Source organism: Haliotis cracherodii, unplaced genomic scaffold (assembly GCF_022045235.1).
Source record: "Haliotis cracherodii isolate W230 unplaced genomic scaffold, xgHalCrac1.p SCAF_5, whole genome shotgun sequence".
Taxonomy (NCBI): domain Eukaryota; kingdom Metazoa; phylum Mollusca; class Gastropoda; order Lepetellida; family Haliotidae; genus Haliotis; species Haliotis cracherodii.
This window is the reverse complement of record NW_027266308.1, coordinates 45141881-45430238: the sequence shown is the minus strand read 5'-3', so window position 1 is coordinate 45430238 and position 288358 is coordinate 45141881. Positions and strand designations below refer to the sequence as shown.

General features: G+C 38.7%; 1 protein-coding gene across 7 annotated transcripts; it reads right to left on the bottom strand.

Annotated features, from left to right (window-relative positions):
* Positions 1–91321: 91321 nt before the first annotated feature.
* LOC139444216 (delta-like protein D) lies at positions 91322–246075 on the bottom strand. Of its 7 annotated transcripts, XM_071225132.1 has the most exons (15): positions 245489–246075; positions 224499–224543; positions 217911–217954; positions 175923–176062; positions 144943–145003; positions 107614–107797; positions 107158–107457; positions 106615–106675; positions 99602–99859; positions 97272–97332; positions 96273–96403; positions 95406–95575; positions 95030–95243; positions 93875–94886; positions 91322–93596 (listed from the first exon to the last, which is right to left on the bottom strand). In XM_071225132.1, the coding sequence occupies exons 6-15, from the start codon at positions 107680–107682 to the stop codon at positions 93461–93463; spliced, it is 2412 nt and encodes an 803-aa protein (XP_071081233.1). In that variant the 5' UTR covers positions 107683–107797; positions 144943–145003; positions 175923–176062; positions 217911–217954; positions 224499–224543; positions 245489–246075; the 3' UTR covers positions 91322–93460. The 7 variants fall into 7 exon arrangements, with proteins under 7 accessions (XP_071081233.1, XP_071081234.1, XP_071081232.1 ...); XM_071225133.1 differs by lacking the exons at positions 217911–217954; positions 224499–224543; positions 245489–246075 and adding an exon at positions 210126–210290; XM_071225131.1 differs by lacking the exons at positions 217911–217954; positions 224499–224543; positions 245489–246075 and adding an exon at positions 200993–201153.
* Positions 246076–288358: the final 42283 nt, after the last annotated feature.

Sequence of the window (288358 nt, the reverse complement as noted above, 5' to 3'; positions counted from 1 at the left end):
GTTGCTGGCCAACTACTAAACAGTATGTGTGAGTACAGACACAACGACTGGTACTTCAGGCCACAGACTTTAATAAGGTTTTTATAAAATAATGTGGTTCTGATGACCACTTAATTTTTAAATAATATAGGTAGACAAGTTTTTACCCCTTTTTTTAAACAACTACTTTGAAGAACAACTGTAAAGTTGGCTGAGTTTAGATATAATTTCAAATGTGTTAGGGCTGGCACATTATATAAGGGTCAGTGGGGTAATCAAAAGATCCACTCATTTTGTCCTAAGCACAGGTGGGGGGCACGGACGGCCCAGTCGTCTAAGGCGCCGCGATTCGCTGTGCAGAGTTGCGTCCCTTGGGCATGCCAGAAACCTATGATTGTGGGGTCGAATCCCGGTTCACCCTGATTTTGTTTCTAGATTTGTCAGCACCATACCCATGCTCGTGGGTTTCACCGAAGTGGTAAATGTATGAGACCTGCATCACTTCGGGCTTTCCTCCCACATTAAGCTGACATGCCTCGATATAACTGGAATACTGTTAAAAGTGGCGTTAAACCAAACTCACTCACTAAGCACAGGTCCTCAGCTTTTTCTGTGGCCATGAGTCAAAGTTTGTTTTGTTTATTTGTTGTTTAATGTGACACTCAGCAATATTCCAGCTATGTGAGTCTAGACCAGACAGTCCAGTGACTGACATCATGAGAATCGATCTACGCAATTGGGATACGAAGACATACATCAACCAAGTCAGCGAGCCTTACCACCCGATCCCATTAGTTGCCTCTTGCGACAAGCATTGGTTGCTGAAGAATTACTCAAACTGGGGTCTTCATGGGTGTATGGGTCAAAGTACAGTAGGTTGGTAGACCCCTGCTTTCTTTAAAAAAGAGTGTTTATAAAATGCAGAAGATTTTTGTTTGATATTTTTCTGGTAACAGTTCTCCTCTCCTTCCACATTTACCATGTTACATCGTGGATCAGTTCAGCTGTTTTCTTGAAACAGGAATATGAAGCTTCAGGTGATTATCATATCTCACCCCACTTGAAGGCTGACAGAAAACAAGAACCACAAGCAAGTAATAATTTACCATGGTAAAAGATGATCCCCTACGTGTGAAAGTAGGCCGCTGTTATATATCTCCAGCATGGTAGAACGCTGGTCCTTCCATTGGTTGGAAAGGCTAATTTGATCTGTGTTTGTGGCTGTTCACACTATCAGAAATCAAAAGGGAAGTATCATCAATAATAGAATAGCCATCAGTTATCTATTTCTTTTTACAGTAGGTTATTAGTATTGGACTTGAAAATCATGGAGGAAAAAAGGGTAAAAATAAATATAATCAGTACTAGGGCCTGAATAAAACAGTGTATCTTGGAATACCCAGGAGACCTGGGGGATAAACCTTGGAAGTGCTACACAATCACAGACTGTAGACTGAGGTATGTATAATTCACCACATGGCAATCAATGCCAGCCCTCATTAAAACAAACCTAATGTGATTGCCTTAATAATGAAAATCAATCAGAAACTATCAATAATCAGTAACATGATCTGCTGTTCATAAAAAAAGGAACAATGAATATTTCATGTAAAAGGATATGTTATCGAGCTGAGATTATGGTTATCGAACTGAACTTAAGGTAGCCATGATAGGATGGATTAGTAAAAACCAAGGTCAATTTATTTTTATTATGATGATCCAGAAATTGAATGTAGATTTTTAAAAACCAATGGTTTGAGGTTTATGGTTGGTTGGATGGTTTGTTGTTTAACGCCACACTCAGCAATATTCCAGCTATATGGCAGCGGTTGAGTTTTATAGGATGATATTGACGCATCTCATTGTGTTCAACATCTGATGAATTAAACTCTGTGTTGATGTCTTATCACATCCCAAAGTTTTCAGGTTGAATGGACTTGCATTTATTCAAATTAAACAACCACTGCCTTTTATTGTTCATTATCCTGTGATAGAGTAAGCTGTTATGTGCATGCAGTGTGATTGCAATAATAATAGTTAATCTACGACTGTACGACTAGACAGTGATTAGCATGCAGTGTTTGTACTTGAAATCAGGAAAACTGGTAGCTAAGCATTGATGAGCATGCAGTGTGGTTGCAATGATAATAGTTATTGAGAAGAATCGGTTAGACCAAGCAGTAATGAGCATGCAGTGTGATTGCAATGGCTATTGTAACAGAAGAATCGGTAAGACCAAGCAGTAATGAGCATGCAGTGTGATTGCAATGGTTATTGTAACAGAAGAATCGGTTAGACCAAGCAGTAATGAGCATGCAGTGTGATTGCAATGGTTATTGTAACATAGAAGAATCGGTTAGACCAAGCAGTAATGCGCATGCAGTGTGGTGGCTATGGTAATTGTAATCTAGAAGAATCGGTAAGACCAAGCAGTAATGAGCATGCAGTGTGATTGCAATGGTTATTGTAACAGAAGAATCGGTTAGACCAAGCAGTAATGAGCATGCAGTGTGGTTGCAATGGTGATTGTAATCTAGAAGAATCGGTAAGACCAAGCAATAATGAGCATACAGTGGGATTGCAATGATAATAGTAATCTAGAAGAATTGTTATGACTAAGCAGTGATGAGCATGCAATGTCACTATAATCATCATGCTAAATCCTGGAGACTCATAAGGTAAAGCCGTGATGAGAAGGTTTGGTGAATTATCAGTAGATGGTTTAGTCCTTCTTTAGAACAACTTGATGAATTGAGCTAAAGAGGCTCAAATTTATTCTTATCAACCAGAACTAGTATCTGTTTTTTTGTTTTTGTTTTCTAAAAATGTCATTATAGGTTTAAACTGTTCAAAGACCTTCTTCTTGGTTATTCAGACACAGAAACTGCATGAATGAGGATGACCAATTCTCTTTCAGGTTCATTCAAGGAAACATGATTAGCAATTTCAACTGTTATGGGTGATGTTGGAAAAACAAGATGTTTTTGAAAAACAAGAGCTGTTGGTCTGATTGATCTAAACAGTTTGTTGGAGGGTTCAAGGTTGTTGAATGCGTGAAATTTGAATACAGTGAAACCTTGGTAATTCTGATTGGTCCGCCAGAGTTATTGAATCTACGTTAGACCATGATCTGGCTGATGACCACATTACCATAAAAGAAAATATTTATACAGAAGCACTTCTTGCCTGTTTGACAAATTCAAACACTAGATAGTTGTTTATGTGGCCTTTTTCAGAGAAAAAGTCTTAAGAGTTGCTGCTTTCTAGGATGGGTTACATCAAAATGTGCAACTTCAGAAGGGAAAAATCTGAAAATGTGCAGAACCAGAACTGAATAATATTTATTTTTTTAAACTTTAGGGTTGGACTTATTTTAAATGTCAGTAGGTGATAGATGAGAAACAAGAATATTTTTTTTTATGTGGGGTAATGTTCCCTTGTCTATATAAACACTTTCCTATCAAGATCATCCTGAAGGTGGGGTTTTCGAATTAACGGGGTCCAGACAGCTCAGTTTCACTAGATTTACCTTCACAAATTCAACAATAATATACAAAGCTCGAACAGTTACATCTATCAATCTGCAAGGGCATACAAGTTTGGCCATTGCAGATTTCAAGACATTTTTGTTTTGACTCTCTTGATGGTCTCTGATGTTGTAGATGCAAAAGGTATATTTGAACATTACAGTCTCCACCATCATAAGTTTTATCATGATCAGGGTGCCGTTGTACAAAGCAATCTTAGTACTAAGGTGATCGATCGTAACTCCCATACATTAACATAGACTTACGACAGTCGTAGTGCTAAGGTTGCTTTGTACAACGGTACACAGACCATTACATAATCTTCTGAACAAGACTTGGCAGTGTTTGTCTGTCTGTTTGTACATATGTATCAAGCAATGTATAGAGTTTTGAGATGTGATGTGACACACAGTGACGACTCTTTACATCAACTTCCACCACTGCATCATGCTTGGTGGCATCTAGGGGACTTGATGTGGTTGACTAGTGAAGCACTTCAAGTTGTCGAGACCACATGCGAGTGTCATGTATCATGTATTCCTAGTCCCAAAGGGGATCCTGGGACACAATAGACCCCCTGTACCACCATATTGATATAAGAACTGACAAATGAAAACTGGTTGGCAACAGTACTGTGGGGGGGCTGATGGTATTGATCTTTGCTCTTGAAATCAACCACTCGTTTACTTTCCAGACTTGTTTTATAAAAAAATATTTATTCTCCCTTATCTGTGACTTTTAGTGTATAAAATATCAGTATATGAGAATTGTTTTAACACCAACTTCAAATGAAGTTCAAGTTAATGTTAGAATAACTATATATAGCTATGGTCTATGGTCATTTTGTTTTCAGTACATACAGCAAAATCAATAAGGTATTTCTTTACACATGACTTTTAAAAACCTTAAAATTGTACTAATCAACATTTGTCATTTTCATTTAATTACTTACTCAACTGATGGTGGCATTTATTTCTTTAGCAGAGACAAAAGCTTACTCTTTGTTTCTTCATGATACTGTGAAATTGTGTATCATCCTGTTCAAGTAACTATAGGGGCGGTCGGGTAGCCTAGTGGTTAAAGCGTTTGCCTGTCACACAGAAGACCCGGGTTCAATTTACGACATGGGTACAATGTGTGAATCCCATTTCTGGTGTCCCCCGCCGTGATATTGCTGGAATATTGCTTATAGCGGTGTAAAACCATACTCACTCACTCACTCACTCACTCACTCACTCAAGTATACATTGGTTGTGAATGGGTGAGTGAGTATATTTTTATGCCACCTTTAGCAATTTTCCAGCAATATCACCGTGGAGGACACCAGAAATAGACTTCACACATTGTGCCCATGTTGGGCATCAAACCCAGACCTTTGTTGTTACCAGTGAACTAGGCTACCCCACCAGCCCCATTGGTTATGAATTATGTGATGGGAAACAGTAGTCCTGTGAATGCACTTCTGAAAGTGTTTTATTGTGGCCTTCTAACCAATAGTTGATTCTGATGGTTATATCTATTGGTTTCAAAATGAAACCAACCATGAATATATTTCTTAAAAGAAGTTAAAGAAAACATGATTCTTTCATATTGCCATAGTTACCCTGTCATGCCATGCCAGATTAAGTATAATAATGTGAAAAAATGAAGTTTCTGTAATTCTTTTTGAGTAGTATATAATCCCATTGTTTCAACCTCTTAAGGTAGCAATCAGTTAGAATGACAGTAATAAAGGCTTCAGTGAAGAGACTGTTTGTAATGGGTGCAACATGTCCTTGCAATCTTCAAATGATTATGATGTTTTCCCTTGCACTGATAGAAGCACTGTTCAACATTATGGGGAATGTCAAACACATTACAACAGATGCATTTCATCACAAGTATTAGAACATATTGTGTGAACTACATCACTGTCAAGGTTTGCACTGGCAGGAAGGGATGCTTCCCAGTAGCTTTGGCTAAATAAAATATTGCACTTCAACTTAATCTCTTTCGGGTCAAGAAGTTGACAAAATCTTCTTTTGTCTTGTTTTTCAAAAATAAGATGAGTTTTCATAATCAAAGATGCTCTAATGCATCAGTCCTAAGCAACCAAATGTGTTTCATTAAATATTCATTAAGATAACCTGGACAAGTGTACTTTTCTGAAAGTTTTGGTGGTTTAAATTAAACAATGAGGGAATATAATTGATAAGGTTTGTTGATTAAAAGTGAAGTTTACAGGACTAGGAGTTGTGTCATGGTTTAAGTACTTCAATGGATGTCAGGAGTAACCGGTCTACATGCATCCATCTGGAGGGAGTAGGTTTGATAAGATAATTAATTAAGTGAATCGTTACTTGACTAATGTGAAGACCATCAGTGTCAAGCCACAAGCACATCTGCAGAGCTTAGACTAGTAGTTCCCTCATGTCCATTTAATGACTGTCATTCTTTCTAAGATTTGACATCCAATCTAAGTAAAAGTAGCCACACGTCCATTGTCATCTGCAGAAAATCATAATTGAAAATTGTTCATTAAGTTAATTTATCATGAAAATTTAATCATCCACAGATGCAGTTGTGTAGTATTTCTATTGTTAATTAGCAGCTTTGTTTAGTGGAAAAACGCTGTTTTAATGATTGTCTTTGAGAACAAGTGGAAGAGATCATTTGAAAAGTGGCATTTAAAAAGACAACAAAGTCCCGTGGGGATTAAGCTTTGTTTTTATGTTAGGTTAATGCTGGTAATGTGTTAGGGAACCCATATTATGATTGTAAAAAGACACTAATGGCTGAATAAATCATGTTGAATTTTCAATTTTAAGCAAAGTGCAATAATGTCATGAAATTACAGGCTAATTACCCAACAAGGGAATTAACTGGGAGCTGCCCATGCTGTGCAAATGTGTTGGTAGCATGTGAAGATGTTGTTTGAGGAAAATAAAAATTCATATGATGCGCAGTTGTGTCATCAGTTAACTGTATCATTGACATCCTCCAATGGTGGTCACATGCATATTTCCACTGGAGCAGTATGTGATGGAGTTGTTGCGTATACATAATGGGATTGGTGAAAAACACTTGTGAAAATAGCATCCAAATTTACAGATGATTTACTGATATTTTTTGTCTTTATGACCGAAAAGTTAGTTTTAACCTTTGAAGTAGTTTCAGTGATCAAAATCGTAAGGTCATAATAAATTAATCATAAGATTCCCATCCTGTTTTTTTCAAAAGTATGAGGTAGGAGGAAGGCCTTTGTTTTTAACAATTTATTTGCATACTTTGACTGTAGACAGATGTGTTCTATTTGTTTGTTGTCTAATGCCACACTCAGCAATCTAGCTAGTGATTGACATCATGAGCATTGATCTACGCAATTGGGATACGATACACTGCATCAATCAAGTCAGCGAGCCTGACCACCCAATCCCGTTCAACACCTCTTGCGACAAGCCTAGGATGTTGAAGACCAATTCTAACCAAGATCTAATTTATTCACAAGGGGTGGGGTGGGGAGTGTGTGTTATTAACTTTCTTTCTTTTTTGTTTAATGAGGCACTCAGCAATATTCCAGCTATATGACGGCGGTCCAGAAATAATCAAGTCTGGACAGGACAATCCAGTGATTGACATCATGCACATCGATCCACGCAGTTGGGATAAGATTACATGAGCCAAACCAATTTGTTGCCTCTTACGACAAGCATGGGTTGCTGAAGACCAATTCTAACCCGGAATCTTCATGGGATGTATTAACATGAAGCACGAATGTTAGAATGGACCAAGTATATGGCGTATTTCATCATGTAGAGAAAGAAGGGAGCTCACAAAGCAGTATTCTTTGTCTGTAGGTACGTAGGGACAATAAGATATGTGAGGTGAGCAGGGATGCTAATAATCTATTCATCCTGGCCTAATCAAAACAGCTCATTTGTCTTAATGAATTAGGTTCATGACTGATAATGTATGTATTTTATTGATATGACAACAGTCTCACATAATTAATAGTTATACATGAACTCAGTGAATCTAAAAATAAAAGCGACAAAACCCTTTACTTAATCATGTCCATTGTACGATTCAGACAAAATCAGCATGTGTTAATGAATTGCTATCACATAGTGATGTTACCAGGTGTTCACAAAAAGGTGAACATGTCCTGGCCAATCAGTGGCACACATCACAAACACATGCAAAGGCAAATGAATTTCCACCTGTAAAAACAGGAACGTGTGGTACAAGTCAAAATAGGGAATTTTCATCAGACATCATTTCTGTCACTGATGCAACAATTTTGGAAATGTCCTCCCAAAGTCAAAGTTTCTTCCTGGATAGATATTGAATCAGGAAATAAATTGTTTTAGGAAATCCTTCTTGATTAAGTAGGTACTATGCAATCATCCAAGAATCTCCATTTTCAGCTTTAGAAAGATTGAGATGCTGTTATAAACCTTGCTCTTTACCTCAGTATCCTTAAATGATGAATGTGGGAAAAGGTTATGCACCTGGCAATGAGAAAGACTGGACTGGAAAATGCAAAGAGACTTAAGTTCTTCCCAAATATTTCTGACCATGGTAGACAGGTGTGACTGAAACCCTTTGATGTAAGTGTTACAGGTAATAAAGGTGATCTCCTCCAATTAAACAGTCAGTTTATGGCTACTGGCACGGGATGCAATTGTCTAATCCTCCTCCTTACCTGTAGAAAGTTGTCAGGGAGATAGGGCTGGGAGGTGTGAGCTGCAGGCTCGTGTTGTTAATTACAGGTAATTACAGGTATTCTTAGTTCGAATGGACACAGCAGCTTATCTTGATTTATACCAAAGCTGATACTGTTGCCTGGTCTGTGTGCTCACTTAATTAGAACCCTGGACAACTGTGTGACTATAGAACGGGGGCCGTCTTCATACTATATATATGGGGCGGTCAGGTAGCTTAGTGGTTAAAGCGTTCGCTTGTCACACCGAAGACCCGGGTTCGATTCCCGACATGGGTACAATGTGTGAAGCCCATTTCTGGTGGCCCCCGCCGTGATATTGCTGGAATATTGCTAAAAGCGGCGTAAAACCATACTCACTCAATTTACCTGTGTTCAAGGAATAGAATTGAAGTAACTTTACTCATATTTGATCAGTAAGTGTTTGAGATCCAAGCTTGTAATCAGTAACTGGTCATTTCCAAGCATGATGGATGAGCTTTGTGATTCTTTTCTGAACTTTCTTTTTTCATCACTGATAAAAAGGAGTTCTTCTCAGAACCTTTAATTACAGCAGTTTATTATAGATTTTTAACAATCTTCACTCTCTCTCTCACCCATGTCACTAACCTACTATTGCAGTTTGATAGGTTTTAGACCCGATTTTTATCTTGTTTGTCCTGCACTTGGCATGCTTTTTATTCTCTTTAGGAAAGAAATCTGACAAATCTGTATTATGCTTTTGAGCATGTTCAGTGCTGCTACATCAGCACTCCAGGTAAGCTGCATATTTGTGTAAAGTACACACACACACAAAACAAAACACAAATATACCATTCTGATTTGCATGCGTACCAAAATGTATGATCCAATGCATAAATACCAAATGTAGTATTTTCAACATGCATAATGATAATTTTTTCTACTTCAGTGTCTACTTCACTGAAGCGCTACCTTGCTTGCTAGTCATCAGATCTAGATCGGTGTTAGTAGTTCTGGTCTAATCACGTGATTTAGGGAAGCACATATGTTGAAAAAATGGCTGCATGCTCAATTTCAAGTTGCTGGTGGCGATGGTTACTACGTTACTGCTTTAATAATGACATATTTGCAGTACAATATAGTTCTTAGGAATGAATTCTTAGCATTGAAAGGCGCGGTTGGGTAGCCTAGTGGTTAAAGCATTCGCTCGTCATGCCGAAGACCAGGGTTCGATTCCCGACATGGGTATAATGTGTGAAGCCCATTTCTGGTTTCCCCCCTCAGTGATATTGCTGGAATATTGCTTAAAGCAGCGTAAAACCATAATCACTCACTCACTCTTAGCATCGAAACAAGAGGTTGATTAACAAATGCCCCATTGATCAAATTCAAGGGAGTAAAAATATGGCTTTCTCAATGAAAAATGCAGATACCTAATTAGATTGAAAAGAAAGGAGTAATATATCCAATGGCTAAAAAGGTTTTCTGGAACACTGGCTCCATAGATGCATATTTACTGAAAAATAATGTTAGACACAAGTTATGCTTATCACTTGCAACAACCTACCCAAAAAGTCAAGAAAAGGGAGCGTGTGTGAAAAAACTTGAGCGAGAGGAAAACTTAATGATGTGAATAACATTCAAGTGCTTCTTACAATATGAAAGGCATGCCAAAGTCGGTGGACCAGATATGTAACATGAATTTTGAATTACGAAGCTTATGCCACTCTGTCAGTTTTAATATGTTATTGTAAAGATAATGGTCTTGTTGGTTTTCCGTAAATTGACTTGCCACACTTTCTTTGTAAAACCACTCAAGTGTAACATGAGTATGAAAAGAAAGTTACTCAAGCATACATCTTCATGAATTCTTCATGTAGGTTCTGCAGTTGTTTTACATGGTCCCTGATTTGGTGGTCGAGCTAATCAGTACAGACTTCATGATTGTCATTCATATGCATACAGAGACGCAGCACCTGTATGCCATTAGAAGATGTCCAATCAAGGAACGTCTAACTGTGAACTGTTATCAAATGGAATAACACTGAGCATTGACCTCCTCCACTGTCCAGTTGATAGACTATTCTGCGTGTAAAGAAGGTCGGTGGTTCAATCTCTTAGCCGACTAATGCTAAAATATTTAAAAGATGGTACTTCTTGTTACCCTACATAGGGCTCTGCATTAAATGGATCAGACGAGGACAGTTTGGTTCAGAGTTAGTATTGTCTGAGTGCAGTATCAATGTTAAACATAGGCTAGCACCGGCATAACTCCGAACTAGTGCAAGCAGTCACACACATGTGCATGCCCTTCACTGTACAAGTGCAAAAATCTTGAACATAACATTAAACCCCATGGTATCTCACTAAGAATTGGTTTGTCTTTATTCAAAAGGAACTATGAATGTTTCCTGAATGCATATTTACTTTTGCCCCAAGTCACGCTTTTAATTTTGTTGGTGAGTTTTCTTCATTCTTGTCACTCTCCACATATATTGAATAGTGGCTTTAGAGTTTTTAGATCTCTAATACACCACGATCTGAAGAGAAGAGTAAATTGCTTCTTCACTAGTCATTCAGTTTTTCATGAATGGAAAACTTATTTGACATCCAACAAAAGTCAGATCTCTGAATAGTAAGCAATTGTTAGGTTGTGCGATGGTCCATTGTGCTAAAACACCATCCTGACAGCATTCTGTACATGGAAACACTCAGTATAAGGGAGTACTCTGATATCACAAGCAGGTGATGGGACAGCATCTGGTATCTTTTGTCAGCATCAGTGGGGAAACGTTACTTATAGACTGTCAAGGTATTATGCCGCTTTTATACAGGTAGACGCACACCCTTATACATTTACATGGCCATTCAAGTCGTTAATAGCCAGGTGAGAATTCAGGTGTGAAGGTACTTCAGTCCCAGTTGGGGCCAGTGTATCTAGTTATTATGCTGGTTGTTGATTGGCAGGATTTAAGGATGGGGTCTCTGGTGGTTGCATCCATGTTAGCCGGGGAAATCTATTTTGAAACAGATTGAGATCAAAGGATGGTCAGGCTTTGTCATGAGGGGTCCTTTTTCTGCAATCTTGAATGCCTAATTGGACATGTAGAATCCCTAAAGCTGATAAAACGTTTATTGAATGGTCAAGAATTACTGTCTTTATGAGAATGAGGGTTGTTTTTATGGTGTGTGAACCTCAAGTGAAGGACAAGTAATAGGAGAAAATTGTAAGAATATTATAATCTGTTTAGCTGATGAAGATTTGTGTAGATGTATAGGTCGGTGTAAAATGTCGGAACATGTGCAGCTAATGGGGATTAGGATGGAGCAGTGATTTTGTGATAGTATCAAAATGATGTCCATGGTGGCTGACCAACTCAGTGTAGATTGCTGGACCACCAACAAACAAACCTACAAAAACACTGGTGTAAAGTGTGTAGGAAAGACAACATCTATTTGTGAAGAACATTAATGACCGTGAGATGAAATGTATACATTTAAACTTTGTGAGTGTTTGTAATTGAAGCCGAAACAGGAATCACTCTTACAATGTCTGTGTTCATTTGTTTCTTAAAACTATGAGCTATGAGCCATAGATGTTCTGTAGATGTATTGTGTGCATAATTCCTATAGGTTAAAGCCGAAACAGGAATCACTCTTACAATGACTGTGTTCATTTGTTTCTTAAAACTATGAGCTATGAGCCATAGATGTTCTGTAGATGTATTGTGTGCATAATTCCTATAGGTTTTGTGTACATATTAAGGTGGTTAGCCTCAGTTTGGAATCAAGAGTTTGATATTGTGTGTGGTTGGGGTTGTATGGAGATTAGATATTTCTTCAGCTACAGCTGCAAAACACCTATTTTCTTAATTAACACTATGAGCCTAAATATATATATTATGTATAAAATAAACATCATACAACAATATCAAGAATTTTATATACATATAATGTTGATATTTATGAAATGTTCACAATTTAGGTTTACAATTATTATTGTGTTCTTCATTTGGGAATGATTGTGGAGGAACCAGATATGTATTTACCAACTGACAACCTTCTGAAACAATGATTACCATATCTGTGCAAGCTTGAAATGAATGTGTTGCTGTGAATGGTTGATAACACACACCCTGGCCAGTATTGGCAGTGTATTTAGGTGTCTCGGTGACCAGTTGTATAAAACACCACATTAACACTGCACACTGATTCCATACACAAAATGTGGGTGCACATTGTAGGCTTGTCTTGAATGTGTTTGAGGGAATGATTTTCCTTAACCAAATTGTCTGCTGGCCAGTGTTGCATGCAATAAGTGTGAGTCAACCGTTAAACCCAAGCGAAATGTGCCAAAGATGTAATAAAAGAACAATTCTTCTCCAGAGCAGTTGTCTTTATACAAAGGAACAAAGTATCGCTTTGAGACATAGATTTATTGGTTCTCTTACTCAAGATCAAAGGCAGAATCAAGCAATAATGACATGGTAATACATTTAGTGGGGTTTTGTGGCTTCTTTTAAGACTGCTTTAGGTGACTGACTTTTTCCGAGTGACTTTATGGCAGAACAAGTTTGGCCAAGATTATGGATAAAATATTTTTTTATTGAATCCCACTGTGTTCATTTTCATTGGTGATAGAATTTCATCCAAACTTCAAATGGTTGATGAAAGAATATTGAACGTCATTATGTGGTAATACAATCAGTTTTCAGCCATTAAGTTTCATATTATCAAGAATAACTGGAACTCAACCCGTTGTTTAGTCTAATAGACTAGTGGTGTATATAATATATATAGCCTGAGGACGAGGCTTGGTGCACTGGTTATCAGATCAAGAGCTGCACACTATAGATGCTTGGTGCATGCGGTGCTCATGTGCCATAAAGAATATGACATCATGTTATAAATATATATTTAACTAGCCAAATTTTGTTGGGGGTATGCTTCTCATCGAAACTGAATCATGAAATCACCTGCTTGTTAATCATGCTCACAAATAATGTGTTAACATTTTAATTTAATGTCATACAGGAATTTACCTGTGAAAATCAATTACCTGAAAATAGAGATACTTTAGGTTGCTGAAATCTTAAACGGTATTGTTTCAGGCTTCAAACCTATTTGATGAGTTACTGGTATATTCTTCCAATCTCTTATCAGATCTGGTCACGCAATGTACAAATATAAATTACACATTTAATAATATAGTACCTTCTAAAAGTAATCAACATTATCTTTATGTAGAAACTTAGGAGTTATTGACCTTCACAGTATGTAATTTACAAACCTACGCAGTGTTGTCATAAAGGTTTGACATTTTTCAACCTATGAAACTATAATATTTAATGTGCTATATTCAAGCCGAGAAAACATTTTAATTAGATCTATTTCTGTCATGTAATTCATAATATATGATTCCTCTTCTCTGTTGTTCCTGAGGGCATTCTATGATAGATCTACCTGATGCTCCTGTACCAAAGCGGTATTAGTTGTTCACATTGGATGCTAAATATGTATGTTACAAAGCTGAATCAACTACAAAAGAAATGTTTATCAGAAAATGTGCTATCATGTCACTGGATTGTCTGGCCAAGACTCAGTTGTTTTCAGGCAACCCGCGTATGGTAGAAATACTGCCTGATTTTGTTCTGGCTTTGAAGTTTTATGCTTGGATGGAAGCATGTGGTTACACATCTACCATGAATGAGTCAAAATTTCTTATATTGGTTATGCATGTATGGTGTCATTACTGTCATGAGTGCTGGCAAATACAAGTTAATTGTCCCTGACTGCAAATCCTGGTAACATATGTCAAGACCAGCAGTCAGCACTGATGTATTCATCAGCAATCCTAGATAGCATGTTACAGCCATACACCATCACAGATAGAATCTACAATATTATCAACTCATCCCATCAGTCAACTACCTATTGACCATGCATTGTTTCAGCTTCCTATTTATTCCGTGCATCTAAGTGTCAGTCACACTGTGTAATTAGTTTCAAATAACAAGCAGTTGTTTCCACTCAGACGATGTCAGTTTTCAACAGCTTGAGAAACTGGTGGCATCTTGGACACATTGTGTGCAGGTGTGGTGTGACGTTTCTGTTTTGTACTCCAATAGTTTTGTTCCTCATCTATAATTAATGGTTTTCATACATGCTGTATCAGCTCAGCCTTAGAAACCATTCCTTGTTATTGGATTTCTTAATTACATAATTACACAAGCACATCCACTTTTCCTGTCCTCTAATTTTTGAACTACTAATCCCTACCACACATAATTGAAACTGCTTGATTGGACCTGAAATGATGGCATCCTTACCTTAATGAGTTGTCAGGCAACCACAACTATTTCTGTTTACCAGGGAGTAAAATGAATCAATTAAATATTTTTCTCGTTTGAGTAAGCATTTTTAGAAAGATAGCAACAGAATTAACTGATGCCAGTTAGGCTTGAGTGCTTAGAGTAAACATGTGTTTGATTAAACATAATTCATATATTGAGTATCAGAACATTGATTGATGAAATAGTTAATCAAACAAATTTGTACAAGAAGTTTTTTTCCGTTGAGAAAGATTAAACTGCCTGGATAAAGTGGACAGGTAACACTAGTTTAATATGCATGTGACCTGTAACTCTCCAATTGTTTGCTAAATAATGGAAGTATGAGATCCCAGGTCAATATGTCATTTACTTGTATTTCCTTTTCACAGTTCATTTACTGAAAAGAATTGTTTGAAAAACATCTGCTAAATGCTATCAATATTAAATATATCTTCTTAATTACTTTAAACTTTGCAGGTCTTATATATTGACTTAACAGAGAGAAAAACAGAGGATGTTACAGAAATAATGTATTATTCACTATGTGTTTTATAATATCCCATATGCAATTTGAAAATAACAATGGAAATTCAAACGTTTGTTAAAGTAATGGCCATAAAATTACACTGGAACATTCAAGTTTTGCACCGACATAGCCTGTAGTTGAGAGGGTCACTCAAGACAATGCTATAAAAGATTTTTAGCTCTTAAGTATCTCAATAAACAAACAGAGGAGGCTAAATTATGCATAATTCTTTTCACTGGAGCCCTACACCTGTCACTGATACTTACCATGCTTGAGTAAACACCAAAGGATTACAAAATAGTTTACAAAATATCACTAATAATGCAGAGGGGTTACTGGTGACTGACTGCCTCTTGGTGAACATTTCACACTGACAAATTAACAGTAACATACTCTGGTTTAGAGGTGGGGAAGGGATGACTGGTTAAAGCTAATTAAGCATGATCAATATGTATTTGTGAGTTAAGATGGTTATGCCGAAATATGAATGGATCACTATTGATTGCCATCATCTTTATTTCTTTGAACTAGATTAAAGCTTTGAATTATTAATTTAGCTTTGGTTAGAATAAAAATTGTTGGAACTATTAGTACTAAAATATATATTTGGTACATTACAGGGTGTTAATATACAGTGAAGCACTTGACTGAAATCTAATTGTGAAAAAGGTACTGTGTGTTATAGAGCATCAGCCCCGAGAGCAGCAGGCTGGTCGTTCATTCCCCTGAATGCATCATACCAAAAGATATTAAAGATGGTACTTGTTGTTGCTCTTCTTGTCACTCAGCATTATGTGGATAAAACAAGGACTAGATGGCTCGGAGTCAGTGGGGTAATCTCATGGTATCACAGTGCGCTAGCACTATAAAACGGCACAAGTCCAAACCAGTACAAGCAGCCACACAGACTTGTGCATGCGCGTCACTATATGAATGGAATAATCTTTACCGTGGTGTTAAACCCCATGTCACCTCACCACCTTTACTTTGAGACACCCTCAATTAATTTTGAATTATTTTCAGTTATTATTGTTATTGTGAAAATTGTAACAAGACTTTTGAAATTATTGGCCACGTCATGTTTTGTCGGGTATAACTTATAATTGAGGCTAATTTAGACTAAACTGATGAGAACATTTTTTGAAATAATTAGTTGTGCTACAAGCATATGTATTCATATGTCATTATTATTTAAACTCATGGTATACTGTTTATTCATATCAGAATTGACAAATGATGATGATTTATTTGCAAATGATCTGTCTTGTTGAACTAATGCTTAGAAATATCAATTTCCTAACCACAATCTACAGCTCCAGATCAATGTTAAGACAAAAACTGGTATTAACTGTAACAAAAAGTTAAGTGGTTTTGATGAGCGTGAGTTGCCATGAATAAAGAACAAGGCATTTGATTGACATGTACATGACAGATGTTCAACATGGATGAGACTCTGTCCTGAGCTGCTGCAAAACACAAAACCATTAATTGACTTTTTGCTAAAGATGACACTTGGTGGTGTTGTTCTCTGGCAAAGACCTGATTTAGTGGGCAGCCACTCAGTAATGATTATCCTCATTTCAACAATGAATGTGTAACACAGAAACAGTGGCGTGCTGGCCTTGTACAATAATCTCAAGATTGGGCAAACAAAATCGCAATGTTTTGAATTCTTGTTTCCTGAAAATGCTATACCTGATTTACATCATTGTTAGTGGGAGAAGCTCCATTGTTGAGACAACAATTGTCCAATCAAAGTTAGGGGAAGTGCAATCATGAATCATCATGGTCGACTACTCCATGCTGAGCCTCATTGCCTCAGGTAGATAGGCATGCATGATGGCCCAGTGTGGATGGCAACTGGACGTTACCTAACCATGGCAGATTGGATTAAGGGATTGGGTGTGTTTTCATTGTGTTTTGGTGATGTCAGGACATGTGTCTTGTCTCACCTTGAAGAAAGAGTGTCAAGGCCAAACAACTGTCAACTTAAGTGTCAGATGAAGGTTTGGAACAGACTTTGGCATCTGATTGAGTTGATTTAAAGGCACAGACCTTCATTTATATGTGTAAAAGTTATGTAATTAGTTTTTCTGGAAAGAATAGTGTCATAAGTACTTTGGTAGGAAACTTTGGTTGAAATGTTTCACAAGTGCATCAAAATTAATACAAACTTAGTTGTGCTATGTTTCAACTTGTTATTAATTCTTCAATGTTTCATTATCATCTACTTAACATTTACTTTTCTCAAATTAGTGAGTCAAACATTGTTTCAAATGTAAAAAAATGATTCCGTTTTTCCTTCATACAAGTATTGTATTCATATATTTTCTCATGGGTTTCAGCAAAGTGGTAAACTTCTTGGATCAACATCATTTCTACCCTCACCACTATAATAAAGTGACACACAGTAACATAACTGAAATACTGTTAAAAGCGATCCCATGCTTGTCGTAAAAATCAACTATGCTTGTCCTAAGAGCCGACTAACGGGATCCGGTGGTTAGGCTCGCTGACTTGGTTGATGCCTGTCATCGTATCCCAATTTCGTGGATCGATGCTCGTGATGTCAATCACTGGATTGTCTGATCCAGATTCAATTATCTACAGACCGGCAACATATAGCTGGAATATTGCTGAGTACGGTGTTAAACAACAAACCATCAACAACCATTCAAAGCGATTTTAAACAAAACTCCCTCACTCATTATATTAAGATTTCCAGAATTTATTTGTCCCCATTAGTTCATCTAGTGGTTTGTTTTGTTCAGAAAAAAAGGTATAATCCCATTCAGTCAACATAAAAGTAATAATTACCAATCAGGTCATGACATTAATAGAACCCAAATTATGTAAATAAAAGCTCTATATTTCATCAGATGCCTATTGTTCGAACATGAATTGTTATTATCAGAACTTTGCTTCTTATCTTGGTGTCAATATTAATACAAGCGATATCTCATCAGAAGCTAATGCAGATTGACCATAATTGCTCTATCAAAATATTTGAAATTTTCTCCACCTATGGTCAGATACCATCTAGTGCTTTGACCCTTCACCTCTTATGTGATCCCCTGTGGTCCCCTCTCCACCCCTCCATCATGTATGGACAGTGTCTGGGTATCTCGACACCATGATAAGCTTGTCGTAACCGGCAATATCAGCTGGATGAAGCGCAGAGTCTGATACAGAGGGACAGGTCGCAGGTAGCCTTATCATAATATTCACACACTACTTACAACCTGTCCACACTAATTAAGATAACGACGGTGTTACTCAGCGGTCACTGTTGTAGTGGTAGTCGCTGGGCTTCAGGTTGTTACTGATAAACTGATGCTATTGCCCTGCCACTGGAGTCAAGTACACAAGGTTGTTGCCATGTTTTCATATGAAACTGGTGAAAAATATAGGATTCCTCTGACTTGTTACGATTTGTTTACTAATCAAGGAGGATGAATATTTAAATGCTGATGTATATTTCAAGCACATCTACCTTTTCCCATAGTATTTTTCATTTCCTTTTATTTTTTATTATTTAGAAAGGTTAATTCATTTTGTGATCTCTTCCTAAATATATACTTAAAAGCCACATATATCTTTAAAGTAAGAGCAGTTTCCTACTTTTTCAAATAGAAGTTGCAGACAAGATACAAAGATCTCGACTTTTGGTTCACAAGCACCTGGTATCACTGTTTGAAAGTGATTCATAAACACATACTCATGATATAGTCAGAAAAATCGGATTTGAGTAAGGAAGAGCAAATGCTAATATTAGATTCTATTCAACACTTTATATTAAAAACTGGCAGATTTTCACTTCAATGATTGTTTAAAATAAACTGCAAATAGATGTATTATATGTACACATCTAGCTTGGCAAGTACAATTTATTTGTTACATCTAACCTTCATTTATGTATTCATTGTAATATGTCCTATGTGTAATGGAGTGGTATTAACATAAGAGCTTCGCTTGTTTACCAATCCATTTTCACACTCTTGTGAAAATAAATATGTTCAAACCATATAGTCAGAATGCTCTAAGCAGAGATTTCATATGAATATGTAAAGGATTTTGCTGCTTTCATATGCATTGTTACATTTTCCAACATTCTTGTGAATGTGTCTTGAAGTTACTGTAGTCACACAAAGAACACAACTACGCAGTGAACATGTAGTACATTATAAGCATATGCTTGCTTCCTTGGAACCTAGGTTTATGTTTTGGCTATCAGATCTGTCCTCTGTTCCCGCAGAACATGGTTGAAACAATTACTGCAAGTGACTCATTTGATGGAACACTTTGTGCAAATATTGGTACATGTCATTCATCAGATATAATACTTGTTATTGCTGAGGGTCAATAAATTCATATTCATTCCCAAAACAAGATATAAATCACAATTTGTTATGGCTATGAGAGTAAATAGCCTCATATACATAATCATAGGCAGCCATTACAACAATAGCGGCTTGTGTTTGTGTTGTTGTAGCAGCCCATAACATGAAGGAAGAGAATTACTGCTGTCCAGTCAAATGAGGGTGTCATTGACCATGTTGATTGAATTATCCCAGGTCTTGAATCATTAATGAATTGGCCTCATAAGGGCTGGCCAGTGGTTGATGGCCACCATTTTGTCCCTGTAATTACTAAAGTAGGAGATATGAGGGTACAGATATTAATAGGCAACACGATGTTGAAGGTTGCAGGGGTTAGGGTGAGAAAGTCTGGGTCTTGTGGTCAAGTATAATGGACATTGGGCAGCCATAAACAGAACTCACTGATTGGATCAGGACCATTTTGACAGAGCAGGTCACTGGTGACATGAAATATGGTTGGACACGTTAAAAGGAATGAGAAAATTTAATCTGTAGACATGGAAATAAACAAGGATACATGTTTGAAAGTAATGGCATATATAAGATTTATGGAAGCAAGCTTTAAAGTTGCCAACATGTCTACAAGTACACATGCTGTTTTTCTCGTAACAGGAAACTGTTAATGAGTTTTTAGGTTGCGACAAAATTGAGAGTGACCCTTGAAGGTGCCCTATTGAAGTACAGTGGTCAGCAGACAGGGTCTTGATTCTAAAGAGATGAACTCTCAAGAAACCTGAAAAAAGGACTACAGCATGGTGCAGGTCCAATGTCAGTGGACTCAACAGATGGCTGGCCTGGCCACAATACATGCTACTTGTTGGCACAGCATTTAATACCCTATCATTGTGGGCTTTTGTTGAGGGTTCCTCTTCAGAACAATTAGTCAACAATCGCTCTTCCGCTATGTGGGAGAACTTTGACAGAGGTCCCAGATTTGGGCTAGGTTTTGATGAGGTGGATGCCCTTTGACAGCTGAGCTAAGAAAATACAACAGAGTTGACAGTGGTGACATTAATTTTGTTATTTTTGCGAATTTTCCATTATTTGTATTTGACCAGTGTCATTTTACTGCTCTGTTGGCCATGTTTTGGAAAATGAAAATAAACTCTTCACCTTTGTTGCAAATGAGCCCCCCTACCGTGCTTGTCAACATATTGTTGTTATTCCATGGATAAATTACCATTTTGAAGAAAACTATGAGAAAAAACAAGCATATGGACATCAACCTTGGTTTCTTTTCATCAGTGCCCTGGTGTATATTCAAGTCAAGAGAACATATCAATGAAGCAGAGAGTATATGTGCATTATCTTGTTACATATTGTATCATCAGCTGACAAGGGCCTTGAGTGGCATGTCGGGCTGTAAATTGCTGTGCATAGTTGTGTCCCTTTACTGCACAAGTATCTGCTGATTGATTGTGCATGGGGTCAAATCTATTCCGTCCCAATTTTGACACTTATTGTATTCAATTAATGTAGGTTTGAAATCATGTATAAAACTCAGGGGTCCTGGTCATAGACTTAATGTAAAAAATGATCGATTAAAGTAGTCTTTAGATTCAAATGGAAAAGTCAAATACACCAAGGACCCCATTCATTTCTTCTTACACTGTCTGGTCTGTTAGCACCATTCCCATGCTAATGGGATATAACAAAATGGTAAACGTCTTTGACCTGCATCTCTTAGGGCTCTCCTCCCACATCAAGCTGACAAAATGTGATATGGCTTGAATTCTGTTCACTCATTCACTCATCAGCTGACATAAACACTGAAAAGATAGTTCTTGCACAGAATATGTAAGTAAATCCCTCCTTAATGGACAAAGATACGCAGGCTCACTTTACAAAGCACTGCAAATCAAGATTGGAAGAGGGAAACACTCAAGTTTGATTATGATAGGTTGTGAATCATTACATACTGTTCCTAACATAGGAATCAATCAGTTCTGCATTAATGCCTTCATAAGAACCGCTGAGATATATGGGAAATGATAACAGTGGTAAGGGAGTTAGCATGTGGTTGTTTATACAATAGATGACTATCGGACAGGATGTACTGAAGGTTACGAAGGATTGGCTGGAGAGCAGTCAGTAGGCACTGTAATTACACGAGGAATTAGAACAGGATCATTCCTAATATTTGTTCAGTGGAGTATATTGGTTATCATGTCTAGGCACTGATTAAATAAATAGCGTGTCTTTACTTTGACAAGGTATGTATGTATGTATGTGTATGATATTAACGTTGCAAGTATCGTTTTCCAAATTATTGCTCCTGTGGGGCAACCAAGGCTATATTTTTGGCTCATCACAGAGGTTATGCACATGGGGTTAATTGTAAGCCTATTTTTAGTGGGTTTTTTAAAAAAGTGACAAAAACAGTACAATACAATACATAATTATTGATTCCAAGCCTGAAATGATTCTTTGCAATTATATATTGTGTTTGCATTTGTTAGAATATTCACCTTCTTCATGTTCCTCCACAGCTATCTGATTAGTAGCAGGTTTTCCCAAAGCCAGGAAGCTGCCTAACAATCAAAATAATTCTATGAATATTTTCTATAAGTTTATGGATATGTAGTAATTTCACGTTCATTGGTGTTTATATAATAACATAATATTTACATCTATCTCACACTGTCAGTTTACTCTAATTGTAAGATGTGTTTAACCATACATTTTAAAGTTATACAGTTCAAGAGTTTTAAATTACATTTTCAATGCATTTCTTATTCTGATCTGACTTAAACCAAAGCCGATTCCCAAATATGTCATTAGGTGTTGGGCATTATTCAAAATGGTATATATTCTGGCATTAGGTAGTTCAAGGGAATAGATAAAAACAGAATATATGGGGTCAATGTTTTTTTCCATTTTTTCATTTTCCAATTTTCATTTTTCCACTCATTTGGTTGCATAAATGAAATAAACAAATATATATAAAACTTCAACATCATTGAACACCTGGGCTCAACCATTCAATGAAACAGATTACACTTGGCGTAAAGAGGTGAAATAGTGAGGAAAATTATATGACTGGATCTTCAGTTTGACACTAGTTTTAGTTTTATTAAGTAATTGAAGAAACATTATTACTGAGGAACTGTTGTCTTCATTAAACTGTATTTTCCTTGTTAGAGCAAGACATCAGTAGATGTTGTGGCATATGCTGAATGATCAACAGATGGTCTACTATGGACATTTATGGTCTGTTCATCTCTGTCCCAAGTTCCTAGCAACCAAGCACTCATCTCCCCTTTGTCAAGAGGTTGTCACAGGAAGACATGTCTGACCAAGACCTGACTAATGTTTGGATAACCCTCAGGAATGGATGACCTTATGTCCTGCAATTTACTTCAGACTTGTGAGTTCTTAAAAGACCTATCCATTGTAGTGCATTGACAACATAGCTGCACAACCTGCCTGATGTAAATGGATGACAATTAACCTTTCCAGTTGTCCATATTAGAATTGATTCTCTATGTTAGTTAGTTATATGAATTATGTAGACCATACAGTTGACTATGACAGATAAGAACTGACTGAAATTACTTTTAGTATTTCAAGTGTGACTTAAATATTCTACCGGTAGAACAGGACATGATAAATGTTTCGCAAACCCCTGGTGTCATTAATTTTCAGTGATCCATTCATTTTATTTCATCTCTATTTTGCCTTTTATGTCCAATCTGTTTTCAGCAGATAATCAAGACAGTTTATTCTTCTGGCGTTGACATTTTGAATTTACAAAGTACGTCATTACCACGTACATGCATATTTAATGCTACATATGGATAGAATGGAAATTAAGTTGTAATTATCAGATATTATGTACCATTGCTGTGTGTGGCTGTGCTGTGCTGTGTATCATGCTATATAATGTAGTATAACAACATGCCTGCAATATTGCTATGAATAACTCTCAGGTGCAGCACACTCATGGTATTTGGGAGCGTTTCTATGCTAGACCCATCACAGGGTGGGTTGATACTGGTAAACTTAACATATCTAACACCTATATAAACTTGAATACAGCAGCTCTTGTTGCTATGTACCAGTGCATGCATATGAACAGTGTTTAAAAACAAACAAAAAAATCAAGATAATCAATGTTGGTGGTTTTTTTAGAGGTTAAAGCTCGCATTTGATATCAATTCTATGTCAAGATTATGCAGACTTTAATTTTAATTCCTTGCCTGAACTATGCTGCCATGACTACTCACACACATTTGCATTAGTTTTTATCTTTCAGAGATAAATAAAGGAAATAAAAAAATGCCTTGCAACCTAGTAATTTTCTAAATGCTGTATTTGACGTAATAAGTGCCCCGCTCTAATAAGCGGCAACATTTTTTAATATATTGGCAAGTGAACAATCCCAATTAGCACCGCTTCCGACTGATCAATGTGTACGAAACTTATTTATTTGTGTATAATACGCACTCATGTGTTATATGCACCCTTAATTATGGGCAATTAAATTCTGGAAACTATATCTATCATGTATAATGTGTACAGACTTTTCTTTTGTATCATTTCAGGCTGTCAGGATAAACCACAAAATTTATGATCTTTCAACTCTGTTTTTTTCTCACTAAAATTATATTCTAATAAGAGCCCCCTATTTCTAATTTTGGATGCTTATTACGTCGAATACGGTACAGGTAAGCTCTTTTTGAGGAACAGTATTTAACCTTTTATAGACTAACCTTGGGAAGCAATAACAAGAGGCATACATCTACAGTCAGTGTCATTCCTACAACACGAGTGATAAACACAAGTGGCATGTATATTTCTGGTAGTTGAAATGTGAAATGACTATCCAGTGTTGTATATTTGATGGGCAACTCCAAAATAAACTCTGCAACATGAATATAGACATAAATGGCTCTGAGTGAAATCCTGCCTTGTTAATAGCAATTAGGGTGATCTGATATTGAAACCATCACTGTTATAGGCTAGTAGGCACAGTGTCTAGACACAGAATTAAGAGGTACAGATAAAGAAATCAGCTTTTATTATTGACAATAATTTGATTCCTGTGAAGCTGAATGAAGTGACTAACAAGACTGTTGTTGAACGGAATGGTAGAAATAATGCAAAGGGCTTCCTGGCTGGATAAAAATAACATCTGAACAGTTTCTAGAGAAATGTATGGAGGCAAGGGAAAGCGTATTCTAAACAGTATTGGAAATGGCTGTACAACTTATTAGTAATGAACGAGATCTGGATCTTGGAGTTATTAATTGCTGAAGTAACTCAGCATGGTTAATAGTATAATTAACAAATCAATAAGATACAATATCTAAATACAAATCTGTTTCTCTTGGTGTGTGGTAAGTAACACATGTTCTTGACTAACATTTGATCCCCTCAATCTTAAACAGATTTCATACTTTGTCCCTCGGTGCCAATTAAGTATTGTTTTTTGCAGAATAACTAAAGCCTTTCACTATTACTGTATTTGTGGTGTAAGGTCAAGAAGCTATCATTGTGTTTGAAAACTGTCCACCATAGTTGAGCTCAGCATCAAATTGTTGAATTCCTCCCCTTGAAGCAAAGTCTCTGCTGTGCTGTCTCTTTGATGTTCCAGCAGATACAATGATTGCAGCACTAGAGGTGCTTGCCTGCATCTCAATGAATGTCTCTATTCATATGAAAGACCTCTAACGAAGGATCACCGTGATGGCAATGGCATTAGCTCCCAGAGAGACAGGCCAATTTGTGCTGGAATTGCGGCAACTTCTAAGAATGTGAGTGGTTTGTTACAGCTCCTGTTCACTGCTTGTGTTTAATGCAATGTCGGACAAGAGGGGAAATGAAGTGGCAGAGGTTGACTAAGGGTGTGAGAAAGCCTCATAGTCACTGTGGATGTCACCATGTCTTGCTCACAAACATGATGTCCAGGTTGGTTTTCCTAAACTTATCAATGGTTCATTGAAAGTAACCCCATTGAAAGTAAATGAGACCCAGTGTTGTGATTTCTTTAATAGAAGGCTGAGAAAGTCGGGGACAAAAACTGTCTGGATGTCTTCCAAGTCATTTGGAAAATGTGGGAATCTGTCCCAGTAGTTGTACCAGGAGATAGGTATCTGATCATATGTTTTTTAAGGTTTCTGTTTATATAGTTTTCCTAGGTTACTGATCATGTGGATTTCCTAGGTTTCTGATCATACGGTTTTCTTAGGTTTCTGATCATTTAGTTTTCATAGGTTTCTGATCATGTAGATTTCCTAGGTTTTAGATTATACAATTTTCCGAGGTTTCAGATCATACAGTTTTCCTAGGCCCAGATCATATAGTTTTCCTAGGTTCCTGATGATGAAGTTTTCCTGGGTTGCTGATGACGTAGTTTTCCTAGGTGCAGATCATTTAGTTTTCCTGATTTCTGATCCTCTGTTTTTTCTGAACACAAATTCATCTATGGTTTTCAGCTGTGAACTGTTTCAGTGAAGGCTTGTAAAGCTTCTTATTCTCTGTGTATACAATTCCAGTTTATAATTTGTCCTTACTACAGTCGTGCCCCGCTTATACGGACTTCAGATATCCGGAAACCTCAGTTCCCGGACGATTTTCATTCAAAACGAAATAATTACTATATAAATTTACCCGTATATCCGGAAATTCAGTTTCCGGAACCGGACGGTCATTTTCATACACAAAACACTGAAATGCACTCAAAATTGTCTCACTTATCCGGACAGTACACTTCCGCTGGTGGTAATATCTTTGATTCGTGAGAAGTCAATTAACCAGTGACACTGAGTTACGTTTGAGACGAGCTTGTTTATTGTACATTAATCCCCTTCGATAAATATGGCGTCTGTGGAGGTCAGAGGTCAAAGTTGAACTTCATTACGTATTACGAGAACATTACGAGGCATTGTTTTATATCTAGGGATTAAGATTACCTTGTGTATTTTCTCGTTAACTAAGCCAGAAACAGCAATCAGCTGTACACACGTTTTTTGGGAATCGACCGGTGATTCGGTAAAGACACACCCATTGATATAACTTTATAGGATTTTTAATGCAAGGATCGACAACAATTGTATCTGAAACTATTTTTTTTTATCAGGAATAATATATTCCATTATTTTCTTAATTATATGCAGCCTTTACTAAACATATTTAAAATAATAATAACCCTAAGCGAAGCAGCTGATCGCTATTCTCGGGTATTATTTTTTACATGGAACCAGTCTGACCAGTCACCGTCAAGGCTCACGCGCACGTGATCGCGAGAATTTCATGTTGACATAGAATCGCCAAACAAAAACAAATATGACTTTTAACGAGTCAAAGTATGTCATTTATGATATATGTATCCATTCTCTGTCAACTAAAGTTCGTTTCAAGGCGTCAATAGCGGTATTCTGACCGTGGTTTGCTGTTAATAACGGTGAGTTGTGCGATCTTCCGATCGCTTCACACACGATTTCGCCGAAAGTTAATAAAAACAATATGTATAAGGAATTTTGTCATGAGTTGCATAATTGAAGGGAAGTAACTCTTCCAGTAAGAAGCTGGTTTCAGTTATACGGAAATTCGTTTATACGGACGAATTGTGCAATGACGCAAGTGTCCGTATAAACGAGGCACGACTGTACCTGTACACATGCTCACAAACTCACAGGTGTATCACTTGTTTGATGAAGATGTTAGGATGTTGGTAATAAAGAAACTGATCCTCAATACTGTCTTTGTCATTAGTTAAAGCGTTGTAAACTACACATTATTGATAAAAAGAGATATATAATGACGGTTTATGATTTGTACATTTGGACAAGAACATAAGAGGTGACTATCCTTGTCGTGACCGGCAACTAAAATGGGATCGGGTGGTCAGGCTTGCTGACTTGGTTGATGCATGTCATCATATCCCAATTGCCTAGATCCATGCTCCTGATGTCTATCACCCGATTATTTACTCGACTCACATAGCTGAAATTACGGTGGCCCATAAGGGACATGGAGTCTGTTTTTCCATATTTTGATATTTCACTTACTTTTGTCGTTACCCTTTGCAAATTAACACGATTTGTCTTACAAATATGTGATAAATCATGTGTAAAGAAGATATTGAATCGCAGAAAAGTGAAACGAAAATGTCAAAAACCAAAAAGAAAATGTCAAAAACTAAAGCGAAAATGTCAAAAACTAAAATGAAAATACAGAAAACTATTTCCATCGCGGTGGAAATAGTTTTCACCGCGGTGGGAATATTTTCACTGCGGTGGAAATAGTTTTCTGTGGTTTCATTTTAGTTTTTGACATTTTCGTTTTGGTTTTTGACATTTCCATTTTAGTTTTTGACATTTTCGCTTCACATTTCAGCAACTCAATAGCTACTTGAAAGTATATTTTCCATGTTTTCGGTTGTTTTTATACATGATTTCTACATATTTGTGTGACAAATTGTGTTAATATGCTAAAGGTTACGATAAAAGTAAGTGAAACATCAAAATATGGAAAAACAGACTCCATGTCCCTTATGGGCCACCGTATGAAATATTGCTGAGTGCAGAGTCAACAACAAACAAAGAAACAATACATTTGGACAAAAAGACATCCCATATTTAATTGTGAATTGATCCTTTAAAATAGCTACATTCTCAACTAAATTTAATGATAAGAGATTTACACTGCAGTTAGCAATTGTCTTGCAATATCACAGAGGGGAAAAACAGAAATGGCCTTCACACATTGTACCCATGTGGGAAATCAAACCGCATCCTCGTCAAAAACTTCTTCGCTGCTAAAACTGTATCTGGCTTATGTACCATTTGTGTATAAGTTTGTATATAGGCATGCCTGAAGAATTTTTTAGGGAAAGATTTCAATATTAGTAGGAGAGTGCAAGAAATGTATAAAAATATACTACTCAAAACAAGATGAAGAACACCCACAATTAGAAGGCTGTGTGTTTTAATACTGATCGGCCATGACAGATAAAAAGTCATATGAAAAAATCAGATGTTCTTTAAATTTTTTAAAGTGGTCTATTTGTACAAAATGTATTTTCAATGTAATACAGTGCTCTGAAGTATTCGAAAATGATCAGATTCATTCATGTTCGACGTGATGCTTTGGCATGTTACATTACACTTCACTTGTCAGGGAAGCAGTGCTCAACCTCGAGCATGAACCGTAGAATAATTGTATATGTTTACTCTCTTAACCTGGCAGTGAAAAGAATACATATTCTTATTAAAAAAGAGTTGACTTTTTGAAGTGAAATGAGTTCTGAATTGAATCTCTACAAGAGTTGCTGGCCTTGAGAGTGCTCTCATCAAGAGAAGATTGAAAATTCAGACTGTTTATACATGGTATCTGATGAGACGTCATGTTTTTCTTTCATCAGAGAACTAACATGAGAATTCATTCCACGTCCATTATGTGTTGTATCGCCCTACTCCAGCCTCTCTCTGAATCCCAATGGGAGCCAAGAAAAAGCAGCGCTCCCTCACCAGGAGAGCCGGACACTTTGCTCAGGAACAATCATATTTTGATTATGTAATACAAACAATATTGTAGAGTTGTCCCATAGGATATTGAATGGGTTCTGTGAGTGGCTCGCTCATCATATGAATCGGAATATCTGACTTGAATTCAAGTTGAGATCAATGTGGGATTTCTGGGTTTGAAAGGAGGACATTTGTGAGCTAAAGGTAATTAAGCTCAATTCACTGTTAAGGATTCCCATGTGTAAAGTGTAGTAGCTATTTTCATGCCAGTTGCAAATTTGGAATTTATGAGAAATGATTTGAAAAACCATAAAACTAAATTAAATATTATTTTTATCCCAAAATCAAGGATGAGTCACCAACCTGATGAGGTTAGATACAGGAATAAAACATTGTTTTTAATTTTTTTCAATCTGTGTTGAATGTTGCAAGGTTTAAGAGAAATTTTCCTATTTAATTCTGTTAATGACCCATCAGTTTTTACTTTAATGAATACATTGTGGTTTAACGTATGAACAGTACATTGACCTTTAAGATAAAAGTTGATTATATATGGCTCTTGATGTAGGCTTCAAACAATGGTCCTCTATGCCTGTAGTGCTAGAAATGAAAACATATTTTCTGAGTGAAAGAGCTTCTTGTCTGTTTGTATGATGTTCCTTCTTGTTACCTGATAACATTTCTTTGAAAAGACTTTGACAGGAAAGAACATTACTTCATAATTTGTGAGAAAATTTAAGCTGTACTTGAAATTGGAATTTTTAAACCTGATTTGATTGATGATGTTATAGAAGATATAAAGGCTGGAGATTGCTTTGAAGTTGCATTGTTTGTCAGAACCTCAGAGGAGCACAAAGGATATAATTTTCACCACTTGTTAATGACTTTAGGAGGAAATAATTACCTCTGCATGTTTCACTTCCATTTGATATGAGCTCAGTGCTGTGACAACTGCTGAGAGATTGACAGCCATCAAATGAATAGAAAGCAGTTGGTTTCTACACACAGATTAGTACTGTACAGACATTTCAGGGTTGGCTTCTTTGCTGGTATGGCTGTGTCCATGCATACAGACACACGGTGCACAGACAAGACTATATACATCAGTAGGAACACTTGCATCCAGAAGGAGAAGCAATGTAATACAAGTCAATGTTAGCATGTGAGTGAGTGAGGTGGAGTGACTGAGTCTGGTCCAGACTCGATTCTTTACAGAGCACAGTCATAGCTGGAATACTGCTGAGTGTGGCGCTAAACAACAAACAAACATTATTGTGTCAGTGCCATGTACCATCACCAGTGGTGTCAGTATTGTGTCAGATCCATGCTCCATCACCAGTGGTGTCAGTATTTTGTCAGATCCATGCTCTATCATCAGTGGTGTCAGTATTGTGTCAGTGCTATGTTTTATCACCAGTGGTGTCAGTATTGTATCAGGTCTTCCTCGTCTCCCTACCATATCAGTATCTGTATAGTTTGTTGTTGTATTCTGGCAATGCCTCTCACCAAACATCTAGTGTTATCATCCATAGTCTTGTCAGTAGGAATCCTTGATAACATCAGCGATTTATCAGCTTGTAGGATGAGGGAGCCTTTGAAGTGTCCCCTAAGGGTCCCCCTGGGGTGAACTCCCCACTCCCTGCAGAAGGACCCTGGGGCTAGTTGTAAGGGCAAGCTTGTGCTGTATCAGGGATATCTAACACTTGGTGGGAGACTGGAGGCTGTGTTTATACACATCCATAACAAGTGAAAGTGTGAAGCATTCTGATATACATCTTTCTCATTATAGCATCCATAAATCTTGTAGTAGTGATGATAAACATTAAGAATAAAGAAGTTGACAAAGCCCCCTCTTTAAACAAACAATGACCCCTCAAAAGGAACGCTCAAGTTTTGTTGTCAGAATTATTTTTTCCCATGTTTAGCTGAGACCTAAGTAATACTGTATTTTCTTGAGTATAGTGCGAACCCAAGCACAATGCACATCCCCTTCTTGGAGATTCATTTTTTTTGGAAAATTTTTTTTATCGAGTAGCCAGTTTGGGGTAATTTTGATCTGGTATTTATATCTGTGGGACAGTTATAATCGGACAACACTAGGGGTGTCACTATACAGATATCACATGATACAATACATATCTTGTACAGAAGCCACGATACGTTACGCATCTCGAAACTGCACATACAAAATTTTGTCTTAAGGCTGAGAATAGACTCCATTGGCTCGATCATTAAGGTAAAGAAGGACAACTGACAACTAATTAATACCCATCGACATGACACTGAGTGAAGTCAACTACATATATACTCTCTATGAGAAAATGGTAAGAAATAAACAAGTTTACAAACTGATATCTTATACATTAACTGAACACACTGATGCAGTGTCTGCACAGAAAAGTGTCATGTGTATCTCATCATGATAAATCTAAAGTATCCCAAAATGCACTGTATCGTAATAATGCATATCATCTCGGCTATTGGGGCACATGAGCCTCAGTAGTCTACACTGCCCCATTTCACTGTGCAGAGTTGCATTCCTTGGGCATGCCAGAAACTTATGATTGTTGGTTCGAATCCCGGTTCGCCTCAATTATGTTTTTAGGTGTGTCAGCACCATACCCGTGCTTGTGGGTTTCACCGAAATGGTAAACGTCAAAGACCTCATCATCTCGGGCTTACCTTCCACTTTAAGCTGACATATGCCGTGATATAACTGGAATACTGTTAAAAGCAGTGTTAAACACACCTCACTCACTCACTCACTCATCTCAGCTATAGTAGATAGTATAGCCCAGTTGCCATCTTAGACGTCACGCAAAGCCCAAAGTTTGTGTTGCCTACAAGACCTTTTAACATAAGTGTATAACTGTGATAATATTGATGGTTTATGGTTACACTGTATATGAAATGATTGCTGCATGGAGGAGTCTCTGGTTGAAGGGATAGTTATTAGTCCAAGAAACATACATACAGTGTGTCATGATTTCTGGTGCAGCCTGTTCAAGAGACAAAAAATGATAATTGTTGGAATGCACATATTTACTTTTTAATCTTCATGATGACTAATTTCCGTAAACTCATTTGGTAGTTGATGAGTTTTAACATAGCTAGAAAGTAAAATACTCACAGGCTACTAGCAACTGTTAAATATTGTCAGTTAAAAAAATGGCGTAATGATCTCTCCTATCTGGCTGATTACCGATATCATCCTTTTTTAGTGCTCCTCCCAGATAACTAATATTGAGGGACAGGTTTACCGAGTATAAATGCTATCAGCTTTTTGATACAGGGAACATATTTCCCATTTCAGAATCCAAGCAATCAGACAAAAAATATGATAACAGACCTTTTTCTTAAAGTTCCGTGAGAATTTTATTTGAAACCCTCGTGGAATGTCAGAGCATGTTCCACAAGATTTTGGAAAGTTTTACAAGATAAACTGATGCAGTTGCACCAAGGACTGGCTACTCACCAAGCAAAGCATCATTTTAACATGTGAGATGTACTAGCTCCAAGTCAGGTTGGCAAGTTTGTCATGACACACGTACATCAACACTTGCTGGGTTGTTCCAGATCAAGGTGCTTAGATAGAACCTGAGTCATAAAGATACGTCATTTTAGACCAGAACACAAGTAAGAATAAATTGACAGAAATGGATGGGATCTCATTAATATAAGAAGAGGGTTTAATAAACTAATTCCAGGAACATTTAGGGTCACAAAGATGGAACTGGGTGTAGTCCTTAATGTTTTTGTGGGGTGGATTCCTCAGATGTTCAGTTTCTATCTAGAGTAAATATTTAAGAGATTTTTGGTGTCTATATTAATTTCTTCCAGTAGCAAGACACACATAATTCCTCAAGGCAATTCATGATATTATAGTGGCAATGTAAATAATGAGGAAAGGATTGTCTGTGTACCTGTTTCTTCTAGGTGATTAAATTATCAGAGTTCCATATATTAAAGCTGGAGCTGTGTCCCTTAGATGCCATGGTTCAATTCATGACAGTGGGTTCCATTAATGAATTCTACCCACTTGTCTTCCTTTGTCTCTCAGCACTATTGCTACACATTGTGTTTGTGTTAGTTTGTTGTTTAAGGCCACACTCTGCAATATTCCAGCTGTATGATGGCAGTCTGTAAATAATTGTGTCAGGAGAAGACAATCCATTGATTGACATCATGAGCATCAATCTATGCATTTGGGATATGATGACTTGCATCAACCACGTACATCAGCAAGCCTGACCACATGATCCAGCTCATCACTTCTTACAACCAGCATGTGTGGCTGAAGACAAATAAAATCCTGATTAATATTATTGTAGTTATTGCCAATGATATAACAACTAGTGTTATGGCACTTGCCCATACCAAACACTGTATTATTTTTACTATTATGCTTTGTTTATCCTGTTTACTCTAATATGTACCGGTACATAATCAGGCTTCATACTTCAACCTTTTCGGTTGTATGAACATCTATGCATTATCATTCAACCTTGATGAATTATCCACATGTATATAACCTCCCTCCTTCACATTTCTGTACATCACTGGCTTGATAACAGTGTTAGTATCCACACCGAAACGTCACATTCATTGTACTAAAGAAGCTGTATGTCCATAGAACTTTCTCCCTTGTTTAGTGTTAAGGCATTGTAGAAGGTGACATGTATTTTCCTGATAAGAGCACCAATAAAGAGGATCAGAGAGGTTTTAATGCTTACTTTTACACTTGCATTGAATGTAATGTTAAGATACCATCTCATTTAAGAAAATAGGAACTTTTACACAAACTCAATTTTGAATAAAATAACAATTTTTTCCCCCAATTTTCCTGCTAAGTGCACTTAGTTTGGATTCCGAGATAAATCTCTGGTGTACAAAGATGTGGTTCGACTATATCTTATCTCTATTCCTCTATCTTTTTTGAGGGGCCTGTTGGAGTTTGTTGATAGCATGAATGATGAAGGATCGGGGACCTAATGGCTGTTCTCATAACAATGCTTAAGAACTGAACAATATTGTCAGTATGGACCTGTTAGGGTATGCAGTTACAAGTGTAGCCTCAGTAATGTCTGGCGGTTCCTCTTGCCAGTGTTACGACAACAACAGCCTTCCCAGCAACTGTGTTATGACATCCACAACACCCTTGGGTCTGATTTGTAGTTACACTCAGGAAGGTACATACCTGGCAATTAGCTCTGGTCATAACACACGCTTGGGATGTATTGTGTCTGCATGCCCAGACTCATTACACCACACAGACACCCGAATGGCCACAGTTTGCATACCATCTGGTTTATAACCCACTACTTGCTTTTATGTCTTGGACCATATACACTAGAACATACCATTGTCATGGCCTCTTGGCACTAGTAAAAGAGTTGCAGAACAGGCATGATTCTGACCATTTCTACAGTGCCGGAAATACCAGGGAAGTTCCAGTTTGATTGGTTCTGATGTTGTTGGTTTGAAACAGCAGTTGTGATGACGCATGTGGAGCAGTAAAGAGATCCATGTTATAATGGGACTTTCTCAGGCTTATGTTAGTGTTGACCATTTAATGACAGGTAACAGTTAAGGTAAAATGTGGTGATATGTTTTTGTATTGACAATTTGATCATGTTGATAAGATCTGTGACATTTGAGTAAAAACATCAGTGGTACCAGTTAGATGATTTTTCAAATCATTGTTTTATTCATTTTTAAAACCTTTTGGCAAACACCTTGTGCTTCACTATTTGATAATGATTCGTAAGCACATGCTTATGGTATAGTTGGACTCATACAATGGACTCTGCTTTTTCAAGAGATTTCTTATGATAATGGAAAGGGTTTTGTCACTTTTATTTACATTGTCTGAATTCTTTAAAAAACATTTTTTACTATCTTTTTACTATTTCATGTACCCTTCTGGGGCACAGGTGGCCCTGTGGTCAGAAACCTACGATTGTGGGTTCGAATCCTGGTTCACGCCGATTGTGACTCTAGGTTTGTCAGCTCCATACCTGTGCTTGTGGGTTTCACAAAAGTGGTAAACGTCCAAGACCTGCATCTGTTCGGGCTTTCCTCCCACATCAAACTGACACGCTGTGATATAACTGGAATACTGTTCAAAGCGGCGTTAAACCCAACTCACTCACTTCCTCATATACCCTTCTCTATTGGAAGGGATTCAGAGGTTGGAATTTCTGTTGTTTAATTTTTCTGTTCAGTTGGGCAGCATGGAGAAATTCCGAGGTTGACTGCAACAATGCTGTTGATTGTTTGAACTGGTGTAGGTGTGAAGTGTTTATACTGATGGCCAGTTGGTCTTTCAGACCGCTTGGTATGGTGAACCCTCGTTAAGGGGATGCTAAGAATATGTTTATTATTCTGAGCTGAAGGCAGGTCCAGGATATGTATGTATAATGAGTGTTACCAAATACCTTACCTTGCCATAGCTGCTTTGTTTACTGATGGATGGGCTTGTTTGTATGGACACTGAGATTTCAACATCAGTGTTTGTAGCATAGGTACTTCAGTATGAATATAGCATAACAAAACAGTTTGAAAACAGAACGTTTTCTTGTACCCAGTAGTACATGAGTGTAGTTTGCAGGAATCCTTTTCATTTCATATATCTATTTGGGTTTCGCAAAAAGTTATCTGATGTGTAAAATGTGCACTTGTGGCATTTTTATGTGTTCACACATCACAGCTTCAGATAAATATTGCTGGAAGAAACAATGCTGATTGCTATCACTTCTGTTAAGCAGCTCATAAAAGTTTCAGGTAGGAAGTAATTATTCATGGCGTATACAATATAGTCCAGCTCCTGGGGATACTCCCCCCTCTTGACCACAGCTGCTGCTGCAACTGGCCATTCACCCATGGAACTCTGCCAGGCTTAGGTCAGGTGAATGTTTCATAACCATTAAAAAACACAACAAAAAACAGAAGCGCCAGTGCCTCAGAGATCTTCAAACTGTTCTCTGTCACACAGTAAACAAACTGTCAGGGACAGTTTGAAGAAAACCGCTTATGTAATATGAATCACAAAATTGTATTTTGGCATCTGCCATTGTTTCCACAGATCTTGTCAAACATAAAAACTGTCTAACTGCAGAATGATAATACGTACAAGTGCACCATTTATTCTGTAGTAATAGGAACTTCATCTCAAGACTGTCTCCTTGCAGGGACGAATACATACCATGTTTAGATTTTCATCATTTCTTGTTGAAAACAAATCTATGGTCCCATCCTTGGAATTTTTTAAGCGCCAGCATGAATAGAGATTTGGTAGTAGACTGCATGACCTGGCTGATTGTGTATCACCTAACCCCAATGGTATATGTTCATTGCTCTTGCTATCATACTGCACTTCTTTACAACCTGCTGGGGCGTATATATTGCCGACTGTGGGATAAAACAACTTCACTCCATGTAAATTCAAGGCATATGAATTGACCACTTATCTCAATACTCCCACAGCTTGCATCTGTGAAGCAATTATTTATTTATTATCATGTCCCCTGTAGGTCCAGCTTCTGAACTGACCACAGCTGGCTGACACATACTGACCACTCAGCAGGGAATATCTAATTCAATTCCAACTGGTCAATACAACCCTGCTGGAGAGATTAAGGTTTTATTTCATATCAGAAAGTTCATATATTATTTCTAATAATACCACAAACAATATTATAGTTTAAGAAATTGAAATTTTCTCATTAGTGTGAATATCCATTAGGCTGACATTTAGTCTCAGAAATAAAGTTATCTTATTTAAAAATATATATCTACAAAATAAACAAAAGTATAATCCTAATGGAGCTCAGAACAATGCTTAATTCCTAGAGCTGAGGTAATGTAGACTTGAGTTGGAATCCTTTTTTAATTTATTCTCTTGGGTCTGGGAAACAGACAAAATAGCCCTTTGCCAGAAATGTTTCATTTGCTTGATAGTAATTCATTGTGTTATACAGCCAGTTGTATTGATTCACGTTTTGAGTTTAGAAGATGCCCCCAAACCTAAAATTATTAATAATAACAGTAACTCAGAAGCATGAGATGATGTACGTAATGTTTATGTTTGCATCTACGCACACATCGCTGTTGTCACAAATAAATAACTGTACAGCTATATTCAGACCCATGACGATCCGGGGTAGAATAGGTCTTCAGCAACCCATACTCGCCGTAAAAGGTGACTATGCTTGTCATAAGAGGCGACTAACGTGATTGGGTGGTTAGACTCGCTGACTTGGTTGATGCATATCGTCATATCCCAATTGCATAGATCGATGCTCATGTTGTCAATCATTGGATTGTCTGGTCCAGACTCAATTATTTACAGACTGCTGTCATACGGCTGGAATATTGCTGAGTGTGGCGTTAAACAACAAACAAACAAACAAACAAACAAAGTTACATTCATGTGAATAAACATACTGTATAATGTGATGGTATATTCACAATAAATTTTCGTTTGACTTTAAATATAATCAGTCTTCTCAGAAGAGTGTTCAGATATATTACCTTTTGAATAATCAGTCCTTGGATCCAAACTGAAACTGTTCCAAGTTAGTATCTTCTCCACAGGTGAAACAATCAGGCCTGAATCAGATATCACATTTCCTGGTAGATAGCCTATTCATTAGTCATGACCAGGTAATCCCAGCTAAGCTGGTGAATACCTATCAGATCATACACAGCTTACATGTGTGAAGTAATTATTTATTGACTTTGCTACCTATCCCATGTGGGACTGAGGACTTGACCACAGCTGTCCGATTCCCACTGGTCAGTCAGTCCTTCTCCCTAGGAGATAGCCACTTGGGCTAAGCTGGGTCAGTCATGGCTGCTGTCAATTAATTACTAGGCTATCAAAACAGCATCAGCTCCATGCTGCACATCCCCATAGTGGACTGTGTGCTGGATACACAAATGTCAATTATGAAGTAATCTAATTATCAGTGGGGTGTAGGGGAGATAGTAAGCTGTGAATGTTTCTGGGATACAACAGCAGGAGATGGGTTTGGGGGCGGGTTTGGGGGTGGGGGGTCCCAACAAGGGAGAGGTGTCTAGATAACAGGGTGTGGACTGGGGATGCAATCAGGGCTCATTAGGGGTGATTTGTGTACTCTGGGTATAGCAGTGATAACTATAGGGCTTGACACTTGTGATACACTGAAAAATACTGCAGATTGGTTTTGATTTGAATCTTAATTGTTAATGCTTTTGATTTTGATAGGAAAATAGTCTATTATTCAGGTAGAATTTACATATAGAAATGTTGCTTTAACCAAAATGCTTGATAGTGAAGATAGTACTGGTAACCGCAGGAGTCACATGGTAATTACAAAATGTTATGAGTTTGTTGTAAGGATTTTTGTAAAAGATTTGTCGATTCTGCCAATACATATCTTTACAGTCAGTAAAAATCATTACTCAGTTATTTCACTTTTTAGAAAATTGGTAAAATTAACAATTATATACAGAAAAAAATAACCAGAAACAAATGACAGGACAAGGGAAAAAGAGATAAGTTATTGGCACCACCGTCACCCAAACATCTCCGTGTTAAACAGCTGGTGTGAGGAGAGAGGGTGACATGTTATCTACTTTATGACCCCATGGACCAAATATCTCACACATTTTTGTCTCGTAAATAAGTTAGATGGCATTATAATCGTTGCATCATCAACTGTTTTTGTCATACACGATAATGTGTTGGTAATATTGTTTGTTGAGTTTTTGATGCATCTGTTTGTGATATATTCACAACATGATGCTCCCTGGTTCCTGTGTATTGACAGCCATATTCCCAGACCCTGATGTTGGTGGTTGAAACCTTGCCATGTGGCCCTCACTGGTCTCAGTGAGTGGGGGCGGTCAGGTAGCCTAGTGGTTTAAGCGTTCGCTCGTCACGCCGAAGACCTGGGTTCGATTCCCAACATGGGTACAATGTGTGAAGCCCATTTCTGGTGTCCACCCACCGTGATATAGCTGGAATACTGCTAAAAGCGGCGTAAAACCATACTCACTCACTCACTCTCAGTGAGTGAAAATCCGAAATTGATGCATCAGTGACAAAAATGATGTCAATTCCCTATTTTGACTTGTACCATATGTTCCTGTATTTTTTCATATGAACAATTGACATGCCTTTGCATGTGTTTGTGATGGGTGCCACAAGTGAGGCAGGATACGTTCACCTTTCCATGAACATCTGGTATCATCACTATTTGATAATGATTCTTAAACACATGCTTATGATATAGTCAGAATCATACAATGGATTTCTTATGCTATGACCTTGTTCGCGAACCGGGGTAGAATAGATCTTCAGGAACCTGTGCTTTCCGTAAAAGGCGACTGTGCTTGTTGCAAGACTAACAAGATCTGGTGGTCAGGCTCGCTGACTTGGTTGATACTTGTTATTCGATCTCAGTTGCGTGGACCGATGCACATGATGTCAATCACTGGATAGTCTGGTCCAGACTCGGTTATTAACAGACTGCCATCATATAGCTGGAATATTGGTGTTAAACAACAAACAAAGAAATCTTATGTAAAAAGGGGGAGCGTGGGATACTAAGAGTAGAATTTACTCAGGGTATATGTGACTCTCAGGTCTTTTAAATAAATCCAACAGAAGAATCCCTTAATTTGAACCACTGAGGTCTCAATAAATTTTGTAAAATATGTTTAACAAAAAAGACCTACAAGCTGAATTAAATTGTATGTATTCATAAAATGCTTTGAAAAAACTAAATTGATATTTGTGAATATAATGGAGGCAATTAATGACAATGATGCAGGGAGCAAAATGATTCGTTGACATTACATTTGGTTGATAACAGAACTATAAATGTTTTGCACAGAAATTTGATGCTGTTATGACATATATTTAATTCATAGTGATAGTGAGAATAAATGTTTTGGTGGATATAAACATTAATTGTGAATGTCAAAAATCGTGTTAATTTTGTGGCATATGAATGTTTTGCCCGCAAATATCCAACTGATTTGGAAAATAGTTCCATACACAAACAGAACATTTGTTTTGAATAATTATGAAATCATTTGTTTAACTTTGACACCTTCATTCAAAAACTCATCATGTGATAATGAAATCATAATGAACAGTCTACATACGTGAGTCTCCTCGGGTACACCGTCTATACGTTTACACACAGCATAATGAACAGTCCACATACGTGAGTCTCCTTGGGTACACAGTCTATATGTTTACACACAGCATAATGAACATTCCACATACGTGAGTCTCCTCGGGTACACCGTCTATATGTTTACACACAGCATAATGAACATTCCACATACGCGAGTCTCCTTGGGTACACCCTCTATATGTTTACACACAGCATAATGAACAGTCCACATACGCGAGTCTCCTCAGGTACACCGTCTATACGTTTACACACAGCATAATGAACAGTCCACATACACGAGTCTCCTTGGGTACACCGTCTATATGTTTACACACAGCATAATGAACAGTCCACATATGCGAGTCTCCTCGGGTACACCGTCTATATGTTAACACACAGCATAATGAACAGTCCACATATGCGAGTCTCCTCGGGTACACCGTCTATATGTTTACACACAGCATAATGAACAGTCCACATGCACGAGTCTCCTTGGGTACACCGTCTATACGTTTACACACAGCATAATGAACAGTCCACATACACGAGTCTGCTTGGGTACACCGTCTATATGTTAACACACAGCATAATGAACAGTCCACATACGCGAGTCTCCTCGGGTACACCGTCTATATGTTAACACACAGCATAATGAACAGTCCACATATGCGAGTCTCCTCGGGTACACCGTCTATATGTTAACACACAGCATAATGAACAGTCCACATATGCGAGTCTCCTGGGTACACCGTCTATACGTTTACACACAGGATTATACACAGTCCACATACTTGAATCTCCTCGGGTACACTGTCCTACGTTTACACCCAGCAAGTGCATTGTTTCTGATATACTTAATTACTAGTGCCATCAAATGATGCATGGAACTTCTCAGAAGAGTTAAATATTCAGGAAAAAGCAGCAGAGTCTGCAAGTTGAAAGAGTGTGCTCTATAAGCGTGATTTAAACAGTGCGTGAAGGCAAAGTTCCCAAGTGCGTACACAGCACTCTGTCTAATTCAATTGTTGGATATAGATATAGAAAGAAACCATTCCTCAAAGACTCCCAACATAAACACCCTCACACAAGCTATTTATACATACATGTTCAAAGGTAAATAGCCTTGACAAGGAACATATCATCCTGTATAGGTATAGTTTATGTGTTTCTTTACAAAACAAGAAACGTAACAAACTGTTTGTACATGTTTTTGTGATCAAGGAATTTTTCCAACTGTTAAATTGGCAATTGTCTTATATGTCGGCACTGTCATTGGAATTTCATCTGCTGTTTGGCTGTGGTGAGACTTATTTTTGTATTATTTGAAGACAATTGTTTGATGAGGATGGTACCGGAAGATATAAAGGCTCTCGTGGTGAAATCCTTTGCACAGAGCTAAACAAGGAGGACCTAGCTATAAGCAGTCTGGCTTCCTCATCAAGCTTCCCAGTCTCATTAGTGGTGAGGGTTATTAAGATTGTTTGTCAATATGTTGCATTTGTAAAGTTTAACAAATGTGTACTTGTTCACAGAATGCTTCTAATTCTTTATGTGAAATGGATTTCTGATGTTAAATTAAAACAGAATTCAACCATTGTCACAGTTCAATAATATTATATAGTTTAATATCTTTTAATATTACATGTATTTAATTAGTTCATTTTTGAGTTGTTCATTAACACAAAACCTTTTTGGTCATCAGTTTGTAATGAAACCTGGTATGGATTTACTGGTATAAAGGCAGTGGGCCTCATTCCACAAAGCAATTTTAGTACTACAGCTGTCATAAGCCTATGTTAATGTATGGGAGTTATGATCACCTTATCTCTGTGAAAGCTTTTTTAATCATCCTTTATGTGTGAATACTTAATTGTATTCTTCTTTCAAAGAAGAGTGAACGACCTAGGCTTGCTTCGACAAAGCGATCTTAGTGCTAAGGTGATTGTAACTCCCATATATTAACATTCGACTTATGATGTTTTTAGCGCTAAGATCGCTTTGTAGAATGAGGCTCTGGACTTTGAATTCCACCAGTAAGTGATGAAGTTTCTATTTCCGTCTTTCTTATTTCTGATCCAGAGATGATGGAAGCCCCTTGTTCAGACCAGTTCCTCGTAACCTTAAAACACTGTTTGCTTTGTAGAATCACCTCACTGGTGTATATATCTGTGCCCGGGGTAGTCCCAGCTTATCACAATATTGCAAATTGTGCAGATAAAAGTATACCTATTTTCCCCACTGTGGATGTTATCAGACAGTGTCTTCCCCAGGTACAAGTACACACACTGATTCTTAGTTTCTGTTTAGATTCACAGGCCATGTTGCAAGCTAGATGATTATGATGTAGATATTTATCCTGAAGGTTAAATGTGGTCAATGACATACTTTTTATTACCTAGAATTTTCTAATGTTCCTTCATAGATCTCATTTGCGTGCATTCTGCTGACATGCTGCCAACTTTGGATATATACGCAAACTTAAGAAATTCAGTGTTCTGAAGTATGACACTTGAACAAAGATTCTAGTATATATTTGGCAAGGATCCGTGCTCAGAATCTTGATTTCTGAGTTCTGCCCAGCCTCACTTAATAATTCACAGGACACAGTGATAAAGCTAGAATGTTGCAGAATTTGGTTTAAAACAGAATTCACTCAGAACCTCTTCACTATTATTTCCTCCTATAGATCCATGACAAGTTTTACAAGGAATGTTCCCTGAATTGCAGGGTCAGTTCTGCATTCAGGCCCACCTCTTTGCTGAAGACTTGAAGGCAAGGTTAAAGGATGCCAACATCACTGAAGTGATAATGTCAACATTCTCAGTTGCAGTATCACGCAATGCCACAATGTTATTCTATGCTTCATCAATTTATATTGGTAGCCTCAACATATGTGAGCCATTCCGGAGTAGTTGGTGGTTACATAACCAACTTGATCCTCAGGACGCCCAGTAGCTGGAGCTGCCAGTGCCCATTCCAAACCAATGCCTTACATTCTGGTCCAAGCCAGGTGTCACCTCAGTGGGCTCCTTGTGCCTTGTAAACATAACTATCTTTTCATACAAACCTATGTTCCTCTATCCAAACAATACAGTCTCAGTTATGAGGCACTAGTTCCACAATGTAAACATAACAGCCCTTGTTAGGACAATATGAACATGCTGAGATGCAGACATGTAGGGATGTACCTAGGTCAGAGGTCATCAGGCGCGTGCAGTAGGGTTTGGAGAGGTCATGGAGCATGTGCAGTGGCATCCATGTGGACTATGTATGGCAGTTGGAGTCCCTAGGGAGCAGGGAGGAAATTGTGAACCATATCCTGGAAGATGTTTGACACCCATTGCCAGTGAGGTGTAGTTGTATTTATTATGAATGTCAGGGCGACAAATAGGAACATTTGTCAATTTTGAACAGATTTCAAAACAATACACATGCTCTTGAAAATGTGTTTACCAAATTAAAAGACATATATTTGACAATTTGATCATACAGATATATAAAGGATCTTTGGAAGCATCACCCTTGAAATTTGCAATAATGAGCCTTGTTGGAGCCTTGTTACCTAGTTAAGACATTTAGTATAGTGGAGGGGGGCCTGTGACATTGAGGGTGAGGGGGGGGGGGGGGTAGGCAAAATATAATACAGTCATTCCTAAGACCATTCCCACTGCTCCAACACTTTTTAACAATTCTGCTGTGTAACAATTAATCTATGAACATACTTACATAGACGTTTTGAGTGTGTATAGTTGCTGTGCTAAAGAACAATCGATAAAAGATATTTGATATGGATATCTTCTGAATGATACCTTTACAAATAGTGAATTGAGAATCTACACTTTCTGTTTGAGTACTTAATATTATATTTGTGTGAAGTACTGTGTATTTGCCTTTCTGTGAAGCGTGATGTGCGTGTTGCAGAAGTACTGTTGGTAAGTAGGCTTTGTCTTGTGTGTCATGGCTTGTGAACCATGGTAGTTGGCCTCTAATGGACTTCCTATGTTAAACTGTACTGCTGAATACACTTTGATGAACAAAGGCTGGTATATGGTCAATAAGGAAACTGGAAACTGGATATACATATTAATTGCTGGTGCATGTTTTATGACTTGGAGGTGTCAGTTAGTGCGAGATATTCAAATCTGGTAGGTGAGGTCTTTTGACCATTCCCATACTGATAACTAAAGTTAAGGATCATGAATAATTATACAGATCCTCAATGAACAATTTCCTGACTGGGAATGTAGTTTCAGAGGACATGTTATGTGGAGAAGAACAGTTTCTGGATCCGTGAGTTGGTAAAGGACAGATTACTTTTGGGGTACAACATTCTCATTGTTAAACCATTATGATGAGGTCATGCTGTTGTTGTTGCAGTGGAGTCTTGAGCCAGGAAGTTACTGGCCATTCCGAACGTGCATGTGGTGCAAGTAAAACTGATGCAACAATTGGTCATTATGCAAAACTATTGAGAAATAGAGAATCTCACCCGAGTGTCTTTTGCCGAGGAGTTTTTCTACTTTTATCAACGAGTGTTGATATATTTGATATCAAAACACACAAGGGTGAGATTTTATTTATCATCCAACAACTTATTCAGTTTGTAGACAGTAATAAGCAGTGTCTTAAGTGTAAAAAGTACTGCCAACAGCATCAGTAGCAGAGCCATTAATGATGTCAAATGATTGTGACATCATGGTAACCAAAGACATCACAATGGTCTACAAAGCATTGTGATGCAATTTGATCTCACCCAAGGGATATATATCTCCTGTGGGAGCCAGTTTGGGATGATAAGTTATATATCAACCATTACATGGTCTAAGGCTGAGACTGCTGAGGTATTGTGCAGGAAGCTGAGGCACTGTAGGTCCCCATCATCCTCACCCGGGTCGCCTAGCTTTGTCGGTTACATGTGGCATATTGCCCGTGTTTTAAACAGTTGTAAATTATACATTGTATTGTTATGCCAAAATATGTTTGACAAATTTCTTCAATTGTATTCATGACTCGCTTATTATAAACATGTTTTTGTCACTTTATGGCTAAAATAATGCAGATGCAAGGTTAAATTTTAGCTCACTCACTCTAAATCTGAGAAATCACTGGAATCCGTTGATTCTACTGCTGGAACCAACAGATTCCAGTGATTTATTTCTCCATTACATATCATAGGTTGTTAATATCTTACAGTTTTTGATAAAACTTACTCACATCTTTCCTTTTCCTCTTGAAATATTTTGGAAGTTTTGATGTGTATTATTAGCAACATCTGCCATGAGATATGGGTCTCTGGACCACCTTGCCTTACATTTTAATCTGTTTAAAGTATGCATGCTATCTGACCCCTGAAGTAACCTATTATAGTAACACATCCCTTGGAACTGCAGTAACAGGAGCAGATTTAGTGTAGAAATGATGTGCTAATTGTTAAAGCACATTTCATTAAGACAGTTCATCCATCTTCTTCACTGTCTGGTCTCTGAATGCCTGGTTAATCATTTGAAGAATTATTGTGGTTCCTGAACTGTTCCGACATGTCAAAGAGTCATGAGCTTACCAGCCCGAGGTCACACAACCAGCCAGCCAGGCAGCCCACCTTGTAGATGTAGGCCATAGACAAACGGGTAGTCTCTGAAAATATATAATTTTTACAGACACAAGCTGCTTCTTTAAAATTGAAAAGGTGCCCCAGTAAGATGGGACTTTTTGGACTAGTGGAAAACCTAAACTTGATTTATTCAATAGCATTACTGCAAGGGCTCGGAGGAAGGTAAAATAATATGGTTCAGGGACCGTGAGACAGACTAATGTAGGCCAGTAATCTCATCATGTTGAGGAGAGCTACAGTAGAACATGAGCTCTCACTACAAAGTACCTACATATGGAAATAAGCTTCACTTTGTATTTTAAAGATTGGTACATGTCAGAAATAATGGTGCATGGTCTCTTTTTAAGTCTGTTATAGAAGCTGCCTTGGATCATTATGACACTTATAAATGATCCAGGAAAACCATTATGAAGTCATTACAAAAAATGTGCAACCAATAAAAAGATACTTTTGTGTACATATTTTTGGCTGAATTTTTACGTAAAGTTATGATTTATGATTGAGCTGTGAGGACTTAGGATGAGGATGTTACTTCACTTCTGGAATAAAGCAATCATGCTCCAAGGGTGTCCTTGTATACATGATCGGTTCTCACTGCACCGTTCTGTTCTAGGAGATGACTGCAAGGTGGAGCAGTTTGACTGAGAGCTGATAGTGCCTGCACCAGGAACGTCCTGGTTGACATGGGCGTGACCTGTTGTGCGATGGTATCAAGATTCAGCTGGGTATATCTGTTGTGAGTCCTGGACACCCTGGTGAATAGTATTTTAGGTTTCAGCCATAAAAAAGGGAATCTCTGATTTACCACTATGGCATTCTTGGGCTTGCAGGTTGGCGATAAGTGGGGTACTTGACTCCCAAGGATTTTGATGATGTCATAACATTATGCATGCTCTGAAACTCAGCGCTTGTTGTAGATGGTGATTTCCTTGTTCATAATGTTTGAAAACAGTACAATTAATTTATAAATAATGCTGCAAATGAAATATTTTCATGTGACTGTTGTGTTGCAGTGCCATGAAATGAACAATGTCATGCTTGCCATGCAGTAATAGTGCCTCTATGTTATGAATAGTGTCATGCTGGCCATGCAGTAGTGCCTATATGGTGTGAATAGTGTCATGCTGACCATGCAGTAATGCCTATATGGTGTGAATAGTGTCATGCTGACCATGCAGTAGTGCCTATATGGTGTGGATAGTGTCATGCTTACCATGCAGTAATGCCTATATGGTGTGGATAGTGTCAGGCTGACCATGCAGTAATGCCTATATGGTGTGGATAATGTCAGGCTGACCATGCAGTAGTGCCTATATGATGTGGATAGTGTCAGGCTGACCATGCAGTAATGCCTATATGGTGTGGATAGTGTCAGGCTGACCATGCAGTAATGCCTATATGGTGTGGATAGTGTCAGGCTTACCATGCAGTAATGCATATATGGTGTGGATAGTGTCAGGCTGACCATGCAGTAATGCCTATATGGTGTGGATAGTGTCAGGCTGGCACATTAAGTTTAACTGTGATTGCTTAGGGCTTTTATCCCACAATAAGCATTCATACATGTGGCAATTGAGAAGGGGCGGGGGTGATTTTGGTCAGGTACCAACACTCCACCATACCACTTTGAACCAATCTCGAATGGTCAGTGTTTACAATTAGGATTCTTGAAAGCTGGAATCCATACGTGTCTGTCTAAGCAATTGTTAAGGAAATCAGGTGATAAGATTTCATTACAGTCCAACAGAAGGCTCTCCGACAGAAAATGAATTAACTAAACCTGCGACTTCCCTTTATGTGTTTATTTATGTGAGTACATTTAAACAGCATGTTGATAATTGAATTAGTAGTATATACACAGAAGATGCCCAGAATGGCACACAACAGCTCCAGCTGTGATGAGTGTGATATTCTCTGCACAAGATATTCTGATATTCATACATTTCTCTAGACCCGTGAAGATCCGGGTTAGAAGAGGTCTTCGGCCACCCATGCTTGCCATAAAAGGTGACTATGTTTGTCGCAAGAGGTAACTAACAGAATCGGTTTGTCAGGCTTGCTGACTTTGTTAACACATGTTATCATATCCCAATTGTGTGGATTGATGCTCATGTTGTCATTCACTGGATTGTCCGGTCCAGACTCAAATATTTAAAGACCACTGTCATATAGCAGTTCTATCTACATCAATCTTGTACCCTACATGATCACATATTCTGTTTGTAATCAGTCTTGGAGGCATGGCTGGCCCAGTGATCTAAGGTATCGCAATTGACTGTGCAGAGACCAATAGTATCTGCTGATCTCTCATTTTAATCCCAGATTTTGTCCGATTATGACTTTCGGTCTCATCATGAGCATCGATCCACATGACTGGGATAGGATGACATGCCATCAGCCAAGTCACCAATCCTGACCAACCCGATCCATTTCGTCACCTCTTAAGGTAAGCATTATATAGATGGGAACCTTCTGACCTGGATTCCCACACGTTTGAGCTGATCAATCCCTGTTTAAACACAAAAAATACCAATACTTAAGTATAAAGTATTCCTGCCTGCAGTTTTTGAGCCATGTTATCTGAAGTTTAACAGAAACTCGTAATTTATTCACTACTTTTCACCTGATATTATGATTCATGAAAATGTTAATGGTGTGAGAGGCAGTAAGTTAAATACATGCAGTTTGTTATGTTCACTGCAGCAAGAATATGAGCTAATGAGTCTGTTATCTGGGTACATTAGACTTCATCAGCTGTCAGATAACACCCTTATGGGCAGTAAAATATTAACATTGCTCATATAATTGTAAACCTGGCTTGATATGAATGTAAAAATCCACAAACTCATCATTATTTCATACATTGAAATTCAATTACCTGGTGTGATGTGAGCTGTTGCTCGCCGATTCTTCATGGCACAAAAATTTCATCAGATAATGTTGGAGCAATGAAAGTTTGATGCTGACATTTCCCCAGAACAAATAGAGTAGTTGGTGGCAAGGTGTTTACATGGTTAGTACCCCCATGTTGAGGATATGCTCTACAATGGGGAGTGCACCTGCAGTATGGGAATGCAACTCCTTGCATTTATCAACCAAGGCCTATCTAGGATTGTAACCTAATCAAAGGTAGTCATCGAGTCCTACTAAAAGACTGAAGACCTACAGTAACACATGACCTAAATACTTCACAATTGTCTTTTTGCACATAATCTTGATTAAACATGTCTTGCAGATCAAACGGGTGCCAGTGTTTTGGTTACCCAAGGCCATGTTGATCATGTGCTCTACAACAGGGAGTGCACCTGCAGTATGTGAATGCAACTCCTTGCATTCATCAACTGCCTCCGTGGTCTCGTGGATGCAGTGTCTTCCCACGGAGCAGAAGGTCAGGGGTTCGATTCCTATCATACTTAAAGATGTTATAACATGGTGCTTGTTATTACCCTGCCTGGCGCTTAGGATTATGGGGATAAAACAATGACAATGGTTCAGTGTCAGTATATATGCTGTGTCCAAGTGCTGTATCCATTTTATACTGCAGCATGGTATCTCAGTGGGAATAAGTCTGGACTAGTACAAGTAGCCACACACATGTGTATGCTTATCGCAATATAAGTGCAATAATCTTGAACACGACATTAAACCTAATTTCACCCCTCCTTGCATTTTCCAGAGCACAGCTAACAGCTGTTGTCCAGTGTCACCATTGGAAACCCCAGATGATACATATTGATAGATACACCTTACACAGTTCACTGTGCACACTGCTGTATTGCACAGTGCCAAGGTTTATCTGGGATTGTATCCTAATTAAAGGTAGTCATCGAGTCATACTAAAAGACTGAAGACCAACATTAACACATGACCTAAATACTTCACAATTGTCTTTTTGCACATATCAGCAGCACAGAATCTTGATGAAACATGTCTTGCAGATCAAACAATTAATTTAGTAAAGTACCGGTGTTTTGGTTACACAAGGCCTATACTCAAGCTGTTTTGTAATGGCTGCTCATCACAGGGTCCATGGCAGGCAACTTGGGGAAGAAAGCATTACTTTTTCCATATTTTCTTCAGAGATACATATCATACCCTGCAATAATGTAAAACTAAACACTGAAGCCTGTTTGTTCTTTATTGGTCCTGTTATCAGTGAGATATAAGTCACTTTTACAACAAGAGAAGGTAAGAAATCAATAAATCCAATTTGGGAATTTTTATTGTCACTTGCTGTAGACCTGCCAAATATCTGTCTCTGAACACCTTCATGCCTGTGTGATGGAAGCAATTTGAGAACTGGTCGGTTGTATTACATCATCAGGACCAGAACATCAGATACTGCTACATCAAAATGCTGACCTCGATTGGCCTCCCACTGGCTGCAATACTTACATAACCAAATACAGTAAACTACGGATATAACGATCACGCTTATAACTAACTGATGGATATAACAAACTAACTTTTTAGTCCCGACTAAATGCTGTAGTTATGCTGTATATATGCTTATAATGAACTACGGTTATAAGGAACTAAAAATAGTAATCCCTTTGAGTTCGTTATAACCATACTTTACTGTAATGGATCTCTATTAGTGATATAATAACCTTTCTCCCCCCCCCCCCCCCTTGTCAAATATTTATCCTTAAAGTCACCCTGTGTTGTCAGATTTTATTGACCATGCTACATGCTATGTATTTTGAAATACATTACCCTCTGTAATTATTTCACAGCCAGTATTGTAGTATCATATATAATCAAAAATTTGGTTTTACGTCTATGTTCAAGGCTATATTCAGATATGTTTTGAACTGTCTGAGGAGGAACCAGGTATCTCACTGTGTGACAGTTGTGACACCTGGATGGCAGAATTAGTTTAAGAAAGTACATAATTAATGTTGATTTGATAAACATGCAATTATCATAACAAATGATTGTAATTACTACCATCACAAGACATTCTGACACATACATTGAGGACTGGCAAAATGGTCAAACTTATCAGAATTAAATTTAATCTTGACCATTTGCAATTCTAACAGTGAATTGGAGGTCAACACTGAGCTTTTCTTAATCAATCTGATGGTTCAGGTGCCTCAGATGACAAGTTTTGACACCTGTTTCCTGGGTCTTCATACCTAGACATTTTCTCAGGGCAGGTGTCACGACATTGTCTTACTGTTTGGACCCTAGCTGACCAATATCTTGCACCTTAACTGTAGAAGGCTGTCGATCAGAACCAGAGAGAAATTTCACGAATCCTATGAAAACCTTTATTAATTCAGAATTTCATTTAGTATTAAAAAGAAATAATGAATGTAATATCCTAATTTTGTCCTATCAATGATAAATCTAATAAGGAGATAGTCAGGTGAGCTGCCAGTTTGACACTTGTTTGATGCTATCTGAAATTGAGGTGACAGAAAGAGGCTTGACGAGTTTACACCTGTAGAGGGCTGGACAGGTAGCTACTGTTGACACCACCAATTATCAGTCGTGTCAGACTTGGGAACAGGGAATTCTGATAAACATAGGCCTCTCCATGCTATTGTCACAAATATCCACTTGCCAGCATATAGCTATGGAAGCTCATGTGTGATAATCAGGATAATCAAGGGTAATCAGACAAATCCTTTGTCCGAGGTGTTTCTGCTTGGACAATCTGGATAGACTGCAGGATTTGATACTCACCTCTTGGTCACTGATGCTTAAAATACATTTAATTCATGATCTGGCATCAATGGCAGGCAATGCAGCCCTGATTGTGGGTAATGTAATAATTGTTGGTTAGTAGCTACTGATGGTCATTTGTAATGTGAAGGATCTCTGTGACACCATATCATTACTCACACTGAAGTGAAAGATGATTATAAGTGAGAAGCAGGACAGCCCCTGTCTATCAGTGACATACACTTGCACTGCAAGTGATACACAAGAATCACACCTATGTCAAATCCAAGTGTTAGCCCAGAGGATTAGAGCACAAAGGTAGTGAGATGCTCAAGGGGAGTATGCTCACTGGAGGAGGGCGAGGAGGAGGATTAGGTATTCCATGACAGCTGACCACAGATATGTTGTTTGTTGTTTTACAGTCATGTTAGACACTTCTCCCTAACAACCTTCATCAGCTGTTTGAACTAAGGTGTAATCCTGTATCACTGTGTTGGTCATTAGAGTCAGCTCTGGGGAATGGGGTATCAACATGTGATACAGAGGGTGTTTGTTCAGGTCATCCTGGGTAAACTGTATACACGTGTTCTCTGTCCTGTGTTGCTTCAGGGAGTGGAATACTACATAAACGTCAAATGAAAAGAAACACATTTGTTAAAACAACCTTCAGTATTTTGTTTTTAGTGAATGTTTGAGATGGCATAGGTGTGTACTAACAATAAATATTGATATGATGGCTACACAACTAGATGAAAATGGTTATTGAGTATATGAAGGTGACAGAGTCGGGAGATTTGCTAAGACAAAAACAATATTTTGTTAAACACATGTATTTATATATTGAGAGAGAAAGAAATATAGAATTATTTTGTTTTACCCATAAGAATATAGTTTTCATAAAATTATTATTTTATTTTTTGTCTTGTTATTACTTTAATATTTATGTATATCATTTCGTGAGTATATGGATTCTTTTTGGTGGAAATATGATTATATTAATGAAAATTATTATGCCTTGCTTAACATTACCTGAGGCAATGATGGACAATTTTACAAATATTTATTGATGTATGCATCTTCTTCATTATGTCATACTTTGTTTATTGTTTTTCCCATTTTGCATTAATACATAGTGCATTCTTAAATCATATTCAGATAATTGTTAAGTGTATTATGAGTAGTTTCACAGTTCAAATTAAACATGTTTCAATACAAACCATTGCCTTCTCATACTAAATATGAAATGCCAGCGAATAACCAGTCTTGATTTTCTGCCATAACAGATTCCATTGGGTGTAAAAGGCAGGAAAATTCTATGAATGAATCGCCAAATATCAATGATGGCACCAGGTGTTTGCAAAAAGAGTAAGCATGTCCTGCCCTACTGGCAGCACCCGCCACTCACACAATTTGCATAAAAAAGTGTTTGTTGCCCGATGCTGCACAGCAGCACTCCTGCGATGCGATGTGAGGAGTCCAGATAAAACACCCTGAAACCCAAAAGGGAAAGTATCCTCCTATCTGTGTGCTGGCAGTTAGTGAGTGTGAGCTACATGACTTTAGGGAACAGATGTGGGTAACAGCTGGAGGGAGATGCAGAAAAACTATTTGCCAGCGTACTCATCATTAACTCAGTGTAAATACATGTACATCAAAGACATGTTATCGTGAATTCAAGAATGACATTTTGATATTGTAGGGAGAAAAAACATACATGTATAATAAGTTGTCAAACAGACAGTGTGTGGTGCATGCCATATCAGCAAGTTGTTATCAGAGTGTACTGATAGGTGAAAGACTTGCAGTGCATTGTAAGGATGTATTATTATTCGTAGATGATGATAATTCAAGATGTATATCCTGTATTTCAAAGCAGTTTACAGTTCTTTGTTGACAATGTGAGTGAGTGAGTTTTAGTTTTATGCCGCTTTTAGCAATATTCCAGCAATATCACGGCAGGGAACACCAGAAATGGGCTTCACACGTTGTACCCATATTTGAAATCAAACCCAGGACCTTGGCATGACGAGCGAATTGTTTAACCACTAGTCTACCCGACCACCCCTGTTGACAATGTGCAGAAATGAGACATGAGTGAGTGTTTACAATTAGGCCGATTTTTAGCAATATTTCAGCCATGGCACACACAGGGACACAGGATTGGGTTTCACACATCGTACCAATGTTGAGAATCAAAACAGAGTCTTCAGCATGACAAGCCAACACCATGTTCACAGCTAGGCCACCTCGCCACTCCAGGATTTACTCTAAGGACAATCTCATAGGACAATATTTGTTCTTATATTACCTTCTAGAAATAACAAAATGCAATTTAATTTAGTCATTTCAGGCTGTTTTGTTAGGACAAATGTGTTAGTATGTCTATTTGCAGAATTCATACAGTAAGTGAGTTTGGTTTTACGCCACTTTTAGAAATATTCCAGCAATATCATGGCGGGGGACACCAGAAATGGGCTTCACACATTGTACCCACGTCGGTATTCGAACCCGGGTCTTCGGTGTGATGAGCCAACACTTTAACCACTTGACTACCCGACCGCCCCATCAGTAAAATTATTCCACATGTGAGTTTGAGGTCTATACTGCTTTTTTGAAAAGGGGGGGTGCACAATTAAGATCTATTTATTGTCTTTGGTGGTAATTTATACAAAAATAAAGATTTTTTTCGAAAAAAGGGGGCATGCGCACCCCCGCAACCCCCCTCTGTATCCGCCCATGCATTCAAGTTCCCCCATTGCTCCTGTGAGGTATTTTACATACAATTTTGGCAGGGAGTTTACTGATACAGGCTGTCAACCTGACATGATGACATTGAGTTTACAGATCTACCATGGATAAGGTCATCACCATGATTTGGATTCAGCAATCTAACTTTCATGCTGAATGGATGTTTTCAATAACATTTGTGGGTTTGGACAGGTATGCTTGGAACAACCTTTCCCCCAAAGTCATCTGAGTGTCAGCTTATCTGGATTTTCTAGAAATTTCAGACTTTTTGAATAAACAAATAAGACTCAAACATTTTTTGGAATGAAATGATTTTGGCAACATTTTGGAGGATAAAGAATTTGTGTCCAATTTGGGAAGAAAAAAGAAATATTCTTAAGTGCATATCTTCAAAATGAAAACACATCATATGCTGTGTGGTGAAATAAAAGCTTTTATAATCATAAGAAACAGTCCACTGTACAGTTCTAACTATATAATGAGCATGTGCATATCTGAGCATCATCAGCAAGCCTAATTGGTAACCTGTAGGTTCCTTACAACAGAAAAGGAGATCAACAAAATGTGTTGTAATCTTTGCACACTCTCTCCTTAGCATGTTTGAGTCTTATTTATTCCTTCAGAAATTCTTCTGTGTTGGGGGTTCCCTTGTGGACATAGAACAACAGAAGTAAAAGTAAGTCATCTTGACACACTGCATAGGGCTAACATAGTTCTGAACAGAGACAAGCCCTGACACCTATAAGTAATTTCTTTCACCTCCAAGACACGGCATAGGCTTTGCAGCCACTTCTATACTTCCTGATTGATGGCCGCTGAATGACGTCTGCCAGAGCTTGTGAGAAGGTTGCTGTGTCAGTTTTCCAGGGGGAAACAAGTTTATCATTGGCATATCATCTGGAAACAAGATTGTTGCTATTAAACATAAAACCAAGCGTGCATCGCCCAATTTTGAAAGATCTAGAGTATTTGCAAGCGAAAGACCTACACCTACAAAGTTCTCCATCACATCTCTGGAACAAAGTTCTGATTCCATAGTTTCACCTATTTTATCCAGTTTTGTGATAAATGCACATGATCAGAGTTAACATAATTCCTTCAGAGTTAAGGTAAGGCAGAAATCAGATTCATACTCAGAACATTGTGAAAGCTCCAGGAAGGCTGGCTTGTTGCTAACTCAGCACTTACAAGATCTACAATAACTCTTTTGTAAAAGAAACTGATCGTCTGGAAATATGTTTTCTCCCACAAATAGTGATTTTTCTTAGTCTAGCTGAAAACTACTGAAACTGACAGGTTTATTTGACAGAGACAAGTTGGTCTTCAGTATCATTGTTACACATCACACTTTTGTTCATTGGCCTCTTTCAGGATTTATTAGCAGAAATTCCATAGTCAATTCTTGTGTTAAGATTCCAGCCTGTCTTTGAACATAGGTCCTAAATTGGCCATTATCAGTTTGCCTCAGTTTAAGGTTTGGGCATCTGACCCCCAGTAACCTCTCATTAAAAGGCACATGTGTACCTGAGCACCTGCAATGAGAAATGGTAGGCCTAGAAATCAGAAGCCCAGGGTAAGACCTCACACTTGTAATTCCCCTCATTACCTGGACCCTCATGCTTTGTGTTCCTCTGTGAGAGCTTATTGAGGGATCAGATGCAAAACAATTGCCCTAAGATTCCTATGTCCTGCTGGCACAGCATTATTGTGGATTTTTCTTTGGCTTCATTAAACAGGAGAGATTGTTGAACTGTTTATGAACAACCCCAAAACAACAAATATTGCTGCCTCTGATAAGATTGTGCTTACTCATATGATAGTGCTGGGTTTTTACAAATGATTTAACATTGGGAAACATGTTTTTAGTAACAGAACATTGCCATCAATGCTTAATGATAAATAAATGAGATATTTTTTATCATTAGAGAAGTTGCCAGTAATATCACAGACTTGTATATAGGTCGGCCATCATAATGTCAATCCCAATGTACAGATATTTTTAGTTATGACTACTAATAGGAGGTTGGATACAAATCAGGATTGATGTTACATGTCAAATACTGTTTTTATTATATTTTTAAAAAAGGCAAATAAATTTATAAATTATCTTTGTGGAAATGATATTTTAATCGCTTCATTTAAACCCTCTTATATGATCCATTAGACATAGTGATATGACAAGACAGACAGGGTTCTCAGGTGACAAAACTGGTTCTAATAAATGAAGTCTCATAATAAATGAGAGGTTAGATACAATATCTTCTTGGAATAGGTCATATACATAAAAAATTTAATAGCTAAAGTTTCAGGTTTTGCGACATTTAGCTACCCAATCACAGCTAGCAAAAGTCAACAGAAAGATGATCTCTTGCTGTTTGTACTTCTTATGTCATAACAATTACTAGTAACAGGTAATGAGGTCAAGAAAGAGAGACTTGCAATTTGCAAGGATGTGGTAGCCAGAAGCAGCCAGTTGGAATCATGACTGAATGACTTGGGAAGTCCATTATTTGATATCTCTCAAAATGTTTTCAAAATGGGGATACATGAAATGGTCTGCATGTGTGTAACTTGTAACATGTATTAGACCTTTAACCATTCACAATCAGAGATATATTGAGGATTTAACATCTTAACATCTTAAAATCAGATATAGGATATATCTTGAAGGGTCATAATGATATAGCTGTTATATCACTGACTGTGGGATAAATATAAAACGTCAATGCAAGAGAGTAACCAGTCTTGATTACCTATAGAAACATTCCTTTTGGCATGAAGGGCAAAATAGCTGTGAAAATTGTATGAATGGACCACTGAAAATCAAATGATGACACCAGGTGTTTGGAAAAGGGTAAAACCCTACTGGTAGCATCCACCATTCATACAATTTGCATAAGTATTTAATGCCTGACCACATAAACTCACTGTCTGGGTGAGCACTTGAGAAGACATGCTATAAGCTGTGAGCAGACTGATTCCATGTGACTGTGTGGAGCCCCAACTGTCAACATCTGGTTTGCCTGCTCCCAGCCTGGATTGGGTGGTCTCTACAGGTTGCCATGCTGTTCCTGCCTGTGACACTGCTGATGGGTGTACTACCCCAACCACTCAGTCTGTTGTTGCACATGAGGAGGATTTTTCATGAGTTTGGTGTTTAGAGGCCCTTGAGAGTAATGATGTATTTTGTGCAGTCATCGAGGTATCCTGACATCCTTTGGCAAAGACACTTCTAGATTTATGCTTGCTTCCCATGATGCTGGAACAAACCCTGCCGTCTGTAACTAAGGAGTTGGCTGATAAAGGCTGTCAAGAAACCTTCACAACTGAAGTGCTTTTGCAAGTTGCTGCATTTTCAAAATGTTAATTTTTGTAATGTGTTGTAACATGGCTGCACAGAGCTGCAGAAAGCCTGCCTGAGGAATAGATATAGCAAACTTCAAAGGACCAAGTCCCATCTTATGACTTTGTTATGATGAGCATACAGTCTTGCTACATGCATCAAGGTAATTGCCTCAAATAGGATTTCATTTTTGTGCGTTGTTACTTGCATTGGGTTATGATATCACTGTTCTTCGTGTTGCCTTTCATAATATGCTCCTAACATGCCTGACATTCACACCTCATGTGGTTTATTCTCCAACAGAGATGGTTTGCAACCTTTGGAAAGTACTTACTGTGCATATAAAAGCTACAAAACCCTTTCCAAAATCATAAAACACAGCATATCAAACACTCCATTGGTTTACCATATATTGAATCACATTCTTTCCTTGATGATGTCCTTCTTAGTTCTTATTTATTTTAAAGGTATTCGGGAGAATGATGTGTATAAGCATGAAAGCGGTGATTGTCATTTGAGGTAATAAAATGGAGATTGATGTGGTTAGAGACCAAGCGGTTATTACCTAGAATATTGAAAGTAAATGTCTGGCTTGATGAGTGTTGCATCATACCCTAATGGTGTTTCTCATTTAATACTTCATCAGCTGCTCGAGACGCATTGCTGCAATATTGCTGACTGCAGCATAAACCGTCAGAGGTAACATTCTACAAGTCACTGCTTCTTCTCACAGTTCATCTGATTTTCTAAATTTTGTATCAATTCATATTATTTAGCACTGCTCTTAGATAGGACTGAATACCTTGAGATAAAATGTCCTTTTTTGTGTCAGGTAAAATTTCACTCCACTACCTTGTGATTGTTTTAATTCTATTGTGTTCTATATCACCATGGAGTTGGGGCAAGGCAATATGTCCCAACTACAACACATTTCTTTGCAGTAATTGTGATGGGTTCTTTTTATGCATTTGAATAAAACAAGAACATTCTTATGCCCTTCAGAAGCAACGAGGTCAGAATTGACTTACGGATATTGACTTCTTAAATTTTTTCTTTTAAAAAGACAAGTTGAAATCCATTAATCTCTGATGTTCTCATTGTTACTATAGCTTCTAACACATAAGTAAACACATAAGAATGTTCATGCTTTATAAAACACCAATGTTAATGTAGCAGGACGTGGAGTCATCCCACAGATGACATCCTTACCTTGTCAGCTTGCTGACGGGGTTAACCTCTTTGGTCATGTGGACAAGGCATCCGACCTCGGATCAGAAGGTCCGTGGTTTGAATCCCATCACGGGACTCTGAAATTTTATGGCCGCTACATTGGTGCCCAACGTGGGGCTGAGCACGTTCATATTAAATTTGAGCAAAATAAGCCTCAGTACCCTACTATGCGGCCCGGGACGTGCCTTCTGTTGACGGGGGAGTATGTAGCAGGGCGTTGAGTCATCCCACAGATGACATCCTTACCTTGTCAGCTTGCTGACTGGGTTAACCTCTTTGGTCATGTGGACAAGGCATCCGACCTCGGATCAGAAGGTCCATGGTTCGGATCCCATCACGGGACTCGAAAGTTTTATGGCCGCTGCATTAAAGAATAATCAGTCATGATGATCTGCCAAAACAGATTTTATTTGGACAAAATAGTGATCAAATTATATGAATGGTTCACTGAAATTGAGAGCAGACAAAATATATTGTATGATTCAAATGAAATTATCACCGTCTTTCATAGATTATCATAAATAATGATAAACTACAGCTCTATATTAGTTTAGGGAAATTATTCAGTGAATATTCATGGGAGTGAAAAGTGATAGGTAGCAGTTAAGATGTTGGTTGTTCAACACAAATTGAGTGAAGAAATGTTGTCTGGGTACTGTCAATAAATTATTTTTAAAATAACATGAAAATATCATTGGTAAATTTGAGGCTTTGTAGGCCCCAAGTACTCCATGTGTGTTGCAAACTGTGACAAATAAGGAGATTATGTGGCCCAGAGTTGAAGCAAAAGGTCAGCTGTTGTGTCTTGAAACAAAATTTCAAAAACCAGCTTATTTTTGTAATTAACCTAAGGCCTTGCCCAGTTAATCCTAACTGCCATGTATAATGTGAACACTCTTCATTATTTCTAACTACTGCCACCAGTTGATAAAATTGTCCTTTTGGTAAATCCAGGAATCGAAGTATCATATCCTCTCATAAACAAAACTTATCAACATCTTGTAATTTCTTCATGTTTTAAAAAAGGCCGACCACCCAGTGTTTTGACAAAGGTGAGAGTGTTTATTTGGTGCTGCCTGTGAAGAGCAGGCTCCAGTAGAGGGATTCATGCAAGCTGTGTTGATACTTGGCTCAATATAACCATTCAACAGTTACTGGACTTTAAAAAATACAGGAAATTAATTGCACAGAAGTGGCATTAGAGATAGGGCATGTTTTGTCTGTGTTAGATAAGGACTTAGTGTTGGTGGATCAGGACAGAAACTGGACTAAGAGATGAGTAAGTGAATATGGTTTAAGTGGTCTTTAAAGTGAAAGTTGACGTGCAAACCAGTGATTAATTGTATGTCCTGCATCCATTCTGGGTACAGCAGTTCACTTGGTAAAGTCTCCTGATCCAAGGTGTCACCCACCCAAGAACTATTTCCCATTGGCAATGGTGGCCTGTTGCTTGTCGTTTTAGTATTTTAAAATTGCTGGTGATAAGTTACAGAATTGTATATGTAATACGATGTGGCATGCCAGTCTGTGTATTATGTTGGATATATAATTAGTTGTATGAATATATTAATAATATGGATATATATTTAGTTGTATGTATATATTATTAATATGGATATATATGTTTAGTTGTATGAACACAGTATGATATAAATATGAATATATATTTAGTTGTATGAACACATTATTGATATGGATATAAATTTAGTTACACGAATACAGTATAAATTTGGCTATGTAATTGGTTGTATGAACATATCATTAGGGTGGATATTAAGTTATGTGGATGAACAAAGTCTTATTTCATTGAACAATTTTACAGAGTGAGATTTGTACCAAGAACTCCAGTCCAAATGGTGATCGTAATGTGAGAATCTTGCTTGTATAGATGAATCACATTTCTGCAGAATAACAAATCTGGCATCACTCCTTTCAAAGTTTGTAAATTATTTACTGAAGCTAGACAAAAAGTGAAAGCTTATGTTTTATGGCAGAGGGTACGTGCACATTGTCATTATCACAGAACAGAGACCAACAGGGAGGGGGGTTGGTAATCAGCAATATCTTGCCCACAGTCAAATACCAACTGGAACCTCTGCAGCTGCCAGACACAGACGTACATGCACAAGGGCAGAATGGGATAGCCCAGGCTGGTTAGTCAAGTGTGTCATCAACACTGATTGGAAGAAAAAACATGAAACATGAAAACTCACTTGGGGTATTTGGTTGTTTCTGACAAGAATGTCATGGCCGTGGAAAGTAATTTTACAGTGGGATCTCTTTAAGATTGTTTTATTCTTCAAGAAGAGTTTTTCAAAGGGTTGATGGAAGATATATGAAGAGATAATTGTGTCCTTATAGATCAAGAAAGAAAAATGAAAACACTTCCTTAGAAGTTGTTTTTTTTCCACAAACCGCTGTACTGGTACAGTCCGTGAAAGCCAGCTAATATCATGGTAAATACACCTATGGTGGTGGTGCTACCTTCAGAACAAGTATACTGTAAAGATGCAAGGAGGCCAACTCATTAGCAAGCCAAAACCCACTAGCATCCTGACAGCTATGTAATTACACTAATGCAATCTCCCTCCATTTTTACCAGAAGCAGAGCTGAGTACATCATACAAGATGTTTAGGAGCATGGGGGAAGTGTGAAGCCCAGTTATTTAGGAAACGTACAGAGTACCCAGAGTGTCTGAGAGAGAGAGAGAGGGGATTTCTCAGAGCCAGCTCCTTCAGTTTAGCTGGTCTATGCAGCTGAGGGAGCATCTGGCAGCGATACCTCCCCCACCCACCTCCTTCCCCTCTCCCCAGGCACAAGGTTACTACCCTAACAGATGGCAGCGGGTCTTCTTGTCTGCTGAAGGCTGAAGTATAAGCCCGAGGGGGGAGGGGGAGATATGGTGTAATTATGTCTGCATATATATAATATGTGTTGGAGAAAACATGCAGATCTGCATGTTTGAGATTAAATATGTTTGATAATAAACCCAGGAGCATGATTGGCTTGTGCAGTAGTTTGTGTCTGTCGGAAGTAAATATTCAGGGAAAGTCCTTAGAGATAATGCAAATGTTGCATTTTGTCTGGGAGTAAGTAATACTGGCTACATTGTCACTGGAGTATTGTTGTGGAGGCTGTACAGAAGGTTGTGTGGGAGAGAATAAGCAACATTATACACTTAAAATATGCTGATTGCTAAACTTGTGTATATGTGCTTACTTATGACGTTCCTGCAATTTCAGGAGCTGGAAATATTTCTGACATAAGTCAGATCGGCATGACCTTTCACACCTCAAGTGCATCATGACCTCTAATAGACTCTGCCATGTCACGCGATTCGAATATTGACGGAAGAATAATAACAACATCATAGAAGAATAATCTAAACACGCAGACCTGGAGGAAGTTGGACTGGAATCATGTTTCCAAACACCACAATTGATGTAATAACTGGAACCGCCATTGCAGCCAGACTCAGTAAAGATTTTATTTTTTATTGTTGTAGGTTTAATTATGATTTGCTTTGAGAAGATGATCACAGATGACATTGCTCTTTATCCCTGGCAGCCTTGCTGCTGGCGTGCTGAAAGCTTCTGAAGTTGTGAGTGCATGTTGTTTTATGGATAGTGGGTGAGTGGCAGGTGCTACTATAGCTATTGGTTAACTATGTGAGTGAGTGAGTGAGTATGGTTTCACGCCGCTTTAAGCAATATTTCAGCAATATCACGGAGTTGATATTCAAGATTGGTTCTTCGCTGTCATTTACATTTCATATTTACCATACAGTCAGCTATATTCACGCTGTTTCATGATGGCCTGTAAACAATCAAGTCTGTATGGGCCAGACATTGGTCGACAGCATGAGCAATGATCCACACTGTTGGCAGAGATAGGGGGTTGATGACAATCAAATAGGCCGCACATTTTGAGCACCAGATTTTCAAAAATCGGCTTTTGCGACAAAAATAGTGGATAGACCTGTGCTGCATCCCAATGCCTATGGGTGTCTGAAAAAACCCATTCTGATATATATACTTCGTAGGCAAATGGTGACTTACTTTTTCTAGTCTTTGACTGGCAGACTCTGTTCTTAACATGGATTCAAGTAGGTAAAAAAATTCAAATCATTCAACAGATCCAGATCACCCTTTCAGCTGTATGAATTAAGAGGTAGGCTTATTCTTTTCCATTTTTCCTCCTGAGACAATAAACTATGAAGTTTGTCGCTGTTTAAACAGCTAAGCTCAAGGGGGACATATACATAGACATTTTCAATTGAATCCCATAATTTACAGTTGAGATGCTACAAAAACATTGGCTTTGGTAACAGGCATGACAGATGGATGGTGTTTACACTGTTGTACATGTAGGGGATGCTGCGTGATGATGAACTGCCTGTTTGCTCAACTCAAGGCTGCAGTTTCTTGAGTTTTTGTAAGGATATTTGATGACGTTTTAAAGGTACATGGTGAAAATAGTAAAAGAAAGAAGGCATCCTGAAACACTCGGGAGAATGAAGTGTGTGGAATTATAGAGAACCCTTTATCATATGCAGATTTATCATCTTGGAATATTTATTCTGACTTCTAAAATTGCCTCTCACTAATTTCACAAATAACAGATATGAAATTTGATGATTCAACATATTTTGTGAAGATCACATTATGATCAAAAGTATATCATAGCCATACACCATTACTGTACCAAAAATGTCAACACATTCACATTACTTGTAGGGGCACAGGTAGATTTCACCAAAATGGTAAAGGTCTAAGACCTGCATCACTTCGGGCTTTCCTCAAACCCACACCGTGATATAACTGGAATACTGTTCAAAGCAGCATTAAACCCAACTCACTCACTCACTCGAATATGTGTATGTTATCTAGTTTTAAGTAATAAAGATTTGAAATTATTCCTCTGCTCAAGTTACATATAAAGAGTGTGTTGTCGTGAAGCTGAACGTTGTGCAGCTGAGGGGCTTCCTGACAAACTGAACCATGCACCAGATAAGGATACTGTGTTCTCTGCAATAAACGTTGTGCATGCATAGAAAATCGACAAAGGGGGTTCTTATTAAGACCATAAAAACATCGATTTAACTAAATGCTTTGATAACTGTTAATTGGAAATTATATACATTTACCCCTTTTACTGTGCTGTGTTTTCTGTAAAGAAGTCTGAAATATCCCCAGAAAATAAGGACTTTCATGTAAAGATTACTCACAGATTGGTCTAAACGTTCGGCTCTTTTTGGAACGGGCGCTTAATATGGCGAATACAGTATGTAGAAGCTCCTTAAAAAATCTTGACTTTTTGATGAAAACTTCATTCACTGTGCAGTGTTCTGATACTGGGCGAGCCAAGAACGTTTTTGGCATACATGTTTTCATGCTCTTGGTAAACAAATTTGCCAGGTTTTAGAGAAAGGTTCACCTGTGTTGCGCAAGCTCGCAAACACCTCACTCTCTCATAATCAAGAAATCATCCACTAGCCACGCCAAGTGTGTTTACTAGGCAATTAATTTCCAATACGGAGTGACCCAGTATTGCACTGGCATTGGCCCAAATAGATCACATGGCATACAGGCACCAAATACCCAGCCATCTGCGTTGGAGACTCAAGAGGAAGAAAATCTTGGACCGTAGTGCATGTTAAATAAATCACATATTGCTTTGACAAGATGAAATACAAGTAAATTGTAAAATTTGATAGCTTTGTTGGCATACGTTTTTTCCCAGAATTGACTGGGCACCATATGCCAAGATGTTTCTTAATTTGATATAGTTGTGTAATACGTTCTGTGTGTGTTGGCAGTATAAGGTATAGTCTGTTTCAGACTTGTGGAGGCAGTAGATAGGGAAAGTGATTGGATGTCACTCCAGCATACCAGTCATCAACAATAGCAGAGGTATTGCAGACAATGGTGCCATTACCTAAATTCTTCAGAACCATCACAAGGGTAGGAAGAAGTGCAAAAGCGTCAATAGGTTATTAGTTGCGCTTTGAAGGTGTTCACCAAATATACACCTTTTAGTAAGTGAGTAAAGTGGGTTTTGTCAGCTGCCATGTAGCTATATCATAGTCTACATTGTTCTGTTGAAATTGTGTGTAAGTGCTGGCTGTGTGAACCAATAGATTTGTAGCATCAGACCCTAATTTCATATTTGTGCAGCCAGGTTCATTTGTTCTGAGTACTGAGACTCGTTTGATGACACACTACAATGGAATCAGTTAGGTTTCAGTAGGGATGGGCCGACTCATCAAAGTCTGAGTTTCAGTCAGATGTCAGAAGATAAATTATTTTAAGTGTGTGTGTGTGTGTGTGTGATATCATGCTTGAAACATGTCAGTGTAGGTGTAGGTGTGGCCATTCAATTACTTGTTTTACATCAGATGTAATTGAAAGTGAACATATTGTTTTTAGTTTCAGCAAAATCGGTAAATGTGCTATAGTGTGACTGATTTTGAGGTCCATCACTGGATTGTCTAATTTGTTTACAGACCGCTGTTGCATTGCAGGAGTACTGCAACAAAAACTTACATTTTTATGCAAATTGTGTGAGTGGTGAATGTTACCAGTAGGGCAAGATAAGCTTACCCTTTCTGCAAACATGTGGTGTCATCACTGATTTTCGGCAATATTGTGCCTGGAACGGTCATTGAATCTGTTTTGGCACATAATCAAGATCGGTTATTCTCTTCAATTGACATTTTATGCTTTCAGATCTGTCTGAAAGTAGATTTGGTAAAAAAAAATGAAAATTTTAAACAGGTGAATCATTATTTTCCATTGTTTTACTTGCTTTGGAATATAAATCTTATTAGACTTGAACAAATTAAAAAAATGGTGTTTTTAACCAAACTTAGTGGCAGCTAGAACTGTTTCAGTACACACAAAGTAAGCAGGCGTCTCATTTCAGTATTTTGCAAACATCTGATGTCACCAATGAAATATGTAAACCAGTCAGTACTTGTCTCCATATTATTTTATTACAGTAGCCTCAGTTAGACATTTGTTTCTGATTCCTTCCTGGGGACACTATTTGAATGTTTTGGGCTGGGCTTATTGTATTTCTTTTACTTAAATGACCATAGTCTAAATTATTTTCATTTACACCTGCTACCAAGCACATACTACACAAACTGTTGCCATATCATAGGAAATTCTGTCTTGGCCTAATGAATGACAAGCCAAGTATACATTGCTTGGCTGAGGCACCTTTATATTGAGTGAGTGAGTGAAAATGGTTCTGTGCTGCTTTTAGCTATATTCCAGCAATATCATGGTGGAAGACACCAGAAATTGGCTTCACTCATTGTGCCGTACATTGGAATTAAACCCAGGTCTCAGGCAAACACTTTACCCACTAGGCTACCCACCACCCCCTTTATATTGAAGAAGCAGGCTGATTCTTCATGAAAATCATTAATATCTTTGGTTACTTGGAAACCTTCGAAGCCTATCTATAACCTAAACCTGCAGTACAAGGCAGTGTGAGCACTGAGGTGTCTGTGGCTAAACACACTACTGCCAGTGATGCCAGGAACTCAGCTGATCTTTAACTGGGGCTGATGTAAGAACACACATGGAAAGTGACGCAACTAACATTGCTGTGGTTATAACAGGTGGCACCTGATTCTCAGCCTTATGGTGACCAAGCCAACAAGAACTGAAGCCCTGTAGACATTACACACACCTTGCCATGTGCACATGACATCAGCAGACTGACGTGTAAACACGACCAACACACAAACATGCCACAGTGGTCATAATTTCAACATCAGCTTACAGAAGGCTTCTGTTTTCTATAGGATTCTTGTTACTTTTGATAACTTATTCATATCAGGAATCACATGCAAATCCAGCTGTTTAAATGATGGATGTATAAAAATATTAAAAGAAGTTATGAACATCTGATATTACTGAAGAGAAAATATGTCTGTGATATTGTGTCAGATATGAGTAAAAGAATAATATTTGTGGAATATTTGTGAGGAATGTGAGTGTGTGATTGCAAAGTAAAACCCTTCTGAATTGTTTTCCTGTCATCTACATCTCAAAGTGAGCCTTTCATGACAGGATTGTGTGCAGTGAGGACTCTCATGCTTACAGATGCACCGTTTGACATCCAAGGAGAGAAACATGGCAACGCTACAGCAGGGAGATGTTTTCGGTTGTCTGTGTAGATCATTAGGATGATGATGTAGTATTTCCATGCATCTCACATGTGCTGGCACTGTTGATGTTTATGCTAAATAACAATATTTTGGCACTATTGATGCCACTTCCTGTACTGCATAATGTGCTACAAAATGCTTTAATGTACGTGTTTGATGAATCTCTGCTTTGGGAATTTTAAGTTGATGTTTACTGAGGTACCGTATGACCTCAAAAGTATTAACATTAATTAAATATAACAACATTTTATGATGAAATAAGTTTACATCAGGTTTTCATTAAAATGTCTAAGTATATCAAAGAGGATTATAAAATTGTTGCTGGTTATTTTTCGGACACAAAGTACATTCAATGCACAACATTTACAATTGAAGTAGTACATATTGGCTTCAGATATCTTTAGATAGGTGATACAGTGCTCCCAGACCAGTTGCACGTGTGTGATCATTTCGCATCTCCTAAATAACAATGTTGTTAGACAGAATAGAGGTGTGCAAGTGACACTTAGCGTATGCTACCTACAGCTGGTGTTTTACTTACTGAGCAACATTTAGCATGTTCTGAGACACAAGATTTTTTGGGTTGTGTTGATATCATTCTTTTCACTAGTTCAAACGAAGTATAGACATTTTTGCACCGTTTTATCATTTACTGTTCGGGTGAGGAGTTGATGGATGATTCCTTTTCCAGTTAGAAACAGGACTACTCTCCTTACTATGGAAGGTGTGGTTAGGGAGGTCACATTGGGAGGTAGATGGAAGGTGTGGTTGGGGAGGTCGCAGGAAGGTAGATGGAAGGGGTGGTTAGGGAGGTCGCAGGAAGGTAGATGGAAGGGGTGGTTAGGGAGGTCGCAGGAAGGTAGAGGGAAGGTGTGGTTAGGGAGGTCGCAGGAAGGTAGATGGAAGGGGTGGTTAGGGAGGTCACAGGAAGGTAGATGGAAGGGGTGGTTAGGGAGGTTGCAGGAAGGTAGATGGAAGGGGTGGTTAGGGAGGTCGCAGGAAGGTAGATGGAAGGGGTGGTTAGGGAGGTCGCAGGAAGGTAGATGGAAGGGGTGGTTGGGGAGGAGGCAGGAAGGTAGATGGTTGGGGAGGAGGCAGGAAGGTAGATGGAAGGGGTGGTTGGGGAGGTCGCAGGAAGGTAGATGGTTGGGGAGGAGGCAGGAAAGTAGATGGAAGGGGTGGTTGGGGAGGTCGCAGGAAGGTAGATGGTTGGGGAGGAGGCAGGAAGGTAGAGGGAAGGTGTGGTTAGGGAGGTCGCAGGAAGGTAGATGGAAGGGGTGGTTAGGGAGGTCGGAGGAAGGTAGAGGGAAGGGGTGGTTAGGGAGGTCGCAGGAAGGTAGATGGAAGGGGTGGTTAGGGAGGTCGCAGGAAAGTAGATAGAAGGGGTGGTTAGGGAGGTCGCAGGAAGGTAGATGGAAGGGGTGGTTAGGGAGGTCGCAGGAAAGTAGATAGAAGGGGTGGTTAGGGAGGTCGCAGGAAAGTAAATGGAAGGTGTGGTTAGGGAGGTCGCATTGGGAGGCTGATGGAAGAGATTGTTTAGGGAGGTAAATGGAATGTGGATGGGATCATAAGGACAAAAGCAATTGTGTGACAGTGAGAGTTTGCTTGGGTTGGGACATTAGAAAGAAAGTTGGAGTTCAACGGAATTTGGATGATTTGTGAAGATTGAGAAAAGGGGAAGTGGCAGTGGGAAAACAAGGAAAGTGAACGAAGCAGGGAGCAGGGATTATCTTTGACAATATTACTAAAATTGCATGCCATCCATTCATTGAAGGACATCATATTGCATGTTGGTTATCCTGATTGATGTTAATTGACTGACATGATATACCTATCAACCTGGTATAATTTGTGATAATTGGTGCCAAAATTCTGAGAGTCAGCAAGATGTCAAAACTTGGCTGTTTACAAATATGTACTCTCCATTTTTAATTTGCATGTAAGTTATTTTGGCATCCCCCTTGTACTCTGTAGCATCTGACAAGATGCACGGTAGGCACTGTATTGGTGGGTGTATGCGGAACTGCAGCATGCTGTGCATGTCGGTGCATTCAAAAGGCCAGTGGTACAGTCTCACAACATTTTACGTGCACATGGAGAATGTTAGCTGGTGTAGCAGTACTATCCAGGTATCTGGGGTATGCTTTGATGACAAGCACGCTGTCATCTGAAAACACAAGCATAAGGAAGAAATCGTAACACTGGTTATACATAGAAAAATTCTTTAAATGCAAACAGAAAAGTCACATTCTGTGATAATCAACATGTTTGATACAGAAATGTCAAGTATAAACCAGCTGGTGATTGATGCCAAAATCATTCTTCTTAGAAGTCCTTGTAGTCTGTTTAGTATCAGGTTCTTTATTCTCCAGTATTGAGATGGTGTTGTAGGTTATAGAGGTAAGCAGACATAATACAAGCAGATAGAATGTCCTGTGTTTTCTATTCTCTAGCAGTACTGGGAGTGACTGCACCCATTGGCCTAGCTTCTCATTTTCCCTGAAGACACTAGGAAGTGGAGCCAGCCTAGGAAGTAGAGCCAGTTTAACTAGGACCAGACAAACTAAATCCATGGGGAGAGATTGGGGGGAGCAATTTGGAGAAAAGAATATGGAAAGGGCAAGTAAGAAAAAAAGAGGTAGAAAAATTAGAGAGATAATGAGAAGAAAGGAAAGTCTTATGTATCACAGAGAGGCAGCAGAACCAACTGTGACATGATGAGGAATGAAGGAAGCTAGGGGATGTTAAAAAAAAAAAAGTCACAATGTGGAATGAAGAAAGGGGATGTTAATAAAAAAGTAACAATGTGGTATGAAAGAAGGGGATGTTAATAAAAAAAGTAATAAAGTGGAATGAAAGAAGGGGATGTTAATAAAAAAAAGTCACAATGTGGAATGAAAGAAGGGGATGTTAATAAAAAAGTAACAATGTGGAATGAAAGAAGGGGATGTTAATAAAAAGAAGTAACAATGTGGAATGAAGAAAGGGGATGTTAATAAAAAAGAAAAATTGTGGAATTAAGGAAGGGGATGTTAATAAAAAAAAGTAACAATGGGGAATGAAAGAAGGGAATGTTAATAAAAAAAGTAACAATGTGGAATGAAGAAAGGGGATGTTAATAAATAAAAGTAACAATGTGGAATGAAAGAAGGGGATGTTAATATAAAAGTAACAATGTGGAATGAAGAAAGGGGATGTTAATAAAAAAGAAAAATTGTGGAATGAAGGAAGGGGATGTTAATAAAAAAAGTCACAATGTGGAATGAAGGAAGGGGATGTTAATCAAAAAAGTAACAATGTGGAATGAAGGAAGGGGGTGTTAATAAAAAAAAGTAACATTGTGGAATGAAGAAAGGGGATGTTAATAATAAAGTAACAATGTGGAATGAAGAAAGAGGATGTTAATAAAAAAAAGTAACAATGTGGAATGAAGGAAGGGGATGTTAATAAAAAAAAGGTAACAATGTGGAATGAAAGAAGGGGATGTTAATAAAAAAGAAAAATTGTGGAATGAAGGAAGGGGATGTTAATAAAAAAGTCACAATGTGGAATGAAGGAAGGGGATGTTAATAAAAAAAGTAACAATGTGGAATGAAGAAAGGGGATGTTAATAAAAAAAGTAACAATGTGGAATGAAGAAAGGGGATGTTAATAAAAAAAGTAACAATGTGGAATGAAGGAAGGGGATGTTAATAAAAAAGTAACAATGTGGAATGAAAGAAGGGGATGTTAATAAAAAAGTAACAATGTGGAATGAAAGAAGGGGATGTTAATAAAAAAGTAACAATGTGGAATGAAAGAAGGGGATGTTAATGAAAAAGTAACAATGTGGAATGAACAAAAGGAAGGAAAGAACTTGGAATTCAGATGCTTGCGCATTCAGTCTTCAGATGAAAGGGAGAGGAATAAGGCATATACTAGGAGGATTACAGTCTTGTGAACTTCTTCTCAAATCAATCGTGGAAGGTTTCAGTCTCCGGGAGGACTGGAGAGGAGGAAGGATGCAGATAAGCAAATGGTTTCAGTCTCTGGGAGGACTGGATAGGAGGAAGGCGACAGATACAAAGATGGTTTCAGTCCTTGGGAGGACTGGAGAGGAGGAAGGATGCAGATAAGAAGATGGTTTCAGTCTCTGTGAAGACTGAAGAGGAGGAAGGAAGCAGATAAGAAGATGGTTTCAGTCTCTGGGAGGACTGGAGAGGAGGAAGGAAGCAGATAAGAAGATGGTTTCAGTCCTTGGGAGGACTGGAGAGGAGGAAGGAAGCAGATAAGAAGATGGTTTCAGTCTCTGGGAGGACTGGAGAGGAGGAAGGAAGCAGATAAGAAGATGGTTTCAGTCCTTGGGAGGACTGTAAAGGAGGAAGGAAGCTGATAAGAAGATGGTTTCAGTCCTTGGGAGGACTGGAGAGGAGGAAGGAAGCAGATAAGAAGAAGGTGTCAGTCTCTGGGAGGACTGTAGAGGAGAAAAGAGGGAGATATGCAGATGGTTTAAGGATAGGGTGGGAGAGGTGAAATGAATTGAGAGAAGTAAAATGGCAGGCAACAGGAAATTGTTCGGCCTGTAAAGGTTGATAGGGGAGAAGAAATAATGCAAATTCATGAAATCGGCAAAAGGATGGAAGAGAATGAGTCAACTTGAGGGTAGTGCCTGTGAAACAGTTGGAGATGAAGTAAATATAGGGGGAGTAAGTAGATGAATAAAACAAGAGGGTGTCTATCAGGACAGAACAATAACAGTATGTCTGATAAAGGAAAGACAAGGACATGGAGAGAAGATTATTTTTAGTACATGTCATGTTAGTTATTTCATATGGAACTGATTAAGCACCAAAATGTGACTCTTCACAACATTTCTCCAAAGGAGAATGGAAGCTATTTTCTGGAGAAAAAAAAAATCTGTTTGTTACCATGTAGGTGTGAATCAGCACCAACAGCTTTGACTTGTATCAAACCAGCTGGCTGATATTCTATGTGTGATGTATATTTTATAACTGGCTAAATAATTACTGTGATGAAAATGATATATTTAAAATAGCAGGAAAACACTTAAAACGGCTGTGAGACAAATATTTTGGTGGCTGTGTATTAATCATGGTGAAATAGGAGGCAATGTCAAGTTATATGTCTGCAATACAGATGGCATCAATTTACGTAATGATAAATAATTTTTTTACAGCACCAAAAAAAATGAGAAAAAAAATTGCCCTTGAAGAAGATAATGCAAAATGGTAGTAAGAGTGATGCTTCGTTAATTAACGTGCTGCGGTGATGTCATGAAAAAACTCACCCCTTTCATTAGCTACGCTGGTGTTTTTTCATCAAGGCCAGAATGAGCATAGGAGGTTGAAAGCAGTTAACAGGTATCGGTGAGGATTTATGTTGTGAAGATGGACGGGCGTACGTGAAAATACTGTCAGAAGGAGAATTGTCTAAATGAACAGACTTGCAGGAATATTAGCGTGGGAAAGACAGGAAGATGGAAAGTTGTTTGTTTCATGATGGAGTTGGGTAACACGTTGATAAGGATCAAATGAGGCAATTGTGTTGGTCTGTTTGATCATCAGTCATGAGGCTGGCAGAGAGAGTTAACTTGTAATGGCAAAGAAGATATCAACGTTGATTGGATTTCAAGGAGTGTTAATTTCTACTGAACATAATTATTAGTTCTTTTCTGGGAATCTTTTGTGTCAAAAGCTGGATCAAACGATAATTAATCAATTTGAATGTAGTTAGTTGACAGTGTGATTTTGTGCCCTGTATTTCAGATGTGGAACACTTTCCTTGTGGTATTGCAATCTGGAACAAGTTTACAGCAGCAATCAAGACTACAGATGATTAGTTGAATGATTAAAGGTGACACACATTGCTACACAGAGTTGTCTTCCTTGGGAATGCCAGGAACCTATAATCATGGGTTCAAATCCCAGATTTATCCTGATCATCATCCTTGGTTTGTCTGCACCACACCGTGCTCATGGGTTTCCCCAAAGTTGTAAATGTCTAAGACCTTCTCACATTATGGTGACTGTCTTGATGTCAATGGAATACTGTCCAAAGCAGCGTTAAGCCCAACTGACTGACTGACTGACTGACTGACTGACAGCTGTCAGAAAGTGTGACGTTTATCAACAAACAAATAATAAACAATACAAAATGCTGCTGGAATGATACTAAACTGAACTAGCCTTATTTGAACTTAATCAAAGTCAACAGTTAACAACAAAGTCAGTTACAAACACAGCTGATGTGAAAATGCTTTTAGATGAAAGTTGTTAACTGAAGATTGAAATAGAAACTGGTACATTAATGAAATTAGGATTATGTTTCATGCCAAATTTATTTCAGAATAAGTTGGTCACTTTAGAAAAATGGCAGTGTACTTCTTCAGGCTGTACTGGTGAAACAGGGCAGAATGTATGTCCATCATGAAGTATATATATATATATGGCCAACAATAACTATTCCTGTATCTGACTTTTCTCATCCACATAAAGCCCCGATTCAGCAGGAACAAGGACAACCACAGTGGAAAAAGACACTCACTCATCCACATAAAGCCCCGATTCAGCAGGAACAAGGACAACTACAGCAGAACACCACACTCACTCATCCACATAAAGCCCCGATTCAGCAGGAACAATGACAACCACAGTAGGAGACCCCATTCACCCATCCACATAAAACCCTGATTCAGCAGGAACAAGGACAACCAGAGCAGAACACCACACTCACTCATCCACATAAAACCCTGATTCAGCAGGAACAAGGACAACCAGAGCAGAACACCACACTCACTCATCCACATAAAACCCTGATTCAGCAGGAACAAGGACAACCAGAGCAGAACACCACACTCACCCATCCACATAAAGCCCTGATTCAGCAGGAACAAAGACAATCACAGTAGGAGACCACATTCACCCATCCACATAAAGCCCCGATTCAGCAGGAACAAGGACAACCACAGCAGAACACCACACTCACTCATACACATAAAGCCCCCGATTTAGCAGGAGCACGGACAGCAACTGTAGAAGCTCTATTCACCCAACAATTAATGATGGTATTCTGCTTGAAGAAATTTTCAACAAAAAATTATCCTTCGAAGATGCTTTGGACCTGATGTGCCATGTAATTGTTTCAGACATGGTTAATTCTATGGGTCACTTTGCTATTTATTTTGTCAATCACATAAAATTATTTGCAGTTAAATGATGATACACTTCTTCTGCACTTCTTCATATTCAGACAAGTTTCATTGATATCTGTGTGCGATTCATTCACGGTGACAGAGTAATTCAGTGCCATCAATATTGCAGAATTAGTTGTGACAGTTTATGCATTAAGCTCTCTCAGTGCACATTAACCAAAGCTTTCTTATCAGAAAAACGCCTTGTGATATGCAGCATTGTTGCACAGTGATGTATTAGCGATGGTTTCAGCCATGCCAGGTGACATTTGCAGTATAGCAACTAAAGAAGCCCTAACAGTTCTATTTATCCATTATTGTGAGATTTGAGATATTGAGTTGTGTTATTAATTGCCTTGATCGTTGATAAAAGCAGGATACAACTCAGGTCCCTGCTTCTGTTTAGCAGCGCTAGGACTTCAGTAAATCCTTTTTTCTGTTATAAAAAGATTTTATGATAAGGTTAGCCGTTTTGTGTGTGTGCTTCACATAATCCTGGTGATAAGTTCTTATGGACAGCTGAAATTTTCTTTTTTCCAACCAACGTAAACTGAGACTCGAGAGCTAGAAGCATTTAGTATTGGTGCTTTCTCAAATAATAAAAACAGAATTAAAAAATATTTATTTGGATGTTGACAAATCCTAGACCATAGTTTGCTATATGTAACACTCTACTCGGAAATAGTTGGATGCAGAATGAAACCTTTTTACATCTCTTCTAGAGTGATAGTTGTTCCTGAAATGAGTATAGGGCACAGTTAATACCTTGGCCTATCTAAGGGGTTGGCTTATCTGCAGTCATATACAGTATGAGGAATATATTGTGTTTACTTGTATATCCTATCACGCTTAATGAGGAGATACGAGACCCTCTGCTACACCTGTGGGGATGCTGGTTAGAATTGGTCTTTCGACAGCCTATGCTCATAATATGAGTCAATATGATAGTGATTAGCTGTCAGACTCTGTCACTCAGGTACAGTGGTAAAGCACAGTGGTCACAGTGTTCACTTGTCACCCACCCAATCTGGGTTTGATGCCTCACATGACATCGCGAGACTGATTTCTTGTGTCCTTGGAAGTTGCTGATTAGCACCAAGGTTAAACTTCAGTGTGAACCAAATCCTACCAACTGAATGTTTTAATTATGCTACTTTTCAAAGTAAACAGACACCTTGAACAGGAATTCATTTGTAAGAAAACCATTACGTAACAGGAATCTGAAGACAGAGCCCTGTTGTAGGCTGTCAGTGCTGCAAGTGTGAAAGATGACAACTGATAGACAATGTAACAAACTGAGGAAATATGTGTATCTATATATACAAGCATCCCTGCCTTTTGACGTTTGTGAAGGCATGGCGGAGGTGTTTATTGTGTGATTATGTACATCGCACATGTATTTGAGAAGGAAAAAACTGGCATGTTTCTTGAAGGATTGCTGGTGTTGTGGGAGGGTGTATGTAGCAACCAGGTACATGAGGCTCACCAGGAGGGGCTGCAGATGCAGGCAAATACAGACACTTCTTCATTATGCTGGGTCTGTTTCCGAGTTCATCGACATGTTGTTGAACCTTCTGTTTTCACCTACAACAGCTTAAGATGTGCTTTGCCAGATACGAACATCTCAATGTAAAGTAAGCCTCCACAACAAAAACGATTCTTGGCAGCATTGTCATGGCCTTGAAGTTCTTTATAGTGTATTGACCTCATTGCTAGTTTTGATATTGGCTGCCTTGTTCATCAACATCGGATGTTGGTCAAGCTTTTGTCTTTATTGTGTTCTTTGATTTGTTTGCAAAGCTGGTTTCATTGTTCTGAGTAAAAATGAATTCTGGAACATCAACAAATGCGGTGGACACAAAACTGATATTCAGTCTATAGTTATGTACACATTATGATTGGTGTTTTTCAATGATTTGAAACCTTTGATTTGATTTTCTACAAGGCCAGACTTGATATATAAGTATGAAGTATATATGCATAAAGACCATGTATTGTTTTCTTGGTCAGTTAATATCTCAGATACAGTTACCTCTATTTCCATGAAGTACCGTAGACGAACTGTGTAGAATGAGAGATGATGGTAGGAGACCTGTCTTGTATATACCAGTAAGGACACGAGGACCAAAAAATTCACATGTAAATCTTTACCGTTATAAGAGTTGTTTCAGCATAGTTACATATAGTGTTCAAGAAGCAACAAAGACCACTAGTGTTCATGTTTCACAGGCAATACATTTTTGACATACATGAATCAGTGTGATAGATTTCAATATCTTCCACCTATGACAGTGCTCTGAGTGTGTGCGTGGAGATGATTCATGAAAACATCAATTTGGAGGAAAGGTGTTTATCAAGGAAGCCATGGTAGATGCATTGCAGTGAGTGAGTATTTTGTAAGGAGTTGTTTTCTTCCCGTTGGTAGACCAGGCTGCGTGGATGATGAGATTTACAGACTCTGGAGGAGGAGTAGGAGGAGGAGGAGGGTGTGCAGGAGGGGGAGAAAGTAGGGAAGGACATTTTACTTACTGCCTCTTCCTGACTAGGTGGGTGCAGCAAGTATCTTCGATATCTCGTTTTCTTCTCAGACAGATATCAGTTATACGTAGATTGGCCTTGACAGGGCTGAGACTTGAATATGAGTCCTAGCTATCTCACAGAGGCCTCAACAGGGGAGCTGTTAGACCATTCTGTACTGGACGGAGAGTCCTGCGACATGACTGTTGAATATATCTAACTTTTCTTTACTAAAAGCTTAGGCAAGTCTAGATCAAACTAAACCAAGTCTAGTTTCCTTGATTCCACATGAAAACAGCAGAAGAGGAAAGGTTCTTTTGAAGAAAAGAAAAAAGATATTTGAAGGAAATGTTTTCACTGACTAAGTGTTAGTCTACTGGACGGAGTACTAGTTGAGATGCGTGTGACAAACATACACACAGGGTGAATCTTGGACAAGATGGAACTGGATGTCCCTGGCATATCTGAGAAATTCTGTAGGATATGTAGATTGTTAAATTGTAGATTGTATTTAATGAGTTCATATTTATTCTAATAAATGCACTCACATAGTACATTCAAACACACAGAAACTCTTGCTGACTTTTGCAAAGTGGTTTTCTTCTCTAAAACATTATGGTATACAAAATATGTATTTGAAATGTATGAGTGGGTTAAGGTACAAAATAGGTACCAAGGTAGTACGTTTTTTTGCCAGTCCTGGGTACCCAAGTGACAGATCCCATCCTAACCGAATGAACATCAGAGAGTCAGATAGTTAACAGACTGAGGCAGATAGTAAGTGAAAGAAAAGGATTCATAAACTGCTGTAATTCTGAACTAAAAGGGGGCACAGGCGCCACAATTCGCTGTGCAGTGTTGCATCTTTTGGGCAAGCAAGAAACCTATGATTGTGGGTTCGAATCCCGATTCACTTCGATTACGTTTCTAGGTTTGTCATCACCATACCCGTGCTCGTGGGTTTCACCGAAGTGGTAAATGTTTGAGACCTGCATCACTTCGGGCTTTCCTCCCACATTAAGCTGACACGCCGCAATATAACTGGAATACTGTTACAAGTGGTGTTAAACCCAACTCACTCACTCACTCTAAACTGTAAGGAAACCATTCATATACTGCTGTGTCCCTTGTTTGATTCAGATGGAATCTATAATGCTTGAACAGACCTAGACTTGTCTGGGAAACATGATCTAGTCTCCTGCTGACTCTTTGTTTGTGTTGGTTGATTCAGAAAGCGACCAGATAGGTTGGTGTGTAGCTGATTTAATGGCCATAATCAATAACAGCATCACATTCTCTAGGGATCATTTAGATCCCTATCTTGTGACAAAAGTAACCTGATTTCTAGGAGTGTTCATGAAGTTAGTTGCTTGCCTCAATCATTTGGTTTGAATCGTTGACCATTTAAGAATAAGAATTGTGTATATCCAGCCTATTATAGCCCAACCTGAGAGGACAAGGGTATATAGTTATAGCAAGGAATTTGGACTGTCCGTTCACCCATCTGAGGACATTTTTTGTGCGACCTCTAACTTAAAAACTACTGACTAGAATCTTTTCAAACCTGGTGAACACTTTCTTTACCAATAGGAGAGGTGGAGTGTGCTGTTGGATTTCAGTATTTTGATTTTCATAAATAATACTGCTATGTTTCATTGTTTTCACTTAAATTATTTTTACTTAAACATTTGAAATAGTGCACAGACTCTTTTCAAATTTACGGAACATTTTCCATACTTATAGAATAGGTACAGTGCAAAGTTTGATTTTGATATGTGCATTTTCTGAAACAAGATGATTTTTTGCATTTTGAACTTAGAATCTGTTTTACTTCCATATGTGTGCGACTTATAACTTAAAATTACCTCATGGATTCTTTTGCAGTTGGGGGTACAGTTTCTATACCAGTAAGAGATATGCAGTGCAAAGTTGGATTTTGATAAGTTGATTTTCTGAGAAAATATTGAATTTTCATGGCAAGTGTACCATGCCCGGCAGTGTATCTTGGATCATGCCATTACTGTGTTAAATTATTGTGCTTTCTAAGAGAAACAGGCTCAAACATTAAGGCATGAAAATATTTCCAACAACAAAAATGTTCTTCAGCTGATGTGGGAGTCAGGGGTCAGGGGTTTTAGTGAGCCCTGCTCACTTTTTGCCTTGTTTTTTTTATATATTCTTTCATGGCATGTTGGTGCTTTTTGTCCAGCACATATATATTTGAAATGAAAATACTGTCAGGTTAGACATGGATCTTTTTAAACAGTTTTAATTTTATTCTTGTTAAAAACTTGTGCTTCTTACATTTTTGAAAAAATCCATAAATCAACCTTGCTTGGTTGTATTTTGTTCTCTGACATTTGGCATGTTGACCAAGAAAATAGGAAAACAGCATAAAATGGATGGAACACTGAAACTCAGTGATGACACCAGGTGTTCATGATAAGGGTAAGCATGTCCTGCTCTACAGGTAGCACCCGCCACTCACACAATTTGCATGAAAAAGTAAGGGTTTGTTTGCTTGTTGCCTAAGGCTGGGGATGTTATTGATGACGTCTTTACTTCAGAAGGGTTTTTTTCTAATGGTATGAGTAGTGGTTGGTGCTTTATTAAAATAGTAGCTCAGTATAAATCTTTTCAGTTAGATGACGGTAAAGAAATCAAGGCACCTGCATTATGTACTGGAGATTTCATGTATACAGATTGCCCTTGAAGCTGATTGACATGAAAATTGCAGTCTTGCAAAAAGCTTGAGTTCTTGTTTATTGATTGTGCTTCTATTGCCCCTAATGTCATGTCATTACTGTAGAGGCAATTAGTTCAACCCTGATAGGTTTCCAGAGAACCACACCCACATCATTTACAAGAGGTGCTAGCGTTCTGGGAAAATATTCATTCGGATCCATACAGTTTCATTAATGACATCAATGATAACCCATGAGTTCTATGTTACTGGGGTATTTCTGTGTAAACATAGCTTGAAAAACAATCGGTTGTCTTATAGGCTGGAAGCAAATATTTGTACATCCTGGGTATCTATGACTTTAGATGATAAGGCAGGTTGGTGTATACGTGATTATAGTCCTCACAGACATGCCCGGTGAGGATCTCCTCCAGGAACAAGCAAGTCCTTTACAGGGCAGATCAGATGGTACAGACCATGAACTGCTAGACATATTAGCTAATGGAGCTTTAATGATTCGATGAAAAAGGTTCATACCCTTAAATAACAAATTTGATGAGCCCTACTGGGAGTCCGGGTTAGTATTGTTGCCAAGCAACGTATGCTAGTCGTACCGTGAGTAAAGGGTGACTTAGTTCACTGGTCTCATCGTACCCAAAGTTGTTGATCAGTGCTCATACTATCAATCACTGGTTTGTCTGGTCCAGACTTGATTATATTCAGGTCGCTGTCATATGGATGAAGTATTGAAGAAGGCGTTGTCAAAAACAACAAACAGCATCTTTGATGATGAGATCTCTACTGTTTTTATTTAATTAAAAGTGTGAAGTGGTTGTCATACTGGGATCCACCTTCCCTATTCCCATATACAACATTAATAAAGCCTTTGACGCTGTGTGTTTGAAGCACTGGAACATCCATTAGTTAGAAACAACATGTTTACTGATCTATAGTGCAAATTAGATAGCACTTGAGGAAATGTATATCATGAGGTGTATGCTCGCTCAGAAATTGATTGCAACGAGTGTGGGAAATTCTTCTGTGACAGGACAAATAGCTTGCCAGTAATCATGTGGACTGGTGCTGGGAATGTTTTTCTGTGTACCTGACAACCTCTTCACATGAAATCATTCAATGTTCGCTTATGTAAGTGTTATTTAGGGATGATGAAGCTGTCTGGGAGGAATCTTTCCACAGTTTGTGTGTGCATGTTAGTTTTCTTCATAGTTGGTGCTTTAAGAGTTTATCACGAACACTATCGATCACTATTTTCACATATTTTCACATTTCAGGACAAGTAAGGGATGGTTTCTGTGTACCTGACAACCTCTTCATATGAAATCATTCAATGTTCGCTTATGTAAGTGTTATTTAGGGATGATGAAGCTGTCTGGGAGGAATCTTTCCACAGTTTGTGTGTGCATGTTAGTTTTCTTCATAGTTGGTGCTTTAAGAGTTTATCACGAACACTATCGATCACTATTTTCACATATTTTCACATTTCAGGACAAGTAAGGGATGGTTGGTCATGTGGTTGGGTGGTCACATCAAAGATCAAATCCACATGGACACAAACAGTGAAACCCTGTCTTAGTATCCCCTGCAGTGATGTGACTATACTAATGCTAAACCTGGGGTAAAATCTTAGTGTCCCCTGCAGTGATGTAACTGTACTAATGCTAAACCTGGGGTAAAATCTTAGTGTCCCCTGCAGTGATGTGACTGTACTAATGCTAAACCTGGGGTAAAATCTTAGTGTCACCTGCAGTGATGTGACTGTACTAATCCTAAACCTGGGGTAAAATCTTAGTGTCACCTGCAGTGATGTGACTGTACTAATCCTAAACCTGGGGTAAAATTTTAGTGTCCCCTGCAGTGATGTAACTGTACTAATGCTAAACCTGGGGTAAAATCTTAGTGTCCCCTGCAGTGATGTGACTGTACTAATGCTAAACCTGGGGTAAAATCTTAGTGTCCCCTGCAGTAATGTGACTGTACTAATGCTAAACCTTGGGTAAAATCTTAGTATCACCTGCAGTGATGCGGCTATACTAATGCTAAACCTGGGGTAAAATCTTAGTGTCACCTGCAGTGATGTGACTATACTAATGCTAAACATGGGATAAAATCTTAGTGTCCCCTGCAGTGATGTAACTGTACTAATGCTAAACCTGGGATAAAATCTTAGTGTCCCCTGCAGTGATGTGGCTGTACTATGCTAAACATGGGATAAAATCTTAGTGTCCCCTGCAGTGATGTGGCTATACTAATGCTAAACATGGGATAAAATCTTAGTGTCCCCTGCAGTGATGTGACTGTACTAATGCTAAACCTGGGGTAAAATCTTAGTGTCACCTGCAGTGATGTGACTATACTAATGCTAAACATGGGATAAAATCTTAGTATCACCTGCAGTGATGTGGCTATACTAATGCTAAACCTGGGATAAAATCTTAGTGTCCCCTGCAGTGATGTGGCTATACTAATGCTAAACATGGGGTAAAATCAAATTCACTCACTCACTTAGGACATATTAACAGTAAATTAATGTGACATTGATACTATTTTTTATGTTGATTATATATATGTTCTATACACCTGCTACAGCAGGTACTGGTAACTCAGACATCCTGAATCATTGTGTTCACATAAGTACTTGATGAGCCAGCTGTAAGTTTCATGAATATTGCAACTTTCAGAATCAAATATGCAGCACATTCTGTTACTGAGATGGCTGTGAGTGTTTCAGGGAGGGAAACAATTCCATGTCCCGAACATGTCTCTTCTCAATACAATTATTATTCCATATATAACTCTGTGAGAGAAAAAACAATTTTGAGAATTACCAAAATAAAAGGAATGCGGCCTAGGTAATTATCCTAGTGATAGTATTACTTGTATAACAAAGGACTTGATTCAGTGACAGTGTGAGGACAACAGGGAAAACATGTCCCTTGAGGACTGTACATCTATACTCTTGCTTCATTATACAAGTACTTTGTGTGAAGCTTGTCTTGCGATGCAGTAGGACTGATTGTCTTGTAAAGTCTTTTAATTATGTATGTGGGAATGGTAAAGAAGTTGAGTTGATCAGGGTGTGTGAGAAACTGCTGGGGATGTTAAGAGGACGTCCTCCAGCCAGTCGTGACAGGTGGGTCTGGCGCCAAGGCTTACCATTAAGCCTTGCTCCTCCTGGTTGGTCTAACTAGGAGGTATGCCAGCAATGGGTTTTTGAATGGGTATTACGACTATATTGTCATGTCACACCATGTCACACCATGTCACACCAACTTTATGTAAAATAAAGTGTCTCGAATGAAAACGTTTCCTTGTTGTTAATCAGTAATACTTGAGTGTATTATTTTATCACCGTGACGCCTCATACTTCTTTGTACTCGGCATCAGTCAAAAGAAAGATAAACTTAGAGGTGTATTCAATTATTAAAGACACTATCTTTAATGAAGGGAGGAGTCCGTGGGATGTGGCTGGATAGTTCCCCAGGCATGAAGCACTGGTTTGGAGGATTCCAGGCCATGTTCCAGCAGTAACTGGCATGGTTGTGGTGGTACATGTTTTAGTTAGGCTTCTGCCATCTTTCTACCATTATCTCGTCTACTTGTACAATTGCTCCTGATGCTGAACCATACTTATTTTTCACATCGCCATCGCCGCCATCATTATTAAGACTGCCTCCATTGTCTAGTGGATAGTCTTCACTGACACTGGAAGTTAGTAGTTCAGTTTCCAGCTGTATCATACCCAAAGATGGGAAAAGATGATACTTTTTGTTACCCTTGACACTCGGCATTAAGGGGCTAAATCACGGACTGGTCAGCTCGGAGTCAGTATACTGTGTCTGAGTGGTGTATCCATGTTAAACTGCAGCATGGTACCGTACGTCAGTAGACAAGTACTATAAAACCAAAATTAGTCCACCAAGTCCACACACGCCACGCCACGCCACGCCACACCACAACGCACCGCACCGCACACAACACCACACCACACCACACATGCAAGTGCAATAATCTTGATTGCAACGTTAAACCCCTTCATCATCGTTCATCAACGCTATGACGTCACTAAACACCACCACTATCATCATCACCACCACCCTCATCCATTAGCAGCATTAGGTGGTCTGGCTGCTGACTTGGTCGATGAATGTCATCGTATCCCAATTGCAAGGATCAATGCTCATGATGTCAGTCACTTGATTGCCTGGTTCAGACTTGATTATTTACAACTGCAAGCATGTAGCTGGAATATTGTTGAGTTTGGCATTAAACAACAAACAAAAACATTGTCATAAACAGTGTTCATCATCATCATCATCATCATCATCATCATCATTCAGTATGGGTCTGTAACCTATTGGTTAAGGAACAGGCTTGTCACTGCAGTGTCCTTACAGTCACTGCTGTAGATAGATTACAGTAGAATATTTCTAATATCGGAGTAAAACCATGCTCCCTCCCTCCCTCACTCACTCACATTTGCATTTCTAAAATAAACAAACACTCACATTGTTTCATTACACATGTTTTACATTTAATCAAATATATATAAAACTTCCACAGCAGTCTCGATTATCAGACAAAATAGATTCCATTGGGCATTAAAGGCAAAATAGCTGAAAAAATAAATTTCTAGAAATCAGTAATGACTCCAGTTGTTCACCAAAAGGGTAAGCATGTCCTGACCTACCGGTATTACCCACAGCTAATATACCATTATAAATTATATTGGGTGTAAGAGGCAAAATAGCTAAGAAAATGGATCACTCGAAATCAGTGATGACTCCATTTGATCACTAAGTCCTGACCCACCGGTATTACCCATAGCTAACATCCCATTGTCCAATAAAGTTTTTAGCTAGATTGAGAAAATGTTAGAACTCCACAAGCTGCGGATGAGGCTTCTCTTCAAGGGTGTTGACAACTCGGAAGATGTCAGTAGTCTGATACACATGATGAATAAGTTATACCCTAATCAATATCACTTTATTTCATCCACAAATAAAATGGGCAGTAAACACCTGATGTGTTGCACGATAGACTAACTAGATACTAAGTGCTAGAATCCAACTGGAGATGTTATTTATAATGTATACAGGGCCAGTTCCCACATTGATTAAGGAAGCATTGTCACACTGTGTTTGATACAACTAGACTTATTAGTTCCAGATTTCAAGGAGTGTTTTCTTCAAGGCAATATCTGAGATTACTTTCATTTGCATATTTGTAGTGGTTGACCCTGTGATGTGAATTAATTTCCTGATCACTTGCAATATAAAGTTGATATGAATATGTTTGATAATATGGAGATTTGGGTGGTGGTCATGTTTGGAAATGGGTGATGAATATGTCAAAATCGTCTGGTTTATTTTGTACCCTCTTAAAATGGTTATTATCAAACAATTAGAGATATACTACTCAACAGAAGATAAAGAACACCCAATTCTTTCATGTAACTAATAATGTGAAAGAATCATGGCATGACAGATTAACTATAGTATCATGAAAGAATCTGGTGTTCTTTAACTTATTTTGAGTAGTATACGTTTAAGTAAACTGATATATTTGTATATCCTTATTGTATATCAGATTAATATTTTTTTCAGATAAATATGGTATTTAATGACTTAACACACAAAACTGTAATAAACCTACAGAGAGACCACTCTTGTGTGTTAAAGATAAGAAAATCAAGTGAAGATTCAGCCACCATTTCCTTGTCACAGGCAGTCTGCGTCACTGCTTTCACTTGCTGAATTCACAACATTTGTTCATTAACTGTGTGTTGTCAAACATGGCTAGCTAACTGCAGAAATTAGAAAGTATTCATTATTAATTTTCAACAGAAATAGTTTCTATTGATTACTGGTTTGCACAAACGGATTCTCTTGGAGTCACTCCACTGAGTTTGAAAATCACCTTGTGGAAATCATTATAGTATTGATATAGTTTTTGTGTGTTTGCTTCGAGTCATGGAAACTTGTGTGAGTACCGGTATGAGTGTATGATAGGTAGTTGTGGTAGAGTGATCACAAGAGGGTCGCAAACACACTCGATACATGGGGATGTCTTTTGGGTTGGGTGTTGAAAAGATATGGACAAACTGTAAAATGAAATTTTTAAAAAGGACCAAACTGACCCAAAACTGATTGGGTTGTGGAGTCATTAAGGAAGACAAACGAAACAGTCATGATTGTTGTGTACACCCCATAAGGGGACGCAGTTATCCTTGTTGTCTAGAACACCGACATTCACTGTGCATGGTTGCATGCCTTGACCCTATGACATGAGTTTGAATCCCAGATTTTTTCTGATTATGATCAATAGTTTGTCAGCACACTTCCTGTGTTTGTGGGTTTCGCCAAAATGTAAACGTTTAGGACCTGCATCACAATGGCTTTCCTCTCACCTTAAGCTGACATGGGGATGTAACTGAAATATTGTTGAAAGGTTACTCACTCAAAGTACACTCTGGGGATAGGACATACTGCCATCTCCTTATCTGGTCCTGTGCCTGATCCTCTTCAGTTTATAAACATCCAGTCAGTTGGGTATATTCACCAAAATACTGCTTTTCTTAAGTTTTGAAGGCATCAAGTACTAATATAAAGGGTACAGAGATCTGACCACCATCAACTAGTGGTAAGGTGTGTTTGATGTAGAGAGTACTGACCACCATTATCTGATGGCATAAGGACCCATGGTATATATTCAACACCCAAGATAAATTTGTAAACATGCAATCTAAGATGAACATTACTGCAAGTTGGCAACTAGTGCTACAACCCTTTGCTTGAAATTCTGACACACACACATCAAAGCTGTGATCATTATTGATGCAGGATATCTTGTGTTGTGACATGTTATGATAGGGTGGCTGAGTACCAAGGTTGAAGTAAGTGTTCCTGATCTACATGCTGCACCTACATCCTACTGCAGCAGGTAAATCAAGACTGTTGTTTCACGCAACATGCACAAGCGTGGGCTGACATCCACCACTGCTTCCTGGTAATCAAGCTGAACACATTACACTGGGGGCTTGTCTGGGAACCACTGAAAGATCCCCCGCAGAGGAAGCCATTGCTGTTGTGTTGATCTTGGTGGAACTAGGCTGGACCCTGCATACACAGAAACATCTGTCTTGTTGTACACAGCCTAGCAAAGAGGCCATTGCTGTTGTGATGATCTTGGTGGTACTAGGCTGGACCATGCATGCACAGAAACATCCCTCTTGTTGTACACAGCCCAGCAGAGGGAAGGCCATTTGTGTTGTGATGATCTTGGTGGAACAAGGCTGGACCATGCATACACAGAAACATCTGTCTTGTTGTACACAGCCCAGCAAAGAGGAGGCCATTGATGTTTTGTTGATCTTGGTGGAACTAGGCTGGATCATGCATACACAGAAACATCTGTCTTGTACACAGCCCAGCAGAGGGAAGGCCATTGATGTTTTGTTGATTTTGGTGGAACTAGGCTGGATCATGCATACACAGAAACACCCGTCTTGTTGTACACAGCCCAGGAAAGAGGCCAGTGCTGTTATGTTGATCTTGGTGGAACTAGGCTGGACCATGCACACAGAAACATCCATCTTGTTGTACACAGCCTAGCAAAGAGGCCATTGATGTTTTGTTGATCTTGGTGGAACTAGGCTGCACAATGCATACACAGAAACATCTGTCTTGTTGTACAAAGCCTAGCAAAGAGGCCATTGCTGTTGCATTGATCTTGGTGGTACTAGGCTGGACCATGCATACACACAGAAACATCCATCTTGTTGTACACAGCCCAGCAGTGAGGAGGCCATTGCTGTTGTGTTGATCTTGGTGGAACAAGGCTGGACCATGCATACACAGAAACATCTGTCTTGTTGTACACAGCCCAGCAAAGAGGAGGCCATTGCTGTTGTGTTGATCTTGGTGGTACTAGGCTGGACCGTGCACACAGAAACATCCCTCTTGTTGTACACAGCCTAGCAGAGGGAAGGCCATTGATGTTTTGTTGATTTTGGTGGAACTAGGCTGGATCATGCATACACAGAAACACCCGTCTTGTTGTACACAGCCCAGGAAAGAGGCCAGTGCTGTTATGTTCATCTTGGTGATGGTGTTGGTGATCTTGGTGAAGCTTGGGTGGACAATGCACACACAGAAACATTCCCCTGGCATACCACCCAGCAGACCTAATGCCATTGTACTTGTGTTCATGCTGTTGATGAAACTAATATGGAATAGACACAAGCCAGCAGACCTTATCGCTGTGGTGTTGATGCTGTTTGTGGACCGTGCACACACAGAAACAATCCTCCTTAGACACAACCCAATTGTGGATGCCATCACTGTTGTTGATATTGGGTGAAGCTACAGTGGACTGGATCATACACACATCACCCAAAAAGTGCTGTTCAACTCCCATTGGTGTCCATGCTGCCCATGGGTGGTGAGGTAGCACAGTGGTTAAAGTTGAAAACTTTGATTCAAATCCCCACAGCGTTGTGAAAGCAGTGTAAACCTAGACCCACTTACACCCTATACTTTCACATGTGTTACTGTGTAGAAGAGCAAGAACACTTTGCAGACATACAAACATTGTACAACATCTATTCCATTGGGCAAGTAGTATTTTGGTGGGTTTTATTTTATATAGATCTCTTGCACTCAGTCCTTAATAAAAAAAAGGAAATAATTTCTTCCAGAGAAAATAATTAAAGTTATGTTTAACTAGGGGGTATTCCAATTTCATTACAAATTGTAAACTGAAAATAGACATAAATTCTCAATCTCAAAATAAACTAATATGTTTCATTGAAACATTCTTATTATTAACGTTTTGTTTGTGGTATTAAAAGAAATTGTGTCTCAAATCAATCCGACCTGTGAAGATCCAGGGTAGAATAGGTCATCAGCATCCCATGTTTGCCGTAAAAGCTGACCATGCTTGTCGTAAGAGGCGACTAATGGGATAGGGTGGTCAGACTCACTGACTTAGTTGATGCATGTCATCGTATCCCAGTTGTGTGGATTGATCCTGTTGAGGTCAATCACTAGATTGTCTGGTCCGGTCTATATCATTTACAGACTGCCATCATATAGCTGGAATGTTGCTGAGTGCGGCATTAAACAACAAATAAACCAAACCAATCAAATAAACCCTGACATCATTTGAATATAGTTTAAGTAGACTCATGCATCTTAGCATCTTTACCAAACAAATCCATAAATTCATGTGGTAGAAAAACAGATTAACCTCAAGGAGATCACATTGTGAAAAATGAATTTAAGAACTTTTGACAAATATTTGTTGGCCAAGGAGACGTGTCACTACAATGGGGCCGAGTGTTACTGGACAGGCACCATGTCTGGCCTTGCACTCTGTATGGCTGATGTATCTATGTTTGAAGTGATTATATACAAGGTGTTGTAGGACAACAGCATTTACTAGAAAATGGCTGTAGCCTTGAAGAATCATAAATGGTTTATTGAAGACGTCTGGCAAAGATGTAAAAGGATTGGCACCTATGGAGTCCTGAGGATAACATGAAAGTAGAGCAGAAGTAGGCCAAAGTGATCTGAAGCCAGGTTCACTTTCACTAGAGGCTGCTGAACTCCTTAGTGCATAGCCAGGGCCGGCAAAAAACACCACCCAGGAAAAAAGCCCCAAGATGCCGACTACAACAAAAAAGATAATTGTTTATGCCTCATCCCTGCCTCATCCCCACTACATTGCCCTACCCTCCACCTACTGAAATAGAAGTTTGGCGAATTTCCTAGACAGGAGCTTGTAATCATAAACTCTGAATTGCAGCAGCAGCCGAAGCAGATTGGTCTTCTCATTGATGCTACAGGCCAACCCATCAACTGAGACCTGCCATCAGACCAGGTACCCACACCTGAATCAGTGGGTTGATTTCAGTGTGGGCTTCATTTCAGGGTTATTTTGGGACTAAATGAGAAGTTGATAGTCTGATGAGTGCAAGCAACTGTTTGGATTTCAAGATGAACAATTTCATAATTTGCACATACAGATGACAGTAAGAATGTCAGAGTGCTACAATTTGAATTACGTTGTTGAGCATCCTTGTTCATCGATGAGGAATGTTGTTTTATAACAACAGTGCATATAATTGTTCAAAATTTCTAACCGATGTGAATTATTTTGATATTCTGTGAAATATTGTACTTAAAGAATAGAACATAACAGAATGACAATGTTCTGTTGATGAATATCACATTGAAAGTACTGTGAGCAGTTAGTCACTGATTACACTGGTTTTAATGATGTAAAGCTTCAAAGCCAATGCCGGTGTTTGTAATGCACAGTTTCTACATCATCAATCAGGTTAGAGAATCTTATTTCAGTGATGAATTTGTGTTGGTGAAATATTCCCACTCCTTCAAGAAGCCCAAGCTAATCTGGTATCTTACTCATACTATATTCAGGCACCAGCTATTAGGAAGCACTAAAAAGATTTGACAAATGAAAATTTGACATTAGTCCATCAATGGTGATTTAGAGTGTTAGTTGCCTCTCTTTATCACTGCTGGGTTGGCAGAAGAAACCACCCAAGACATTAGAAAAGCACTTGACATAGCTTCTAGTTGATTGATTTTGGGAGAAGGGTCGAAAAGCTGGCACAAGTTGAAAGTTGGCCTATCTGCTATTGGATCATTGATTTGATCACTTGGATAATGTGTCACATGCAATACATCCTTGTTTGGATTGGTCAATCAATGACCACCAGTAACACCAATACTGCGGTCATTGTACACCCTCCGCTTCAATCTGTGCCCCATCGTGTCAACAGTTACGAGAACGTTCAAAAAGATTTAATTTTACTTCTAAGTCATTGCCAGTCACTTTGCTAATTGAAACTGTAAAATAACTGTCACTTTCCATTTGATTGAACTCTTTCAAGTGAAAATGTTAGGAAATTGGAATTGGTGTTCAGACATTTTTAAAGGCTAATTTGATTATCTGAAAGGCTTTCAGTGGATTGTCTTGCTGTTTTCAAGTCTGAATCAGTCTGGGGGAACATCCCTCAGTAGCAGTTGACAGTCGCAATTCCTTCATATTGCTTTCATTCAATTAACTTTATAGATTGCATGTTAAGTTTGCAAATACAGCTATGATTCATTCTGAAAGCATTAACCACTCTTGCATCCCAGCCTGCAACCAAATGCAAACAGCAGCTTAAAATTCATTACATATTAAATAATAACCAATAAGATCAGCCAGCATGAATAAGTCCCAAAAGGCTAACTCTTCTTTGACACTGTCAGTGAAATAAATGGTGAAACCACAACATGTATGACAATAAAGCACTAAGTGTTACATTATTGTGTTTCTCCTTTGTTTCCTAAAGGTCTGGGAAGAGACTGTGTATGTGTAAGAGGGAATATTATCCTACCCTATTTTTTTTATCCCGGGGATGAAATTCTATAGCGTCAGGATGATTCTCCCGAGTGAATTTGAACCCATACCAGTGTGGCAATAAGGAGGATACTATTCTCTAGAGTAAAACTTCCCACGGGATAATATTTAGGTAGGTTATAATCCTTGCTTACATACGTTATCTTCTGTATGATGGTTGCTTGTATGTATGCAAGCCTCATCAAATGGATCAAATATTAATGCACAACTTGTCTTTACTACACCTACTGCTGAGGTTCTATGGTAGGTCATGATACTGAACCAAATACAGAACTCTCACTAGTTATTGACCTGACCTAATATACAACCAATGTGTGATCACTTTATTTTTGAGTGATATTAATGCAATGCTAACGAGGACTGATGTTCATATAAAAAAAAGTCAATCATGCTTAAGGCGATTTTTTAAAATGTATATGTTTCCTAACTGCCTCCGTCTAAGGTTGTACCATTCAAATTATTGCACCTTGTTAGACTGAGATGTAGGTGATTTTACAGTGCCGTCTTCAGGTAACCATAGAAACAAGACATGGCTATAGCCATTCCATTCTGAATACCTGTCACCCGAGGTATTGTAGACTCCATGTAGTGATGATATTGAAAACAGACAACATTGACTTCAAATTTGAAAAAATAAGTGATTGTGACCTCTTTATTTAATGATATCGAGAAATACCAATAGTATTAATAGTATAGAAGTAATAACAGTCATATATACAATTTCATTTTTGCTATAAATATACATATTATGTACATACAGACATCACAGGCATACAGGAAAGCTGTGCAGACACAATGTGTAGATGATGCATGGCGAAAACGAACAGTGATAGATGAGTGAGTGAAAGATGGTCACATGACTCGTGGTCACATGGCATACTAGAGACATGTCACAAGACGCCCTTTTTTTGCATGAAAACTGACATTGTTAAAGCTCACAGTGGTGATGCTCATGGGGAGATCAAAACTTCCATTGTAATTCTTTTTGAAGGCATAACAAGTTGGATGTTGTTTTTTTCAGAAAGTCATAACAAAACCATTAATAACAAACACACACCAAAATAACATACTTTTTTCTTCCTTGGTTAACAGATTTTACAACTGGGAAGTTTTGACATCGAAAATCGAAACATGCCATGAGCATACCAGGGATTTGCCACCAGATGAGTCAATGGAATGATGGGAAGAATAAATAACTGCATCTTGGTATTAAAGGTTGGGGGCATCTGTACACCCCTACCTCCCCTATCTTTGTTACAGTGTATTTGTTCAGCCTACTGTAAAACTGTGTGGGGTATGCTTTGATTTCCATCCAATAAAATTAAATAGTTTCTATTTTCTATAGCTTGTATCAAAATTTGTAAGCATCACAACATTTCAGATATTTCAAAAATAGATTCTAATCATTTCATATTATCTTATATATAAATATCTTATTACATGAATTATTTTAAGCTTTCAGTACACTCAATGAGAAACTCACTGAACATATTGAAGTTGTCTTCTTAAAGCAAAAGCAAGTTCACATGCATTTTCCACAACTGTTATACTAATCCAAACTTTGAGACAAACTATAGTTAATTTCACAGTCATAACTGATTGGAGAACAGCAACAACTTACTACCGTGGGTAAGCAGACCTCACCGGTAATTTGTCAATAACTTAATCAGCTTGGTCAATTATTACAATCAACACATCAGTTTCCATGAGAATTCTATACAGTAGTTTTTACACAAGCGGGTTGCTGTCAAAGTGCCATACTTAACAATCTACAGTGGTATTTATAGTGTGGGTATTATGACAAGCAATCAACTAATGGTATTCAAAAAAAGATCAGAAAACATTTCTGAACGCTTATTTTGTCATCGCGTCACAGAATCGTAAATTGTACCAACGACACTTGGACAGCGACCCTGGCAACTATTATAATTATCATCATCGTCATCATCATGATGCAACAATCTGTACAGTTCTCTGTGTGTAACGCAATTTAACAAGACTAGAAAAACCACATAGAGCCAGATAGATAGGTCCGTGAGCTGGGACAACTCTGCCTTATTGGGCCATGTTACAGGCAAATACTTTTTATATTGGTTTGAACAGATTGCACAAAAATGTACCAAGTACTGGAAATAGCACACAAGAAACTGCTGTGAAGGACACACAGAACAAATCCACTGTTTGGTAGTGTCCAGTACAAGTCCATGGAAATGATGAGTCCTCCCAAGATGGTGAAGCAGTAATGTCCTCATGAATAGTCACATGATCAGTGTCAACCAATCAGACTCACACCCAACAAGTCTCAACCAATCATCAGTTGGCATGAAGCAATGCATTGTGGGAAGGAACGTTGTCCATGAGAAGTGGAAATGGCAGTGGCCCACAAGGTGTTGATGTCCACCTGTCGGTATTGGTCTCAGTATTGTCCTCACTGCACTGGTTTTATGGAATTGTATTCCGATGTATATTGAAACTCCCAGTCCAATGAGATAATTTCTCATAAATATGCCCTCATATTCAATCGCAGAATGCAAGCACATTGGCTTTGTCCACGTCATTGTTCCACAAAGCTTTGCATAATATTGTACAAGGCTCCGAAGCCGTCTGTTAAACAACACATTATAAATAATCTCGTATAAACAACAGCATCCAGGCAGCTTCTTCAACTGTACAACGTTCATATTGCATCTCTATACAAAACAAAGGCACTTAAATAACACTGACAAATCATGCGGTGTGTATTTTACAGCAATGCACTGATGTATGCTGGAGTCACTGTCTCACACTGTTAGACCTCCGTGGCCAACACTTCCTCACAATGTGAATGGCGATTGGGGGGCTCTAACACTAAAATAGAGTTTCTGTTTGTCTCTGAATAGGAAGGTTTTGCAATATTTTCTTCTAAGTCCCGCGGACTGTAGTCACTGAAAACAGAGAGAAGAAATAATCAGCATCTACTAAAACCCATATAAAAAAAATAAACATTCAATAGCCTGCTCACAAACAACATACAAAACTTCAAATGATTGACAAGAATTCAAACAAAAAACATTTACAGTGAAACTTTGCCAGATCTTGAACAATTTACAAGATGATTATTATTTCACAATTCTTATCAGGCATTGTCATCTTCTTTGTTAAACCAGCATGAAAACACTAACAGATTATTAATACAGTAAAGTTTGTAAAATGTCCAACTTACCTAATGGAACTAGAATCCACTGGAGAAGATGCTCCCAGGTCCAACCTCCTGGTAGGTTTTTCATAATCATAATCTAAGTCTTTTGGTAAGTATGTTGGTGACTGATCATGTGTATTTAAGTCTTTCGTAAATTGTCTGCTATTGGATTTTTCTAAAAGATGTTTTGAATTTTTTCTATTTAAGTCTTGTTCCTCATTGCTATTTTTAATACTTGAACTATTTGAAGTGCTCTGAGGGATTGTTGTAAAAATGTGAGAGTCCACACACTTGACACTTGAGTTGTTGATGTTGTTGACAATATTTTGTTGCCGTTCTATCTCCATATTTTCATGCATCATGTGATGACGCTTGCGACACAAGCACACTGTCACCAGAACAATGATGAGCACGAGAGGGACTCCAGATCCGACACAGATGATGATGAGGAGCTGTGTGGTGGTCAGTCCATCCTCCTGATGACCAGTGTGTTGAGCCGACTCGACTGCAGTATGGTTGCCTTCCGTAGTCTCCTTCACAACAACCATCTGTGTAGTTTCAGCAGGAGCAGTTGTCTGAGTAGTCTGTTCGACTCTTGGTGTGGTCTCGCCTTCTACATATTGGCAGTTGTTGCCCCAAAATCCCTCCGTACATTTACAGATGTAGTCGCCAACATGGTCCTCACAACTTGCTCCATTCTGGCAAGGTCTCGACTCACATTCATCAATATTTATCTCACATGTTTTTCCAGTAAATCCAATAGCACAGGTACATGAAAAATCATTGATCCTATCATGGCAGGAACCACCATTAGCACATGGGCGCACGATGCAGTCATCAACATTGCTCTGACATAAGGGTCCAACAAAGCCTGGCACACAGCGACAAGTGAAGTCATTGAAACCATCCACACAGGTTCCGTTGTTGAGACAAGGGTTCTGGACGCAGTTGTCCTCGTTCTCTTCACACGTCCGACCACTGTATCCAGTATTGCAAACACAGCGGAATCCATTTAGCTGGTCAATACACCGACCTTCTGCAAAATAAATTCACCACATTATTATCATATGCTGGAATGGAAACACCCTAAATGTAATCATGCATACAATCATGTAAGAAACGAATAGCATAGAAATCCATAGAGTGACCTTCAAAATATTAAAATGAAATTAAACGTACCATTTTTGCATGGGTTGCCTGCACACTCATTTTTCTCATTGTCGCAGTTGAAGCCTTCATATCCGAGGGGGCAGATGCACTTGTAGGAGTCCTTGTCTTCAACACAAGTTCCACCATTACTGCATGGCTTGGTCTCACAGGAGTTAGCTGTGTTCTCGCACTGTTTACCATAGAAGCCTTGAGTACAATCGCACAGGAACCCAGTGCCAAAGTCCTGTAACAAACCAACAGTCAGTAAATGTGACTACTCAAAAGAAAAGCGTTTTCCTGAACAGTTACATCATATGGTGTATTTATTGGAAGTAAAACAATATGTTCATAAATTTTAGATATATGCCATTTTAACTTTATCAGAAAGAAGTTTTACCAAACTTACCCTGCATGTGCCTCCGTTTTTACATGGCTGGCGCTCGCAGTCGTCAATTTCTATCTCACAGTTGGTGCCTGTGTACCCCGTGGGACAAGCACAGGTGTAGCTGCCCTGTCCGGTGTTGGTACACGTGCCGCCATTCTTGCACGGCTTGTGATGTGTGCAGTAGTTCAGATCTACAAGGAAACAGACGTTTGTTACAAACGCTCATGCATAAACAAGTTTTATTGGAACATAAACAGGAACTTAGTTATCGACTAGTCCATAAGTAACCCTGATTCTTGAGCAAGGTAATACTTCTGTCATGACAACTAATACGGAAAAACTACAGCACGTTTCGTCAGATAATACTGTGTGTTGATAGTCGCGGCTCTATCGATCATTGTAACACACAGTTTGTCAATATAGCAATATGGGCGCTATGACGTATGGCCATGTTTCATGTCATGTCAAACCGCCTTAGTCAGCCAATGAAATGCGTCACCTAACTGCCAAGAGTATTTGCCATATTCGAGGCTAGTTCTAGTTGTTGAAACGAAGCCGATCATCACATCAAATTGGCCAACCATTATGCAAACTGTGGATATTTGCCACAATTTTACATCAGATTACATAATAATTTGATAATGTTCCAGCAATGACTAAGGCTTAAAATCGTTAGCCTGTCACGTAACTTAATATTGCAATGTCAAAACACAACCAAATCATGATCTCTAGTCTCTGAAAATAGTCATTTGATGAAAATCAATAAAAACACAACCAACTGGCCTTAGCTAGCAAAGTGCTACGATATTGTTTCAGAAAACAAATAACATACAGCATTAGAAGGGATAATTATTGTGGGGAGTGAAGCAGATTGCTGTAGAAACACACCTTGGTTGCAGAAGAGGCCGCCCCAGCCCTCCTCGCAGTTGCATTCCCATGGTTTCTTGCAGGAGCCGTGTTGGCACCCCGGGTAGGGGATGCACTGGTCACAAAACGTACCCTGGTAGCCCATGCGGCATCTGAAAACGAACAAATATTGAACTACTTGTATCATACTAAGCCTCTAACACTAAACATGTTCAGCTAATCACCTTTTAACTTCCAATTTCGGCTGACTTAGATAATATAATATTTTAACAGCAGAACACACAGCTATGTTATGATGCCTCTGGCTAAATATTCACCTGTTTACTTATTTCTGTAAGGGGTTTTACCGGTAATCGTGCTGACACGATTCAATTGTGTTGCACTGAAGGATTACTTTATTACCGAATATAACAAGGTCGCCCCTGTACTGTTAACAGAATGTTGAGGAGAACCCCTGCTTGAATATTTCCGTTTAGTTGGTTCATTTCCGAAAGACATTAAACACAAGATGTGTTCGGCTGGCTGGTCAAGATCGCTGGCAGATCGTATAAATCACCATAAAACAACCCAGCGAGGATACCCAGCCAGACAAGTTGTGTTAATGTTTGCACACAATTAATTAGTATACGCCTTGAAACTGAAACGATGCTGATTGGAATTTCATGCCACGAGTCCCTAGCGCATTTGAGAAGATGGTACACGAATTTTACTAGGTACAGACAGAAGAGATTGGAACTTGACGATGCTACTTCAAACGCGGAGGATGCGCAGGCATAACGTCAGAGAGGATCAGATAATCTGTACAGCAACACGCAACTTTCCCACGCTGCCCCAACTGTTCCCCGACTTCAAGTCGCGTGCCTCCGTCCTCGCCGGCTGTTTCCTTAACCATATGTGATGCAACTTTTAGGGCTGGTAATATCCAGGCATTTATTTCGGGAACGCGATCCCGTTTCGATAGACCCGATAGCCACCACGGCGAGAGAGCTCTTTTGCAGACAAACGAAGAAGGATACTCACTCGCATTCATTGGGCTGGTCGCAGAACCCGTTATCCTTGTGACAATCCGGCAGGCAGATAGCTGCAACAAATAGATATGATGTTACATTTCTGTATCATATGCGTTTAATAATAAAATAATAAAATAATAAAACATGGCGCAATGTGAAAAAAAGATATTGCCTAAAGACTACACCATTCTGCACGGATATGCCCGCCCCTCTATTAATGTTTAAATATATCAAAAATTGCATTGGCGGCAACTTGTAAACTGTTGCATCTGCCCCCGTTCAAATTAGCAAGCGGCTGACAGTAGACGCCTCAAGGTCTTTTATTGTAGCAACGCTTCCAAATTTAACCCGACCATGGACTAATTTCTAGACATTATTTAGTTGCAGAAAATTATCATCTGCTGCCGAGTGGACCCGGGGATTGAACGATTGGGTTATGGCGGGAAGTGAGAACAAAAGATCAGCGAGTAGGGCTTTGTTGAGGCCCTGCTCCTATCAATTAGCGGTACTGAAAGAGCCGAGATCATCAAGTGTCACTCCCCTGGTCGGAGCGGACTCGACGATGCTATTGTGGCCTGGCTGACCAGCTGCCCGGTCCAGGTGGATGACCAACATCTGCATACTGATGGAATGTCCCTACCCAACTAGCCTTTATCCACCCAACCTATAATTTTGTTTAACAACCATATGCAATATGGGTATAGGTAAACCAAAGAAAATATATGTATTGCCTTTAGACCATCAAAAATTTGCGGTTGCTATTTTCACCCTAGGCTGGAGCCGGACAGGTGTAAACCCCTCCCCCCTCCCCGATAGACACACCTATCAATTGTCCATACTGACAACACTACGTCAGCTGTCCTAGATGCCTGCACCAGAAGCTCACGTCTTATGGTGAAGTAGTGTTACCTGCCCTGAGAGTCTTATCTTAGATCGTTTGCACCCATATCATGTCTTGTTATCTCTGATTACCAGCCTACCAGCGTAAGAATACATGAGACTTGTACAATAAGGTTAATATGTCAGCTAAGAAAAAAACACGTCTTTTACGCTTCAGCGCGCGTTGAATATGCAACAATCACGTTTAGTTGTGTTTGATCAGCTATGAAACTGGCCGACACGTTTGCATTTTCGAGCACCCAACCCCAATACGTGTGTTACAACTGGTAATACACTCGGCGACCGAGCGTGCGATTTCCCGGGCCTATTGCCAAGAGAACGCGCCAATTTTTGTTATGATAATTCGGTCGGCACGCGACTTTTCTTTAGAAAAATTATGCCTATATCGACCGCAAAGACTGCAATGCAAACACTGACGGGATCAATAAACCTGACCTAGATATGGTTTGGGACCCCCGTCCTTCCATGCATACTGGGGTGCGGAGGGGTAGGGCCCCAGGCAAGATGGGGAGACTGCGCATGAGGTAGGGAGCGAACCCTGACAGGGAGGGAGGGAGGTATGCATGCCTAGCAATGTGAATGACGCCCTCTTCAATGGCAGGCTTATTGAATGCTGAGCTACTTTCAATACTAAAGCCCTTACTCTCATGCTGAAGTGAGCGTGATGTTCATTTGGTGCAACAGATGGCTTGGCAAATTAATGCATACTCACTAAGTCTCCCAGTTACACACAGAGAAAATTGTTTCGCCATCCCTACACAGGCATTTTGTAAAGGAAACGCAAAGCGAGCCTGTATCAGAGGCTGTCCATTATAAACATCTGAAAATCTTGCATCTTGGTGAAGTGTTTTAGATCATATCGTCTGCCCGTCGGGCGCATGTATCACAGAGTGCGAACTGCTTCATAAATTTATCTTTATGAAACCTGACGGCAGTTGTGTTTGGTCGTCCTGTTTTTCATAAACAACCATATAAAGGGATTGATTTGTAAACATGCTGGCGCTATTAACTATGCACCTAATTAGTATCTGTCTGCAATCAAGTCAGTCAACGAAGAATCCGGGTTTTTATAGCTAGGGTGCTAGTCACCCTGGGGTGTCGGGTATTGACGCAGCCAAGTCGTAATTAACTCAAACTGCAATTAGGGACTCAATAGCTGTGAATTGGATCAGCAGTGTTTGATTCAAGTTGAGAGACAAGTCCTAGTATACGATTTTTCTATCGGAGCGTCCCTTCCAGACTTTGTAATCCGATTGTTGTCAATTCTGCAGACACTTTGACTGACCCAAATGTCACATATACCTTTCAACGAAACCTGAGAAATAGACCAACCTTCTGACCCCCTGTCATCTAAGCCCCGGGGCATTTTTGTCTAGCTGGAATTCAAACAGTTTGAAAAATACCCTGAACACTTCATTGATGGTGTTATCTCATGCCTACCTTCATCGCAGTAGTCCCCCTTCCAGCCGTTGAGACACACTTTCTCGCCCTTGTCGTTGCACGTGAAGTGACCAAATTTGTCATCCCTGGGACGACACATCGTTGAACAACCAGAGCCGTAGTAGTAGTCGTCGCAGATCCAACGGTAGCCGTAGCCGAGCTGGGTGTAATTTGTGGTCCGGTTAAACCGCCGCCATGTTTCGCCGACAGGAGTGGATCTCTGTATAGCTAACCTGTCGATCAGTTCGCGTGGGCTATCTGAAATTCGAATAAAGGATATTTGTAAAACATATTCATTCATAAACCACAATCAATGAAAACAAATGACATATAGGCGTCATCTGGGTTAACAACATGTTGCAAGGACGTTTTGTTTTGTCATAATGATTTGGCTGATTTCACTAATTGGTTTCATTCGATCAATCCAATCTAAACATCGAGCTTTACGTCATAATACGATAAACACCACGTGGCCTGTCTCTATTAGTGCAAAACAGACGACCATACTACATGAAGCAGACGACAATACCGTCTGCTTCCAAATGTCAGAAGGGAACTACCTTTCACTGAACACAAACACTGTCTGGCTCCCAAACTCAACACTCACCAATTCATTATCTCAACCCATGCTGAACAATTCATTCATTCAACTAAAGTGTGTCTTATACACTTATTAACGAATTCTATGAATGTTAAAGTAAAACGATTCATATCTAACAAGGGTTCTATGTTGTTTGCTAATCTCCGAATCCCTTCAGGACCGGTTGAGATTGTTTGACTGCCCATAGTCCTTGGTGTCTGTTTGTTTTAATAAAACATGTACAAGTAAAGATGACAATAGTTCTGATCAATGGTCCCTTGGTCTCAAGATAACCTACTACAGAAATCAATACTTGGAAAGTCTTGTCGGTTAATTACAGGTGGCTAGTTCAAGTAGGCACCGACATCAACCAACAGGCGATGCTGTCATGGACAATGGTCCATGTTTGAACCTGGTTGAAAGTGACTTTCTCCGGTATTCAACGGATTATGTTCAACGAATAGGGTCAATTTAAGCTCACATTCATCAATAACAGGTTACCCTACGTCAATATAACGCCAATATAAGCTTAGGAGATAACCATGTTTAAATCGCGTGATGTTTTCAATAAGCCAGCGTTTATGTAGCTTCTGTGATGCCTGTGAGAAAGGGAGCTTGGTATAATGGCGTACTGGGATCATGACAAGAGACAGGTCAGCGAGGACTTACAGCTCAAGTCAGGACTTATCAATAACCTCACTGAAGAGCATTGCCACCAGAAACACATAAGACTTGTCAATGATACCTCAAAAACAATCTGTGTAAACTATACCTAATAAAACTAGTCTTGAGGCTTAGTCGCGTGTTTATGGCACCGATAATACCAAAATAATCCATCCTACATTGCGTAATGGTTTGTTTGTTGTTTAACACCGCACTCCGCAATATTCCAGCTATATGACGGCGGTCTGTAAATAATCGAGTCTGGACCAGACAATCATGTGATTGACATCATGAGTATCTATCCACGCAATTGGGATTCAATAACATGCAATTCAGCTAGCCTGACCACCCGATCCCGTTAGTAGATTCTTGCGACAAGCATAGTCGACTTTTACAGCAAGCATGGGTTGCTGAAGACCTATTCTACCCCGGATCTTCACGGGTCATGTTGCGTAATGGAAATATACCAACTGTTGCAGTACTGTCAACGTGTTGGATGTAGTCCTGCTGTAAGTCAGGTAGGCATCATGCGATAGAACTGTACTCAGTGACTCCTGCAGATAGCAGTCAATACTACATCGACGTTGTAGTAGGGTTTAATGTCTTGCGCTCGTCATCTTTCCGTTTCTATACTTGCAGCACCATCAGGTATACCAGCGAGGTATTTGCGACTTAGCCTAGATCGTCCACAGATAGGACAGTTCGTCTCCTCATAATCTTCCACGAGAGTAGGGATGACAAACTGCTGTTTTGCCCCCCACCCTCATCATCTGATAAAGTGTTATATACGCTTGATCTACTACAGGCATACAGAGCCTGGCTACCACATTGGCTGAAGAAGTAGCTGCTGGTGTTATTTAACATCTTGCCAGCAAAAGTATGGAGATCCGTTTGGGCTGGGTCTAAGAGTAAGTAATACGGAAGGCTCAATGGATGGTGCAACATATGGTTGAACTACTTTCGTGAAGCACTGCGCAATATTCACAACATATTTATCAATAATTCTCATCGACGAAATAGCATTGAGAAAGGCAATATTGTTTCTAGCTTGGAACTATATCAGGCTGTGATTGTGTTGTGGTTTTGTCTCCTATGGTCTGTTGTATATGGTAGTTTTAGTTCCGCTGACCCTGTAGATCCACTGTCTGTCTACCTGTGTACTCACGCACGTGTGCTGATGCCAGCCATATCCTGTTATTTCAAATCTAACTTTATTTAGAGTTGTCAGTTGACCTTCCTTCAACTAAAGAGCTCGCGTGAAAAGTGTATATAGCTGTCAGGTCTTTGGGCATAATAGCAAGTGTTTACATGTAGTTAATATGCATGGGGATTTTAAGACGGTAAAAATTCTCATGAAAACGAATCCGGCGAATTTCATTTTCCACCCATCAACAGCTGTTTGTTTGAAACGCTGTCATGCTGTTGTTCTCGTGGGTTTAAATTACTCCTCTCGAGTCCTGTAAACAGCGTGGTTTAAGACATTTGCAAAACCACCGAACTGGGACAAAACCCAGGTAATTAATGGAATGGCATGGCGAAGCGAAATCACCATTGTACAGGTAAAGCCACGAGGGGGACAAGGGGGCAGTGACAGCGAGATGGGGATATCATACTCGCGTTGGAGGGGGCTGTGGGAAAATTCTAACAAACGCTGGGAATAAGAGGGTCAGCTGACTGTCCATTGAAGGGGAAAGGGGACTGACGAACCGGCTTGATAAAACCGAATGATCTCTCGGCAAGGTATGGGGTGAAGCTATTGTAAGGCCGGGTCACGGGCCGCGGGCTTTGGGGGGAAGCGTGAGAAACGCGAGTGTGCTCGCTACACACCCCAGGTAAGGAGTATCAGGTGTAAGCGGAATCAGTGCCCAACGAGATTGACGTTGTCACCTGCCAGTCAGATGAAGTGCCCCTACGCAAAAACATTATTATTATAGGGATAACTGAGGATGAGAGCCCCCCCCCCCCCCCCCCCCCCTTCCAGGAACTGTCCCAGTCTATGACAAGGAAAACCAAACTTATTTCGAAGTCTAGTTCTACTCCCTTATCTGAACACATGACCTGCTTAGCTATCAACATAACCTACATTACAAAAATACAACATTGCAAACAATGATTTTCCCACCAAAATACATACTCTTTACGCGTAATGCTAGTGAAGGAATGAATTAATACAAGCCCCTATTATCATATTGGGGTATGCAGTACTGCAACCTGGACAATGCCCCACACCTGAGCTTTGTGTGCAGCCGAGTCGAGCTGCACCAAGTGGATGTTTACAAGAACAGCTATCGCACCTGTCGCGTCTCACGGTCAGCGGTGAGCCCATTCCCTCGACTCGGCCGCACACCGGCCTACCGACCGACCGCCCAACCACCCGTCTATCCACAATAACAAAAAACGAGAAGCCCCCCCGAACAAAGAAACGTGTTCTTTATGATAGCAGATCAACGGGCCTTAAATTTAACTCAGGTGTAAATGTATTCAATGTTTATATGTAATGGGATTCATTCTGATACGGGGAGGTTACACATGCTAGAGTTGTAAAAACGATGATGATGGAAGCGACCGGCCCCATGTCCGTCATCTACTATTACTGAAAATATCTTAAGTGTTTACGTTTTGAATTAAAGGTCAATGGTAACAGCAACATGGTGGCGTTCTGGCTTGGCAGTGACATGATGTAGTAGCTGGTGCTGTTGCAGCTGACGGGCTTACGGAACTAGGGATAGCGAAGGGAATAACATAGTCGACTTCAACCTGTAATGGCATACAACTATAATGTCGTGCAGCTTTGAAGTAGCTAATCGCCTCGAGTGTTGGGGGAGGTGGTGAGCATGATGGTCGGTGATGACAGATGGCGAATAAGCCGCTCTGTCCCCCCCCCCCCCCCCCCCCGGTAGATTGCCGACTCATACCGGGTGGATTGCTGAATTTTTGCATCGCCACTGGGGTGTAGCCGTGAAACCCATGAAATTTGAACACAAACAGATAACACAATGTTACTTGTGTCATAACAAAAGCTACTTCCACAACCAGCTTCAACCATTTGTGGAGTGTCGACAATTGCAGCGTTGTATATACCACATGTGCAGTGTGTAGCCATGGTACTGAATCCCGACACATGTTGAACAGCAATATAGATAAATAACACTATAGTATACGCGCGGTATACTGTTTATATGATGTATAAATATACACACTGCGCCCAAACAACCAGATGTTACATGTAATGATCCAGTGACACTGAAGCCAACAATGATCACAGTTCGTCTATGCAGGTAACATATTCAGACAAGGAACAGGTGAGTCAGTGCCGTGCATCTCCCCAGGTGCACCAGCTACACACAAGCCCCACAGGGGGTGGCAGGCAACAAGGTCATGGAATCAATGGGTTTGGTAAAATCTGGTGCAGAGGTGCAATATGTTCTGATTCAGTGTCAGACCTACAGAATATTGGTGGCACGAGGGGGTGATGGCGAGAGGTGGGGACCCCTGGTGTTAGGAATGGGCGTGGTGCCTGTAGCGGTGGTGTCTGGTAGGGTAGGGTAGGGTGGGGTGTCGAAAGAGCGGTGTCTGGGAGAGAGGACGGGGCGCGTGTCTCCCTGCATACCTGAAGACCTACACGTTTCCCGCTCCGCAGCTGACATAGTGCTAGCTAGCAACATCTGCCGACAGCAACAATAAGAGAGATTTTTTTTCTCAATGTCAACAGCTGTTCTAGCTAAATATTTTGCCCTTTTCACTTCTCCTGCCGTACTAAAACATCAAGAATGATGCATTAATGTTGTAAGGTGCGGTTGTGCTACGACCGTAACGAATACGATCAAGGTATTCGATCAACCACATTTTGCTGTCAGGGAGGGAGCCAGTTTGAATGTAACTGAATTTGACCGACTCTTAGACGGGATATTTGAATAGGGTGGGTGAAGAGACTTCGTTGGGTCTACTTTGTGGGCCTGCTCTGTGGGCTGTGCTCTCGCACGTCTTCCAAAGCGTGCTGTTCATTAGATGCGCCACACACCCTATCACCATCTATCTGTTAATTAAGATACGATCCTGGCCCAGGAGATAAGTTGTGGCGATAATTGACGGAGAAAACATGAGATAAGCAACGTTGCCTGGATCAAAGCACCTTGCGGTCCTACCTCTCGCTGTAGTACCCAAACCCATAATACTACCTACATCTTCCGGACCCATGATAAATCAAACGTTATCTACTAAGTTAGTAATTTGTAACACTGAAGATATATGAATGCTGAAATATGTGTCTACAAGTTTAGACGTCAAGTTGGCGAGTGACGGAACGTACTGAGTCAACCCTAACCTTGCTACACCAGGGACACTTAGCATGTGGGGTCAGTTACAGGAATATCGTTTATTGGTTTGAAAAAGAGGCAATGCTTAGCAAGGAAATACCAGTGAGCCAGTATCTTAGCCTCTTGTCCGCGTGTCAAAAAGTCATTCATATTTGGCGACTGGGGACCGACCGGGCAGTCGAGCTGGCGTGTTAAGCTGAGTGAAACGAGGAAGTGAAAGAGAAATCATGATGCATAGCAGATGGCAGACATCTGCAGCAGACAGCTACGAGGGGACGAGTGTTGGGATGTCCTGGATCCCCCTGAGCGGAGACTCCCCTCTCTCCCCACTTCCCCTCACCAGCTAGCCACGTGCCTCGACTGTCTGTCACGAGAGAGGGCCCCTCCTATATCCGCCGGTCGTCTGCTGGAGCGTGGAGGTCGCGAGCTGTGATGACAACCACCAACCTCCAAAACCTATCCAGCACGCTGTCGCTACAGACGCATTACTCTAACATTAACGATGAATAACAGTGGAACGTTACTTCCTAATATAATCTTGGACTGAATCGTGTTCTTTAACCCCTGTCTCATGCTGTGCGTTAACGACTAATTAACACTGACGCATTACGTGACTGTGATGTTACGATAGTAATTTGTTGACAGACGTTACCAAGGTGAATAGTTAACGACGTTGACAACAACAATCATCGTTGTCATAAAGTCAATGCGATTATTTGCAAATGTTTCAAAGTCGGCAACATCAAGAGATGTTCTTTCTTGCCATTACTCAATTCATCCATTGCCATAGCCTCATCATTAGCAGTTCTGCCCGATTAGGTTTGAATTGAAGGCTATTGGAACATCAGCGCACCGAGTGGTCTGCTCTCTTTGTTCTAACGACAGCCTCCCGTGCAGCCTCAGGCTGCATCTATCAACAGCCCATAAAACGGGTCCCATATTTTTTAAAGATGGTCTGATAAAATTTCAGTTTGGAAAAAAAACGTATGAGGGCACGCGCCTGGCAGCACTCCTGCTCGGTGTCGATCACAGCCTGACAAAGAAGGTCCCCTACAGCTAGGACGGAGGAAAATAGACCACAACAGACGATACCTGCATCCACAACAGCCCTACAACCTACACAACCCGACACCCTACACAACCCATTAGTATGAACACTAACAGGAATAGCCGAATATCACTTTCAATCACACTTTGTAACGAAGTGAGGCTATCCACATAGTTGGGTATGGGGAGATATGTGATGACATTTGTGTCTTGAAGCTAGTGTCATGTTGAATTTTCTATTAGCTGTGTGATAGAGTAGGGGCTTTTTTCATCCGATAGAAAGAGCCGACAATAAGAGATGACCCCGAGATAGACACTCGAGGTCTGCTAGGATGGAGAGACAGTCATCCCTAGTAGGTTAACTCTGATATGGGAAATATACTCCCTAACATGTAAACATGACTTACCGGTAGCAGGACCAGTGAGGGTTGCATCATGCCAAGCCTCCACGATAAGGGAAAATGAACCCTGCAAACAGAAGGAAAACCTATATAATACCTTAGCTTCATTTGGCTTAAGACTCTCATATGCCTAGTACAGAACTACATGTATAACCTGTCCCAAACAAGACTAAGACTTAGACCGGCAAGCTGTTGCATTCTCTTTGACTTTCAAGTACAGATCAATATTAAGCTACGACTAACGCGCAAAATATGTGACAGATTTATATGGTCTTCATACGTGTTCAAAACAATGTAGTAAAAGGTTAGAAGATGAAATGGAGGTAATATAAGGTAGACACGAAGACCCTAAAGCTAGATGTGGCGTACAGTTGATGTGGTGGAACCAACTCTCTATGGAGATGCTGGTCCGTGTTTCTAGGCAGCAGAAGTGGAACACCTCTGTTATATCACTGGTAGCAGGAGCCTGCTGTACAGGGATGCCGTAACGATTCCAGGTACTCCCAACTATAAATAGATGGAAATGTAGTGAAGATATTTTTAACTTACCGGCCATGAATACCCGATGTGAAAACTGATAGGGTTCTTGAGCTTCTCTGCTATATCCGTCCGTTTGAAATCAATGGTATTATCCCCAAGAACAGGAGTTTCCTTTGATGCGAATGTACACTTATGATCCAATTCAATATTGGCTTGATAATGTGTAAGGCAAATCCTAAAGAACGTTCTACAGCTGGAGGTGCACATCCCTTCCGATCTATATCCATTGCAACAATTTCCAACATTGTTAAGTCCGTGGTCATTGCGGAACAGTCCAAGTTCCAACTGAAATTTACCGCTGGACAGTACCTGAAAACAAGACAAAAAGCAGATCCATATATGAAAACGTGTTATCAAGAGACAAATCAGACTATTAGAGATTGGAAAAAATTCTCAGCCACTGGCATTCAATGTAGGTGATGTTAAACGAAGTAAACAAACTTGTAGTAAAATGTATAATCTCACCTGGGACACTAATGACAACAATTGTAAAGTCCAGAGTACGGCAAAGCTTGCCGCTTTCCGTGCCCGCATCGTTCTTGTTTACTGACCGCGCTTGCTACTTCTGTGTTTCTGATTATTGCTCCAGAACCTAGTAGCCTCGTTGTCGCTGACTGGCTCCGCCCACTATGGTTGATTGACAGGAGCACTGGAAGGTACAGAGAAACAACTGATTAGCGCTCGACCACGTGGACGCGCTAACAATGGAGCGTGGCCGGCTAACTATGACACCTAGGTCCGAAAACTGACCAATGACCTTACCTCCTACCCAGGCCGTGGCGCCTATGGAGATGAGACTGGCGGGGGATGCGAGTATTGAAGTCTAAGCGTTTACTACGTGAAATTACTATGGTTGTAGTATAGAGTAAAATGCCCGGCGCAGCCACGCGACTGCAGCACACTGATAGGTTGGCTGTCGAGGGATTGAATGACCAAACAGTTCTGCGGCTGGCTTATAGTATGAGGGGATAGAAAGAATTACTCTGACCAATTAGCACCCTATGTGAGTGGAGAAAGATAAGCAATTGGTCGCCTTTGGAACAAAGCAGCACACTCGGCCACATGGATCCCGTGTGTAATTTCAGTCTGAGAGCCACGAGTACTTCTCCCCCTCGCCTGATATTCCGTGGGTACGAACCTTCACCCCTGCCCCTCTCCCTTTGTCTGTCCCTCAAAAGGCAGCACATCTGTCCCCCAACAGGTAAACATCCTTAACGGTTACCGGTTGAATCTGGATGACATCATACAGGACAGTAAAGAGTATATACTTTTTTTTCTCCCCAATGCCCCTATCGTATGGAACCAGCGTAGTCTATTAGTAATGAAACACTTACAAAGTGAAGTTTTAAAAATCTACTCGATGATTTAAAGCAGTGTTATCGGAATACTTTATTCAAATTTCGGCACTGGCGCGTGCCCTTATCAAACCGGGAGCAATCTCCATTGTGGTTGATGAATAGGCACCCATAAAGGTGTCTTTGTACTGTCAGCTGCCCGGCAGCCTTGCACCTGCCTGTATTGTCCCCCCCACACTAGCACGTGGACTGGACCTCCATATAAGGAAGATGGGCGCGTGCCACCTAGGCGACGTCCCCCTCCAGCCCACCTGGCCATGTGCAGTTATGTGGGGATCACTCACTTCCCTGACAATAGCTACGGTACACCACAAAGGCCCGCCATTCCTCAACACACATACCCTCACAATCCAACTGTGAACCTGTTCTCATACGATGGACGTATTCAGTCCTCAACTTTGGCCGTGTGACCCCGAATTTTGGCGCGCTTTTCACAGAACAGTTATCGTCATCACCTGCTAGCTGACAACCTGTCGGTGCCTTGTATCATATGTTCATAACCTACACCTGGCACGGAAAACTGTTAATAGGCTAAGTCAGGTTTTTTGCCTGCCCATTTACAAGTTTGGCGCGTAAATCAGAGAAAGAGAGTTTTCACCGGTCCTCGACAAGAGAGGAGGGTACATGTTGGGTTGGAATGCATTATTAATGATGAAATACAAAGATATGATAATCAAGCTACAGGTGTATGGGTTGTGGCGCTCAGTGTTGAAATCACCGCACGTTGTGTGTCGCAGATTGTGACGCTTCACAGGTGATGGGTGATGGGCTTAATAAATGAGACTTTTAGAAACTGTTGAAATACATAGACACGCTAACATTGCTGTCTTCGTGACATTCGACAATCTTTACATCGATCATTTTTTCCTCTACTTTTCATAAACCATAATTGTTACCTTTACTTTCATCAGCCAATATATTTTACCTGTACTCAAAAGTCATTTGTTCATCTCTAACATTAGTAATAATTTTCCCCTGTATTTTATACCTCTATTGAAGCAATATTTTACCTCAACTTCGCATAAGCCCTATTTTATACCTCTACTTAAGCAATATTTTACCTCAACTTCGCATAAGCCCTATTTTATACCTCTACTTAAGCAATATTTTACCTCAACTTCGCATAAGCCATATTTTATACCTCTACTTAAGCAATATTTTACCTGACTTTGTATAAGCCATATGTTAGACCTCTAAAGAAGATAAAGAACACAAGGATAAAGTAACAGACGAGGTCCCCGATTATCTAAGTTTGTCGAAAGAGTTGCACGAGGATCAGGTGGTCAAAATGTGTCGCTTCCAGCATGGTGTGTCATCGGACCCTGCCTGCGTGGATTTCTGCTCAGTCCACCAACTAGGGTTTGCCTGGTCCAGATTCGATCATTTCCAAGTCGTCGTGTCACATCAAATGTATTGCTGGCTGGCGTAAAGTCCTACAAACACGGCCTATACTAAATCCTGTGTGGTAGTCCTGCACAATGACTGTGGTAAAATTTATTTCATGAAAACAAAACCAATCTAGATATATATACAAAGGCAAGTCTAGCCAGCTCTATTCCACAAATCAGCATCAGGAAAATTGTAAAAGATTCCATAGACTATATGATAGTCTAACACTGTTGGTGTAAAAAAACTATATAGATATAAAACAATATAATGTACAAAATAAGTTCCATACACACACTATCTCTTTCTTAAAGCTACCACACAAACGTTAGTTAAAAATAATTATTTAATTAACGATACACCTTCCAGGTTCGACATTACAGAAAGATCACATTCTCAAAAATTAACACAACAATGGGGCCTGTCGTTGATACCAGTGACGTCAAAACGGAGTGTATCAAACTTTCACGCGCACCCAATGAACGAAAAAATATCTATCAATGGTCGGATAAAAATAGCCTCACATCATCTCCATGGTTACAAGGTATGCTATTGTGTCACTTTGTTATTGTGATGATACACTATTCTTGAACATCGCTTCTTTAAAAAACTGTTAATGAAATCAATGAACAAAACATTTATTAACTCAAATTACAAATGACAATTATTTCAATTTCAAGATGGATTTAATATTCATTACATTATAACAATCATAAACAAACAGGGATTAGTATTTATTACCTGACCTTTTCTCACCTCCTTTTCTAGTGCACATAAAAGCATTTTAGAACAAATTTGACACTAAGGCTTAAAAAAGTTCACAAGTGTTAACTCAAATATGATTGTATTATTCCACCTTGGTTCGCTGAACAAATCGTTGTGAAATAATAATCACAAGTTTTCAAACGCCTTCAACACCTGTTCAGGTGTTTCGACTTTAAAGTGGGAAAGTTCTCAAAATATTGGAGTTCATAAACTGACAAAGAAAACAAACACCATCCCTCTGCATTGTTTTTTATGAACTCGCACATCATAATAAGCTTTCACCGAGTTGACACACCTGTAGCGCTAATGAGAAAATATTGAAGTAACAGGTGAAACGGTTGTCAGTGAGGGACGGGGGGAAAACCCTGGAGAGTTCGTTTAGGAAAATATTGAACTTAGTTTGACACCTTGATCAGAAAGATTCATTAATGTTGAGGACAACATATAGACTTAGTGATTAAGCTTTGACAAGGTGATATAGCGAAAAGAGAGAAGTGTGACTTTCCATATCCCATGTGTAAACACATTACACCTGCGGTGTTAAAGATGTCACCATTTGAAAAGAGTGTGGCGCGAAAGCATTGATATGGACGGCAAAATATTTGAATGATACCTCTAGATACTATACGAGGGCACAGGTCCATGACCATATACCGATTCAGGTGTGTCTTTATCCAGGTAGATACATAGATAATATTTATATACCTGTCACCTACCTTTAAAAAGCTGATATCCTTAATTTTGAGTTAGATTAATGTTTCCTAATTTTAAGTTCCTTAGGAACATGTATGTGTTAGGAATATGCTTGGTAATGTTTTAGTGGCAACGAGTGTCGCGTGCCGTTAATGTAATAATTTTTCGCGCCACCTCCAAGATTCTCATTTGCATATAGGTGCGACATGGTTAGCCACAGAGCGTAACATTGCTCAGTGTCGGGACCTGATATGTTTTTCAGGAAGGTCGTCCTATTCACTCGCGGCTGTTTCCGCACCTGTCTATGTTCAACCGTATTCACAGCCCTAACTAGGGGATGAGACGGGGGACACCAACAAAATTTGTAAAATTCGCAGATTCACTTCTAAAATTGAACTAGATACGCATGCGCAGTGCTATCGACTTTTTTTCACTAGAGGCAACCTAGGTTTAGTGCAAACTGGGTCAACCGTTTGAGAGGCAGGCTGATTGTGAATTGTATTCAAATACACCTACATGTACTTCAGAGAACATCTACGAGATTGCACATAATTACTTTCAGCTCTCGTTTCTACTGGAGTGTTTTTAAAAATATTTTTCGCCACTTGCTCGGAGAAGTCTTTTGTTCCTAGATGTACATAGGCCCCGCAGTTTGCCACGCGCCAAGCTCGTGTCGCGTGTAGCATGTCATTTCGCTTGAGATATAATTCATCAGAGGCGGGATCCCTCGAGTTGTTTATCTTAGGGTGAGGGAGCGAATGGCTGCAGACCGGTCCGTGTAAGGCGGGATCGGCTCACTTCAGTTTAAACATCTGCTCCTGATGACAGTCTCGTACTGATAACAACTAGTTTTCAGTCTAAACCGTAATAGCGCACCTGGCGACTTCAAAGAGATTTTTACCCAAAAGCACAGGTACACACTGACAAGATAGATTTTCAGCTAACGGCGCATTGGTATGTCGCGTGGATTGGTAGTATCAAGATATTAAAAGAGTTGTCAATCAAAGGAATTATTTTCTAACCGAAACAAGTGCATGGGGGGAGTTCCTCAGAACAACTACCTCATCGTGAAGTAATTTCGTAAAAAAAATAAAGCGTCGTAAACTCGTCAAAGAAATACGTCTCCAGAAAATTTAAATTAACACCTTGCATTCTGCAACAACAGCAAGGGTAATGTATTACAATGCCGAGCGCGAGGGCGGGGACAATGATGTGTTCTTACACCGGGAACTTCTTCAATGACGGCTGAAAACACCTGTTCCGTAATTCGAGATGTTCTGGAGATTCTAGAGACAGGTAACGTTTTATGAAAGCAGCACAGAGCAGTAAATAAATGCCCAAGGTTATGTATTCATGTGTTAATGTGCGGAGGTTTTGTGATGGGACAAGGAGAATGCCTCTCAAAGTTAAAGTGCTCAAGAACAGAGACGTGGCGGGAAAACTCTGCCGCGAGAGCCAGCAAGCAATCTAGTGACGACCTTGGTGCGCGCACCTGCCGCATAACAGTAGACGCCAGGCTATTGTCATGCCGCCATCATTAAAAGATTGAAAACTATTAAAAATGTAGTCCTATGTTACGCGAGGCAATGACGTACTGAATATATACGTAGTGAGGTAAACACTGTATCAGTGTTACATTAATAATATATAATAGGAATCTTTTAAACATGCTTTTGGGTTTGTATTACGGTGCCATATACTAAAGCCCTTTAGCTGCTATTATTAATGTGTACACAAAAAACAGCCATATACGACAGGGGCATCAAGAATGGATCATGCTTATACTGTTACCCATAAAGGGAGTCGAACCCAGCCTACGGCTCGACGAGCCATCACTTCAGCAACTAGGCTACCCCACCGCTTCTCATTTCACAAACTCGTATAGTAAGATTCACATTTTAGGTTTAGCATTACGCAGGTATAATCTTATCCCAGCAGATATTTAAAGAAAGCTGCCTTTCCAATCTTGGGTAAGATCTTCCTACCGATGGCAATTAAATTAATAGCTCAAAAGGACAAGTCAAAACCCAACAGGATATTCTTAAAAAAAGGAATTTACACAGGTGATATTGCAAGTAAAACTAGGAGTGTTCCCGTTTCTCGGCATCTGGTGGTAAGCGACTGACAGTCGTGTGTCCAGGCATGTTCTCCTACAGAACAAAGACAATCAGTAAAGGTGTACGCGTGTGTTCCATGTCGTTTTTAACCGGATTTGGGTTTTAGACGACAGAAACTGTTAGGCCGGACGTACAGCCATCTGTGATAAGACGGCAACAGATGTTGGGGGGACACGCAGGTCCCCCGGCGAACGCTTCCTCCTTCACCCTTAGGCAGGCATTGGGTGTTCTCTCCACAACCCATGTGCACGTTGTATGCTTATGTCTAATGCTGGCAGATGCCGGTCTATGTAAAACCATTAATCACAACAACCGTTAACTCGTTCGTGCCGAAATAGCATAACACTAATCCATCGATTCATGAAATGGATGTCCTCTTGATACGCCTGTAGCTTGAGTCCTGGTACACATAGTAATGCCTTCTTTGTGAACATCAGTTTACAACACATAACGGTATATAGCTGGATGCCCGCTATGATTGATGTCTGACAATATTTCCACACAACCCAACCCAATATGACGACGCTGAGGGTAATATCTATTGCATTGAAATAATTAAATTACAATTATGACTATCATGTATCAAATGGATCGCAGTAATGGCATTTATATTTTAATGACTTTCCTTCATGAGCGAAACATCAATTAGTGGCATACTTCTAATTCGTCCAGCACATACACTACTCAAAAAAAGTTAAGAAACGCCCGATTCTATCATAGTACTATAGGTAGGTAATCCGTCATAGTAATACGAAATAATCGTGTGTTCTTTAACCGAGTAGTTTAGTAGTGTATATCTGAGTCGTGTATATATCATCCTATGTCCGAACTAATATCGTTATGTTCTCATTAATAGGTTACCTATTATTGCAGCATCTGCCGTGTGCTTGATAATCCTATCACAATCATTGACCCAAATTCCCCCACAAAGACATACTTTATTCCCCCAAATGTAAACACCGCCGACTAAGTGGAATACCCTGCAATCAGCTAGATAGTTATTACCCACCCTCGTTAAAGTTAAACTACCGACACGCGGCGCCTTTTGTTCTTCAATGGGCTTGGCGACTTCCAATGACAAATTCACCTGCCGAAACATCGCTGACTATACTCAACAATTTGAACGGATTTGAAAATGATTGCATACATCATCATTTGCTTTCTCGCCACTTAAACGGTTAAACATTGAAAAGAAGGTAACCCAACCCCATTAAAACCATTGTCCAATGTCGTATTAACGCCGTGCGGCGCCTTTGATGTTTTACAGGGCGATATTAACATCGGGCAGTGATGTCTGCCACGCGTCTCGCGACATGGATAGTGTCTCTGTAAGTCATCGTTTACAATTACCCAAGTTTATTTCCAAAGATGCAAAGAGCCCGCTATAGCCACCTATATCGAGTTAATTTCTATCTACACAAATTGTGTCTCTTACAAAAAGCTTTCATTTACAACCTCCCTGCTGTCTGGTTTACGACCCCACGGTCTAGCACCATCGATAACCAAGCTGGCTTTAATTAAATCGTTTCTTTCTATCGGGGATTAACGCCTTGTAATATCCTAATTTCGTATATTCTGTAGACAGTTTATAGGATTAATCAACGTTGTAGACGCACGGTCGGGATTACTGGTACACGCCAGTCATAAATATGTGTATCTTTTGTTGATCTATCTGTGATGCTAGACAAACAAGTATTGTCTTTAAAAAGATTGCCTCCACTCGCCAATACAGAAGGTGTGTGTTTATGCCTATATAGGAGTAATTAGATTGTCGATAGGACAATTAAATGCAATTAAGCTTACCATATGCTCAAATTAAGTGATTTATTGTATAAACATATTCATTGACGTGTCTGTCTCTAAAGTCCGGAGTCAAGAAACAATTGCATTATTTCTTACTTGTTTACATCCACAAATTCTTAATATCCATTATTTCATTACAAACAGTTCAGTCTTCTAGACTATAACCTTCACAGGCGCAAGACCTTATTTTCTGCCTAACAGAATGGCTAATAAATAATCCAGCGTCAGAAAAAGACTGATTTAACTCACGAAGTCTAAGTCTCCGAACATTTAGTAATTTCTACCCTTCTTTTATTAAATGTTTACTAAGCATTTTCCTTGAGATATAAGATTTTGCTTAAGTTAATAATTCATGCATTCTTTATTGAGCATGTGAGAAAACATGAGCTATTATTAATACATCGCGATGAAGGGATCGCTTGGGAGAAACAATTCTCGAAATACTCACTTGCGTCTGAAACGGAGTTACCTCCCTTGCACAATACCGCTCTTAAGATAATTCGCTTAATTCCATACTCTGAACATTTAACGCAAGATCATTTTCGCAAGGGGGAAAAACTAACTCCATCTACGTAAAATTATAATCTGTGTTTGCTTCTTGTTGTGTTTCCATCACAGCTGAACTTTCCGCTACTAATTATTATTGAGAGCCTCTTAGTCCCTTATCTAACGGAAAGATAAGATATTAGACTGAAAAAAGAATAGAGTTTTATTCGTGATGATTATTTTTTTATCTATACATACATTATTGTTATCGATAAATGCTCTTATCTAAAAGAGTAAAAGCTCCGCCTTATCTCAATCCGGGCACTCCGGGTAAGAATTTGCTTATCTGTGTAATATTAACCGGCTGTTCTGTCAGAATGGAGCTGAAGGTGTGAGGAAAAACTATCACAATTATCTAGTCCCATCTATATATACTTCAAAAACACCGTGCATGTACTATCGTCCACCCACAAAATCCTCACCCCCCAGGGAGATCGTTACGGAAGGATGTGATGCTAGGTTATTGCTTGCCCACCCCAGGGGGTAATTTGACGGGTGGAGAAGCAGGCCGCAACAGAACATGACCAGTTGGTGGGTCTAGCCCAGAGCTAGTTAGTTCATCACATCGCCAGTTGGTAGGTCTAGCCCACAGCTAGCTTGTTCATCAGATCGCCACAGGCCCCTCCCAGACCATAAGTCTACTTTACCAGTATATTAACAGCGGTGACGACACCAACTATAGGGTAATCCTTCCAAACGTTAATACTCCACACTAGAATCCCACCTGTATGTATATATGTAATGACGTGGCTAGTTCATGTGGCGAGTATACGTGCGGTCAGTACTTATTTCTCGGGATGAAATTATACGCATCAACTAAACCAATTCGATGTACGTGAATATATAAAGCTGTCCGAATTAAAACAGTAATTGGAAAATTATGATTAACAGATACTGACAGATCCCCATGGGCTTGAGTGCACTATTGAAATGTCACGTTTGGTTCTCATAACTTTTGTGCATTCGTTGCCACAGCATAGGCAAAGACGACACGTCCTCAACTTAAAGTAGCGAATGCTAATGACACTCGCCTAACACAGCGAATCAACTTTCAGGAAGATATGCACCATAACCAACTTTCCATGACATAAAACGCAATAACAACCCATTTTCCGTGATACATAATGAAATATCACAACAAACATTCTACGATGGAATACGTAATACGGTAACAAACTTTCTGTGAATTAAAATGTAATATACCACATCCAACTTTCTGTAATATAAAATCTAATTCCACAACCAACTTTCTGTGATATACAGGTAATATCCCAATATTGCAACCAACCTTTTGCGATGGAAGATGACAGACCTCAACCAACTTTCTGTGATATAAAACAATATCACAACCAACTTTCTGCGACGGACTACGTTACCAAAACCAACTTTCTGCGACGGACTACGTTACCAAAACCAACTTTCTGCGACGGACTACGTTACCAAAACCAACTTTCTGCGACGGAACATGTTACCACAACCAACTTTCTGTGAAGAAAGTTGCAACCACAACCAACTTTCTGCGATATAAAACGTAATACCACAACACCACGACCAACTTTCTGCGAATAAAACGTAATACCACAATACCACAACCAACTTTCTGCGATATAAAACGTAATACCACAATACCACAATACCACAACCAACCTACAGCAATGGAAGACGTGAACTTCATCTTAATCTTGTGTACAGGAACACTGGGCACCGCGAGTCAATCTACTACAACGGCAATAGTGTGATATGCAGTGAAATGTGGGTCATGGTACAGTGTCTGGCGAAGTACGGTTATACGCTGATTCTAGTGATATTCCTGGAATATCACGGCACGGGACATTATGAATGGGCTTCACACTTTGTACCAATGTAGAGAATAGCTAAACAAGTGCTTAGCCACCCCGGCATCCAGTGCTAGCAGTCAATCATTTGGATGTCACTGATTTGGACCAACCGGAAACCACACTGATAAATCTCACCATGGAGAATGGTGTGGATCTACACACACTAAGCCAGCCATTCGAGGCAACAACCATTCACACAATGAAAAACACATACTTAGCTGTTGGTTGCGTCGTCAACACCCTCCACACCTCTATGTACGACAATAAATGAACCAAAACATGGTCATTTCAATTTCGCTTCCTAAAGTCAGGCATGTAGCAATGTTATTAAAGCAAGTCAGCGAAATCATCGGAATTAACCCATGCATGTCACGCTGGTTCTTTGTCTATCGGCTTCTAAACGATTTCATCGATCTTCTCGCCGCCTGGAACAAGTGCGTCGGAAATCAGCATTATTGGTTAATCGATGACGTTGGGAGGATGCTTGTCGCCCATTGTTACAGAGCGGCCATACTGCTACGAGATAAACTCCGAGTGCGTGGGAACCCGATTGCAGAGAGCCGAGCCAGGGTAGATGAGGTAGATTCACTTTGTATATGGTGATGATAACGATTTAATACAACTGTCAATAGAGGCACACAATAGTCACGACACTGCTGTACGAAGTAACACGGCTCTTATAAGCTTGATTGAAGCCATAACTGAACTGCCTATACCAACGGGTTCTCTCCGGAGAGGAGTTGTACAATAAACGTGTTTGGGTTGTGTGATTTTATATACCACGAGGGTGCAATTAATTTAGCACGGAGCATGATCCTAGCATACCAATACGTTTCCTTTTAATTATAATGTTTAACGCATGCCCGACATTATTAATTGTTCATGACGACACAGTTGCCGTCTCCATCAACGCACTGCATAGGTCGTCACGATTCCTGGAAACACATTTGTGTAATGGAAGTTACCTGGAGTCGCATTAGGATTTTCTTCCAGATCATCACTCAGCTAACAAATGAAAACTTCAATTAGTTCCTAAGCGCGTTTATAAGTTACATGATCCAACTCATGGATGGCAGATTTTAGTTGGTTCTGATATTACTTTGGATAACACACTTCATATTTGACTTGATTGCTCGACAGATATTGACCCGAGTTTTACGGCGTATTTGTAAGATTATACGAGTGCTGCCTTTACTTAACCTAATTCGCAACTCGACACACCTCACTAATTCCAGCGCGTTCTTTTCCAGGTGGATAAGGCGATTAGAGTTATCCCCCTTATACTGTTATCCGGGGTGGACAGTCGTCAGAAAAGTGGGAGCCTTTAATATGTATAATTGAACTTGTCTTAAGATGTATTCATTCATAGGGCATAATAACACATAATCCGCCCTGAATACACGACGTCACATAAACTGTATAATACACGCACTAGATGAACAAAGACGCGAAGCACACACAGACGCAACGCGCAAGTTAGGAGGACTATTTCAATTTCTACTCATCACAAAATCTTCGCAATGTGATCAGAAACATCCCATGTGTTGAAATGGCACATTGGCTGAAATAATCTCACAATATGCCTGCTTCATATGTGATTTATGTAAACAAAGACAAGTTTTAATTTAGCAAATATAAATTGTGCAAACATTACGTATAATAAATATGGAAGATTAGTGCAAGATTAGATCAAGGCAAGGGGCTCGCCTTGTGTTACCCGGGAAACAAGGAAACAAACGCTCGGCGCTCAAGCGAAATTTTCTCACGTTGAAGAACATCTGGGAAAAATTGAGTTGAACACATGGGCTCGTGGCACGCGACTCCTAACCTCGCCACGACAGCAGCATACTAAAGTTATTATAAAGACATATATAGCTTGTATTAATATCCGGCCATGGGCTCGTTTAAACACCAGATATAGTTTCAAAACACCCACACTTTGCGGATTACCTTTGCTGTACCCTTTTCGGATATTCTACCAGCCATTTTAGGCGTGAAATAACAAAAAACAATACTGGACCATGCCATCAGGTCCGAGAAGCGTTGCGTACAATGATTGGTCAGAACTCTTACTGTCATCATACATACCAAGAACAAAGATTATTTTTTAAACATTATCGTTGATAGTATAAAGTAGTTTATTGTTCGTAATATATACATATTTTTAAGTATGCTTTACAGATTTAACCTTGTCACTCTAGGTACAAGTTACAAAGGGTGTGTCGATCATTTCACAATTTCGAATCCGGGAGAAGATGTTTATTGCCATAATTGAGCAATAACATTTCTGGTGTTTATTGCATTCATATCAGTATTGTCACCGGCTGATGGCGAAATAGCAGCCAGAGGCCCATATCTAACAGATGAAATCAAGATATCTCCACATTACAATACTCATTATCATTAAGTGACTGCGCCCTATATTGCATCTGTTTCACGATTATACAACTGGATCTTCTCAGCTGTGGGTAGGCCATGTCTCTCGCTAGTGGCTGTTAGCAAATACAGCCGGGCCCCAAACAAAAACACACATTCGACAGGGGAGCTGTCAATTTCCCTATTGTGAACACAAACCGTTGCTTCATTACAAACGGATGTTTACAAATATTTACATGTATATTGTACATAGCATGCAGGCTGAGGCAGAGGCAGCCGGCCGGGGGGACGTTGCCATGACGTTGCTTGTGCCGGGGGCGATGTAACGTCAACGCTACTGATCACAATAGTTAAGTCGCACAATATTTCCCCATCTGTGTGTGGACAGTGACGGAGTGGGCACGAAGTCATTGCTATCACCGTTGGGTATGTGTAAATACCCGACGTTGAAACTTATCAAACAGTTTGTTTTTTTCTAATATTTCTTTTCTCGGAAATGGCACGGTTTTTAAAATATGTCCTGCGATTTGAACTATGTAATTTTGATATTTTGATGAAGAGAATATTGAAGTTAATTCTTACGCGTAACATGTAATTGTCAATAACAATCCTCGGTAATTCATGCAATTAAGAAAATCGTCTTAATTTTATGCAGCTTCGGTCAAAGATTATTTGCGCACCAGAAAAATGTCACTATTTCAGAAATAACAGCACAAAAATGCCAAGCAGATAATACTATCTGTCAGCAGGTCACTATGAAATTGTCATAAACACTCCAGAAACAACACGAGAAATGGTGCCTGGGTTTGCTCAACTTCACCATGGCGCGCCAGGTGCAGACCGTTACCCGCAGCGCCAGATGTCTGGCGAGCCCCCCTGACCTGTGACCCCAGCGCGTGGCTGGCGCGCGTGTGTGCTCGCTACCTCCACACGTGGGAACTTTCTCGGGTGATGCCTTGACTGATTTCAGTCTCTTGTCACAGTTTTAAAAAATACCAATATACTGGGACTGTACATCATTTCTTGTGAGAAATATACGTGTGGGGAAGGGGGGATGGGGGCGTTTTTTTCTATCCAAATTCTATTCATACATATGACAAAAGTTAAAAACAGATTTCAGCGTCTAGGACAACGCTTTCTTTAAAAAAAATCATAATCTTTTTGTAATTTTTTATTTTTTATACCAAAAGTAGTATATACTTTTCATTAATATGCGTACTTCAAAATGCTGTTTGGAATTTTGTAACTACTTCAGTACTTATGCGAGTCAATGTTCTATATTAGAATTTCATTTTTTCGCAGAGGTCGACGTTTATTGATTGTTAACAAGCCAATTTACTTCACAATAAATCTACAGTTAGCGTTTATGGGAGGGACATGCGATACAATATTCGTTATGGAATCGAAAGAATCCAGAAAAGGCATTTCAAGTATTTAACCGTCTGTAACTTTAATCTCTGCGTCAGCACAAGGGGTTCATTTTGGAAAAAAAGAGTAAACGCGCCAAACCCTTTATCAAGGCTAGCTAGTGAACATTCCTTTATGGAATCTCTCACAACCTTATTGAAACCGTTTTGTACGGCATGCAATTCTGTATTTGTTAACAGTTAACCTTATACAACGCGGGTCATCGTGTTCAAAGCGGATCTCACATGTCCACGTATACGTTGATCGTGAAATGGCGGAAATTCGAGAACATGGGACAGGATATGATAGTCCAGTAAATCTTAGAGTCTCGTATAAAACCGTCATCTGTGGCACTTGATGCACTGATAGTGTCAGTCATGACCACCCACAACAAGGCTGCTGCCCAAGTCTGCACAAGCTCACGTTGCTGGTGGCGGTAGTCAAGGAGATTCCACTCCTCTACAAGACCCACTGCGTTACGTAATACCAACAAGGAAACAACTTCACGCATTTTAAATTTATAACACTCAAAACCAAACTAAGTCTTTGATAGTATGTTAATTTAATTATTGATGAATACAGTATGTTGCAACAGCTGTCTGATTATCAGAAATTATGAACGCGTGAAATATAGTTGATGTCAAACTAAGCAGAATGTAGACACATACGACATACACAATGGCATAATGGCACACATCTAATTCAAGCGGGACATCTCCATTTAGTACAAGATATGAAAAATCAATTCGTCACTATAGTAAGTGCCAGCTAATATGTAGAACGTCAACCGTTACAAGCGTGTTTCCACGTTAAAATGACCGTGAAGCGTATATGTGACGTTACATGTTTCTTCTATGTAACCCTATTCTGCCCTGTAGGATCAAGGGTATCCCATGGCTAGAGGGCGCTTTGGTGCAACGTGCCGGGACATTAAGTATCCTAGAGAGCTGAAGATGGGACCCATTACTGAAAATCGTGTTTAATCAACTTGTGACCATCAGAAAACATTCATGATCAAACCGTTCCCAACCCGTCAACTCCCCCCCAGCACTTCCACTGCTGAGGTCATCTGAAAACAAGTGACACCTTTACACCCACAACAGTACCAACAAGTGACACCATACATATAACAGTATTCCTAAAACTCTCGACTGCCACACGGTAAAAGTTAAATGGATTTCTATACATCACATCAGATCTTAAATGCAAAAGGTGGTAACGGAACGATACAAAGCTGTATTAATCGGGTATGTGGTTATAGTAGACAACATTGAAGATAATTAAGGTTATACGTAAAACGCCCGTGAATTAAGTAAAAATGACAACGGCAGTAAATGGCGGATAACCTTCAGTCAGATGCAGTGTAAACCTACCAAACAGGGGTCCAGGGGAGTTAGGTAAATCCAGTAAGCACGTTAGGTCCACACAGCATACATGTAATCAGGGAAATATCCACACTACACATTGTACTTGTCGTTGGTTCGGAGTACGTTAACCCACACTATTCAACGCCAAGAGCAAGTGGTGAGAGGCCGCTCGGACGATGTAGCACTGCGCCAGGCCATGGCATCTCGACGCTGCTATCGTTTGTATTGACAATCTCCGACCCGATGTTGGAAATACTATTCCAATATGGCTGAGAAACTTTTTGATGTCACGTGATGCGCACAATGCCTCTATTGTTGTAGAAAAAAAATTGGCAGTTCCGCACACCTTTCAGCGACCTTGGTGCAGAGGTTGCAAGGGCCAATAGAAATGCAAAGACAAATTTTTTCCCTGTTCTCTCGACAAAATGATTCAGTAAGGAAGGCGTGGATACATGCCACATTGGTTTAGGTCGACACATACTCCAGGTAGAGAAGTCGACCACCGGTCCACCGACCCCCAGCATGCACCAGGAGCAAATGCGCCCTTTTCATTTTATTGTACAGGATAATTGCAATATATGATCGATCATGGCAAAACCCATGACGTCACGTTCGATAATGCCTATTGTTGAACATCGATTATCATTTCATAGGTATAATACAATTCGGTTGGCAGATGTTTCCATCAATGGATAATGCCTTCATGTCGCATGGTTCTGGCACAAGTATCAGCTATGTAGTGTATCAATGTATCGTATATAACTTTCATTCCCTTCAAGGTTTCTTAACACCATGTCACGCTTTGGGAGACCGGTTTCTCTTCTATATAAACAAGAATGTCTACTTTAGCTGGCTGGATGCCAAACACAAACCAAACCTACAAGACGTTGGAGAAATTAGCCACTAGTTTCAAACCGACGACTGACCAATACAATCGGTCAACTGACCAAGAGTAAGCACTGGCCACGTGCCGTGAGCAGACGACAGTCGCCCCTCAGCAGAAGTCAACTGCCAGGCTAGTGTGTGGACACTGCCTTTTGCCCCGAGGGCTAGGCAGCACAATCGCCGTGCTCAAACATGCTTCTGTTTGCGTGATAAATTTAACAGACATTTGCATGCGTCTCCGAGGCTGTGGACATGGCGATTGTTTCAAGTCTGGATGCAAACAAGCTAATTTTTATGGTACACTCATCTGATTCCCCAAATTGAAAACGTCTACAGTCACAGCACCTTGGTGCCCAGATCGCGGGCGATCTTCTTCGTCTATGAATCGAGTGCGCGATAAGGCCACATCGTGCATGCCAGAAAACAACTGTCAAATTATTCCCTTGTGTTGATCACGAAAAAATTGTCAACCTTGATAACCTCTACATTTCCGAATGAATGATACATTCTTAGATTATTCCATGACGGACTTGAAAGAAATGTCAGTCTTGAGAACCTCTACATTTCCCAACGATTGCTATAGTTATGGATTATTCCATATCGGTCTTGAAAGAAATGTAAGTCTTCCTAACATCTACATTTCCCAATGACTGACTCAATCTTTTAATTATTCCATGACGCCCAGAGCAAAAATGTCAGTCTTAAGAACCTCTACATTTCTCAATTATTGATTGAATCTTGAATTATTCCATAACGTTTTGGTCTTATTAATCTAAACCTGGATTATCAAACACTGTCCCAACGAGTTCCCACATTTTCGATCTTGATGTTTACTTTAACAATAGCGTCAAATACTAGTACTAACTGAAAATAACCGTTCGTTTTATGAGACTTTGTATCATCCGTTTATACTTTACATATATATACACACACTTGTTGGTTTATAATTAGTTTTTATCATGGGGTCGAATAATCCTTTGCCCTGGTGCATGTGACAATGTAGAATGGCGTAACTATTTCTTAACAAGCCATACAATCGAGAACAGCAGACAGAACACCTAATAGATCACGGATGTTTGAGTGCTAAAGCTCCATGCAACAATATTGGTTCATCTCACCTCACAGGTGCTTGCTAATTACAAATGGAGGGGTGCACGGGAGCCGCGTTCCTGGGGGAGCATTTGGGTCGGTATGTGGGAACCTCGGTATACTGTTGGGGTGCAGGTGTTGGTCAGTTGCAACCCAAATGGAGATCCACGGTACAGCTGTTTACCTGTAAGCATCCGTGTGCTACTGTTTTGTACGCACAGTCATCCCAACAATGTTTCATAGGGGCCAATTATCACAATGTCATCCTTTGATCTGCGTCAGTAACCCCATGTTGTTCTGTCTCGTAACCACCCCAATGTTTTACACACCTATGGGCAGATGTCCGAATGTTGCATTTCTGTACCTTCCTGACAGAATAAACGCCATCACATTGATGTACAATTGTCATGTACATTTAGGATCATATCACGAAGAGCCTTTATGCTTTAATAGTGAGTAAGTTTGGTTTCACACCCTTTAAATATCACGGGGTGTCAGTTTAATGAGGAAGGAACGCCCGAAGTGATGCCGGTCTTAGACGTATACCACTTTGCTAAAAACCTACGAGCACGGTATGGTGCTGAGAAACATAAAATCTAATCAGAGTGAATTTCTACCACAATCATACATTACTGTAAGAGAGAGTGAGTGAGTATGGTTTTACGCCGCTTTTAGCAATATTCCAGCAATATCACGGCGGGGGTCACCACAAATAGGCTTCACATATTGTACCCATGTCGGGAATCGAACCTTGGTGTTCAGCGTGACGAGCGAACGCTTTAACCACTAGGCTACCCGACCGCCCCCAATACTGTAAGATACCTGGGCGAAAATATCTGAACATAATAATACACTCATCATTATCCTGTTTGTGAACGGATACGGATTAGATTCAACATCAATATTCAGGGACTTTCCACTTGGACCTGGAGATGCTAAGACGTTTGGAATAGTTCATGGTTCGACGTGTATTAACGTCATTTTGGAAGGCTACTTGTAAGACAGGCTTGAGTCTCTGATGACAGACAGTGGTGATGAAACTCGTCTCAAGTTTAATCAAGGGACGACATATATTTCATCACAACCACGACATGAATGTGAACTAGCCAGCCAGATGTTCCAGCAATGACGTCACCGCCAGGTAGAATCAACATGGAGGTTGTTCGGTAACTCCCGTGGAGCGATTTTCCCGAGCTTCCTCCGTGGCTGCTGCTACAGACAACGCCCTCGCTCAGATTGCAATGCGTCTTCATCAATGTTTCAAGCGACCGCCAGTGGCGAGATTTGCTGTAGTACGCTCCGTGTTTTATCTATACCTACAGAGGGACGGGGTTTCTTACTCGACGTGATCTTAATTACAGATATATGTATTATGCATAGTCTGAAATGTAAAGGAGAGTAAAGTGTTAATGCGATTCCGTGACGATTACAATCAGTACAATCATCTCATTATATCTTCTCTGGACATTACCCCCCTTACGGAAATGACTGTACATGCGTATCCTTAATTCAGAACAGCCTAACAATGGCGTCGTGAAATGTTCAACATTTTCAAGATTGTTTCAAAACATTTTGCTCTTTCCATAGGCATGTTTATAACAATGGGCAGAACTTGACTGTGTCAATACAATGGCAATTTCGCCCTGACTGTCGTTAGGAATGAGTGATGATAAGGATCTCTATATAGTCAATATCAGTCATTACTTAAGATATCGGACCTGAGATAACCATTAAACTTGATACAAGAGTTCGCAGGACATGAGTAGGAATATATCATACAGTAGCATTGTGATGCGTGTTGCAACCGACAAATGCACCCCCTGCCCTTACAAGCCTCGCCTTGTACCTAAAAGTCTTCGCATCTCTTTGATGCTAGACAGACAACACGTGCGAACATCAAGGGGGGCACGAACTAAAGGAACGCGCGTGCGTGCTGCCTGGGGGTCCCTCGTAGTGGACAATGATCCCCTTTTCTCACGCCTCCCCCACCTCCTTTCAATATTTACCAGGTGGTCATCCGTCGTTATCGCCAAACAACAAAACCACTGCAGCTTAGCAATCGTCTCGGTCAGTCGGAACATAGCCTGCTTTGTTGGGTACGATGCGGAGTCAAGAGTTCCCGCCAGAATACGACATGACAAACACAGACCAGCTATCTGCATGGACCTTTGCTGTAAAGCCAGTTTATACAGTTACATAATAGTCTGATACGACACGAGCTGAAATGATGACAGAACTGAGGGCTCTCAAGATGGTCGCACTGAGGGACCATATGGTGATCTGTTTGCAGCTACCCGCTTCACTAATCAAAGCAAGCAGTAATGACAAAAGCAGACGATAACGGCTCTACCGTAAATTAACTGTAGGGGTTACATTGGAGTAAATTACCCCCCGGCTGCAGTAAATGATACTGCAATTTAAGGGTAATAAGGGTTATCGGGATAGAAACAATGTTTGTCGTACTGCTGGTAATTATGGTCAGTATGTGTGTATGAGGTCATAAACATTACCATCAGGGCGAGGACCATCAACAAACACGAACAATGAGATAGTATTAGAAGCCCCCTTCAACTTTTACTGCCTAACATCCCTCTGCAACTGCAACAACCAATACAAGTCTTCGTCACAAACATTACAATACGATAATACGTCTTGGTTTCTTTGTATTATTTCAGTGGTAGATGACAGAATTTTCCCGAACATGTCTTTGCATCAAGGTTTAACACCTATTTGTGTCGAAGTTTAACACCTATTTGTGTCGAGGTTTAACACCTATTTGTGTCGAGATTTAACTGTTTAAAAACGAAGGCGTTTGATAGTCATTTAGAATACGGCCACTCTAAATATACTACTCAAAACAAGGTAAAGAACACCAACAATTGGACGGTTGTTTGTCGCAATACCCATCAGCCACGACAGGTTAACTGTAGTCATATCGGGTGTTTTTAACTTCTTTTGAGCAGTAAATATGGGCATCATGGGACCGAACTGAACTGAACTTGAAATCAAGATGACGCGAATTGGTAGAATTTGACATCAATGCGACAATCTCGTGCACAGTGGAACCTCGTTATCCCGGTATGTAAAGGTACCACCAAAGAGTCCGGATTAACAGAACGACAGGCGGATGAATTAAGCTGACTTCTGACAGTTGACGCGTCCTGAGTTATAGGTTTACACCCTACACTTGTCACGTCGCTGTTCTCCAGGAAATAGAGCAAGACAACATGGTTCGGACCATATCTTTTCTTGCCCAGGCGCATCGCCTTCTACAGGAACTCATCTGTGCTTTAGCTGGAGAACCAGCGCTTCTTACATCACACAACGTTTTCACGTCCTTTCCAACCGGAAATATATGCTGTTCTCTGCGCAAGAACTCGTGGGAACCGGAAATAACGGTAAAATATGCCAGAAATCAGACTGAATGAACATGTGGGAAACGGCAACTGATTCTGTGTGCTTACCCAAGAAGGGTTTGTTATTAACGAGTACTGTTTGTTTACATAATCTTTGCCGTTTCTAAATAAACAAATAAGCATTGTCAGTCTGTAAGACCAATGTATAATAGCGGTTACTTTCAAAGTGCTCAGTATCAATGGTCCACTCTCTATAGATCTTATACATGTTTGCCTCCAGTATAAACTGCCACACACCCCAACCCCCACCACCCACTACCCCCACCACCCACTACCACCACCACCTACAAAGCGATGAAGGGTCAGCCGCAAGAATGCTTCAAAATTTGACCTGTCGCAGTACAACTGACGATGTTAAACGTATCGATTTCCCTAGTCCTGTAGACTAAATATTGAGAGAGTAAATGACATCAACTAGGCAGCAAGTCAAACAGACAATTCCCGCAAGGATCCTCCGCCACACAACAGTGACCACGTGGCCAGTCGCACCGGTAGCAGCAGCAGACGACATCTTTGTCCGCAGACGATACCGTTCCAGGGAAGACAGGTTTCAGTTCTCGCGCAACCCTACAACCAGGCTGTCGGATCAGGTGATCACCTAAAGGCGATTGACCATCAAACTGTATTAGTGCCATCTTCACCACAGGCCGACATTACTGACACGGGGCAAGCATGTAGGAGATGGGGCAATTAATAAGACTTACTAGGCTGTCAGTACAACAGGTTTACTAGAGGCATTGATCCCGTTTCGTCCCACTTGTGGTAGCAGAGGCCAAACACAATCTCGCTGCAGCTCTCGTCCAAAGGCTACAGTGTGCCGATATTGGTAGTCAAGGATGATAAAGACGATTGGTGAATGGCACTAAACGCTCTTGGTATTATTAGAACCAGATCCTTTCTAAGAGACGAGTAAAGTATATTATTTCTCCTTAACGAATACTATAGATGAACTGATGAAGAAATCTCAGACTGAATGGGAGGTTAAACGACCAGAAATGTTATCTTTACATTAAGATGAAACATGATGCTTTCCTTACCATCAAACTCCTTTAATATGATGGGGATTCTCTTTGCTTCATCGGATGATTAAATTTGCGAGTGCTCTCTTATCTTAATTCGATTAATCATTGCTTAATGGTCTTCAAACTGAAACTGGGACACCCTTAAAGATCCCTCGTTTGATGTGACAATTAAAGCCGGTAATTTGACAGATTTTGGTGTCCAAGAATATACGGTTACGGGTACTTAACACAAGGCACGAGACCCTCTCTCAATTCATAAAGGGGCAGATCGTCCACTCCGGTTGAATACTGGGGGACCCAGCATCTGTTTCTAATAGTCCTGAGTGTCCCAGTGTTGAAGCCTACTCCCTATACAATTACACCAGTCATAAGCGAGAATGATTAAATACCACGGGGATACCAATCTAATTTGGTGGCGGTAGGGGGCAACACTTAGATGTCAGCTCGCGTGACTTTCCCTCCGAGGTGCCACGTGACTCTCAAGTAAGACTCAGTGGGATTCCACGAGATAATTGGAAGAAACGCACCTTAAAGAGATAGGTATGAAATACGAGTCTAGGTCCTTATTTGGCGAACGCATTAAATTCTCAGTTCATAGATTATAATCAAATGAAATTAATGAGGCTGGTTTTACTTTAAATACAATGTATACATTAATAACGAGTAGGCAAACTAGTATGCTAATTCTAAGTCTTATGAACACACTAAAAAACATTACATTCAACATGTTAAACTATCCATCTATAGTTACCATCTATTTTGCAAACACGGCTACCATGCGCAGGTCTTACTGCTCACCGCTCTGCAGAAGGCGACAATGATCGCCCTCTGTGTATGTGCAATATTGTATTTATTTTAAGTGCTCCGTACAATCAATGCATCTGTTTAATCAAGCAAAGCAATTATGTCCAAGGGTGTTCTCAAATATTTGAAATGAAATCTGCCTCTTCAATATTTAAAGATGTAGCCAATGAAAATATAATTAAGCAGTTTGAAACTTTGATCAAGCTGACCGACGAAGTTGCACAATGTTGAGTTATCGGTCTGTGTTTGCCTCATAAATCTTGCATAGTTAGCAGTTTCTCATTCAGGGATTGGTCCGGGTGCTTGGTCCTGCTGCGTCGACAGGAAGCAGGTCTGCACGGCCGTGTTAACACTGTGCAGAGTATCAATAAAACCCGGAGAATTGTTAATAAAATATTTAACATGTTTTGTCACCAATTATGTCGGCAATAGTCATTGATATAATCAGACGTATTGGTATTAGATCTCCAGTAGGTCACTGTTTAGGACACGACGACCTCATGTCGACATCCTGTAGCTAGTATTATAGAATCCACAAAACCCAAGGAAATATTAACTACGAGTGAGTGAGTGAGTTGGGTTTAACACCGCTTATAACATTATTCTAGTTATATCACGGCGTGTCAGTTTAATGTGGGAGGAAAGCTCGAAGTGATGCAGGTCTCTGACATTTACCACTTTGGTGAAACCCACGAGCACGGGTATGGAAACATAATCGGGGTGAACCGGGATTCGAACCCACAATCATAGGTTTCCTTGCGTGCCCAGGGGACGCAGCAACTCTGCACAGCGAATGGCGGTGCCTTTGACGACTGGGCCACCCGTGCACTTAGAGATAAACAGGAGTTAATATTCCTTTTTTCTTTGTTCAAATTTATTTAGATATCAGTAAGAATACCCCTATACGACTTCAGTTCACAATTGTCATGGTCAACTTAACAGTGAAGGTGTAATGCATATTTTTTTCATGGCAGGTCAGCAATTTTCCAGCCATATCACGGAGGTCAGTATATAATCAATGTGAGCTTGTCAAACCACTGAGTGACAGTATGGGCATCGATCCACGCAACGCCAAGTCACAGAGACTGATCCTCCATTCTAATAGCTCTTACGACAAGCATGAGGTACTGGGGCACTATAAGGACCCGGGGTCGTTATAGGGTCGGTATCGTTATAAGTACTTGCCGTCGCGAAAAGAGCATCAGCCAATACTCCTCCCGGTATAACGATGTGCCGAATATCATTAACGATTTGCTTCCACACTGAAGACTTTATAATGGACTGTAAACACTAAATAATCAAGTGTGGAATATCCTATTTGGAGATGGTTACTTCGGTGTAGAATGAATGTAAATACTGTTTGACACTTTCGTGCAGTGGACCAGAATTAATGCATACTAATCGATAAACCAGTATTTTTATCCAAACCTTTAAACCTTACTTGTAAGAGAAAATGGTTGACTGTACAACTCGCAAACTGGCAACAAGTTGATGAGAAAAGGGGGTTTATTCAAGCTTTATTGTTGTTATTTGTGGCCCCGACAGTAACATTAAGGGAACAAGGGTTGTTACCTTTAATCGATAAATACAACATCACCACATCCGTTATCCAACAAGGGTCGGCTGTTAATGGGGGAAGGAACTCCATAACGACTATATCAAAAATATAACCTACAAACTCAGAGCCGTCTTTAGAAGACAAGATCGAAATTCGTGAGATGGTTTTAGCTTCAGATTGGATGATGATGATGATGATGATGATGATGATGTTGTTTGTTGTTTAACGGCGCCTCAGCAATATTCCAGTTACATGACGTCGGTAAATAATCGAGTCTGGATCAGACAATCAAGTGATTGACATCATAAGCATCGATCCACTCACATGACATGCATCAACTAAGTCAGCGAGGCTGACCACCCGATCCCGTTAGTGGCCTCTTACGACAAGCAGAGTTGCCATTTACGGCAAGCATGGGTTGCTGAAGATCTAATCTTCCCCGGATCTTCACGGAAAGTCCGAAGCGATGCAGGTCTTATGCGTTTACCACTCTGACGAAACCCATGAGCATTGGTATGGTGACAAACATAGAAACATAATCAGCGCGAATATGGATTAGAATCGTCTTTCAAAGGCTGACATGCCTAGGGGACGCAACTCTGCACAACGAATTGCTATGCCTGTACCACTCCTGCCCCCTCGAAATCCAAACTCCAAACGCGTCTGTCTATCCGGAAAGACGCTATTAATATATATTACGTACACGTTCTCACAGTAACCAAACAATCTCATCACTCAATGATACCAAAAAGCGAATCACTTTGGTAAATGTTCATTTACAATATAAAAATGTACAAACAGTCCACTTAAACCACGCTATCAACGCGACCAGAAGACCGCGTCCCTAGATCCACCTTGTCCAGTTGTTGCGTGGGCGCTATTTCCGCCACTTGACGGCCGGGGTCTAAGTGGCCCCTGTCGGGAGCGTCCCCTTCAGCCTCGGCCAGCGCCGCAGTGATCCCCAACAGACAAACATGGGGCTTATGGTGTAAACTGGGCGAGATTAGGACGTGGATCGTGTGAGATACTGCTACTATGGAAGAGGAACGATTTTCAAGAATCTCAAACTTACTACTTAGATACGATCTTCTCGAGGTAGAATCTATCATTTATTCCAAAGATGACATTTAAAACGTAGCTTGTCTGAAATGTTTATCCTTATAACCTCTACAAAGAAGAGGAGGGATTTTAGAAAACCTAAAACCTAGTTCTTGGAGGCAATCTTCGTGAGGTAGCATCTATCATTTAAAGGGGTTATTCGAAAGATGCCATTCATCTTTCAGCTTCCCGACTTGACTGAAATGTGTAGCCGCGTGCTTTGCGGCTAGGCACAGTGACCCGCGATTCAGGTTAGATATTCACAGTTTATCAGTTCCCCCCAAAGATGTCTGCGTAGTTATGGTAACTTATTGTTGAAATCAACCTAACCCTAAAACAAAAGTAAGCACAGGAGTAACCCTAATGACCTGTTAAGCTTGCAAGGCCTAAGTCAAAGGCTAGCCCCGTTAGATATACAGTTATCATTTCGCCCATAACCAATGTCTGTGTAGGTACGGTAACGATTTACTGGTGAATCCAGCCCTACCCAAAAACAAGGAGTAAACTGAATGACCCTTTTGTGCTAGGCTTGTAACTGTCGCCGGATTGAGTGAGTCATCGAGTTGTTTTACGCCGGTTTTACGTCGCCTTTTCCAAATATTTCAGCAATATCAGGTCGGGGACACCAGAAAAAGGGCTTCACACACTTTACCCAGCCAAGGAATCGAACCCTGGCCTTAAGCGTGACGAGCGAACGCTTAAACCACTAGCCTACCCCACAGCGTCCTTTTGACGCATAAGACCACAGTGAGGCAACTACATACTTTAAGACCTACAGATACATCTCATACAAATATTACTTTTAGGGAACATCCGGTGAATGACCGTTCTTGCAAGACCTGAGACGATTTTGTTCAGTATTTTCAGGAACAAATTAAATCGTGTAAGGGCTAAAACATCGTCGGTCGCTGGGATAACGGACTAGCGACGGTCATAAGACGAAGGTGCCTGACTGAGTAGAACGTATCCTCATCATTACAGCTTATCTGGCGGTGTGTGCGGGGACGCTGCGAGGCGGAGCAGTGCACTGAGGTAGGTAGAAGGCTAATGAAGCAATTACTGTCACCAAACTATTCTGTCTGGTAGTTGTACGACGGGTAGGAATGGGGAATGATGATATAATGTTCTACCAGAAGGCAATGTCATGTTGGCTTGTCCTGGGTCTTGTCAAAAGTACTGAGGCAAAAACAGTTTGAAACCCACACATACATCTTCCACTTAGCCGAAATATCCCAGAGGTCATTGTGCGCAGCTGAAAGGATGCTGAGGCAACACTGTTTCCATTCAGGTTGAAATATTTCAAATTGATAACTATTATCTAAAAACATGCAACTCCATTTCTATAATTAACTTAGTATTCACCTTTGACAAGATGTTAGGGAAACAAGCATAACCTTTTTTCTGAAGAAAACCAGACATCCAATTTTAATAGGTCAACTGTGGTGGGTTCTTTTGCCCTGAATTAAGCTTAAACATGAAGTTCATCTTGCTAGCGCAGTCATGTTGCCATGTGTACAAATAACAAAGACGACATAACACCCCCTTGTCACACCCCAAGATGCCCTTACGATCTCTCGGACGGTCTTTGCCCATACTCTCAGACGTCGTGTTGGTTCTACATGTTAGCGCGTTTACCTTCACACATGTAATAGAAAGTTGTCACCCAAGTATGATCTAATTGGGTAAATGCACAACTTGTAATGGAAAGCGAAGCGGAATAGGAGTTGAGGTTCAAAAAGCGCGTTTCTTATACAGGTGATTCACAATACAAGACTTCCAAACATGCTTGTCAATTTTAAGAATAAACAAGTTTTTTCTTCCCCCTTTTGACCAACAATGTTTTGTGAACAAAGTCAATATTAAAAGAATGCAGGAGTACACAAACCCTGGGAGGAAAGCTACTGCCTGCGTGAAATCTAAGTAATGTGCTTCTCGGTAAATCGAGTTTACATCCAAATCGTAACATTTTGTGGTGGAGGTAAGTGTTGCCATTTTAACTTGATAATTATACGTCGTCACATTATTAAACGATACGGAGGGTCTTTATCTGTATGACTAACATCATAGCAATGCCGCATATACAAGCAAGACGTTGCCTCGCGATACGTGCAACAACTCTCCAGTGTGGGGCGGGTTTAGAAAACTCAAATTACAATAATCAGTGATCGTATACCACAATTAACAGTTTAGTCACGGAGACTTTATGGATTTTTGAAATGCTACGATTGCGAATATTGCCAAGAATAAAGGCAGAACAAAACAACTCTTAAAAAAAGTAGTTCAAAGGAAGAATATGAAAGCCGGGTACGAACAAACTGGGACATATTTGTAGGACGTTGTGGATCACGTGATCTGTCTACGCGCATTGTTTCGGCTAACTCAGCAATGCAGCCTTGAGTCGCGCCCAAATCGGCACACTTTGCAAATCTCCATCTCAAATTGAAGTTAATGCCGGTGTTATCCTAACTAATCTTCATGAATACTCTCGCCAACACAATGGTAGCAGCCATGCCACGGTGCACACGCATCTTCTGCTCGTGGAACAAGATGGCGACCTACTGCCAAGGAGGGTGCAAAGAGACTGCGCGTAAACACAACGCGCTTTGGCCGAGTAATTTTTGTAAACGACGTTGGAACAACCCTGATGAACAGAAGTAGATGGACATTCGTGACAGAAATGAATCGGTAAAGCAGCATTGAAATCATGAAATACACCATGCACTTGTCCAACAGTCATGCTCCATGGGAACCACATCCGTCCATAGTTCATTTATCAAGATGTCGCGAACGGTACTTTAATAAAATCTATAATCTTCAAATAGTAAAAAGTAATATACCTATACAGAAACAACCCAATCTCATTAAAATCAGATCTAAGTTCTCGCTGCCGCTAAACAAAGCTTTAGCTGATTTTAATGAGTGAGTGACTGACTGAGTATGGTTTTACGCCGCTTTTAGCAATATTCCAGCAATATCACGACGGGGGACACCAAAAATGGGCTTCACACATTGTACCCATGATTTTAATGAGATTGAGAATCAACTGAAAATAAAATGCAATGTTCATATGGGGATACGTGTTGAGATATTTTAATATACATTTATTTTAGTAAGGTGTTCGGTAAGGTTGGTCGTCTCGTTTGACAGTGTGAACATGCATTGTTATGTACATCTAATGTGCAACACTTATCATTTTCTCCATCTCTGTGTGTGACGGAACCGTTACGCAATGGGATAAACAGCGCTACCCTTGAGGGCAAACAACGTCGGACAAACCAACGAACTATGTTTAGCACCTGTTGTCAATTGTTGTTCCCTGGTGAGATGTCTACAAGCAGACATTCCGCTCATGACTGCCTCCACCAACATACCCAGAATAGCACCTCTGTCTGGGCTGTTGGTCCTATAGCTGCTGTGTGACAGGGGCTGTCCCTGTCGTAGCTTTACATTCTATACAAAACTACCTGGTCTATACTATGTAAAGGTGGGGCAAAAATGTTGTGTACCCACCTGAATACCACGGGTTAGATTAATTGTTTTAAAATTTAATTATAAATATTGTTTTACTGTGCACTGTGATGCCTGTTATAATTCATATTGCATTATTATTTATAAGTGCTAAATTGTATTTTGGGGGAATAATAATGTTCATGATATTTTATTTTTATTGTTCACTCTTCGGTCACGTCATGTTGGCGTAACGTCACTGTTGCTGACGTCATAAGCAGAACAGCGAACTCTTTACGAGGACAGAGGGAAGTATGCGCGCCCGTGATGGTGCAAATCAGAACCTATTTCTAATACACATGGCATATTTATCGCCTTTCTACCTACGTTAGAAATACAAAGTAGTAATTCCGGAACTTAAACAGTCACAATTTGTCATATGTTTGTTCAAACCCATACAGACAAGCCCGAGGCCTAATAATAAGCAGGTAAATATTCACTCAAGGTAATTAGTCTAGCGTTATGATGAGCCAGTTCCGATGCTTCTGCTGTTACTGTCCTCACATATATTTGCATATGCGCAGTACATGCCGATTGCACCAGATTCTCTGTACCGCTCGTCTGGGATGGTCATCGCTAGAAATATTCCCTCTTTTTGCCATTTTTTCTCATGCCGTTTTTGATGTTGTATTGCAAGAGATTTCCCAGCGTCAAAGGTTGGCCAAGTTTAAACAACGTGGCAGCGGCTCATCTCCCTATGTGTGGGCTCCTTGCAAATTGTTGTCACATTAAACTTTATTGTACTTTTTCCCTCCGTCCCATGAAAAGTGTTATTGTAGCGAAGCCCGTAGTCGGTAAACACGCAACTCGGGATGAAACAAAGTGGAATTCTAAACATCGGCGCGCTCTAAAGCAGCAGTTGTCAAACACAGCATGTATAGCAAACACGAGCGTGTATCATTTCACCTATTGTTTCACCTTAAACAAATAGCTCTCCACAGAAGGGGATGTGATCTCGTAGCGCCGTTTGCTCGGGTTCCCGGCTCAGCACTAACGGTATGTCAGCCATCTCTATCGCTAATAGGGACTTTCTGTGACAATGTCGACTTTTTATACCCTTGTTTTTAACGCGTGTGAAATTCAAATTTGAAATGTATCCAATTTTTAAAAATATGGAACCAGATCGGTTCCACAGAACTTCAATATTTAGCTCGTACCAGAAACAAATGCCTTCATTCGACTCATTGTCTTTGCAACATTTCAAATTCTAAGTCGCCAATCAAATATTATTCATAGAAAATATAATATGTGGGTACCTAGGTGTTTGTGTATGATTGTGTGCGTGACTTTATAAGACTTTTGGCGCGTGTGTGTGTGCGTGCGAGCGTGCGTGTTCATAACCTAACCTTAATTTTAAAGATTGTGTTAGTATATGTCTTGTTTTACCTTACCCAGATCATGGCGTTATAATTTGCTTTTATGTCTAAGTGTCTCGTAGACCATACCTGGTCGGATGTTATATTTTACTGTTCGTGTACGTGTTTTAGTATGAAGTGTATATAACATGTGACACTATAATAAACATTATTCTCTCTCTCTCTCTCTCTCTCTCTCTCTCTCTCTCTCTCTCTCTCTTTCTTTCTCTCTCTCTCTCTATAATAGATGCAAATGAGACAGTGCAAATGGATACTTTGGAAAATTGCATCATTATGCAAAATGTTTGATTGTTTGGCAACACAAGGACACGCTTTATAAGATGTGAATTTCAGAGATTAAATTTTCCTCAAAGAAATCGTACCTGAGCTTGAACCTTGTTATATTCCTTATCAGAGACCGCGTGACACAGGACATGAACAGCACAATGATAATGGACCTCCACAACAACAAGTGTAAGTTTCACAAGAAAACAGGGCGAGCAATTCAAGGTATTTCTGACAGTAAATCATAGATCTCTCAACATCTCTCAGTTGTCAAAACGCCGCCAGGATAAAAGAATGGTCATCAAGATTTAATCGACTCCCTTGCATCATTAACAAAGGCAATGCATGTTTAAAGCTGGAAGCTGTACGCGGGTGTACAGTCGGAAGACTATTGTCTGTTCCAGAAAGTCTTGACTATTGTCCTTGATCATGGCCCGACATGGCTGGGTACCGTTACCATATAACCGTCAATGGAGCCGAGTCTGACCTGCTTGTGGTAGACTCAGGCGACGAACTATTGATCATCATGTTGTCTCATGGGAAGTTTTTCTAATTGATCTCCAATAGCAGTTCGATGCTATCTACCGCGCCTTACTGCAGATCTCACAGGAATATTATCGCTCGTTCACTTCGTTTCGGTTTCTCTCGTAACTTCGGTGTTGCATAAATGTTCAAAGAATTTATAAATAATTTTATTATTACCACGTACACCGTCGCCTGGTAACTGATTAAACAAATGTAGTTCTAAGGATGATAATTTATGGATGTCAGCTTTTATATTATGAGGAACACAACGTTTCGGAGTATATGCTTCCTCCTTCATCAGGTGTCCTTCCGTATATGATCACTTATAAATGCCTTTCAAAGAATAAAGTTCTGTTTGGGATGTTTTCCGTATGTTTCTTTACAAGTCACTTAACAAATTAAACGCGGAGCCATCTGCAGGGAATCATTTACTATTGGAGTGGGTTGGTCAGATGAACTCAGGGAATGTCACCAAATAAGTGACAGTTTCTAGGGGAGGATCGTGACAAATTTACAATTCATGATAAATTTCAAGTGTTTTTGCATTATATTTTTTTCTGGGAGGGTCATTAAAACACGTACATGGGAGTGAGTGAGTGTGGTTTTAAGCCGCCGCTTTGAGCAATATTCCAGCAATATCACGGCGGGGGACACCACAAATGGGCTTCACACATTGTACCCATGTCGGGAATCGAACCCGGGTCTTTGGCGTGACGAGCGAACGCTTTAACCACTAGGCTACCCGACCGCCCCCAACACGTACACGGTAAAGACGAGACAATTTTTAACTATACATCCATCCAATGATCCACATCATAGATGGTGTAAATCAAACGGAGTTGTCCCCCTTCGTAACGATGGCGCTGCCATAAACCGGCTCCTAACATACAAGCCAAAGTTCTAACCACATAATGTTTAGTAATAATCATTAAATACAACCTCTTCTGTTTACACGCCCCAGTACACTGATGTTATACACACGTACCCTGTCTTAATCAGCAGAAATTGATCATCTGACGTTGACATAAAACAGTAATTGAATTACGCCCCTTTGTTGGTACTTTCCCACGCAGAGGTAGGTTCTGTTTAGAAGAATGGCTGCCGTTGCCATGCGCATGCAATCAACTTATCGATATACGTCAAGGTCTCTCCAAGTTAATTTAAATATAGAAATAACTATTATTCCATCTAAGTGTATACGTCACCTCTCTGTATTTTGTGTGGAATGTTTTTTAGTATTTATGGAAAACAGTTCTCGCAGATTTTGAAGATGTAACTGAAACGAAAGCGGAGTAGTCGACGTACGTGGTAGAAAATGGCGGTTACATTGTTGTTGGTTGTTGAATGGAACCTTTGTCGGCTCTTGGTTATAGAAAATAGACATGGGAGTCATTCATGGATTCTTTTTTGTGTTGCGAAAACAATGAAACGTTTGAAAGTAGCTGTCATTTATACTATTGTTGCAGCGTAAGTGGTAGAATGTGTGGGAGGATGAATCGTCACAACTCTATTGGGAACAGTTTTGTGTAGTCAGAGATTCTAGGAAAGTGGCTAAACATTTGTACGTATTGTGCTGCTCCTAAATTGGACCCATTATAACAGATTACTTAGTCTCTCAAATAGAGTAATGAATCCGGTTAAACAAAAATAATTCAATATCAGAACACTCGAGTATAATTTGCTACTCAAAAAGAAGTTAAAGAACACCTTATTTTGTCTAATTACTACAGTCCATCTGTCATGGCATCACGAGTTAACTACTGTATATAATGAAGAATCGGTTGTTCAGTAACGTCTTTTGAGAAGAATATAGATATGCTCTATGGGTCTGTAGGATGGACCACGGATTATTTCATGGACGTTGGTTCTTTAAACTGAATATAAGTCTTTCAACCCATTATTTTAAGACGTTTATCACCACCATACGCGTACGTATAAAACAGATTACGGTCAGCGTTACTTCGACGTCCCGAGGACCATAGTGCTATTTCCGGTCATGTTGATGACATCAGTCAAGGAAAACAGTACAGGCTCGAGATAATTGAACAGACAACTCTTGACTCTAAAACAACAATTCGGAGCAATCAGCTTGGTCAATAATTCATCCAGGTCGTCCATTAGTTTAAACAGACATGATTTGTGAAAGATAGCTTTCGTTTCATCTCGAAGGACAAGCTCATAAACAACATGGCGGCGTGGCGGATGAAAGGGTTACACGAGCGGCACGTGCATATAGGACAGTGGTCGTCGAAAAACACATAGTGGACGCCATTAAATGAGCGCACGTGGCAAAGTCGTAAATGTGATTGAGCCGGGGTGGTCAAAAACAAACCGGGCACATCTAGAAGTGATGACCCCGACTATTCAGATTCCCTGTCTTTTTACGAATTCTAATTCTGTTTTTTCAGCTGTCTAATCGGATTTACAATGACTGGACGCCAATTAGGATGGACATCGTTAATTGACAAATGGCCAATTAGGATGGGCATCCACAGAGTTTGAATCGACACTTCTTTGAAAAGGAAAGAACAAAGTGTTTAATATGTGGTTTATTGTATACCTTTAACCAACTTAAACAAATTCAAATATCTTAAACACATGGGAAAGTGATAAGACACGTGTAAGTAAAAGTACCCAAAGTAGGTCTGGTAAAAGTAAGAGCCAGTATAGAAGCAACCAACACCTGGAATATATCAACAGTGGCTTTACAAGTTGTACCTATTGGCGGGGGATCGAACCCATGTCTAGTCGTCACTAGCGAACAAAGTTGTTGTATCCCACCGTCCTACAGTAACTATTCCATACACGGTGTAGGTCTCTGAGAATCAATAACGATGGTATCTATTTTCCGCCTTTATGGGAAGCAAATATATTGTTATCACATACAAGTCAAGCTGCTTTTGATCGTTATGCCCTCGTTGCCTCATGTTTGGAGGTTAATCCACCGTGCCTTCCCTTTATACATCATACACCATCCCTGAACACCACGCTGCCTTAACCCTTCAGCCAGAAAAGAGGCTTGAATAGTGTACTAAACTCACATAAAACATCTATATATACACCATCTTCTCGAGTGATACAATGTTTCCTCTTAATGGGCACCTACATGCACGCATCATGAAAAATGAAAGCCCTTTTTAGAAATCCATGTCATTGTAGAGATCTACCTGTACCAATTATTCAATGTAGAAACCACAGGTGCTTCTGACGTACGCATTAAGTGATGCGTTTAGGAATAATACGGTCAAAGTTAAGTAACACTTAAGAAAACTTGCTCAGGTACGTTCCCACGCTGCGGTGGAAGGTTGCAGTCAAACGTCTGGCGTTCCCCTTCAAGGCTATGCTACTCGCCGGTTACACCCAATAGCGAGTTAAACGAGGTGGAACTCGGGGGCGGAACTGAGACGCATATCTATACACAAGGCCCGCTCTACAACCAGATCGCAGCGCTATGAGTGTCGTAAGTCTATGTTTAAGTAAAGAGTTAAGACCGTCTTAGCGCTAAGATAGCTTTTTTGGTAACGGGCGCTGTGACGTCCTACGATTTGTCCTATATAACGCTACTGAAGACTAAGTGAGTGAATATTGTTTACGCCGCAGTCGATAATGTAACAGCTATAGCAAGATGTCCTGGAAATAACTGAACCTGGACCAGGTAAGCCAAATGTTGACATAACATGACCAGCGTCCCACCCCCCAAAAAGTTACAAAGAGTAGTTTCCCTTGTTTTGACCATTTCTATAAATGCCATTAGCATCATCGAAGATGTGATGCAAGTTTTCACAAACATCACAATGGTGTGACAAAACTTATTGTAACAGAAGGATCTTATGAACACACACAAAGGTGAATTTAATGTAATGATATGTGTTAGGACTTAATCGCGTGACTTATAACATTAAATAATGTGCAAATACCTGCATGCCGATGACAATGTTACCTGTCCGCAGCAGGTGATATTCTACTCAAAAGAAGTTAAGAACCACCCGATTCTTTCATATTACTGTAGTTAACCTGTTATAGTATGACAGATTACCTATAGTAGGCCAGTGAGTGAGTGAATGAGTTTAACGCCGCTTTGAACAGTATTCAAGTAAAATCACGGCGTGTCATGTGGGAGGAAAGCCGGAAGTGATGTTATTATTTCCCACCGACTTATACTAACTATGCACCATCAGCATTGGCGGTATCCGCGAACCAATAACATCGCATAAGGTTATCTATCTTCCCTTAATACTATCTTTTCGTGGGAAGCAACTGATTCGTTATAACATACTTGCCAAGTTGCGTATGTTAATTGTGCCCTTGTTGCCTCGTATGACGGTTAATCCACAGTGCCTTCCCTTCATACATAACACAATATCCCTGAACACAAAGCTGCCTTAACCCCTCAGCCAGAAGACTTGAACAGTGTACCCACTCGAGAAGTTTGTATGTATGTATGGGTGTGTGTATGGGTCTGTGTGTGCGTGCGTCCGTGCGTACAGCATACATACACACTATCTTCCTCTTAAAGGGCACCTACATGCACGCATCATGAAAAATGAAGGCCCTTTACAGAAAAAAATGCTGTGAAAAATCAAATGATATCTAGTTTAAAGCTGTATTCCCGAGGTAAACCCATACCGCGTTGTGTCCTCCAGAAGTAGAGAGGAGCAGCATACGTCTAGTATTTCCCCCAGGATTACCGTATACTCCGTACATGCAGTGCCATTGTGTCATTCTACAGTATGAGTGTGCCCCTCTATTCCCCCTATACTCCCCCTATACTACGCACAGCGCCGTTGGGTCACAATGTAGACAGTCTAGAATATAGTCAGTATCTAGCTATTCCATGTATTACCTTATACTACATACAGTACATTGGGTCATAGCATAGTTCATAGTATAGTTCATGTATAGTACAGTAAGATATAGTACAGTACTGTACGACACGGCACTATAGTATAGTATAGTATAGTATAGTATAGTATAGTATAGTATAGTATAGTATAGTATAGTATAGTATAGTATAGTATAGTATAGTATAGTATAGTATAGTATACCCTAGCCTTTACCGGACGCCTTTTTTCCAGGGCTTTACCGGACCCAAACTATGGCGTCCTACACGCAACCACATTGTGAATGGACGCAAATTATTTAAACAGAGGTTGAAAAATATATGGCTGTTTAAATATTTAGATTTATCAAATTTGTAGATTGTAGATATTATATAACTGACATTTGTTTCGGGTATGTTATTCTCTAGTTTAGTGAGCGAGTGAGTTAGATTTTACGCCGCTTTAGCAATACTCCAGCAACATTACGGCCGGGAACACCAGAAATGGGCTTCACACATTGTACTTATGTGGGGACTCGAACCCGGGCCCCTTCAGCGTGACGAGCAAACGCTTTAACCACTAGACTATCCCACGCCCCTTCTCCAGTTCAGGTAACTTTAACATCTCTAACAGTTTGCTTAGCATGATACCATTCTTCGAAATCAAGTGAAGCGTGCCGAATGTTGCCAACCAAGGACCTCCCTATTCATGTCTTGGACCCCACCAAATCTATTACTGAAAGTCTCCTGGACTCGAAAATAGATGGACATAGGTACATTTCTTATAGCCAGTATATACGCCCCTCTCATGCCTCTAGACCCGAGAAACACAAATATTATCATAATTGGACCTATTATTCAGTAGTATAGAGCCAGTACAGCCTTCTACTCCTTTCACAGATGACATCGATCAGGCGCTGGAGGGGAGGAACTTGCCAATTAGGAGTGCAAACATTTGGCGGAATTACTGTCTACACTGCCTTCATCACAACAGACGACTCGGGTGCTCTGTGTATTTTCATAGTCATTGAATCAGGTGATAAAATGGCCCAGTACGTTGATAGAGGCCGAGATTAACCATTAGACGAGGCTAAGTTTGGTCAAACACTTCCGCTATACTTGGGATGAACCTATCCAATTAGATCCATCCTCGCTTTTTGATTCGAGCATCCTGTAGTTCATACTGCTGTTGGCGGTTAGCATCCCCGTAATCAGACCTTTACCTCGTCAAAGAGGAGGCACACGTCCCATTCGGCCAAACAGAGGATGCGTTGTTAGGTTACGGTCAAGACGCTGACCAGGTCGACAACTTAGTAAATATTTAAACTGACCATACAAAGAAAGGAAAACTCAGTTACTTCATTGTAAAACAGGGTTCAACACAGAGGCCACTTCGGAAACAAACGGCTTAGGTGGGAAAGGCTGGTTTTGGTCAGTACATAAACAGCTTGTTCAGCTTTGTTGATTTCTATTACGAGCTTTAATCATACACCAATTAATATACGGCGATAACACAAATATCGCCATGCTGATAGTAACCGACCCATTAACCTGAGCACCAAAATTATAACTTAAAAAACTACTAAAATTATTTTCTTTATAAACATCTTAGCATATTAGTGTCAATTCAATTTCATGTCATTAAGCCTTCCTAAAAAGTAATCAATGGTTTCCCATTAAAGTTTTATAAGGTGATAAAAGGATTCAACGAGGTAGAAATAAATCCACCAATTAAAACAAGCAATGTGGGGGTGGAGACAATAAGAGGAAAAACTCACCAATTGATTAGGTTATCGATCAGTCCCCAGCCCCGGAGGGGTGCTTCCGGCAGTGTATCCACTGGAAAAGAGACAAGTCACCGTCAGTTTTAAGGAAACAAGACCGTATGTGTCCGATTCACACTTATCAATCTTTGTCCTGCCCAGGAATAAACCTGTCCTCGTTCAGCCCTGCATGGTAATTGCTGTAGTTACCTGGCCGACGACCAAATTTGAGGGGGACACCCTACAGGGAGCTTTCTTTCACATTCCACATCTGTCATAGAGAGTCAATCAAACACCATGAAGAATACATCCAAACTATGTACGCGATCCCACTGTCAAAACAGTTGAAGAGCTAGACAATGAATGATAACGGGAAATAAGAAAGAAACCCGTTTTGAGCGTCAATCAGAGAAACGGTATATTCCCACGCCACCAGAGCTCTATGAAGAGAATGCTAACAGTACACCGAAATTTTCCTTCAAGTCGGGAGGGGGCGCTGAGCTCGCATCCGAAGCACAAGCAAGCGAGATTGGAGCCAGAGCGGCACAAACACAAGCCGGGGACACAGACGAGTTCTTTAAACATGGGAGCTTTGTCTACAATAGCAGCAACACAAATCAGGGATCGTGTGCACCACTGTGTCCAACAAGCTACTTGTAGGTCCAAGTTTTATTTAACGCAATCAGATACTGGAAATTATCCTCCATAACAAATGCCTTGAGCTCCCTGGAGACAAGATCTGAACGGTATTGGCCGTCTAACAGTTTTCGTCTGCTCTCCTATCTACTGGGCCCGGGGATCATTCGCCGCACGCGACTTGAGCAACAGGATCCCCCAGAAAACTGTTTACCTGATAACAACACGCCACATATACCATCATTTTCTGATATCTGCGTGTCCCATTGGGTGTCGTCTGCCCGACCGCCCACTACAGCTTAGGATCGCCATCATGGCAGTAGTCAGATTAATAATTGATGTCCAGAGAGAGAAGTCAACCTGATGCACAGCTTACGCCAAGACACTTATAGGTGCTGAAGCACCAACCGAAGGCAGGACGTCAGCCACCACATGTGTCGTGAAACAATGCCTTGTAATTCAGATGCGCTAAACATTAAGATAACTACACTAATCTTTCAAATATTACAAATATCTTTCAAATATTATTTCTGTTAAACTCGGTGATGTAACTGAAATAATGTTCATAGCGGCGTAAATTTGTACTGAAAAAACATACTTTAGCGTATTTTACTTAGACTTTGTTTGTCACAAGCCTGGTCTGTTGTCATCAGTATCTTAATAGCGTTTTAATGCAAAACGACCCCTACAACCTACTGAAATCGAACACGTTCGTTTGAGTTTGGGTGATTGGACATGGGGTTTAACGCCGCGTTCAAAATTATTGCTCTTATATTGCGGCGTGCGTGCGTGAGAGAGAGACTGAGTGAGTGAGTGAAAGTGTGTGTGTGCGCGCTTGCTTGTACTAGTCCGGGTTAATGTCGAATTTATATTGCTATCCCACTGATGTACCATGCCGCAGTTTTAATTTGTTTGTATAAGCAATATTCCAGCTATATGACGGCGGTCTGTAAATAATCGAGCCTGGACCAGACAATCTAGTGATTGACATCATGAGCATCGATCCACGCACTTTGAATACGATGACATGCATCAACCAAGTCAGCGAGTCTGACCTCCCGATCCCCTTTTACGACAAGCATGCAGCAGTTGTAACATGGATACCCCACTCAGACACAGTATACTTATTCATAGCCGACCAGTCCTTGTTTTATCCCCTTAGTACCGAGCGTCAGGCAGGGTAACAAGAAGTACCATCTTTTAACGTCTATTGGTATTACGTGGCCGGCGGTCGAATCCCTGTCCGGGCAGACACATTACCAGAAGAGAGAAGTGTCAGCCCAGTATCGTTGATCCCTAATGTCCCGTTTTCCGGGCGATCATTTCCACAGTGTGTGAGCTTTTAACAGTATTCTAGTTATATCACGGCGTGTCAGCTTAATGTGGGAGTAAAGCCCGGAGTGATGCAGGTCTCAGACGTTTACCACTTCGGTTAAACCCACGAGCACGGGTATGGTGCCGACAAACCTAGAAACATAATTGGGGCGAACCGGGATTCGAACCCACAATCATAGGTTTCTGGCGTGCCCAAGGGACGCAACTCTGCAGAGCGAATCGCGGCGCCTTAGACGACTGGGCCACCGTGCCCCCGTCAGTTCTATACTACTTAAAACAAGTTAAAGAACACACATAATTGGAAGGATGTGTGTTGCAAAACCCACCAGCCACGCCAGATTAACTATAGCCATCTAAAAATCAAGACTAACACTAAGTCTCTTGAAATATATAATTTTGATAAAAACAAACAACTCCATTTTAATTCAAAAGGAGCCCCAGTGAGATGGGAGATTCAGAACCTGATCCTGAGGACAATCTAGGCATGCTTCTTATAGGGCTTTGGCATTATAGAAAGGACTGGGCGGAAGGGAAATATTATGGGTCACGGACTGAGACAGACTAGAAAACATCGGATGCTCCTTAACTTATTTGGAGTAGTATATATGGTTGAACAAGTAATAATGTTGGCATTCATCTATCAAGATTCAGGAACACACATAAGGATCACACAGACTGTCTCAAATTCAGACCTCCTTGCTTTCTAAACAAGATGTTGGACTGGGAGATAAAACAGGTGAACAATTACTTCAGCGTTAAACCTGCGGCAAGGGCAGATAACTGCACGGGACAACACACATAACAGCCATAATATAACGACATTGATAATGTATCGAAGAATCTGCTACCAAAGACACTAACGGTTGACAGCTCTGTGGGTATCAGGGTATCAGGGTTAGGGGCGGCATTGGGGTTGTTTTTCGACTAGCTGGTCGCATTGAGAGTCGATGGTGCAGTGAGAGGTTTCTGAAGACCGCTGCTTAGGTGATTGTTGTTGCAAAACGAAGTGGGCCATGCAAAACAACGCTCAATGGATTTATCACGCTATTTATTATCCTTCTTGTCACAGTGTTCTTCGTGGGTGTAGGTCCCGGGGCAGATTTATCTTGTATCTTACTCGTATAATACTGTCCCATGGGTACACCACTGGAGTCTGAACCTTGGTTTTCTAAGCCGTTGAATAGAAACAATGGCTGACAACCATGGTCCGCTGTGAAACTGGCAAGTGAATGAACAAACACGCTCATACCTTGAGTAACAATTGCTCCCAATCATACGAAAAAAGTCAACCTCTACGTTGATCTCAGTAGGAAGGAGACATTTGTAAAATATATAACATGATAGATAAGTTGAATAATCACAATAGGACACTTCCAGCACTCATTAAACTAACTATAAGTCCCAGAAATAAAGTTCGTTATTAAATTAAATTGTATCTACAAAATGAAAAAATAATCCAATTCGAACCCCGAACAATGGTTAATTTCAGAGCTGAGGCAATCTGGACTTGCCAACTCATTCTAGACTTGCCAACTCATTCTAGACTTCAGTTGGACTACTTTTTTAATTGATGCTCAAGGCGATAAATACCTTTCATATTGACCATGTTGCTTCAGTTGCACAAATAAGGCGACACGGGTTTAAAAAATCAACCATTCTGTGGACAAACTTACAATATATATATATATAGTTCTAATTGACATTACTTCCATTAACGTTTATTAATAATTCGAACAATTTATGAAGTCACCATGTTCTGCGAGCTGCTTAACAGTGTCACATGTGTGGGAGTTCAAATGTAGCGTCAAGTCTGCCATGTTTCTGCTACATTTTGACGAGGTGCCGCGCACAGTGTACACACATAATGCATCAGATCAGTTTGCCCCAAGTCTATGTCCCATACATAATGCCAGTCGCTGTCAATGATGAGCGACAAACAAAAACTGTAACACTACATAAGGGAGTGGCGAGAATGGGCTTTAAATGCTTGATCACGGACATCAGCAAGAGCACTCGAGTCAAAATCATTACACAAGTTTGTGCAATTTACAAGTTAACGAACACTGTAACATAAAACCACGCTTCATTCCGTGACCTTTACAAGTCACGAAGGGTCATGGCGGCAACGTGAGCCAGCATTCTACATGCGCGTAAGTCACGCTTAGCTCTCGCACGAAATCCTGGATCAACGAGATTTTATTGCCTCGTGATTTCTTAAAGAGGGTTATTAATGATGCATTGTCTGGGGGAAAACTCTTCCAATCGAACGCTAGACCACCGCTGATAGTCCAAGGGAGGATTGACGTTTTTTACAAAAGATTCTTGCTGACGAATCAGCACAAGGGATTAGAGGTCAAAGGTGACACGTCACATGCAAGGATTTGGTACGCGGTGGTACTTGGAATTAATGATTTAGCAGATAGATTGGACGAATGTAATGGGTAGGGAAACAATTCATTTGAAAATCATTACCAAAGGGAGAAATGTCTGGTGATTTAGTTGGTTGTGAACAAAGGGACACGACGAACCTTTGACATACACGTCTCCTTTTTATGAAAATAAAACTGATTATTTTTAAATACCTACATGTATGTCAAAATGTTTATAAACGTTCCATATCACTTAACACGATTCCCTATACAGCTACCACATGACCGATGTTGAGCTTATTGAATTCAAACGAGCGAGTGAATACGGGATAAGGCAACAGTTTTTCAGTTGTGTCACGGCGTTTCAGCTTTATGGGGGAGGAAAGCCCGAAGAGACACGGGCCAACGTGGACCAACTTGATGCAACCTACGAGCACCGCACAATAACCGAGAACCATAACCCACGATAATACAGAACTCAAAGCCAAGTCCTACAGATTCTCACAATTCATGTATTTTGTAACCATGTTATATTTAATTATTACCGATGTTAAACAATAAATTACCAATATAAACAATGCACCACCTACCGCTTGGCTTGCATGTACAAGAAACGCCAGTCCGAGCGTTAAATCAGGAATGTCCCTCGTATTCTTATCACTAGGGGCACATTCCCCTTCCCCATCGCGGTTCCTCACGGGGATAGTATTACATACCCTCATGTGACGGATACGTATTTTTGGAAGTGATGCAAAAATCCAGGTCGCAACCATAACAAGACTAAAACAAATAAACTTACATTATAACAGACGTACTCGCTTCTTCGCCATGGCAGAACCAATTCAATACCATGTCCTATCTAAGCGATTATTATCATAATAGTTTTCTTCTTATTTGAAAGGGCATTGTGGAACACAAAGGGGCAATTCTGTAAGATTTATCGGTTCTTAGCGTGCAATATTTATGTGGTTTGTGTTTTATGGCTTTATGGTTTTAAGTTTCAAAGGTAAAGACATAAAACCTATCAATATTTCAGCGCTATATCGATAAAGGGAAAGAAAGAAAATGAAAATTTCTCCAAATTCGATCCGTCATTTTAACATATATTTTTAGTCAGATCATCGTCATAAACGTCGGTTAGTTGCTTTATGACGAATGGAAAAAGTAAAGCATTAACTATTCCAAACAATGTACATACGTGAGAGCACATTGGGTCATTGTCCGACATTAGATGTGTAATCTTCAGTCTCAAAATCACATTACATTGTTCATGCAGACAGTCAACTTATGTTGCACTGATAAGTTATTAAATGCAGCTGTTAAATGCATAGAGGCCCATGGTTTCAAATTATAAGTCCCGTCATTGAATACGTGTAGTTAAAATTCAGTTACGTAAATGTTTCGTATATATTAAAGTTAATGACTTACGTGTAGTTCAATTCAGTTACGTCAATTTCTCGAAGATTTAAGTTTATTATTTACATGTGGTCACGTTCACTTACGTCAATGTTTCGCAGATTCAATTTAATGATTTAAATGAGGTCAATTTCATTTTCGTCAATGTTGAATAATGTACACAAATAGATATCAATCAATATCGAAATCGAAAGAGATTTGGTAATTCAGGTGGGTATTGAACATATTGTTTCTTAATAATGAAGAAACATATTTCAAATTTGAAAACGTTTAATAGGAATGTTTGCAGATAATAGAAATAGACATTCGATCAAATCAGCTTCTTGTGTTCTTTGGAAATAGAGCTTCGTGGCTTAAAAACTAAATAAATTACTGTGAAGACCGTGATTTCAATACCCAGGTAAAATGAACATCACATGTGTTCCCTGAAGTCTTCTGATCACCTCGCCTTGCGGGAAGTGATTCACTGGTATTATTTACTCAATGGGGACAAATCCTACTTAGACTATATTAAGTATATCTTGATAGCTATTGGTCTTCACGTGAACCTATTTGACACATTTACTTAATCAAACATAGTCATTGTAATGCAACTTTAATATGACAACAACCATAACGAATTTCACATCGCGCTGGTCCAGTGGTTTCTAGTGAAATTATATCGTACTATATGGAAGAACAGGTATCAGATTTCACACAATCAATCATAAAAAAATATGAAACTTTACCTTCTGGCAAATAATCACACGTAAAGGCGTTGTTTATGCGAAGTATTTACCTGTTAATAACAGGTAGAACATTCAACTGACTTCATTTACAGCCAACAGCTCAGCCTACTTTGAAGTGCACGAGATGAACGGGAAGCACGGGCAACACGTGCGGGACATTCACATGTCAATCAATGTCAATCAGTCTCTTAATGTTATTTTACCGAAGCAGTTTTCAACGAAGAAATTGTAAAGGTACATATGATATAAAATGTCCTCTTTTTTGTCGTTTAGTGAATTACCAATAGTATTACGGTGCAATAATCTAACATTAAACATAATTAGCATATTATGTTGTCTAAACGAGTTTTCCTTGAAGCAATATATAGATGTTATTAACCTCTTTGTATGGTTCGGTGGGTTTTTTATATACTTCTGAAGCTCAGTTTGCTCGTGTTTCACTCCAAGGGAGCTAACTCTATCAAGATAACTTGAAAGACATGAATGTTAGCGTCAGCAGATTTCAAGTGTGTCTTGTCGATCGAAATCCGAAAACAAATGTTTTCTGTGTATGATATGTTTTTGTGATTATATCTACGCTTTAAGCCCAGAAATCAGTTAAAACGATTTCGAAGTACGTTCATGATTGTTAAAGAAGCATGTAAAAAGTTCTTTAGAGGCGACAAATGGTGATTTCCTAGGCAGATAGAACAAGGTATTATACGGCACCGCGTCTCAGATCATACAACATACATAAGATAAATCTACTGTTATAGGGTATTGTTTAAAGTTTGACTGACCTATTCATGAAATCTATTGTTATAGGTTATTGTAAAATATCAAAGCATATTCCAACGCTGAATGATTGTATTAAGACGGAAGAAATAGCTGTGATTTGGACAGAGCTGCCAAATAATTCGTGTGCATGCTTCCTTTGAATCTGGTTAAGTAAGTGATTTTATCTGCATATTTGAATGATTACATTTCATTCACAACATAATTGGCATTTGGCCTTCTCCTGGTCTTTGCGTGTGAGATACGTATCTCAGTACTACACTTCTCTGTGGGAACCAACTCACGTACAGGCATACAGCAATTCCGTTGTTTTATTAGTACAAGACAGTTTTTCTCCATTTTATTCACGTTACAAGTCCTGTTGTCTGTTCTAATTGTGGTCTCCCCTGTGACGTCAACATCAGTTAAGATATGCCTCCTATGAAGTTTATCTGTGCACGCCTGTCAACTGGACACGAAGAGTGTGCAAAGATGCAGGTTGTCTGCATAGTACATGCACAATTTCACACGCACTAAGCGATCAAAATGTTTATCTCATGTGCTTGATATCAATTTGTCACCTTTAAGGGCTCAAGTTTTTCTTTTTCTTCACATGTGGACGGACAGACGTGTCATTATTTATGCTTTTGGAGGACAATCTTCCACATTATTGAGTGAGTGAGTTGAGAGTCAGGTTGCTTTGGACAGTATTCTACTTATGTCACGGCGTGTCAGCTTATAAAATGTGGGAGGAAAGCCCGAAGTAATGCATGTCTCAGACTTTTACCACTTTGGTTAAACCTGCCCACATTATTGGTTAATTCTTTTAGTACACATAAAATGACCCCTCTAAATGTCCCCTTTCGTTAATAATTAATACTATATTGACAGTTACGGGGTAATTTTTTTGTTGGTGTTCTTAATGAATGGGTTAAGGCTACAATAAATTTGTATCCAAAGTTTCAAAAACGTTAACAACAGTTATTACATGATATTTTTGTAAGAAGACTGTACAGGCATCTGTGGACATTAACTGTCGTTATGTAATGTACATGACGAATGAGTGTCTGGTTGGACTATGTGTAATGGGAAGTCATCAAGTACACTAAGAAGGGGATACATCGTGAGTTTCCCCCGTCTGTAGGAGTATGGAGACAACAAATGATGTCAGGCTGGGTTTTTGGTTGCGAGGCGGGCGGAGATGAAAATCTAAAAATTTACTTATTATGACCTAACACGTTTATTCTCATGGAGCAGCATAACGGTCTGTACTGTGTTCACACCTATATGAGAGTAGGACAAACAATTCACAGGCAAAACACTAAAACTAAATAGTTTCATGAACCATTACCTGAGATTTGTTTACATCATGTACGTTTATGGACGCATGTTTCGTTCTTGTTTGGGATTTTTTTAACGCCGCACTCAGCAATATTCCAGCTATATGAGAGCGGTCTATAAATACTCGAGTTTTGACGAAACAGTCCTGTGATTGATATCATGAGCACTGATCAAGGCAACTGGGATACGATGACATGAATCAACCAAGTCAGCGGGCCCGACCACCGGATCCCTCTTACGACAAGCATAGTCGCCTCTAAGGACAAATATGAGTTGCTAAAGGCCCATCTTCACGGGCCTTAGGGACAAGTGAGTACGTAGAATTTGGGTTAAGCCGTTGTATTTGATATATTACGCCACGGCGTGTCATCTAAAATGGATCGGGTGGTCAGGCTCGGCTATTTGTCTGATTGCATGTCATCGTATCCCAATTACGTGGATCGATGCTCATGATATCAATCACTGGATTGTCTAGATTCGATTATTTACAGAATATTGCTGAATGTGGCGTTTACAACCAACAATAACGTGTTCAAGCCTGTGCCCCTGTCGACAACGATAAGGGTGAATTTTACAATTAGTAGATTTATTTATTATCTTTATTGGTTGAGTATCACGTGTTAGTTCGTTCACACTAAAAACATAAATACATTATGTCACCGAAGCATGCAGCCCATGCCTGTCCATTAGATGAGTAAGGTTAGCGAAGAAGCCTAATTTTGTATCATTACCAGAGTGCATTGTCACATACCATGAGCTACCTATCATGCGTCCCGGTTCGTCCAAACAAACATACGTGACGGCACAGAAGCAATAAATCATATCAAAGATATCAAACATTGAAATAAAACGAATAATTGCGGAAATATGTAATTCACCCAAGGGTATCCACAGCCGCCAATCCTATTGACAGAACCCATGCATGACTGGACTTGCTGTCTCGGGTTAAGTGAAGCTTGGAGATTGTATCTTGGATTACAGTAAACAGCCCATGGGCTTCCCGCAGTCTTTTTTATTCGAAATATTTGTGGATAAGATGCTTTAACTCGCCATCAGCATGAGACATTATAACATATCAGTAATGTACCTATAGCACAGGTAACGTAACAGTTGTTACGAGGGGCGTTCAATATGTTTTGCAACTTCAATTTAAGACCAAGTCGCAGAATATCTTTTGCACTTATATTTTTCAATATAATCTCCATTCACCTCAATACATCTATTCCATTTGTCCTCCAAGCTTTTAATACCACTTTTATAAAAAAATCCGCAGATTGGCCCTCTAACCACGCCTCTGTGGCAGCCTTTATGTCCTCGTCATCCTGGAAGCGTCTTCCACGTAGGGCAGATTTCATTTGCCGGAACAGGAAATAGTCACTGGGGGCTAAGTCTGGACTGTACAGTTAAATCACCCACCCTACAGCCCGGAGTTACTTTTAATTTCTAGAACTTTCCCTTACATCCCTTTGCTATTTTGTAGACATCTTCTTAGTTTAAATCATAATTCAGTCGAATTAAAATTCTCACAAAACAGTTTATATTCCCGAAATATCACTTCTGTGGCGAATATTATTGAGAAAAAAATGTAATAATGTGAAAGTAAGTATACTATAACATGCCAAATACGCACAAACTTCTTCTTTCATTTGAGGTTTTTGACAACTCTTGTACACCATTATGTAAAACTGTGGTTGACCCCGCCGGTCATGTTGTGTTTTTGAAGAAGTTGACGAAGTAAAAGGTGTCACCTATCACCCTGCGAGATGCAGGTGAGTTTGTACATACAGATGACTTCATCAATGTCACCGTGCCCCGCGACCGCCGTCAGACCAGAGTGGTCATCCCTGGCCGATTATGATAGGACACCCATGAAAACTGTCCACTACAACTCTGATCGATGCATTATCGCTCAATCAGCTGGACGAAGATTTGTCATGTGCCATGTTAAGATGTGACTGATTGTCATATACGTGAAATGCCTCACTAATAGATCGGTCATAATCCCTATTTTCCAGAGTTACGGTGGTGTTAGTGCAGGGTCTGGGGGTCAGACAGGCCTAGCAGTGGACAGCTGCGGTGGGTGATAGACAAGTGTCAAAACAGTTCTTACAAGAAACAAAGAAAACGTCAATCAAGCGTTGATTTCTCGTCATATGTCAGTACTATGATTCACAAAGCTATTTATATATATAAAATCAAGGTATTATAACGTTATCTGATGACATCACTATATTTTCATGCGAATGAAAAAACCTGTTCTAGTATATCGTCATTCCATGTTACGTATTCAATATTTTAATTGATTAATTACAGAGGGTTGGGCTAGAGACGGGAATTTTTAAAAGAAATAATTTAGATTGGTTTTAGGTGGTTTTGGTGGTGGTTTAGGTGTGTGTGTGTGTGTGTGTGTGTGTGTGTGTGTGTGTGTGTGTGTGTGTGTGCTGGATGGGTGCACTGTTTGTCGTGATACCCCCTTCACGGTAGCCATGGAATAGGATCAAATAGACTCTCGAACAATCTCTTCACTTACACCATATGGAGATATGTATGTAAATAACGTATATTAATTGAATTAGAAAAAGTCTTATACGAATAAATATCATAAAGTCTTTAATGTATTTTTTTTTTTTATATATGATACGTTAATATTTAAATCACCAGTCATGTTAGTACAATAAGACTGCAGAGCCATTCCCGATACCCATATAGATACACGTAACCTTCCCAGCAAACTTTAAATAGTATTTTGACATTCTGTCTGACCTTAAGCTAACACTTAGTGTTGACATTATCCGGATTATTTTATCTGTTGGCCAGCCCCGACAAACCCCCCAGCGTTGGGATGCACATCAAACACAGACACACTATCAAGCGACACACTTTCTAATCATATGTTTCTTTGGACTGACTTCATTGGACAATTCTCCACATGGGTACAAGGTGTGAAGCCCATTTCTGGTGTCCCCCGCCGTGACATTGTTGCTAAAACGGCGTAAAACTGTATTCACTCACACAAACACTTCGGATCTTTATTATTTGCAACGTCTATACCTAGTTAAAGGGACAATACTATGAACGTCTATACCCAGTTAAAGGGACAAGACTATGAACGTCTATACCTAGTTAAAGGGACAATACTATGAACGTTTATACCTAGTTCAAGGGGTAAGACTATGAACGTCTATACCTAGTTAAAGGGACAATACTATGAACGTCTATACCTAGTTAAAGGGGCAATACTATGAACGTCTATACCTAGTTAAAGGGACAATACTACGAACGTCTATACCTAGTTAAAGGGACAATACTACGAACGTCTATACCTAGTTAAAGGGACAATACTATGAACGTCTATACCTAGTTAAAGGGGAAATACTATGAACGTCTATACTTAGTTCAAGGGGCAATACTATGATTCGTTAATCATAGACGATGATAATCCGGACGATTTCACTTTTTGCACAGGTGGCACAGTGGCGCCGCAGTTCGATTTCGTTGTACAGAGTTGCGTCCCTTGGCAGGATCAGCTGATCTTGGGTTCGAATCCTCGATTCTCTCTGATTATGACCCTTTTTCCATCATCACCATATTTATGATAGTGAGTTTCAGTTGAGTGGTAAACTTCCATGCCTACGTCTCTTTCGGCTTTCCAGCAACATCAAGCTGACACACCGTGATACAACTGAAATGCTGTCAAAAGCGTCGTTATACCCTCACTAACTACCTCACTCATTTATCAGATAGTTGTGTAACGCCGCACTCAGCAATATTCCAACTACATGACAACAGACCAGACACTCCAGACACGTCGATTCTGTGACGAACGATCCTCGCCGTCGGGGTACGAGGACACGGTACCAACCAAGTCACCGAAGCTGGCATCCGATCCAGTTGGTCGCCTGTTACGACCAGCATAGGCTGCGCAGATCTATTCTAACCCGGAATCCGCACCAGGATTTTATCATATGAGTGAGTGAGTGAGTATGGGTTTACGCCGCTTTTAGCAATATTCCAGCAATATTACGGCGGGGGACACCAGAAAATGGCTTCACACATTGTACCCATCACGGGAATCGAACCCGGGTCTTCGGCGTGACGAGTGAACGCTTTAACCACTAGACTACCTGACCGCCCCTTTTATCATATGAAGGACATAACGCTTAGTTATACATACAGACTGATATATCAGTTCGAAACAAATCACTAGGTAGGTGTAGCAATTTATACATTAGATATGCACTTTAGGTTGGTTGGTTTGTTGTTTTACGCCACACTCAGCAACATTCCAGCTATTTGACGGCGGTCTGTAAATAATCGAGTCTGGAACAGAGAATCCAGTGAGTGATATCATGAGCATCGATCCACGCAATTGGTATAGATGAGATGCTTCAACCAAGTCAGCGAGCCTGACCACCCTATCTCGTTAGTCGCCATGCACTTTTGGGTGTTTCCGAAGGACAGACTTTGAGAAGTAACAGTGGCAAGGTTTCCGCTGTTATATCACCAGCATCTCTGATGACCAAACTATCAAGCGATAAAACTTAAGGAGTTTGGTACAATTAAATAAATAGTATCTATGTGTGTATAATTCATTATATCGAGGGGGCACAGGCGGCCCAGTTCTCTAAGGTGCCGCGATTCGCTGTGCAGAGTTGCGTCCTTTGGGCACGCCAGAAACCTGTGATTGTGGGATTGTAGCTTTGTAAGCACCATACCCGTGCTCGTGGGTTTCACCGAAATGGTAAACGTTTGAGACCTGCATCACTTCGGGCTTTCCTCCCACATGAAGCTGAGATGCCGCGATATAACTGGAATTCAGTTAAAAGCGGCGTTAAACCCAACTCACTCACCCACACACTCTTTATATCGAATATATAGACGCCCATACCTGAGTCAGATCAACTACCATAGCTAGTTAAATGAAGTGTACGGACTATTCAATATACATTTATCTTCCGTTGTTATGTCAATAAACGTAACTACACCGTAAGAAATTAAATCATGAACGCTTGACCGTTGACATTCCCAATAACAGAAATGCTTTAAGTCTCATTTGTGCCCGAGCCCTCCCATGGCGCCGACATAATATCCACACAGAAGCACTGTCCCTCCCCACCCCGTCCGGGTGTGGGAACCTGGCAGCAACAGTGACATCCACCCTTCACCACACAAAGCAAGGGCTTCACTTACCATCTCTAACATTAGGGTTTATCATCTACAAAATCAGACCAGTTATCCCCGATTCACCAAGTACAAAAGTATCCCAACAATATATAGCCAGCCATAGGCAGAAGTTGTCTCCTTAAACCGTCATACACCATAGCCGCCAGCTGAGCGCGGCGTTGAACAACAAACAAAATCATATACAGGATATGGTCTTTAAAATTGCTTGCCCATTTTGTTCATGATATCATGTTTCTTTCCGCAAACATTTATCCCTTATTATTTAAACTCTTCGTTTTTGTGTTTCAGTATATTTAACATTTCCTGTTTATATCATGTATCATTTCCATTGGTATACGTTAAGTGTAAGATATCCGACAGCTGGGTGGTCAAAATGACTGTAGTAAGATCTACCAGTACGTCTGTACTAATGACACTGATGACACCCGGACACCCTCTCTCTGGAAGCAGGCTGCTGGAAACTAACCAACCCTCCAATCCTACCCGCACCCCAAGACAGCTTTTTAGTGGATAGAGCGTCTGCCAGGGGAGCGGAAGGTCGATGGTTCGATCCTCGACCGCGTCATACCAAAAAAAACGTTAAAAGATTGGCATAAGTGGGATAGAACCAGAACTGGTCGGCTCGGAGTAAACTGCTGCATGGTATTTCAGTGAGCTAGCACACTAAAACAGGCGTTAGTCCGGACTAGTTCAAGCAGATGGCTACTACAAGCACACACACGCACAAAGATCTTGAACGCGACGTTAAACCCCACTTTACCGAGCACGAACAGAAGCATAACTTGCTGTATAAGCATTAATGTACCACCTGTTTGCGCAGGTGCTCATACTGTTGACCCATGGTTTGCTTGGCCCGGACTCGACGTCCACCTCAATGACTCACTTCTGTACACAATGTGAGGATTGGATGATGACAACACGCATTGGTTAATACTACTCAAAACAAGTTAAAGAAACCCGATATTTTTCATATGACTTAATCGGTCATGACATGATTCAAATCAGTTAGATTGATATTTAAATTAGACATCTATCAATTGACATACCAGTACACGTAGATAACGAGCACCCATGTGTAACCCTGCGTTAGTTCCGGGTCAATATATATACAATAATTGTCGTTCTTCAATACCCTCATAAAAAAACATTACTCTCTGGAAATTAGATGTAATTCGTATCGAGAAGTATAACTCCATAACCATCATTTCCGTTCAAATATACACATGAAACCCCTTACAATATGATATTTATCCAAATAAATTTAAATATACGAAATTGAATCATTAATGTAACATCGGATTTGAAGGAGCCTTCACACGGGGCAATAGCTACAGAGAGGCTCGCTATATCTGCAGTAACCTCGCCGCTCACCCAGGCTTCTTCTGTTTGTTGATGCAGAACTAAACATGCTTGCTACGCAAAAAACGTCATACAGCTTTGCTCAAGTGCGTGAGAAACCTTGGGACTCTTTATCAGGGTATATTAGAATAGATAAATATCAAAGAAACTCCATTTCGCGTATTCGACTGATGGAGCTAACTATACACTTGAAAGTCTATTTGTCAAAATAAGTGTGTCTATTACCAAGTGTTCTTTTTTTCAAAAGCCTAGAGCTCCCTTTCTATACCTTTTATGAAATATTAACTGTAGATGAAAACGGAGCCGGGTATCTGCCTTTGGTATAGTATCTAAATACTTTAATGTAATATAATTAACAACCATCAACCTCCCATGCAGATCATCCTACTCCTCACTCGGTTCAAAGCATGTGACCCGAAACGGGGGCTTACACAAAAATGTCACCATAGGATTCTTTACGGTTTTAAGGAAGTTTAAGACTCGGATAACGCAAATCGTTTCACAACATAATTCTTTGATAAATCACATTTCTGTTTTGTTGATATTAGTTTTTCACTCTATCACAGCTTCTGCTTTAGGACACGAAAACAATGCGAATAAATTCTACATGACTGCCCTGGCTCTGCAAGTGACAGGTGTATTAGTTTTGATATTAAGCGGACAAAAATACCAAGTGTTGTGAAATGTACACTAAAGGAAAAGAAGAAATATAAGCGCCTACCTTTGTAACTGACCAGGTATTGTTGTGGCCAGGTAAAATATCCCATTGTTACATAAGAGAAGGAAAGAGTCCGTGTAGGGAGCTGTCACAAGTAACATATCTATTGAGACACAGCTCTGCTACACCACGCATTTTTAGAAACATGTCATCCAAAGCAGTTTCTTTGAACTTTCTCACGGTATACGAACCTGTATACGTCTGGGCTAACAGGTGAGGGTTCACTGACCCCATGTTAAGGTAACAACCAAGGGAGGTAACTGAGATCATGTGACAACACGATTTAGATCATTGCTCAATGTAAAATTAGCCCTCCTAGTGCAAACTGTGTCTCGTGTGTCCCACATCACGCTTCTCATATGATTTGTCTCGTAATTTCCCTGTATCAGACCTCAACCTTTAAGTTTATAAAGGTAGCGTGTTTATGTGAGAGCGACACCGCTAGATATGTTTAAAGTCAGTCTCGATATAGCCCTGATGTAAAACGGGGGATACCCTCCACCAAGTAGGCTATCACCACATGATAAATTTACCTACCCCTTTGTCCGCGAACAATCAAACACAAATATTGACATTTCTTACAAGCACGCAATAAAATATGCCAAAGATTTCGCTCGTCAAACCTATTTATATACATTATCGTAGCCTAAGTTCCCAACAGTAATAAGATAGACTCCCTGTTTCCCATGGGCTATAACTAGTGCATTCGTCAATCGCTCTATAGCCACGTATATCACAATCGGGCTATCGCAAAGACTTTAATATACTTATAGACCTTACGCCATGTTGTATCTATGTGACCATGCGACTGGGTATCTGTATGCATAAATAACCCTTTAACTCAAAAGTACTGCAGCGTACGAGATCTATACGTCAGCGTCGCCACCAATGACTTCTATACATTAATACCAAACAACTAGTGAAGCGATTGTTGTACGGCTGTGGTAACTGGACTGATCGCTACAGGGTGCGCCTCTTTTCTGCTATTCGAACTGGGTTCCGTAGACCGTGGATCGAACACGAACATTCTTTGTTATTTGTCAGTCTTATGATATTGGTCTGAATTGGAAATGTTTTATTTCCATAAGTTTGAACACAGGTAAAAATCGCAAGTTACATTTTTAGTGTCAAATTTTGTGTACTGTTATATATAAGGGGCAGTGTGTGGTGGTTCGTGGTCAGAAATCGCATTATGGGGGTCTGGGGTTCTGTCACGCATTACAAACTCACTTTTGTAAATGAGTTTCTGAACGTTCCGCGTCTCGAGCCAATATGTCCGTCCAACGTTGAACCAGCAAGGAAGTAGTATAACCATGTGATGATATAGATGAACCATATGCTAGGTTAATTTTTCCCCGACTTATCACAAGGTTACATCGAGTGAATGGTCTTTTTTGGCAAGAACTAAAATGAGAGATTATGCCATAAGAACATCTGAGAGAGAGAGAGAGAGAGAGAGAGAGAGAGAGAGAGAGAGAGAGAGAGAGAGAGAGTTTCGCATGAATTTACTGAGGCAGTGCAGTTCCCCAGAGTTAATTTCAGCTGAATGAAAGCCGCGAAAGTTCGTTCCACGAAGCGCTCATAAATGAAGGAATTTCAGGAGCTACATGGCATTTGGCCACGATGGCTTGTCCTCGGCAGGCGATACTGAAACTGGCATCTGACGGGACATTAAAAAGCCCAGTGAATAATATGTTGTTCACATAACCTCGTTATGTGTTGTCTATCTATTTTTATTACAAGTCCTAGATACGGATTTTTCTTGTTACAAAATATGTGGGCGAGGTTGGTTCGACGCCGGTATTCCTGAATCTCCATCAAGATGGCTTAAAAAGAATGAAATAAACACATCGTACCTATATGTTGACATCCGAACTCCGGTCCTCCGTGTGAAAGACGGACCCACTCTCCGTTAGGCTACCCTAGTACCGTGCGATCCACTGTGCATCTCTTAGTGCTGCCAGAATCCTCTACTTGCGGGTTCGAATCCCTGATACGCACTGATTGTTTCTAGGTTTGTCAGCACCATTCCTTTGCTTGTGGGCTTTTCTAACGTGGTAAACGTCTAAGACCTGCACCACTTCGGGCTTTCCTCCCAAAAGATACGCTGACACAATGGTATATAACCGTGAGTGATTCTTGGTTAAATGAACTGTATGCGACAGTCAGTGGCAACGAGGACGACCCGAGTTGAATCAAGAATTGCACTGGTTCAGCCTAGGTCTGCAGTGTGATTATTCTACATGAACCTCGTTCCAGTAAATGGAACTCCACGATATATCCTATCAGCTGTGATTTGTATTACTGGAAATATTCAAGCAACTTCACAAATCATCACTGGGTGTTGAACTGAGAAGTGATGAATAACAGACAACACATATCTCATGAAAATGATCATAAAAATCAAACTTTCTGTCGTGTATAGCTAAAGCCTAATATAACCATCCCCACATTGCTCAGTATTGAGCAACTCGTGAAGATCCGGGTTAGAATAGATCTTCAGCAACCCATGCTTGCCGTAACATGCAACTATGCTTGTCGTCAGAGGCGACTAACGGCATCGGGTGGTCAGGCTCGCTGACATGGTTGAGGCATGTCATCGTACCCAATTGCGTAGTCATTAGGCTGGAATATTGCTGAGTGCGGCGTTAAACAATAAACAAACATAACAAACAGTATTGAGCAAACGCACTACAGCCGTTCGGATTCCATGTCCTTCAGTATCTAGTGTATTAAAGTACGTGCGATACGCCGATAGTGATGTACGTGGTTACAGACTAAATGGATCGGGGTTCTGCGGGATCGGTTTGGTTGATTGTATGTCATCGTACCCCGACGGCGTGGGACGTTGCTATCAAATCAATCATTGGTTTGTCTGGTCCAGACTTGATCATTTACAGCCCATTGGACATAGCTGGGACACTTCAGACTGCGGCGTAAAATGCAAACTCGGCAAGTACAGGATTCCTACAGTTAAAGAATTATGTGTTAATATTGTGTTTCTTTGTTTGTTTGTTGTTTAACGGCGCTCTCAGCAATATTCCAACTATATTAGGGCGGTCTGTAAGTAATCAAGTCATGACCAGACAATCCAGTGATTGATATTATGATCATCAATCTACACAATTTGGATGCATTGACATACATCTACCAAGTCAGCGAGCCTGACCACCTGCTCTCGTTAGTCGCTGGGTACAATGTGTGAAGCCCATTTCTGGTGTGTCTGTGAATAATATAGTCTGGACCAGACAATCCAGTGATTGACATCATGAGCTTCGATCTACGCAACTGGGATACGATGACATGCATCAACCAAGTCAGCGAGCCTGACCACCCGATCCCGTTAGTCGCCTCTTATGACAAACATGGATTGCTGAAGACCTATTCTAACCCGGATCTTCACGAGTCACGTGTTAATAGAGTTTAGATGTATTAGACTGTCAAACTTGTGTAATTTTTGTAGATAAGTTTGAAATATCCCATTGTCAAACAAGAGGACCAGGTTTTCTGTTTGGGGCGAGAACGCACTAGAAACCATAGACCAGTCCATACCGTTTGTCCCTCGTCTTGGCTTCAATTATTACAAAATATGGATACGCGCGCAAAATGGCTGTTGAATTCAAAGGACGCCCCCGGATAACAAGCGCCATGGCATGTATCTTAAACGTTAAAAATTTACATGCAGTCGTCGTTTGTAGATAATCTCCTAATCACCATAACCCCAAGTCTCCGTTTCACACATTCAATGTGAAACTTATCTTTTGAACTTAACATCGGTGATTCATTCTATGGTAATGCTCTAATCCGGGTATCCTAGTCTTCATTGATTCATTCAAAAACTATAACAATGTCGAGGAATGCGGTGGATGGCGTCGCTCTGCCCACGATGTTGACCGTTCCTATAGTCACCCATGTCCCTGAAATGCCGATATTACCCGACCTGGCGGTGTAGAAATTCCGATATTACCCGACCTGACGGTATAGAAATTCCTGTATTACTCCGCCCTCCGGTGCTATTCGGGCATGAGAGGTGCCTTGTTCACGCCAGCGTCTAATTACGCCACAATAATGAGTTCTTATGAATCGGCTTTTAGAATGTGTACATTTGACAAACGAGTAGAAAATGGTATTTGTAGCTAATCCTACAATAAATCAGAACGATCGAACACAGCCCGTGTACCCCCATTGATAACCTCACAGAAGTTAGGAATTTGAACCCTGTACGCCGTTTATAAATGACGCACGGCCTCCGGAAATAAACGCCAGGCCACACCTAAAACCACTTTGTGTTTTTTAAACAAAAATATTGATCGAAATATTTTTGGACATTTGTTGTTTTAATGCGCATATCGCCACCAGTGTCTTATTACTGGCTAGATTTCGCCGCCACAGCAAACAGGGACATCTCTCTGAATGTTTTCTTTTGATTTAACCGTATTTATTGATTCCATTTTTGGAGAGGTGGGAAGATTGTGATGAATGGCCCGAAACAACCAGCTAAAATGACTAACAATATAATATTGTTGAAAAGAAAGAAACCTTAATTCATGCAGTGCAATGACAGGATGGCCACGAAGCCGTACATATAATTATGAACGTGAACAATTAGAAGAGTAACCTCCCCTGCCTTCCCTTGCACGTGCAGATTGCACCCATAAGTCAATAACGGAAGTGCTTCAGCAGACGAACAGGTGCTTATTTTTTCTACTGCTTTGTCAAATACGTTTCAAATGGAAATCATTAAAGTTAATCTACCATTCCTTGCAATTTTGTACCTGCATAAATCTCACAAAGTGAAAACGAAAGCTAAGTACGGGTGCACCAGATGTGAGAAGTTTGGATAGTGTGGGTTTGTCAAGGTAGGAAGATAATGTATTAATGTACAACCATATAATTAGCTGATTATTCAAAAATGACTTTGGTATAATACTATGTATTTTTGCACTGCAGTTTCCAAATTTCCCAGGTATCACGTAGCCTTCCAAACAAAAGTACGAATTGTATCAAAAATATATCCAGTGAGGTACGAAAGGGATATGTTCCCACAAAAAAACGCCTCAAACTGCGAGATCTGTTGAAGCCTCCGTATGAGGTCGCGTCGGGTGAACTTTCTTACATGCGATGAGGCCTCAACATTCCCCGTAGGAGCTAGCATATGTGATTTTTTTTATCTAAAAAACGAAGTCAACTGAGTAGTTCTGAATGCAAAATTACAAGGGCACTCTAATATCTTCTTGTAGATGTGTACTGTCGAGGGTATATGTATGTTCTGTGGCAGTTTTCCTTTCTAAGATCGATAATAGGCACAATGTTCGAAGCCCATTTCAGGTGTCGTCCACAGTGATATTACTGGAAAATTTCTAAAAGTGGCATAAAACCAAACTCACTCACTCATCCTAAGATCAAAATGTCGGAATTGAGGAGGTAAAGAAAAAAGGTGTGAAGAAGGTTCTGCTTCTGGTTATTTTAGGTTTCCGGACAGCATTTAGTGTTTCCTTTTTTATACCTCAGTGAATTCAGTGCTCATATTGTGACCCTATTGATGAACTACTGATATTGCTGTAATTCATGTTCAACATGTGTGAGGGTTGGGGACATAGGTTCAGTGCATATGGGCCATTGTTAAAATTGATTGAAATCAACATATGTGCAGCCTCAGCACAAAAAACATTCCCCCATTATCACAGATGTCAAGCAAAACAATCAAATACAAATCAAAGCTTATCAGAGCAGCAATTCTGAAATATTGACATTACAAAATGACTATGACAAATGAAATTCTAGTTGCCATGTTTGCTGAAATAAGAGGGAAGGGTACATGCAAACATTGATATCAATGGCATGGCAACAGGAGGAGGTCTGGTAGTTTCTAGGTAACAAGAGACAATGGTATTTGTGGGAGCAGAACATTAAAACATAGGGGTTGTCTCAAGACTGAAATGTATTATTTGCTTATGTTAAAGGGACTCTATGTTCCACAGTCTGGTGCCATATTCTGCCAAGGCCTACTATGTACTACAAGTAATACCATGTGTGAAACTAACTGTTCCTGTGTAATTAGTGTTATCATTTAATGCTAAATAGATACACATGATAAAATTTGAACAAGAAGACCAATAAACTGTAACTTACATCACTAATAAGTCAAGCCTAGTCCTCCTTGAATGAACTTGAAGAAAATTATGATAAAACAATGTGAAATGAGAAGGTAAAGGCTGAAGTTGATATTTTGTGGAAATGTTTATCATCCAATTTGTGTATGGACACTTAAATTGAGATACATTGTTTTAGAATATCAACATTCAGATACATTGTTTTAGAATATCAACATTCAGATACATTTTTATAATATTTCAACATTTGGATATATTGTTATAGAACAGTACTGTGGTACTTAAGATTTCAACATTCGGATCCAGATGCATTGCTACAGAATTTTTAACATTCAGATACAATGTGGTAGAATGCATGTATCATCTATGTTAAACTGTACTGAGGTAGCTTATGATTTCTACATTCAGATAAATTGTAACAGAATTTTAACATTCAGATCCATTGTTGTAGAATACATGTATCAACTATTTTTAACTGTACTGAGGTAGCTAGCTTATGATTTCAACATTCAGATACAGTGTTATATTATTTGAACATTCAGATCATGTGATTCATTTGTGGTAGAATATCAATTATGACCAACTGCTCTGTAGTAGATTATGATTTCAGCAATTTGTACATTGTTATTGCATTTATGTTCATAGTCAACCACTAGAAGTAATCTGATAGCCTTGGTGTGTGGTTGAGAGCTCCATTAATCTAAATCTATTCATGTTTCTGAGCTCCTAATTCCACAAATACATTTAGTTCTAACTTCTTTTGACACAAAATATGATGACAATATATACACATTACAAGTAAATATGTGTGGTAAATTCCAGGTTATTGCTTAAATCTAGAGGATGATTGTGAGCTTTTGAGACAGTCCTAAAGTATAATCAGATAATTAATGTATAATATCAGACTGACCCCTCCTAGATAACATTTATGGATGCTCTTGTACACATTCTATGAGCCCCTGGATTGGTCCACGTATAAGCTTCTAATAATTTTACATACTTATAGCTCTTTTGATGTTTATACACTCACTCACTCACTCACTCACTCACTCACTCATGTGTATGTGTATTAACCAGTTTAGACAATAAAGCCAAAAAACTATCGGTGGCACTATTTTGTATCGTGAAAGTTATAACCACATATGTTTCTTATGTAAGTGACACATCCCAACAACTGCAATTATCCCCATTCAGCATCATACCCACACTTTTTTGAAAGGTATGAGTATTATCTCTTGCTGCAGTAATTCCACAACTGATGGTACTCCACGAACCTTGCCAAATGATTGAAGATATAGAGTAGTTTTTCTAGGCTTTTTTGCAGAGAATCCTGTTTCTTCATCCAAGCAGAACAAATAATGTGAGCTAATTGAATACTTGGGGAAGTAGACAGGGTATTGGAGACAACATAAGGTGACTGTCCTCATGCATACCCATCAGCAGCTGTGGAAGAGGTGAGACATGCAAAAATTCAGATCTACAGATAAGCTGTGTTTTTGCGTAAAATATGCAAAATAAATCACCACTACCCAATTAATTTTGAGTTGCTTGTGTACACACTGGAAAACTTTCAAACCTTTAATAGCATAACAACACAGCATAATAACGCAATGTTTTCTTTTCACCTTGCATGCATCTATTTCTTTTGAGATCTGTATTTACTGATTGACGCAGGTTTCACACATACACAAATTCTACTGCAGTGAATAAGGCATAAAAAGGGCCCTATGCTTTGCTCATTATTAATTAGACATGCATATTGCTGTTGTGATTTTTTGCAACATGTTCCACACTTGGGGCAGCACATGATACACAGTAGAAGTCACCATAACAGCATTTTAAACCGGATCATTTCTGGAAAGATATGGGTGTAAAAATACCTAATAAACTGGACCCAGAAGGAGTAAAAATATATTGAATGCCCAAAGAAAACTAAAAATGTCCAATGTGAATGACAACTTGTGAATAAATACTCAATAGCTGAAAAAATCTTTTTAAAATTATGAACAGTTGGTAGGTAATATAGCCAAGTCATTTTTTGTTATCACCGCAGTCAGGAATATTCAGCTATACTATAGCTGCCTGTAAAACCAGTGGTTAATATTATGAACAGCATCTGACACCGTAGGTGTATGATGACATGCAACAACCCAGTCACGGAGTCTGACCAGCTGATCCATTGCATCTCCTCTAAGCATAGGTAACCGTTGACCTGAAATCCCGAAGGACTCTAAAGTAATATTGCCAAAATTCACTTGCACACATGAACAAAAGGGATCCAGTTTACATTTTTGTGCTTCAAATCTCTATGCTGTAATTACAGTTATGAAAACTAAAAATTATTTTAAACCAACAAACTCTGACTCAGAATCTACTTGACCTAGGGATTTGACCTTTTTTGTTGATATTTCTTGGGAGAAAGGTGGAGTTCTGTACCAACCAGTGATCAACATTGAGAGCATCTATCCATGCCATGAGGGTATTACAAGCAATCATCCCAGTAAACCAGTCTGACCTCCCGATCCAATTGATCACATCTTACAACCAGCATAGGTTGCTAGGGACATTTTATTCTCTAACCTAGAATCACCATGGTCAGTTCTAAAGAACACGTAATTAATTTGTTGAACTCTATCTTAGAACTCTATCAGTAATTATAATTCTGAAGTTAATTCTCTTGAAATAAATTGTCCTATATAGTCTTGAGTCATTGAACATATTAAATTGTTAATATAATAAAATAGTTTAAGTTATTAAATATTCATGTCAAATAAACTTTACAAGGCACCTGTGTATATTAACTGTAAACGGATGTGATTCAAAGGAATATGTATGTGGTGTTTTTTGTCATGGAAGGAAACAATAGAACAGCGATTTTCTTTGTCTAAGGTACTTTGAAACAGTAAGATTGTGTCAGGTGAGTTGTTTGGTTGTGAGGCATGCGGGGGTGAAATCTAATAAATAATGTGTCATGGTCTTCCAGTCTTCCAGCTTGGTGTAAGTGAACAGTGAATTTTTCTCCATTAAAATATATTTCCGTGGGAACAACTCTCTCTGGAGTTATATGTTTTATGAATGAAGTGCTTTGTGACTTATTCCGATGTACACTGATAAACACAAGTTTCATCTATATCAAAGGATCAACATGACACAAACGTGACCCTATAAACTTTCAGGACAGGATTTGGAATAGTGAAGAGAATCATAACAAAAACTCTCAGATTTATGCAGCTACAAGTGATGGCAAACAACCCATGCAGGTGCTTGTTATCCACGAGAACTCTTAATATGTATTTATGTTACCTATTTATATGAATATTCACACTCAGTGATGTGGGTGTGTCGTGTGAAGTGGTTGCTACAACTTTCTCAAGTCTATATAAAAATACACTAAACTCGATAAACAGCCAGGTTATTATATCTCATTAAAGTAATGATCTTTTCATGTAATGTTATCAACAAATGTGTTGGTGCCCTCAGAAACTATCATTTCTTTGGTGAACTGAGTAGATTTATGTGAAATATACATATTCATAAAAGTTTTTTTCACTGGTAATTCCAGTTTGTAAGAGTAAAACATTACTTATAGGCAAAAGTATCTGCCAACATATACACTTTTTTATAGCTCAATATTGATAATAATGATGATGTTTTGGACTAGATGGCTTCTGCAGATCGATCAATCTTTTAACTCTGTACAAATCCAAACCAATTAACCAGTATGTTTAATTATTTGGGTCCCAAATTAATACACACCTCATTCCATCTTAAGCCATACCCGTGCTCGTGGGTTTCACCGAAGTGGTAAACGTGTGAGACCTGCATCACTTCGGGCTTTCCTCCCACATTAAGCTGACACGCCGTGATATAACTGGAATACTGTTAAAAGCGGCGTTAAAACCAACTCACTCACTCACTCACTTAAGCCAAAGAAACACCAGCTTCAGAACAAATCAGAATATGATAAATAACAACATGGTCATAGTTACTTTTGCCTTTGAGTATAATAATCGTAAACTAATATTCAAATACTAATTTAGTATCGCTAGTGAACTTTCACATTATATTAAATGTCATATTAAATGTCAGTTGTTTTTGTCTAAATCCATGCTTGTATGGATACAAACATATACACTTATCTCTAAGTTTTGTTTTTTTGTAATACTTTTTTTATTCAGGGTTCAGGATACATTGTACATGATATGGTGCATATTGATACATTGACTGTTTGCACATCATTTGTAATGTGAGATAGATATTACTAGCGATAATAAATGATTTAATACATAATATATATGTATCACATGATGGAGTCCCCTTTTTTTTTTATCATAAAAACAACAGCCATTCACACTTCTCATACGAACACCATTTACACGCTTTCACACGGACGCCACAAGCACTCTCATACACACACACACACACATTATATTCTCAAAGAGAGATCTCAAATCTCAAGTCAGTGGTTCCAATTGAATGGTACGGAAATGTAGACACTAACACATGGTCATACCATAATATATGCATGAACACAAGCACACACACACAAACACACACATATGTATACACACACACACACACACAAACACACACACACACACACACACACACACACACACACACACACACACACACACACACACATACATACACATATACATATACATACACATAAACACATACATATACATATCCTAAAATTCCAAAAGGTTATGGTACATCATCCAGTCTTTGTTAAATTCCAAACCTCTGTTTGTGGACAAAAAACGTCTTTTCTCTATCTTATAGCGAAGTTTGAGTTCATTCTTTAAAAACTGTATATCTGGTAGTATATTTTGAACTCTACATCTGTAGATAAAGTATTTTGTGAACAGGATGATAAAATCAAACACTTTATCAGTAATAAGATTTTTTTTAAAGCCAAAAATAATAAATTCTGCTGAAAGATTTAGATTATGAATGTATCCACATTTGTCATTTATCCAGCTCATAAACTGTTTCCAAAAATTCTGTACAATATCACACTCCCACAAGAGATGGACGATCGTCTCTCTTTCATCACTGCAAAAAGTACATCGATCACTGTCAACATTCTTGATATAAAATAGAAATGAGTTGGTTGTAAGTATCCTATGAGTTATCCTGAACTGAAACCACGGAAGCTTTGTATCTTTGGTTATTTTGAAAGGTTTTATAAAAATGGATTTCCAGTTTAATACACCAAAAATAAATTCCCATTTCTGTCTGGCTTTCAAACTAACCAAAGGTCCCAAAAGTGTATAGTAGGCATGTTTGGAAACTTTCTTTAATGAGAAAAGTTTAGTCAATAATAAACTGTAATCTAAAGGGCTAATGGTGTTCTCCATTTTTATGTTTGCCTTCTTAATATAGTTTGAAACTGCAGAAACTATACTATTAAACTGCATGATTGGCAGTGTGAACTCATGTTTTCTACAAAAGTCATTGTATGACAAAAAACAACCATTTATATCTAATAAATCGCAAATTCTATACACTCTTGCATCAACCCACTGTTTCCAAAAAACAGTTTGTTTGTCAATCTAAGGTTCGCTTACCAGTGCATCAAAAGTGTCAATTGTAGCCTTATTAGAGAGTTCATAAAAAGCCTCCAAACAGTCTTTCCAAAAAGGATTGAGAGTTTGATTACTCAATTTCTGGATAAAAGAGGACCCGTATTTGTGCATAGTGGATAATTTTGGATGACAAGACATCAACAACACCTTCCAGTTGGTCTGATAGTCTTCAGACAACACCTTCTTGATCCAACCGCCTCCGTGGTCTAGTGGTAGAGCGTCCGCCCGGAGAGCGGAAGGTCCGGGGTTCGATCCCCGACCGCGTCATACCAAAAGACGTTAAAAGCTGGTACTTGTTGTTACCCTGTCTGGCACTCGGCATTACCGGGCTAAAACAAGGACTGGTCGGCTCTGAGTCAGTATACTGTGTCTGAGTGGGGTATTCATGTTAAACTGTGGCATGGTATCTCAGTGTGCTAGCACTATAAATCAGCATCAGTCCGGACTAGTACAAGCAGCCACACAAACACACACACGTACATGCACGTCGCTATATAAGTGCAATAATCTTGGACGCGACGTTAAACCCCATTTCACCTCACCTCACCTTCTTGATCCAAGAGATTTTCTGAGATTTGACATACTTAAAAACATCAACCATTCCCACACCTCCATCTGCAGAGGATTTGCATATCACTTGACGTTTAATTCTATCTGGTTTATTATTCCATAAAAATGCAAACAGTAACTTGTTCAACTCCTTCATAAACTGCTCTGAAGGATTGGGCAACGATAAGAAAAAATAATTCAATTTAGAAACTAATAATGCCTTAATAACTGCTATCTTTCCTAGAGGAGTGATAATTCTTTTCATTCATAAAGTTTCCTTCTATAATTCAAATCTTCAATTACTTATCTCTAAGTTGAAGCGAAGTTATATATTTTTCTTTTCTCATAAGCATGACAACACATCAAGCACCTGTTAGATGCACTACATCAAATGTGATCCTTCCTTCAAATAAGATATTTCCCATTTAATCCTTTTAAAAATCTGCCATTCAGTTGATCAAAGAAAGTTTTCCTCTGATGCCATTGTAACCAATAACCATTCACTCCCAAGTGGTTTGTCCAGGGTATGCAGGCCAACAATTCAGACCCTTGTCGGTTAGAATCATGTCCTATCAGTGTCGTGAGTTGCCAGAAGTAAACAGCATTCCTGGCCATATCTTCTCATCTATATCGCTTGTTGATTACTAATATCTTACGGAATTCCTTCTATTTAATAGCTGGAGTGGGCACATGCAGAAAATAGAGTTGGAAAGATTAATTCACAGTAGGGCAGTCATTTCTACCTTCTATTAAGTTGGTTATGATAATCTGAGTCACTTATAGACAATACACAATGTTATCAGCTTGGCAATTTATTCTTTTACCATCTCAATGTCCTCTATTTTAATCCCTACTTTTCACCGGGTACTGACATGAACAAGGAATATAAAACATGATATCTAACAGACAGTTTTAGTATTGGAAAAATTTGAGAGAATCTTGTTTCTCAGGCACCATGCATATCAACAAAAACACAAGCATGTAGGCATTATAGTTCTCTTTTATGAAGAAGAAAATACTTGGGTAGGAAAACACACTAGGAAAATAGAAGGCAATCCGCCTGCGACATAAGTTAAAAATTGTTTTGCCCCAAACCAAATGTTTTGGTGATGATATAAACGGAATCATACAATGGACAATGGAGATTTCTTATGATCATGGCAAAGATTTTGTCAATGCTATTTATTCCAACCAAGTAAACCAATGAAAATAATATGTGTGATGTTGTTCTTGCCATGAAGTTCTTTTATAATAAAACATTTTCAATGGTTAGTAGACTTGCACAAGTCCCTAAGGGAATAATTATTAGTTTAAATCATAAGTTCTAGATTATGTAAATAATAAGAACAAGTTGTCCCTATAAGAGACTGGAGTCCACATATCTAGACTTGCCAATAAGAAAGATAGAATTACTACATATCCATGGACTTTTCTTTCAGTACAGCCTTGGAGCAAGGCTAATTTGTCAGCTGCTATATTGTAAACATCCATAAATGTTGTCAGGATGGCCTGTATGGTTATTATGATGTCATAGTGATTATTGTGATGTCACTTATGTACCATGTCATATGGACTTATTTCACACTTTTCCACAATTTCCTCTCAACTGAGCATCTTTTGTAATTTTTTTAATAGTAAGTGCACATGTGAATATAAAATAAGATACACAAACATATTTTGTTACTTTTTACTCATTAGTAATATATAAAGAAGAAATTAACTACAGGGGACACAAGGACACATATTTGATTCTATCCAACTTCTTGACAGTGCTTGCTCATTAAGGCAAAGAAGTGTGTACCTTTGATTTGCTAATATTGTATCAGTTTATGCCATGTCAATGATTACAATTCAATCCATGTATAAGGGCAAACAGAGGTGTCACTTCAGTGACTGGGGCGGTCGGGTAGCCGAGTGGTTAAAGCGTTCACGCGTCACACAGAAGACCCGGGTTCAATTCCCGACATTTCTGGTGTCCCCATCGTGATATTGCTGGAATATTGCTAAAAGCAGCGTGAAACCATACTCACTCACTCACTCACTTCAATGACTTGTTTCAGGCCTAACTTCATTGTATTTATTCAGCTAGTGTTTTATTCTTTGAGGTTTAATTTCAATATCACACTCAAAATTGGATCATGATGATGATCATGATACACAGATGTAAGCATCATGGATACATACTTTTACAAAATTTGATAAACTCTAATTACAAAAGAAACTGTAATTATAAAACGTTAGAGTATAACTAGTCTTGATTATCCGCCCAAACAGATTCCAGTCGGCGTAAAAGGCAAATTAGTGAAGGATCAAACTAATCAGTGCAATCACTTTCATTCATACAGTTCTTTCATTTGAGAGAAAAAACACATTCAATTTGCATAATAATTTAAGAAAAGTTGTATTCAAATGCACTTCCATTAACAGGTAATACAATCACCTCCAGCAGTTTTAACAGTTGTGTCCAAGATGGTGAGTACCTTCGATCGGCTCAGTTTAATCCACAGAGTTTTGGTACGAAATGTGAACTTAGATAATGGGTGTATGAAGACAATGGGAAAATGTTGCTAATGGAAGTCAGTCGAGTGCACATGATTCGTGGGGTCAGATAAACAGCTCTCTTCATCTCAACTAGTGACTTCCTTTCAAGCTGACATATTAAACATGGTCATTGCTCCACACAGCATTATCCCTGTCACCTTCAAAGCATAGCTGTATAGAGGAAGAGCTTTCAAGAAGCATGTTTAACAAACACAGTCCCATTTTGTGATGACACAAAATATGAAAAATGTTGACATGTAATTCAAAAGTTACATGATAGAAATTCAGTTTGGGACAAACAATCCAATACAATCTTTGAATGATCAAAGAGACTATGTGAGTGTTAATAGTGATCTCACCTATATTCGAGATTAGTCGGAGGGGTCCTGACCCAAGGGACTTGACGACCAGGAGTAAACTGTGGGATACATGGTGGCAGTGTGGGCCTACATAGCAGCATCAGTTGATTCTTGTAGCCTCTCGGCAGCCAACCACACACCTGCAAATACATACATAGTTACAATTGTTGTACCTTGAAACAGTGTTGCTAAGGTTTGTCGCTTAAAATCAATGATGGCTTCCAGGAAAGTCTCGAAGAGTTCAGTATTGCTTTATCAATATGGTTCCTGATAATATAACCAAGAGATGAATCTACAGTGGAAACTGCGTTTACTCGTACAAGTCGATTGATCACTAGATTTTTTCCCCATATTTGATGTTTGTTGTGGAGACAGTCTCAGCAAATAAGAAGTGTCATAGATGTGATAAGTTATCAATACTAACCCCATGAAATGTTCAATATTTAACCTGATTTATTGAATGGAGTATTGATAGTATTTATTATTATGTCAAATAATTATTGTCATGGTCGCTCATTTCCTTTTATTAAGGCCCCTAGATATGAAATTGATAATTGTCAGAAAAATATATTTTTGCATGAGGATGATTTTCTTTTACATTTATGATACATAACATTGGCCCTATTTAACTAGAAGGCAGTTGAGGTACAAAACTATAAGCAACAATTTAAACAGAACCAAACAAATTTGACTAATGGAATACAACATCTTAACTGAATATGTGCAAGGATATGTGTTGAGGTTGTTGTAAATACTTGTAAATTTTGAATTCTTCCTTATTGCTTACAAAATAAACCAATTGGTACAAACTCTATGTTTTTGTGTTACTCTAATTCAAACAAATCAATCTTGATGTGTATGTTCTTCTATACTCAAAATGTTAATATACACCTGGAGGTATTCTCTTATGATGTTACAACATAGTATACCAATCCCTTACATATTGATTTCTAATGTGGACTATCCTTATTGCAACACATGGCAAAACCATACTTCATTATTTCTCTTTTACGCTGTGAACTGTAAGTCAGTGGCTTCAGGGCTATTTTAAGTCACAGACATTCAAAATTGAGGAGAGTTGTATCTCTGTCAGCGAGATAACAGGGTATCACTGCAGGAAAAAAACATGAGTTCAAAGCAATTCTTGTAATCCAAGTTTTTTTCAGAATGTATGGGAAGGTTTACTCAGATTTTGATAAAGTTACAAAAAACGTTAACCACTTTCAACACACTGAATAACCTTTAGTATACATCCATTAGTGTTGCCTTTGATTCATTGTATCCATGGGTGGTTTCAAAAGCAAATATTTGTCCTATCAGATTGTAATACATTTTCTTGAACTTCACAAACTACAGAAGATGTCTGAAATTTTTTGATATGTGTGTTATAAAGTTATCGTGGGAATACAAACAAATGTTATATTTTCCGATTGTGCTATGTTACATTTGAAATAAATGAATTCATGTTCTCCCGGGGAGTGGAGAGTTGTTTCCCTTGAATTGGTGACATTTACAGTGGAAGGCCATGGAGAACTACCATTGGTTGTAAGATGTTAGTATGATGAAAAGTGTTTAGTCATCAAATTGACTTCAGATTACTATGTGTTTTTAGGAAGGTTAGAATGCCTTTTATTTCAGCTAAACAATAACATGTTATTTTGATTATCATGTTAAGAACGTGGTGATTTGAAATGCTTATACATGCTACTTATCATTTAAGTACTTCTTACCATATGTGCATGATACTGTTTCATTTTTTTATATAATGTACCCAAGTTCAGACATTCACGTGCCAAATAAACATACTGAGATGAGAAAGTAAACAAAGACATATTGACATGACAGTGTGAGGTGCCTCATTCACATATCATCTCTACTTGGAATAGGGCATTTGAAACAGGTGACATAGTATGAGTAGGTATGAATATTGATGATCATTTGAAATAAAAGTACCTAGATACATGATAATACATTCCAACAGGTGCCCTTTGATCCAGGATCCCCATTGTATGTCTATCACAGTAATGCTGGGGATCATGAACAAACAAAATGGTTCACTGTTTTCAGTATGTCCACCATGAATCCATTAGACCTGCTTAGGCCTCAGTTGTACTGTGTACACATGCTGCAAAGTTCTTGTTTCTTTTAATCATATTGGCAAAGAAAAGATGATGAAGTTGCAATAACCCAAGTACCGTATTCGACGTAATAAGCGCCCAGGGCGCTCTCAAAATTAGAAATAGGGGGCTCTTATTAGAATATTATTTTGGTGAAAAAACAGAGTTGAAAGATAAATTTCGTTGTTTATGCTGACAGCCTGAAGTGTTTATGTACGACAGATATATTTTTCCAGAATTTAATTGCCCATAATTAAGGGTGCATATAACACACGAGTGCGTATTATACGCGAAAAAATAAGTCTCGTGTACATTGATCAATCGGAAGGGGCGCTAATTGGGATTGTTCACTAGCCAATATATTAGAAAATGTCTCCGTGGGCGCTTATTAGAGCGGGGGGCTTATCACGTCGAATACGGTATTGTTATTTCCAACTTGTATCCACATGATGAACTTTAATGTCCAAAGCAATCTTAGCCCTTACAGGAGATCTCTACTCCCATACTTTAACATAGGCTTACAATCATCATAGCGCTAAGATCACTTTGTGGAATGGGACCCTGAATCGAACCCCAAAGGGACAAGATATGATTAGGTTGTTTCTTGGTCTTTTGGAAAGTAGGGGCACGAGTGGCCCAGTCATCTAAGGCGCTGCGATTCGCTGTGCAGAGTTGCATCCCTTGAGCACGCCAGAAACCTATGACTGTTGGTCGCCCCAATTATGTGTCTAGGATTGTCAGCACCATACCCTTGCTCTTGGGTTTCACTGAAGTGGTAAACGTCTGAGACATGCATCACTTCAGGCTTTCCTCCGACATTAAGCTGACACACCGCGATATGACTAATAATGTTAAAAGAGGCGTTAAACCCAACTCACTCACTCACACTCACTCACTATTGCAAAGTACCAAGAGACATAACTGTTAATTGACATTTTTTGTTTCTGTCACTCCAAAGTGTGGATATCATACAATGATAATGTACAGAAATATACCTAGACCGATAAAGGTCAATTTTCAAAGTCTAAGTATGAGTAAGATTGTTATCCAAGAGGAATGTTTCAACTTTTGTTGGTACTGTCTTTACATTCATCCCTCACATAACTAAGCTTAGCTCAAAGATTTTAAGGTTTAGATATTTGACAAAATGCTTCTTTACAACCTCAAATGTTGGCCTTTCTTCTGCATGTGGTGGTGTTAAAAGTCAAATTACATTCAAGTGATAAAAAGAGTGAAGTTAAATCTCTTTCACATGAACAATTCTAATAATTTCAAACTTTTCAATACTTTTTGTATTTTGGTGATTATGAAACTAAATACTTTCATATTATCTTGGACCCAATGGTCAAAGCCGCAGAAACCATTTCTGCAGAGTTGTGTCCCTTAGCTGCTGATTAGTGATTGAACCTTCAGTTTCCGTTTCACAAAGCAATCTTAGTGCTAACACTATCGTGAGCCTAGGTTGAATATAGGAGATATGACCATCATAGAGCCGAGGAGTTTTTTGTCTTTCTCCATCACATCACACTCACACAGCATGACGTGACTGATGTACTGTTCATTGCAGTGTTAAATTATCATTTTCACTTGGACTAAATATTTACACACTACTTCAATGATAGCTTATGCTTCTTTGCAGCTGTGTGTGAGACATTATTATGAGGTATTGTATTGTCAGTATCAACATCTTCCAGTTACAAATTATTTTACATTCATTTTCACCCTAATGGTGAACTTATGTAAACATTGCTATATCCAAGGTATAGAATCATAACTTTGAAGCAACTCATTATTAGTTTAGTGAATAAGCAATATCCTTAGGCAACATTGGAGCGTTATACCATTATGAAGAGTTTTATAACAGGGGTGTATTGCTAATTTAGTCATCAAAAGATGTTTAACACCCTGAGATGGGCAGTCTAGTGAGTCCTATCATTAAGAGATCAGTATCTGTTTAGAGAGGTGATTCCTATTGTATGAGGAACTTGCATAGGTATATTAGATTTCTCAATAGACTTGTCACCAGCCTTGCTACCTGTGGGAGCTTGCACAGATCATATCACACCTACATTCACCTGCTGTCTTTGTGGGGAACTGATGGAAAATCAGGGGGAGGGGCTGTGTCAAAAGTGGCAATATCAGATTGCGCCAACCTTCATCCTGCATGCAATCTAAGGTGGGTTTTTTCTGTGTCTAGACAGGGTTGGAAAAAGTGTAGAAAAAGACAAAAAATGTAAAAGAGTTGTGTATTTTCTTATGTTTTTGAATTGTTATTTCTAGTTTCATTGAAAGGCATAAAGACATGATCTGTTAATGTTGTTGATGCAGTAATGAATTGTAATCTGAAGAACTAATTATGTGTAAGGCCCTTTTCATGATTTCCTGCCCTTTAACTGTAGGAGCAATTACTTTTTCAATTAATTTCATTGTTATCATTTTTGAATATTTTTTTCTACTTTATGGGTAGACCAACAAAGACAGGATTTAGTTAGAAACCTCTACTTCTTATTAGTTCTTTCAATAACAGTTGCTTGATAAAGGTCCTACCATCCGTACCAAAATGTTGCAATGTTAAATAAAGATGAACTCCAAGTCAATCCTGTCTTCATTAATATTTTGAGCAAATGCCACATAAAGAAAGGTGAATAAACTGTCTAATAATATGATGTTGTCTAATACTCTAAAAATCAAGTTTTCTATTGCTATTCAATATTTGCTGAGGCTATATTTTCTAAAAAACACTTATTGTCTTCCTGTACAATGCTGGATACAATGTTGTAACAGAACAATGCAGATACATTGTCAGGATCATAAGGTTAGGTAATAATAAATCATATTTGACTGGGCCGCCCAGATTCATATTTGTGTATGATATATTATCCTTTGGTCTTTAACTGCTGACAGTTAATACCGAATCAATGTGTGTGGGCAGTGTCACAAAGTTTCAGTATTTTATTTGTCCAGAACAACAGAGGTTTGTGATGTTCAGAATTATTTGTTTAAGTGATTTATGTCACCCCTGTGTTCATCTGTGTATCATTATAGTCATTTTGAGTATAAATTATTTTCAAATTTTATTTTTGCCTTGCAAATGTAATTTCTGCCTTAAGTTGATAATCCTAGTGATTGAAAGGCATCAAACTACATAAAAAAAATATCCATCTGATCTAAATGTTGGTTTTCTTCTACAACATATATGAATTCTATTTAATGCTGGAACTGGACTCTATGGTCTGGAGCAAGTTTTCAGTCTAGGTCTAGACTTTTTAAACTCTTAAGTGTCTGAAACTGAGACATTGGTAATTAGGAATATATTTAACTGCCTGACTGATATACATCACAGATAACCAAAATGGTGTTTGAAGGACTTTCTGTGTCTGCCTTTTTGCTGTTTGTCAAGACATGTACCCCTTTAAGATTATCTTGTAAAATGTTACAAAGAAAAGACGTTTGTTTGATACTTGTGATGTATCAATCATTTCTTTCAATAATACCAATAGATATGATCTCAGTGTATTATAAAGATGTGCTTGTGAGTTTACTTTTACCTCCTATATAATTTGTATGTGTATTGGATCAGAAATGTCTCTTATCATTCTTCGACTGTAACCTTAATCATCAGAACATGATGTCCACAGCACCTTACACACATCATTCCCATCAAATAAATGCATCATGGGACATCTGTAACCTGTACAGGACCCATTGTTTTTTGTAAATTACAAGAATTCTTAAAGACACAGAGTACCATATTGAATTCTCCTTCGGCTAAATGAAGACTATAGACAATCATGAAATCTCACCAACTACGTAAGTGGGTGGTTAGTGCAGCAAATCACGCCCTGACACTGACAGCAATGAAAGGTTGATCTGCGTGAAGTTATGTGAAAGATTTTGTCTCCTGCTCATCTCGTGTGTCAATTTAGCTTGGTTTGGCCACAAACAAATCACCTTCAAATCAGCAATATCTCCCATTAGCACGATAAGGTAGCCGAGATTTACCTGCTCCATTGCTCTTCAATGCAAGGGACATACTCATGGTAGAGCTATGCTGCAGATTTGGTGTGCCATGCACGGACAATACTGCTCATGTGGTATTTTAGATAATAGGAGGCATCCCATATGAGCATTAGGAGGTAAAATATATTGAAATACGCTTGTCAAGATTATCTTGAGCTGACTGGATCGTCAGGTGGGATCTTGGCTTGGCTCTAATGAGATTAAAAAGATTGCTGCACTTGTCCTATAAATGCTACTAAGGTAGAGTGGGTTCAGTCAGTTTAATAGCGTGTCTGTATGTATCGCAGAGGTAGGCCTCTATTGTGGACAGCTGAGTTTTTGGGAAAATTATACAAATAAGAGTTTACAATCATTTTTGAATTTGGATTTCAGACTTTGCCCTTCTGTTATATGATAGGTTATCATATTCAGAGAGAACAAGATTTTATAGGTTTAATCACTTTCATGCTTTTTTTTTTATCTCTCAAGGTGTTTATATCAATAATATCTTTTATCTTATTCAAGATAATGTTTGTATCCTTTTAGCCAAAACCATTTTCAATACATTTGGAATGAATGAGCGAGTATGGTTGTACGCTGCTTTTAGCATTATTCAAGCAATATTACGGTGGGGGACACAAGAAATGGGCTTCAAACATTGTACCCATGTGGGAAAGCAAACCCGAGTCTTAGGAGTGATGAGCAAAAGGCTTTAACTACTAGGCTACCCCACCGCCCCCAATACAGTTGATACATGTAATAGGTGGTCACATTATTCTTTGTGCAGGACTCCTTCTTGTAACCAATAATGACATAAAGGATTTCCTTTTTACATTATATGTGTATTAAGTGCATACTGACTGGTTCTTCAGGATAATGTTACGTTCAGTTAAAAGGTAATAAATACTCTAGTACTACAGACATAATTATGTGTTAAGGCATGGCAATTGTGTTCTAACAACTCCTTATGGATCAAAAGTGATATGTACTTGTCTTATAGAAGGCTTATCAAGATTACTATGAGACGAAAAGTCTCATTGATGTTTGTTATGGATAAAGCAAATGGTATGCTACAAAATGAAATAAATCCATTTCATAACATGTAACTTTTCCAGTTCTAGATTTATCAATGGGTATATTTGTGTGAAGTGCTGACAGCTAATGATTAATGTTGGTGTTTTTATACCACAACGTACAACCTCCCATATTGATATAATACTCTGTTGTTCATAGGTGTGTTTTTGTGGTATGTTCAATATCCCATTTTAAACAATAAATAACACATTACTGTTATAAGACAGTAGTCACTGTATGACCAACTCATGTTTTTAAGTTTATCTTATGTGGAGTAACATTATGCATGAGAGTTAACTGATCCCTGTATGTTCCTCTTTTTTCTTGTCTAATATAATACGAAAAGGTGTCATAAATTTGTTAAACCCTGACACCCTGATAACGTTTGTATACTATCCTCAGCAGATCATAGGGAATATAGTGTTATTATGTAGCACCAAGTGGTAAATACCACAATCTGTGGCACAGAAACTTATAGTTGTTGATGGCCAATAGAAAAGATAAAATTTAAGGAAGATCTTTTTGATGATCATAACAGATTTTTTACCCAGAGATTACCCCCCTTGCTTAGAAATAATTGTGTCACATTTCATCAAAGGGTTGGTGTACGAGTGCACTCAAACATTTTCTAGGGGTGTAGATTTATGTTGTTGTACTGTGTATTACACACAGTGTGACTGTTGGGGGTTGTCCTAGATCATTACTAAAGCCATCGCTACACACAGGTATGTACAACATGCTTGTTTACCTGTTATGCCCAAAGACATCAAAGCACATTGAGATATTTTCCACTTGTAGTTTTTTGTCTGGATTTCTCACTTTCAACTTACAGCATTTTTGTCTGATGCATCATGAATAAGGCTTTGTTTGATAGAGCATCCTGAAGATCAAATGATTAAAGGTTAAATAGTTGTGGTGGTCTTGTTTAACTTTTAAATTGAAGTTCAAATATATCTTTCAAATGTATTTGACTGCTAACACAAGTTTTGAATAAATTTCCTCTTTCTTGGGGCATTTTTATTTTTGATTGTCATGTTTTTACATATTAAGCACCACATACGATAAACAAAGTTGGAACGGCTTACATGTTGTTCCTGCAGGGTAGGATCATTTAACATACTTATGATATTCAAATGTGCATGTATAAGATAGATACATAAATGAACATCCTAGTTAAATAGCACCACTTTCAAATTTACGTTCTCTGTCGTTCACTTACTTACTGTAAGGGGAGACAATCAACACATTGGTGTTGCAGTAACGTGTAATATTCATTAAGATTCAGTGAAGCTTTTATTTGTAGCCCTGATTCCTGGGCATAAAAGCATAATCACCAGTGTACTGGCTGTCTTTAAAGGTAATTAATATGAAGATTATAATCGCTATATATTCTGTTTCACAGTCTTTGAACCATATTATTATCCCTTCACCCAGCCTTTACTGTAATGCTATGGCCAGCAAGTCCAGATTTCAGCAGTTTCCATATCAATAGGGCTCCTTTTCACTTTAAATCTAGTTTCTTTTTTCTATGAAAATTATATTTTTCCAGAGACCAAGCTAGTCAAAACTTTCAGCAGTAACAGGGCTGATTGAATTTATCCTGAATACAAAGCCATAGTTTGTATAAACCAGACCTAATCACATGTTCAACTGTGACAATAATGACAGCAGAGTAAGACCCACTTAACTATTTTACTCAAATGAATTTTTATATCGTATAAGATTACAATGTAGGTGTTTACTATGTCATGAGGAAACTTATACCACTCCCCAAAACCATGTACCCAATCGTTATTATTCAATTTAACAAAACTTGGGTATGATCCTATACATAACATGCTCATTTAAGTATTAATATCAGGCTTTTTCATTGCTTACTGAAAATATTGAACTGAATATCTAAAATATGTAATTTCAAGCCCTGGTAGATACAAATACAGCAACATGTAATAAAAGCCACAATAAATTCATATAAATGTTGATCTTTTGTTGTGTATTTACAAAAAAAACCATCTCGAAATATGTGTAATGTCATTTCAACCAGCAGAATGGTAGAGAAAATTATATCTAAATCTGTTTTTACACAAAAGTGTATCTGCTTGGTCAGTCACACTTGAAGGTGTAAATCACAAGTCATTTGTATCGTAGTTACTTGAAGAAGTATGAGTGCAAAGATGTTTCATACACATACACACATTATATGGTAATTTATTGGATAAGTGATGTTCATGACTCATATCACTGTATTGAAATTATGAGAAATAACTGCGGGAAAGGATGATGAAAGTGGAGTAATATTTCTCTTGTACCTATTCTCACGACGTTTCAAATATATATTTCCTGGTGCAAGTTCTGGGTAGAATCTAGCTTCCATTACAGGTTTCGTTATTGTGGCACTATTTGAACGTAGAGACTAGTGAAATAGCACAAGACTAGTCAATGTTCTCTCTTAAACAGTTCTTAAAGTATTTCATTAATGGCAATATCAGGTAATATCGTTTTGCTGTCAGGTAGATAAAAAGTTACAAGTTTAATCCCTGCGGAAATTGTAGGACAACCACCATTTCTGAGTGAGTGAGTATGGTTTTACGCCGCTTTTAGCAATATCACAGCGGGGGACAACAGAAATGGGCTTCACACATTGTACCCATGTCGGGAATCGAACCCGGATCTTCGGCGTGACGATCAAACGCTTTAACCACTAGGCTACCCGACCGCCCCCATTTCTGAAGATGCTCAGTTCTCAGGTCATGATGAATGATATATACTACTCAACTGTTGATAGGGATGATCAGATATGTCATTCTATTTAGAAACACTTTACGTATCATAAGATTAGTTTAAGTGTATCTTGGAAAGACAAAAATATCCCTATCAAAAGTGGAATATTAATATAATTATGAACAACAATATAAATATGCTGTAACAGGGACAGAACCAATCATATATAGTAAGTGAGAGTTTTACACTGGTTTTAGCGTAAGCAACCATGCATGTATTATGTCCGATCATAATCCCAAGGTATGACAGAAGTGCAGTAAAGAGTATTACGGAAGAGGATATGACAGTACTGTTCGCTATTTCAATTTCCCATACATCTTACCGTGACACCCATGCAGACAGGGTCCGGACTGACTAGACAGAGTGACATCGCGTCCTTCTGTGTTTAGTGCCGGACTACCTCAGGATGCAGTCCAGTTTGGTTACATTGTCAGGACCCATTCCCACGCTCCCCAGACATTTATGAAGACTTTATTACTCTTTTATGTACCTTTAACAGCATAAATGCATAGGGAGGTATAGGGCACAGCATCAATTTTCACCTTTGTCAGGTAAACCCTGTGTTAGTCTTACATCAGCCTGGAAAGGGCCTGTAATGGGACACGCGTACAAAACGGACAGACTTAACAAAACATTATATCATTATTATTCAAGTATTTTGTCATCCTATCTTGTCAGTGGGTTACCATTTGCATTTTCTTGAAGTCTGAAAGTATAATTTTGGTGACACACAGACAGATATGTCATAAGTGTGGTTAGCTATGTTTCTTCAGGGGGTGGGGAGAGAAGCGTCATGACCCTTTAACAAGTAAGATGCACAACTATGTAGCTGTCTCCGCATTTGTGACTTTTGTTATGTCATTTATGTCACCATTAACAATATTGCAACAAGTCTAAAAGAATAAAAAAAAGCTATTTTTCAGTCTAATCTAAATACATGTATTTGTTTTTCTGAAACCAGGGACTTGTCAGAGGCTTATAATCGGCACCAAGTCTGCAGCAAATATTCCCAAACTGGAATTACAAATTTCACAATGCATGTTATGTAGTAATAACTAATGTTATGGCTTTGTTCACGTGACTTCAAAATCACTGACCAATTTGAGCAAAATCTTGATTTGTTTCCCCCCCAAATTGCCTTCCAAGGGCACTTAGCTTGGAATCCTGTATAAATGCCTGAAAACAGTGCTGCGGACATTTAGTGATGATACTTTTAAATTTGATTGTTTTTTGAATATATAGGTGTAGTTGTGGTCTTTAAATATACTGTAAATGTTTTGTTCTTATATCTTAAGGAAAAACAATATTTATAGTTCTATATTTATGCAACAGTATCATGTCATACATATTTTCAGTAAAATACTGAGCTTTATTCAAAGCAAAGAAATAAATCATAAAGTATGCCCCAAGTAAAAATTCCTGAAACCTTTTATTGTATTGAGTTACACATAAAAGACATGTTATCTCTAAGTTAGCTGAAGACTTGATATTATCTGTATAGCTTTGAGATAGTTACATTTTCCTATGGTTTGTAATGAGACAGTGTCTAGTCAAGGATAATTAAGTCATTCATATTATCATGGAATATTTAAGTAATAATGGAGCTATCATTCTCTAGGATTCATTATTAATATTTTCACATTATGTGGCACTAGCAGCAGCACGACTAGCATGGAGCTGTAGCAAGCTGACGACCTGTCAGTGAAGTCATGTGAATCATATTTTACAGCCTCAAACTTGACTGATATTTGCCTGAACTGGTTATACCATGGCATTTGGCTGATATCCGTTATCTGTAGCTCTTTAAGGTCATTTGGAAGCATTGATGTGTCCATATCTCCTCAGAAACCACAAGGTCTTTGAAATTGAAACTTTGCATGGATGGCTAGACTAACATTTAGTCTCTGAAATGAACATATCGTACACAAAAAAAAGTTGTTCAGTTATCTTAATAAAAATATAATAAAAGGGAGCCCAGTGACTCTCTCCATTTTCCTGATACTGCAGTAATCTAGACTTGCCAAACATTATAGACTTGCATGGGCTGTATTTGATATATATTTGTATCAGGGTCTGTAAGTCAGACTAATGTATGGCCTCAACATGATGTTATTGAACTCCACAGATTATAACCATGAATCCATATTAAAAATGGCATATTGTCCATTAATTCCATTATGCATGCATATATCAGTAAGTATATGGTATATACTCTACCATTTATACCCATTGTGATATCTGTTCCTGTAATATAGCCATTATGTATTCCCTTGTATCTAATGCTAGTAGTGGCTGTTGGCAGCCTGTCATCAAAGACACTAAAATTAGCTGACTATAGTTGTGTCCCCTTTGTGAAGGGTCTGCTAAACCTGATCTCAGATTTCCAATTTAGAACCTTTAATTTCATTATCATGTACTGTCCTTGGAAATGTTATGAAATATTACTGAACAGCAGGGTTTAATCAGTCACATCACTGGGCAGACCTAAAAAAATAATGTTATTGACATTTTGTATTGCGTAGGTGGACTAGTAATATGTGTTCATTATACATCAATAAGTAGTAGAGACTTATTGTCTACATGATACATGTTTGGCCTTGATAGTCAAGGTTACTGTTTAAAAGTAGGCTTGAAAACAGTGTTGGACATGGGTAGTATTGCCTTTAATATTTATGATTTAATATTTACGATTTAATAGATTTGGGTGTTAGGGAGGTATAAACGTAAAACACGGTGTGCGTAGTGTACTTATGCAAGTAGTTCACAAAGAGTACTTATTTGATCATAAACAAAAAACTGTAGACAATACAAAGTCAGTGACATCGTTCAGCATGGCCATGCAACACAAGTCCCCCTCCTCTATTATCAGCCATCAGGAAAGAGTACTCCACTTGTGGGCATGACTTCTTTTTTTTTAAATTAGGTTTATGGAAACAAAAATAGAAAAGAAAAGTGCTTGGTTGAAATGCCATAGAATCACTTGCAGTTTATGTATATAGTTCTTAATGAGAAGGGTATTGTTGTATTACAGTATGTGGCATGTACATGTTCACAAGGATATTAATTTGGTAGATCTTTCAGTCATTTCAGTTTTAAGTTCATTGTGCACATTATATCCAATGTATTTCTTGTTGTTCAGCTTTTGTGAAATTAAGATTCACTTTTAATTTGAATAAGAAAACAGAAATGGAAATTTAAGATAGACACTTAGAGTACATATACCCAGAACTGAGCATACTGGTTATAGCTGTTTGAATTTAATGTGTATTTTTAAAAATGTTATTGTCATATGATCTTTAGTATAGATATTCAAAGTGACATCATCAACCATTAAGTTAGTAAACCATTCACTTGTATTCAAAGTAGCAACTCACTCATGCAATGAGTTACTCTTTGATTTTGAGTTGTGTGAAGAAGTTGTCTTAAGTATTTTAACGTCATGCCAGAGAATAACCAACATCAGAGAATAACCAGCACCAGAGAATAACCAGTCTCAATTCAATTTCATTTGGTATAAAAGGCCAAAAAGCATATAATAGCATGTTGTCATAACAAATACCTGTTTTTGCTGATGAAACATCACTAAGAAAAAAAAAGGATTCCAATTCAAACATTACATTGGAGATTTGCATGACTGCTTCTATTCAGTTCGAGAAGGTTGGTATCGTATTGATTAATTAAATAATTAATAATGAATGGTGCCTGTGAATAAGGTGTTATGAGACTGAAACTGATGGCCACAACAAGTCTTCTGATTTCCTCTGAGAAGCTTCACAGATTTTCCTACATTCCTGTCAATCATTAATTCATATTTACTGTAAAAGCATATTGCATAATATCAACTGAGATCAAAATCAAAACATGCTGAGTCTAACAGTAACTAGTCAACTCATTTGTGCAAAGATCCAGACCGACACATGACCCAGACTAAAAAATGCTTGACCAGTGCATAAATTTTCATTCGCCATAAAATAGGCTTACTAATATAACACTAAAGTACACAAAGGAGGCAAACATACAAAGTTTCCATACATAAGTTAGAAGTAAGTTTGAAGTGCTGAAACGGTTACTGATCAGGCCCCTGTTCCGAAAAGCGATTGTACTGCTGAGTTGGCCGTAACTTCCATATAAGCATACTTTAACATAGATGACGTACGACAGTCATATATCTATGATCACTTTATGGAAGGGGCCCTAATGTGTCTGCAATACAACAGACAGTGCCAACATGTAAAGCTGGGATGGGTGGGTTCTGAGTAGGACCTGTGTACCCACAGGACTACCCAGACCCGTTGTAAGTCATTTGTTATATTGTTTAATGACAATAAAAAAAGTAAAACTTCATGGTTACATTCCAAGTTGCTAATGTTCACTTTACATTCTGACTTATATAGATATAGCTTTAGTTGGTTTCAGTGTACGGATATGCTTGCATGTTCAAATCATTTTATACGTGCCTCTAAATAGTTGTTGCCAGGGCTCTGGTAAAACAATTTCCAATTCCCATTTGGTACCCAAACCTTGAGACCTTCAACAGGTACCTGGGTAGGGTTGGGTAATAGGGGGTCAGGTACCCAGATTGCAATTTTGGACTCGTCCCAGCCTCACCAACATAGACCCTATTTGACGTGTGAACTGGCAAATTGTATCATCCCCAGAAGATGTAAAAAATTAGCATACTTTTGACCACTGTGTTTTTCTGGCACTGATTCAATATTATTTACAGGTCGCCTTGTTATAACAGTAGCATTGTGACTGTGACACTCAATCACTGCTGTTGTAAAAACCTGGTATACCATGGTCCTGTTTCTAGCATGGTAATAAAGTGCAACTAAGTAAGTATTTCAGTTGTATTTTGTGTTGTCTCATTCAAATACTAATACAGTGAACTACGGCTTTAACGAAACTAAAAGGGACCACTAATTTTAGTTCATTATAACCGTAGTTCATTGTAGGCACATATACAGCATATATGCAGCAAATGGACGGAACCCCAAAACAGTTCGTAATATCTGTCATTTCGGAATAAGCGTGCTTGTTGTAAACATAGTTTAATGTATTGCTTAAAAAATATTCAAATACTGCCAATATTGCTTCATGATGATCAGATTGGAGCAATTTTCAATAAACGTCGGTTTACTGACATTTCCATACATTTTTGACGAATACCTAATGTCAAAGTTTTCACTGCTATTTTGCCTTTTACACTGAGTGAAATTTGTTTTGACAGAAAATCCTCGTGGGATTCTCGCAATATTTTATCAATTGGTGCATGATATCTACTCTCAGTGGAACAAGGGGTGCTTTCATGAAGATGGGTTTAATAAATGTAGTTATGTGAGTCACTATCTGTCTCAAAAACAGTTTACATCACTCAAGACAGCTGCTTCTATTATTGAATGTAACCTTCATGTTTTTTGTTGCCTTATGCATCTCAATTTACTATCAGCGCCTTTCATTGGCTGAAAGTCACAAATGGCCCAATCAGCATTACACATTTACACATTTTTAAAATGTAGCAGTCATAGTTTTGATAATGCCAAAGAAGTCCAAATGACCCTGGTATTGCAGAATCGCCGGCCGCAAGTTATGTTAGCGATACACAAAATGTGTCGCATGGCTCACCTGAGAGTGACCACGGTGTCAAACGAAAGGTAGAAAAATGGATAAATTTGCTGCGTATATGCGTAAGTCAGTATTTATCTGCATTTGTTCCTTGTTTTGGTAAGGCTTTTTATATATGGGTCTCCATATGTACAATATGATTATATCATTTATCAGTATCTGTTAATATCAGTATCTGAAAAATATCATTTGGCAGAGTAATCTTGACCTCACAAATATGATTTGCACTCATAATGATAACTTTGGCTTTGACATCACAAATCAATTCAACTATATAGTTCACCTCATCATGCATGCATTTCGTACAAATGGCAGCCACAATCCCTTTCCATGATCATAAAAAGTCTGTTGTATGATTCCGATTATATCAAAAGCATGTGTTTATGATTCACTATCACTATAGTATGTTATGATAATGTTATATGAAATAATACTATATAATATGATCTTATAATAATGATACAATATGATATGATGTTATAGAATATGTTGTATGATATAACAAGATGTGATATAGTAATATAGAAATTATGAAATTACAGGGTATGGTATTGTACTGAATGTGTGAAATTATGTGACTGCGTTGAAATGCGAGGTGGAATGACGTGAGGTGATCTGGTGAGATATGTACATAAATTGTATAAAACTGTATATTCTTCAACTTGTACTATAGGCCTGTGGCCTCTTCAGTATGTGAAATAAAGAAATTCAATTCACTATCACGATGATACCAGGTGTTTCAGAAATGTGAGCATATCCTGCCCCACAGGAAATATTTCAAGAGCTGTGGATCCTGTTGAGTAACCTCCGTCTGATATATCTTTTCTGTAAAATCCAGCAAATTACATCATTTGTCCAAGAATTTGAAAACCCCAAATGAAAAGGTACTTAAATTGTTTAAAATCACAAGCCTGTGAAATTTGTCATGAAGACACTGCTCTTTGAAGTGCAGCCATGACATTGAGCGATACGTCAAGCCTAGGGACTAATCCATTCCTGACTTCTTACAAGACAGTTTTTATGTTGTTAGAAGTTGTAAACAAAAGCTACATTTTTTCTTAATGTTGATGGATGAAAACTTCTTCTTCGGAATCTTCAATGTTTTTTCCTTGAAATTTAAAATAAATTTCCTCAAGGATACTTACTGATGATCATAGTTTTAGTTTTCATCATAATAAAATTAAAATTTTAAAAAAAATGTCCTTAACACAGAACAAATGATACAGTTTGTATTTTAAATCCTTGATAAACTTCTTACCATTCATGTAGAGCCTGGTCACTAAGCAGTATGCAGATGTCATAGTGTAATAACCAACGCTTCTTTTCGCCTTTCCCACAGGGAATTTAAGTAGCTCCCTCGGAATCAAACCTCGACCATATTATTGTCAGAATGACAAGACTTAATGGTTGCCTTTCAGGTCACATGACCCTAGCAGGCACTTCTGAGGCCTATGAATGAAAATTTGACTGATATTGTGGCAATTTGAATGTGTATAAAAATGCTGTTATTGATGTTTGTTAGAAGGTGTGACAAATGTCAATAGGAGTGAGTCTAGTTTTGTTAAAGTTGTGTTGAGTAGTGGATGTATTGATGGTGTCAGGCTCTGGTGAAAGACCATGGAAATCATTTGTTCATTAGAGAAAGCGGGCAAGAGCAACATTGTGTATTATTGATTAAAGTGTTAATGTCATTTAGTTTAGGTCAATAAGACGCCTTCAAGTCACTTGCTCCAGAAGAATAGACTTCTAGAACAGCTTGTTCATGCCATGAAGTAACCTAATTTGATAATGTGCCATTTCATTTTCAGGAGATTATATCCTGTTAAAACATGCCATCTAGTTAGTTTCTTTATAATTGAACGAATATAAAGAATTAAATGATAAACAATTTATTGTATACAAAGGATTTTATTCTTGGTATGACTCAGTATCATCTTTGTACGCGTACAACAGACCTGTATGCTTAATTGTACGTGGACAGAAGAATACTACAAAAAAATGACAATTACAAATGATTTATAAGTAACATAATTTTGGGCTGACTTTCACAGCAATGTTTTATCTTGATGTGACTGATTTCAGTCAAAAATAAGTGATTGGTATCTGACATTGACCCTATATATACTACTCAAAAGAAGTAAAAGGACAACCCATTCTTTCATGTTACTATTGTTAATCTATCGTTGTAGATTAACTGTGGTAATATGAAAGATTTGGGTGTTCTTTAACTTGTTTTGAGTAGTATATATACAAGAACTAGACCAAAATGGAATTTCTCAACTTTGGTCATAAAAACCATAAACTGCCATCTGTAGAAACATAAGCAATCTTCATCACTTATATAACTGAAAAAGCATAGATTAAGGGCAAAACAGTATAGTTTCTTTTAATGATATTCATCTGACAATTATGAATATAATCATTGCTGTTGGTTGTTTGTGTTCTTCTTTTTTAAAATTTGCTTTTATGACATTTCCATTGATCCATGTATTATCAAGACGGAGCCATTACCCATTGCAAGGTAAATGACAATATCAGTGAATAAAGTAAAATATTATGTTCAAGACTTGAAGAGGCAGGTTAATTTAGATGGGATCACATTAGTATATCATGTCAGTCACAAAAAGGGAACTTCCTAGATTATTTAAAAAGTTATTTAATTGATAAGATTTAGGAATGTGGAGATCATTCAGTGCTATGACTGTCATAACTCTCCGATTGCAACATTCATAATAGTTATAACCTGACAGTTGCTTTGTAAAACCAGGCCTATTATATTAATAATAAAATATATCTGTCTGTTTCAACAGATGAAAGAGACTGGTTATTCCTTAGCATTGACGTTTTATACTTATGAATGAATGATACATGAATTATTATATGAGGTAAGTTCTTTTGTGTGGACATCTGGTTCAGAAAACAGAAGATAATATTAGAAAAAAGTGTATACTTAATGTATTCCTGAGGAGCTGATGCATGTCAAATAGTGATGATCTCACAGGTGTAATCCTTGCACTAGCTGCTGTGATGCCTTGCTGTAACAGTGCCCTTTAAACTTTGTATCAAGTGCACAAGGCAAATAGTATTGAAGTAGTGGTACTTGTTAAGTACTTGCAAACTAGTTAATCAGATGAAAATATGCATCACCTTAGGGCTAAAATCCTGGTACATTTGCTGTGCATGTGTTATCTGAAGTGCATTGTCTAAATAGACACTGCAAAAAGTAAGAAAAAGCTCTGAAACATCTGTGCAAGTGATGACATGCTTGAACGTTTGATGTTATGCTACAGTTACTTGCAAATGGAAAAAGAAAATGTATTTCTTTGTTTAAATATTTATATGAATATGTACGTTAAGATGCTTATAAGTATTACATTAATGATAATTTTCAAACATTAAAGACAACAGAACAACTTAAAAGCAGACTCTTCTTCGCTTTAGAAATCATGTTAAGATAATCTTTTTAAAAAGGATTAAAATATGGAAAATATGCCTGCAATGCACAGCACAGAATGTGAGAAAACCAAATACTTACAAATTATGTAATTATATAGTGATTAGGTAGAGAATATGTGCAACAACCCAAACATAGCATCCTAACACTGATGCATAGGCAGACAAACCTCACTAATCAAGACACTACCATTCCCAGTGAAATATACTGTATTAATAAATGTGTGGAGTATTTGAGCAAAGTTCCTTTGGTTATATATATACATTCCCCACAAAATCATCAGGTAGGAAATGTTTCCAGAGTAACAGGGTCTGGACTAAACAGGTTCCACTGAAATCAGGTCCAGCTTCACCATCATTCCAATGAATAATTCTTTTTAAAAAGATACTTGCTGAAAATTTGTCTTTGAATAATAAGAGAGGTGAACACACCTCACAGGTGCAATTGTTTCATAAGTGTAATATATATATATATATATATATATATATATATATATATATATATATATATATATATATATATATATATATATATATATATATATAGATAGATATATATATATAGATAGATAGATAGATAGATAGATAGATAGATAGAGATAGATAGATAGATAGATAGATAGATAGATAGATAGATAGATAGATACGCAGCATCCATACACAAAATGCTAGATTAGTGGACCTACCAGAAAATAGCAGAAGACTGCCACAATTGCAACAGGTAAAATCCCAGCACTGCGGTTTTGCTACTTCCAAGTCAGCTGGTTTAAGCAGTTGGCTACTGCAGTGGACAGTGAGAATGAGGTGATCCTATTCATTGACAGAACTTTATCCTTATCTGTGTGTTTACCTCCATAGTCAAAGTTCAATCAGGTAAGCGACACCGCTGTCTGGCATATGTGTAACGAGAAATGTAATACTGAGTCACATCTTGATACATCTCAGTTTGACTCAATGCCTGGATACTCGGGAAAGTAGAACTCTATTGTATGCATAAGGCTATATAGTGTCTGTGCCATCATGCATAGTGTTTGTGCCGTCATGAATAGTGTCTGTGCTGTCATGACTGTCTGTGCCATCATGAATAGTGTTTGTGCCGTCATGAATAGTGTCTGTGCTGTCATGAGTGTCTGTGCCGTCATGAATAGTGTTTGTGCCATCATGAATAGTGTCTGTGCTGTCATGCGTGTCTGTGCCATCATGAATAGTGTCTGTGCCGTCATGAATAGTGTCTGTGCTGTCATGAGTGTCTGTGCCATCATGAATAGTGTCTGTGCCATCATGAATAGTGTCTGAGTCATCATGAATAGTGTCTGGGCCGTCATGAATAGTGTCTGGGCCGTCATGAATAGTTCAGAAGGGAAGTTTGAAATTATGTACTCTTCGTTAGTTCATTACTAATAGTTCATATCTTTTCATGTATTTCATGCTTACAGGAATCAGATTTTGTAAATACAACATGACTATTTTAGTATTTAAAGGTCCACTACACACACTGTAAATTAATTTGCTTATGTTGAAAGTACCCTGAATGGAATGAATGATGTGTGGGATGTCTACACTGTATAAAAATGAGGAATGAGTTTTTAAAGCAGTTTTGTACGTATGTACTGTAGATGACGGTGAAACTTATAAAAAGGATGATTTTAATTTTATAATTTTGGAAAAGTGAGTAAACATAGGAAAGACTGATATGGAAGAACTCAGTCGGGGCTTTATATCTTGTTTATGCTTCTCAAGGATATACATAGCAAAATGGGGACTGGGACAGAATAAGCCAAGATGCTTGTTACAAATACTAAGTCATGATGATGTGTGAACTGACTGATTGTGTGTCATCATGCCCCAACAGCATGCACCGTTGCTCCAGCTGTCAACCACTGGTTTGCCAGGCCCAGACTCGAAATAACAACAAGCAGGCTGGATCATTGCTGATACATCAAGAATCAACATTCATTCCATTACAGGGCCTGTTACTTTGCCTTTAAAGGCCCCTGTCACATGGGTGTCTGGTGTCAGGCAACAAACAAACACTTACCTTTTTATGCAGGACACCTGTTTCATCACTGATTTTCAGTGATCCATTCATATCATTTTCACCTCTATTTTGCCTTTTATACCCAGTGGAATCTGTTTAGGAAACTGGGTATTCCCTGGCATTGACAGTTTAGTTTTACACCACAGTATCACACATGTCACTAACAGGTATATATCCAATTAGTCAACTGATGCATGTATTCCAGCTGTGTTCAAACAAGGAAGTAATTTTTTGCTGATTAATAATTCATACCACCATAAATTTCTGTGCCAAAGTTGTATTGGAATTATGTTACTGTTTAATGTTCTTTCATTCTATGCTTAGATGAAGGTAATACTCAACATACATATGAAAATCAATAACGCTGTGTGAGGATATTGTATAAGAATTTGGAAAATTAGACTTTAATAATTATCAAACTCTACATGCCAGAGAATTTGTATGGAATGGTCATTATACAAATGTATACTAATAAAACAAAGTTAAGGACAACCTGATCCTTGCATATTACCATAGTTAGTCCTGATCTGCCATGACCGATTAACTATAGTAATATGAAAGAATCATCTGGTTCTTAACCCGGTTCTTAACCTTTTGTAGACATTAGTATAAAAACTTGATCATTTGGAATATTTTGACATACCCCTTCAAAAACTAAACAAAATAATAGAAAGTGTCCTTAACTATGCTTGGATCTGTCAAAGTGGGTTTGAATCCCAGATTGACTCTGATTATGATCCTTGGTTTGTCAGTGCCAAGTGGTATAAGTCTGAAACCTGTATCTATAACTGAACTACTATTCAATGAGGCATCAAACATACCTCACTCACTCACTCACTCACTCACTGAAAGTATCTATCAATTGGGTCATACTGACCTTGCATTTTTGTAACATGTCTTATTAAATTTCAGAAAGTTGATCCAATGCATATTAGCAGGAAATGAATTTGAATAGACCATGTTGATGTCTTGAAGCAATGAGATCTCTGATGCAGAGACTTCTAAAGACCCATATGTGTTGGTTACTGGGATTGTTCCATATGTATCATATTGTATAACATGTAAAGACATATCTTGTTCTTATTTGCATGGTTATGTCATCTTGAGCATCATTGTTTCAGTGACAACAAAATATACCGTTTTCCTCACAGATATACAGTGATCTCTAGCTACAACGCTACCTTTGGGGTCCAAATAATTGATGACCCTTATAGATGAACATCCATTTACCCGAGTTCGAGTTGTAGGGGTAGATGACCAACACACCAGTACATGCTCGGCCTACCTTACCCAGTCTACACCACTGTATTTAATTGTGATGGAAAAAAAAGATATACCGTATATCGCTGTGTAAGTTTTTCATACCTCGAAATAGAGGGCTTTCAAGGGAGGTCGTCTTGTACACAGGGTTGAAGAGTTTTGATGTTCTTCCCCCAACACAAACATAACTGTGAGCACATAACACCAGAAATACCATGTCAACAATGAAGTAATGACGTATGCAAATATTATAAAAAATGTTCATGATATATCTGGACTTACCTTTGAAATCTATTTTATTAATTTATTCAAAATTTTATTTAATATTCTTATTTTCATTTCCGAAAAATATTATGTTCAAAATGCGTTATTTGATACTCTTGTTTCATTTGTTTCAAAATAAATGCCAATGACTGTATCCTTTACTCCTAGTCAATGAAAACATGTCTTTAAAATATTTATTTATTCTTCAAAATAACCTTTCCTCTTCTGCTGTTAATCAAGCAAACTAGACTTGGTTAGTTTGATCTAGACTTGCCTAGGCTTTTAGTAAAACAAATACCTAAAAAACATAAATTCCACAATCATGGCGCAGGACGACTCTTGTACATATATCCATGGTATCCCATCTGCTGTGATGTTGTTGTATGAAATATGAATATGATACTGAATGATATTATAAACTCTTCACCCAGCTCTTCAGATTATGACTTCTTCCTGCCTGCTAATAGCATCCCTTGCATCTCTCAAACAGTAGGTATCATGTGTAGATAGAGCTTAGATAGGCTCAAAGTAGTAAGTCCCCTTTCAAAACCAGCAGGCTTTAAATCTCTTTGAAATCTAGTCATAGTTAATGAAACCAGTGCAGTCATCTGGATATTATAATGTTGTAATGTTTTGTACATTACAATATTTGAATAGAATTACTTCCAAAGATTCTCAATAAATTACATGTGCAAAAGCAATTTTAATAGAAATTTGTCATAGGAAACTCAAAGAATGAGTGAAAATGCAAATGTATGAAGTTCTTATTTTGAAGTTATTTTGGTTTGTAGAAACTTGTATGGTCCTGAACCATGAATGTGGAATAAATGTATAACCAATCTATATTTATGTAAGAGCAAGTCTAGTCAGCTCTGCTCCACATCAAATCATCAAAATCAGGAATTTATCTTCTTTAAGAATTTTAAAGAAGAGATATGTATCGTGTAATTTGAATGATGAGCAGATAATCAGGGCCCCAGAAAAATGTAATTGTTAGAGTGATATAGAAATATTATGATATTTTTATGTTATACCTTTGCATATATCCCATCTATAAGATATAAAACTTCAATGCCAGAGAATAATCTCAATTTCATTCGGCATAAGAGGCAAAATACATGTAAGTAATCGCTTAAATTTTGCTGTTTTTATTAATATAGTTGGGATCTGGTTTTGTCATCATGAAATATGATTCAAGTACAATGCATTGGTTAATATGAGCCTTTTTTAAAAAAAAAGCAACAAACATACTGAAGCCTTTTGAATCCATTGTTTGAGGAATGCTAATAGAACATTGTGTTAAGTCATGAAGACACTCATGTCCATCACGATTCAGTGATCAAGACATTTACATACATCACAGTGCACAAAACGTTGAGAAACTTTGTCCCCTATTTGATATCTGTTCCTAGTATGGGTCGCTCTAACTTGTTAGGTCACAGACCTTGTGGATTAGTTGCGATATTGTAGTAGAAGAATGAGTTTCTCTGACCTTCACCTTGTTTTCCTAATATTCCCCTTATCCCTACTGAAGCTTGTTTATTTTGCTGATGGGTACACAAAGCTGAATCCATTCCAGATTATTTCATTTTCATGTCACAACTTGAAATCAATTTGAAAAAATAAAAGTCTCTATACCTAAGGACACAATATAGAGGGCAAATATATATACCACTCAAAACAATGTAAAGGCTGTGTGCTGCACAACCCACTAGCCATGACAGATGACCTGTAGTCATGAAAAACTTCTTTTGTATAGTATATTGATACATTGCCATGGCTGTTGTGATAGTCAAATTGGCTCTAAACTGGTACATCCTTACTGGTGCTGGAAATAAATGGGCATTCTGAATTACGATGAGATGTTTTAGTGAGTTGATGAGATGTGTTTTAGTGCTGTTATCACAGATTGCTGCAGGAATGCTATTCTAGAGGACACGAGTGAGTGAGTTTTTAAAGCCGCTTTCATTAACATCAAGGCATGTCAGCTTCATTTGGGAGGAAAACCTGAAAACCACTTTAACATTTACCACTTGGTGAAACACATAATCAGAGAGAACGGGTATTTGAACCCAAGGTCATAGGTTTCTGGTATGCCTATGGGACACGACTCTAATTCCTGCATGTTAGATGACTGGGCCACCCATGCTCGACAGGACACCAAGAATCGACTTCACAAAGTGTTCCCATGTTGAGAGTAGAACCTGAACAATGTGATGATTGAATAAATTAAATCTGGGCTACCCTACTGTCCTGAAATCCACAGTTACTTAAGACTATGTAGTTTTTGTCATGGTGTTAGATGCAAAAACAAAGATTGAAACAGAAATAACACTCATATTGCATCACTAAGCAGCAAACCATTGCATCATTCTGAAAACATATACATCCCATATATCCACTGGAAGATATTGATTCGTATACACCAGCCATATAGCGTAATATTCAACGTAACATACCTTCTTCACCTCTTTGTAATCCCACCACAAAGCCGAAAACAGATATCACATCCACAAAATGATCTTTTTGAAGAATGATGTTGCTTGGTATTCATTTTATGAAGCCTTTCCTTCACAGTGTGTGAGCGCGAAGTTGTTAGTTATGATGCAGACGTCTTTGAGCAGCACCGAATGATGTTACTCACCAGCGAGTCAGATTGTAGATGCTGTAAGTACCCTCAACAACTGGCAGGTATAAATGTTCAATATTTACCGCTGCAAATAAACAACGTAACAGGATCTGCACGTTCCTGTACTGGTTTAATCAGCATGCCTTTAGATTGATTGATGCTGTACTCTTTTCCTGGTTGTGTTTACATCATTATATCTAGACTGCCAGACATACATATTTAGAGCAAAAACAACGTTAATTGGGTAAAAAAAAGTCAATTGTACCCCATTCCAGAAATCATCATGTTCAATATGAAGGAAGAGGTATAGTTTTTTAGCTTTCTCATTCACTACAGTATGTTGGATGAACCAATGATGAAGTTGACATCTTTCTACTGATAGTTCTGAAATTTGATATGTTTGATAAACTAGGACAGAGGGGAATTACAATGAATTAATTTATTGTCATTTCATAATCTAATCTCATTGATCTAATGTTAAGCTTATGTTGGTACTATTTGATGATAAGATTTTTATTAGCTTTCCTTTAAAAAATAACTTGTGCATATTATTTTGGGTATCGATAATGATAACAATACTTTATAAATATATAACAGTAAAGTTAATACCATCGTGGGAAATGTTCGAACTGAATGAGACAGTCACACTGTTTAGTTTATTAGTATGCAACCAACCCACATTATGTGACAGGTGCAAGAAGGTTGCATTTTAGTTCTCATCTCATCCTACTTGGTACCCATTCATTACCAGATGGCAGTTAATTTTGTTGGTGAAGTAAGTTATGTTAATGTATTTAAGTTTTTAGAATTTTATTTTGGGATATCAAGAGATTGCACATATGTTTGGGAAAGTACGACAAACATGTCTTAAAACTGTAGAAAAATATCATCCTCGATTATCCAGAGCATTATATCTCCATTCTGTTATAATACCCTTGACCCATTCACTACAATAGCTTTTCAGCCTAATTTGAATAGCATGATGCTTAAAATAGCCAAGCAATATATAACTTTGAGCAAGATAAATTCTTATTTTTGAAAGGGAACAAAGTTTTGGTAAATGCGGATGGGGAAAGTTTATTAATTAAAATTAATTGAGAAATTCTAAACTGGACCCTCCCTCCTTCCTTCATGATTACTGGCACCCTGTGAAGATCTGGGTTAGAACTGGTCTTCAGCTACCCATGCTTGTTCTGAGAGGCAGGATTGGGTGGTCCGACTCACTGACTTGGTTCATGCATGTAATCGTATCCCAATTGGGTAGATTGCTACTCATGATATCAACCACTGGATTGTCTGGTCCGGACATGATTATATACAGACCACCGTCATATAGATGGAATATTGCGTTCAAACAAACAAACAAAAAAACCTGACATGTGACAGCTTCCTATTAATAACTCTTCGGGGACACATAAACTATTAGCACTGCGTTTGTTACATTTGTATTGAAAAGTGTAAATTACACATGGTTTTATTGGGTAAGATAATATTTTTGAGGGACTGATGTTTTGGATGTTTACGGTTGTTGCCATGCTGCGTGTACAGTTAGGTGTGCTGCAGCCCGTACAAGTGGTGGCAGCCTGTATTGATGCAGCATCTGCCGCCTACCTACTGGATGTCCTCACCATCTCAGGTTCTCTACTCAGTATCAAATGTCAAAGACTTGATACCACTTCTTACACCATAATCAATGTTCATATTATAAGCCTTGTGAATATTCAATACTATTATACTAGCCTGGATGTTACCAGCTGAAACACCTTGGTTAAGTGTGGATAGTTGTTTTAGGCTTAATTATTGAAATTTGGTATAAAAACGCTGGTTCATGAAGTGGAAGTTTAATGGTGTTCTTTGATAGGAAAACTACTGGCTTTGGTAAATATGCTATAGGTTGACTCATTGCTAGCACATCAAGTTGTAACATCTGTGGGGGGAAATTAAGCAGAGTTTCAATTATTCTGATGTGTTATGATAATAATAGATGCAAGCGAACAGAGTGTCACGTTTTCAGTAACACTTTGCAGTTTTGAGAGTACATGGCTACCGTTTGTGGCACAGAATGGGGAAATCACCATGACTAGGGGTGTTAAAAGTATGACATAACAATACATACTGTTATAGAAGGGGAGGGGCACCTGCCCCCCTTTTGGTATTATATGGGGGACAGGATACATACTGTTATACAAGAGATAGGGGCACCTGCCCCCCTTTGGGTATTAGGTATATATAGGGGACAGGATACATACTGTTATACAAGAGGTAGGGGCACCTGCCCCCTTTTGGGTATTAGGTATAATATAGGGGACAGGATACATACTGTTATACAAGAGGTTGCAGGTGTGGAGGTTTTTGCTTTGAAGCGGGGTATAAAGGGATATATTATACCTCTCAGATTCCACGTGCAGCCTGTATTGCTCATGATGGGGTATAAGTGATTTAATCCCCCACTGAGAAATATATTACCACAAAAGGCGGGTTACACAGTATTTTATCAAGATCATGTGGACCAATGAGATCTCATCATTTTGATATGGAGGTATGATCAACTTTTACGCCCAGGGAAGGGACAACAGTGTCCAAAGTGATTGAAGACTTGACATAGTGGTCGCTGTCATTGGCTGTGTGAGATGTGATATGGGGTCGACAGTACAATAATTACTGAGTAGCAAGGGGATGGGAGATCTGATAATGGGGTCAGAAAATTACACACACAAGACACCAAGGCTACAGAACTATATGCCAACTCTGTAGTAATGTATGTGTCCATTTTGGACTCTGTATCAGAATAAAATACTATACACCTCTTATGTTAACCATAACCCTATCTATTTTCATCTTGAATGTAAACAGTAAAATATCATGAACTGACATAGTGAGTGAGTGTGGTTTTATGCCGCTTTTAGCAATATTTCAGCAATATCAGAGAACACCAGAAATGGGCTTCACACATTGTAATCGACCCCGGGTCTTCAGCGTGACGAGCGAACACTTTAACCACTAGGGTACCTGAGCTTCAGTGACTTAATATGCTCTAACTAAACTTAAGACAATGTCAGTTAATGGTCCCTGGGCCTGTGAGGACTCTGGGTACCAAGCTATGTAAGATGCAACTGGAAGGGGAATAGGGTGGTTAACTCTGTTACCTGGCTGATTGAGTGTCTTCGCATCCCTAGGGTATGGAATTTTACTCATGCTATCAAAATATGGTTTGTATGACCCAGATTGGGTTACTTATAGCCTGCTATGAAATATTTCAGACTGTTATATATTACTGACTTGGACATATTGGTGACTGGGATATATTGCTGATTGAGACATATTGCTGACTGGGACATGTTGCTGACTGACACTTGTTGCTGATTAGGACATGTTGCTGATTGGGACATGCTGCTGACTGGGACATGCTGCTGACTGGGACATGCTGCTGACTGACACTTGTTGCTGATTAGGACATGTTGCTGATTGGGACATGCTGCTGACTGGGACATGCTTCTGACTGGGACATGTTGCTGATAGGGACATGCTGCTGACTGGGACATGCTTCTGACTGGGACATGTTGCTGACTGGGACATGTTGCTGTTTGGGACATGCTGCTGACTGGGACATGCTGTTGACTGGGACATGCTGCTGACTGGGACATGTTGCTGTTTGGGACATGCTGCTGACTGGGACATGTTGCTTACTGGGACATGTTGCTGACTGGGACATGTTGCTTACTGGGACATGTTGCTGACTGGGACATGCTGCTGATTGGGACATGCTGCTGAGTGGGACATGCTGCTGACTGGGACATGTTGCTGACTGGGACATGCTGCTGACTGGAACATGCTGCTGACTGGGACATGTTGCTGTTTGGGACATGCTGCTGACTGGGACATGCTGCTGATTGGGACATGCTGCTGACTGGGACATGCTGCTGACTGGGACATGTTGCTGACTGGGACATGCTGCTGATTGGGACATGCTGTTGACTGGGACATGCTGCTGTCTGGGACATGTTGCTGTTTGGGACATGCTGTTGTTTGGGAGTATCGTTTTACTCAATATTCCAGTAATATCACAGCAGGAGACACCAGAAAATGGTACACATTGTACCCATTTGGGGAATCGAACATACATCTTCGGCGTGACAAGCAAACACTTCAACCACTAGGCTACTCCACCACCCTTTGAACTGTAGAGGTAAGATAGGGTTTGAATGTTGGATGGTGTGTTGTGTTGAACTGATGAGGAGGAATATTACTAAGAGTGTCAGAAAATACAACTCACTGACTCATTTTTCATTTATAAAAAGCTTTGGGGGCACAGGTGGCCCAGTCGTCTAAGGAGCTGCGATTCCCTGTGCAGAGTTGCGTCACTTGGGCACGCCAGAAACCTATGATTGTGGGTTCGAATCCCGGTTCGCCCCGATTATGTTTCTAGGTTTGTCAGCACCATACCCGTGCTCGTGGGTTTCACCAAAATGGTAAACGTCTGAGACCTGCATCACTTCGGGCTTTCCTCCCACATTAAGCTGACACGCCACGATATTACTGGAATACTGTTAAAAGAGACGTTAAACCCAACTCACTCACTCACTCACTATAAAAAGCTTTAATTGCACCAAACAAAGTTTTAGCGAGGGTGTTAATGTTTCTGATTTTGATCCTTGACGTAAGCAATGAAACATTATACAGCAAAATGACATTACACAGGTCTCTAGTAAGTTATTCTGGATGGATGTTTAATTTATGTGCACTTGCTTCAGCTAAAAGCCTCCCAAGAATTGAAATGATCTTCATAGTAATTGAAGTGTCATAAAATCAATGCATTCTTTGAATGCAAGGGAAACATGACTACCAAAGGTTACATTAAAGGCATTGCCATATTATATACCCTGAAGTTAGTTGACATTGTCTCCTTGTCAACTTCACTAAACTAGTAAATGTCAGTTCATCTGAGGAATTAAATACTTTACATTGTTAGTCTTAGTTTAATTCACATCTTTTATGTAAGTTTATGAGTTAAGATTTAATACTTTGTTTCTCTGGTTTGTGCTGAGTAATCAACTATTCGTACATGGTAACATACACAAGAACCTGAACAATAAGCCCAACATGTTTTACTTGTCACCAACGCAAGAGCTTTGTATTTCCAAATTGTGGTACATGCTACTTCTTAAATAAGAACTTGTTCCTGCTCTACCAAATTAACAGCTTGAGTTATAAATTGGAGTTATCATGCTATTCCACAGATTTATTTTGTGATAAATAATGTTGATACAAATCTACAAGGTCATGCTCTGTTCTAAGAAAACAATGGACACAATGTAATCCACCTTCTGTGGAAAGGTTTTATCAGCCTTTTGTCTTACTAGATTCCCGTCTTCCAGAACAATGGGACTCCCTGATATGAAATTGTCGCAGAATGTAATGCAGGGTATTCTGTGTGAGGGAAACATATGGCCATATTGTGACTAGATATAGATTCATGATCGTATTTTGATAGGTACATATACATAGGGGATATGCAAAGTGTATGTAAGTATGTATGTGTAAACAGTGTTAGATATTAATGGGTGTCCTGTTCTTAAGGGTCATTGCTATTGCATTGGAACATAAGGACCTCCTAAATGTTATGACTTAACTTCAGCTTCATGTCAAGGATCCTTAGATTTTCATTCCAAGATTTCTAACACTGACATATATATTTAGCACATCCAATTATCAGAAGAACTTTCATTTCCAGATGCAGAGCTAATTGATACTGACATTATAGGAAAGAAAACAGCTATATACAGTACCGGTAAACTAAGGTTATAATGAACTTAAAGGGAGGACTAATTCTAGTTCATTATAACCGAAGTTCATTTTTACAGCATATAAAAAGCAAATGGCAGGGATAAAAAAAAAAGTTTGTTATGTCCGTCAGTTTGTTGTTATGAGCGTGTTCCTTACAAACGTAGTTTACTGTATACTGTATATGGTAGCTTCATTAGAAGACACATGAGTGAGTATTGCTTATGGCATCAGAACTTTTGTAGGTATTTTAAACTTTACTATCTGTAAAGTAAAGTAAATAACTCTGTTGAAGATACATGTAGTGAAATTTCAGTCCTCAGACAAAAGAAAAAACTGACCCTTCACAACAAATAAACAATAATAATTACATGAAACAGAATATCTCGATAAGATGTTAGTGTGCATAGCATCAGCTTATCGATAGCAATTTGTATAGATTAATGTTTATTATGATCATTGTCATTAGGCCATGGGAAGAACGTCTCCAATTTCTTATATTGAATTTTTTTGTTTTGTAAATTTTGTTCAGAAGCAAGTTAGATCAACCATTACCAGAATTCAGAAGAAAAAATATGTTGGAAATATATATGTAATGAAGACATACCTTACCTTGAAATGAGCGAACATCATGAAAGAAGACATTATTTAAACTCATTAGAGTCTGATAGACATGGGTATTCTAATTAAGCAGGTGTTAATTGTCTTGAGAAACTAGTGATATGCACCACAATATCGATACATATTTTTACCACAAGGTATATGAAATACATTTTATGACAGACTTTTTTATGCATATTATTTTCTTAAGTGTTAAAATGTCGGACATGTGTTACATGCATCACACAATGGGACAACATGTCCGAAATACTGACAGCCGTTGTTTCTGGTGTGCTACATATGCATTACAGAAATATGTACACAAAGGATGCATTGATTGTGTAAACAGGGAAACAAGAAGTATTTGTTACTTTATGTACAACATGATATTTTATGGCAGTAAAAGGTTGTTATACAGGGAAATGCACTGTCTGTTTACAACAATGTATTCATGATGCATTGGATAACAAACGTATAGTGCACATAATCTGAATATGATGTAGCAGGCTTTCAAATATCGGTCCACACCTATATAGTCCTACCTAGTAACATGAAAATCTGTTCATTACTTCAAATATCATTGCTCGAACTTGCACTGTTGACACAGCTATCATGATAAGTTGATATTTATTGTGAAAGTTATTCAGTGTTTATTTTTCCCATGGCACAAATTGTTGATATTTTTTAGTAATTGCCATGTTGATCATGAAGGTCATGAGTTTATGACTGCAGCAGGCACTGGCCGTGGGGAGTGGGGTGATAAAACAATGCATTGATTATTACCCTGTTAATCAGCAGTATGCTTGGTAACCATTACATGTCATTTGTCATCTGGATAGCCCTGGGAAAATCCATACAGTATTTCTTCTAAAAAATTGATTATAATTTATTATTTTTATTTCACTTATTTCCATATTTACATGTCTGCCTGTCTCAAAGTGTTTGTCTGTCAATTATATTATTTTTGTCAATATCAAATGATTTTTCATTTTGAGAGACATTTTGAGTATTTAGGATATGTTGTCTCAAGTTCATTCTGCTAGAATACCTCCCAGTCATGCAAATAGTGTTGTTATTCCAAGTAATTATGCCCCATGTTGTGTTAAATCAATGCAGTGTAATTTGACAGTGATTCAATGTTATTTAATGCAGCAGTAACCATACAGTAAACACCCGTGAAGATCTGGGGTAGAATAGGTCTTCAGCAACCCAAGCTTGCCGTAAAAGGCGACTCTGCTTGTCTTAAGAGGCGACTGACTGGATCGGGTGATCAGGCTCGCTGACATGGTTGATGCATGTCATCGATCCCAAATGCGTGGATCGATGCTCATGATATTAATCACTGAAAGGTCTGGTCCAGACTCGATTATTCACAGACCGCCGTCATATAGCTGGAATATTGCTGAGTGCGGCGTTTAACAAGAAACCAACCAACCACCCAATACAGTAAACCACGTTTATAACAAACACACATATTACGAACTGATCGATATAACAAACTTATTTTTTAGTTCCAGCTACTTGCTGTATATATGCGGTATAAATGCTTATAACGAACTACGGTTATTACGAACTAAAATTAGTGGTCCCTTTGAGTTGGTTATAACCGTAGTTAACTGTGTAACTGTTATGTCATGATGTCCCCCAAATGATCAGTTCTTGGCCATACAAACTAGAGGTTGATATCATCAGTGCTGTTCCACACTTGTTTAAATACCATCATGCTGTTCATCAGCAATCTTATTTTGTGTCCATATAAAGTTATTTGGAAAACATCATCAAATGTTGAATAATTATCAATTATATTTTGGTTGGATAACTTGGTATTGACAGAAAATAATTATCTTAGGAAATGAACCATACGTAATCATACACTGAAAAGAAAATATTAATGATAATGGAGAAATTGTCATGAATTTATGCGCTCCTAATAAGTGGTTGTCCTTAGAAAATTGCCTATTATTTTAATAATTGCCCATTTTCAAGATCAATTTACACATATTGTTGGTGGTTTTATGCATTACTGAACACCAGGAGAATGCGATTTAAGTTAATACTCTTTTACCATGTGAAAGAAAATCTGGGGGGACCATGTTTAAAAGTCCTGAGATTTTGTAAGAGGATATTATGCCATGTGGGTAATATTCATGAGATCAAGGTTATACCAACCAGTTAATGCACAAAGTAAAGGAAAGTGCTGACTCAATAAACATGCAAATCTATTAACAAAGTATGTTTGATTGTTATTGTTGTTGTAATTATTTTTCACAAAATTAAGCTTTTCTATAATGTGAGAAATAATTGTAAAAGTCATTTGTACACAAACTCAGTATTCTGTACAGTTTTGTTCAGCATGTTGAGTTCTAATGCTATGCTTTGACCTCAAACGTGCCACTATTCACCTAACAAAGACTGCTGTCAGTTCAACAGGTCAGTTGAGGCTAATCCCTCTGATACATCAAGCGTAAATTGGAAGTATTTTCACACCTATCAGTGATAGGGATTATTATTTAAGAGCAATGAAACATATTGTTCACCTCACCTGTTGTAGACTGTAAAAAAGGTAGATGATATTATCTCACCTGAAATCAGTTCATTCAACATAACACAGAGACGTCGGTTGTAGAAAACAGCCCTAGGCAAACTCCATGTGCCTCAAGCAGAGGCTGTCATGTATCCAGTCGTTCTCCATTGCATAATGTACAGATTATCCTAAAATGATTTTCTAGCCTCCTAATTCCTCCACTATCCAAAATTGGCTGATAGGTATTTACATGTCTTAGCAGACAGTATATCAGATTACCAATTTTTTTCAAGGCAATGAGATGTTAGTGTTTGACCTGCCGTTGGACTCTACCTCATAACTCAGAGACCAAAAATAGCTGCTCGTGTGGCAGACCGTGGGAAAGTTGTTAGCACAAATATTGATATACGAATTACTTGATCAACCAATCAGATAACAATTGTAGACGTGATCTGCCTGAAGAGTGTCATTTTTCACCCGACAAGCTCTTACCTTCATGTCATTATGACTGTTGAATCCTCACCCTCCCTCCCTCTGCACTCCCACATTGTCCATTGTTTGTCATACATCTAGATGTAATTCTCCTGAATCCCTTCTGTACACCTTGATCTTACTCAACAATAATGATCTACCCTCGTGTCGCTACAGGCCCATCTCTTCTCCCTATCCATGCACACCCTGGATACACCTGAACACACCCTGAATACACCCATACACACCCAGAATACACCCAAACACACCCCGAATACACATGAACACACCTTGAATACACCCAAACACACCCAGAATATACCTGACCACACCCTGAATACACCCAAACACACCCTGAATACACCCTGAATACACCCTGAATACACCCAAACACACCCTGAATACACCCAAACACACCCTGAATACACCCAAACACAATCTGAATACATCCAAACACAACCTGAATACATCACACCCAAAATCACACCCCACACCCCACACCCCACACCCCACACCCCACACACCCCACACCCCTGCTTTTTCTTTCAGCTTTAATTTTCTCATCATGAATTTTCATACTAGGTACCATATGTGTCTATAGCTATATGACACCAATTGGCCCACCAAACTATTAGAAGAACACCCAACCCACTTTGAGAAATACAAAGTTAGGAAAAATGAGAAATTTATATTCTGCGGCCTAATGTTGCAAATTCTAAAGGGACTGGTTTATATATCCTGTCTATGACAATAGGGGTAAGTGGGAGGTGGAGGATGTAGGGGGAACAGTAGAGCGACTGATGGGGGGTAGGGGTATTCAAGTGAAACGGAGTGAGAGGGTACAGGAAGATGAGTATGAGGGCTTGAAGCGAAGGCATGGGGTTTGAAAGAGGGTAGAAAGGGAAGTTAGAAGAGAATGGAGGAGTGTTGAAGGAGAAGGGAAAGGCATGATGGGAGAAGGGAGGAGGGAAGGCATGAAGGAAGGAGAAGGGAAGAGGGAAGGCATGAAGGAAGTAGAAGGCTAATTGGTAGAAGGCATGGTGGAGAAGGGAGGAGGGAAGGAGAAGGCATGGTGGAGAAGGGAGGAGGGACGGCATGAAGGAAGGAGAAGGCATGGTGGAGAAGGGAGGAGGGAAGGCATGAAGGAAGGAGAAGGCATGTGGGAAGAAGGGAGGAGGGAAGGCATGAAGGAAGGAGAAGGCATGGTGGAAAAGGGAAGAGGGAAGGCATGAAGGAAGGAGAAGGCATGTGGGAAGAAGGGAGGAGGGAAGGCATGAAGGAAGGAGAAGGCATGGTGGAAAAGGGAAGAGGGAAGGCATGAAGGAAGGAGAAGGCATGGTAGAGAAGGGAAGAGGGAAGGCATGAAGGAAGGAGAAGGCATGGTGGAGAAGGGAGGAGGGACGGCATGAAGGAAGGAGAAGGCATGGTGGAGAAGGGAGGAGGGAAGGCATGAAGGAAGGAGAAGGCATGGTGGAAAAGGGAAGAGGGAAGGCATGAAGGAAGGAGAAGGCATGGTAGAGAAGGGAAGAGGGAAGGCATGAAGGAGAAGGCATGGTGGAAGAGGGAAGGCATGAAGGAAGGAGAAGGCATGGTGGAGAAGGGAGGAGGGAAGGCATGAAGGAAAGAGAAGGCATGGGGGAGGAGGGAAGGCATGAAGGAAGGAGACGGCATGTGGGAAGAAGGGGAAGACATGGGAAAAGGCATGAGGGAAGAAAGGTAAGGGAGGAGGGAAGGCGTGAAAGAAGAAGGCATGTGGGAAGAAGGGGAAGGCATGAAGGAAGAAGGAGAAGGCATGAAGAAAGGAGAAGACATAATGGTAGAAGGCATGATGAAAGAAGGAGAAGTCATGTGGGAAGAAGGGGAAGACATAATGGTAGGAGAAGGCATGAGGGTTGAAGGGAGGAGGGAATGCATGAAGGAAGAAGAAGGCATGTGGAAAAAAGGGGAAGGAAGAAGGGAAAGGCATGATGGGAGAAGGGGAAGACATATTGGGAGAAGGCATGTGAGAAGAAGGAAAAGGTAAGGAAAGCAGGATGGGAAAAGGGGAAGACATAACGGGAGAAGAAGGAAAAGGGAAGGAAGGCATGATGGGAGAAGGGGAAGACATAATGGGAGAAGAAGAAGGCATGTGAGAAGAAGGAAAGGAATGCAGGATGGGAGAAGGGGAAGACATAATGGGAGAAGAAGAAGGCATGTGAGAAGAAGGAAAAGGCATTATGGTAGGAGAAGGCATAAGGGAAGAATGGGAAGGCATGAGGAAAGGATGGGATGGCATGAGCGAAGAAGGGGAGAGCTGAAAGGAAGAAGAATAAGGCATGAGGGAAGAAGGGGAAGACATGACATGTAATACACAGTAAGGATTTGTGGGGGTGAAGGGTGATGGGTGAAGTAGATTTGTGTTTTTTTAATTCATTACTGAGACACACATACTGTGTATGTATAACTCTTAGGGCAGAAAAACAATGTCACCTCTAAAAAAGAGTGGCAAAGAAAATATCTGTAATTACCGCAAGCTTATAATAGGGCTGGAAGCAGGCAGTAATGAATTTTAGTCATGTAATTTTCATACCTGAAATTGACACATCAATCTGCGCTGGCGATTAATCCTTGTCAGAATATGATTTCTCCCAGTTAAAAATTGAATTTTGCTAAAATTTTCCCAGGCTCCGAAAGCCTGAACTTCACAAGACTTGCCTCGGGGGACATGGGACTGTCATACAGAGAACCAGCCTGATTGCCGCGATGAATTAGGCTTCTAATATACTGCTTATGATAACGGAGATGGCCAAGGAACTACTAGAGCGTGTAATGTTAAACTACTATACCATAACATAGCTATCGTAGTTGCATACCCTAGAATAGGGAAGGATTTGTTGGAACAAGATTTTTGACACACTTATGTCAATGTGCATATATTTTTATTATGAAACTGTTTAGGGTAGCGCTATGAAGTATGACTGCATTAACGTTTTTGTCAGAATTGCCTAAAGCCTGAGGCATTTCCTTCTCTTGAAAGGTGCAGAATGTCTATTGGCACTAAGGAATATCTTCCATGGGCTTCTTCTACATGGGCCTGGGGAAGTCTTTTTAGATATGTGGTGAGAAGGCAAGAGGTCAAGGTCATGAGATAATATGTAAAATTGAAAAGCATTTGTCGCTTCACTTTCTCAAAAACAATGGATGTATTTTTTATCCTTTTTCTTTTTCCATGGAAACAATTCTGACTTAGCTGAAAAAACAAAGATATCTAAATTTGGTCTGACACAGGATTCCAGGTGAATACTTTATTAAGTACTGATGGATTAAAACCAGATATAGATCATCTAGATAATCTAAACAAGATATTTAAGGTTTAAGAACCAGAAAAATTGATAAACAAATTCATATTTTCAGACAATTCATAGGTCATAAGCCAATGACAGCTTGGGGCAAGATCTGAACAAAAAGTTAAAAATATAATAATGGTTTCAAAGCAATTTCAATGTGTATCCAAAATTTGTAATTTGTTATGTGACAGGTGAAATTCATACATAATCATGGTCAGATTTATGGTGGTCAGAAGACCGTCATTGTTTAGCACAATTTCAAAATGATTCCTGGTTTGCGTTTTGAATCTTTGTCCTGGCATTCAGTGTGCATGGGGTGTGCATGGGGTGGTCGGGTAGCCTAGTGGTTAAATCGTTTGCTCGTCACGTCGCTGACCCGGGTTCAATTCCCGACATTGGTTAATTGTGTGAAGCCCCCGCCGTGATATTGCTGGAATATTGCTAAAAGCGGCGTAAAACCATACTCACTCACTCACTCACTCACTCAGTGTGCACGTGTTAAGGAAACCAGGTGCAAAATCAATGTTGGATAAAACCATACAGAGTTATTTATTTTTCTGTCATTTTCATGTTTTATTGCTCTTAGTAAATGGCTGATTTTTACAAATAATTTATTTCTCTTTGCCGAGCATTCCTGTGTGTTTACCTACACAGAATATTAATGTAGTCACTGATGTGCTGGAAATGATAAGGGCGCCGTCAGCTGCATCACCTAACTGATTCACAAACATGGCATGCAGCAAGCTACATGACATTCTATATTTGACTTACTACCACGAGTCATGTGAAAACTTCAGTTGTGTTCAGTATATCCACAGTGTGATGCGTGCATGCTTCATTGATGATATATGCATTCAATTTCTATTGTGTACACACTCCACAGATATTTCAAAACATTTATTGGAGTGTCTCAGTCTCCGCTTGTTCCCAGTGTGTGACTTCAGACCACATAAAAACAGCTGTAGGTGTTTAAGTTGGAGGGAAAGTGTCTACATCCATTTCCCATATGCGTAATTGCTATTATAATCATAGGCTCGGGGCCAGATCGGGACTTGTGTCTCAGCACCCTTTAAACCCACATTAACTTTGTCATCACATGAACGTTTCAAACTGTGGAAAAATAGAAACAATGTCATGTGAAATATAAGGTTGAAGACGAAACATTGGAAGGGGCATTTAGGAGATTTGTCACGACTGTAGGCAGAATGAAGGTGTTGAGATGCTTGTTTACCTACACTAGGCCCTGGTTAATTAGGCTGTCAATACTTGGTTTAAGTTTAAATGTTAGTCATTAGTGAATGTGATAACTTGAAATTTCCCACAAGGATTGAAAGATTGCGCATACCAGTAATACCTTTCAATATTTCACATGTGCATAACAGCAACTCTCAAAGCTGATTGGTCAGTTAATGAAATATGACAAGACCTTATACTGGATTGGAGAGAACAATATAATATTGTGTGATCTATTGTTTATGATGTCCAAAGTTTATACTCGTTCACTTTTAGAACAATTGGTTGGGATATATATGAAATAACCTAGCTGGGCTATTGATTTCTGCCATTGATGTCGCTCAATCACTTCCACGCTTCCTCACTCCTTCACACATGCACTCACTCACTCATTCACTCATTCAGGACAATTTAGTTCCTGTTAATGACAACAATAGTGTAACTAATTTGAGATCAGGGAACCATATGTTCCCAGAGAAAAAGACTAAAAGACAATAGTATTACCTACTTGTAACTCTGAAATAGAGATATCTGTCCCCAAGGCTCCAATCTTACAAAATCAATTCATGAAGTACAGATAATACGTAATTCTGAGTTGTTTGGCGGTTATTCTCTAATTAGGATAGTCTTATATACAGTTTATGTGCTTCCTATACTCGTTTTGTACAGGCAAAGTTAAGGAAATTGTAATATACTTATGAATAAAGTGAATGCCACTTAAACCTTTAAACTTTGTGTATAAGATCATACGGGTATGAGGATTTCACTCAAATCCTTATATCGGTAATGTTTCCTATTGATATCTCCAAGTATGTGTGATATACCTTGAGTGACTGATTTATAACAGCTTGTTTGTAATGCATATCATTTAATGCCTTTGAATCCTGCATATGCCAGATATTTCATGTCAGAAATGACAATATTGGATAATTTAGATTGATGAAAATGGATGATATCTTGATTTAATAAAGACTTAGCACTTATTTCTTGATAGCATGATACAGATTGCATAGATACAAGGCCGCTTTATATGTTCTGTGGTGAACAGCTTGGAGTAGGGAGATATAACAAGATATTCCTCAAAGGCGCTATAACTGTCATAACTCTCTGCTTTATTGTACTGATAGACTTCTGACAGTCACAGTCTGAAGATCACTTTGTAGAATCTGGGTGAAAATGTAATTCAAATAAATAATTCTTTTTTCAAGCATGTCATGGGATGAAATGGACTCCAGCAAACAGCTCTTTCCAGAAAAATGCATTCTGTTCTTAGATGAAGTCGTATAAGGTCCATAGGAAGATAGCTTTTATATCAATGCAAGAGCTATCATTATGGCATTATTTCTTTTGCATACTCATCTCTACATATCTTTTTAATCATAATTGTTCGAAAACTCATTTAACTTTTCGGACTAAACTGTCATAATAATTTTCAGATAGTTCCCACACAATAAACATCTGACATGATAATGTATCAACTTGAGTAAGAACATATGTACTCAGTTGCATTTTATAATAATACAGGTACAGTTGTGGGTATTAACAGAAGTGGAGTGAGTGTGTGACATGTACACAATGCAGGTGATACTGTGCCTGTCAGTCACAGCTGATGTACTCTCCTCGCAGATCTCTCACTTGAAATGTCAGTATTTAGTGCGGGGCATTACAAGTGGCATGGGGTGTGTGAGATCTACACTGTTAATTTAGCATAATAAATTCACTGATGATTTAACCAACAGAATCAACTGATGACTCATGATTTTCCTTGGTGAAAAACAGGCATGAGAAAGTCGGCAGGAGTTACATTATATACACATTTAAATCAGTTCACCTCTTCAGCGGGTTCAGACAGTTTGTAGCCCTTGGGAATACTTCACTTGTCGTCTGGAAATTATCTATTTAACCCCACAAAGCCTCCACTATATACAGCCACATTTATTGCAATGTCGTTGATTGTATGACTTCTGACATGTTTCCATGTACTTATTATACAAAAGGAGTTTTGAAGAATAGCTACAAACACATTAAATTATTTACCTTTCCTTTGAAAGTTACATATATTTGGGACATGAAATGAAAGAAACTTGATGGTGTCTACCTTATAGCGGATTTCTCAGCCAACCATCAATGCATTTTTATGTATCATGCATGACATGTGCACCCTTCTAAGTCTATTTATGTGTATTGAATCAGATTGTATTGAAATAGAGACTGTGGGAACAGCTGTTAATCTGAACTCTTCGGTTCTCATGATAGAAACTAGATGCCATCTACAGTCTCAGTATTATGCTTGTGTTTGTGTTATGGCATAAATAAAAGTGACGAAACCCGTTCCATAATCAAAAGAAATCGGTGCTAAAAGCAGAGTCCATTGTACGATTCCTACTTTATAATAAGCATGTGTTTATTATTCACGATCAAATAGTGAAGACACCAGGCGAAAAGGTGAAAAGATGTGTCCTTTTCTTTCTTGTTTTCATGAAGCCTTAGGCATCATGATAGAAAGATAATGTGGTCTGCATGCAGTTCGGTATAATGCAGAGTTCAAAAGTAAAAGTATAACCGTAACCAAAAATGAACAACATTTGAGGGTAGGGGTGGGGTATGTAATGATGTGACTCAAAGGTCTGAATGTGTTATCTTTTAAGTTGGTGACCTTGCCTGTGAAAGATCTTGGCATCCTTTTCTAAAGTTGGGGCAAGACTATTTTGCATATTTTGTACTAAAAGAACTTTCAAGCTGTGACTTAATTGCACTATGTACTCCTTATAGATACATTATCAGAAAAATAATTGAAAAATATAGGTACTGACCCCCAAACTGGCATGACAGTTGATGTTCACCTCTTGTTCGAGATCTGTAACACAATATTTGTGAGTGAGTGAGTGAGTTGGTTTTATGCTGCTTTGAATGATATTTCAACAGTATCATGGCATGGCGGCTTATTGTGGGAAGAAAGCTCAAAGTGATGCAGATCTTAGACATTTAGCACTGTAGTAAGACCCACATGAAAGGGAATGGTGCTGACAAACCTAGAAACATAATCAGGGCGAACTCGGATTCAAACCCACGATCATAGGTTTCAGGCACACCTCTATACTGCTAACTGTGGCACCTTAGACAACTAGGCAAGTCATACCCCTGTAATACAATATCAATGATGGGAACTTGTGAAGACAGGTGAAATAAATCTGTATTTCTCTGGTCTATAAATATTTACTGTCTCTGTGGTGCTATCTTTCTTAATCCTATCGTCGTTGTTTATGCAGTACCACTGTATTTGCAGATATTACTTGTAATACATTGCCAAAGGTAACAAATCAGATGAAAGTTTCATTAAGTTGGAGCGTATCTTAACAATATTTTCACAACAAGTCATAAAGACTAGCAAGACATTTTCACTGTTATCTATATTCATGTACAGTTCAGTCTTTCAGTACTTATCAAGTCTCTACCACCAACAGTGTGTTTATGTTTCTAGATGAGAAACTTTTGTGTGTATCATTTCTTGTATCTTTAATGGTTATGGTTTCAGTTTGTTTTATTTGAAACCATTACCATTTCGTGACAATGTGGGTAATAGATACAGCGAAACAGTGCCAACAGGGCAAGAAGAAATTATGTGACTTCTTTCATATTATTGTCTACAGTCTTTTTGTGTCAGTGATTAAATACACAGGCTGTGTTGTTATTATTGTTGACATATTTGTGACCCAACAAGAGAAATGGGACCTTATACATACTGGGATACAATTGTACTGTGACGTTTGACGTCAACTTACGTCAGTGAAGATCACCATGTTTGCGGACTGTGCAAAAGTATCTTATTTTTCTCTTGTTAGTTCGTAATGTAATACAAACATTATTACAAAACCTTTCAGCATACATATCTGCTTCCAATTCATCAGAAATTATGGATAAAAATAGTAATTATTGCATAAATAGTTTTAAGTCGGAGTCCAAATGTTTGATGTCATATATCTCTGTAATAGATATGAATGGAAGCTTGTAATTTTTTTTATTTTGGTGTAGAAGATACTGTAGTTTTATAATATAATGAAAAGTAAAAATGTGATTTTTTAACCCATAAGGTCCATAATCTCCTGGAGGGTCACATTATGTAATTGACTTCAGTATGCTATATGGTTTTACACAGTGTGTACACCACTTTTCACATGCAAAAAATGGGGGTTTGAGTTGAATTATTGAGCTGAACGATGTCACAAATTTTGTGTTATTGTCTACAGTTTATTAACGATTACAAAAGCAGTCTGTAACATAAATGATAACTTATTTACTTAAAAGAATTGTCATCATCATGCAATTCAGATGCACACAGTCAATTCTTAAATGTACAATTGCTACTCCTGTAGTCAATGTATATATTCTTTAACTTAAACAAGAGAATGTTCTTTTCCTATAGTCATTGTATGATATACTTCAAGACGACAAGAGGCTGACATGTAGAAGCTCTTTTGGCCATTGTATGACATTCTTCAACATGACAAGAGGCTAACATGTAGAATCTCTTGTGGCCATGGTATGACATTCTTCAAGATGACAAGAGGCTAAACATGTAGAAGCTCTTTTGGCTATTGTATGACATTCTTCAAGATGACAAGAGGCTAACATGTAGAATCTCTTGTGGCCATTGTATGATATTCTTCAAGATGACAAGAGGCTAACATGTGAAATCTCTTGTGGCCATTGTATGACATTCTTCAAGATGACAAGAGGCTAACATGTAAAATCTCTTTTGGCCATTGTAGGACATTCTTCAAGATGACAAGAGGCTTATAAACACGTAAAAGCTCTTTTGGCCATTGTATGACATTCTTCAAGATGACAAGAGGCTAACATGTAGAAGCTCTTGTGGCCATTGTATGACATTCTTCAAGATGACAAGAGGCTAACATGTAGAAGCTCTTGTGGCCATTGTTTGATATACTTCAAGATGACCAGCGGCTAACATGAAGCCTTCATATGATATATTTCAAGATGACAAAAAGCTGACATGTAGAAGCTGTTGTGGCTATTGTATATGCTTCAAGATGACTAGAGACTAGCATGCAGAAGTTCTTGAAGAAGTAGAAGAAATTTGATGATATACTTCAAGAGGAATTAGTAGGCTAACAACTATGATAGGGCAATGCTATTGGATTTGCATGCAATAGTCCCAACACTAACATTGTTTCATGCACACAGACATTCTGTGTGGAATGTGATTAATTTGTTATCTCTTAACAGGTTTCAGATCACTGCCAGACATCAGAAGACAGGGAATGTAAAGGTCATCTTAAATACATCAAACTCCAGGCTGGCCATCTAAAAAGTACTGTATTTGACACATTTTGCACTCTGGGCCCCGTACCACTATGAGATTTTAGCACAAAGATCATTGTAACTCCCATCCTTTAACATAGACTTAAGATAGTCATAGCTCTAAAATCGTTTTATGAAACACAATAAGAGCATGTTTATGCCATTTCTGTTTGATATTTTCATATTGAAGCATATGGATACAGACACTTGAGATGGAGGACACATCTTTTATTCGTATAAGAACATGGGGACATAGTACCAGTGGCCTATGACTGGGTAATAAATTGCCCATGAAAAGTTGTACCTCTAAGCTGAGCCACTGGATTTCCCTCCTTTCTGTCCATCCTCACAAGACCTTCCAATTTTTCTCAAAACTAATGATCATATTGGTATCGTATTCTCACACCCTTATCTAAATAGCCGTGAATATAATCTACAAAGTACAGTTTTCTGTTTAAAAATTTGAAATGGGACAATTTTCTGTCCTATAAATTGTTACTTATGAATTAAATATTTGAAAAAAGAAATCACTGGAGACTTCATCGTGTGGCTTTATCTGACTTCATGATCTTCAGGATTGGGTCTCTCTGACATTCACATCAGCTCTGTCTAAGGTTAAGGTTACAAAGGTAACAGAATCAAAGACAGTATTAACCTTAGGATTATTTATTTTAGTTGTCATGATAAACAAGGGACCCGTGAAGATCCGGGATAGATTAGGTCTTCAGCAACCCATGCTTAACGTAAAAGGCGACAATACTGTAAAAGGCGACTAACAGGATCAGGTGGTCAGGCTCGCTGTCTTGATTGATGCATGTCATCGATCCCAAGTGTTTGGATCAATGCTAATGATGTCAATCACTGGATTGTCTGGTCCAGACTTGATTGTTTACAGACCGTCGTGGTATAGCTGAACTATTGCTGAGTGCGGCGTTAAACAACAAACAAACAAACATAATAACAAGGTCAGTAAATTACTTGTATTTTTTCAACTTCTGTCTGGTTTCTCTAGCATCACTGTTAAGATCTGTCACTCATCAAAGGTTTGTGATCACAATATTTCAAAATCATGCATGCAATAATTTGAGGGCAGGAAATATTTATTGTTTATAATGAGTGCCTGTGGTCACATGGTGTTTCATCATGAATAGAAGAACCATAATGATATAGTCCTTAATATTTGTAACCTCATTAAGATTCTAGTAAAGAATAGGATGTATCAAAAACTGTGGAAAGGGTCCCCAGTGACTTATTCATTATCATAAAATATGCATTGGATTGTTGCTCATATTATCATCAATTGATTTTTCTATAGACTTTACACAGTGATCTGTACTGTAAGTCATTTTGCTGGTTGTATTTGTAAAAGTGTGAGAAATAACAGGAAACAACAGGAAAGCCCAAAGTGATGCAGGTTTCTTGGTGAAACCCACAAGCATGGGTATGGTGGCGACAAACCTTGAAACATAATTGGGGCGAACCAAGATTCACAGCCATGATCAGAGGTTTCTGACATGCCCAGAGGAAGCAACTCAGAACAGCAAATTGCGATTCCTTATACGACAGAGCCACCCGTGCCCCAACTTGCAAATGGAAGCAGTGATACGCAATATTTAATGCCAAATTAATTTATTGTCACTTCTCTGAAATACAAAAACACAATGTCCCCCTTCTGTCTCCTGTAGATAACATCGTGGGTCAAAAGCTTTTAAATAAACATCTCCAGAACTTAATGTCATGAGTGCCTAGCGTAAGCCTGAAATGTATCAAATAAGGTAATGATGATAACTACTGCACATAAAGGTCTTTGCCTCAGGGCTATGTTTATCCTGTGAGTAATATTTCGCTCTTTCTTACCACCTAGGTGAATTTACTGGCTTCCCTTCTTATCTTCACCAAGCAAATTTGAAGTGACAGTATTTGTGCCAAGAATTGCCATCTTTACAGATTAGTGGTAACTAGAACCAAGAATGCTATGCCCAATGGAACATGGTCTCTGATCTATGAGGAAAAACATATTCTAAGTGCTACACATGATTGGATGTTGGAGACACAAACATGCCTTAATTCTGACATCACCTCAATACACTTAGTTGGGTGTCTCTTTCAAATGGTTTTATGAATTGAAATTTATAGTACCTGTAGGCATATGTGTTAAGTTTTAATCATCATGCAACCTAAAATAACTGCAGATGTTTTGAAAGTTAAATGCAAGTCAAGTGGTGACAGCCTAGTGATTCAAAAGCTACATGTCTGAATACAAAATGACAGCATTTGGACCATTAAATTATTTGGATTTGTAGAATGGCTATTTTGTTTTACTGGTGGAAGAATAACCTTGAAATGTAAGGATTGCATCCCTAATTTGTGAGAAGTGGTTTAGCCTTGTGTTTCCCCACGTTGTTTCAAGTGAACAATTGACATGCCCTTGTATGTGTTTGTTAGGGTACCACTGGTGGGGCAGGATGTGCTCACCTTTTACCAAACGCCTGGTTTCACCATTGGGTAGTGGCTCAAAACACATACACATGATATAGTGGGTATCATACAATGGACTACAATGGATTTCTTATGAATATGAATCAGTTTTGTCACTTTTGTTTAACACAAGTGCTCTTGGACTGACAAGGCTCTGACTCATTTACACATCTTGTACTGATAAGGGTCTGACTCACTTACCCATCTTGTACTGACAAGGGTCTGACTCACTTACCCATCTTGTACTGATAAGGATCTGACTCATTTACCTATCTTGTACTGATAAGGGTCCGACTCACTTACCCATCTTGTACTGACAAGGGCCTGTTTCACTTACCCATCTTGTACTGATAAGGGTCTGACTCACTTACCCATCTTGTACTGATAAGGGTCTGACTCACTTACCCATCTTGTACTGACAAGGCTCTGACTCACTTACCCATCTTGTACTGACAAGGCTCTGACTCACTTACCCATCTTGTACTGATAAGGGTCTGACTCACTTACCCATCTTGTACTGACAAGGGTCTGACTCATTTACCTATCTTGTACTGATAAGGGCCTGACTCACTTACCCATCTTGTACTGATAAGGATCTGACTCATTTACCTATCTTGTACTGACAAGGGCCTGACTCACTTACCCATCTTGTACTGACAAGGGCCTGACTCACTTACCCATCTTGTACTGATAAGGGTCTGACTCACTTACCCATCTTGTACTGATAAGGGCCTGACTCACTTACCCATCTTGTACTGATAAGGATCTGACTCACTTACCCATCTTGTACTGACAAGGGCCTGACTCACTTACCCATCTTGTACTGACAAGGGCCTGACTCACTTACCCATCTTGTACTGATAAGGGTCTGACTCACTTACCCATCTTGTACTGATAAGGGCCTGACTCACTTACCCATCTTGCACTGATAAGGGCCTGACTCACTTAACCATCTTGTACTGATAAGGGCCTGTTAATTGATTATGACAGGTCACCAATGATGATGGAAGATTCAGGGGCAGTTAAGAAAAAACACAATTTTAAGGAAATCTTATAAAAATTGACATGCATTTGGGAAGGGTTAACAACAATATTTTTGAGAATGCACATATTTTAGTGCCTAAATATCTTTGCCAATATTACCGCCCCAACAACATTCAATATTCAGTAAAACAGATATTAATAGACATGATATCAGTGTAATAATGTGTAAGACCATCTGCCTGGAGAGAGGAAGGTCATTGCTTCAATCCCCTGGTAGCATCATACCAAAAGGTGGTACTTGTTGTTACCCTACTTGGTATGAATAGGGGAATAAAACAAGGATTGGTCAGCTCGGAGTCAATATACTGTGTCCTAGTGGAGTATCCATGTTAAACTTCAAAACTGTATCTCAATGTGAAAGCACCATACAACCAGTTACCAGCAGCCACACACTCAAACATGCATGCCCGTAACTGTTTAAGTGAAATAATCCTTAACAGGACGTTAAACCCTGTATCACCTCATCTTAACTAGACATGTAGTAATGAATCCTTAGAATGGCCTGCTGACAACCATGTCCTGACAGGTGTGTACTTCAAGCATGACAAAATACTTACCTATCGGGTATGATGATCTTCGGGGATTTCAACAGCAGCAGTCACCTGGAAATAGCACAAAGATTTACTTAGCAAGTCTAATTTAATTGCCAATTGTGTTTATCATCTTTTATCTTCCTTATGAGCTTTGTCTGTGAGCTGCATTTCGAGTCATGCATGATAGAACACCATGCAGGAAGAAGATACAGCACACACAAACACCTCAGATTATAGTGCTTAATGATGGTATTTGATGCCATTTAAGAGTTATTTTGACTTTCTTATTTAACAAATTTATATTATTTATAAACTATCACCTTCAGTTTCAACTTGACATTAAAACAAATATCAGTTTTCTAGGTCAGTTAACCAATAGTTTGATCTTGTATTGGGACACTGTGGCATAGACAAGATATATAATAGTATTTTTTATAACACTGGGAAAAACAATTTGGAAATTTATGTCTTTGAACACACAATGCCATTTAGAAAGTGGTCAGATGTAACAAATGTTATATTTGGGATAACACTTTCTTTGTAAAGTACAGATTCTCATACTTTTATGAGACTCAACGAGAATCTGCACTTTACAAAGAAAGTGTTATCCCGAATATAACATTTGTTACATTTGTGTCTTATTTTATTCATTTATGACATTAAATGACAGTAAATTAATGGCCCTGAAAAGAAGATGAGGAAGCATTTGTAGTCTAGGTACTGTCAGTCATCTTAAAGAAGCAGTGCATCTGTGTTATTCTTCGCTAGGATTAATGTTTAACTATTTGTGAACACCTGGTGTAATCAGTGATCATTCATATAATTTACACCACTATCGTGCCTTTTATGCCCAATGGAATCTGTTTCAGCAGAGACCCGTGAAGATTCCCAGGTAAAATAGGTCTTCAGCAACCCATACTTGCCTTAAAAGGCGACTATGCTTGTCATAAAGGCGACTAACGGAATCAGGTGGTCAGAGTAGCTGACTTGGTTGTTACATGTCATCAATCCCAATTGCGTGGATCGATGCTCATGATGTCAATCACAATCACTGGATTGTCTGGACTAGACTTGATTTTGTTACAGACCGCCGTCATATAGCTGGAATATTGCTGAGTGCGGTGTTAAATAACAAACAAACAAAAACAAAGATGTTTCCAGACTGATTATTCTGTGGCATTAGGGGAGTCACGATAAATCGAAATATCGATAAATTGCTGTTTTTTGGGGGGTAAGCACAAAAAGTCAATAAATCGATTGTTAAATCAGTTTCCGATCAATAGTATCGATTTCAGTAAGGAATATCAATAGTTTCAATTGTGTTTACCATATCATGCGATTGAGTCACCGAAACACACCTGCCTAACACAGCTGAGTGAGGATTAGAGTTAACTGCCCTTGATGCTTAGCAACTGGTCTTTCTTAAAGTAAAATGGCAGAGGGTGACAGTCAAGTGGAGTTTGTGACAAACCTGGGTGGAAAATTGAGTGTTTGGAAGTATTTTGGCTTTGTTAAAGAAAATCAAATCTATCTAAAATGATACACTGAAAACTAACGATATTTATCGCAATAGTTGCTTGCAATATCAATAGTTATCGCAATAATTTCTTTTAATATCAATAGTTATCACAATAGTGATCTCCAGACCAATAGTCACCCCGATGTGGCGTTGACATTTTTTATTTATAAATTGTTACTTAACCCTTGTCATATAAATTTGGCTGTGTAATCTTTGATCCAGAGAAGAGAATAAGAGGAAGTGACATTCTTAGCCTAGCTAGGTTTAGGCTAGGCATCTCAGTTATGTGTAGATTTGATAGAGATGTACTATCAAAATACATGAAGATGTGCTTACTGGATGTGTAAAGAGTAGATTGACGTATAATTTTATGTATGATATATGACAATTTTGCCTGGAGTGGCAAGGAGTGACCCATGTCCGCATGATTGATAAGGGTTGGGGTCGGCCCTACAGAATGTTATTGTGGGCTGTGGGAAAATACACTGTTTTCAAGCTGTACCTCTTCACATACAAGAGGATTCAGGGTTCATCTGTCATTGATTGGAATATTTGTAGTACCTAGAATCTAGACAACTGACATGCATTCTGTAATGGGCCAGCTGGGCAGCCTAATGATGTGTGCTCCCATCTCAGTGGAGGCTTTCCTTTCTATTGTCCACATGGGTACAATTTGCCAAGTCGACATCTACTTGGACAAAATTTGTTAAGGCTACTTGAGTGTTATGGATACTGCTACAAAGTTGTCATGTAGAGAGTAAAATCCTATTGATTCCTTCTGTGATTAAACTCAGAGAGTATGGTGACACTTTCCTGTAGTTCATCGAGTTCATGTGATCTCATGTTTTGTCCTCACTAATCTTAAGCCAACTTATGTAAAGCTGCAACATTGCATAGGCAATCACAGCAGCGGTGTCCTAAACATTGGCTTATATACCTTTGTTTGGAAGTAAGGAATTATCGTCATGACAACCATTTTGGCAAAGTTATTTTTGCTCATTGCAGCTTCTATTCACCAGTGTTTGTGTGTGTAATTGCTAAGGATCTAACAATTCATCAAATTATTGATGCAGCACGGTTGCCCGATGCCCAATGGCAGCACATCGATGAAACACTCGGAGTTCATTCTAGGCTGCACCATGGCACCATTGGCGCTTTCAATTTTTCCTAATGGCGTAAATTGAAGGGCCATGATGGTGATGGCGACTAACAGGATCGGGTGGTCAGGCTCGCTGACTTGGTTGATGCCTACACACTCACTCACTCACTCTTAGGTCTCATCATTGGCATTTGGAAATTATGTATCCTGTATAGTATCAACAAAGGCCCTTCAGATAAAGGGACTGAAAAAGGCTTGTATGAGTTTATTGATGAAGTCAACTTGAATTGTTGGAAAGTATGACATGTGCACTAAATAAAGTTTTTGACGCTATGGGAATTTCTGAATTTGAAGGTGTGCAGTGTTTTTTTAGAATAAAAAACATCTCTGCCTCAGATTAATCTATATCATAATCAATTTAAAATATAAATCAGAAATATTCTGATGCAAGAGACTACTAGAATTTCACCTTTTAGCATTATGTCAAAATAAGACATTTCTTTGGACATCAACCTATCAGAAGCATTCACGAGGCAGATCCTTTGAAATGGACAAAAGCACAAGATACACCTACAACGGGTGTGCCTGTGTAGAAATGATACCAATTATCGAAGGGAATCATATACATGTGTTCTTGAATCCAGGCCAGAATTAAGTGCCCTCTTATATATAATCTTGAAGCTAACCTCTCCCGAGATAGTCATAAATATCTTAGTAATATGAACACACCATGTGAAGGTAGTTGGCATCAGAGGTGTGTTCAGGAGGGTGTGCAATCACACGAGCGTACAGCGAAGCAATATGACTCGTTCCTGAATAGAAGGCGCATACTCTCACGGCACAGCATCCAAAATGGCATCGCCTGGGATCAAAACAGCCCTATCCACAAGTCTTATAGGTTCACACATTTATTATTTCATCTACAAGTGTCAAAGGTTATTCCATTTAATTTCATCACAAGTATCATTGGTTCATACTTTGATTTTCATGATAAGAAAGAGTATGTTTCTAAAATTGAAAATAGATGTAATGGTAGTCTAAAAGATTATTCTTTAGCCATCAGTTCGATTTTGGTCAATGGCAAACATTTGAATGATTTGCGATGCCATCTTGGATGACTAGCCAACTACCTCCCTGGCTTGGCTGCGAGTAAACGTGTGCGATCTTGCAGTCAGCCATGTTCAACAGCATGTATGTGTAATATATCGTAATCACCCACCCTCATAAACAGGCCTCAAATTTTAAAGATGAATCTCTTAACTGTTTTTAGGCCTAGGGAGACTTATTTTTGTTGATCTGATCCAAATTAATTGTAATATTTGTCCAAAGATAAATTTATTCATTTTAGGCTCTTTGTGAAAAAAGTAACCAAATCTAGTTCATAATTGTGTCTCATTGTTGCAAGTCCTACAATTCTGAAAAAAAATATACATTATGTTTTGTTGTTCATGTTAATAAAATAGTTATGGTAATGTCTACCCTAGTCCTTGTTATTTGTTTTGAAATTTTAAGCTGTATATGAATAGAGAACATCATACCTAGTTCACACGTCTTTTTCGCAGTAGTTACAATTTGTGTATTATTCACAGAATCATTTTCTTGTGCATGTTTATGAAATAGGTACAGTCATGACTACCATGGTGGGCTCCTAGTCATCCTAATTGGTTATCAGACCCCATCCTTCCCCTCTGTCTGTCAGCAGGTGCCCTGTAACTGATATAAGCCATGCAGACACTCCTCTTCATTCAAACCTCTTCCAGGTAGGACCCTGCATTTCCACTTGAACAATGCCAGCCTTACTTTCAGATGTTTTTTTACTGTTCCTTGATAGTCTTTTAATGTATCTTGTCATTTGTATGCTGTATTGTAATCTTTCTGACTCTAACATTACAAAGATATAAATAAGCTGACAGTATAATCTGGGGCTACTTGCATAAAATAACTTTTAAATGCATGAATGAATGATACAATTGTGTGTCTGTGTGTGTGTGTGTGTCTGTGTGTGTCTGTGTGTGTGAGAGAGAGGTGTGTTTTTTAACTTCTTTTGAGTAGTATATATATATAAAAGGTGTTCTTTAATTTGAGTAGTATATATATATGTGTGTGTGTGTATATGTATATATATATATATATATATATATATATATATACTACTACTCAAAAGAAGTTAAAGAACATCTGATGTATTCATTCATATAACAACAGTTAACCTGTCATGCCATGACTATAATGATATTTAAGAGTCGAGTGTTCTTGAACTCTTCTTAATTAGTGGGGCGGTGGGGTAGCCTTGTGGATAAAGCGTTTTTCTCATCCCACCAAACACCAAGTTCGATTCTGCACATGGGAGCAATGTGTAAAGCCCATTTCTAGTGTCCCCTCGCTGTGATATTGTTGAAATATTGCTAAAAGTGATGTTAAATCATACTCACTCACTCACTCTTTGGAGTGATATATTCTTTGTGATGTGAGGTTTAAAGTTGTATCTGTCAATTAACCTCTTCGCACTCAATTTTGATAAATGATGTGTGATTTAAAATATTTAACGTATCCAAAACAGTTATCTGTACACCAGCTACACATTTCCACTATTGTCATTTGACCTCAATGTTTATTAATATTTCATCTCTAATTGAGGCTGAAGATTCTAACATTAGAATAAAACAAGAAATATGTGACTATGTCAAACCCAGTTGTTATATTTGCAAGGTCTGTTAAATCCTGATCCTGATTTACCTATTTAAGATTGCAGAGGCATTAGTCATTCTGATTGCCTAGCTTAGATGTTGATGCTATGCAGATAACAATAGGCTTACTTTATCATAGGTATACAGTCATAATGTACCCTAGTCCTGTTTATAGACCATCACCTGTTGCATGGCTTAATTATACCCATTGGTTGAGAAATGAGGTCACATGTTCTTGTGTGCATGTTAACAAACTTGTTTAAAGGTCAAATCATTTTTCAACTCAATTTTGAGTTGTGTGGTGAATAGCATGTCTACAGATTAGATTCATATGAAAGATAATTTCCTTGCAATTGACTAGGAAGATTACTTGCTTGATTTGAATGCTGTATGGCACAGAATGTGTTTGTGTTTCTGTGTGTATTGGTGATTGATTGGATCTGATTGATTAGGATTACTGGTCTTTTTCTACAAACCAAATTCATTATTTAAGATAAAACCTACAACTGTCATGGATATGATCAAACTATTTATGGTAAGCTTTTGTCTAGTCCAGACTTGATTGTTTACAGGCTGCTGTCATATGGCAGGAGTAATCCTGGGAGCAGTGTTAGGCAACAAACACTTTTTTAGGAAAACTATGTGAGGTGCAGGTGCTACAGGTAGAGCAGGACATCCTTACACTTTGCAGGAACACCTCGTGTCATCACTGATTTTCAATGATCCATCCATATTATTTTCAACTCTATTTTGTCTTTTACACCCTATGGGATCGGTTTCAGCAGATAATAAAGACCAATTGTTCTCTGGCATTGATGTTTTGAATTTAAGTGTTTTTTATGTCTTAGGTTATACGATAGGTTATATCCCGGATGCTGTTCCACCTGTTATTGTATTGTTATGACTATAATGTACCGGGTAAGTCAAGGAATATGTGTTTGCGCTGTTAAAAATCTCTCTGTAGTATTTGGCTCAGAAAGATATATCCACTGTGAAGGACTTCGCTTATAAATGTTTACTGGTGTCACACCTGTCTGATATATTGTTACCAGATTTACATGGTCTTGTTACAAACAAGATGATTCCTGTAAAAGGGTGAACCAAATAAAACCATGCCTTTGACTGAACAGGACAATGCATATAACATGTCTACACATCTGTCTCAGCACTGTTAGGCCTTTATTTATTTTTTGTTAACAGGTTTTCAAACATATTGGCATAAAATTCAATTTTGGTGGTTAGAAATTAAAAAATAAAATTAAAGCTTCCAGATTAGTACTGATGCGAGTGAATGAAAAACTAACATGTTTTAACATGGCAAGGCTCTGAAAGATTAGTTGCTTTTGTTAGAATAAAAATGCTTTCTTTGTTGTTCAATCTTGTAAACCAACTGAAAAACATTTAAGGCCTAAACAAGAAGTTTTTACATTTACAAGTTGACAAAGCTATTTGATCATGCGATTGGTGCAGTTACTGATTAAGGCATTGAAGAGTCTGAAGGTGGTATATGCTTCAGGTTCTGGGAAATCAAAATGGCATTAAAGAGTTTAAAAGTGGTATATGCTTCAGGTTCTGGGAAATCAGAAAGGCGTTGAAGAGTTTAAAGGTGGTATATGCTTCAGGTTCTGGGAAATCAGAAAGGCGTTAAAGAGTTTAAAAGTGGTATATGCTTCAGGTTTGGGAAATCAGAAAGGCATTGAAGAGTTTAAAGGTGGTATATGCTTCAGGTTCTGGGAAATCAGAAAGGCGTTAAAGAGTTTAAAAGTGGTATATGCTTCAGGTTCTGGGAAATCAGAAAGGCATTGATGAGAGGTAAAGTATGTCAGTATCGGGTAGCTTACAAGCTGTGTTGTTGTGTCAGCATATCAAAACAAATACATTAGAGTGCTTAGGTCACTGAAGTACACCAGGTATGCTGTTTATGTTAGTGAAGACATCCTATCAGAGAGATTACTGATGGTTCCCTGTCTTTAGCTGTGTCCGGTCCCCATCAGGAATAACACCCAGGTCCACATGTGCATGGTTCCGTGCTTGGAGGAAAAGTACTCATGTGTCTCATTTCATGTATTGATACTAATTACTAATTACATGCCATGACAAATTAACTATAGTAATATGAAATAATAAGGTGTTCTTTAACTTCTTTCCCTAGTGGTTAATGATTTGCTTATCACGCCCAAGACCAAGGTTTGATTACCCAGATGGGTTTAATGTGTGAAGCCCTTATCTGGTGTCCCCTGCCATGACATTGCTGGAATATTGCTAAAAGCAGTGTAAAACCTCTCTCTCACTCACTCACTCACTCACTCACTCACTCACTCACTCACTCACTCACTCACCCACTCACTCACTCACTCACTCACTCACTCACTCACTCACTCACTCACTCACCCATTCACTCTTGAAGTTACGTTTCATTGCTTCTGTTTTCTGATTACAGATCCCAGTGTTTGATATATCATAGAATTGTTATCAATGGCTTAGCATTTTTGCAGCACCGTTGTTCCTGTAGTGATTTACAGGAAGCAGTGTCTGTCTCACCTGTAGCAGTTCCAGACAATTTATCAGCCTCTGATAAGACCATGCTGTTATCACATGGTTAAGAAAAGTTGCTCTGTCATCCTTTATGAGTGTGCAAATTGTTCCACATGTATGATGGGTCTGGTTATAGAGTGTTTTTCAACACAGATCTATTATCAGTTCTCTGCATGGATCCCCACACTGCAAACCCTTTTTCGTGTGTCCTTTGCCATGTATAAGTAAAGCATATATTTGAAACATAATTTATGAAGAGTGATACCAAAATATACAATAGGGCTGGGACGAGTCCAAATTTAGTACCAGGGTACCTGAAACGTTATTACCCAGCCCTTCCCGGACACCTGCTACAGGTCTCAAGAGAAGGGTACAAAATGTCTGAATGGGAATTGTTTTACTGCAACCCTGGCAAAATCTATTCATATACACATATAAAACAATCTGATCATGCATACACTGAAATTGATTGATGCTTTATCCTTACTCGAACATATAATGTGAGCATTAGTGAATTGTAGTGTAACCATGGAGTATTATTGTTAATGTCATTAAACAGTATATCACATGACCCAAGGTAGGAGAAAGATTGATACAGTTGGAAAGAAGTAATTAAAGACTTTTTTTTAAAGATTAAAGGTTACCTTTGTCCAGGTATCCTGAGATTGGCATCCTTGTTACTATGTCTTCACAATTATACCTGCCACAAGAAATTTCATCCTTTTCCATCCACACAGCAGAGGCCCCACCAGACCTGTTTCAGAGTTACATTGCACAGTGTACTATCCTCAATCTCCACCCACCATACAGGGCCCCACTATGCATCTGCCATGCATGTAATACACTACCTAGGTTTGTTTCAGGTCAGATTACAGTCTTGCTTCAGTCAGAACAATTATTTTGGTACCATGTTTACTGTTAAAACAGCAGCATTTGCAGTCCCGCATTGCCTTCAGATGTAGTTGCAGATTCTCAAGTATTAAGTCCTCCCTTATGCTTGTTTGCCATTTTTGTCCTCCCCATTCTGTCATCTCCCCTTTATCGCTGTAAGCAACATGTGTTTCAAGAGCACACCCCTCTAATGAAATCATTACACATAATACTTCCGGCCTTCCACCACCACTATAGTCTTCAGTCAGTTCAGCTGTCATGTGACTGGACTATTAATTGTTCATATTATTCAGTATTAGTACCCATGATAAATGTTCCTGGCAAACATTCAGTCTTAGCTGAACTTACTGCTGTATCAGTGGCTTGCAATGCCTGATCTGGTGGACAAAATGCTGTATTAAATATGTAAAGATTCTTTATGCACTCTGTGGTTGTAGTTGTGTTATAGATATGAAGATCGCCTCCATGATCTAGTAGATAAAGCATCTGCTCACAGGATGGAAGGGTGGGGGTTCAGTTCCGGCCGGGCCATACCAAGACATTAAAAGATGGTAGTTGTTGTTACCCTGCCTGGTGCTCTGCATTAAGGGGATAAAACAAGGACTGGTTGGCTCAGAGTCAGTATAAGCAGCCACCTACCCCTCCACGAACACAGGAATGCATGCAAGATGCTATATACCCCGGTAAGTGCAATAATCTTGAACATGATGTTAAACCTTCGGATTGCCTGGATGCTAGATGTGGCATTGTACCAAGACATCACGGATTATTTCACAAGCTATGAGGTTTGTCTTGTTATTTACAGCCTATCTTGATCTCTCCCTCCCTCCATCCCTCTTCTCCATCTTTTCCCTCACTCACTCACTCACTTGGTTGGTTGCCCACAGATGTTGACCACCCACCAACCCACCCAAACTTATAACAAACAAATGAGATACGCCCATAGATGTACCTTAGATACTACGACATCTGCTTTTGTATTGGGAATGTTTCTGCAGCCACAGTAGTATATGAGACCAATGTCTTTGACTTTGGGACCCCTTTAACTTTTGATGATTCTACATGTAGCGTTGATTCAAAACAATGAAGAAAATCAGCCCTTGGAAAACAACACTAAAATAGCCACCAGTGGAAGAATATCAGCAACCATTTCTCCAATACATAGAAGAGTATTGGTGCCCCTTCCAAGATAAGCTCTGACACTATTAACAACGTCACCTTTCTGAAGTTCATTATTGCTTCACATTAGGCATATTGGTATCATTTGGAAATGCATGCCAAAGGTGTTGGCGAAACAAATGTTTATGGACTGGATGGAAGCAGACTAGAAGCACCAGCCAGTGATCTCGACTGACTCCTTGGGGAGTCTGACTAGAGTGCCAATACATGATATATGGATAAACAAGTCTTTCATACCAGGCTCAGCCCTAAAGGTTACATGCTCACCAACAGGAGTATTGTTATAGGAATAACATAGGTTAAGTTTCAAAATCGAAAACTGGGTACGAACTTATTGCTACTGAATCACAAAAGGGTGTGTACAGGTTTACGTTGGAATTATTAAGAATTTAGGCTTAGAATTCAAAACATCAACCCAAGAGAATAATCAGTGTCTGTTGACTGCCAAAACAGATTCCATAGGGCCTCAAAGGCAAAATAGTGATGAAACATTATATGAATAGCGCACTGAAAATCAGAGAACAAGGTGTTTGAAAGGCATTTAGAAGTGATAGACATAAGGACATTCACCTAATGAAGGAGTAAGCATAAACTTCCCTATACTAAAGAGGTTGACATCCATAAATTCTCTTCCTAAGAGACCAAGCTGTTTGTGAAAAGGGTAAGCATGTGCTGCACTATGTGTAAGAAGACCGACATACATATTCATATGACCTGTGAAGAACTGGGGTAGAATAGGTCTTCAGCAATCCATGCTTGCCATAAAATACGACTATGCTTGTCGTAAGAGGTGACTAACAGGATTGGGTGGTCAGGCATCTTATCCCAATTGTCTATGATCGATGCTCATGATGTCAATCACTGGATTGTTTGGTCCAGACTTGATTAGTTACAGCTGTCATATAGCTGGAATATTGCAGAGTATGGTGTTAAACAACAAACAAAAAACATATTCATATTGCCAAAAGGGACAGATGTTATGATCCTTTCTGATGAAGCAACACTACACCATTCGTTATAATGACTTGGACTGTGAAACTCAACTTTTACTCTCAGATTCCTGCTAATCTCTGATTTAATGTCACAAAACAGTGAAACCTGTAAATGTGCTCCGTGCTATAATATTTTCTTTGAACCCTTCTTCTCTTCGTATTTATTGCTGTGTTTTCTTATGATCCAGTGCTAATGATTCCCAACCAACACATTATGCTAGATAATGTGATGCTATGTCAGGTATTGATGAGGAATTACTATTGCAGCTGAAGAAAGGCCCTTCACCAAAGTAGGTGGTAAACCTTTGCTCACACCCTTGTGCTGAGGAACATATACTACAAGAAAAAACTGTTTACCTTTCTGCTTTTTCTGGCAGACTTTGTAAATATGTAGACAAAGGCAAAATATACAGCATTTTATGTTGCAGACAGATGCCATCTTGCTGCTGTAGTGTTCCAACTAGTTACTGCCATCTGCCGTGGTGAAACCACCTGCTGAAAGTCCAGGGAGGGGCATGCCTATGGAACCACCTTCCAGCCAGAAGTAGATGGTGAAAGATGTGGTCCATACTATACTGATAATGGTTGCTTTGTACCTTAATTCCCCATTCCTAATTGAAAACTTGGGAGTTTCCAAGACCAGAAATATCACATTGGTCATTGAGTGAGGAACTAATTTTAAGGGTCTGTGGCTTCTTACTATTGTATAAATATAAAACATGAATGCCAGAAAATAATCCTTCTTGATTATCCTTTCTGCTGAAAAAGATTTCATAAAAGGCAATATAGTGGTGAAAACCTCGCCTCATGTGACACCTTGGAATCCTCCCGGAGGATTTTAGCTTGGACATTCATTGGGTAATGCACCTTTAGAGGATTAAAAATGGGAAACTTATCAACATGATGCATGACTCTGATGCATCTATGAATGATCGCTACTGCTTACAAATATTGCCTTGTTTGAAGAACAAATTCAAATGAAAGAAATTCCTAAAGCACAGTCATCCCTCCTTCGTTTATGTACATGAATGACTTCATGAACATGAAAAGGACATGTAAGCATGCTGTGAGAAATAAGCTTCAATGGAAACTACAACAAAAAGGTTTTACATGTGACAGTTACATCATCAAAGAATTTGGTTCAGAGGATGAGCGAGCAGATCAAGACCAGGCCTGACTGTCTTCCTCTTTGACTCAGCAAGGCAGCAACCCCAGTCCCATCCCTCCCATGCCAACCAAGACACCTGTCACAGATACAAATTGCATACTGACGATGGTAGATGGACTTGCCACGACTAACAAGGGATTTTGTAAGGTCAATCTGTCTTGATCCTTTCATCGTTGTCATGTCGCACCCTTCCGGGGGTGTTGTCCGTCAAAACGTGTCCCCACCAGAACGAGGATGCTTTGAAGCATGACAGTCCCACTCATGTTGGAACATCCTACCCTGAGGTAATATGCAGTGATAGAATGTCCGAGATTCCCCTGCTTTCGTCTGATATCCCACGACAAGATTTAGTGGAGATTCCTTAAGTTGAAAACCAGACTAATTTGTTAAAGTGTGTCTACTTGAGAAATTTCCTGTTATCATATGATGGTGAATTTGCAGTGGGATGATTCACTAAATATTTGTGTAGGGCTTCAGTTTCAAAGCGTCTGACGTGACATATAGCTTGATTAATTTCTAAGTGATTGTTGTAATTACCTCTTAAGTTGCAAGCTATTCGAGAAAGATTGTTTTTCTCATTTAACATTGTGCCAGTGCATTCATGTAATCTTTTGAATAGTACCAAAAAAAATGAATTCAACCAGTAAGCTGTTTATTCCTTTTACCAGAATTGGTAGATGTTCAACCATTGTTTAGCAATTAAGTTTAGATAGTAGATGTTGGTAACTATACTAAATTGTCAAAGGTCTATTTTTTCAATATCACACAGAAAAGAACTTGAAGATGCACACAAGTCGATTACAGGAATTGAGAAGACTTTGGTTTTTGATGTTGGTAGAAATCTAAAAGTTAAACTTGTCTAATTTCGACTTCCTTCGCTCCACATTCCAGAAAGAAATTGTGGGACAAAGGACCAATCCATCATGTAATTGACACTTTGCAATTCGGGTTAACTTTTCACATAACATGTAAGCTATTCTCATCAATAAGATGCCCTATATAATGGGGTATTGCTCGAATGAAAATGTATTAACACAATACTTGAAACCATTACAATTGTTGATGGTTTACCTGACCTGTCTCATTCAAATATACCTTATTTGGCATGTCCTGCCATTGGCTTCCTGGATGGCGATCACATGTCAAGTGGTTGAACTTATATTTGCAAGAAAGGCAAAAGTCATCATTACTTCAAAACTGATAATTCAGCATAAATAATTAGCCCTCAACAACAAGCATGGCTGAGTGCTTATTGTCAATTGTGTAAAAACATTTGCAATTTAGAAAATATCTCAAATTATTGATTCGCAAAACATAAGTTAAGAAGAATGGATGAGATGTTTAATGGAAGGTTTGTAAAGATTTAGTTAATGTAATATTGTAGATACAAGAAAATGTATTAAGTTAAGGATAAACTGGTGTAAACGCTGTAGAGTGTTGATATCAGATGAGGCAATACTTCAGAGTGGTGATATCAGAGGTGGCAATACTTCAGAGTGGTGATATCAGATGTGGCAATACTTCAGAGGTGATATCAGATGGGACATTGCTTCAAGGTGGTGATATCAAATATGGCAATACTTCAGAGTGGTGATATCAGATGGGGTAATACTTAAGAGTGGTGATATTAGATCGGGCAATACTTAAGAGTGGTGATATCAGATGGGGCAATGCTTAAGAGTGGTGATATTAGATCGGACAATACTTCAGAGTGGTGATATCAGATGGGGCAATACTTAAGAGTGGTGATATCAGATGGGGCAATACTTAAGAGTGGTGATATTAGATCGGGCAATACTTAAGAGTGGTGATATCAGATGTGACAACACTTCAGAAATGATACCATCAGCTGTATACAACATGATATCATATGTTGCCAAGAGCAACAAGTTGTGTTGGGTTATTACCTCAAATAACTTTTTTCTGTCAAATGTTGCTAAGATAGAGTGAATAAAAATAGAATAATTTCACTGTCTTGCCAAATACCTTGTATAGCTATACTACACCATTTTTGATAGGGATATGTTTTATCTTTCCTAATGATAGACAAAACTGATTCTCATAATGTATCAAGTGTTTATTATCCCCAACCCAACGAAGTTGGCGGGGGATATAGAAACGGGCTCCGTCCGTCACGTTTCGTTTCCGGAGCATAACTCATAAACTGTTCAATATTTTTTCATCAAACTTTGCAGGTCTGTCAGGTACGTGCTGAACTGGTGCCTTTTGCTATTGAGAAATTTTAGAAATATCTATTTTTTTATGTTTCCATGGCAACAAGATGGACTTAGGTTCTGTGAGGGTAGGGTTCGTTTCCGGAGCATAACTCATAAACCGTTCAATATTTTTTCATCAAACTTTGCAGGTCTATCAGGTACATGCTGAACTGGTGCCTTTTGCAATTGAGAAATTTTAGAAATTTTTATTTTGTACGTTTCCATGGCAACAAGGTGGACTTAGGTTCCAAACTCATCTTTTTTTTACAATTTCCATGACAAGTTCCACCTCGGTTAAAAAAGGTTAGAGTTTGTTTAGATTAAATTATGTCATAAATTCTGCAACAGGGGCAGGGAATATAGCCACGTTAGTGGCAAACTCTTGTTTAAATAGAATGACTTGTCTGATTACCCCTATCAGAAGTTGAGTAGTGTATAATCTTGTGAATGAGAGAAGGTAATGTTATTCATAAATTGTTGCACCAATCAAGCATATATAGAATTTTCTCACTGTGATCGCATAGCATTTGAGGAGTATAAATAACCTTGACATCCTATGTACAACTAAAAGTTGCTTTGTTTAAGGGAAAATGTTTTGTAGTCTCATCAGCATTCTATTGTGTAAAATGGCCCTGTTTATATATGCAAACCACATTTAATAGTAATGGAATTATTAATATTGAGTTTGTGGACAATGGAATGCATATGCATGTGTATTGATGTGTGGTGGGAAGTGGGACAGAACTAACTACTTCCTGATAAGACGGCAAAGAATATGATCGGTTTTATCAAGTTTGCAGTTGTGATGTCGGCAATAAATTGTGTGGCTTTATTAGAATGGGAATGTAAACTGTGTACAACACTTTGGAAAAAGTTGTGAAATTTGTATACAATGTTACTAAAAGAGAGTGAATATGCCATTGTGTGCACTATAGGGATTTCATCATACACTTTTGATATGATATTTTACAAGATATCGAAATATGACATACTGAAGCACAACGGAAATACATTATAACCTCAAATTAACTCAAAATCAGAAAATATATACCTTTTTGTGCATTTTGTCCAATTGCAAACACATCAAATGATATTCAAACCCATACATCAAATAGTAGTGTTTGATTATCTCGTTCTTAAGTACCGAAAGAAAAAAACTATTTTTGTGGCTATGTTGTCAAATATTATACTAAATTAATACCAATTCGAGTGAGTGAGTGAGTGAGTTTGGTTTTACTCAGTTTTAGTAATATTCCAGCAATATCACGGCGGGGGACTCCAGAAATGGGCTTCACACATTGTATCCATGTCGGGAATCGAACCCGGGTCTTCAGCGTGACGAGTGAACGCTTTAACCACTAGGCTACCCGACCGCTACCAGTTCGAATATTCATGGTATTGTAGTATATAATTTATGTATTTATGATATGATATAATATCTATTATTGAAACTATACTGATGCTATGTTATTCACAAATGGAAAAGGATTAGAAACAGACAAACGGTTTTTATTAATAGGGCGGTCCGGTACCCTTGTGGTTAAAGTGTTTGCTCGTCATACCAAAGACCCGGGTTCAATTCCTGACATGGGTTCAATGTGTGAAGCCAGCTGTGATATTGCTGGAATATTAATACTGCTAAAGGCGGCGTAAAACCATACTCACTCATTCACTCAATTTTACCTTGATTTTAAAGAGCATATTATTCATTTGAGAGTAAATATTGAAACACTCATTCCATCACAGTGACGGGCCTTAACATTCAACCCGATATGTATACAGATTAAAGAAATAAGTGAAAAATCACAATTATCAAAATGTGTTATGGTCTACGATAATGGGAATGAGCATACCATTCAGTGTTAGATAAAGAGTTGTGAGGAAAGCAGTCTGAGGGAAAAGAAATCATCATCACAATTACTTTAAGTCTAACACACAATTGATGGACTTAAAAATGAATGAGGTACTTGTAGAAAAATTTCTGTTAAAACACTATGAGTATTGTTGAAAATGGCGTCACAGTTTACCTTCAACTAAGTTTACGTAGATGAATTAGCTGAACCTAAAGAAGGTGCTACTGTGAAATAGACTTCTGATGAGGTGATAATTTAAAATGAAAATTACAGGCTAATACACTTGCAATGAGCCATAGATGAAAGACATTTTTTTTCAAACCTCTTTTCTAGTCTACCCTTTCCAGGTTTAGCAACAGTACTAAATAATGAATTTCACACTGTTAAAAATAATAGGATAGACTCTCAAACATAGACATTTGCAGGTGTTCATTTGCAGTTGCTGCCTGTGCTAATTGCCTCCAACTGTTGGTTTACGGAGTGTAATAGTCATTAGCATGTAATGCATGAATTTGTTGGTGTTTAAGCATCGTGAAACTATATTAAGAATTAGAACTTCAGTTGCTTCATTCTGTAGTTGTCTATTTGTACTTTCATGTAGTTTCTTAACAAATGTTTCACAAATATTAGCTTCTGTAACAAAGATACATAATTTGGTTTTCATCCGAATCTGGATCTGTTCATCACCAAACCCAATCACATATTGCTCTGTCACTTCAGATTACAACCCTTTAGATTGTGTGATGATGCATGTAACCTAACAGTAATTTCTGGGGGTTGAAATTGATGGTTTCATTATTTTGGACTCTCTTCCTTGTCCAGTGACAATGAAATGAATGCCCCAAGACACTGTTTGTTTGTTAAATTAGATTTGAAAGGCACATTGTTACCAGTTTACTTTCTCAGAGTACTTGTGAAGACACAGTTGAGTCACCTGGGCTTTTGGAAGATATACCCATAGTGTAGGAAGAAGTAACTCAACCGGCTTCTGGATTTGTTGCAACAACCCATGTGTCCTTGATCTTCACCCACAGAGATTGTCTAGTATGCTGTCCAAAAGCAACGTTTTCTAGCAGGGTTTTTTCCTGTATCTCTTTGGCCCGATTCAGCTCTACTGAGAGTGAGTGAGTGAGTGAGTATGGTTTTATGCCGCTTTTAGCACTATTCCAGCAATATCACGGCGGGGGACACCAGAAATGGGCTTCACACATTGTACCCATGTCGGGAATAGAACCCGGGTCTTCGGCATGACGAGCGAACGCTTTAACCACTAGGCTACCCGACCGCCCCAGCTCTACTGAGAAAAGCAGAAGGTGGACTGGATGGAGCCAGGTGGATTACCTTCACCAAAGGTAAAGAACTGGAAACATTATTTTCATTGCTGCTTGACTCAGGCAATATGCTCCATTTGACTATCTGCTCGATAATGAGACCATGGCCTTGTTTTCAAAAGAATCTCTGAGGAGTGATTGGCTTCTGGTTGTCAATTCCAGAAGAAGCAGAGCGAAGTACTTCCAGCAAATGTTTTTCCTCCCTAGCCCGCACCCTTGATGAGGAGTATCTTGGCAATATGGTTTGACCTGTATGAGTGAGTGAGTGAGTTAGGTTTAACGCCTCTTTTAACAGTATTCCAGTTATATCGTGGTGTGTCAGCTTAATGTGGGAGGAAAGCCTGAAGTGATGCAGGTCTCAGACGTTTACCACTTCGATGAAACCCACGAGCACGGGTATGGTGCTGACAAACCTGGAAACATAATCTGGGCGAACAGGATTCAAACCCACAATCATAGGTTTTTGGCGTGCCCAAGGGACGCAACTCTGCACAGCGAATCGCGCCACCTTAGACAACTGGGCCACCCGTGCCCCCTGATCTGTATGAACACTGACTGACTCTTCTTCCATATGGGATGCTTTGAGATCTCTCCCAACATTGATTCTGTTCCACCTTTAACTTTGTTAGAAAAGGTGACAGGTGCAAATTCTCGATGTCTCATTTTCCACTGATATATCAGAGCCCATGGCATTAGGGTCATGTCAGTATTACATGCCCTGTCTTCATCAAATTTGGTAGATACTATTATCCTTCTCAACTTTTGCTAAGGATCAAAATAGTCCTGTTTTGGCAAAGGTGTGGTCCTTATCAAAAGTTGAATAGTATACATGGTTGCCTACTTGAGCTATCTGTTTGTTCTCAAGGGACTGCCTCCATGGTCTAGAGGATAGAACGTCTGCACAGGGAGCAGAAGGTCAGTGGTTTGATCCCTGTCCGTGTCATATGAAAAGATGTTAAAAGAAGGTAGTTGCTGTTTCCGTGCCTGGAGCTCGGCATTAGGAGAAAACAAGGACTGATTGGCTCATAGTCATTATACTGAGTCTGAGTGGGGTATCTATGTTAACTGGAGCATGGTATCTCATTGGGCTAGCACTAAAAATAACAGCACTAGTACAGGCACTCACAGTGCATATACGTTGCGACATAAGTGCTTTAGAAGATGGCTCAGGTCATATTTGTTCTAGTTAGTATTTTTACCAATTCTGACAATGCTGATTGAAGTTCCATGGTCCCAACATTTTCTTACTATTGTTTCTGTATTCTCACCCCATAGAACACGTCACTCCCAAGTGTTTGTTTTTTTCGCTATCCTCTTCTAACATATTTGTTGTTTGCTAGAACCTTGTATGACACGTTCTACTCTGGACCAAGAAGCACCTCACATGACACTTGCCTACTTCATGCTATTTGTTGACCAGGGTGCCATTGAACAAAACAACCTTAGTGCTCCGACGGTTGTAGGCCTATGTTAAGGTATGAGAGTTACGATCACCTTAGCGCTAAGATCCTTTGTTCAACAGCACCCTGAGACTGAACAGAACTTAAGAAGGTTCAACTTCTCCAGAAGTTGTTAACTTGCATTTGCAGAAAGCATAGGAATTAAAACAAGGAATGCACCAAATTCCTTTTTTATGATATGCTGCAAAAATACAATGCCACCCAGCCTCATTTCAGTTAATTAGGATGCTGCTCAGGGTGTGTTATCATGATTTGCTCAGATGACTCTTCTTGTCCAGTTCGACACCACGATGCACAAGCAGGAGCACAATGAATCAGTTTCCAAACTGTAGGGATATATGTTTTCTAGCATATGATATACCAACATCAGTCTGAACTGCCCTATTTCCCATAGTTGCCAGTTTATCTATCTCGGGTATCTTTGTGTTTACAACTGAGGAAGTCATTTTGTGTACCACTTCACCTCTGTCTATATTTATTTGCAATTGACTTGACAACTTAAGACACCTAAGATAGCCAGTGGGAAAGAATTGCTTGCTAGGATAAGCGTACTATAACATATAGACCTTTATGGGATTTCCAAACTTGATTCAAACATGGTATTTGTATTATTCCCTCATTCATTATGTGGAGTTCTTGATTGTTATTGCTTTTGACAAACTTTTAATAAATGAGTGAGTATGGTTTTATGTCACATTTAGCAACATGCTAGCAATATCATTGTGGGAGACACCAGAAATGGGCTTCACACGCTGTACCTTTGAGAAATTGAACCCGGGTCTTCCCCCCACCTGTTTAAAACCAAATGTAGTATCTTGTAAGCATTGAAATTGAGAGGATTTGTATATTTTGGACACCACCCTTTTAAAAATGCTGGATCCGCCCTTGCTACATAAAGTTTTTTACAGTTCTCATTTTGAATAATTTTATTGAAAATATAATGAACTAGGACCGATTTATCCTGCCTGATTATGTTTATGAGGTTAAAATGATAAAAACACATGAACATGTTCCTTTTTATCTCACCTTCAAATACTATATAAAAGTGTATAAAGGTTATAGAATCAAAATTCATGCTTTCTATAACAACATAATAAATATTTGTAATTGCATGATAATATTGATGTGGATATGAGCCTTTAGTCATAGTTATCATAATTTTAAGGGTCATCCTGAATGATTAAATGTTCATTTAGCGAATTATTTATCATCAATTGAGATTCCTTTCAGTTTTAAGGGACAGATATTATTAAGATAGTCCCTTTTTACACACTAATCATACTCTTGAAATTTTCTCAAGCCATAAAGAAACTTTTATGTTTTCTCTGCTTTAAATCAATTCATCAGCGTGAAACCTGTAGTATTGTCAGTTTCCAGACTACCTAATGCTCTTTTCAAGTTTAATGGAGAATACTGATATGTTTATTATGTATACCTTTTTCAAGCTGCTATTCAAAATGCCAGTGTAGGTTTACTTGATGTATGTGAGTAGCAGCGGACAAGAAGCAGGGTGTTGAGGCTTGAATTGAGAACAGGTTATACCAGAGTCGAGAGAGACCAGCTGAGGCAGGAGAGGGCACAAAGCGTGAGAAAGCTCATAGGTGTCTGTGCTTACACCTTCCCTTAATGTCATTGCATAATTCATTATTTTGTAGACCCTCTCCAGACTGTTTATTTGCTAATTGAAGGAAAAGCATAGCCCACAAGGTGTTTTCTGGAGTATATTTACTTATGTGTCTCCTATTTCCGTCTGCCCTTATCCTGTAAGCTACACCGGTGTCTTCTTCCTCCGTACCATGTTTCATTTCCACGACACAACATCTCATTAATCGTAACCCCTGTTCTTTGTACTGGTCATGATTTCTGCTCTCAAGACTGTGTGCATACTAAATAAAACCTATAGGGCTCTGAAGTCTCGCTTTCCCAACAGCCTTCTCAGGTAAAACGTTGATAAATACACTTTTGATAAGCAGTGATAAGTGATATGAAAGAGATTTACAGCCTATGTTTGGCTACCTGTCCACTGCCTGTTGACTTCTTTACATAGGTGCCCCTTGGCAGTGCTTGGCGTAATTTCTACTTACCTCGCTGGCAAGTAGATGGGACCAGAGAGCGTGGGAAAGCGTGCGCTGTGGAGCGATCACCTAGCGTGACAAACTGCACACCGACGACACTGTACTTCCTTCAATCTATTGTACGCTGTTGTTAGCTTTTGTTTCTCCAATTAACAATACTGTTTACATTACATCACATAAAATTCAATTCTCGTTTGTTTGTCAGGTAGTTTTATAATTCAGTTTGAATTGATGTCTTGAGGTGGACTCGCTACTTCACCAATAATGGATAACAATCCGTTCAAGAAAGATTCCTTGCCTGCAAACAGTCCACAGTTTTAGACAAGTGGTAAACCTCAATTTATGGTGCAGTTTGTTAAAATAGTCAGCAGAAGAAATGATATTGTTCCACACAGTTAGGACACACATAAAATCCACAAATAATCCATAGAAGAAATTCACAGTTCACAATCACCAGAATCCAAAGGGTTATAAACCCATCTATTCATACAATCCTCTTCGGTGACAAAGCTGTAAGTACATGCGAGTCGTGACCACAATGCAGACGTTCACATTTCAGTCGTCAAAGAAATAAGATCTTAATGCTGAAACTACACAATCCACTCAAATTATGCTTTCCTTAAGGTTTATTCACAGAACTAATCACTGTTTGGATAAGAAATCGAGACAAGTACATACATATCGACTCTCTCTAGCAATGTGTATCTTGCAAAAGTAATTACATCCGTCTCGTCATGAGATAAATCCTTATATTCCCAGGATGGCGTAAGGAGGAGTCTGCTGGTCGTAAGTGTATAAAACTTCTATCCCTACAAAGTTTCCCAGTGTAGATAAAAGTGTTGTGAAGCTTGCCCGCTGTGAGTAAGGGCCGCCTTCAGCTGTCTGCGTGGAACAGGTAGATAACTCACGTCAACCAGCAGAGCTAGGCGCCCAGTACTCCAGGTGAGCGATGCCAGGACTTCATCAAACACTTGACTGGGCTTACATGGAGCCCAATAACAGATCCATTGCTTGGACTATGCACCTGAGGTGAAGCCACTGAGGCACATCAACCTCTAGGATGAAGCGTGTATGAACTGGACACTGACACGGATTGTTGAATAGCCAGTGGTGTATGTAGCTTCAGTTGGTGAAACCAGCAATCACCCTGCACACACATTCCATGCTTAGAATATATCCAACGCATTAGTAATTCCAGGAGCATTTTCATATTCATGTCTTCATTAATTATTCTATTGGTGTTGTACTATTCTACTCCAGTGGTAGCTTGAAATAATGGTCCTGTTTTGTGTGTATGTATGGTCTTTGATACAGGTATTGATTACAGTTATTTTTATCTATCTTACAAACTCGTTTAGTGTTTCACACCTGCTCTTTGTATCATCAGTAAGTAATTCACCTGAGGAAGTCATATGCTTGATTAAGCAGAGGTGTGCTTTTCATATCAGGATTGGTTTATGGTCTTGATAATGTACAATTAGGAAGGAATCCTGTACCTAGGTCTACCTCAGTTCATACACATGCATGTTTGCATGAATATTTTATTCTGTTAGGGTGATTTTGAGGAGGTATTATTTTTCAGTGTTTCGGGTGGTATGAATAAGGCACTGCTTTGTTTTTGTCTGGCACGTGTAACATATCTATACAGTGTCTATCACTGAATGTACCGCTAAGGTCGATTCTGATCCCTTAATTATCAGAACACTCCTTTAATTCAAATGTCATTTACAATATGAATGTGGTAATACTGACAAAAAGGTTTAGTGTTAACTCACATCTAATCCTTTAGATTTATGCAATTTCAAGCAATCATACTATCTACGTGTGTTTGGATTATTCTTGATTCATACCAAAAAGTTTAGTTTGTTTATAGGTTGAAATTGTGGATTGTGGAGACATTTCTGATGCAGCCATAAACATAACTCACTCACTCACTCACTCACTCACTCACTCACTCTGTAATCAGTTTTAGTTACTATTTTATATATATCCTTAAACGACAACAATTTCAGATTCATTATCATGAAAGGTAAGCATTATGTACTTTAAGAGATAAACATCAGGTTTGTGGGTGTTACGCACAATTGTATAATTGTTTTATGTTTTCTTTCCCATCAAAATGGGGTTAAAATATTGTATACTATAAATACTATTAACTATACTTTCATGCATAACTGTTAAAGTGCATAATTTCCCTGTATGCCTCTGTAGTAAAGTGTAACTTTGGCATGGTAGTTGATAAGTTCATGTGGAACGATAGAGTGAGTGAGTTGGGTTTGATGCTGCTTTGAATGGTATTCCAGTTATATCCAACTTAATGTGAGAGGAAAGCCTGAAGTGATGCAGGTCTCAGATGTTTACCACGTTTGTGAACCCATGAGCACAGGCATGACAAACTCAGAAACAAAATGAGGGCGAACTGGGATTTGAACCCATAATTATAGGTTTCTTATGTCGCCAGGGAGGCAACTCTGCACAGAGAATTGATCTGCCTCAGATGACTGGGCAACCACAATCGAATGCTCAACACACCCTTCTTTATTTGGACAGTACATTGAAACATTTAGACTATGAAATACCCATCTTAGAAAAGTTAGCTACTCTTAACAAAGACCAGCAAAACATTATTAAGTCCACGACCGCCTCCATGGTCTAGTGGTAGAGCATCTGCCTGGAGAGCGGGAGGTTGGGGGTTCGATCCCCGGCCGCGTCATACCAAAGATGTTAAAAGCTGGTACTTGTTGTTACCCTGCCTGGCACTCGGCATAAAGGGGCTAAAACAAGGACAGTATACTGTATCTGAGTGGGGTATTAATGTTAAACTGCGGCATGGTATCTCAGTGGGCTAGCACTATAAAATCGGCAATAGTCTGGACTAGTACAAGCAGCCACATAGACAAATGTGCATGCACATCGCTATATAAGTGGAATAATCTTGAATGTGATGTTAACCCCTATTTAACCTCACCTCACCTCACCTCCTTAAGTCCACATATTCTTAATTATTATTTTACCTAACCACTCTAACTTCGATGAATATAAAATAAAAGATATACAAGTACAAAAATCGAACAAATTATAGCTCAACTTTTTTAGCAATATGTAATAAAATGCATTCCATGTATATGCCCTAGCCAATAAATAATATACCTAATATATGAAGTCTTCTTTGGCAGGTGTAAACATATATATAAGTGACTGTAAGTATAGTTTATATAGTGCACTGCACTTTAAACAGATTTATTTTTCCACAAAATGATGACAACTTTATGACAAATGAAAAATATGTAATTTTGAACCACAATATTTATTTTTATTGTTGCCAACTTGAGGGTTAGCAAAAATTCTGGAAACCATATAATAATAAAGTGTGACCTCAGGGAACTGAAGCAACTGTGAAATACCCAGATTAAGGCTTACATGTTTTTCTGTGTACTTTGTTATTCTGTATCTGTATCTATCCTGAATGGTTTCATTAATCAATGTATCAACAGCCCCAGTACACTGGCACACACCTCTTGTCTGTGTCAGTCTCTCAAGTTTCTGTTCACTTTTTCAAAATGCTGGATCTCCCTCTGAAGTATAGGGGGGCACGGGTGGCCCAATTCGCTGTGCAGAGTTGTGTCCCTTGGGCACACCGGAAACCTATGATTGTGGGTTCAAATCCTGGTTCGCCCCAATTATGTTTCTAGGTTTGTCAGCACCAAACCTGTGCTCGTGGGTTTCCCAGAAGTGGTAAACGTCTGAGACCTGCATCACTTCGGGCTTTCCTCCCACATTAAGCTGACACGCCGCGATATAACTGGAATACTGTTAAAGGCGGCGTTAAACCCAACTCACTCACTCACTCACTCACTCACTCATATATAGGAACAAATGGTGCATTATCTCAGGCTAAAAGAGGAAATGTTTCTTGGACAATGCTTGACAACTGACATTGTTCTAAAGAGCCAAGTGTTATGTGTGCCTAGTTGTGTTTGTTGGTAATCTTGGTGGCATGAAAATAAAACATGTCCTCCATTATCACTCTTCTTTTCATTAAAAATATATAAAAGATCTACTTCTGTTTCCTCGCTTTTGAGAAAATGTGGGCAAGAAACATTTATTTTATGCAGACTTACGGCAACAAAGTCATCCCATTCAGTAGTACACCCCAGTGAAATGATTGATATGTTTGTGGAGTAACTACCGTATTCGACGTAATAAGTGCCCAGGGCGCTCTCAAAATTAGAAATAGGGTGCTCTTATTAGAATTAGAGTTGAAAGATATATTTCGTGGTTTATGCTGACAGCCTGAAATGTTTATGTACGACAGATATATTGTTCCAGAATGTAAATGCCCATGATTAAGGGTGCATATATATAACACACGATTGCGTATTATACGTGAAAAAATAAGTCTTGTGTACATTGATCAATCGGAAGGGGTGCCAATTGGGATTGTTCACTAGCCAATATATTAGCAAATATCGCTGAGGGCACTTATTAGAGCGGGGCGCTTATTACGTCCAATACGGTAATGTATGAGTTCATTAGAACAGACAATTTACAAAGTGATATCTATAGAAGACACTGAGGGTTTCACCTAGCCTATGAAAACTGATTCTCAGAAAATGTTTGGAGAGTTATGAGCACAATTCTGCTATTTTAGATATTGATAACACAAATAACATCATGAACATTTTAGTTGATGAAAATATTGAAAAAATGAAATGATAGTTCCTTGAGTGATTATTGGATCTAGTACTGACTTATTAAAAATGTTGCATCCCATAGGACTCGTCAAAAATAAAGACATTTGCATGAAAATCGAAGAAACATGCAAGATTCATGCATCATGTGAACCCTCTACATCTATCTACTTTGGTTGCTGAAGTGAACCAGCTTTCTTCCCATTTGGCCTCACCTGGTTAAGGTCGTAGACTTCTCACCTGGATAATCTGTTCTTCTCGTTTTCTTAACCCAGCAACACCTCACACACCCAATCAGCCATAATATCTACGTGTTACCACAGCAACCAACAGAAACACCCCTGTGGTGATGCAAAGAAGACGATGAATGAAAGAGACAGAAAACAGCAGTTTGTGGTTTTGTTACAGGGGTCACGGTCAAAGGCCCCTGATTTGCTCTCCAGACAGTAAGTTTTTTCCTGTACTGTTGATAGGCACTGAGACACTTCTCCAAAAGTAAAGGTGTCAGACAGATGAACTTCTTCTTATAGCATTTCTGTAATACTCCACCATCCAAATTTCACGATTCAAAGACGAACTCAGCAGGACCATACCAACCTCCCAGAGAGAAAGAACCAATGGGGCCTCCATTCCATTTGCATTCAGTAATATTCCCAGTATGAAAACATCGCATTAGAAAGAAAAGAAATCTCATAACCACCTCCACCATCAAGAACCAAATGTATGTTAAACGCTGGGTTTGGCAGCAGTGTTCATGGTATTGGGAGATTAACATGGAGAGTGAGGTGTTCACCTTCATACAGACAACAAGCTCTGTGAGGGGGCTCCATGTGGGGGACAGTGACTCATCCCGCCTGTATACTCATCTCCGTGAAAACAGAGAACTAGCTTGATAAAAGACAACCTTCTTAGACAAATAGATGGCTGCTATAGTTAGAGGTTGATACTCCTGAGAATGATTCCACTCACTTGTAGGAATCTACACAAACACCAGCAAGGATGATGACTGACAGAACACTGAGTAGACCTCTAGTGGTTCCAGGCCTGCAGGGCAGGCAGAGGGAAGGGGAACTTAAACCTGGCTTTAAACATTTGGTCATTGAAACTCCCTTTTCTAAATAACAACTTGAGAAGGATAGGCTGTTATTGGAGGATGTTTGATGTCTTACTCAACAAATTTGTCATGAAGATTTCTACGGCATGTTACAGTGTTTGTTGTCTGATAAAGAGTATTGTCATTTAGGTTAGGAAAGGGCGGTGGGGTAGCCTTGTGGTTAAAGTGTTTGCTCATCATGCCAAAGGCCCAGATCTGATTCTTCACATGGGTGCAATGTGTGGACCCCATTTCTGGTGTTGCCTTCCATGATATTGCTAGAATTTTGCGAAGTGTAAAATCCTACTCACTCACTCACTCACTCACTCACTCACTCACTCACTCACTCACTCACTCACTCACTCACTCACTCACTCACTCACTCACTCACTCACTCACTCACTCACTCACTCACTCACTCACTCACTAGGATTGGGACACACAATAACATGTTGTCACCTGAATCAAAGTTTTTTTAAAGTAATGACTGAAGAGAAATCTTATGCCAGTTTAGCTTTACTTCTACATGACATCTTGAAAGAGAATTTCTTAAACATTTTATGGCATGTATAGCCATCGATCTACACAGTCATGTTGTCTGCGTCTCAAGTAAGGCCAGATTCACACTTTTCTATTTCTTGAAGAATTATTAAATAAAAAAGACATTGCCAAATATGTTTTTGTTCTTTAAAAAGATATCTTATGTTCTTATGTTGTCTTATTTTTCATAAGGTTTGATGTGTGGTTGAACTTATTTAAATTTTTTGTTATACAGTTTTAGCTCACCTGACATATCGTTCAAGAGATTCAAATCTGATTTTTTTAATATGGCCTCCACAGCAGCCATATTGAAAAAAACTGTTTGTGGTCATTACTCCATAATTTTTGTTTAAAATGTATTTCAATTTGGTGCATGTATAGTTAGTAGTGGCGCTCAATATATATGTTCCATACATTTTAGATATTTGAAAATTGGGCCTTGAAAAGAAAAGCTGAAACTTCTTATGGCATGACACCATCACTTTTGTTAATTGTTAAATATGTTATGCATTTTGGTACATGTGGAGTTAGTAGTGGGACACAGTCTGTATGTTCTATTGTTTTGCGATATTTCAAATTTTGACCTATATTTGACCTTTGCACTTTGACCTAAATAATCTCAAACTGTATTTTCTTGAGTATAATTCGCACCCCCTCTAGTGGATTCAGTATTTTGGAAAAAAAGAAATATTTGAATATTTTGCGCAGAAAAAATTACACTGTACCCCTTCAGCAAATTCCAGTAAACGAACGGATGATGAGAAACTTGGTCAGTACAAATTTGTGTTACGTGCTCACTGTAATGTCTTTCCATTGGGGGAAAAAAACATCAAAACTCATTATTGCGTGTATAATGCACACACCCTTCTACACAGCTATGTTTTTTGGGGAAAGTGTGCACTATACTTAAGAAAATACGGTACATTGCCTTACGAAAACAAAATCTTCTGTGAATCTGCTGAACCATTGAAGCTGAAACTTCACATACTTGTTTGCACCAATGATGACAGGTTTGCCGTTTGCATCTGATTTTCAGTATGGCTGCCATGAGCTGAAACTTTGTGTAAAGTAAATTTAACTGTTGTGTAGTCAGTCCAACAATGTTCTTCAGTATTACATTCATTATTGGAGATTTAGAAATATTTTGGATAGTTACTTGTGTAGCGACCATAAAATTTCCGAGTACCTTGATGGGATCCCTTGATGGGATTCAAACCACGGACCTTTTGATCCAAGGTCAGACGCCTTGTCCACATGACCAAAGAGGTTAACCCTGTCAGCAAGCTGACAAGGTAAGGATGTCATCTGTGGGATGACTCCACGTCCTGCTACACTTGCTTTAAATTTGTTAATACTTTTGTCATCAGTATTTATCAAATAAATATTAGAATAGCAATGCAGTCAATCTTAAACCATTGACTACCTAACAAGGAGGGCTACAGTGACATAGTACCATTTTTGACCTATCACACCACTGCATTAAGTGGATTAAAACATTAACTGCTTTTCCGAATTTAAAGAAAGATAGATTTATGGTTGGAGTTAGCTGTAAACTAAATTTTGGAAAGTCTGATGTATATTCGCCATTGACTTGTCATATTTAAAAAAATATCTAAACAAATCTGTTCTTAACATAATTTTAAAAGACGAGAGCTGATAAATGACCATTTAATACTTTTTAATCCGACTTGATCCCAATTAAAACTTGCACAAAAGAATGGTCTTTTCTATAATATCTTAATCCAGTATTTCACAATGGACATAGCAACTAAGCTCATTTTTATTTAGATTTTTTTAACACATCCAGATGTATGTGAGGAGATAATCGAGTACTGAACATTTATCCATCTTTTCTTCTTCTCCCTGTTTTGTGTGTGATCCCACCTTGAGCTCTGATGAGAATTACTTCTGCAACCACTTGTAGCACGCTAATTGAACGTATGATTGATCATGTAAGTCAAACCCTCACAATCTCTGACAGGTGTTAAAAACAACTAAATGTACGTCAAAGCCACATGGGCATTCTTAGCTCTCTGATGTCTAGACCGCCCTCCAATATGTTTATTTTCACACAAATTCTGAATTTGCAACAACATTATTTTGCAAACAAGGTGTACATCAAGTGCACCACTCAGTCACGATACCATGGAAAAAGTGGACTGGAACCTTTCCAGCTGTCTCTCAGCTGATAATGAAGACACTGTCTGTTCGAGGTGTTCTAATGTCAGCTGATTGGTTGATACACTGACTAGATGCTCTCGAATAACTTCAAACGATATGCCTCACTGAGTACTTGTATGTTCTACAAAAGAAATGCACTTGAGCTGTTTATCACTACTAATGCAAAAATACTCCAAAGGCTTACATTCATCTCTTTCGTACCCGTCTGTCGTCACTGTTTCTCCTGGGATATCCACTTCTTATATCTGCTATCAGGAGGTCATGATAGGTGTGGATTGAATTAAAAATGCATTAACCTTAATAGATCTGTGTTTGAGTTTAAAGGTGAATGAGTTTTTGTTATTGTATTTTTACGAGCTGTTAAAATTCTCTCTTATTACATTGAAATCTCACTTTGAATCTTTATGAGGGTATGTTTAACGTCTCTCCTCTTTCCTGCCTCCCTTCTTTATGAGGAGGGGGGTAGCCTAGTGACTAACAGTGTTTGCTTGTCACGCCGAAGACGCGGGTTCGATTCCCCACCTGGGTACAATGAGTGAAGCCCATTTCTGGTGTCCCCTGCCGTGGTAATGCTGGAATATTGCTAAAAGCGGCTTAAAACTCACTCACTTCTTTATAAGTCAAGAAATAAGTCTACCTGGTAGTTTCACATGATCAAGAGGGTGAATTGAGTTAACACAAGTTTGATCCGTTTTTAAATTTATATCACAGTGTGTCAGCTTCAGGTGTTAGACATTGACTACTTTGGCGTAACCCACGGGCATGGGTATGGTGTTGACAAGCCTGGAAACATAATCAGGGTGAATCTGAGATTTGAACCAAACTTTGTATGCACAATGCAATACAGTGCCTTAGATTTCTGGCTGCCAATTCCCATAATGCCAGAGGATTCATGCTTTAATCAAATAATGACATGAACAGAATGTCAACCATCATACTCATCTTGATTCTCTTGAGCAGAAGTACAATAATGACATCATACAAAAGTACTGGAAATATTAACTTCATTAATAGTTAGTAATGAATATACTATACCCTGTGTGACTGAAAGAGAGGTAAGGGAAGCCTAATGGTTAAAGTGTTTGCTCATCATGCCAAAGACCCAGGTTTGATTTCCCAGAACGGCCAGTAGCTGAAGTCTTTTCTTGGTATCTCAAGACACTTGTACACGCATATTACGAAAGTAGGATCATATAAAGCTTTTGGATACCATGGCTGGGGTCAGTGAGAACAACTTCATTAGAAAACAATAAAGGATAGGAGAAGGACACATATATATGGTGCTCCAGTAAATCAAGGTACAAAAGACAGCTCTTGTTGGGATTTCCTCCATTATCAGACCATGGATAGCAGTATATTCATTAGCAAATTTATGCAAATTCATGAATGCTCAAGTAGTCAAAGATTGTATTTAGTCCCAGATCATCAGTTTTGTTTGTTTTGTTTGTTAGTTGTTTAATGCAACCCACCACAATATTGCAGTTATATGATGGTGGTCTGTAAATAATAAAAAATTCAGCGATTGACATCATGATCATCAGTGACTTTAAGAATATGCTTGATCACTGATCTCATAGTAAATGTAATACTGTTATCTTGACTGTAAATCTTTAATGCATGTGTACACTGTGTGTAACGTACCGGTAAATGAACTCCAGGCCATGTGGACTTATTTACACTTAAAGCATGTTTTCTTCTTCATCCAGAAGCCTTAAGGTACAGCTATATTTTATTGGCATCCTGCAATCCTTGCCTGACAGACTAACACTATACATCAGAGTACATAAAACAAGAACAGAGTTAAAGCATGGGAATATTCTAGACAGCGTGTGTGATACTTAATTCATGAATTCATCAGCGAGACAGTTCATGAAACAGATGCTGGGCATAGTCACAACAGGAACTTGCCATATACCCCACATCACTTCAAAGGCAATGCTTATTACAAGATGTGGAACATGTTTCATGCTGCTTCAGCAATGTGTCTTCCCGTGCCATCATTACTACCAGTTTGTCAGGCTTATGTGATTGTCTTGGTCCTAACATTGTTGATTTACCATTCCTGACATTCAGAACCGAGAAGGAAATTTGTTTAGCATATCTATGCACAATTGTTTGGGTAAATTTGTGTAGGAGCACACATTTGTTAACCTGATGTTAATCTGGTGCAAAGAGCATACACTTAGTGCTTGTATATATACTACTATTACTGTGTAAACACACAGAACTGGCTCTACTTTCCTTCCGCCTTTTGACTGCGTACGCCTTCATGTTGGTTCTGGCACGATTTCTATAGACAGGATTATACAGTAGGTTTTATATCTTCTTACACAACCTTAATGAAAACATGCGAAGCAGTACAAATCTGATTCCTTTTTTAACATCAACCTGCCACAGCCTAAGTGTTGTCAAGGAGTCTGTGTGAAATGTTAAGTCTCACTTACAGTACAATGAAACCTGTTAAGCTCGACAGTACATTTCCAAGTGAATTTGTCTGGATTATCAAATAACCAGATGAACAAATTATTGTTATAGAGTAATTTGTCTGCATTAAGGAATTGTTGTTTCAGAATGATATCATTTCATCACATGGAGACATCTCCAAATGAATTGTCCGGTGAGCAGCGATTCTATGTAAGCATGATTTTATTCCTCCCAGATTTGGTTCCAACACCGTAAAAATATCAGGATTAAATGCAAAAAGCTGCAATGGAAATGTTCCGACCCTGTAGTGAAAAGCTCCATTATTGAGGAACCAATGTTGGGGTATGTTTATAAGTGATGTTCCTGTACATGAAAACATGATACATACGTATGATTAGATACATTGTACAAGAATAATGTAATGAAAAAGGAAAGGATGAAACGTAAACTACCGATAGTTAATGATGGATAAACTAAAATGTGAAAAAGTGTAATTGTATGAAGTGTATGATAAAATACAGATCCCAATACACAACACTGGAAGTGATGTTGCATGAGAATTCCATGAAATGGCTATGTTTATGTCAAGTAAATTATGACCACTGCATTAATGAATATTGTCAAAGGTTTTAATTTATGTTTAATATGTTAATTCTGAAATAAAATAATGCATGTTTCCATATATTCAAGAAGACACCTTGACTTTTAGGTCATAATTCAAAATTTGCAGGTGCAGTTTATGCATGGTGCACAATTTGGATGTTTGTGAAAGGAAGCAGAAAGGAAAGACCTCAAAATACATTGGAGTCCTGACATCAACCTGACTACAAATAACATGGTAAGAGCTGAAGGAGTCCCAAACCTAGAAGTTGGAGTGAGCTCTGATTCTGACTTCAAAAGTCATACCAAACTGTCCAGTCGTTTCTGATCCTATCAACCTGGCTTTATCTATGGACTCCCGATCTACGTCTGCCATCTTTCAACATAATGCTGACTATGGGTCCAGTAGAGGGTGTCTTTTTTTATACGCCAAATATTGGAAGCTGACCACTGGGTTCTCAACATCATTACAAGCTACATTTCCGTCACCATCTTTTACTTGTATCCTAGCCAGTGGGCCAACTATTCCATCTGGAAGGTACCAAGCTAGAGGAAGCCAGTCTGGCCATTGGAAGACTACCAGAAAAGTATGCCATCTAGGAACTCCAAGAAACCGACGATAGCAAGGGTTTTTACTCTAGTTTTGTGAGTCCCTAAGCAGAACTCCCCAGACATGAGGATGATTATAGATTTCAAGGACCTTAAGAAATCTTTTCTCAACCCCCCCCCCCCCCCCCCCCCCCCCCCCCCACCCAAGTTCCAGGAGGAATCAAGCCTTAGAACGGTAGATTGGCTCATCTACAAGACATCTATCTCCAAGCACCCAACCATCAAGCGTCACACAAATATCTATACTTTGCAGTCAACGGGAGATGGCACTTATTCCAATTTCTTTGGGATGTGTTGGGGGAGAACAGTGACAATGGAGTGGTCACTTCATCCAGAAGTATTTGCCTGGATAACATCAGTATGGGACACCCCACATCTGGATCTCTTTGCAACAATCAACTTTAAAATTTATCTTTGTCATCCTTGTACCAGACCTGATGGCCCTCCAAGTGATTGCCCTATCGATGGATTGGACAGGCCTTTTTCCTTATGGATTCCCTCTATGGACTCTTTTAGACAAGATGATCTGAAAGATAAGCTGACAGACTGTATGATCATCCTGATAGCTCCATTATGGCCAAGCAGATCATGGTTCCCATGACTATTACCTCTGGTTACGGAAGATCCTTTCGATCTACCTATTTGTCGAGATGTTCTTCATCAACCCAGGTCAGACCTTTTCCAAAACAATCTTGCTAAAGATGCAGGCCTTGGCTTCTCTGGATCTGACTATGCTTGTCATAAGAGGCGACTGATGGGAATGGGTGCTCAGGCTCGCTTACTTGGTTAATGCATATCATTGTATCCCAATTGGGTGGATTGATGCTCATGATGTCTATCACTGCATTGTCTGGTCCAGACTCGATTATTTACAGATCGCCGTTATACGCCTGGAAAATTGCTGAGTGGGGCATTAAACAACCAACCAACCAACCAACCTTTTCCAAAACGGTCTTTCAAACCTTCATCTAACTGGTTGAAAGCTATCTTGCTAAAGATGCAGGCCTCGGTTTCTCTGAATCTATCTAAACAGCTGTTGCTAGGTCCTTGAGACCATCTTCCTCCCTCCTCTTTTACAATCGATGGTCCAAGTTCGTTCAGTGGAGACAATGACAAGATTCGGGAGATAGAACAATAACTTTGCCCATGGTGGCAGACTTTCTGTTACCCTTAAGCCAAGATTACAAGTTTTGCCATGGCAAAATAGAAGGTAACAGATCGGCTCTACACATGTATCGAAGATCATCCTACTATAAATTAACTCATGCAATTTTTTCTCATTGAAGATGATCGATCACCTAAGATCTTCCAAAAATGAAACCTGTCTGTGATACTATCAGCCCTCACAGCAGAACCGATCGAACCTCTTGCTATGGACACAATAATCCAGAAATCAAGAAAAGCTGCATTCCTTCTTGCAATAGCTACCGAGGCTAGAGTCCCAGAGCTCCACATCCTAGACTATTCAAGTCAGACTCATGCTGGAAAGCACAATTACCCTAAGATCATGAGAGGATCCAACATCAGCAGCTTCTGAAGGTAGGTACACCTTTGCTCATCTTACTGGCTGTAGGATACATCAAGGGTAGTAGCTGAATCAAGCCTGGTCACAAGCTTGATTCTCAGATTGACTGGAGGTGACATAATAACCAAAGTGAAATTTGGAAGTAACGATGAGGACTTGACATCATAGAATGATGTCATATCAGACAGGAAATGAGGTCATGGTGATGAAATTAGACCAGAAGTGATGTTACAAACTGAAAAACCAGGAAGTGACACCATAAAGAACCAGAACTGATGTCGGCAAGAGAGATAATGATGACCCAAAACAGGAAGTGACATCAGAACCAGAGGTACGTTTAGACCAGAAATGACATCACAAACCGGCAATGACGGTCTGGGAGATGGTTTTAGAACATCTTATTATGTCATTAACTTGAAGAACAGCAAAAATAATGGTAATTCTAGTTTATGTTACCAGGTTTATCAGCACCATACCCATGCTCATGGGTTTCACCAAAGTGGTAAATGTCTGAGACCTGCATCATTTGGGCTTTCCTCCCACAGTGATCTTGACACACTATGATATAACTCACTAAGAGGCGTTAACCCAAACTCACTCAATCACAATTACTTAATGACCCTTCCATGCTTGTGTAGCTGTCAGCAGCAACAACTGCACCCACAAAATCTGAATAGAGTCACTATGATTCCACCTTGTATTTCCGTATTTTGGTAATGGAAGTAGTATATTCGAGGGGAGCTTGTCACAATGTTTCTATATGTGTTATTGTTAACTAGATGTGTCTCCTGATCCATGAAGATCAGGGGTAGAATAGGTCTTCAGCATCCCATGCTTGCTGTAAAAGAAGACTATGCTTGTCGTAAGAGGCGGCTAACAGGATCGGGTGGTCATGCTTGCTGACTTGGTTGATGCATGTCATCATATCCCAATTGTGTGGATCGATGTTCATGGTATCAGTCACTCTATTGTCTGGTCCAGACTTGATTATTTACAGCTTGTTGTCGTATAGCTGGAAAATTGCTGTGTGCAGCAATAAACAACAAACAAACAAAAGATGTATCTTCTACATCTCAACTTATATTCAAGTTTCTGTTGGTCCTTGTGGGTTGTTGAGTTAGTCATGGGGTTAAAGCAGATTCTGTTCACACCAAGGATATGGGTTTGATCCCTCAGATAGATACATGTGGATGTTTATTTCTGGTGTCCACTGCCATGGTATGGCTTAAATATTGTGAAAAACGACATAAAACCAAACTCACTCACGCCCTTAATCTTAGGGAGGAAACTAAGTAAAAACAAATTATTTCCAGCTACATGAAGCAATATTATTAATTTAGTTTATATTATGAAGAAGTTTGGATTCTGTTTTTCAGGTTACCCTGTAACAAGAAACCAGCTGTAGAAGAGTCGGACAGTCCATTTTGGTACAAAGCCCCCTTCTGATTATGGTATGTAGCAGTGGTAGTATGCTGTTAATCATTGTCAGTTTAAGCCCACCTTAAACTGTTATCTAAATTCACTTAGCCTTCTGGGTTTCCCCAACAAAGATTACACCAGTGTGCAGCAGTATCCCGAGACTCGTCAAGGAGACAGTATGGAAGTGAGAGTGATGTTGATTCTCTGGTTTATCAAGTTTACCTGAGTTTATTTTGAGGAGCAGATTGAATGTTGTACTACAGACAGTATCAGTAGTTATCAGGGAGGTATGTCAGCCTGTAGCCTGGCCCTGATAAACCATTGCCAGGCAGTAATATGTGTCTTCATTGTTAGACGCTGAACCAGCATTCTCAAGATACTAGATGCAGTGGATATTTTTTTCAAAATTTAATGTCTTTTTTTTTTTTTACTACAGTACTCGTGGAGGAGCAACCATCTTAGAAAGACTACATGTAACAAATACTGACAGTGAAGTTTGTATTATGTTAAGAATGTGTATTTCACAATATGACTTTGTATGTACATGAGAGTGTTCCCAGCAGTAATCCAGAGTTGTGCTCCACTTCTTCGGATCTGTTTCTTTATGCGTATGAATCGGAATTCCTGTTCGTATTGGCGAAGACAAAACAAGGTAATTTGGCCAAAAAGTTTAACTTGAGCTTCAGGTATATTGATGATCTGATATCGTTCAATAACAAATAGCCAATTCCCTTCCACTGATTTACCCTCCTGAACTAGAAACAAAGGGGACTGGTGAGACTGCCTCACCTGTTTTATATTTAGATCAATGCATAAAGATTGAGAGTGACAAAACACTCTCCACAAGACTGTATGATAAGAGGGATGACTTCAACTTTCCAATAGTCAACTAGAACCAAAGGAGACCAGTGAGACTGCCTCACCTGTTTTATATTTAGATCAATGCATAAAGATTCAGAGTGACAAAACACTCTCCACAAGACTGTATGATAAGAGGGATGACTTCAACTTTCCAATAGTCAACTAGAACCAAAGGAGACCAGTGAGACTGCCTCACCTGTTTTATATTTAGATCAATGCATAAAGATTCAGAGTGACAAAACACTCTCCACAAGACTGTGTGATAACTTCAACTTTCCAATAGTCAACTTTCCCTTCATGTCGAGCAATATTCCAGCAGCTCTAGCCTTTGGTGTTTACATTTCGCAACTTTTGTGATACAATTGAGCATACTCTTTCTACCAAGATTTGATAGAGTGTTATATGACTCTTGTTCAGAAGTTGTTTGATCAAGGTTACAACTTTCAAGGCCTCAGTAAAGCTTTCAAAAAGTTTTATGGTAGACATGTGGAGGACATTTCCATATTTGATGCATCAGTAACCAGAATGATGTCTGATGCCATGCCCACTTTTGACCATATGTTCCCATGTTTTTTCAGGTGAACTATTGACTTGCCTTTGCGTGTGTTTGTGATGGGTGCCACTGGTTGGGCAGGATATGCTCACCTTTTTTGAGAACATCTGGTATCATTACCATTTGATAGTGATTAATAAACACATGCTCATGATATAGTCGTTTTGTCAGAATTGTACAATCGAGGCCTCTGTGCCATAATCCCTTGCCACATGGATGTGTTATTTGAAATATTAAACAAAGAAACAATTACTTCTTTTGCTAGGAACTATACTACTCAAAAACAAGTTAAGGACCACCCAATTCTTTCATATTACTTTAGTTATCTGTCATGGCATGACATGAAAAAGTCAAGGACCACCCAATTCTTTCATATTGCTTTTGTTAATCTGTCATGGCATGACGGATCATCTATAGTAATATGAAAGAATCGAATGGTCTGTGATGTTTCTAGTACAGTAGTATATTTCATATGATACCAAGTTCTGTTCCAGAGGCTGCAGGTTCTGTGACTGGCTAGACATGTGCACATTAAACATTATAATTTGTTTTCAGCTGGTCCATGCAAGTGTATTTGAGTGAGTGAGTATGGTTTTACGCCGCTTTTAGCAATATTCCAGCAATATCTTGGAAGGGGACACCAGAAATGGGCTTCACACATTGTACCCATGTCGGGATTCGAACGTGACGAGCGAACGCTTTAACCACTAGGCTACCTGACCGCCTCCAGTGTATTTGAAGCTTATTGTGTTAAGTATAAGTGTTTGGCCACAAATTTGTGTGTGTCATGGTTTACAGTTGGTTCTATAACATAATACCAAAACATAAGAGATTCTCAGTTTTGTTTATACTCTTCAAACATGTTACTGAAGCTACTGCCATGTTTGTCAGTCAAGTCTTGAATGTATGTATTGTATGCACATAGTTAATCATCAACACATAACTTAGGCCTTTTGTTTTTGGTCAGTTAGTTTGTTTATTTTTTCTCTCAAAACATGGAAGTTGAAAAAAGAAAAGAAATAATTTCTTTTCAAGTATATTATTTGCCTTTTGTGTAAACATATGGTCGGTAGGTATTTCCTAAAAAATAAAATTATAATTCATTGTCATAAATCCCGAACAGTTATTTAGAAATGCTGTTGTGGTGAGTTTAATATCTTGTCTCGAAACATGTATGAAAACAATTTGTGAGACATTTTTTTTTTGCTAAATGGGGTTTTCAGACTCGGCAGTAGTAAAAAAACACCTTAGCACTCATTAGAGTGAAATAATAGAACCTGGCTTTTCAAATTTTTCCACTTCTCATTTTTGTATTCTTGAGCTAATATATTTTTAGATTAAACCTCAGATTAAACATACCTTGTACTCATAAAGATAGGAGTACTGCTGGACCATTAGTATGAAGTGCTATTATTCACTGAAGTTGCATCCCTTAGCTGTGCCTGGATCAGCTGATAACTAAATGCTGGCCAGTTTCTTTTAAAAAATGGGAAATATGGTCTCTATGTAAGGTATTTGTGTAAATGTAATATTTACAGTGTCATTAGGGTCTTCATATAAAACTGACCCTATACACTTACAGACGTAAACAAGCAGCCCAAAGAGGTAGACCTATGGATACCAGCATGTGTATGACTAAATGATGGACTTGTATACTCTGTGAGGGCGGCAGGTCTACAAGAAGATATATACAACGGTGGCAATGTTATCAATCTGGTAAACAGAGACTGGTCAGATCTGTCATTTCCTCTGACTAACTGCATTGCCAGTGATAAAACCAACAAGGACAATATTTTAAATATGGTGATTAAGTCGGATTGTGTGAGGTTGGACAGCAACTATGACTGCTGTCTGGAATTCTTAGTTGGCCTGTGAAACAGGCCAGACGTTTTTGTGTGTCTGAACGTTAACTCTATCAAGACTGAATATTCATACCCTGAAATAGTTAACCCTTTATTATATAGATTGTGCCCATTCAGTATACCTTCCAATCAACAAGACATTGATGATCATGATCAGCTGCATTAAGAAATAACTTCTCAGTCGTAGGCATTTTTGCACTGATAATGTTTTTAACACACAAACTAGATATATATTTATTCTGCATGAATGTTTTGTTTTGGTGGAATGCATTATGTGCGTTCAAATGTGAAGTTGTTTTTTAATTAAATTCATTTGAACCAAACTGAAATAAGTTCAGTAACATATTCTTCCTGTGTGACTGCCGAGAAAATATTTGCACTGGAATGCGATGGTGACAAGATTAAATCATTGTTGATGTCATCTGCTTTCAAGGCAATTGAACCTCCTGAATCGATAATATGTACAGAAAAATTTAGGTGTGTTTTATGCAGATAGGTATTTAGGGAATTGCCCTGTTTCATAAATGATATTTTGCACAATGCTTGAAAGCATATTACATGCCGAAGGCCTGTTGTTATGAGTGGGAGGCCACACAGATGACTGAATGCACCCAAACTACCGTCCTCTGGGGATCTGTTAGAGGCATATACATCATGGAATGTGTTGTCATTTAGTTTACTATCAACCTGACTGGATCCCAAGGCAAAACAGGTCCCCAGTTGCTACATGCTAGATGAAAGAGCAAACTGACGTGGGAGTCATGCTAGCCACCAGAGGTTTGCCTGGTCCAGACTTGGTAATTAGTAGCCGGAATAAAACTGCAGCATTAACGACACGTTTACTCACTATAGTCTCCTTAAGAATAAGTGAAAGTATGCATGCTTGTTGGATGATACACATACATGATATATTTTTTATTTATGAGATAAAACACAGCATGTTTATCACGATTCTACCATGACAAAATTAAACGAGAACTCTTTGATGTTAGTGGGGGCACCAAACAGGTTAAGTTGAGCAATGTCATTCACAGAGAGCAGTTGGATGAGTGACTGTGTTCGGGAGCTTTACTTTCTAAGTCTTTAGTCCTACCCTTCAGTGAGTGAGTGAGTGAGTGAGTATGGCTCTACGCCGCTTTTAGCAATATTCCAGCAATATAACGTCAGGGGACACCAGAAATGGGCTTCACTCATGTGGGGAATCGATCCCGGGTCTTTGTAGTGACAAGCAAATGCTTTAACCACTTGGTTTCCCCACCACCCATGCCCCACAATGAGTGAGTGAGTGAGTGAGCTGGGTTTAACGCAGCTTTTAACAGTATTCCAGTTATATCACTGCGTGTCAGCTTAATGTGGGAGGAAAGCCCAAAATGATGCAAGTCTAAGACATTTACCACTTCGGTGAAACCCACGAGCACCGGTATGGTGCTGACAAAGCTAGAAACATAATCGGGGCGAAGCGGGATTCGAACCCACAATCATAGGTTTCTGGCGTCCCCAAGGGACACAACTCTGCACAGCGAATCACGGCGCCTTTGACAACTGGGCCACCCGTGCCCTCATCCCACAATGAAGCACATGGCAAGTGACTTTGTTCGATATATGCCTCTGCTCACCTAGCAGTATAAATAGGTACCTGATAGGATGAGATTGTAATGTGACTGTTCACCTTCTAGCGCCTGATAAGCCAGTTTGGATTGTATACTCCCCATGGAGCTGAGAAAGAAAACTGAGTGCACTCTGATCCATGGACCAGGGTAATAATGATAACGCTTTGAGCATGCAACAAGAGTATAGAGGTTAGAGCAATATAAGTACACAAATTTTTATTAAGATATTGAGTGAAGCAGCATTGGTTGAGTTGATTTGTTAGAGTGGGTTTTCGATCTGAATTAAGGAAGCACAGATGCTAGCCTATAACCAAGTATGGCACTGTATATGCTCAAACTCTGTTGTTCTACATCATTGTACTTTACTCATATATATTTTAGGCATTGAAAGTGTATGGCAGGCTACTATGTTAGCTAACAAAAACTTAGCACCCCAAAAGAAAATGAAGTAAGCCTTGCAAGGTTTAGTATTCACTGCACATCGCTATTATGACGTTACACTGCTCACTGATGCAAAGGATATGCCATCACAGTTGGATACAGAAAGGAGCCAAATTTCAAGCTCATTTTTGACCCCATGACTGGAAATACACTCCCTCAGTAGATTTCTATCATGTTTACTTTCCAACATCTGTTGCCACACATACTGATACTTTGGATATTTGTGGTAACCAAAACCAAGGTTTTGTAACCCATTATTGTACATACCATTATTTCAAAATGCCCACAACAATGATTGAGATAGAAGTTCTATTTTTCTGTAAATATTAGCTTCCATGGCGAAGCCTTCAAGGAATCAACTGTTTCAATCAATTTCTGTTCAATTCAATGCCTTATTGTATGAAAGGCCACAGGCCTGGTGGTTAAAGCATTTGCTCGTGACGCCGAAGACCCGAGTTCAATTCCTGACATGGGTAAATGTCTGAAGCCCATTTCTGGTGTCCCTTGCTGCGATATTGCTGGAATATTGCTAAAAGCGGCGTAAAACCTTACTCACTCACATAACATATTTTTTACGAAACAAAGTCAAGGTAACAATTCGCTTTGTAACACAAATCAGAGGTGGTTATTATGATTTGAAACCTCTGATAGACCAATCAAAATCAAGTTATTTCTAAATTCATGGTAAAATAAGTTGTATTGATGCATATGTTTTATGTTGAAGAAAACATTAACCTAAAACTATATACATTCACATACAGTTTCTCCACGGCATCGTTTTTTACACGAGTAAATAACTTGAAAATGAAGTTGTTTTCTGAGCAAATATTACCTATGTATGCCCACCTTTGATTAAATAGATATTCCTGTTACTTTGACGTTTGCATGGAGGTAAAACATGTATCTCTTTCACCACACCATTCAGAGGGATACTTACTTACACAGCAAGCCAGTTTAAACAGCAATAGAAATTGAATTTTGTTGCCTGAAAATTGAAGATAAACCCATCCTTTGAGTAGTTTATTTTGAAATATAGGTGTAACTTAAAATCCACTTCAATAAGATGCATGAGATAGTATGGGCCCTGACCCAGGATAACGTGTATCACAGGAGACATTCCATCATCGTAACCCCCCAATGCAAGCTAATGTGACTGGCAGAATTTATCAGATCTTTTTGCTGCAAGCAATTAGTCTTAGATATATTATAGTCCTTTTCAGATAAGTTTGTAATGATACACCCTGCTGATATGTATCTATTTTGCAATTTGATACAGTTTACAAAACAGCAGAGAAAATTTACTGTGCAAGTGTATAATGCACACCCCTCCTACATGGATTTTTGGAGAAAAAAGGTTTTCACTATACTCGAGAAAATATGGCACTGGCACTGGGAATTAAATTTCATGTTTATTTATTAACTTTAATGGACGATGGCACTTTTTAGGGAAATTTCTTTTGAATTTGGGGGAGCCAAGGGGTACCCTGTGCAGTACCCAAGGTAGCACTACATGGAAGGGAGTTGTATCAAGGGATATTGGGAAAGTTATGCTGTGCTGATGTGTATTGGGATTATGCTGTGCTGATAAGATTGCATGCTATTATATTACTGAGCTATTCATCTGGATCCTAGGGCTTTCTAAAATGGCACCAAATGTAAGAAATATATAATTAAACTCTTTAAGATGTTGATAGAACAAACAACACAGTGAGATTAAGACAATATTATATATTTTATGTACCATTATCAACATTATTGGCATCTCGCCTATAGCAAATGGCCCTTTCACAACAATACTGATGGTGGTGACAGTTTTTGTTGTTTTGGGTATTTGGGGTTAAGGATTTGATCAAAACAGTAGTAAAATTATTTTTATTTATCTGACCAATCTATCTTTGATGGATTAGAAAAGTGATAATGTTAAACAACAATAATCAAGCATTTAAGTAAATGTTAAAATTGTAATGCTATTTGATAAATTGTACAGTACTGTGGTATATGGTCTCTAGTTACTGCAACACCTAACAGAGAAAGCTTCTCCCACAGAAATAATGCTACAGATTAACTATAGTAATAGGAAAGAATCAGGTGTTCTTTAGTTTAACTATACTTATAGGAAAGAATTGGGTGTTCTTTAGATGAACTATAGTAATAGGAAAGAATCAGGTGTTCATTAGATTAACTATAGTAATAGGAAAGAATTGGGTGTTCTTTAGATTAACTATAGTAATAGGAAAGAATCGGGTGTTCTTTAGATTAACTATAGTAATAGGAAAGAATCAGGTGTTCATTAGATTAACTATAGTAATAGGAAAGAATTGGGTGTTCTTTAGATTAACTATAGTAATAGGAAAGAATCGGGTGTTCTTTAGATTAACTATAGTAATAGGAAAGAATTGGGTGTTCTTTAGATTAACTATAGTAATAGGAAAGAATCAGGTGTTCTTTAGATTAACTATAGTAATAGGAAAGAATTGGGTGTTCTTTAGATGAACTATAGTAATAGGAAAGAATTGGGTGTTCTTTAGATTAACTATACTTATAGGAAAGAATTGGGTGTTCTTTAGATTAACTATAGTAATAGGAAAGAATCAGGTGTTCTTTAGATTAACTATAGTAATAGGAAAGAATTGGGTGTTCTTTAGATTAACTATAGTAATAGGAAAGAATTGGGTGTTCTTTAGATGAACTATAGTAATAGGAAAGAATTGGGTGTTCTTTAGATTAACTATAGTAATAGGAAAGAATCAGGTGTTCTTTAGATTAACTATAGTAATAGGAAAGAATTGGGTGTTCTTTAGATGAACTATAGTAATAGGAAAGAATTGGGTGTTCTTTAGATGAACTATAGTAATAGGAAAGAATTGGGTGTTCTTTAGATTAACTATAGTAATAGGAAAGAATCGGGTGTTCTTTAGATTAACTATAGTAATAGGAAAGAATTGGGTGTTCTTTAGATTAACTATAGTAATAGGAAAGAATCAGGTGTTCTTTAGATTAACTATACTTATAGGAAAGAATTGGGTGTTCTTTAGATTAACTATAGTAACAGGAAAGAATCGGGTGTTCTTTAAATTAACTATAGTATTTGGAAGGAATGGGTGTTCTTTAGATTAACTATAGTAATAGGAAAGAATCGGGTGTTCTTTAGATTAACTATAGTAATAGGAAAGAATTGGGTGTTCTTTAGATTAACTATAGTAAGAGGAAAGAATCAGGTGTTCTTTAGATTAACATAGTAATAGGAAAGAATTGGGTGTTCTTTAGATGAACTATAGTAATAGGAAAGAATTGGGTGTTCTTTAGATGAACTATAGTAATAGGAAAGAATTGGGTGTTCTTTAGATGAACTATAGTAATAGGAAAGAATCAGGTGTTCTTTAGATTAACTATAGTAATAGGAAAGAATTGGGTGTTCTTTAGATGAACTATAGTAATAGGAAAGAATTGGGTGTTCTTTAGATGAACTATAGTGATAGTAAAGAATCAGGTGTTCTTTAGATTAACTATACTTATAGGAAAGAATTGGGTGTTCTTTAGATTAACTATAGTAATAGGAAAGAATTGGGTGTTCTTTAGATGAACTATAGTAATAGGAAAGAATTGGGTGTTCTTTAGATTAACTATAGTAACAGGAAAGAATCGGGTGTTCTTTAAATTAACTATAGTATTTGGAAGGAATGGGTGTTCTTTAGATTAACTATAGTAATAGGAAAGAATCGGGTGTTCTTTAGATTAACTATAGTATTTGGAAGGAATGGGTGTTCTTTAGATTAACTATAGTAATAGGAAAGAATCGGGTGTTCTTTAGATTAACTATAGTATTTGGAAGGAATGGGTGTTCTTTAGATTAACTATAGTAAGAGGAAAGAATCAGGTGTTCTTTAGATTAACTATAGTAATAGGAAAGAATTGGGTGTTCTTTAGATTAACTATAGTAATAGGAATGAATTGGATTTCTTTAGATTAACTATAGTAATAGGAAAGAATCTGGTGTTCTTTAGATTAACTATAGTAATAGGAAAGAATTGGGTGTTCTTTAGATTAACTTTAGTAATAGGAAAGAATTGGGTGTTCTTTAGATTAACTATAGTAATAGGAAAGAATTGGTTGTTCTTTAGATTAACTATAGTAATAGGAAAGAATTGGGTGTTCTTTAGATTAACTATAGTAATAGGAAAGAATCAGGTGTTCTTTAGATTAACTATAGTAATAGGAAAGAATCTGGTGTTCTTTAGATTAACTATAGTAATAGGAAAGAATCTGGTGTTCTTTAGATTAACTATAGTAATAGGAAAGAATTGGGTGTTCTTTAGATTTACTATAGGAAAGAATCAGGTGTTCTTTAGATTAACTATAGGAAAGAATTGGGTGTTCTTTAGATTAACTATAGTAATAGGAATGAATTGGATGTTCTTTAGATTAACTATAGTAATAGGAAAGAATCTGGTGTTCTTCAGATTAACTATAGTAATAGGAAAGAATCGGTTGTTCTTTAGGTTACCTATAGTAATAGGAAAGAATTGGGTGTTCTTTAGGTTAACTATAGTAATAGGAAAGAATTGGGTGTTCTTTAGATTAACTATAGTAATAGGAAAGAATCGGGTGTTCTTTAGATTAACTATAGTATTTGGAAGGAATGGGTGTTCTTTAGATTAACTATAGTAATAGGAAAGAATCGGGTGTTCTTTAGATTAACTATAGTATTTGGAAGGAATGGGTGTTCTTTAGATTAACTATAGTAAGAGGAAAGAATCAGGTGTTCTTTAGATTAACTATAGTAATAGGAAAGAATTGGGTGTTCTTTAGATTAACTATAGTAATAGGAATGAATTGGATTTCTTTAGATTAACTATAGTAATAGGAAAGAATCTGGTGTTCTTTAGATTAACTATAGTAATAGGAAAGAATTGGGTGTTCTTTAGATTAACTTTAGTAATAGGAAAGAATTGGGTGTTCTTTAGATTAACTATAGTAATAGGAAAGAATTGGTTGTTCTTTAGATTAACTATAGTAATAGGAAAGAATTGGGTGTTCTTTAGATTAACTATAGTAATAGGAAAGAATCAGGTGTTCTTTAGATTAACTATAGTAATAGGAAAGAATCTGGTGTTCTTTAGATTAACTATAGTAATAGGAAAGAATCTGGTGTTCTTTAGATTAACTATAGTAATAGGAAAGAATTGGGTGTTCTTTAGATTTACTATAGGAAAGAATCAGGTGTTCTTTAGATTAACTATAGGAAAGAATTGGGTGTTCTTTAGATTAACTATAGTAATAGGAATGAATTGGATGTTCTTTAGATTAACTATAGTAATAGGAAAGAATCTGGTGTTCTTCAGATTAACTATAGTAATAGGAAAGAATCGGTTGTTCTTTAGGTTACCTATAGTAATAGGAAAGAATTGGGTGTTCTTTAGGTTAACTATAGTAATAGGAAAGAATTGGGTGTTCTTTAGATTAACTATAGTAATAGGAAAGAATCAGGTGTTCTTTAACTTCTTTTGAGTAGTATACATAACCATGTTATTATAAAAAGTCCTGCTTTTAGACAGCATCAGCATTTAATTCTTCCCACTCAATCACCTGAAACCAATGTCATCAAAAATAAAACCCAATTTGTTTTGGTTTGATTTGACCAACCCAAGCTAGCTGGTTATCAAAATGTCTGTAGAATATGTAGCGTAACATGTATGGCGAATATAAAGAGTGCCCCGTTCCTAATCTTGTATCCTGCATCGTGGCTTACAGAATACCTTTGAGGCTTTTTTATTGAGTGCTGCATGAGTCCACATGCACTTAAATTGTATTTTCAAATATCTGAATAATTTCAGATTGCTTGAAGTCATCTTGTGAATCCATTTTTACGAAGTGGTCGGTTTTGGTGTAATAGATATGCACTGATTTGGTTTGTTCACTTTGAAAAGGGAAACTTCAGCTTTTCTTTCTAAAATGTTAGAAATGATCTATGATGACTGATTTATGAGCAAAGGAGCACATTAATGAACATCAGTCCATAAGTTTTCATTTTTTATACCCAGCAGTTTGAACACTTGACTTTACTGTGCTTCAGTGATGATGGAACCCAAGTGGCCCATTGGTCAAAGGTGCCATGTGGTCCAGTGTCCCCAACCAAACCAGGATCCCTGATCTCTGGACCCGTGAAGATAGGGGGTAGAATAGGTCTTTAGGAACCCATGATGCTGTAAAAGCAAGCTATTCTTGTCATAAAAGGCGACTAATGGAATCGGGAGGTCAGACTCGCTGACTTTGTTGATGCATGTCATCGATCCCAATTGCATGGATCGATGCTCATGATATTAATCATTGGAGTGTCTGGTCCAGACTCGATTATTTATAAACTGCCATCATATAGCTGGAATATTGCTGAGTGCGGTGTTAAACAAAAAAAAACCCAACCTGATCTCTGATCTCTGATTCTGATTGTGATCCTTGCTCGTCAGCACCATATGCTGGGTTTTACCAAAGTGGTAAATGTCATAGATGTGCATCACTTTAGGCTTTCTTTTCATAGATGACACACTGTGATATGGCTGAAATACTGACTTAAACCAAACTCACTCACTCACTCACTCACTCACTCACTCACTCACTCACGCAAAACTGATAAGCCTCACACGCTCACTCACTATCGTTGAAATACTGTTCAAAGCAGAACCAAACTCACTCACTCACTATAGTTGAAATATTGTTCAAAGCTAAACCAAACTCACTCACTGTAGTATAAATACTGTTCAAAGCTAAACCAAACTCACTCACTCACTATAGTTGAAATACTGTTCAAAGCTAAACCAAACTCATTCACTCACTATCATTGAAATACTATTCAAAGCTAAACCAAACTCACTCACTCATAAAAAACTGTTGACACTCATTCACACACTATAGCTGAGATACTGTTCAAAGCTAAACTAAGCTCACTCACTCACTCACTCACTCACTCACGCACCCACTATAGTTGAACTATTGTTCAAAGGTAAATCAAAATCACTCTCTCTCACTCACTCACTCACTCACTCACTTATAGTTGAACTATTGTTCAAAGGTAAATCAAAATCACTCACTCACTCACTCACTTATAGTTGAACTATTGTTCAAACGTAAATCACTCACTCACTCACTCACTCTCTCACTCACTCAATCACTCATAGTTGAACTATTGTTCAAAGGTAAATCAAAATCACTCACTCACTCAGGTAGGAAAAGGAACTTTTTAAGTCTTTTGTCTCGTCCCTCGTGGCTCCATTATAATTGTCCTGCAGCATGCATCCACATACTGTATTCAAAGGGTATCAAGCCTGCACACTACTAAATTGTTTTGGGCATGTATAAGACAACACAATACAGAGATAAGTGTCCACCATTACAATGCTTCCCCCTGCTGACCCCGAATCACCCTTCCTGTGACAGGCGATCATCTGCGGTCTATCAGAGGAACATAGTTATGAAGACATCTTGCCATAAAATATAAATGGGTCGGTATGTTGTGAAAATACTTCTTTGGGTTTTATCACTAGTAAAATTAATTAAGATCTTCCTGGTGCAGCTAATCTCAGGTGAATAATATTCCTTTTATGCTCTGCTATTTGTCACTGTGTTAACGCGCTTGATCAAGCGGTACTATGGCTACAAATGTCTGTTGTGCCTCTCCACTGGAGATAGTTCCCAATGCGTGAAAAACATGGGACATGTGAAAACAACATATGGCTCTATTTTGGTCAAGAAAAGGGTGTTTCGAATGTAGAAGAAAACACAGCAGTACCTTAATGGCAATATATTGTAATACGTACCATAACACAAACCTAAGTATCGCAATATTTAAGAAATAAACATAGAGTGGGAGTTGTTTATTGTACAATAAAACACTGCAGGGAGAATAAACCACTTGGAGGGGCAAATCCCACTTGTTGTATATTTCTTATATGAAATATCAATATTATGTACAGCCTATTTAAGGATGTTAATAAAATGTACAAGCTTTAAAAATATTTACCCATATTTAAATAATGATGACTCCCTGAATAGAATCCGACCTCGGCAATGTTGGATATGCCCATTTTATGAATAGGGGGGTGGGGGTAACTTTAGTCTTTCCCACATATTCTCACAATTTGCACATCGATTATCTGTACCGTTTCTCCCCAAACCGATTGTCATGTCTCTCATTTTTGAATGCGATTGTTTGGCTATTGCTTTTATCTACGTTGCCCAGCTACATCTATGGGGAACAACTCACCAGACTCTTCCCTCTCAAAAATAACGTTGCTCAATTTATGACGTCATCAAGTTGCAAACACATGTTCGAATCTCCAGAAAAGAAGTCATGATGGAGCAGTGTTTTATCGTGAAATAAACCACGCTTCATTCTTCATTGTCCTTCATCGTGTAGCTGTCTTATGTATTGCAATACAAAATGCCAGGCAATACACAGCCCCTATATTTATACAGAATAAGACCAAGGGTGACACTTATTGTGGACAAAACATGGTTTCAACAGTGAGGAGAAGACTTGCCACTTATAAAGCAGAGCAGAAACTGCATTAACTGTACATTACCATATTTATGTGGCAGAAGAAAAACAGACCTCTGACTGGAAAAGAAACTTTTCCCTGGCATCTGGGTTTGTTGGTTCTTAATGCCACGATAAACGTTTCAGATGCACTCGTCTAGAAGATTAGGAACTTTAGGGGGAAAAAGGGGTTTCCACTGATTAAAGTATACCTTGTGTCATGGACCTTTTAGTGACACTGATGAATCTTGGACACGTTCTCCCCACCCACCCACCAACTCTCACTGACTCACTCACACTCAGACGTAGCTTTGGCTCCTTGGATCAGATGTGTTTGGTTTGTGGTTTACAGATTTAAATAGTGAAAGATTTGGTTGGGTCGGTCGAAATACAAAATTTAAAAATGCTTTGTTCAGGATTTTCTTGGATTGATTTGGATCGGAACTTGATATTAAAAAAAGCAATCTGTACCAGTGGTTGCACTCACTCACTCACTCACTCACTCACTCACTCACTCACTCACTTTCATGAATCATAAACCAATACCCTGGGGTTCCTCAAATGATTTTAATAAAAGCCTATGTAATTAATACATCCTGCACAATGAATTGGATGGTTGAGTCAACCACTAAATATGATATACATGGTGATATTTTGATTGAAGATGCCTACAGTCTGGTCAACAGTGCCAGTCTAGTCTGCAAGAACTCCAAGGGGTATGAAACTTGAGCCTGTAGACATTCCAGCACTATCAGTCTCGACAGCAGGAATGAACATTGTTATATAGTGGTTTCGTGCTGCCTTTCATCAGTGGCAGGGGATCTGCTGGGCGATAACCCTCTACCTGACTTCCCTGCCCAGCTCTGGGGGAACCACCTGTTTCGCTGCCCATAGCGCCAGGGAGGCCTCTCATAACTTGGTAACACAGCAGTCAACATACTGTAATGCTTGCTTACCATTTCTTCCTAGTCCAACGCCAAGCATGGAGCCCTCTGTGAATGACTACCAAAGAGGTGCTGTGAAATGGTTTTTGTACTCGCAACTAATTTATAGGCTTTAACCTCTCTCATCCTTGGATCGCATAGGGCTTGTGGTGGCAGTGCCCTTTGCTTGGAAGTTTGTACAGGGAAAGAAATGGAAACCCATTAAGATATCAAGATGCATTTGGTACGATGGATTAGATCGATGCTGACACTATCATCCACTGGTTTGGAAGAACGCTGACATATAATTGTATTTGCATCCTACCAGTGATATATATATGATTGTATTATAGTGCAAGTTACTGTGGATATCCTCATTCATTGACTCATATTGTTTTTGATAAGGCAGTTCTTTCTTAGTTTAGAAGCAGTCACTTTATTTTGATGGAAACGTTTTACTGATGTTTTGACAACTGAGCACCATTGGGTCAATAATTCCACTGATGTTATCTCTGGTCTGGTCAATAAATTAACTGAATTTCATTTTATTATGTACATGTAGCCATTTTTGTATGAGTCTAGGTGTAATTTGGTTTGCATTGGGTTTGAACATGTGTTTTTTATAAATTGTGACAATTTTGAACTTTGATTACACTCATAAATCTAGTAATATCACAACATTGATCAGCTCTGAATTGCTGCTGATTGCTGAATGGTCTCACACAGAGTTCTGTTTCAATTTTATTACTGAAAATCATTTTGCTGACCCTGTCCCGGTGCTTGTCCTTTTTTCATGATCCTTCCCCAAGTAGTAAAGCCTGCAAAGTTTATAAAAAGCAATAGATAGTTCAATAAAGAAGAAAATGCCCATTTATTTCCTGACCTTAACCTATGTTCAATTATATTGTCCACAATTCTTCCCTTACAGAAGTAAGTCCTATGAAGTTTAAAAAAAGAAATGAAGAATTCATTATTGTAGAAATACTGTTGATGTGACTTTAAATTTGAACTCACTCACTCACCAAGAATACAGGTTCATCACAATTTCCTTCATGAATAAATCCTGCATTCTTTCTTTCTATGTCATCATACACCCAGTTCATCTGAGCACTGCTTCATATTCCATTGGGCTACCACGCAGGTAGGCTATATATTTGGCTGTTATTCAATGCCTTGCAGGCCCTTTAACTGCAGTATCAGCACCTTCCTACCACCTCACACCCTGATATGTTAGATATAGTACACAACTTAGTTGGTCACAGACTTGATCATCACTGAAGTTCTACTGTTGTGTTTAAAACCTGAGCTAATGTTGTTTTACTTTACAGATCTGTGACCTATAGACATGAATTGGCACCAAATATTTGTATCAATCAGTCTAGGATGACACATGTGCACAGCTTGGCTTAATATTCAGCTTGGATTAGAGCCAGGGGTGGTCTAAACAAGTGCTTACAAGGCGTTAGCTTGTCATGTTGAAGACAGTGGTTTGATTCCATTTGGGTATGATCTGTGAAGCACTATTGTTGGTGTCCTGGTATTTTATGGATGGAATAATCCTAAAAGCAGCTTAAAACCTAACTCTTTATGATTATTTTTTTTAATTGTCTTTTAATATGTAATAAAAATAAGCCCAGAGAATCTATTATTTTAATTTAAGAAGTGAAGAAATCTTGACTTGCCAAAGTATTGTGGACTTGCTTTACATTTTTGATGTAATTATATTTCATCACTCATTGGCACCAGACATTTTAATATTCAGGGCCCCGTTCTTCAAAGAAGTCTTACCGCTAAGATGATCATAACATATTTTTACATAGACTTATGACAGTCGTAGTGCTATGATCGCATTGTGGCACGGGTCCTATGAGGGGCGTTCAATACGTTTTGCAACTTCAACGAGGACATAATGGCTGCCACAGAGGCATAGTTAGAGGGCCAATCTGCGGATTTCTATAAAAGTGGTATTAAAAGCTTGAAGGACAAATGGAATAAGTTTTTGGAGATGAATGGAGATTATATTGAAAAATAAAAGTGCAAAAGATATTCTGCCCTGATAAATCCAGACAAGAATAACACCAAGATCCAAGCATGATATCTTGTTCAAGTGGGCACTAACTGGCATTCAGCCTGTCATACATAAAACGTGGTAAGTGACCAACAAATTTCATTATGTGTTGATTATTACTTCTGTCTATATCAGTTCTGTCTGTCTATTCTTCTGCCCTGAAGCCTTATACTTTTCACATGTCCACTTAATATCTAGTAACTGACCTAAAAATGGATCATTATACAGAGAAGAGTATATTTACCTGGCAAATTGTACCATGTTGTATCTACACACCTGTGGCTGTGCTTATTACAGGAGGTGCAGTCCAGATTTGGTGGTCACGGGGTCCAGGATGTGTTTGTATGATATCCATCCTATCCTTCTATAGCTTCAGCTGCCGTAGGTGTGCACGCTCAACTTGTGCGGAAAGTAGGAACATCACCTTCACATTTGTATACATCTTGTTTTCTTTTAATTATTCAAGCTTGAAGGCCCGTAGACTAAACACTATAGCATTCACTTTGAAAGGTGAATATCTCTTATGCTTCACTTGCAGGTTTTTTGTGGCTGCTATTTTTGCTTGTTTCCTTGTGATTTTTTGTTTATTTATTGTCTTTTAATGATGATTTACTTCGGAAAAAATAGTACTGTAGAAGACGATAGTGCTGAACACAGAGTATCGTATGTAAGGGGAACAAGTCACTGATACTGCAGGGATACACGACCAAAGAATTATCAGTATTTGTACTGCTTTTGGAGATTATTTTTTTCTGTTCGTTCCCTTAGTTCGTGAATATTATCATGTTATGTTGTACCCCAGGAACATGTTACATCTTTAATTTGTCATTTAGGAAGGGTGATGTTTGGCATATTGATGAGAGGAATAAAGGTATTTCATGCTGAGAGAGATCTTCAGGGTTTGGTGTACTGATTCTAAGAGAGTACCAGGGTTTGGTGTACTGATTCTTAGACATCATCAGTGTTTGGCGCACTGATTTTAAGGGAGAACCAGGGTTTGGTGTACTGATTCTAAGACATCACCAGTGTTTGGTGTACTGATTCCAAGACCTGAGGGTTTGGTGTATTGATTCTAAGACATCACCAGTTTTTGGTGTACTGATTCCAAGACATCACCAGGGTGTGGTGTACTGATTCTAAGACATCACCAGGGCCAGGTGTACTGATTCCAAGACATCACCAGTGTTGGGTGTACTGATTCTTCTAAGACATCACCAGGGTTTGGTGTACTGATTCCAAGACATCACCAGGGTTTGGTGTACTGATTCTTCTAAGACATCACCAGTGTTTGGTGTACTGATTCCAAGACATCACCAGGGTCTGGTGTACTGATTCCAAGACATCACCAGGGTTTGGTGTACTGATTCCAAGACATCACCAGGGTTTGGTGTACTGATTCCAAGACATCACCAGTGTTTGGTGTACTGATTCTAAGACATCACCAGGGTTTGGTGTACTGATTCCAAGACATCACCTGGGCCTGGTGTACTTATTCCAAGACATCACCAGGGCCTGGTGTACTGATTTCAAGACATCACCAGTGTTTGGTGTACTGATTCCAAGACATCACCAGGGCCTGGTGTACTGATTCCAAGACATCACCAGGGTTTGGTGTACTGATTCCAAGACATCACCAGTGTTGGGTGTACTGATTCTAAGACATCACCAGGGTTTTGTGTACTGATTCCAAGACATCACCAGGGTTTGGTGTACTGATTCCAAGACATCACCAGTGTTTGGTGTACTGATTCCAAGACATCACCAGGGCCTGGTGTACTGATTCTAAGACATCACCAGGGTTTGGTGTACTGATTCCAAAACATCACCAGGGCCTGGTGTACTGATTCCAAGACATCACCAGTGTTTGGTGTACTGATTCTAAGACATCATCAGGGTTTGGTGTACTGATTCCAAGACATCACCAGTGTTTGGTGTACTGATTCCAAGACATCACCAGGGTTTGGTGTACTGATTCCAAGATATCCCTAGGGCCTGGTGTACTGATTCCAAGACATCACCAGGGCCTGGTGTACTGATTCCAAGACATCACCAGGGTTTGGTGTACTGATTCCATGACATCCCCAGGGTTTGGTGTACTGATTCCAAGACATCACCAGGGTTTGGTGTACTGATTCTAAGACATCACCAGGGTTTGGTGTACTGATTCCAAGACATCACCAGGGCCTGGTGTACTGATTCCAAGACATCACCAGGGCCTGGTGTACTGATTCCAAGACATCACCAGGGTTTGGTGTACTGATTCTAAGACATCCCCAGGGCCTGGTGTACTGATTCTAAGACATCACCAGGGTTTGGTGTACTGATTCTAAGACATCACCAGGGTTTGGTGTACTGATTCCAAGACATCACCAGGGCCTGGTGTACTGATTCCAAGACATCACCAGGGTTTGGTGTACTGATTCTTAGACATCACCAGGGTTTGGTGTACTGATTCTAAGACATCACCAGGGTTTGATGTACTGATTCTATAACTGCACAAAGGTTCAAGACAGTGAAAGAGAGGAAATAGCTTTGGCATAATGATTGATTGATCACATAGGTTTTGGCATACTGATTGAGCACAAACATTTGGTATCATGATTGAGAGAGCACAAGGCTGGACATAATGGGAAAGAGCAGAATTAAATGTCTGACATGCTAATTCATAATTCAAAGAGTGCACAAATATTTGGTACTAAAGCAGAAAGCAGAATAGTTTATGTGCAGTTGAGAGTGAATTGGTTTAGTATTCTGACAGAGCGCAAACAAACATCAGAGATAATTTTTCAAACTGAACACCAACATATCATGCCTTTTTCATAACAAGAACCTGCAAAACAAATATTTTCCTAGTTTCTAAAAACTTTTTAAAAATAGAATATGTGCTATATTTCTAACCTTTCTAGTAAAAAGTGTACTATTTGAGTGAGCTGACAAGCATATGCAGATCTCTCAACAGAAGCATACAGGACATTGATTTCATCCTTATCTGAATGCACTGATGGTATACTTGCCTTCCATCACTGCTAATACTCTCACTCAAAACACCTAGCCAGCTTAAAGTACAGCAGACAGATAATGGCAGGTGCCCCTTAAGATAGTAGGAACACTAAAAACTGTTCTCTTACGTAACTTTCTCCAAATGTTCAAACAAAATGAAGCAACTTATCACATTGTACTTGTCAGTGGTAATTTATGAGACAAACAAAACAGGCAGATGGGAACAGACCAATTAAGTTTTCCAATTTCATAAATGTGAAGTTTAAGGATATGTCAGAATTTGATTTTTTTAAGTTTTGGGGATTGTTTTTCAAATACCAGTTGGCGTTAAATGGAATGTGTGGCAAGTTGTGCATGGAGGTAAGCAGTACATGATATTTATTGATGTTTACACGTGCGGAAATAGCTGTTTATGTTTGGGAAAAAGTATTGTTTTCCGTATTGAATCAAATGTCAAGTTTTTCAATTCATATTTTTTGGACAGTTTTAAACTAACTTGACTGTGCATTATGCACTGCACATGGTAATGTCATTTAAAACTAATCTTAGCTGAGTTTTGGTGAATGTTTATAAGGGTTTGTATCCCTAGATGTAAACTGTGTGTGACAAGCAAATTATGCTTGATGAGAATGTTAAGATATTATATCAAGGGAACAGAATAGAAAAATCTTTTTTTCTGTTTAAAACTAATAACATAATTGAAATGTGCCATATTATCAACCAGAATATACCTTGTTTGTTATTTTGAGCTGTAATGGTGTAATTGGTTTAAACTGAAAGTTTTATTTCTTTAAGGTTGTCCTAAGCAACTATTTCAATTGCTTTGGGGTCGGGAAGGATGGGAGATTTCAGTGTCATTTTAGTAAAGGTGTCACTCTGGGTTGGGTTATCCTTGTCTGTCGTAGAAGGTGTCTTCAAATAGATCTGACGATCAGTCTCCCTGACTTGGATTATTGTGTGCCATTTTACCCCGATGGTTTGGGATGTTCCTCATAATATCAACCACTGGTTTGTCTGGTCCAAACTCGATTATACACAGGCCAACAAAATGATAAAGCTGAAATATTCCTGAGTGTGGTGTAAGGACAAATTTCACTCTCACTATCAAGAGTTATATTTTGTATGAATGGTATCGATAACATTTGCTTGATTTAAAATACATGTTGTCCAGCACAAAGTTAGAAACCTCAATCATAGGCATAAGATTTGACTGGTTTTATACACATGTTCAGTTTTCTAATTTAGTCTCCCAATTATTCCTGCCCATTCAACAGCACAATTTCCATTACTACAGTAATCAGCTCCAGACAGTCTCAACATTACTACAGTAATCAGCTCCAGTCTCAACATTACTACAGTAATAAGCCCCAGACAGTCTCAACATTACTACAGTAATCAGCCCCAGACAGTCTCAACATTACTACAGTGATCAGCTCCAGACAGTCTCAACTTTACTACAGTTATCAGCTCCAGACAGTCTCAACTTTACTAGAGTAATCAGCCCCAGTCTAAACATTACTACTGTAATCAGCCCAAGACAGTCTCAACATTACTACAGTAATCAGCCCCAGACAGTCTCAACATTACTACTGTAATCAGACCCAAACAGTCTCAACATTACTACAGTAATCAGCCCCAGATAGTCTCAACATTACTACAGTAATCAGCCCCAGACAGTCTCAACTTTACTAGAGTAATCAGCCCCAGACAGTCTAAACATTACTACAGTAATCAGCTCCAGACAGTCTAAACATTACTACAGTAATCAGCTCCAGACAGTCTAAACATTACTACAGTAATCAGCTGAAGACAGTCTCAACATTACTACAGTAATCAGCTCCAGATAGACTCAACATTACTACAGTAATCAGCTGAAGACAGTCTAAACATTACTACAGTAATCAGCTCCAGACAGTCTAAACATTACTACAGTAATCAGCTCCAGACAGTCTAAACATTACTACAGTAATCAGCTGAAGACAGTCTCAACATTACTACAGTAATCAGCTCCAGATAGACTCAACATTACTACAGTAATCAGCTGAAGACAGTCTAAACATTACTACAGTAATCAGCTCCAGATAGTCTCAACATCACTACAGTAATCAGCTCCAGTCTCAACATTACTACAGTAATCAGCTCCAGTCTCAACATTACTACAGTAATCAGCTCCAGACAGTCTCAACATTACTACAGTGATCAGCCCCAAACAGTCTCAACATTACTACAGTAATCAGCCCCAGACAGTCTCAACTTTACTAGAGTAATCAGCCCCAGACAGTCTAAACATTACTGCAGTAATCAGCTCCAGACAGTCTCAACATTACTACAGTAATCAGCTCCAGATAGTCTAAACATTACTACAGTAATCAGCTGAAGACAGTCTAAACATTACTACAGTAATCAGCCCAAGACAGTCTCAACATTACTACAGTAATCAGCTCCAGATAGTCTCAACATTACTACAGTAATCAGCTCCAGTCTCAACATTACTACAGTAATCAGCCCCAGACAGTCTCAACATTACTACAGTAATCAGCCCCAGACAGTCTCAACATTACTACAGTAATCAGCCCCAGACAGTCTCAACATTTCTACAGTGATCAGCTCCAGACAGTCTCAACTTTACTAGAGTAATCAGCCCCAGACAGTCTCAACATTACTACAGTAATCAGTTCCAGACAGTCTAAACATTACTACAGTAATCAGCTCCAGATAGTCTCAACATTACTACAGTAATCAGCCCCAGACAGTCTAAACATTACTACAGTAATCAGCTGAAGACAGTCTAAACATTACTACAGTAATCAGCTGAAGACAGTCTAAACATTACTACAGTAATCAGCTCCAGACAGTCTCAACATTGCTACAGTAATCAGCCCCAGACAGTCTCAACATTACTACAGTGATCAGCTCCAGATAGTCTCAACATTACTACAGTAATCAGCCCCAGACAGGCTCAACATTACTACAGTTATCAGCTCCAGACAGTCTCAACATTACTACAGTTATCAGCCCCAGACAGTCTCAACATTACTACAGTTATCAGCCCCAGACAGTCTCAACATTACTACAGTTATCAGCCCCAGACAGTCTCAACATTACTACAGTAATTAGTTGAAGACAGTCTCAACATTCCAACAGTAATCAGCTGAAGACAGTCTCAACAATAAGTTTAGTTCAGCTCTTAGTGCAAACATTGCAGCCTCCCAATTCTCAGTTTAGTTCAGCTCTAGGGCAAACATTGCAACCTGCCAAAAATAAGTTTAGTTCAGCTCTTAATGCAAACATTGCAACCTTCCAATTCTCTGTTTAGTTCAGCTCTAGGGCAAACATTGCAACCTGCCAATAATAAGTTTAGTTCAGCTCTTAATGCAAACATTGAAACATCCCAATAATAAGTTTAGCTAGTGCAAACATTGAAACCACCTGATCCTCAGTTTAGTTCAGCTCTAGGGCAAACATTTCAACCTCCCAATAATAAGTTTAGTTCACCTCTAGTGCAAACATTGCAACCACCTGATCCTCAGTTTAGTTCAGCTATAAACACAGTCAGGGGCTTCTGGGAACCTATTTAGCCATGAAATCCTAACAGGAATGCACCTAAAAAAGCTGCCATCTATTCCTAAAACACTTCTGGCTTATTTAACCAAATATGTTTCTTGCAAATAAGTATATTTCAACATGTGTTGATCTAATGTGTTGCCTAGACAAGGATAGCTGTAACTTCACACATATCGTGGCTGTTTCTGGTGATCAATATGGTTGTAACCTCCTGATCTGAAGATCAGCTACAAGAGTGCTGTGTGAATGGTGCACACCACTATAACAATACTACACATTTCTGTGGCCATGCTGGGAGGAATGTAACTGGTCACAAACACATTATCATACACCCCTTTGTTATCCCTGTCTGATGATTAGCAATTAAAAAATACTTAAACAAAATCAGGAGTCACTAACATATGCTTAAAAATAATTTACCTTCTATGTTTCTACAATAAAAAAAAATAGATATGTATGTTCATTCATAACTTCACCAAGGATTGACAAGCCCTTATCAGACAGTGAATTAAGAGTTATATCTGATAAGTTTATCGACCTGTTGAGGATATTTTAGCACATTTTTTGTTACATTTGTCCCCTACAGGGAATTAATCATCTAGATAGATGGAAGTTTAAAGATCAACCAGTATTAATTCCCCACCTACCTCAGCCAATGGGACAAAAATTCCATTGATGGAATTCTGACATGACATAACAATTGCTTTGCCCCTAGCCTCCCTTCATGACATAGGAGTATTTCCCTGTCATTTCATTAATTACCCAGCTCTTGAAGGACCTCCCAGAGTATGTAGGTGCGGTGGGAGCGACAGACAGGATCAGCGGTGTCACAACATACTCCCCATGCCACGGACATGGACAACTGATAGGAGAGAATCCATGGCCCTCCGGATATTATATATGATTCCATTGACAGCTTCTCAATAGAAGCTATGACACGTATTGACATTAGGTTGCAGATTGTTTCACATTGTTACGGGTTTCAACAAAATTTGAACTGACTAAATAACATATAGCCTTGTCGTGGGATTAAGTTGTAAAACATTGATGCCAATATTACTTGTATTTCATGGATATGATCACAGGGATCAATTATGGTAATCTCTGATTATTATTCTTGTAGAGAAATATTTATCAATGTAATTTGTTTGTATTTAACACATACAGTTCTTCACATGAATTGTTTTCTCCAATAAATCTGGAGGAACAGATGATGAAAGTTGTGTTATTAAACCCTGCTTACTCACTCACTCACTCACTCATCTCTAGACTATGTAGACAATGAAAAGGAGTTTACAGACATACTTCAACGTCCATGCAAAGGTCAGCCATTTAATTCTGATATAATCAGGTCTAGTGTATTGTCTGGACCCACCCCTCATCAACCCCTGCACTCGCAGCCACATTGTGTGTGTAGTGTGTTCTTTGACTTTGTTTGAGTAGTATACATGTATTTGTAAATTTGGAGACACCAGTACATGTATTGGATAACATTGTGCAAGAGTTGTCATTTAAACAAACATTCCTTGTCCCAAATACATCGATAATGATGCACATTTGAAATACCTTTCAATGGAAATATGCAATCTCATTAAAATCTGATCTTGGTTTTCGGTACCGCTAATCAAAGATCTGAGGACATCCCTTTAAGGGTCATGTCAGAGCGACCTTTCATCCAACCAATCAGAGCGTCGCTTACCAGATAATGAAAGTGATCATGCAACAACAAAATATTTAACGCGGGGTATTCCGAACGACAATTACAGGTTTTATGATCATATCCATACAATCTAGGCCATCTATAAGCCATTCCAGAATGATGTTCTTATCAGTTTTAATTTTTTTAATCGAGAATACGTCAAAATATGTTTCGAAGCGTAGTCGCCAGTTTGAAACTAGTGTCGTAAAGCTTAAGAAAGCTGCCTTCTGATTGGCTAATGTCGATTTCTTGTCAGTCATTTCATTGGTCGGTTAAAATTCGCGAAAGGTCGTTCTGACGTGACCCGTAATGGGATGTCCTCAGATCTTTGTTTAGCGGTAGTTGTGGAACTATGCTACATATGTGAAATCATACAGTTGATATCTTTAGAAATCATATTATATTAAAATATGCAAAATAGCATGTTCGCTTGGTAAATCTAGTCTATTAACTCCTCAAATGGATTTGTTGCTAAACAGCAGAATGAAATTGTACCTAAACAGCAGAACAATAACAAAAATGTGTCATTGTGTCACCAATTTGGTCTATTAGTCCACCATTATCAATCTTTCTTTTTAGTGGTGATGAAAGTAACTACCGATATTTAAACAAATCTGTTAAGATATGAATTATTTATGTATTTTGTATAAAGTAGCAGGATGTTGAATTTTCTTTGTTTCATGACTTTTATCACCAGATACTTTCTTGAAAAAAATATATCAGCTAAACATTTCTTGACATCAGTTGACTGTGATCAAAGTCTCTTATGCAACAGGCTAGCCATTTGAAATGCCTTGTGCTTGGCACATCATGGGTTAAGTTAGTTTGCCAAGTTTTAATTGATTCCTGTGCATGTGTGTCTTTAGCATATTTTAACTACTCTCTATTTCCAGTTATGTTGTCATGGTTTCATGCAGAGAGGAGATAAATCAGTTTCTTTAGATATTTGAAAATGAATTTTCATTTATTTAAATATTATGCAAAAAAATCTGGTTGAAGAATCAGATTTATCAACAGGGCATAATTGGAAATGGCAAACAGATGACTTCAAATATTCCTCTAGGGGGAAACTGTTCAATCAATATTAATCTCAACCTTAAGTTAAATCATGCAAAAACTAAGGGGAAATAACTCTTTAAAGGAACTTTGTGAGATATATCAGCAATAAACTTTGTTTACAGTTTTGGCTCATTTTTATGTTTGTATCTTTGTTTACATATCATGTTTCATAAGGACAATATTGGTATATGTGAATACTACCATTACCGCCTCATTTAACAGACTGATAGCTGCATGTATTCCATTGAACAGAGACGTATGCATGCAAGGGATTTCATTGGCTAACCAAGCTTTTTGGGGGCATATATGTCATGTTTCCATAAACTGGAAAAAATTAGACCACAGCCACTGATGGACTACAGTTTCCTGATTGGCAAGGCTTGTGTTTCATCATTGCGCTGAATGATGTCATTGTTCTTATAGTTTTATTTACATTTTTTTAGTAAATAATTAAATAAGCAGACAAATGTGAAGTTATTGTTGAGGTCAAAGAATACCCAACTTTTTCATATGACAATACGATAGTTAATCTGTCATGCTATGTAATAAATATGAACGAATCAGGTGTTCTTTGATTTCTTATGTGCAGTATATCCAAACTATTAAATGTTAATGGTCTTCATAGATGTATTGATTATTGTTGAATCAACTACCGTATTCGACGTAATAAGCGCCCCGCTCCAATAAGCGCCCACGGCGATATTTGCATATATATTGGCAAGTGAACAATCCCAATTAGAACCCCTTCCAACTGATCAATGTACACAAGACTTATTTATTCGCGTATAATACACACTCGTGTGTTATATGGACCCTTAATTATGGGCAATTTAATTCTGGAAAAATATATCTGTCGTACATAAACATTTCAGGCTGTCGGCATAAACCACAAAATTTATCTTTCCCAAAATAATATTCTAATAACAGCCCCCTATTCCTAATTTTGAGAGCGCCCTGGGCGCTTATTAAGTCGAATACGGTATATGTTATAGTTGAATCAGTCATTACACCCTAATACATATGGGGGGTTTTCCAGTTATTATTTTCAATATGCTGATACAAACCTATCAAACACATTTGGTAATGAATCCATTCTCTGAAAAACTGGCCCCACAAGGCACTTCATCACAATCATCATATTAGATGTATTCATACAAAAAAATCCAGCTGTAAACTGTATACATAAGACCATTATAATATTCATTTCTATTATAAGAGGAAACAGAATATGCTTAATGTCACTATCCGCAAACAACTGAAACAATCCATTCATAAGAACAACAGGAAATGGACTTGTCACCTTTATAGTGTGTGGGTATTATACTTATGTTTGAGAAGAAAGAGCATATAAAAAATAGGTGACAAGATTTATGTCATATTATGCGATATACAGTCATAAAATCTTCAACATAATTGGATTTGTGAACCATTCATAATCCCTGATTTAAAGCCAGCAACCTCCCAGTTTGGTGGCAGAGACACTACCTCTCATCCGTTTACTGCTGGGCTATCCGGCCTAACACTGGGCCCCACTTAAGTACAACAATAGTATCACTCACTGCTGGCCGGGCTGTCATAACCTCCACTTATTGTTATAACCCCGAGATCATATCCCCGCTTGTCCATA

Bases quoted from the DNA above. Each gene is read 5' to 3' on its own strand.
- LOC139444216 (XM_071225132.1), bottom strand. From the start codon at position 107,682: ATGCGGGCACGGAAAGCGGCAAGCTTTGCCGTACTCTGGACTTTACAA. The intron at 94,887-95,029 runs GTACGTTTAATT...TTTATTTTGCAG, and splicing joins AGGCAACCCATGCAAAAATG to AAGGTCGGTGTATTGACCAG. The intron at 93,597-93,874 runs GTAAGTTGGACA...CTCTGTTTTCAG, and splicing joins GTGGATTCTAGTTCCATTAG to TGACTACAGTCCGCGGGACT.